The sequence below is a fragment of the Pan troglodytes genome, chromosome 15 (assembly GCF_028858775.2).
Source record: "Pan troglodytes isolate AG18354 chromosome 15, NHGRI_mPanTro3-v2.0_pri, whole genome shotgun sequence".
Taxonomy (NCBI): Eukaryota; Metazoa; Chordata; class Mammalia; order Primates; family Hominidae; genus Pan; species Pan troglodytes.
In genome coordinates, this window is record NC_072413.2 from 101,914,601 (window position 1) to 102,155,831 (window position 241,231).

A 241,231-nucleotide genomic window follows, 5' to 3' on the forward strand; every position below is an offset into this window, starting at 1 on the left:
TCTAGCTCTTGGTTGGGCTCAAGCAATCCTCCCGCCTTGGCCACCTGAGTAACGAATTACAGGCATGTGCCACTGCGCCATTAAAAAAATTTTTTTTTGGCCAGGCATGGTGGCTCACGCCTGTAATGCCAGCACTTTGGGAGGCTGAGATGGGGGGATCACTTGAGATCAGGAGTTCGAGAGCAGTCTGGCCAACGAGGTGAAACTCTGCCTCTACTAAAAAATACAAAAATTAGCCAGGCGTGGTAGCGCACGCCTGTAATCCCAGCTACTCGGGAGGCTGAGGTGGGAGAATTGCTTCGACTCAGGAGGCGGAAGTTGTAGGGAGCCAAGATCACCATTGCACTCCAGCCTAGGCAACAGAGCGAGACTTCATCTCAAAAACGAAACAAAACAAAACAAAACAAAACAAACAATTTTTTTTTTTTTTTTTTTTTTTTTTAGAGACAGGGCCTCACTTTGTTGCCCAGGCTGGTCTCGAACTCGTGGACTTAGATGATCCTCCCACCTCGAGCTCCCAAAGTGCTGGGATTACAGGCGTGAGCCACCGCTCCTGGCTGAAATTCTTCTTTCAACCAAGGAAGATGTGTAATGAGCTTTGTGACCCCAGAAAGGCATGTGCAGAGCGTGGCTGAGAGTGGCAGGTGTGGGTCCCAGGCGAAAGAGGTCGACTAAAGAGGAGCTGTTCATCATGGGGTGGGCACTCAGGAAGAGCCAGAGATTCCTGGGCTTGGAGCACCAGCATCTCAGCGTGTTCCGACAGAAGGGGCCTCAAGGTGACTCCCTTTGGGAAGCTTTGGCTTGAACCCACTTTTCCTCTAGCAGCGCAGAGCTTCTCGCTCGCTGGTGTGCACCGGCGCGCTGTCCAGCAGGGGGCGCCACTCCCAGGGCCGCTTCCCCGCGGGAGCCCTCCCTTCCTGGCACATCGTGGGAGCAGCGTTCCCTCCCACACACCTGACTTAGAACCCCCAGAGTTCTCACATGCGAGTCGCACTTGTCTGTTGTATTCTGAGTATATTATGCTTGCAAATCAATCCTAAGTGAATTCTATTTTGAATTCAACCAATTCAACGAAACCTCAATCACTGAACAGAGAAAGCAAGTTTGAGTTATGTAAAACTAAATGATGAGTTATTTTACTTTATTTTTAATTTTATTATTATTATTTTTAGATGGAGTCTCCCTCTGTCGCCCAGGCTGGAGTGCAGTGGCGCGATCTCGGCTCATTGCAACCTCTGCCTCCCGGGTTCAAGTGATTCTCCTGCCTCAGCCTCCCGAGTAGCTGGGATTACAGGTGCCCACAACCATGCTCAGCTAATTTTTGTGTTTAGAGATGGGGTTTCTCCATGTTGGTCTGGCTGGTCTCGAACTCCTGACCTCAGGTGGTCCACCCACCTCGGCCTCACAAATTGCTGGGATTACAGGCGTGAGCCGCCATGCCTGGCATGATGAATTATTTTAAAATAAGGCTTATTGATATCTCATTTAACTCTTAACTTTATGAAGAATGCCTTTTTATCTTCTTTTGCTGCTTACAAGTTCACACAGCATCTCAAGCCTGGATTACTGGCCAAGAATGATGTATAATGACCACCTCACTTACTTATCTGTAGGTGGGTATTTCTAAATGCTTATGGGTACTTACATTTTAGGACTCCTCAAATATTTTATTATTATTATTATTATTATTGGAGGTGGAGTCTCACTCTTGGCTGGAGAGCAAGTGGCGTGATCTCCACTAACTACAACCTCCGCCTCCTGGGTTCAAGTGATTCTCCTGCCTCAGCCTCCCGAGTAGCTGCGACTACAGGTGTGCGCCATCACATCCGGCTAATTTTTGTAATTTTAGTAGAGACAAGGTTTCGCCATTTTGGCCAGGCTGGCTTCGAACTCCTGACCTCGAGTGATCTGCCCACCTTTGCCTCCCAGAGTGCTGGGATTACAGGCATGAGCCACCGCACCCACCCAGGACTCCTCAAATATTTTAATATTACTCTGGCACATTTGATTAAATAGCACTAAATTTCCCTATCTATGAAGAAACTATTTGCTCAAATAAAGGGGTAAATTTCAGCCCAGGCACTCTGAGAATTATCAATGGTTTTGAGACAGGATTTAATGTATCATATTGGATACTTTTCATTCATTGAAAAACTAGGTCTTTATTTTCTGAGGGTTAGCCTAGAATTTTTTTTTTTTTTTTGATATGGAGTTTTGTTCTTCTTGCCTAGACTGGAGTGCAATGGCATGATCTCGGCTCACTGCAACCTCCGCCTCCCGGGTTCAAGCGATTCTCCTGTCTCAGCCTCCCGAGTAGCTGGGATTACAGAAGCCCGCCACCACACCCGGCTAATTTTTGTAGTTTTAGTAGAGACGGGGTTTCATTGTGTTGGTCAGGCCGGTCTTGAACTCCTGACCTTAGGTGATCTGCCCACCTTGGCCCCCCAAAGTGCTGGGATTACAGGTGTGAGCCACCACGCCCAGGTTTTTTTTTTTTTTTTTGAGACAGGGTCTCACTGTCCCGCACACTGGAGTGCAGTGGTTCGATCATGGCTCACTGCAGCCTCAACCTTCTGGGCTCAAGAAATCCCCCTGCCTCAGCCTCCCAAAGTACTGGGATTACGGGCATGAGCCACCACGCTTGGCCAGCATAGAATTTTTAGAAACCTTTTTTTTTTTTTTTTTTTTTGAGATGGAGTCTCACTCTGTCACCCAGGCCGGAGTGCAGTGGCGTGATCTCGGCTCACTGCAAGCTCCGCCTCACCAGTTCACGCCATTCTCCTGTCTCAGCCTCCTGAGTAGCTGGGACTACAGGCGCCCGCCACCATGCCCAGCTAATTTTTGTATTTTTTTGGTAGAGATGGGGTTTCACCGTGTTAGCCAGGATAGTCTCGATCTCCTGACCTCGTGATCCACCCGCCTCAGCCTCCCAAAGTGCTGGGATTACAGGCGTGAGCCACCGCACCCGGCCAGAAACTTTTATTATAGCTTTATTGAAGTATAAAGTCTCCACATAACATTATGTCTACATAATTTGGAGGTTATTGGTAAGTTTCACATTAATTGCACAATTTGATGAGTTTTTTTTTTTTTTTCTTTGAGATGGAGTCTCACCTTATCACCAGGCTGGAGCGCAGTGATGCGATCTCAGCTCATTGCAACCTCCGCCTCCTGGTTCAAGTGATTTTTCTGCCTCGGCCTCCCAAAGTGTTGGGATTACAGGCATGAGCCACCGAGCCTTGCCAATGAGTTTTAACATATATATATACACAGTCAAACCATCCCCACAATCAAGAAAATGAACAGATCCATCACCCCCCAAAGTTTCCTCCTGACTTTTTGTAATCAATCCCTCCTCCTCCATCTCTGCTGTGTTTCCCTTAGATGAGCCCAGGAGCTCAAGACCAGATGGCATCTCTCTCATTCCTGATATTGATTTTATCTTCTTCCTTTATTTTTTTCTTGATCAGTCTGGCTAGCGGTTTATCCATTTTATTGACGTTCTCAAAGAACCAGCTTTTGGTTTCATTGATCTTCCTCCATTGTTTTTCTCTTTTTCGTTTCTTTTTTTTTTTTAAGGAGGGGTCCTGCGGCCGGGCGCGGTGGCTCACACCTGTAATCCCAGCACTTTGAAAGGCCGAGGCGGGAGGATCACGAGGTCAGGAGATTGAGACCATCCTGGCTACACGGTGAAACCCCGTCTCTACTAAAAATACAAAAAATTGCCGGGCGTGGTGTCACCCGCCTGTAGTCCCAGCTACTCAGGAGGCTGAGGCAGGAGAATCGCTTGAACCGGGGAGGTGGAGGTTGCAGTGAGCTGAGATTGCGCCACTGCACTCTGGCCTGGGTGACAGAGCGAGACTCCATCTCGAAAAAAAAAAAAAAAAGATGGGGTCTTGCTATGTTACTGAGGGAGATCTTGAAGTCCTGAGCTCAAGCAATCTTTCTATCTCAGCTTCCTGAGTCTGGGATTATAGGCACATGCCAGAGTGCCCAGCTCTCTGTTTTCTCTTCCACTGAAACGTCTAATTTCTTGTCTTTCCCATCTTTGGCTTGGGAAAAATTTGCTCTTTTCTTTGTAGTTTCTTACGTCTCATGTCTGGTCCACCTAACAGGCTTATTTCTATTAATTAACCCAGTGGAGTCTATGGTAAGCATCAGTATCTTGGAGTTCAGTTATGGGAGACTCATTGCCTCCAGACTGATTAGCTCTGGAGGACAGGCTAAATCAAATTTCTACTCTGGCAATAGAAAGAGCTACCAGGTTCCTGGACCACAATAGCTGCACTGAGCATGGTCCTTCCATCTGGCCTGGCCAGGAAGTCAGAAACCATTCTCTCATTTCCTTGTCATTAGTAATAGAGTAATTGGTAATATAGTCACTAAAGATATCCCTTACTCTATTTTACCAAGAGCTAGGAAATTATTTTTTAATTGGCATCCTTATTTAATTAAATCCATTAAAAGATATGAGTACCTACCATAAACGCCTGGTCCTTTGTTAGATATCAGGCTTACAAGAGATGAATTCATGTCCTTTACATACATCTGCAATTTATCATCTATCCTACAATTGCTTCACAGTTTACTTTATTTTTGGATGATGCAATTTAGGTTCATTACAAATCCATTAGCTATAGAATTACAGAGCTGACAGAGATTCTGGAGGTCTTAATTTAGAGATGAGAAAGCCGAGGCCCAGAGAAGTTACGGAGTTTGCCAGAGGCCACACAGGCAATGAGTAGTAGCTCCAGCCGGAACCCGAATCCAACCTATGTGAATGATCTCAGGTACAGGGGCACAAATAAGAGGCACAGGCTGTGCACAAGGCATTTGCAGAAATATATATATATATATTTTCTTGAGACAGTCTCACTCTGTCATCCAGGCTGGAGTGCAGTGGCAATCATCACGGCTCACTGCAGCCTCGACCTCCTGGGATCAGGTAATCCTCTCGCCTCAGTCTCCTGAGTAGCTGAGTAGCTGGGACTATAGCCCGGCCTGGAAACACTTTTTACATGGCACAATAAAACCAGAATGGGCCGGGGGCGGTGGCTCATGCCTGTAATCCCAGCACTTTGGGAGGCTGAGGCAGGCGGATCACGAGGTCAGGAGATCGAGACTATCCTGGCTAACACGGTGAAACCCTGTCTCTACTAAAAATACAAAAAATACAAAAAATTTGCCGGTCACTGTGGCAGGTGCCTGTAGTCCCAGCTACTTGGGAGGCTGAGGCAGGAGAATGGTGTGAACCTGGGAGGCAGAGTTTGCAGTGAGCGGAGATCGCACCACTGCACTCTAGCCTGGGCGACAGAGTGAAACTCTGTCTCGAAAAAAAAGAAAAAAAAAAAAAAACTAGAATGATACTCTGTGTGCTTTTTATGTGAGGCTTATTACGATTTTTAAAATTTTAGTATTCCTCTTTTACCACTCCTAATTTTCATCAGTTCTACAAACACTTATAATATTCCAACTCCAACACGACCTAGTTTACAGTTTTTACTGAGGTGGGAGCAGCATCGTTTACTTCCTCTCCATGGCCACTGTCCCGAGCATGGCGTGCGCGCCACAAAGTTCAGGAAGCGTGGCTGACCTCAGAGACCCCGACCCTCTTCCTCACGCCTTGCATTTGGTGCCAGCAGCAGTGGCAGAAGCAGGGCTAGGGAGGCCAGCGCCAGCTGCCGCTTTCTCCTGCAGGGGGAGGGTGAGCTCTGTGGGAGCCTGCAGCCTCCTCACCGCGTTGTTAGGCGGGTGTTGGTGGGGTTGGGTGAACTGTCTTGGTTGCACGACCTGCTCGGGGTTATTGAAATGGCTAGTGGTGAATAACTCCCTCTCTGAAATACACTTTTTCCCACTCTGTGAAACCCACCTCCTCTGGATGCTGGAGCAAGGATGCCACATCAAACTCTGCCTGCTGCCTGCTCTAATTCGGTCCTGGAGTCCCAAGGAGCTACCAGTGCAGTGGGTGTAGCTCAGGATGACATGTTACTCAGCAATGGGCCCAGTGTCTGACATGCATACAAGCCAGCACTATGGCACCAGCTTTCCAAGAAAGAAAAAAGCTTTATTGCGAGTGGACTGCAAGGAGATGGGAGACAACGCTTAATTCTGCCTCCCTGAGCTGGGGGTGGGTCCAGCTTTTATGGCATTCCTAGCTGGTCCCAGGTGATGCCAATGTAGCTGGCTGGCCAGGCTGCTGGTAAGGATGAGGAGGTTAAAGTGTTTCCCATTGCGCACGACTGGGCAATTCTGGCTCTGCCTCAGCTAATTAACTTAAGCACTGGTTAATTGGCTTGAGCTGGTCCCTTGGTTACAATAATGCCAGGGCCGAGGTTTGCTCCCTGCAGCTCTGAGTTGCCTAAACCTTTGGCTCTTCTTTTGATGGCTTCTAAGACACCCAAATACCAAATGCTCAAATTTGTTTTTTTAATTATCTGACTTTTTGTTTTCGACAGAGACGGGGTCTCTGTCGTCCAGGCTGGAAGTGCAGTGGCGCAATCTCAGCTCACTGCAACCTCCACCTCCTGGGTTCAAGCAGTTCTCCTGCCTCAGCCTCCTGAGCAGCAGGCATTACAGGCATGTGCCACCATGCCCGGCTAATTTTGTATTTTTAATAGAGACAGGGTTTCACCATGTTGGCCAGGCTGGTCTCGAATTCTTGACCTCAGGTGATCCGCCCACCTTGGTCTCCCAAAGTGCTGGGATTACAGGCATGAGCCACTGCGCCTGGCCAACTTTTTTTCTTTAAAGTGACGTGTCAATTCAAATTTTTCTCAGCCAAACAGTATTCATTTGATGTTGTATATTGGAAGTTTTTCAAATTGCAATACTCAGCCTTTTTATTGTGGAGTATATTTTTTCAAACGTAAAGACGGATCTTGGGCCGGGTGCGGTGGCTCACCCCTGTAATCCCAGCACTTTGTGAGGCCTAGGTGGGCGGATCACGAGGTCCAGAGATGGAGACCATCCTGGCTAACATGGTGAAATCCTGTCTCTACTGAAAATACAAAAAATTAGCCAGGCGTGGTGGCACGTGCCTGTAGTCCCAGCTACTCAGGAGGCTGAGTCAGGAGAATGATGTGAACCTGGGAGGCGGAGGTTGCAATGAGCGGAGATCATGCCATTGCACTCCAGTTTGGGTGACAGAGCGAAACTCCGTCTCAAAAACAAAAACAAAAACAAACAAACAAACAAAAAAGACCAGGCGCGGTGGTTCATGCCTGTAATCCCAGCACTTTGGGAGGCCAAGGCGGGCGGATCACCTGAGGTCGGGAGTTCGAGACCAGCCTGGCCAAGATGGTGAAACCCCGTCTCTACTGAAAATACAAAATTAGCTGGGCGTGGTGGCGCATGCCTGTAATCCCAGCTACTGGGGAGGCTGAAAGGAGAATCGCTTAAACCCGGGAGGTGGAGGTTGTGGTGAGCTGAGATTGCACTACTGCACTCCAGCCTGGGCAACAAGAGCCATAAAGATGGCAGAAAACACTGAATGTATTACCATATTTGAAAAGAAAAAAAGGCTGGGCGAGGTGGCTCACGCCTGTAATTCCAACACTTTGGGAGGCCGAGGCGGGCGGATCACGAGGTCAGGAGATCGAGACCATCCTGGCTAACACAGTGAAACCCTGTCTGTAATAAAAATACAAAAAATTAGCCACGCGTGGTGGCGGGCGCCTGTAGTTCCAGCTATTCGGGAGGCTGAGGCAGGAGAATGGTGTGAACCCGGGAGGCAGAGCTTGCAGTGAGCCGAGACTGCGCCACTGCACTCCAGACTGGGCAACAGAGCGAGACTCCGTCTCAAAAAAAAAAAAAAAAAGAAGAAAGAAAAAAAAGCAGATCAGGAAGACAGCATGGAAGCATTTATAACCATGAACATTTCAGTCCTGAGTTGTAGTTTTAAAAATGTTTTTATAACCATAAACAATTCAGTCTGGAGTTGTAAATTTAGTTTAAAAAGTAAGGTTTTTTTTGGGGGGGAGGGGCAAGGTCTCACTCTGCCACCTGGAATGCACAACCCTAGCTCACTGCAGCCTTGGTTACCCAGGCTCAAACGATCCTCCCACCTCAGCCTCCTGAGTAGCTTGGATTACAGGCGTGAGCTGTCACGGCCAACTAATTTTAAAATTTACTTGTAGAGACAGGGTTCTGCCATGTTGCCCAGGCTGGTCTCAAACTCCTGGCCTCAAGCAATCCTCTGGCCTAGGCCTCCCAAAGTGCTGGAATTACAGGCATGAGCCACTGTGCCTGGTTTAAAAAATAAGTTTTTATTCCTAACTAAATGAGAGTTTTCTGACATTTTCCCTCTAGACTTAGGTGTTCATTAACTTTGGCCTATATTACATCATTCTTTAAGAGGGAAAACAAGTGAAAAAGCTGAGACTTCCTTTGTAGTAAGAGACATCAGGGGAGCGGTTCTTGTGAAGAGTGGTGATGAGATGGCCACTGTCTGACAGAGCCACCCGCAGAGTCGTTATCTTCATTTCCTGAGGCTGCACAGTGCCAGCTTCTCAAACAGGTATTATAATACTAACACAGGCTTCCGTCACATGGCTTTTTTTTTTTTTAAAGTATTTTAAAAAACTTTTTATTGGGAAAAGTTAAAATGTATGGAGAGTGAATTCTGTAATGCACTTCTAGACGTCCACCCCCTACCCTCTACACATTACCAATCTCATCCCATCTAGAGACTCCGTCCCCCCAATCTGTTTTGACTGGCTAGTATTTGCTGGTGTATCTTAAAGTACATCCTAGGTATCATTTCACACCTACATAATTGCGCCTGCATTTCTTTCTTTTTTCTTTTTGAGACAGAGTCTCTGTCGCCCAGGCTGGAGTGCAATGGCACGATCTCAGCTCACTGCAACCTCCGCCTCCTGGGTTCAAGCAATTCTCATGCCTCAGCCTCCCAAGTAGCTGTGATTACAGGTGCATGCCACCACGCCTGGCTAGTTTTTGTATTTTTAGTAGAGACATGGTTTCACCATGTTGGCCAGGCTGGTCTTGAACCCCTGACCTCAGATGATCCACTGTGCCCAGCCTGCACCTCCATTTCTAAAACCAAAGAAATTTTCTTTAATAACTACAATACCACTATTGTGGTGGTGATCACCTAATAAGATTAACACTTCAACATCACTTAACACCCAGTCCACGTTCACATTTCTCTGTACGTACCAGAAATGTCTCTTGGTGGCTGGTTTGTCTGAAGGGTGGAAGCAGGGTCCGTGCTCAGAGCTGGCTGTTGAGCAGGTGCTGTGCTTGCTCCAAGGCCCGTGTGCAGCGAGACCTGAGGCTGGCGCCCGTCAGACGGTTCCTAACAGCACAGACGTCCAGGATTGTGTCTGCCAAGCACTGGCACTGTGTGTCTGCAGGTCTGTTCTCTAGCCTCTGTGTTCAGGGAGTGAAGGGAACGTGTGCTAACCACCGCCACATCCCCGACGGCAATGCACGCCCAGCACAGGTGAAGGAGCTCTCTGAAGCCACGCTGTGGTCCGAGTCCCGATTCTGAAGTGGGTCAGATTTTGAATCCTGGCCAACCAGTTAACTAGTTGGTTTGTTAGCCAGGTAGTTATCCTCTAGTACAAACTACTTATCCTGTCTGGGCCTCCATTTCTTCAGCTGTGAAATGGGGTGATGGTATGGGCTCACGGGTTATTGTGCAGATAAAAATGAAGCAGACTACGGCCTGGCACCCCGGAACTCGGGATCCGTTAGCTTGACAGAGACAACTCCCTTGAGGGTGGCAGGAAGCACACCCTCCAAAGCCTCTGGTTGGGGTGCGTGTACCCCTGGGATACAGTGACAATCAAGAAGAAACACCATGCCTTCTCCTAGAGTCTCATCTGAGGCTAACTTAGAGCACCTTGTTTAAAATGACACCTTCAGCTGCCTGGGAGCCACTTCCTCTCCTCCCAGCCTTTGTCGTTACTCTGCAGCACAGCTGAGCACTGCATTAAGTCAGAGCAGCACGAATGTGTAGGCTTTGGGACAAAAAGCCTCTGGGATTCCTTCCTGAACTGGCCCTGTCCACTCCCGTGGCTCTCTGTGCATACCTCTTACCCATTGGCACCGCCCTCCAAATGCTCCTTTCAACAGATCCTCCTGGCCCCGTGCTCCTCGCCCACGGGGAAGCCCAGGTGACATTCTCTAGCTCCACCTACAGGCTGCCTTCGGGACAAGACCTGGTTGCTTCCAAAACCCCGAGGGATTTAGTGTGTGAGTGAGTTCTGGGATAGCAAATGCAATTATTTTTTGTTTTCTTTTTGAGACAGGGTCTCGTTCTGTCGCCCATGCTGGAATGCAGTGGTGTGATCTTGGCTCACTGCAGTCTCGACCTAAGCTCAATCCTCAAGCATCAGCCTCCCCAGTAGCTGGGATTACAGGCACACACCGCTACGCCTGGATAATTTTTGTTATTTTTTGTAGAGATGGGGTTTCGCCATGTTGCCCAGGCTGATCTCAAACTCCTGGGTTCAAGTGATCTGCCCGCCTCAGCCTCCCAAAGTGCAGGCGTGAGCCACTGGGCCCAACCTACCCTGGTAATTTGCCAAAGGAAGCCTTAAGTAGTAAAGGGAGAAGAAGAATGGCCCAGCCTTTGTGGGGAAGCCCTCCTGGTTCAGACACATCAACCTCTGCTTCCGGGGGTGAGGTGGGGGGTGGGGGTGGGGAGGGCAGCTCCCATCCGTCCTCACCTCCCTGTGGAGGAGAGTTCAGGTTCTGGGGGTTCAAGTCCCAGCCCCAGTGCTTGCTAACTGCAACATCTGTAGCGTGTTACTGCCTCTCAGCCTGTTTCCTGTTCTGAAAGTCAGGGCCTGTACTGATGCCTCACTAGGTTCTAAGGTGGACTAAATGCACTAAGATGCGTGACACAGGGCTGGAGCCTGGTGCCAGTGCAGTGGATGTGAAGGCTGTGGTAGAGCAGGCCTGGGTTCTTTGTATCATTAGAAATTTTCCAGCTGGGGTCCTGGCATCCGCATGTCCTGGATGCTTGTTAGACATACAAGTTCTCGGGCTCCTTCCTACAGCAGTGCAATCAGAACACTGGGGCCCAGCTGGCTGTTAGGGCCTTCCAGGTGATTCTAATGCACTCTCAAGCCTGAGCAGCTGGGCAGATGGATAATTTTAAAGGTAGGGCCTTTCTGTACCACAGCAGATTCATCTTCTGGAGGCAGAAGAGAACAAAATGCGTTCACAGGAAAAATGTGATTCCTGTGTCAGAACCAAACCCTCTGAATCTCACACGACCTGACGCTGACTTCCACTGATGCTGTGTAATGCTTTCCTGCAAACTTCTCACACAGCCCAACAACCCTGAGGCTGTTGGAGGAAGCCATGACAGGTTTTGGTTGTCTTACAAAAGAAACTGAGGCTCAGAGAGATCTCGGTCATCTGTTGGACATCTACCATGGGCCAGACCTAATGAGGCTAAATGCCAGAGACACAGATGATAAACAGGATGGTCTCAAGAGGACAGGACACCCAGGGTGCAGCCACCACCCCCATTCCACAGCTGCTCTCCTACCCACCTGCAGAGTGCCAGATTTCAAACTGGACTCACTTTTACCCCCATGCTTGCTGCTTTAGAATCTTTTTAGCGCACAATTTAGGGATCTTGGTAATTGTCTTAGATGGAGACAAATATTATGCAGTATGCATTTGATACTAGCCTAACTAGAATCAATTGGCTTTTTTTTTTCACTTGGCTTATTATGTACTTTGCCTTGTGATTATTTCCTGATGCAATATTCTCCTACAGCTTATAATTTCAACTACTATGTCATTGAATGCTACCTTATTTCTAAAGGACTTCATAGTTTAAATCTTTCTCTTATTTATCCTCATAATAACTGTAAGTTAGAGCTTACATAATTAACATCTCCATTTTCCAAATAAGAAAACAGAGGCTCAGAGAGGTCACAAGATAAGTAGCAGGATCAAGTTTAATAAACGTTTATTGAGCAGTAGAATACAAGTGAGTGCCTGGATCCTGATCACCAAGTCCTGTGACAACTGAGGTAATTATTTCACAATGATGGGTGGCTCAGTGAGATTCTGATTGCATGCGCCGCATGACAAATTATCTACTCAGAGTATGCCTGACACGCCGGAGGGGCTGAGGGGGAACACACTGAAAGCAGTACCAGGTAGCAGTGCACCTCACAGATCCATTTATTCATGCCATGAAGTAAACGGTACTTATACAAGCGTACAGTGACGTTCCACGCTCCCCATCTAACACGGCTTGCTGAAATTTACAGGCAGACTGACGTTTTCTTTCACATGTACTCCAAGTAAATCTGGTTAGTGATGACCAGGAGCAGGCGCTGAAGCTTTTGAAAGAGATGCATATATAAATATGATTTAAGAAGGAAGGAACAAGTTGGATGTAATTTATTAAACAAGTATCAAAAGAAGTTGGTCAACAGTCCAAAAAGATAAATGACACCTTTCAATACTATTGAAAAGTAGGATTATTTCTATATGAAACACCCAGAGTGCTTAAGGGTTCATGTAATGACAGCAGACAGGCAGTGGTCACCCACAGCGCAAAGAGAGGGGCAGGGAAACACCTCTTCCTCAAACTCATGTAGCCAGTCCTGGGTTTGTGTAACACTCAAATGGCTACAGTTTCATTGTCACTCTGGCATAAATTTATAAGGCGCTTTCTTTCAAAATACATTAAAGGCCAGGCGCAGTGGCTCACGCCTGTAATCCCAACACTTTGGGAGGCCAAGGCAGGTGGATCACCTGAGGTAGGAGTTTGAAACCAGCCCGGCCAACCCCATCTCTACTAAAAATACAAAAAATTAGCCAGGTATGGTGGCGGGCACCTGTAATCCCAGCTACTTGGGAGGCTAAGGCAGGAGAATTGCTTGAACCTGGAAGGCGGAGGTTGCAGTGAGCCAAGATTGTGCCACTGCACTCCAGCATGGGCAACACAGCGAGACTCTGTCTCAAAAAAAAAAAACCCAAAAAACAAAACAAAACCATTAAAAACACATCATTACGGGTAGGCTGAGGCGGGTGGATCACAAGGTCAGGAGATCCAGACCATCCTGGCTATGTGAAACCCTATCTCTACTAAAAATACAAAACATTAGCCAGGCGTGGCGGCAGGTGCCTGTAGTCCCAGCTACTCAGAAGGCTGAGGCAGGAGAACGGCATGAACCTGGGAGGCGGAGCTTGCAGTGAGCCGAGATCGCAGCACTGCAGTCCAGCCTGGGCGACAGAGCGAGGCTCCGTCTCAAAAAACAATAAACAAAATAAAACCACATCATTAGGGATCTTCTAGGACAGCATGCTTGCACAGCTCACTTGTGCTTCCCTATTGGTGATGATATCGACTACCTCTAATTAATCCATTCCTCTATTACTCCTGGAAGTTTTACTTGATCCACTTGACTATAAAAAGCAGAAATTCAGAATTCTCTTTCCCAGCAGGCATAGCAAACTTCAAGCTGTAAAGCATTTCAACTGCACCTTACATATATACTGAACCGTGTTTCGATTTCAATTGAGAACAGCGATATACCTTGTCCTGAAAAGACATGATGCTGTTTTCCATTCCCAACCATTTTCAGAAGCAAAAATCTTACCTTTCAAAGCCTTACTTCTTTTATCTAAAATAAAAGGAAGGAAAAAAAAGCAGTCATATCAATGCTTTACAAAAATGCCTTTGTCAAAATTAACATTTAGCTGAAGGCATTGTAGCTTAGGTAAAGCAATTCAGGAAGCTTTCAGAAAATGTCTTATAGCCAAGAAATGGTAAAATTCCTACCAAAGATGTTCTATGAACAGCTAACAGCCCTTTCAAATTTGCAGGGCTCCTTACCTTCTACAATGTCCTAAATTTTAGTCTTGCAGCATAAAGTTTTCTCTTTGTAATCAATGGCTTAGTAACATGTGATTGGGCCACACTGCTCTGCTCTACTGAGAACCAAGTGGTTATTCCTCCCTTCCAAATTTTTTTTACAAACAAATTTCAAATATTCAGAACAGTTGAAAAGGTGCAATGAAATACCACATACCATGAACCCATACCTTAAATATTTTAGCCTTCATCTCTTAAAACGAATGTAATACCACTTTCACACCTAAGAAAACTCACAATTCTGATATTAAAGTCTTGTTCAAAGTTCCCCAATTGGGCCAGGTGTTGTGGCTCACGCTTGTTAATTCCAGCACTTTGGGAAGCCAAGATTGGAGGACTGCTTGAGCCCAGGAGTTCAAGACCAGCCTGGGTAACATGGCAAAACCCCATCTCTACAAAAAAAAAAAAAAGTACAAAAAAAAAATTAGCTAGGTGTGGTGGTGTTGGGCATAGTGACGGGCACCTGTGGTCCTAGCTACTTGGCAGGCTGAGGTGGGAGAATCACCTGAAATCACCTGAGCCTAGGAGGTGGAGGCTGCAGTGAACCATGATCGTGCCATTGCACTCCAGCCTGGGCGTCAGAGTGAGAGACTGTCTCCAAAAAAAAAAAAAAAAAAAAAAGAAAAGAAAAAAAAAATTCCCCATTGTCCCCAAATGTCTTTTATAGCTGACATGTGCTCCCTGCATTTTTTACGAAGGACTGTAGGTAGCTCTAATGTTCATACCTAGTTAGAACCCATAGTTCCTTTACAATGTGAATTGTGATTCTTTTTGAAAATAATTTTCTTCCTGACCTCAGAAAAATCAAACATAAGGAAACGTACCAGCAGCCCGGATTTTATAAACGATGAAGCCCATCAGCCCCATTCCTATCCAAATCTCCTGGTAAACTTTGGTGTAGTAGGGCTTCATGGGGATCCATATGTTTTTAATAATACTTTGAAGCATCTGAAAATGAACACAGTGATTAAAAATTAGAATGATGATTGCTTTAAACCTAACTGGTAAAAGATTTTAATTTGTTAAGTTCAACCCCATTTCCCATGACTGCTAGGGAGCCTCGCCTGTGTCAGATGTCAGACCCGTTCTGCACTCAAAGGGGACTCATGCCTCTTTTTTTTAAGGTGGAGTCTCACTCTGTCGCCCAGGCTGGAGTGCAGTGGCGCAGTCTTGGCTCACTGCAACCTCTGACTCCCAGGTTCAAGTGATTCTCCTGCCTCAGCCTCCCGAGTAGCTGGGACTACAGATGCGTGCCACCATGCCTGGCTAATTTTTGTATTTTTAGTAGAGAGAGGGTTTTGCCATGTTGGCCAGGCTGGTCTCGAACTCCTGAGTGCAGGCGATCTGCCTTGCTTTGGCCTCCCAAAGTGCTGAGATTATAGGTGTGAGCCACTGTGCCTGGCCATTTTTTTTTTTTTTTTTTAAAGCAGAGGTGGGGTTTTACCACATTGGTCAGGCTGGTCTCAAACTCCTGACCTCAAGTGATCTGCCCACCTTGGCCTCCCAAAGTGCTAGGATTACGGTGTGAGCCACAGGGCCCGGCCTGGGACTCATGCTTTCCACAGCTCTTCCAACTCAACCCATCCCCAGGGCCCCCTCCTCCCACCTTTGGCCATCCTAGCCACTTCTCCTTCCTTACATCATGGAGCTCATCCAGCACCTCTCCCACCCTGATGCCATGCCCCGAATTGCACATGACTCTAATGTCTAAATCGAAAAATTAGTATCTTCTCATCTTCATGTAATGAATGTCGCATGCGAAGCTGAAAAAGAATATGGCCAGGGCATGGTGATTTCCTTGTGAAACTAATGCCAGGCTCAGCACACTCTGATCAGCTGTATCTCCATCTTGAAGTCTATTGCTAAATACAAAACAGATGACATAAGACAACGAGGTCACTTCATAATAACTGCCAATTATGATAGAACTTATTTAATCAATAAAGGTAGTTACTTAATGAATTACTGAATTTGATTGGGAAAAGCCATTAAATTCCAAACTTACAGTTTGCTTGTATGTGCAGGTCTCAAAATAATGCTTTTTGTTACTTTTACAATTTACTCTCTACTATAGACCGCAAATTAGATGCCCTCATTTTCATTTTAATATGCTTTTTAACATCTGAAGTGGTCCATTAAACTACAGTCAAATAGCTGTCAGGAGTGACTAGATCTAAGCACTTCTCATTTCACTTGGAAACTGCTTTGGTTGGGTGTGGTGGCTCATGCCTGTAATCCCAGCGCTTTGGGAGGCTGATGTGGGAGGGTCACTTGAGTCCAGGAGCTCGAGACTAATTTGGGTAACATAGGGAGACCCCGTCTCTACAAAACATAAAAAATTAACCAGGTGTGGTGGTGCTTGCCTGGCTAATTTTTTATGTTAGTCACAGCTATTGGAAGACTGAGGTGGGAAGACTGCTTGAGCTTGGGTGGTTGAAGATGCAGTAAGCCATGATCACACCACTGCACTGCAGCCTGGGTGACAAAGTGAGACTCTGTCTCAAAAAAGAAAGAAAGAACTGCGCGTTGGCTGCGGCTGTAATGCTGCCTCCACCCCTCCCTCCCTCCACCCACTCACTGCTCCTTTCACATCACTGCTCAGGATCCACAGAATCCGAATGCTCGGCAGTGTGCTCCCTTTCCCACACTGCGCAGCTGTGTGTGTCAGCTTTACCGCACTGAATCCTTCACAAGCCCAACCTAGTCAAAGGTCAAATGGCGGCCCTCAAATCACTGAAACCCGGATCGTGTAGTCATTTATTCACTTGGCAAATGTGCACTGAGCATGTACTAGGTGCCAGACATTGTTTTAGGAGCTGAGAAACAATAAAGGGTCAGGATATCTGGGAGAGGAATCCTCGGCATTGGCAGAGACTCCGAGGTCAGAATGAACTCGGAGAGCTGGAAGGAATAGGGAGGCCACAGTGCCAGATTCAAATCCTGGCTGTCACTTACTAGCTAACTTAAACCGCTTAAGTTTTCTCATCTGTAAAACAGGGATAAAAACAGGATCCACCTCAAGGGGTTGTTATGGAGAATAACATAGAATAACTCTATGTCAAGTGTTGAGTGTCTGGTACTGTATATTAAATGCTTGTTACATAAAATACCACGGCTGGACTATGGGAAGGAAGATGGGCCATGTCATTTAAGGGCCTTGGAGGCTAGCATAGAATTTAGCTTTTATTCTAAAACTGTTTTCTAAATTTAACAACTTTTTTTTTTTTTTTTTGCTTTGGGGTTTTTTTGTTTCCTGTTTTGACAATATGAAGAAAATTCAGTTTAGAATCTGGAACTGGCCTGGATGGGATTCGAGGGCAGCTGGTGGGGGCTGCAGAGCCCCTTCGATTCCTCCCCCACCGTGGGAGCTAAGCTACTGGACAGAGGAGCACCAACAGGGCACCGAACCAGGAACTAAGTTAGTGTCTTGAGTCAGGCAAGAATGGGGATGCCAGGCCAGAGCCACAGCAGGGACTGCCCTGATTGTGGTTAGTTCTGTCTCTAGCCCTTTAACAGCATTTTAAAAGTGCTTTTCGTACTTACTTCCTACACTGCTTCCCACTCCTATAAAGCGGGTACTCGGATCCCGCAGCAGGTTAGCAGGACTGCACTCACACCAAATCTGTATGTCATGCTCCTGATGACGAGAACCTACCTCCAACACCTGCTTTCCTGCTCTTCCCTATGAGAGGACTTATTTAGGCAAGGATGGTCGTGAGGGTGGCCTGAGGTCTGACCTTGCAGGATGCGACTGTGTCCTTCTCCTGGAACACCTTGCAGATAGTCCGCCCTCAAATTTCCTGTCCTCAAGCTACTCGAATGCTCTGACAGAGTGTGAGGTTCCAAGAAACGAACAGCCCTGCTTTGGGAATATGTCACAGATGATCCAAACAAGACCCAGAGGAGGTTTCTGGAAGCCCCAGACTAGGAGTTCAGAGGCATGGAGTGAATCCCTTGTCTCTCAGCAACGACTGGGAAGGAAGCATTCTACAGGACTGATGGGTTTGGAAGCCTGGGAATCCTGGGCTCCAACACCAGCTCTGCCTGGTCAGCTCTCAACTGTGGGCAAGTCCCTTTAGCTGTTGTTTCAGAGGTTTCTTTTTTTCTCTTTTTTGAGACAGAGTCTCGCTCTGTTACCCAGGCTGGAGTGCAGTGGCGGATCTCGGCTCATTGCAAGCTCCGCCTCCCGGGTTCACACCATTCTCCTGCCTCAGCCTCCTGAGTAGCTGGGACTACAGGTGCCCGCCACCATGCCCGGCTAATTTTTTGTATTTTTAGTAGAGACGTGGTTTCACTGCGTTAGTCAGGATGGTCTCGATCTCCTGACCTTGTGATCTGCCCGCCTCGGCCTCCCAAAGTGCAGGGATTACAGGCGTGGGCCACCGCGCCCAACCCAGAGGTTTCTTTTTCTGTGAAACAGGGATACCTCCACCTGCCCCCAGAGGGCTGTCAATGCAATTCAAAGAGGAAACCAAGGCCGGGAGCGGTAACTCACGCCTGTAATTCCAGCTCTTTGGGGGGTCCAAGGCAGGGAGATCAAGAGGTCAGGAGATCAAGACCATCCTGGCTAACACGGTGAAACCCCGTCTCTACTAAAAATACAAAAAATTAGCCGGGCGTGGTGGCGGGTGCCTGTAGTCCCAGCTACTCGGAAGGCTGAGGCAGGAGAATGGCATGAACCCGGGAGGCGGAGCTTGCAGTGAGCCAAGATTGCACCACTGCACTCCAGCCTGGGTGACAGAGCGAGACTCCATCTCAAAAACAAAAACAAAGGGGAAACCTAAAGGACCCAGCCTAGTGCCTAGTGCCTGGTACGGAATAAAAATCCAGAGAATGGACTGGGCACGGTGGCTTACGCCTATAATCCCAGCATCTCGGGAGGCCAAGGCGGGTGGATCACTTAAGGTCAGTAGTTTGAGACCAGCCTGGCTAACATGGCGAAACCATCTCTACTAAAAATACAAAAATTAGGTGGGCATGGTGGTGGGTGCCTGTAATCCCAGCTACTCGGGAGGCTGAGGCAGGAGAATCGCTTGAACCCGGGAGGCAGAGCTTGCAGTGAGCCAAGATCATGCCACTGAACTCCAGTCTGGGCAACAAGACACTCCCCCTCTATCTTAAAAAAAAAAAAAAAAAAAAGGAATTCAGTGAATGATCACAGCAGTAACAGAATTGATACAAATATCCAGTTGATGGCTATAATTAATACTAAGCCACTGGGACTCTAACAAGAAGGAAGGCTTAAAAAGACGCCCTCATTTAGGCCAGGTAGGGGCTTTGGACAGAACAAGGTAAGATGAGGGTCTAGAAGGAAGAGGGCAAAGTAAACTGGGAGGGTACAATGGCTACGGTAAGAAGGGACTAAAGAAACTGAGTCATCCTGACATTGTGCTCGGGGCCCAGGCACCCTGGTATGGTCCCCTTACAAAATTACCCTTAGTCCCCGGTGCAACAGGGGCCTGCTATACAGTAGCTTGCAAATACCTTTCCCCTCCTTTCCCCTTGACTTCAGTTGCCATATTTGCCTGGACAAGTGACATGTTCCCAATATATAATAAAACGAGGGCCCTTCTTTTTTTTTTTTTTAGACAGAGTTTCAGTTGGTCATCAGGCTGGAGTGCAATGGTGCGATCGCGGCTCACTGCAACCTCCGCCTCCAGGGTTCAAGCGATTCTCCTGCCTCAGCCTCCCGAGTAGCTGGGACTACAAGAGGCCGCCACCACACCCAGCTAATTTTTGTATTTTTAGTAGAAACGGGGTTTCACCATGTTGGCCAGGATGGTCTCGGTCTCTTAACCTCGTGATCCGCCCGCCTCGGCCTCCCAAAGGGCTGGGATTACAGGCGTGAACCACCGCGCCCGGCCGGCCCCTTTCTTGAGTCCATTCTGCCCAGGCACATTTCCTAGCTGTGTGTGTCAGTTTTACAGCACCAGACTTTTAAAAATCCATCTTATTCATAGGCCAAACGTGTGTCTACTGTATCCACTTAAGTCTGCAAAGTTTTGGCACATTACATTAAGGGCGAACTATTACCTGACACTGGAAATGGGAAATGTCTGACCTGCGAGTTCCATACAATTTCATTCACCACCGTATGATCTCTTTTCAGCTTCCCTGTTGCCTCACCCAAGTTGTCATGTACAGCATAACGTGGAGGGCAGTGTGGTGCAAGGAAACTTGAGTTATAAAGGAGAGAAGGGACTGGATGTGGAGTCAGAGTTCTTGGCTTGGACTCTGGCTTCTCTAACTCTGCGTAGCCTCTGGGTTAGGCAGCTGAACCTCTCAAGGCCAAGGTACGCTCCCTGTCAAAACCGTGGGAGAATTCAGGTGCACTGAGCGCGTTAAGGCCAAGGAACGAAACGCGGCGCAGGCCTAGGCGATGCTTCCCTCTGGCAACCGACCCTGGCCTACCGCCCTTCAGAGAAGGGAAAGCCGGGCAGAAAAGCAGGCGCGTGCCGGCGGAGGGGTGGAACCCCAAGGTCAGCTGGGGCCAAGGCGGCTTCTTGCCCTCCCGCCCCCGCCGTCTCGCACCTCGGGAGCCAGGTCCAGGTCCCCGTACTCACCTTGGCGCAGGACAGACAGCTCAGAACGCACCACAACTCTGCAGCCAACTCGGAAAGGTCACCGAGCGCGCAGGCGCGCGCAGGGGCTGCCGGGAAGGCGGAAGCAGCAGAGACGCCGCAAGGCCAGAGTGCCTCCGCAGCGGCGCCTCCGCACCACAGCGCCCCCGGCGGCCGCCTGGTGTCGCAGGCAAGAAGGGGCGGGGAGAGGGTGCGTTAGGGGTGTGCCCGCGTGTGTCACTGTGGGCTGGCTAATCCTCCACATCTTCCCACGACTGATGGGTTTCCTGGGACGCGGGACCTTCAACGCTGAAACTAGGAAAGTTCTACACATACCGGGAGGGTTGGTTAACCTAAGAAAAGGGACCCTCTTTACTGTGACGTTAAAGACTAAGTCAAGTCTCCCATTTCAGTGGTGTGTCTTGTCCCTTTCTATTGTTAATTATTTAGCTCTGCATGTATAAAATATATATATTTGGAGACGGAGTCTCACTCTGTCGCCCACGCTGCAGTGCAGTGGCGCGATCTCGGCTCACTGCAACCTCCGCCTCCCGGGTTCAAGCGGTTCTCGTGCCTCAGCTTCCTGAATAGCTGGGATTACAGGCGCCAGTCACCAAGCCCAGCTAGTTTTTGTATTTTTAGCAAAGACGGGGCTTCACCATGTTGGCCAGGCTGGTCTTGAACTCCTGACCTCAGGTGATCCACCTGCCTCAGCCTCCCAAAGTGCTGGGATTACAGGCTTGAGCCACCGCGCCCGGCCTGCTCTGCATATTTTTATGTCTGTATTCTGTGCATATTCTTCTCAGCAGATAATATAAAACTTCCACAGGGGCTCCAGACACTGGGCTTAATAGTCTTAAAAAAATATATATATATATATATTTTTTTTTTCAGAAATATTTTCCAGTAGAGAACTAGAACTCATAAAAGAAAACAATTTAGCGAGCGGATCACCTGAGGTCAGGAGTTCAAGACCAGCCTGGCCGACATGGCGAAACCCCATCTCTACTAAAAATACAAAAATTAGCCGGGCTTGGTGGTGGGCGCCTGTAATCCCAACTGCTCAGGAAGCTGGGGCAGGAGAATCACTTGAACCCGGGGGGCAGGGGTTGCAGTGAGCCGAGATCTCGCCATTGCACTCCAGCCTGGGCGACAAGAGTGAAACGCCATCTCAAAAAAAAAATAAATAAATAAAAAGCCAAATAAAAATTGGATGGAGGCTGGGCGCAGTGGCTCAGCACTTTGGGAGGCCTGTAATCTGTAATCTTAGCACTTTGGGAGGCCAAAGCAGGCAAACTGCTTGAGTTCAGGAGTTTGAGACCAGCCTGGCTAACATGGTGAAACCCCTTCTCTACTAAAAATACAAAAATTAGCTGGGTGTGGTGGTGGTGTGCACCTGTAATTCCAGGTACTTGGGAGGCTGAGGCAGGAGAATCGCTTGAACCCTGGAGGTGGAGGCTGCAGTGAGCTGAGATGGCGCCACTGTATTCCAGCTTGGGCGACAGAGCGAGACTCTGTCTCAAACAAACAAAACAAAAAATTGGATGGATTTGGCAGATTAGACAGTTAAAGAATAAACTGCAAGATCGAAGAAGCCATTCAGAAAATAAGAGGATACAGCAGGAAAGATACCAATCATATGGGTAATTGGTATCTTAGAAGGAAATTAAAGAGGTGAGGCAGAAATATTTGAAGAGCTAATGGCTGAGAATTTTCCAAAAGTGATGAGAAAAAAATCATGCCAAAGATTCAAAAAGCCTTACAGAGGCCAGGCGCAGTGGCTTACGCCTGTAATCCCAGCACTTTAGGAGTCCAAGGTGGGCGGATCACCACACCATCCTGGCTAACACGGTGAAACCCCGTCTCTACCAAAAATACAAAAAAATTAGCTGGGCGTGGTGGTGGGTGCCTGTAGTCCCAGCTACTCCGGAGGCTGAGTGAGAGAATGGCGTGAGCCCGGGAGGCGGAGCTTGCAGTGAGCAGAGATGGCGCCACTGCACTCCAGCCAGGGAAACAGAGCAAGACTCCATCTCAAAATCAAAAACAAAAAACAAAAAACAAACAAAAAGCCTTACAGAAACCAAGCAGGCAGATAAATAAAAATAAATCAATACCTTGAAATCTCACAATAAAGCCATAGAAAAGATAAAGATAAAATCTCAAAGAAAGTAACCACCAATCAAGAATTCTATACACAGGGAATTCTATACACAGGGAAATTGGCATTCAGAAAAGAAGGTAAAATAAAGACAGTTAAGGACAAACTAAGAGGAAATCGTGCTAGGCATGGTGGCTCATGCTTGTAATCCCAGCACTTTGGGAGGACTGCTTGAGCCCAGAATTTTGAGACCAGCCTGGCCAATGTATTAAGATCCCATCTTTAAAGGAAAAAAAAAAAAGAGGAAATTATTAGGTTTTGAAGGGAAGGCAAGGGTTAAAGACAGACAAGACAGACACACACACACAGAGGGAGGGGGAGAGGGGAGAGGGGAGAGAGATGGTGGCTTCAACAGCAACACAGGTTTATTGCCAGCAAAAACCCGTGGAGCGGGTAACCAGTTTAGTGCCCGAGCTCACTGCCGCTTCCAGGCTGGGGTAATTATAGGTCTGGGCTGGATGGGTCTGGGCAGTATGGCTTGCTGCCTGGCAGGATGTGATAAGGATGTTCCCGCAGTCAGGCGGTTGGGCAGGATGTTTCTTATGGTCAGAGCCCCCATGGAATGTTTCACTCCGACCAGGGTCTGTGAAATGGTGGAGGGTTTATAAAATGGTGCAGCTAGGACTGAAATAATCACAAGCAGATCCACAGTAAAATAAATGTTCATTATTCAGGCACAAGGAAAACGAGCTCAGATGTGTCAAGATAAAATAATAAAAGGCTCAAGATCCAGTTAAAACCTTTTTTTTTCTTTTTTGAGATGGAGTCTTGCTGTGTCGCCCAGGCTGGTGTGCAGTGGCGCGATCTTTGAAAATGTAAAAGTGTTATTCCTCTCACACACACACACACACAATGTTTTTTGGAAAACAGTGACGTTTTACAAAAATACACTCTTTAACATCAAACAGGTTTATCATTTTAAAATAAATAAGTAAAAACATTTCTCAGTTGTAATCCCTGATAGACACAACCCACATAAACTAAATCTCTTTAGGGTCCTCAGCAACTTTTAAGAGTGTAAAGGGGTTCTGAGACAGGACCAGGTTTGAGAACCACTGTCCTATAGTAAAAATGTTTTAGAGTTTTAGATTTATAATGACTTATAACACTGCTGAGGAAGAGAACAAGCCTTTAGGAAAAACTTAAGGAAGAACATCATGGAGAGCTGCTTCAAGACAGAGCTTCTGAACTTCCAACTAGACTTGAGATCAATAGACTTTGCTATGTTGCCCAGGCTGGTCTTGAACTGCTGGCCTCAAGTGATCCTCCCACCTTGGCCTCTCAAAGTGTCAGAATTACAGGCGTGAGCCACTGTGCTCAGACCAAGAGAGTTTTAATGTCTTTAGTTTCAAATCCAAAACACCCTAAGAAACGCACATCTTAAAAGAAAAAACAACCAAATGTTTCTTTTTCTTTCTTTTTTTTTTTTTGAGATAGAGTCTTGCTCTGTTGTCCAGGCTGGAGCACAGTGGCGTGATCTTGGCTCACTGCAAGCTCTGCCTCCCAGGTTCACGCCATTCTCCTGCCTCAGCCTCCCAAGTAGCTGGGACTACAGGCGCCCGCCACCACGCCAGGCTAATCTTTTGTATTTTTAGTAGAGATGGTTTTTCACCGAGTTAGCCAGGATGGTGTCGATCTCCTGACCTCGTGATCCGCCCGCCTTAGCCCCCCAAAGTGCTGGGATTACCGGCGTGAGCCACTGCGCCCGGCCAAAAAACCCTAAATGTTTAAGGAAAGGGCCATTCCAGCAGATTTATTCAAAGTGCAGAATGCTGCATCTTGTGGTAGGAAGGCTGGAGAAGACAGCAAGCTACTTCGAGCACAGCTTCCTCTGCTTTAAGGAGAGTGCTGCTTAATGGCACCAACACCATTTGTAACTGCTCTCAGCTGTTAGTTTCCCCTTTTTGGTGGACGCTCAAATGCTCAGTGAATGCAAATATGCAAAACCTTCCCAAAATACCATGGCTCACTAGGGGTTCAGTGGCCTTCCCATGTGTTCTGGCCTAGATGTGACAAGTCCATGAAGATCTATCTGATGTCAAGCTGTTTCTTGTTTCTTTTTTCTTTTTTGAGACAGAGTCTTGCTCTGCCGCCCAGGCTGGAGTGCAGTGGTGCGATCTTGGCTCACTGCAACCTGCACCTCCTGGGTTCGAGCGATTCTCCTGCCTCAGCCTCCCGAGTAGCTGGGATTACAGGTGCGCGCCACTACACCCAGCTAATTTTTGTATTTTTAGTAGAGGTGGGGTTTCATCATGTTGGTCAGGCTGGTCTTGAACTCCTGACCTCACGATCTGCCCACCTCAGCCTCCCAAAGTGCTGGGATTACAGTCGTGAGCCACCGCGCCCAGCCCAAGCTGTTTCTTTTAACTCTGAACTTTGGACAGCAATGCAAGGTGAACTTGACCAAGTGAGTTGGGAGCACCGAGAACTACTGAATCAAATGAAAGGTGCTCAAAGCCATTCAGTCTGTGACGATTCAGAATGTTAACTAGTGTTTGGTCAGGAAATACTATGGCAACTTTCCAAATTGGCAAATTTCCAAAGAAGCATCAAGAGAGTATCTTTAGATTGCAATTAAAAAAAAAATCAAAACTCAGAAGGATTAGCTAGTAGCCCCAAAAGATCAAAGAATATAGAAAATGCCCCCCAGAAAATGTTTTTGAAAAGCATCTTCCAATTAAAATCGTATTCATTGTGACATCAACAAAGGATGACAGCACACGGGAACAGCAACATCCTAGAAAAACAGGCCAGGCGCGGTGGCTCACGCCTATGATCCCAGCATTTTGGGAGGCCGAGGCGGGCGGATCATGAGGTCAGGAGATTGAGACCTTCCTAGCCAACATGGTGAAACCCTGTCTCTACTAAAATACAAAAAATTAGCCAGCCATGGTGGCACATGCTTGTAGTCCCAGCTACTCCGGAGGATGAGGCAGGAGAATTGCTTGAACCTGGGAGGCAGAGGTTGCAGTGAGCTATTGCGCCACTGCACTCCGGCCTGGTGACAGAGCGAGACTCCGTCTCAAAACAACAACGAAAAACAAAACAAAGCAAGTGTGAGTTCTGGAGTTGCTTCAAGTGGTTTCAATATATTTTGTAAAATTTTGAATTATGTCCTAGCCTCCACATACAGTGTGAAGTTACAATATTTTCCAATCAATGCTGAATGACATACCATGAGTCTCAATTACTTTATGATTACCTTTTTTCTTATTTTTTGAAAAACATGGCTGGGCATGGTGGTTCACGCTTGAAGTCTCAACACTTTGGGAGGCCAAGGGCTCCCAAACAGATTGCTTGAGCCCAGGAGCTTGAGACTGGCCTGGGCAACACAGCGAAACCCCTGTCTGTACTAAAAATATAAAAAATTAGCCGGTGTGGTGGTGGCGTGAGCCTGTAGTCCCAGCTATGCAGGAGGTTGTGGTGGGAGCATCACCTGAGCCCCCGAAGTTGAGGTTGCAGTGAGCCCTGATTGCAGCACGGCACTCCAGCCTCGGCGACAGGAGTGAGACCCTGCCTCAAAAGAAAAAAGAAAAGCAAGTTATTTCTTCCTGGCAAAGTGTGTTGAGGCACTTTTTGGAATCTGTCATATTTGGCAAAGTCCTAATATGAGGTCTAGAGCTCATTAGGCCAGGATTTGGAGCCAGAACTCCTGGCTTAGTATGATTATGGGTTCAATTTTTGAGACACCAATAGCTCAACCTACCTGCCTGATTTCTGTCTACACTTGTTTTCAAACCGCCCTCTTATTTGCCACTGCTTGGGCTTTACACTGCTGATTAGAGCCATGCTCTCGATACCGTCTCTGTATTTGTTCACATGGCTCTTTCCTGAGAGCCCACATGGGCCAGATAGATCCTGCCCTGGCCAGTGAGGGGGACACACCCCAGGCAGGTGGCCATGTCTCTCTTTTGACCCTCCCTTCCCTTGCACACGTGGCTGCCTTCCCGTGCATCCTTTGCTGATTTCTTCCCGCTGCTCCTTCTTTTGGGGAGTTTGCTAGGGCTCTGTTCTCCACCCTCACTCTTCTAGAGCTCGGCCGGGACCACCTCAGCCTGTATCTTTTGTCCACGTGGTCGCCTGCACCTCCTGTCCGCACCTGTTTGTGTCCAGCTGTGAGTCTGACACCGCCGCCTGAGACACAGATTTAGGAAGGAAGATGAATTCAGTTATGATCCGGCTGCAAAGAACTTCTCCCAGATCCTCACCTCAGCCATCAGGGCCGCCTGCCCTCCGCTATAACCCTGGGTGGTCCTCCGTCTGGCGCATTCCCCCGTATCCTGCAGGGGTCTGCCTGGCGTTACTTTCTCCAAGACCTTCCTGACCTTCTTCTTGCCCCTCTCCCCCCACATTAGGTGCAAGGATGTCCTGGTACGTCTGACCCACGAACGCAAATCCCTTCTCTGGTTTGCCTTCCATCTCCTCACCCTGAGGTGCTCAAGAAACGTATGTAGGGTCCCGGTCCGCTTGAAGCGCACAAACCTCCGAGGCGGCAGCCTCTAAATAGAGAGGCCAGGGAGTGACCGGAGGGCATTTTCTTGTACACACAGGGGTTGCCACGGAACTCCCGTGAAACAGACTCCCGGGCCAGCCGCGGCGCTCAAGCTTCCCCTGAGGTCCTAGAAAGGCTCACCCTGGGCTCGCTCGGGGCGGCGGCTCCCGGCAGGCCTAGCGCGGCGGGGCGGGGCCGGCGGCACGAGGACCAGGCAGCGCGGGCAGCACGCGCCCGGGCCGGAGCCCGCCCACAACGGCGCGCGGCGCGTTCTGATTGAAAGGCCTCGAGCGGGGGCGGGGCTTCCAGGGCGCGCTTCCGCCGTCGCCTGTTCCCGCCGCGGAGACCCGGCAGTTGGGGGATGCCGACGCCCGGGCCTTGAGGATGCTGCGGAAGCTCACCATCGAGCAGATCAACGACTGGTTCACCATCGGCAAGACGGTGACCAATGTGGAGCTGCTGGGCGCGCCGCCCGCCTTCCCGGCCGGGGCGGCCAGGGAGGAGGTGCAGCGCCAGGACGTGGCCCCCGGCGCTGGTCCCGCGGCCCAGGCTCCGGCTCTGGCCCAAGCTCTGGCCCGGCCGGCCGCTGCGTTCGAAAGGTAGGACGCGGGCGGGGCGGAGGCGGCTCGAGGGCGGCCGGGCGAGGCCTGGCCACGAGGGCACGGGCCATCCAGATCCTTCTCGCGAGCCCGTGCCCTCTCGCGGGGCTCCAGGGACCCCTGACCGTCCGGGGCGAGTGATCACTACACAACCCGACGCGCGGCCCAGAGCGGTGCCTGTAAGAAAGCTGAGCTAGAGTTTTTTTTTTTTTTTTTTTCCAGTTCTTAATGTTTAACAGACTAGTTTTTGAGGCACTCTTAGGTTTTCAGGATAACGGAGCGGAGGGCAGAGGTCCCATAGGCCCCTTCCCTCCCAGAGTTTCGCCTGTGAGCATCTGCGTAAGGTGTGGGTATTTGTGACAGTCGGCGAACCTGCATCGCTGCGTCTTCGTCACCCGGAGGCCATCGTTACAGGAGGGTTCACGCCTCGTACTGGACGTTCTGTGGGTTTGGACAAACGCCTAACGTCACGCATTACAGAGTTCACTGACCTACAGATCTTCTCGGCCCCACCTGTTCCTGCCTCCCTTTCCCTACACCACGTGGAAACCACTGATTTTTTTACTGTCTCCATAATTTTGCTTTTCCATACTGTCATCTAGTTGGAATCACACAGTATGTGTAGCCTCTTTGATGGGTTTCTGTCACTTAGTATTAGTATGCATTTGGGGGTTCCACCATGCCTTTCCATGGTTTGATAGCTTCTTTCCTTTTAGCACTGATTAATATTCCACTGTCTGGATGTACCACAGTTTATCTCCATTCACCTACTGAAGGAGAGCTTGGTTGCTTCCAAGTTCTCCCCCCACCCCCCGAGATGGAGTCTCACTTTGTTACCCAGGCTGGAGTGAAGTGGCGCCATCTCGCCTCACTGCAATCTCCCCCTCCTAGGTTCAAGCGATTCTCCTGCCTCAGCCTCCCGAGTAGCTGAGGCTACAGGCATATGCCACCACGCCTGGCTAATTTTTGTATTTTTAATAGAGACAGGGTTTCACCATGTTGGCCAGGCTAGTCTAGAACTCCTGACCTCAGGTGATCTGCCCACCTCAGCCTCCCAAAGTGCTGGGATTACAGGCGTGAGCCACTGCGCCCGGCCTGCTTCCAAGTTTTGGCAAGGTTTTTGTGTGGACATAAGTTTTCAACTCATTGGGTAAATACCAAGGAGTGCAAATGCTGAATCTTTGTTAAGTTTCACAGACTCCCTCCTCATCTCACTATTCTTTAAGTAGCTACCATCAGTTACTCTGTTCACTTGATTTTGGTGGAAATAAAAAGCAAGAGTATATCCTCTGTTTTTAGAGGAAAGACGTAGATTTGGTGAGTAGAAACGCCTGCTCCCTCTTCTCGCTCTTTAAAAAGGCCCTGGGAGAAGTACTTCCAGCTTGGAGTATCTCCGTCACTCTTGCTCAGTCCCCAAGTCCACCACCCTTTACAGTTGAGAAGGTGGTTTTGTTTTTCTTTTTCTTGGTTTTTTTTTTTTTTGAGACATAGTTTCGCTCTTGTTGCCCAGGCTGGAGTGCAGTGGCGCAATCTTGGCTCACCGCAAACCTCCGCCTCCTGGGTTCCAGCGATTCTCCTGCCTCGGCCTCCCGAGTAGCTGGGATTACTGGCGTGTGCCACCACGCCCAGCTTATTTTGTATTTTTAGTAGAGACAGCATTTCACCTTGTTGGCCAGGTCGGTCTGACCTTGTGGTCCACCCATGTCGGCCTCCCAAAGTGCTGGGATTCCAGGTGTGAGTCACCGTGCCTGGTTTTATTTTTCTTTTTTAAAGTTACTCTTGTTTGTTAGTCTTGTCTGATTTGATGGATAGGCCCAGACTCTGGGTCAAGCTTTCGTGGGTTGCTTCAAGCCTTTGTAGAGTTCTTTCAAGTACACCCTTGGGATCTTTGGTAAATTTGGTTCTTAGAGGCATAGTGGGGACCGAGAGACCCCTTGTGCAACTTTGGAGTTGCTGTTTGTATGTTTGCACACTTTATTTCCTTGAGCTACTCTGGTAAATGATCCTGTGGGCCGCCTCCCCTACTTAATGGTCCATCACTTACTCCTTAGTTTTAACGGTGTGAACAGCATTGCTATTAAATAACTCATTGTAATATTGGAAGTAAATTATGATTGACCTTGTCAGAAAGTATAGATTTAAGTGCCATTTTAAGCACTAATGACAAGTTTTTAAGATTTCTAGTCCTTCATGGACTGAGACTTTTATAAAATCAATAAAAATGAATTTTCAGAGCAATGAAATGAAAAAAGACAACATACTAATCCTAGTTAAAAAATTATTAGATTCAGTCTGGGTGTGGTGGCTCACACCTGTAATCCCAGCACTTTGGGAGTCCAAGGTGGGCAGATCATTTGAGGTCAGGAGTTCCAAGACCAGCCTGGCCAACATGGTGAAACCCTGTCTCTACCAAAAAAAAAAACAAAAATTTGCCCAGCATGGTGGTTTGTGCTTGCCGCCCCAGCTACTCAGGAGGCTGAGGTGGGAGAATTGCTTGAGTCCCTGAGGCAGAGGTTGCAGTAAGCTGAGATCGTGCCACTGCACTCCAGCCTGGGTGACAGAATGAGACCCTGTCTCAAAAAAAAAAAAAAAAAAAATTCAACATATGTAAAATTACTTTGTGAAATTGATGTAAACATTTTAACTTCTGTATTTAACCAGTGACAGGCAATGTTGGTCTATGAGTAGTGCTAGTTTTGATGAAATTCTTCTGGAAGTAGCTTCCTGGGCTCTAGGTGCATGTGTATTCAATGCCAGAGTTTCCAGCACGTAGCAGGCACTCAGCTAAATATAGCTATATTATTGAATCTGCACAACAACACTTTGAGGTTGATGGCTTTATCATCAACTGATTCTTTCATGATTTTGTAGATGAAGCAATAGGTTTTGGTGGTAAAGTGACTTGCCCAACTTCCTGTAGCAAATGGTGGTGATGGGAAGAATGACTCCCCCAAAGATGTTCACTGGAACCTGTGACTATGTAATGTTACATGGTGAAAGAGATTTCGCAGCTGTAATTAAGGTTACAGATCGTAGGACAGGAAGATTAGCTAGATTGTCTGAGTGGGCCCAGTCTGATCACATGAGCCCTTAAAAGCAGAGAACTTTCTCAGGCTGGAGTCAGATAAATTTGAAATGAGAGATTTGAAATGTCATTGCTCGGAGGGGCCACATGGAAAGCATGAGAATGGAATATGGGCAGCTAGGAGCAAAGACTGGATCCCACTTGACAGCAGGTAAGGAAATGGGTACCTCAGTCCTACAATTGCAAGGGACTGAGTTTGCAAGGGACTGATCGTACAATTGCAAGGGCCTGGTTTTGGCCAACAACCTGAATGCACTGCCAGTAGGGAACGCAACTCTGCTAACACCTTGATTTAGCTTTAGGAAACCCTAAGCAGGGGATCCAGTTGAGTTCACCTGGACTTGTAATTAATTTGCCTTGTTTGAAACTGCTGTGTTTTTGCGATTTGTTGAGGCAGCACTGCATTAGGGTACAAATCTGGTGGCAGAGCTGGGTTCGGATTGGGGTGAGCCGACCTGTGAACCCCGCACGGTGCCTGGCACATAGTGGATACTTGGATACTTGTTGAATGTTATTTTTCCCAGTGAAGGAGAGTGTTGAGTGAGGCATTGACATTAGTGAGAGAACATTTGACATAGGGGAGGGATGGCTTTTTTTCTTTTTGAGACGGAGTCTCGCTCTGTCACCCAGGCTGGAGTGTAGTGGCGCCATCTCGGCTCACTGCAAGCTCTGCCTGCCGGGTTCACACCATTCTGCTGCCTCAGCCTCCTGAGTAGCTGGGACTACAGGCGCCCGCCACTGCAGCCGGCTAATTTTTTGTATTTTTAGTAGAGACGGGGTTTCACCATGTTAGCCAGGATGGTCTCGATCTCCTGGCCTCGTGGTCTGCCTGCCTCGGCCTCCCAAAGTGCTGGGATTACAGGCGTGAGGTACTGCGCCCGGCCGGGAGGGATGGCTTTTATAAGCATAGGGTATTGCACAGTTAAAATGTATTTGTTAGAGATAGTCACTCAATGGTAAAATTAGTGTACACCAAGTCACTGCAGTCCGGTCTGAGAGAGTGTTGTTAAATCAGCTTAATGATTAAATCAGCTTAAATCAGCAGAAGAACATGGGCAATTTTTTTTTTAATCAGCTTAATGAGTAGTGACCACCAGCATTAAAAATTAAATAGAAAATGCCAGACTACATCATAGGTAGTTCAGACAAGAATTGCCGGAGATGGTGTGGGCGCCTGTGGGTCCCAGCATGAATCTTGCTCATGCTGAAGGTAGTAACACCTTACTCACGATGAAGGTGTTGCCGGAGTGCCTGTGCGGAACGATTTATAAATTTTGTTTCCAGTGATTTTTACGGATTTCCCCACGTCTCCTCTTCCACATGGTACTGTATTTTACTCTTTGATGGTGATTATTCTTTCTGTTATCCTTACATTCTCGTGTCTTCACCTTGGCATATGAAGAAGAAAACCTCAGTGGCTGTGATATACCATTTTGAGCATTCTCCAGTGTGTAGCACCAGCTTTCCTGTGGATTGCAGCCCATGGCTGGGAGCCTTGCGTCACTCCCAGCTTCCTTCTGCCTTGTGTTTCTTTGTGCTTTCTGCCGTGTACTTTCCTGTCTTCACAGCTCACGTTAACTCCTGGCTCATGAAGATCTTACTTAATTCTCGCTTTTGTGTCTTGGACTGTTCAACACCTTATTAAAATGTTCTTTGTCTTTGGGAAGCCTTCATCATAGGAAGCTTTCAGATTTCCACTATCTGGTGATTACTTTCTTCTAGTTCCCTAATTTATTTTATTTTATTTCATTTTACTATTATTATTTTAAAAAATATTATTTAAAAAAACAGAGACAGGGTTTTGCCATGTTGCCCAGGCTTGTCTCAAACTCCTGAGCTCAAGCAATCTGCCTGCCTCGGCCTCCCAAAGTGCTGGGATTACAGGTGTGAGCCACCGCATCTGGCCCAGGTCCCTAAGTCTTGGTTTTTGCACTTGTCTCTTACTGAAGTTGAATGCCTGCTGTGTTGGGCACTGTGTCAGGTGACACAGGAAATGAGCCGTCTCGGCCCTTCTGACAGACAGGGGAAGTTAAGATCAGAGAAGTTGGAGTTTACTTTGTCCTAAGTCCACATACCTATTTATATTGTAGAATGGGTGTGTTGGACTCCAAGGCATGTTGCTTTTTTCTTTTTGTCTTGTTGCCTTTTGGTATTCGGGCCTCACATAGATGTTAGTGTATGACTCTGTAACTCTCCAAGAATTCTTATTTTCTGTTCACCCACAAAATCCACTTTTTTTTTCTTGCTCTGTCACCCAGGCTGGAGTGCAGTGCTGCTGTGCATAGCTCGCTGCAGCCTTGAACTCCTGTGCTCAAGCAATTTTCCTGCCTCAGCCTCCCAAGTAGCTGGGACTACAGGCACGTGCCAGCATGCCTGGCTAATTTATTTTTTGTAAAGATGGTGTCTCACTATGTTGCCTATGCTGGTGTCAAACTCCTGGGCTCAAGCAGTCCTCTCCTCTGGGCCTCCCAAAATGCTGGGATTATAGGAATGAGCCACTGCCCTGGCCAAAGTCCACATTTTTAAGACCTTTTGGTCGTTTAACAGATTTCATTTATTCAGTAATTTTCCCATTGATTAAAAAAGTGCTGGTGCATGTTCTCTGTATGTACTATGTGCAGCTGGAGTAGAGTGTTTGAAAGGGAGAGAATAGGTGTGGTCACGGAGCTAACAGGAGATCAAGAGGTATGTCCTAGCTGAGCATGGTGGCTCATGCCTGTAATCCCAGCACTTTGGGAGGCCGAGGCGGGTGGATCATGAAGTCAGGAGATGGAGACCATCCTGGCTAATACAGTGAAACCCTGTCTCTACTAAAAATACAAAAAATTAGCCGGGTGTGGTGGTGGCGGGCGCCTGTAGTCCCAGCTACTCGGGAGGCTGAGGCAGGAGAATGGTGTGAACCCGGGAGGCAGAGAGCTTGCAGTGAGCTGAGATGGCGCCACTGCACTCCAGCCTGGGCGACAGAGGTGAGTGGATTGAAGTGGGGCAAGGACAGGAGCAGGGTGGTCAGGGAAGAATCTCTTGATGTCCTCTGTGATGGTTAACTTTGTGTGTCAACTTGGCTGGGTGACAGTGCCCAGATACTTGGTCAGACACTACTGTGGATGTTTTTTGAAGGTGTTTTTTAGATGAGACTAACATTGCAAATCTGTGGACTTTGGGTAAAGCAGTTGATGCTCCTTGAGGTAGGAGGGCCTCGTCCAGTCAGTTGAAGATCTGAATGCAGCGAAGACTGATCTTCCCTGACCAAGAAGGAACTGTGTCAGCCGACTGACTTTGGACTCGGACTGCAACCCTTTCCTGGGTCTCCAGCTAGCTGGCCTATCCTGCAGATTTTGGACTTGTACCTCTACAGCTATGGGAGCTAATTCCTTAAAATAAATTTCTTTCTCCACATCTTGTTGATTCTGTTTCTTTAGAGAACTATGACTGACACATCATTCAAGCAAGAGATAGGATGGTGGCTTAGACCAGGCAGGTAGCTGAGAGTGGAGGATGTGGGGTGTGGTAAGCAATGGTGGCATTTGGGACATGTTCTTAAGCTAGAGGCAAGGACTCTGTAGCTGGAGCAAGTGTAGGATGTGAGTGGGGGAGCAATCACAGGTGACACCAAGGTTTCTGGCCTAGCAAGTGACAGGTGTTGCCTTCAGGTAAGGAAGGCGAGACTGCACGAGGAATTAGTTTGTGGGGGGATACCAGGATTGATTTTGAACATGTTCACTTTAAAATGCCTGTTAGACAGCAATACATGTAGGTGGTCTGGAGTTGAGGAAGGAAGTCTGGCAGAGCTAGACACTGGGAAGTTTAACTTCGAGACTGATGAGATCCCTTAACTAGGATGTATCCTAGTGAGTGGGTGTAGAGAGAAGGGCCCACCTGGGGTGCTTGAGTGTTTATAGGTGGATGAGTTGCAGTGAGAAAAGGAGACTGAGAACAAGTGGTCAGAGGGACACCAGGTGAGTGAGGCCCACTTTAATCAACAGCTTGCTTAGTGCCCTGCACACGCATATCTTAACACTTTCATGGGAATGATTTTGTATGTTATTTTTCCCACATAAGAACTTATTAAGGGTACAGATTATCAGGGAATCTCCACCTCTTGGTGCAGTACCTGACATAGTAGGACCTCAGATATTTGTTTGAATGAATGACCTAGGAGGTCACAATAATAATAATAATTTTTTTTTTACAAGAGGGAAGGCAGGGCATTTGGTGAGTAGATAAGTGTGGCAGAGTGATGTTACCTATTTACCATGTGAAAATGGAAGCAAGGTAATTACTGGGGATAATTATTATTTTCAGATGGGGTCTCCCTCTGTTGCCCCACATGGAATGCAGTGGCACAATAACGTTTCACTGCAGCCTTGACGTGGGCTCACGTGATCCTCCCTTGATCCTCCCACCTCAGTCTCCTGAGTAGCTGGGACCACAGGTGCATGCTGCCATGCCTGACAAATTAAAAAAATGTTTTTGGAGACACGGGATTTCACTATGTTACCCAGGCTGGTCTCAAATTCCTGGGCTCAAGTGATCTTCCCACCTTGGCCTCCTGAAGTGCTAGGATTATGGGCATGAGCCACCATGCTCAACCTAGGAGACCCCAGTTATTGAATGCTTACAATATGTCATGTCCTTATTCTAGACATGGTGAGAATTGCTTCCTCATGCAGTCCTGTCATGATTGAATCATAAATCTCTGTCTTACTCCTCAGGCCATGGTGGATTTTCCTAAGGAGTGTATCAGAGTGTGTATATGGGTATACAATCAAACAATAAAAATCACAATATCCTGGCAAGTGTACGATAAAATATTTCCAGAATATGGGTGCTTCTCACAGTTTACATTGTCACTACTCTAGACCAAACCACTGCTGTCATCTCTTGCCTGGATTATTGCATAAACCTTCTATGTTTGGTCTCCTGACTTTTCAACCTTACTCCCCAATAATCTAGCACCTAGAAGAATGCCTGGCATGATGTAGATGCTTAGTTAATATTTGTTGAATGATGGCCTGGCACAGTGGCTCATGCCTGTAATCCCAGTGCTTTGGGAAGCTGAGGTGGGAGGATCACTTGAGGCCGGGAATTCGAGACTAGCCTGGGCAACATAGGGAGACCCTGTCTTTACAAAATATTAAAAAATTAGCCGGGTGTTGTGGTGCCTGCCTGTAGTCCCAGCTACTTGGCAGGCTGACTCAGAAGGATCATTTGAAGCCAGGAGTTCAAGGCTGCAGTGAGCTATGATTGCACCACTGCACGCCTGGGCAACAGAGCAAGAGCCTGTCTCTTTAAAAAAAATTGTTGCATGAACAAATTCTTGAGTAAACCTTCACACCTGAGGTTCTTTGAGCACATGTGTGATCTCCTGTGGCATCGACTGCTGTTAGGATAAAATTTCATCTGACTCTGCATCTAGGCTTGGCGAGCATTCCTCCATTGGGCATCTCCTTGTCTGCTGCTCTCGCTGTGCTCTGGTCACATTGGCATTTTTTCTGTGTCTTGAAGATAGCAAGCTAATTCCCACCTTGCAGCTTCCACACTGACTCTTCTGTATTCAGTGCTTCCCGTCGCTCCCTTCCCATGACAGGCTCCTTTCTTCATTTGGGACCCCGTTCAGATACCTCCTTAGAGAAGTTTCCTGTGACCTCCGTAGCTAAAGCAGCCCTCCCCTCCCTTCTTTCCCAGTCTCTCTAGTCTTTTAAACAACTTCTTGATCTTCTCCAAGTACTGAACTCCTGCCTCCATCCAGTCTTGTTTGTGATAGCCAAAACCCAGCCCTGCCAGTTACCTTTGGATTGTGATTGTGTTTTTGGCCCCTCCCCCATCCCAAGGGGGACCAGAATGATTCTGAGATTTCTGGCTTGTAGAATTGAGTAGATGGGTGGTGCTGTCATTTACTGAGATAGAAAATACTAGTTGATGAACTGTTTGAAGAATTATGCTTTTAGAGGGTGTGTGTGTGTATTGGTACTAGCTGTTTCCTTTCTTGAATTCTGTTTGTTCCTTTAAACACAAAAAATTCTCTATGACTTTGGTTTTGAACATGTCGATTTTCTTTTTTTTTTAAATTTTCTTTTTTGAATGGAGTATACTGAAGGATGAACATGTTGATTTTAAGTTGCCTGTGAGCATCCAAGAGGAGGTGTCACAGGCAATTGGTTCTGTGCATTTGGAGCTCAGAGCTCAGTTGGGGAAGGGACACGGCAGCCTGGATGTGAATCTCCTCTCTGCCAGTTATTGCTATACTGAGCAAGCCATTGGACGTATCTGAGGCAGTTTGCTCATCTGTCATATGGGGATAGTATCACCTACTTTATAAGGTTACGATGAAATGAGAATGCACTCATAGTGCTTAGTATGTGTCTGGTGTGTAAGAGAATTACTTTAATATTATTAAATGGATTGGGCTGGCTAGTAATGCTACCTCGAGAGCCTATTATATGTCGGGGATTGTACAGAATGCTTTTATGTGGATTCATTTATTCTTTCTATTCCCTAGCTAAATATTGTAGCTCCTGAACGAATGCTGCTTTTTCTTGATAAAACACACCTGAAGCATTCCAGTCGTCCCCTTCCCACCTGTGCCCCATATGTGTGTGTGTGTGTGTGTGTGTGTGTGTGTGTATGTGTATATATATATATATATATATATTTTTTTTTTTTTGAGATGGTGTCTCGCTCTGTTGCGCAGGCTGGAGTGCAATGGCGTGATCCTGGCTCACTGCAACCTCTGCCTCCCGGGTTCATGCCATTCTCCTGCCTCAGCCTCCCAAGTAGCTGGGACTACAGGTGCCAGCTACAATGCCCAGCTAATTTTTATATTTTTAGTAGAGATGGGGTTTCTCTATGTTGGCCAGGATGGTCTCGATCTCTTGACCTCGTGATTCGCCCGCCTCGGCCTCCCAAAGTGCTGGGATTACAGGCGTGAGCCACCGTGCCCGGCCCCCCTTTATATTTTTGATCCTGATTCCTTTGCCAGCTTTAGGTATTATAAATAGCCTAGTGTATAAAAACATGGATCTGTCACTATTCAGGAAGTTATTTGTATTAAAATTTCTATTTGATTTATAGGTTTTCCAGAAATAGCTACAGTTTTAAATTACGTATACCAATACCCTCACAGGATATGAGTATTAGGTTTGCCAACAACAAAGTGAGAGATGGAAACTCAAAACTTAATATATTTTTCCTTTCTTTTTTCAAGCTTGGGTGGAAAATTAATTAATTGCATGTGGGTGACTTAGAGTGGCTAGGATTCGTTTTCATCCTGAATTGTCCATAGCTGCTTCAGTCACCAGAAGCTTTTTGCCGGGAGTTATTTCTCCCTGTCTGAATACAGAGGATGACCCTCTCTTGGAAGTGGTATGCTGTTGTCCATTGGCTGCTTGAGGAGCCTTGGAGAGTGAAGGAAATGATTTGCATCTCTTCATGGCATGTATTTCCTGGTATGTATGGTGGGATGACCAATTCTAGTACCGGGCTTCATATACAAACTTCACGTTCTCCTTGTTTCTTTAAATGAAAATTTTGTTCTCACCATTAAGGCAATGATATTTTCTTAAAACTCATGTTTGCTACTTACCGTATTCACTGCACGATAAGCAGTTGTATACTTTTCGGGGCATTTATCTCTCCCACACACAGTTTCCACTCTAGGAAATCTTACAGTGACTGAAGAAGCCAAAGGTAGTATGTAGGAAAACTGAAAATCTCAGAGCAGGAATGAGAGGCGTCTTTATTTTAAATCTGCTTGGGACTGTGTTTGTCCTGTTAAACCCTGATCAGGTGGGTTGCATTACGTGATTGGGATTTAAGACCAAATTGAGGTCAGTTGAAAATGGTACACAAGTTGGCCAAGAATGCAGGGAGAATAAAGTTAGGAGTTTTTTTTTTCTTTTTGTGGTGTATATTTAGTTCTAGTCTTTTTGAAAAAAAGTGTTGTGTTTTTTTTTTTTTTTTTTTTGAGACAAGGTCTTTCTCTGTTGCCCAGGTTGGAGTGCAGTGGTGCGATCATAGCTCACTGCAGCCTTTAACTCCTGGGCTCCAGTGAGCTTCCTGCCTCAACCTCCTGAGTAGCTGGGACTACAGGTATGTGCCGCCACACCCAGCTAGTTCCAATTTTGATACGTATATTTTTTTCTTTTTAGATGAAAGAAAACCAGTAAATCTTCAAATATAAGGTTATAATTAGGTTCCTTGGACTTAACTTTAAGAATGAATTGTAGCACTTTATAAAAAAAATCTGACTAATGTATAATTTCCTACTTTAATAAAGTTATGAAAAGCCAGATTTTATATATTAAATATTTTGCTATTTCACCAGAGTATAAGTTTAAATTATTCACCAACAGTGAATGTTTTTCTTTGAGAGTAGCAGCTACTCATGTTGCTAAATCAGTCTATTTATCTTTACTGATAGAGCTGAGTTTTATTACACGTTCCCTTAATGTTGAGCTTAAAAGTACTGTGATTAAAACCAAAGCTGAGTGTTGGGTTAAAGCCCTGCCTCATTTTTAAACTACATGTTATTTTTTCCCTCACCGCCCTTCTCCCCATCCCCTGCTGAGAATGATCGTATAATGGGATGTTGACTTCTCATTTCTGTTACATTGTAAAGATAGGATTCGTATTAATCATTTATTTAATTCTATACGTAGCTTCATTGTAGAATAAAAGTCAAGGTTAATATCTAAGTTTTGTACAGAATTTGTCAAACTTCATACTAAAGTTGCTTGAGTTCCTGTGAGGTGGGTTTGAGGTATAAGAAAATACTTCAAACATTTTTTCAAAATACTTAGGAAACATTTTAGTTAAAAGCATACTATTCAATAAAAACAGCATGTTTAGAGTGGTTAAAAAAAGAACACTATTTAAAACATAGGCTACATCCACAGGATACTGACCTTGTAACAAAGAAAAACTTGAAGTCACATCACTTTTTCTTATTCTTAATATTAAGAGTTCTAAGGTGGTCATAAAAACCCCTCTAGTTGTAAGTAACTTAACTAGATGGGTGATAATATGGTAGGTTCCATATTCTGTGTGAGAACACTGGGAACCTGTCCTTTGTGTTTTTGTCTACGTAACTGGAAATGGTGGGTATTTCATCTTTGTCTGCCCTCTTGGAGCTGTCACCTGGGATCACAGAAGGAGCAGAGCAGTCCATGCTCCCTGAGTCCTCCAGGTCCTCTTGCTCACTCCCTCTGTCAGAGCTGCTTAGGAAGTCTTTCAGAACTTGCTTGAAGATATAGACTATTTCCCATGGCAGTACATCATTTTCTGCCAAAACTTCTCGAAATCTAGAGGGAAAATGGTAATGAATATTCAGTTTAGAACATTTTTTGTTATATCTCTTTATCTCCAAAATACAGCTTGAATAATGTACTTGTATACAAGTTACCCACCTTTTGAGTATTTTGCATGTTGTTTTAAAATTATGCTTCTAGTAAAGAAATTTTAAATGTAATTTAAAACAATTGCTCACCAGACATCTACACAGTTGAAGAATTTACATGATAGAATACAGTTTCTAGTCAAAATATATGAGGAACTTGGACTTAGCAGTAGCAGGAATCATAAGAGAACATAGTATTTTTACCTGCTGAGAATAGTTCCAGTTTGGCAAGGTTGAACTTGTGAGCAAAGAACTTCAAGTTGTCTTTGTTCAGTCACTGGGATAGTTGTGTGGGGATTCTGGTAGTTTCTGAGCCAGTTGTAATCCACACCTGTTTTTTTCACTTTTTGTTCATTTTCGATTTCTTGTATTAATCTCTCTCGCTCCTTTAGGTGCCATTTTAATTCCCGAAGCAGAGTCTTTGTCACTATGTCTGAGCCAGGATAGTGTGTGGGTTTGTAGGAATCGTTTTTGGGCCATTTCATCCAGCCAAAAAGTGGCATTTTTAGCCTATGGAAATATTTTCACTTGTTTATTTGCTCAAAATGTTATGGTTCTTCTGAGCAAATATTTGTTTCTTTACAATAAATTTGCCCGAAAAGTGCACGATTTTTTTTCACATTTAGCTATGCAGGTCAAAATAAGATTAGAACATGGATTAACGTCTTAATTTTTAACTAGGTCAGTGGCAGAAACCAAGCTTTGAAAATGCTTTTATGTAGCTTAGCAGAAATTAGATATACAAAGTCAGAGATAACATATAGACTGAATGATATCCGAAAATAACACTAACACTTGCTGTGAAAAGTTCTTAAGAGACTTAAAATATTAATGTCAGGGCAAGTGCTGCCTACAAATACTTTTGATTTATGTTTTGGACAGAAAAGGTTTAAAGCTTACCTGTTAAGTTGATGGGCTGATGTGATGTTGCCAAAGAGCTGACTGAAGTTGGTGACGAAGCTGTGTTTCACCGGGACGTATCTTGCTCTCCTAGGTGTGTCCTCTGTTGAAGGAATGCGCCACCTTATTTACCCACCGAAACCGTATTTGAAATAAATAACTTTCTGTGTTAGGAATGAGGCTGTGATGTCTTCATTTGGAGAGAATGCTCATTAATTCACCTTGTAAGTAAGCTAGAAGAAATGACAAAAATAACTGACTATTTAATCTTCACAAGTTATATAATGGTCTGCCTTTTCAATGTAGCTCAGTCTATTTGAAAAAAATGCCAGCAGCTATGGATGCTGGTCCTAAGTGCATTCCGACACGTCTTTGGTAGTGAAATGAAGAATGGTCGTCTAAAGCACCACAGATGCGCTCCGAGCTAGAGTGAAGACTGTCGCGTGATGTGATGCTTTGCTGTGCATTGCTGTAGGTCACAGTTTAGTGCTGTATTTTTATGCCTGTAGAGCTCTAAAAATAGCCATGTTGCTTTTATTCTTCAGCTTAACTTTCAGGCCATTTGGAAGCCGGGTCACTGTCCCCTCTAGTGAAAACAGGAAAAATAGATTAGATTTGACTATTTGCAAAACATGCATTCTGAGAAAGCTCATTGTAATTGAGCGAAATAGGTAAAGAATGCTGATGTGAATTATAATTGTGAAATATTTAGCAAATGTTACATTTTGTATTCATTTTGGTTTTTCTTGCAAAACAGTTAAATTTGTATATTTAAGCAAGTTGAAATGCTAGGGGACATAATAAACAGCTAGATAACTTTAAAATATACTTTATAATCTCTGAAAATATGGTAATAAGGCAGTAATTGGTTGTCAGGGAAAAATAGAGGCATAAGAACACACAAAATTCGGAACAAAATCTTATAATTCATCATAGAAAAATCATTTTAGTGTTTTTTTTGGAGCTGAGGATGAAAAACTTATATTTACTATTTAGGTGCATATTGGTTTGTAATGGTCATTATTGTGCTATTTCTTTTTTCTTTCTTTCTTTTTTTTGAGACAGTCACGTTGTGTCACCCAGGCTGTAGTGCAGTGGCATGATCACGGCTCACTGTAGCCTCGACCTCCTGGGCTCAAGTGATCCTCCCACCTCAGCCCCCTGAATAGCCAGGACCATAGGTGCATGCCACCACAGGTGCATGCTACGGCATGCCTGGCTAGTTTAAAAAAATATATACACACGCACATGTGTACATACATATATGTTTTATATATGTACATATGTGTATGTATTTTATATATGTACATATATGTATATATACACATAGGTATATATATGCATATGTATATGTATTATATATGTATATATAAATATACACACATATATAATACACACATATATACACACACACATACATTTCTTTTTTTTTTTTTGTAGAAATAAGGTCTCCCTGTGTTGCCCAGGCTGGTCCGTAAACTGGGCTCAAGTAATCCACCTGCCTCAGCCTCCCAAAGTGCTGGGATTACAGGCGTGAGCCACTGCGCTGGCCTGTGCTAATTTCCTATGCAAGTGTTTGTCTTTTGCTAAAGAGTAGATAGTATAAAAGGTCTTTTACTCCCCAGTTCTCTGTGAAACGACTGCATAGTGGTTTTCCCTTTTATAGTATTTGTTTCTTCTGTTGCTTTTCCTTTCAAGTGAGCCATGAAGAGTAGACGTTGTTTACATCAGACTTGCATGTCATGCATGACCCAGAGTGACGTGTGTGGTCACCCTACAGCTCCTGTTGCTTAGATGTTAGAAAAAGCCAGATGTCAGGACTCATTATTGTCAACTGGAAGGTTTTCACATGACATTGCATATACTGTTAGGAGAAGGAAAGGAGTAAAGGTTATCATGACAGAAGTGTCCTACCAAATTTTATACTAAAATTACAGCGAATCTTGCCGCATACTCCTTTGAATAACCTCCTTGTTTCTGCATAAATTTTTTTCCTCTGAAATGGTAACAAAAATATCAGAACATATTGGATATGGAACTTAAGCCAAATTTCTGTTCAAGGCCCTCTGCAGTCTCACATTATCCCTCCTTCAAGGCCCTCTGCAGTCTCACATTATCCCTCCTTCAAGGCCCTCTACAGTCTTACGTTATCCCTCCTTACCTGGCTTGCTTTCTTGCTCGACCCTAGAGCACACCTTTTGTTTCAGCCAGGCCACGTTGCCCCCTGACGCTTGCCATGCTTACTTCTGATCCTTCAGCTTTGGTTCAACTGTTTTTTCTCTTCTGAAAAGCTGCTGCTTTGTGTTTTTCATGTATCCACATAGTAATTCTCTTTTTCATGGACCAGCTCAAATACCAACTGATTTTTTTCTTCAACCTGAGGGTCAATGTGAACATCTTCCTTGGCCCTACTTTTCCTTTGAACTCTGGTTTTATTTATCTTCACTGTTAAACTTATAGAAAGACTGGTTTGGTCTGTGTTCCTGTTCTCTCCACCCCGCCCCCCACCCTTTTTTTTTTTGAGATGGAGTCTTGCTCTGTCACCCAGGCTGGAGTGCAGTGGTGTGATCTTGGCTCACTGCAACCTCTGCCTCCTGAGTTCAAGTGATTCTTGTGCCTCAGCCTCCCTCGTAGCTGGGATTACAGGCGTGCACCACCACACTCAGCTTATTTTTGTATTTTTAGTAGAGATGGGGTTTTGCCATGTTGGCCAGCTGGTCTTGAACTCCTGACCTCAAATGATCTGTTCGCCTTGGCCTCCCAAAGTGCTGGGATTACAGGCGTGAGCCACCGTGCCCGGCTTCTTTTCCCTTTTTCCTAATGCTTTCCAATTAGATCCTGCTGTGTCCTCTACTGTAATTGCTGGCTTTCAGTCACTTAACAGATATCTATTGACTGTCTGCCAGGGCCTGGATAGTTAGGGGCTGGGGTGTAGCAGTGAACAAGACAGACCTACTTCCTACTCCCAAGGAGCCAGCCTCCAAATGTGAAGACAAATATAAGTACACAAATCAGTAAGGTAATTATAGATGGTCATAATCTATTAATATACTTGGAACACTTCTCCCACTTAGAACTGGAGGTCAGAGAAGACCTTTTTGGGTAGGGGGTGTCCTTTTAACAGAGATTTAGAGATCAATGAGCTAGCCACTGGAAGAGCTTCTTGAAGGCAATCTTCCTTCTCCACTTACTTGTTTGACACCTTTCTTGCCATTGAAACCATTACCAAAGACCTTTTCAGAACTTTTCTTACCACCTTAACTCACATTGAGTATACCTTCCTTTGAAGTTAATTGTGTAAACCAATTTTTCTAGTACTTAGTGTGTGCTACTTGCCTTACAGATTTTATTTTGTCCTGTCTCCTGAGATTATCAGATTGAAGTAGAGACCCAAATAATTCTCTGATTACAGTATTTCTTCTACTGCTATGTAGATAGAGAACATAAATATTTGTAAGCAAAGGTAAGGAAGTATCTTGGATTGTATTTATCTTACATTATAATGAGTTGAATAAATGAATTGTTTCTGATGAATTGCAAACTTCCTAGGATATTTTGTGTGGACGACATAAAGCTTAAGCTGTTAGGTCCTTTGCTTTTTGGTCATTGTCATAGTTTTCTAGTTTACACCTTGTTAGCTAAGTATTAAATTTTATAAGACTTAAAATGAAATAGGACCATATCATGCATAATATATGTGTGTCTATGTAAAATTTTAAGATCTGTAAGGAAGTACATAAAAAGAAAAGTTTAGAAAGACAAAATTTTGGAATCTTGAAAAGCAAGCTAAGGAGCCAGGCATAACTTTTTATATATTACAATCAGGGCTGCTTTATATAGTATTCAACAGCACTTGATTGCAATCAAAGAAGGATTTTTCATTGTGGGAAGACTCATATCTTTCTGTTTTTTTTTTTTTTTTCTTTTTTTGAGACAAGGTATTGCTCTGTCACCTAGGCTAGAGTACAGTGGCATGGTCATAGCTCACTGCAGCCTCAGCCTCCTGGGCTCAAGAGATTCTCCCACCTCAGCCTCTCAAGTAGCTGGGACTATAGGCACATGCCACCATGCCTGACTAATTTTTAAATGTTTGGTAGAGACTGGGTCTCACTCACCATGTTGCCCAGGCTGGTCCTGAACTCCTGGGTACAAGCAATCCTCCCACCTCAGCCTCCCAGTGTGCTGGGATTATAGGCATGAGCCACTGTGCCCAACCTGTTTTTAATTCATTTTGCTACTGAATTAAAAGTTCTGGGTTATTGATTCATTTTTCTTAAGGTAAAAAGTACATTTCTGTGGAGTTGTTCATATTAAAAACTCTCAACAAACTAGAAACAGAAGGAAACTACTAGCATAATAAAAGCCATATATGAAAAGCCCACAGCTAACATCATACTCAATGAAAGATTGAAAGCTTTTCCTCTAAGATCAGGAACAAGGTGAGATTGCCGCCTTTCACCACTTTTACTTAACTTAGTACTAGAATTTCTAGCCAGAGCAATCAAGGAAGATTAAGAAATAAAATGCATCCAAATTACAAAGGAAGAAGTAACATTATCTCTGTTTGCAGATGATATAATTTTATATGTAGAAACCCCTAAAGATTCCACAAAAACCTGTCAGAACTAATAATTGAATTCAGCAAAGTAGCAGTCTACAAAGTTAACACACAAAATTCAGTCTCATTTCTATACCCTAACAATGAACAATCTAAAAAGGAAATTACAAAACTATTCTATTGGTAATAGCATCAAAAAGAATAAAATACTCAGGGATTAACCAAAGAAGTGAAAGTCTGGACAATGAGAAGTGCAAAACATTGCTGAAAGAAATTAAAAACATAAGTACATGGAAATACATCCTCTATTCATGGATTGGAAGACAAAATTGTTAAAATGTCAGTACTACACGATGTGGTCTACAGATTCAATGCAATCTCTGCCAAAATCCTAATGACTTTTTTTTCATAAATGGAAAAATCCATCCTGAAATTCATATGGAATGTCAAGGAACCCTGAATAGTCAAAACAATCTTGAAAAAGAAGTACAAAGCTAGAAGACTCACATTTCCTGATTTTTAAATTACTACAAAGCTACAATCATCAAAACAGTATGGTATTGGCATAAAGACGCATAGACCAATGGAGTAGAGAGCCCAGAAATAAACCCTCACATACATGGTCAATAATTTTCAGTAAGGGTGCCAACACCAATTAAGGGGAAAAGGACAGTTTGTTTTTTTTTGTTGTTGTTTTTTTTGCTTTTTTTTTTTTGTTTGTTTTTTTAGATAGAGTCTCGCTCTGTCGCCAAGGCTGAAGTGCAGTGGCGATTTCTACTCACTGCAAGCTCTGTCCCCCAGGTTCATGCCATTCTCCTGCCTTAGCCTCCCGAGTAGCTGGGACTACAGGCGCCCGCCACCACGCCCGGCTAATTTTTTTGTATTTTTAGTAGAGATGGGGTTTCACCGTGTTTGCCAGATGGTCTCGATCTCCTGACCTCGTGATCCACCCGCCTTGGCCTCCCAAAGTGCTGGGATTACAGGCATGAGCCACTGTGCCTGGCCAGGACAGTCTTTTCAGCAAATGATGCTGAGAATAGTGGAAATCCACAGGCAAAAAAATGAAATTGGATTACTACTTTACACCATATACAAAAATTAAGTTGAAATGGATTAAAGCTCAAAAGTAAGACCTAAAACTGCAAAACCCTTAGGGGAAAACTGAGGGCACAAACTTCACATCGTATGTGGCAATAATTTCTTGGATATGACACCAAAGGCACAGGCAACAAAAGAAGAAAGACAAATTGGACTTGAAAGATTTGTAGATCAAAAAACTGAACAGTAAAAAGGCAGCTCACAAGATGGAGAAATATTTGCAAATCATGTATCTGAAAAGGGATGAATACATAGAATGTATAGAGATTTCCCAAAATGCAACAAGAAAAAAACAGATTTTTATTTTTTTAAGAGGGAGGGTCTCACTCTGTTGCCTAGGCTGGAGTGCAGTGGTGCAATCATAGCTCACTGCAGTCTCGACCTCCTAGGCTTAAGGGATCCTTCTGCCTCAGCCTTCCAAGTAGTTGGGACTATAGGTGTGCAGCAGTGTGCCTGCTATTTTTTTTTTTTTAAATTTTTTGTAGAGACAGGGTCTTACTATGTTGCTCAGGCTGGTCTTGAACTCCTGGTTTCAAGTGATCCTCCCACCTTCACCTCCCAAAGTGCTGGGAGTATAGGCATGAGTCATTGCACCCAGCAAAAAAGTTGATTCAAAATTGGCAAAACAGGAGTTGGTGAGGATGTGGAGAAATTGGAACCCTTGTGTACTGTTGGTGAGAATGTAAAATGGTGGGGCTGCTGTGGAAAACAGTATGGTGGATCTTCAAAAAATTAAAAATAGAATTACTATATGATCCAGCAATTTCACTTTTGGGTATATACCCAGAAAAGTTTAAAGGAAGACCTTGAAGAGGTGTTTGTACACCTGTGTTCATAACATCATTATTCACAATAGCTAAAACGTGGAAGCAACCTGAGTGTCCATATCCATAGAAAGGAGTATTACTCAGCCTTGAAAAGGAAGAAAATTCTGACATACGCTCTGACATGGATGAACCTTGAGGACATTATGCTAAATAAGCCAGTCACAAAAGGACAGATACTTTAGCCAGGCACTATGGAGTGTGCCTGTAGTTCCTTCTACTTAGGAGGCTGAGATGGGAGGATTGCATGAGCCCAGAAGTTTAAGGCTGCAGTGAGCTATAATTGCACCACTGCACTCCAGCTTGGGCAACAGAGCAAGACCCTGTGACAGAGTGAGACTCCATCTCAAAAAAAAAAAAAAAATCCTTGAAAGCACAAATACTCTGTGATTCCACTTATATGAGATTCCCTAAAGGAGTCAATATCACAGGGCCAGAAAGTAGAATGGTATTTGTTGGTGGCTAGGAATAGAGGGAAATGGGGAGTTATTGTTTAATGGGTACAGAGATTGTTTTACAAGATGAAGATTTCTGGAGATGGATGGTGGTGAAGGTTGCATAACATGAATGCATTTAATACCACTGAACTGTACACTTAAAAATAGTTAAGATGGAGGATACCTTTGTTGAAAGAATTGTGAATAGCATGATTCATTTCTAGCAGAGGCTAAGTTTAGGACAGCAGCTTCCATTGAGAAGTCTTTCTGTGTCATGAATAGCATTTTAATGACCTCTTGGCTCACATAAGCAAACAACAGGGATGTATCTGCTATGAAAATCCATGAAGCAGGGGTCTAGATGAGATTATATGATGATGTCTTGCAATGTGTAATTCATTTTGCTAGTAGAAGAATTCTTTGTAGAAGTTGGCAGATTGAAGTGTTTTTCAGGGGAGTAAATCCTCCAAACAAAAACAATCCAAAATATAGTCAGTTCAAGTCCTGATTTTAGTTCTACTTTGACCTCTGATTATAAACAATTTCATGTATGTTCTTACCGCTTCTGGTTATGCCACCCAGGGAGTCGTGCAATATGCATAACACAATGGTCAACCTCATATATTTGTGATTGCAACAATAACTTTGAAGGTTATGACTCATGAAGACACAGAAGCTCTAAACGCTGGCTTTGCCAATTTATTTTATTTTATTTTTGAAACAGGGTCTCACTCTGTCGCCCATGCTGGAGTGCCATGGCAGGATCTCGGCTCACTGCAACATCCGCCTCCCAGGTTCAAGTGATTCTCCTGCCTCAGCCTCCCGAGTAGCTGGGATTACAGGCGCCCACCCCGCCACTGCACCTGGCTAATTTTTGTATTTTTAGTAGAGACGGGGTTCCAACATTTTGGTCTCGAACTCCCGACCTCAGGTGATCCGCCCGCCTCGTCCTCCCAAAGTGCTGGGATTACAGGCATGAGCCACCATGCCCGGCCAGCTTTGCCAATTTAAACAAATCAGGCCCTGCCCTGCCCTGCCCTCTTCTGTTTCCTTCCTTCCTTTTTTTTTTTTCTTTTGATGGGCCCTGCCCTCTTTCCTTCCTTCCTTTTTTTTTTTGATGGAGTTTCGCTCTTGTTGCCCAGGCTGGAGTGCCGTGGCGCAATCTCGGCTCACCGCAACCTCCGCCTCCCAGGTTCAAGCGATTCTCCTGCCTCAGCCTCCCTAGTAGCTGGGATTATAGGCACATGCCACCATGCCTGGCTAATTTTGTTATTTTTAGTAGAGACAGGGTTTCTCCATGTTGGTTAGGCTGGGCTTGGACTCCCAACCTCAGGTGATCCAACTGCTTCAGCCTCCCAAAGTGCTGGGATTACAGGCATGAGCCACCGCATACAGCCGGTTTCTATTTCATAATCAAATAAATGTCCCTTCTTCCACCACAATGATTAAACTATGTATTTGGTTCCAGGAGGTATTTTCTTTGTCAGTTATTGTGCTGAGCAATTTAATCTTGAATTTAGAAACTAATCTTCTTATGAAGAACACAGGAAGATGACGCCAGGTCTAGGACTTGGAAGTCTGCATTATGGAAGGATATGGAAATGTGACATTTGATCACGGGAGGTTAGAGAGAATGTTAGAGGTTCAGTCTAGTAAATAATGGACCAGATACACTATGTGAATGAAATATTGTGTACCTCATCTATTTGCTCATCAAACGCTTAGCAAAAACTGCATGTGTGAAATGTGTCAGAGTCAAAATGGAGTCATTAATGTTAAAACCCTGACAAACAGAGCCAGGGAAGGCCATGAAGAGAGGAGTCTCACACTTGTATGTTTTATAACAAAAAAGACTCTACAAAACCCACAACCTTGCACAAAGGCCATCACAACCTTTCTCAAAGAATATTTCTCCAAGGACATCTGCCCAGCCACTGCTTGACCAGCTTCAGACTAGCATCACCCTGTTTGTGATCTTTGTAGCCAAGGATAATTATTTCAGAACAATTGTGTACTACTCATTTTTCCCTTTAAAACCTTTGTCTTTCTTTACTTCCCTGAATACACAAATCATTTACTGTGCTATGTGTAATTCCCATCGCAATGCTTTATTCCCAAATAAAGATCTTTCCTTGTTAAAAAAACAACAAAAAAATCCATCAATTTTTCAGAGAGTGCCCTAAACACAATTTTATATGCCTCACTGGTTGTTAGGTTATTCCTGCACTTGACTTTATCGTTGTTTACTACTAGTAAAAAGCAGCATTGCCAAATAATCCCTGATTTTCCACTAAAATGATGTTAAGCTTTTTGAAAAGTTCAGGTTAAACTTACTGTTGTTAGATTAATGTATTTGTTGCTTCCCTTTATCTGGAATGTGTCATTAGCTTTTTTATTTTAACCCCCTTTAATTCTTAATTCCATGACTTAAGGTTTGAGAGCTAAACACTGGGACTTCTGGATAACACACTGACAGTTTGCATAATTATAATCGGCATTGTACATAGAAAGGATATGGCTACCTTTTGTTAAATCTGCACTTTCTAAATATCAAAAAAGGGAAATGAAGTATAAATTTTTGTATAATGTGTTTGAAACATTTTATTTGCTTAATATTAGGGCTTTGCCCCTTTCCTGTCAGTCTCTTGGGATCCTGTGTAGAAGCTGTTCTCATTAAACACCAGTTAAGTCCATTCTGTGGTACTAGCTACTAATTCAGTTTTATATTCTACCTCACAATTTAAATAAACTGAAATATTTCTTTTTTTTTTTCTTTTTTCTTTTCTTTTTTTTGAGACAGAGTCTTGCTGTGTCGCCCAGGCTGGAGTGCAGTGGCGTGATCTTGGCTCACTGCAAGCTCCGCCTCCCGAGTTCACGCCATTCTCCTGCCTCAGCCTCTGGAGTAGCTGGGACCACAGGTGCCTGCCACCATGCCCGGCTAATTTTTTTTGTATTTTTAGTAGAGACGGGGGTTTCACCTTATTAGCCAGGGTGGTCTCGATCTCCTGACCTTGTGATCTGCCCGCCTTGGCCTCCCAAAGTGCTGGGATTACAGGCGTGAGCCACCATGCCCAGCCATAAAAGGAAATATTTTTTAAAAAAGTTAAGATGGTAAGTTTTATGTTATATATATACACGTATATATATATGTATATACGTGTATATATATGTGTATATATGTGTATGTGTGTGTGTGTGTGTGTATATATATATATATATATTTTTTTTTTTTTGAGGCAGAGTCTCGCTCGTTCGCCCAGGCTGGAGTGCAGTGGTGCGATCTCAGCTCACTGCAAGCTCCGCCTCCCGGGTTCACGCCAATCTTCCTGCCTCAGCTTCCCGAGTATCTGGGACTACAGGCGCCTGCCACCACACCTGGCTAATTTTTTGTATTTTTAGTAGAGACGGGGTTTCACCGTGTTAGCCAGGATGGTCTTGATCTCTTGACCTCATGATCCGCCCACCTCGGCCTCCCAAAGTGCTGGGATTACAGGCGTGAGCCACTGTGCTTGGCCTTATGTTATATATATTTGCCACAATAAAAAGATTGAAAAAAATGCAGTTAATATTTAAGGAGAAACTGATATTGAATTTCTTTTTTTCAGTATTTTAATTAAAATACTACTGCATTTACCTTTTAAAGTTAAAAGTCACATTTCTATGCGTTTTATTCTTATCTTAGTGATTTATAGGAATTCTCTCTCTCTTTTTTTTTTTTTTTTTTTTTTTTTAAAAGACAGAGTCTCACTCTGTCGCCCAGGCTGGAGTGCAGTGGTGCGATCTTGGTGTACTGCAACCTCTGCCTCTAGGTTTCAGGCACTTCTCCTGCCTCAGCCTCCCGAGTAGCTGGGATTACAGGTGCTCGCCACCACGTTGGGCTAATTTTTGTATTTTTAGTAGAGATGAGGTTTCACCATGTTGGCCAGGCTGGTCTCAAACTCCTGACCTCAGGTGATCCACCCGCCTTGACCTCCCAAAGTGCTAGGATTACAGGCATGAGCCACCATGCCCAGCCAGGAATTAAAGTTTTGCTGCAAATGTTTTCTTTCGGATGATCACCTGCTCCCCTTCACCTGGTCAGAGCCATGCTGTTAAACTAAAAGTCAGATATTGTTATTTCTCTCTCTGCTCAAAACCCATCTTATTCAGAACAAAAGCCAAAATCTTTATAATTACTCCCAGCTCCTCCCTGATACTTCAGCTCTTCTCCATACCCTTCTGCTCCCTACCCTCCATTTCTCATCATCCTCTTCCCGCCCCCTCCTGTGGGAGCCACCCAGGCATCTTGACTCTCTCAGCTGCACCTGGTACACTGTTATTGTTGAGTGAATTAATGAGTAAATGTCAGGCAAACAGTAACCAGAGGAATGCTGATATTTTGGAACAGGTAAAAGTTGGCTTTGATGCAAACAGCATTTTATTAAAGTGTATTAGACAGGATTCTCCAGAGAAACAGGACTAATAAGATATATATAGATCTGTAAGAGGGGGAGATTGGTGATGATACTTGGCGCACGTGATTATGGAGGCTGAGACGTCTCACTATATACCTTCTGCAAGCTGGAGAAGAAGGAAAGTTGGTGGTGAAATTCAGTCTGAATTTGAAGGCCTAGGAACCAGGGTAACTGATGCTGTAACTCCCAATCCAAGGCAAAGCCTGAGAACCTGGGATGGGAGATGGCCGGTGTCAATCTCGGAGCCTGAGGGTCTGAGAATCAGGAACTCTAGTGTCCCAGGGCAGGAGAGACTGGATGTCCCAGTTCAAAAAGAGAGTATTTACCCTTCCTTATCCTTTTTGTTCTGCCCGGGTGGGCTCTCAGTGGACTCGGTAATGCCCATCCATGTTACTGAGGCAGGTCTTCTTTACTCAGCCTACTGATTCAAATGCTAACCTCTTCCTGAAACACCCTGACACAGCCAGAAAAAATGTTTTACCAGCTATCTGGGCATCCCTTGGCCCAGTCAAGTTGACATAAAATTAATCATTACATAAAGTTTGTCTCAAATTTCAAGAATCAGTATCATATAGTCTCTTTGACAACAGTGCATTTAAACCAGACACTGATGAGGAAAACATAGTTGATAGCATATAATACATATCACAATTGTCTTTTTTCACTTAATATTCTGGACATGTTTATCTATTGGCATGAATAGAGCCATGACACTTTAAAAATGATACACATTAACTAAGGTATGCCATTGTTTTAGCTTGTCCCCTGTTGGACATGTTTTTCAGGTTTTAATTATTACAAATATTATGAAAATATACCCTTCCTCCCTGGAATCCTTAATAGCGTCACCCGATTTTAATTTTGTCCACATCTCTAATCAGCATCTTACGTATCTATTATGTCTCCTTCACAAGAATAGTAGTTTCATGTGGGCAAGGACTTTGTTTTGTTTCCTGCTATATCTTTAGTGTTGGAGACAGTGCCTTTTGTGCAGTAGGTGTTCAGTAAGTATTTGCTAAACAAATGAATGTTTCCATGCATGTCTTTGCATGTGCTTCGTTTACATGTGCTGATGTTTAACAAAGATTCTGAGGAAAAGTTGGATTGTAGGAGACGTGTGTTTTAAGTTTTGGTTAGTTTTTAGTTTTTATTTGATTTATTTTTTTTGAGATGGAATGTGGCTCTGTTGCCCAGGCTGGAGTGCAGTGGCACCATCTTGGCTCACTGCAACCTCCGCCTCCTGGGTTTAAGTGATTCTGCTACCTTAGCCTCTCGAGTAGCTGGGATTACAGGGACCTGCCACTACACCCAGTTAATTTTTGTATTTTTAGTAGAGACAGGGTTTCACCATGTTGGCCAGGCTGGTCTTGAACTCCTGACCTCAAGTGATCCGCCCGCCTTGGTCTCCCAAAGTGCTGGGATTACAGGCGTGAGCCACTGTGCCTAGCCTGTTTATTTTTTTTTTGAAACAGGGTCTCGCTTTGTTGCCTAGGCTGGAGTGCAGTGGCATAATCTTGGCTCACTGCAACCTCCACTTCCTGACTCAAGGGATCCTCCAGCCCCAGCCTGCTGAGTAGCTGGGACCACAGGCATGAGCCCACACCCGGCTCATTTCTATATTTTTTATAGAGATGGGGTTTCACCATGTTGCCCAGGCTGGTCTCGAACTTCTGAGCACAAAGTGATCCAGCCGCCTTGGCCTCCCAAAGTGCTGGGATTACAGGTGTGAACCACCATGCCTGGCTGTTTTAAGTTTTAATTAGCTGATTTCAGCTACTCAGGAGGCTGAGGTGGGAGGATTGCTTGAACTTAGGAGGTTGAGGTTACAGTGAGCTATGATCAGAGCACTGTACTCTAGCCTGGGTGATAGAGAGAGACCTTGCCTCAAAAAAATGATACTGCAAACTACCCTTCAGAATAAGTGGTCATACCCATTTACCATAAATGTATCTCTCCTCATAAATATTCTGAAAATATTTGCTCTTTTTGCCAATTTGATGGGTGAAAAAATGGTTTGTCATTGTTTTAATTTGCATCTGCCTGGTAACTGAGTTTGAGTGTATATTCATTTGTTTATTGACTATTTGCATTTTTTCCTGTGACTTAATGTGAAAAACTTGTCTAGTACACAAGGGTTTCTTGGCTTTTTGGAAATAGTATACTAACTTTTACTATTCTTTTCAGGTCACTCAGCCAAAGGAGCTCAGAAGTAGAGTATATTAACAAATACAGACAGCTCGAAGCACAAGAGCTTGATGTGTGTCGCAGTGTCCAACCAGCCAGTGGGCCAGGTAAACAGGTCTCTTTAAATATTTTAGATAGGATGCATGAGTGGTTCACATGCTAAAATATTAGGTTCATAGTGCATGCCTGTAATTCCAGCTACTCAGGAGGCTGAGGTGGGAGGATCACTTAAGGCCGGAATTTAACACTAGCCTGGGCAACATGGTGACACTCTGTCTCTACAAAAAATAAAAAAACTAGCTGGATGTGGTGGTGTGCATCTGTAATCCCAGCTACTCGGGAGGCTGTGGTGAGAGGGTCACTTGAGGCTAGGAGTTCAGGTTCATCCTGGGCAACATACGGAGACCCTCTCTTTAAAAAAAAAAAAAAAAAAAAAAAAAAAAAAATATGATTATTAGGCCAGGCGCAGTGGCTCATGCCTGTAATCCCAGCACTTTGGGAGGCCGAGGCAGGTGGATCACGAGGTCAGGAGATTGAGACCATCCTGACCAACAGGGTAAAACCCCGTCTCTACTAAAAATACAAAAATTAGCTGGGTGTGGTGGCGTGTGCCTGTAATCTCAGCTACATGGGAGGCTGAGGCAGGAGAATCACTTGAACCTGGGAGGCAGAGATTACAGTGAGCCAAGATCGTGCCACTGCATTCCAGCCTGGCAACAGAGTGAGACTCCGTCTCAAAAAAAAGAAAAAATTATTAGAAGCCTTTAAGAAATATAGTGGCGAATACAAAAATTAGCCGAGCATGGTGGTGCATGCCTGTAGTCCCAGCTACTGGAGAGGCTGAGGCAAGAGAATCGCTTGAACTGGGAGGCAGAGGTTGCAGTGAGCTGAGATCATCCTAAATAGTCTGTTCTTCGGAAGACTAATAATGGTTTCTTACCTTGCTATTAATTAAAACTACTTTTTTTTACAATAAAGATATTAAAATGACATTTTAAACAATGCAGAAATGTATAAAATAAAAAAGTAAAAGGTCCTTCTTAAATTCCCAGTTCCCAAGAGTACAACTGTTCAGAGTTCACCGTTAGTTACTTTCTGTGAGTATGGAATTTTTTTCTGAGCAAATTATCTTACTAGCACCAAGCCCTATTCATATGCTAGAAGTTATCTTTTGATTGTTTTTGCTTTATGAGAGGTCATCTGTCATAGATTTCTGCTAGTTCAGTTGAGAAGCTCTGCCTCCTGTCCTGCCATCCTGCGTATTAGTGTGCTCAGAGTCGGGCACAAATGTGGGTTCAAGTAACACTTTCTTTTTTAGCCTTTTAAAAAGTATGAAATACCGTCGATACATAATAGTAGATTAATCCTTATCATTCTTGGGATTGATTTGGGCTTCTTGACTGTACCAATTAGTACCTTTTAATTAGTCCAGGAAAATTCTGAGCCATCATCTATGGCCCACTCTTTCATTTAGTTTTGTGTTTTTCATTTTTTTGGTCAGTGTGCTCTCTTCTGGTTAATTTCTGCTAGATCTGTCACCTTAAGGTAAAAGCAGCCTTTGGTTCTTTGCCTCCCTTTCTGTGTTCTTGCCTCATCACAGGCTTTGGCCTGGTGTCTCCTTGCTATTTCATCAGCCCTTTGGTGCTTTTAAGGAGAGGTTTGTGTATTTCATCTAACATCTTTAGTTGACCTCAGGAAGGAGATTTGTCTGAACAACCCAGTGTATTAACAGAAGTGAGCATTCACAGTGTATGTTATCTCTGGTCCAATTTCTACTTATGCCAAGAAAAGTACAAAGTTGTACGTATAAGAATGTTTATTGAATTGTTACTTAATCTATGGGAAGTCTTAAGAATCTCCTATATGCCAGTGACCAGAGGATTGGTGACTTTGGTCTTTTGTACAAAGGAAGAGTACTGTGCAGCTTTGGAGGTAGGAAGTAGCCATATGTGTTATTGTGGAAAGAGAGCCATCATCTAATACTTCTGTTTGGAAAGCACATTAGTTAGTTTATAGATGACTCTGTGTGATGTGATCCTTCTTGTCACACTCACGTACTGGCCCAGGGGCACAGGCAGCAGCCCGGCACACCCTGCGTGCTGGGCCTGTAGCGTGCCGGATGGATTACCACTCTTTAGGACTAGCTAGATTACAAATGAATGCCTGTAACTCAAAGTGTCTGTTCTCATACTTTTAAGTTCATATGTGAAACTCTCTTTGCTTTCTTTATACATGGTATCATAATATATTTGGGGCTTTTCTCTGGGCAGTCGGATCAACTATGGCTTTGGCTACTTATGGAGGTTTGGGCTACTTAGCCACTGACATTTATCAAGGTGTGTTCCAGGGGCTGTATGAGACAGTGAGAATATGACAAGTAAAAAAGACTTTAACTCTGATCATCTCTGATCATTGTAGAGATGATCATTTAGTCATCCAGTTACACAAATAAATGCTTTTTGGAAATAAGTTATCTGAAAGCCAGCTCTATGGGGGCGTAAAACAAGGATTTGACTTGGGCTGTGGTGTCAGGAAAGTAACAGTTGAGCTTTGATCTGAAGGGTGAGTGGACCTTACTGAGGCAGTGTGGGGGTGCAGGGAGGGAAATGTGTGCAGAGGCCTTGTGCTGGGAGGAAGCCTGGTATTCCAGCCCTGAAAGAGGGGCCAGTGCTGCTAGGGAGTAGACAGTGGGTGTGGGAGGGCTGGGCAGGGTCAGCTGGAGGCTAATAGCCTCCTAAAGAGGTCCATGTTCTAATCCCCAGGACCTGTGAATATGTCACCTTCATGGTAAAGGGGTCTTTGCAGATGCAAATTAAGGATCTTGAGATGGGAAGATTTTCCAGGTGGGCCTAATGTCATCACAGGGTTTTTCCTAGAGGGAAGCAGGAAGATCAGTCAGTAGTAGATGTGACAACAGAAGTCATAGGTTGGAGTGATACAAGGAAGAGGCCATGAGCCAATGCAGGCAGCTTCTCCATGGCTGATAAGGCAAGGGAATAGATTCTTCTTTACAGAGCCTCCGGAAGGATCCAGCAGCCATGCCAACACCTTGTCCTTCTCATCTTTGAACCTCTGCTTCCAGAACTGTAAGAGAATAAATGCATGTTTTAAGCCACTGAGTTTGAGGTAAAATGTGACAGCAGCAGTAAAAAACTAACACACTTGTATTGGATGAGGTTGGATGAGATAGGCAAGACTAGTAATAGGGCCTGTGGGCTGTAATGAAGAGTTTTGGTCTTCATACTCAGAGCAGTGGGAAGCTATGAAAGTTTCCATGCTTTTCTTGGGATGACTGTGAAGGGAGGAAGGGGGTGTCATGTGTTTAGATTTGTGTTTTACAAAAAATGCTTTGGTCATATTTTTGAGAGTTGATTGGAGGGGGCCAGAGTGGACCTGAGGAGAATTGGAGGCATTGTCCTAGTCCAGGTGAGACTTGATGGTGTCTTTGACAGAGGATGGCAGTGGAGGAGGAGAGCCAGTTGAAGGACAAACCGGACAGGAATTGGTGATGCCTTGGACACAGGGTGAGGGAGGAGGCCACAGGAGGCAGAGAGGTGCTGTCCACTTCTTTTTCCTTGAGATGAGGTCTTGCTATGTTGCCCAGGTAGGCCTTGAACTCCTAGGCTCAAGTGATCCTCCAGCCTCAGCTTCCTGAATAGCTGGGATTGTAAACATGTCACCATCATGTCTGCTAAATGTTTTGAAGTGTTGAAGTGCCTCTGGAGCATTGAAGAAATAAGGTCAGGTTATCTGTGTGTGTGTGTGTGTGTGTGTGTGTATGTATACATACACACACACACACAGACACAAAGCTATTTCTATGTCTATTTCTATTAAAACCATGAGATTACACTGATGCCTCTAATTCCAGTCCAGTGCCACAGGTTTCAGCATGAACATTTTGTTATATCCAGTTATAAAATAATTTGATTCAAAACACTTTTGATTTTGGTCTGATACAGGTGTTTTTCACTTATAAGTATTAAAAATTATTTCTAAATAGAAATCCAAGGACACCCATTCAGTGAATTTCTATCGATTACAGTAGAATCATTTTACATGGTTAAAGATTAATCATTTTTTAAAAACTGAGATTTATTTGCATTGATAAATGAAATCTTTCCTAACAGTGTGAGCCTAGTTCTAGGTTGTCGACTCCTGAAGGGTTCTGTTGCTTTCACACAACAATTTGAATTTGTCCTGGGATACAGTCTTTAGATTGTAGTTAAATTCCACAGTGCTGCCTCCTTTTAAATGTGGTGATATATTTAGTGGCTGTTTTCATCCTCCTCTTAGCTTTTCTTCTGGTTTTAAGAGAATGGCCCATGTGGAATGTCTAATAACCGAAAGAGAAACGTTATTCTTCCTTCAAGTTAATTTTGTATTCAGAATACTAGTCCATATTTTGAGAAAGTCATATATAATTATCTATTTTGAAGATTTAATTTTATGGTTAAATCAGTAATCCAGTAATTAAAATTATTTTCTGTAATATATAGTGTGTAGATTTGAAGATAAGTCTTAAGTTCACCATGTGAGCTGACATACTTACCACTTAAAATTCCTTACGTGCTGTTTAGAACCTCTAGGTGCTGAACTTTTTGGTTAGATTTCATATTTGGTTGATGGTGATATAGTGATATGTCTTAGTGAAGAGAACTAGCAATTTTTATGGCTTCCAGTTTTCCCCAGTTCATGTAAAACATTGTGTTGTTAATCATGTAGGATAAAGAGACAGCAAGAAAATAAGAATAGTCAATTTTAAGGTTGAGCTGTTCCTCATGCCGTTTTTGGATTTTTGCTTTGTTGTATGTAGTTTGTTGATTTGCCTTAAATTATCCGTGATGGATTTCCTTCTTTTTCTGTTGCTGATGCAAAGGTGCGAGAGCCACACAGCTGGGAACATTTCTGCTGTTTGGTTTCCTGTCTGCCCTTTGGCAGTGTACGCGGAGGCAGGACTTGATTTGTGCTGGGTCTGCTTCAGCCAGTGACCTAAAAACGTCAGCTTGTGTTTTGCGTTACATGGAGAAGGGGCTATAGTATAGACAGTACCGTTAGGACTTCTGGCATTTTTTCTTGTAAAATTTCTGTCTTTAAGTAGCAGTCTTCAAAATGCACGTAATCAAGTAATGTAAGCCAATATTGTCTAAGTAACAGGGCTTGTTTAGCGGCATGTGAGCCAGGGCTTGAAGTCTTTTAGCAAAACGAACGTGGCTGCAGCCTTTTTCGTCTTTCTGAAAGAATCTTTGTCACCTTCTTTCCCCTTTGAATAGCCCTTCCTCAGCTTTGTACTCCCATCCTGTTCCTCACTAGAATACTTGCCTCTCCCTTTGTCTGCATGCTGTGTCTGGGCTCAGGGCCTTCTTTCTCTCAGTCCAGTTCACAAGGGCCATGGGGATTCTCTTCCCCTTCTTTCACTATGTTCAAGAAGGCCTAGGTATATTAACTGGGAAAACAAGAAGGCATCAGTAATTACCATAGCACTGAGAAGAGGAATGGAAGGAAAGTGAGACGTGATAATGGAAAGAAAATCCCTGTTTTAGTAAACTTGGCAATCACTAGTTAGGCTGATTAGAAGATTAAAAAGCCATAGGTCAGGCGTGGTGGCTCATGCCTGTAATCTCAGCAATTTGGGAGGCCGAGATCAGGAGTTCAAGACCAGCCTGACCAACATGGTGAAACCCCATCTCTACTAAAAATACAAAAATTAGCCGGGTGTGGTGGTGGGCACCTGTAATCCCAGCTACTCAGGAGGCCGAGGGAGGAGAATCGCTTGAACCCAGGAGGCAGAGGTTGCAGTGAGCCGAGATCGCGCCACTGCACTCCAGCCTGGGGGACAGAGCAAGACTCTGTCCAGAAAAAGAAAAAAGAAAAAAGAAAAAAAAAAAGCCATATCAGCAGGACAGCTTTCCTGAGTTAGGGGTCACTAATATTTTAGGAAGAACATACTCACAAAGAAGCCATTTTTGCTTTGAGAAAGTATGACAGATCTGGCTACTCTGTTTATAGAATTGAGAACAGGGACCACATAACTTTGATTCAAATGTGGGAAAATAGCCACATTTTAATTACATGTTATTAGACCAGTTAGGAAAATGGGAATATATGTAGGGAAAAGATGTAGGAAAACAAGAGAGAAGCCTGGTTTTATTAGGAAAGGCCGAGGGTGACACAGCAGGAGATGCTGGTGAGAAACAAGGGGCTGATAGGAAGGGAAGGTGAGTCATGGGGTAAGGGGATGAGTGTGGTGCTAAATTTGGCTGAGAGTTTATTTTGGAAGTAAAACTTATTTCCCAGCAAAAGTTTGTCTTCCGTGAGTTTTGATGATTTGTCAGTTTGTCACGTGATGACCAGAGGTTTAGAATTTGTAGTGCAGCCAGAGAGCAGGGCATGTTTTTACAAGAGGGCAGAGAAGTGTGCCTGGTCAGAGCTCTGTATCATGTATCCTGAGCAGAGGCAAGCTGCCTGCTTTCCTGATACCTGTATTTCATAAATTGTTTGATTTATTTATTGCTATCACTGATGTATTTTAGTAGCAGGGAATGCACACTTAAATTGATGCATTCTGTTGAAATTTCAAGGAAAAGTTTTCTCTTTAACTGTTTTGGTACCACTGAATCAGCAATGAGTGCATGTTTTACAGGCCTGTTTTAGAAGGCAGTGCTGAGCTTTGCAATATTGGTGGCTGTGATGGAGGGATAGAATGTTCTCAGTTTGCTTTTATACAAGATTAATAGTGGGCTGCTAAGGGAAGTTTCTTAAGAAATTAAACTTTTTATTTTAGCTTCGGGGGTGCATGTTCAGGTTTGTTACAAGAGTATATTGGGTGATGCTGAGGTTTGGGCTTCCATTGATCCCATCACCTGTATAGTGAACATAGTACCCAATAGGAAGTTTTTCAGCCCTTGCCCCTCCCTCCCTCTTCTTCTTGGAGTCCCTAGTGTCTGTTGTTCCCATCTTTATGTTCGCGTGTACCCAAGGTTTAGCTCCCAGTTGTGAGAACATTTAATATTTGGTTTTCTGTTTCTGTGTTAATTTGCTTAGATGGCCTCCAGCTGCATCCATGTTGCTTGCTGCAAAGGACATGATTTCATTCTTTTTTATGGCTGCATAGTATTCCATGGTGTATATGTACCATGTTTTCTTTATCCAATCCACCATTGATGGATACCTACGTTCGTTCCATGTCTTTGGTATTGCCCTGATGGCAGTTTTAGCCTGTAGAAAATGTATTTTTGTATTTGAGTGTGTGTGTGTGTGTGTGTGTGTGTGTGTATGTGTGTATGCTGTATATATAGATTAGAACATTGAGTTATCTTTTTCCAGATAAGAAATGGCATTGTATTTGTTTGTTTTGCCTTAATCCAGGTCCAAGGCCATCTTTCGCTAAATTAAGCAGTGTGACGTGCATCCCAGGGACAACTTATAAATATCCTGATTTGCCTATAAGTCGATACAAGGAAGAGGTAAAATTGTTTTGTTATACTGTAATTTTGCTGTTTGAATACATGTCTGAGGCCCAATACTTTTGGTTTCTAATTTGAAAGTTACCAGTTGCCAGGTGAACACTTCTGTGGTGTACAAGGTTCTGTGGTGGATAAGAGGAGGGTGTGCTCAGGCCAACCTGCAGATGATTTTGTGTAGTAACCATATCGATGGCTTTTCTTTTGATCTGTGCTTTAATTTCTTTAGTCTTCGCCTGAGTACATCTTCTAACATTTAGTTTATCTAGTCTTTCCTTCCTCAAAATATCTGCAAGTAAACACTTAGTCTTCCCCAGGAGAGCTTCTTGTTTAAATAAACTCACTGCTAAATGTTTTTATGAAGCAAATGACATACCCTGGCATTTCCACTGGGTTTTCTTTACAGCGTTGGCCCTTTCTCTGCCTGTTGATTAATGTAATCAATCATTGACATACCATTGTATTAACAATGCCAGGCAGATGTAGCAGTAGGACGATTAAGTTCCTAATTACTTGCGTGTTATTAAGCATTGTTAAGAGTAAGCGTATCGGAACCTTTATTAACTGGAAGAAGGAGTTACAGATAAAACTAGAAATGTTTCAAATTTAATTTTTACTTTGCTTTAGAGTAAATCATGCAACTAAAAATTAGAGGCCAGTATTCAAATTAATTTGTATTCCCTGACCATATCAATTGTTAGAAGGATAAGAGCTTAAATAAGTTTAGAGTGGAGGTCGGGGAGTTCTGGAGGAGGAATTTGAGTGGAGTTTTAAAAATGCTGCATATAATCTGTAAGTGGGAAAGTGGAAGTTACTTGTTTCCAAATATGTCTGGAGGTGGGAGGATCACTTGAGGCCAGGAGTTCCAGACCAGCCTGGGCAACATAGCAAGACCTCATCTCTACAAAACACACCCCCCAAAATTAGTGGAATATGGTGGCACGTGCCAGTGGTCCTGGCTTGGGATGCTGAGGTGGCAGGATGGCTTGAGCTTAGGAGGTCAAAGCTGCAGTGAGCCATGATTGTGCCACTGCACTCCAGCCTGGGTGACAGAGCTAGAGCCTGTGTCTAAAAATAAATAAACAGATATTTAATAGATAAAAATATGTCTGAAGAATTTAAGATGACATTTTAAAACCACTTGAATGTAGTAACAGCTCTTTTTCTCATGTTCAGTAGAATTATTTGCAGATTCATTACAAAATGTTAATAGAAACTTGGGAAGAGTCATAGAAATCTAATTTTACATTTTCATTTTTACAGAAGCAGTTGAGACCCAGGAAGCTGGAGTTAACCTGGCCTGGTTTTTCCACAGCTATCACTAGTTACTGTTTTTTTGTTGTTGTTTTTGTTTTTTCTTTGTTTGTTTTGAGATGGAGGCTTGCTCTGTCGCCAGGCTGGAGTGCAGTGGCACGATCTTGGCTCACTGCAGCGTCTGTCTCCAGGGTTCAAGCAATTCTCCTGCTTCAACCTCCCAAGTAGCTGGGACTACAGGCGCGCTACCACGCCCAGCTAATTTTTGTATTTTTAGTAGAAGCAGGGTTTCACCATATTGGCCGGAATGGTCTCGATCTCTTGACCTCGTGATCCGCCCGCCTTGGCCTCCCAGAGTGCTGGGATTGCAGATGTGAGCCACTGTGCCTAGCCACTAATTACTGTTAAATAGGTAGTAGAGTTGCATTTAAGTGTGGCAACTGTTTGTCGCCTCCTTGCTCTCTTGTGTTGTGTTTAGAATGGTTAATTAATAACTTTAAGCAATTTGGGAAATTGCTGGTAATCCCAGCAATTTGGGAGGCTGAGGCAGGCGGATCACTTGATGTCAGGAGTTCAAGACCAGCCTGGCCAACACGGTGAAAGAAACCCTGTCTCTACCAGAAATACAAAAATTAGCTGGGTGTGGTGGTACACGCCTGTAGTCCCAGCTACTTGAGAGGCTGAGGCATGAGAATCGTTTGAACTCAGGAGACAGAGGTTGCAGTGAGCCGAGATTGTGCCCCTGCACTCCAGGCTGGGCAACAGAGCGAGACTCCATCTCAAACAAAACAAAACAAAACTTTAAGATGAAAGAAAAATAAATCCTGAAAGACTTCTTAATATAGGTGATACTTTACATTGCCATTTTGTGCTGATTTTGAAAGAATTTTTTAAATTTCTAGGTTGTGTCTTTGATAGAAAGTAATTCCGTGGTGATTATCCATGGGGCCACGGGAAGCGGTAAAAGCACTCAGCTCCCGCAGTATATCTTGGACCACTACGTTCAGCGCTCCGCCTACTGCAGCATTGTGGTCACCCAGCCCCGGAAGATAGGGGCAAGCAGCATCGCCAGGTGGATCAGTAAAGAGCGTGCCTGGACCCTGGGAGGTGTGGTGGGCTACCAGGTGAGACTGGGAGGGAGGGAGGGACTAAGAGAGCCAGCTGTCTCTCTATTCCTTAATTTTATTAAGTTTTTTTCTGTGTAAGTTGATAGTATGTGACCATTTTCTGCTGAAAATTAGTTGTGTCTCATGCCTGTAATCCCAGCACTTTGGGAGACCGAGGCAGGCGGATCACATTAGGTCGGGAGTTTGAGAGCAGCCTGGCCAACATGGTGAAACTCCGTCTCTACTAAAAATACAAAAATTAGCCGGATGTGGTGGTGCATGCCTGTAGTCCCAGCTACTTGGGAGGCTGTGGCAGGAGAATTGCTTGAACCCGGGAGGCAGAGGTTGCAGTGAGCCAAGCTTGCGCCACTGCACTCCAGCATGGGCAACAGAGTGAGACTCTGTCTCAAAACAAAAAACAAACAAACAAACAAAAAAAGAAACCAGCTGCTTATAGAAGAGAACTGTGGCATAATTTTAAAAAGCAGTGAAACAGAATTTCTTGAAAATAAGGCTGGGCATGGTGGCTCACGCCTATAATCCCAGCACTTTGGGAGGCTGAGGCGGGCAGATCACTTGAGGTCAGAAGTTTGAGACCAGCCTGGCCAACATGGTGAAACCCCGTCTCTACTAAAAATACAAAAATTAGCCAGGCATGATGGCACATGCCTGTGATTCCAGCTACTCAGGAGGCTGGGGTATGAGAATTGCTTGAACCCGGGAGGCAGAGGTTGCAGTGAGCTGAGATCATGCCACTGCACTCCAACTTGGGTGACAAAGTGAGACTCTGTTTCGAAAAGAAAAAAAGAATTTCTTGAAAATAAATTGTAATTTCTTTCCAGTTGAATAGGAAAGCAGTGAGAATTCTCATGCTTATGGCTTTTATAATTTTATCTTTTTAATTATATCTGTAATCTAGAAGATGTCTTGATACACAATTGTTTTAACATAAAAATGTTATAGCAGTGTGATTAGATGAGCCAACCCCTGCCGCCCTCCCCCCCAAAAAGAAAATAATTGACTTGAGAATGTCACTTTTAATTTGGAGCCTGTGTATCTTTCGAAATACCTTAATTTTTCATTCCCTTTCTTACCCCCATTATATTAATAAAATGGACATAACTTTTTTTTTCTCTTTTTTCCTTTCCTTTTTCCTTCTCCAATTTTAGGTAGGGCTAGAGAAAATAGCAACAGAGGACACCAGGCTAATTTATATGACAACTGGAGTCCTGCTTCAGAAAATAGTTAGTGCCAAGAGTTTGATGGAATTCACACATATCATCATTGATGAAGTAAGTGATGTCATCTACTTGTAAAGGTCATATTTATCTCTCTTAAAAAAACTCTCAGAGTATTGTGAACCCTGTCTTTGTGCCTGTCTCAGCTTTCTTTATTTTTTCCTTCCCCTTTACTTTCTGGACTTTTCTCAGTAAGGATGGAATGTTTTTTGATTTTGTTTATATTTTAAACGTGAGTTTTTTGGTGGGGAATGTTGTGTTTGAATAACTTTCCCAGGAACTTTGGAACTGGTTCTTAAACTCTTGTGTTTTAAACCTTATCAGTAATTCTGTTTGGGAAGCTTGACTTATTTCTAGAGGAATTAGACACATCAGCAAATAAATAGGATTTGTGAGAGGTTGTGAGACAAGGGTAGGGTGTTTAATAGAGTCTGAAATCAAACCATTTGGGCAACAGGCTCATGCCTGTAATCCCGATACTCTGGGAGGCCAAGGTGGGTGGATCACTTGAGGTCAGGAGTTCGAGACCAACCTGGCCAACATGGTGAAACCCATCTCTACTAAAAATACAAAAAAAAAAAAAAAAAAAAAGATTAGCTGGGTGCGGTGGCACACTCCTATAGTCCCAGCTACTTGAGAGGCTGAGGTGGGAGAATAACTTGAACCTGGGAGATGGAGGTTGCAGTGAGCTGAGTTTGTGCCACTGCCCTTCAGCCTGGGCAACAGAGTGAGACTGCGTTGGAAAACAACAAATAACAACCAAAAGGATAAACCCATTTGGGCAACTGTTTAGGGTAGTGTCTCTGCACTCTATTTTGATGCGTGGGATAACGAATAATACAACATATACTCCAGGCAAAGCTGAGTCAGTGCGTTTGTGATCTTATGTACAGGCACTTGGTTTTAAATTCTTGTAGGGCATTTGGTGGGAGAGTAGGAGAGGGTGAAAATGATCTACTGTTTCTTACAAAATAGGGTGATATATAATACGGTTCAGAATTTTTCTTTATGACTTATGGCAGTTTTGAATATCTTTATAGTAGGTAGAGACAAATTCAGATTTAATAGATAATATGCCAAAAGATGGCATTATGAAGGTTGTAATAGTTATTCATTGGGCTTTTTAGTATAATTGAGCCCACTTTACATAAAAGGAAACTAAAGTTTAAGGAAGTTCAGTGCTCAGGCCACAAGTAATCAGTGATGTTGCTGGGTTCATCCCTGGGTAGTTTACTTTAGAGGCTGTGGTGCTGGTACCTACATTTATTTTCTGTGTGTCTGACATATTTCTCTGCCTACGTGGCCTTTGCACACCCATACTTGAGTGACACAGATAAATCCATCAATGCTGTGTTATTGACTATATCCTTTTCTCGAGCTCTGCCATAATAGCTGAGCAAAAGTTAGCCCCTCTCTTCGAGAGCTTGCCCTACTGGGGAGCGGTAACCAACAGAAGACCATCGCGCCATCACGGCAGCCTCCTGCTCTGCCTCTGTCTGGTGCGGTGTCAGCACCTCGTAGATGCCCCAGGGATTATTTGCTTCATAAATGAATGGACTGGATTCAACTACCTGAAGTTTTAGGTTTACATATAGTATCGTTTGCATTATCTGGGATTATTTGAATTTCAAAACAAATACAAAAACAAAAGTTGAAGATAGCCAGCCAGTTTAAAATGGAATAATGTTTTAAACTTTCCAGCTCTTAAGGATAAAGTAGCTTGGGCCGGGCACGGTGGCTCACGCCTGTAATCCCAGCACTTTGGGAGGCCGAGGTGGGCGGATCACGAGGATTTGTGAGATCAGGAGATCGAGACCATCCTGGCTAACATGGTGAAACCCCATCTCTACTAAAAATACAAAAAATTAGCCGGGCGTGGTGGCGGGCGCCTGTAGTCCCAGCTACTCAGGAGGCTGAGGCAGGAGAATGGCGTGAACCCGGGAGGCAGAGGTTGCAGTGAGCTGAGATTGCGCCACTGCACTCCAGCCTGGGCGACAGAGTGAGACTCTGTCTCAAAAAAAAAAAAAAAAAAAAAAAAAAAAAAAAAAAAAAAAAGAATAAAGTAGCTTGGCTGGGTGCGGTGGCTCACGCCTATAATCTCAGCACTTTGGGAGGCCGAGGTGGGCGGATCACCAGGTCAGGAGATTGAGACCATCTTGGCTAACACGATGAAACCCCGTCTCTACTAAAAATACAAAAAATTAGCCGGGCATGGTGGCGGGCACCTGTAGTCCCAGCTACTCGGGAGGCTGAGGCCGGAGAATGGCATGAACCCGGGAGGTGGAGCTTGCAGTGAGCGGAGATCGCGTCACTGCACTCCAGCCTGGGCTACAGAATAAGAGTCTGTGTAAAAAAAAAAAAATGCAAACCCCCCCCCCCCCAAAAAAAAAAACTAGCTTTAAGCAAATCATTCATTCAATAAACTTTTTTTTTTTTTTTGAGTACTGCTATGGAAAAGGTGCCTCCTAAGGGGCTGAGGTTATAAAGATGAGTACTAGGGAGACACATCTGCTGATGTGTGCGTGTTTATGTGTTAGAAAGGCTGGTGTAGGGATCCTGGAGCCAGTGGGTTGCGGGGCAAAGGGAAGATGATGGGTGTGTGAACTCAGAAGAGACTGCCACAAGCTGAGGAGAGCTCACTTTGGGGCTTTTTGCTGATGATAGCCTTGATTTTTCTTCTCAAGTAAAAGAGAGGATGTTTGTGCTGAGGAAATGTTCTGAAGTCCAGTGACAGCATGAGATTTATGATGATGTTAAATACCTTTTAGCTACTGATTTTTGTTTTTCTTTTCTCTATGCTACTTCTCTAGACATCTCCTTCAGTGGGAAGTTCAGAAGATAGTAGGGCCTGGAATAGAATTACTTACAGAATAAATCCTTACACCTCTTACACTGAGGAAAGGAGAACTCCCTCTTTGAAACTTAGTAATTATCTCTCCACTTCGGCTGAGAAATGTCCCAGAATAGAATCTTACTGTCCCCTTGTACATTGATGTTTCCTAAGTTCTAGAGTAACTGGCTTCTTTAGAACAGTAGCAGGCTGCCTAGCCCTTGGGTGCTAGCTGGTTCTGGGGTGGGGCGGGGTGGGGGGGCTGTGGGTCCTGGGGTGGCTCTGACTGTGAGGTCTCTGTCTGAGGAGGGCTGCAAGGTCTGTCTGAGGTGCTGCCTCCCTGACTGCTGTCCCCGAGCGTCAGTGCTACTGACCTCGGGTCCTAACCTTGCTCTGGTTTGCCTGTTTGTGACTGACCCAGCTTTTCCAGGACCAGCCCTTGCCCACCCTTGTGAGCTGCAGTTATGCCATCATGGAGTGTGTCCTGTAGGGGTCACATGGCTCCCGGTCAGTGTTAGACTGGCACATCTTCTTCCCTGTGCTTGCTTGCTCAGATGACAGTGTACCTGCAGGCCTGGCAGGGGTTGTGGCAAGGAGGGGCCATGGGAGGCTGGCCCAGTGGTTCTCTGTGCTTGAGGTAGGTGGAGAGGTTTCTGGTTGTCACAGTGACCTTGGGCACAGTTGGCAGTAAATGAGCAGGGGCGAGGGTGCAGAACATTACTCTGCCATCTCTCAGGGGGCCCTAAGGAGAAACACTGGGGGCCGTGACTGAGTGGGTGGTCTGTGGTCTGTTGGCCGATGCTCTTTGCTTCCTCTTAACCAAGAGTGATACTAGCCCCCTGAGGAACTGCATTTAGCAGAGAGAACTGGTTTAGTCCCCAGTCCCCCAGTGGTGCCTTTCTGTCAGCAGTGACATGTGTGTTGCCTGATGCCATGTGGGGGGTGCCCCCTTTTTTATTTTGTAGGTACACGAACGAACAGAAGAAATGGATTTCCTGCTATTGGTAGTCCGCAAACTCTTAAGAACAAATTCACGTTTTGTGAAGGTAAATTTGATTTCATGAGTAACAGACATATTTAGGATTAAGATTCATTGTTTAGTTTTGTTTCTCTCTATAGTCTGTTGGTGTCTATAGAGCATTCTGGGACCCCCGACAGATACTAAAATCTGAGGATCCTCAAGTGCCTTATATGAAATGGCATAGTAAAGTATTTGCATGTAGCCTATGCACATCTTCCCATATGCTCTAAGTCACCTCTAGGTTATCTACAATACTGAATATAATGTAAATGCCATGTAAATAGTTGCTATACTCTATTTTTTAAATTTGTATTTTTATTTTTTCTGAATATTTTTGATTTTCAGTTGGTTGAATCTGCAAATGCAGAATCTGGATACAGAGGGCTGACTGTATTTTTTTTTTTTTGAGATGGAGTCTAGCTCTGTCGCCCAGGCTGGAGTGCAGTGGCGTGATCTCGGCTCACTGCAAGCTCCGCCTCCTGGGTTCATGCCATTCTCCTGCCTCAGCCTCTCAAGTAGCTGGGACTACAGGCACCCACCACCAAGCCCGGCTAATTTTTTGTATTTTTAGTAGAGGCGGGGTTTCATCGTGTTAGCCAGGATGGTCTTGATCTCCTGACCTCGTGATCCGCCCGCCTTGGCCTCCCAAATTGCTGGGATTACAGGTGTGAGCCACCGCGCCTGGCCCAGGGCTGTTTGTTTGTTTGTTTACTTATTTATTTATTTTGAGATGGAGTCTCACTCTGTTGCCCAGGGTGGAGTGCAGTGGTGTGATCTCAGCTCACTGCCACCTCCACCTCCCAGGTTCAAGCAATTCTCATGCCTCAGCCTCTTGAGGAGCTGGGACTACAGGCACCCGCCACCATGCCAGGCTAATTTTTTTTTTTGTATTTTTTGGTATAGATGGGGTTTTGCACCAGGCTGGTCTTGAACTCCTGACCTCAACTGATTTGCTTGCTTTGGCCTTCCAAAGGGCTGTGATTACAGATGTGAGCCACTGCACTTGGCCGGGCTGACTGTATTTTAACAGAAACATTTGAAACTGATGACGCTTAAAATTCATGATCATGTGTAGTACACCAGATCTTGCCAGGAAGCCAACTAAGGGGCATTCTTTTATGAACAGAGTACGGATACTTTTTGGTTATTATGTTGCCTTAAACTCTCATATTTTCTCCAGGCTGCAGAAAATGGTCTAGTTGACTATAATGACATGCTGGGTTTTGAGCTTTGCTTTTGGTTGAATAAGTACCACAGTTTAAAGGTATGTGAATGAAGCTGGGTGGTACAGTGGCTCACGCCTGTAATCCCAGCAGTTTGGGGGGCAAAGGTGGGCAGATTGCTTGAGCCCAAGGAGTTAAAAACCAGCCTGGGCAACATGGTGAAACCCCATCTCTACAAAAAATACAGAAACTAGCTGGACATAGTGGTGTGTGTCTGTGGTCCCAGCTACTTGGGAGGCTGACGGAGGATTGCTTGAGCCTGGGAGGTCCAGGCTGCAGTGAGCTGTGATTGCGCCACTGCACTCCAGCCTGGGTAACAGATGAGACCCTGTCTCAAGAATTAGCCGGGCGTGGTGGCGGGCGCCTGTAATCCCAGCTACTTGGGAGGCTGAGGCAGGAGAATTGCTTGAAGCCGGGAAGCGGAGGTTGCAGTGAGCCGAGATTGTGCCACTGCACTCCAGCCTGGGCAACAGAGAGAGACTGCATTTAAAAACAAAAACAAAACAAAAAGTAAGTGAATGAGTCTGCAGTCCCTGTGTTCGAAATAGCACCAAAGTGCATTGAAATTTGAGAACAGAGTATGTACTACTATTTGAGAGACGTAAGTAGAGTTAACTGAAAGTTGATGGGAATGATAAATATCATTTACTTCTTATTTGAACAAAAAGGAAGAAGATGTGAACTAGGCCAAAATGGCGAAGGGCTTAGAATAATTGTGCAGCCTAAATAAGTCTACTCATAGGTCGACCTTAACCCAGCTATGCTAAGCAGAGGTCTGTGGGAAACAGCTTGATAAAAGGCCGCATGGTTGGGTTATTCAGTTATTCTATGATGGGGCTGCTTTGGAAAGCAGTTGCTTTCTAAACCATAAAGCATTTTGTCTTCAAGTGTTTATTTGTTGAGGAAAACGTTTCTCTTTCTCTTTCCCATGTCCCCAGGTGGGGAAGCTTCTGCCTTAGGATGTTCATATTTTCACTGGGTGGGTGCTGAATGAATGGAACTCGACACTTGCAATCAGTTGTCTTATTGCTTGAGGTGACTATGAAATGAATGAGAGAATTTGGCTATTTCAGTCCTTTTTGGAATCTTAACCAAGCTGCCATTGAAGATTATTCACATTGAGACCTTTCTTGAATGTCATTTAAGACTCTTCTTTTTTACTCCAGTCAGAATAATGAGTTGGTTACACATTTTTAAGTTTTCAGTGGTAAAAAGAGTTAAAGTGTTAGTGGATTAACAAAACCCTACACTGATGGACATGTTGGTAAGGAATTTGGTACTTATAAGTTGTAAGATATGGTTGGTCAGTTTCACTGTGTTCATGATTTATTAACAAATGCGTGAAGCAGCATATTTTCTCGATATAGAAACTTATATGGTACATGTAGTTGGGCCAAGAAATTAGACACCATATTCTAGGTGGTTTTGTAAGAGGTTTTTAAAAAACTCTCAAAAAATCTGTATCAGCTTTTAAAGAGAGTGCCGCTGTCAAGAGGACCTGGGTGTGGGGCACGGGCACATGGGCTTTAAGGCCTCCCCTTTCCTCTCCCCCAAACCTTTAGGTCCCTGTGGTTCCCCCGACCTGGCTTCCTCTCACTGCCTCCTCTATACCATCCTCCAGCCACTGACCTTGTTGTCACCTCTTGCTGACTGGACTCAGCTCAGGCCCACTCCAGACAGGCAGTTGTCTTGGGTGTCTGCTGACTTGCCTGTTTGGAGAAGAGGCAGAGGGCTGCCGGGGAGGGTGGATGAGGGAGGCTGGTGGCCAGGAATGCTCCCTGCATTCCAGGCTTGGCCTCTTGTTTGCAGGCTGCACTCCGTGTCCTGCAGTTCACTGGCCTCGTCGTTCCTTAAAACCCAGTTTAGAGATCATTTATGGTGACTGGGGTGTGTCCCTTAGGAGCCTCTCTTCCACTCCAAGTGGCTTCTGAGAGCATTCTTTTTAACTTCAGACATCTCTTCTCAAAATGAGTTTTAGTCTGTACAGTTTTTACCATTTGTATCTCATTCCAAAGGGGAAAATACAGATGTTTTCTTTACTCAATAACTGCAACAACAATGCTTATATGAAATGTTTACTTTTTGGCTGGGTGTGGTGGCTCACGCCTGTAATCCCAGCACTTTGGGAGGCCGAGGTGGGCAGATCGCTTGAGCTCACAAGTGTGAGACTGGCCTGGGCAACATGGCGAAACCCTGCCTCTACAAAAAACAGTTACAAAAATCAGCCAGGTGTGGTGGTGCACACATGTAGTCCTACCTACCTCAGAGGCTGAGGTGAGAGGATCACTGAAGCCCAGGAGGCTGAGGTTGCAGTGAGCTGACATCACACCACTGCACTCCAGCCTGGGTGATAGAGCCAGAACTTGTCTAAAAAATAAAAAAGTTTACTTTTTGGCTAGGATTTCCACTTAGATACCTCTACTTGCGATGTACAGTAGGTGGTGAGCAGCCAGCCGGACTGCTGTGCCCACTCCCCACGTAGCATTGTGGAGACTGCTGAGCTGGGAGACCCTCCATAATCAGCCACTTTCTCCTGGCACGTCTCGGGCTGTATGCACTGCTCCTGTCATTCATGGCTGAGTTTCTTAAGGATATCATTTCATATTTGCTTTTTGACAAAACTGGAAGCTGCAGTCAGTCATCTTGCCCCAGTCTGGGGTTGTTCCTCTGCTCCTGCACCACTGTCGTCCTGGGACTTCTCCAGTTTCTTGAGTTGGAGCTAGAGTTTTCTAGATCCCGTTTTGTTTGCTGGCTTACTCTGTCATTTCTCTGGAACACATCATAGAGTAACTTATTCTTTTTAATTTATTTTTTATTTTTGTTTTTAGAAACAGGATCTTGCTCTGTTGCCCAGGCTAGAGTGCAGTGGTGTGATCATAGATCACTGCAGCCTCGACCTCCTTGGCTCCAGTGATCCTCCCACCTCAGCCTCTTGAGTAGCTGGGACTACAAGAGGGCACCATCATGCCCAGCTATTTTTAAATTTTTTGTAATGATGGGGTCTTGCTATGTTGCCCAGGCTGGTTTTAAACTCTTGGCCCAAGATTACAGGCATGAGCCACGGCACCTGGCCTTACTCTTTTTTTTAAATTTATTTTTAATTAATTAATTAATTTTTTTGTAGAGACAGTGGTCTCATGTTGTTGCTCAGGCTGGTCTTGTACTCCTGGGCTCAAGTGGTCCTCCCGCCTCAGCCTCCCAAAGTGCTGGGATTATAGGTGTGAGCCACAGTGTCTTTGTTTACCTGGGCCTTATTCTTTTTTAAAATTAGTCTCCTGATGCAAAGTTTTCTTTCAGAAAAATGGTTTTAATTTACCCTTATTGGAGATGAAATTTATCATTTGAAAAGGTACTCGAAGAGAAATAGTAAAAGTTGGTATCTCTGAACATTGTTTAAACTACAATAATTACACTAGAGATTAAATCAGGGTGGTCTGTTTAAAGTCTCAAAAGTTGTTAGATAAGGAGTGAAGCAGAAGAAAAGCCTGCAGTTTTAGAAGTATTTAATTTGTGATGATTCTCATTGTTTTATTTGAATGTTTTCTCTTACTCTGTAGGTGGTCCTGATGTCGGCTACCATCAACTGTAAAGAGTTTGCAGACTACTTTGCTGTTCCTGTTCAAAACAAGATGAATCCTGCATATATTTTTGAAGTGGAAGGCAGGCCCCATTCAGTTGAAGAGTATTATCTTAATGATTTGGAGCACATTCATCATAGCAAGGTATGTTAGAATGTGCTGTTTCTTTTATAGTGAGCGTACTCTTGTATTGGATCAAACCTGCATTCATCACCTATGATTGTAAGGCCTTGTGAGAAAATTATTATTTTAAAATTGATGCATACTAAGTGTACATATTTATGGAGTATAGTGTGGTATTTTGATACATAGGTATAATGTGTCATGATCAAGTCAAGGTAATTAGCAAATCCATCATCTCCAACATTTATCATTGTTAATTATCTTTAACATTTATCTTTGTGGTGGGAACATTTAAAATCCTCTCTTCTAGCTATTTGAAAATAAACGATAAGTTGTTGTCAACTGTAGTCACCCCACGGTGCTCTAGAACACGAAAACTGGGCGTAGTGGTGGGGGTCTGTAGTTCCAGCCATAGTGGGACCCTCATCTCTCTTTAAAAAGGACACTAGAAGTTATTTCTTATCTAGCTATAATTTTCTGTCCATTAACCAACCTCTTCCTATTTCCCCCCCTTCCCAGCCTCTAGTAACTTCTTTTCTACTTTCTCCTTCTGTGAGATCAGCCTTCTTAGCGTCCAAATTTGAATGAGAATGTGTGGTATTTATCTTTCTGTGCCTGACTTATTTCACTAACTTCACTCAGCCATGTTGCCCAGAATGATAGGATTTCATTCTTTTTTCATGGCTGAGTAGTATTTAATTGTGTGTATGTACTATATTTTCTTTATCCATTCATCTCTTTTTTTTCTTTTTTTTTTCGAGACAGAGTCTTGCTCTGTTGCCCAGGCTGGAGTGCAGTGGCGCAATCTCAGCTCACTGCAAGCTCTGCCTTCCAGGTTCACACCATTCTCCTGCCTCAGCCTCCCGAGTAGCTAGGACTACAGGCGTCCGCCACCATGCCTGGCTAATTTTTTGTATTTTTAGTAGAGACGGGGTTTCACTGTGGTCTCAATCCCCTGACCTCATGATCCGCCCGCCTCAGCCTCCCAAAGTGCTGGGATTACAGGCATGAGCCACCGCGCCTGGCCTATCCATTCATCTCTTAATGTACACCTAGGTTGATTCCATATCTTGGCTATGGTGAATAATGCTGCAGTAAACGTGAGAGTGGAGCTATCTCTTCAGCATATTGTTTTTCTTTCCTTTGGAAATATACCCAGTAGTAGGATGGCTAGGCCATATGGTAGTTCTGTTTTTAGTTTTTTTGAGGATGCTCCATACTGTTTTCCATAAACGCTATACTAATTTACATTCCTACCAACAGTATACAAGAGTTCCCCTTTCTTTGCATTTTTGCCAGCATTTGTCATATTTTGTCTTTTATTTTTACTTATTTATTTTAGAGATAGGGTTTTGCTCTGTCACCCAGGCTGGAGTGCAGTGGCACTATCATAGTTCACTGAAACCTTGAAGTCCTGGGCTCAAGCGGTCCTCCTGCCTCAGCCTCCCAAAGTGCTGGGATTACATGTGTGAATCACTGCACCCAGCCTTTATTTGTCTTTTGATAATAGCTATTCTGGCACATGTGAGATAATATCTCAATATGGTTTGGATTTGCATTTCCCTGACAATTGGTGATACTGAGCATTTTTTCCTGTATTAGCCAGTAGTATGCCTTCTGTTTAGAAAAGTCTTTTCAGCTCACTTATTTGCCCATTAAAAAAATTGGATTGTTTGGGCCTGGTGCGGTGGCTTACGTCTGTAATCCCAGCACTTTGGGAGGCCGAGGCCGGTGGATCACCAGGTCAGGAGATTGAGACCATCCTGGCTAACACGGTGAAACCCCGTCTCTACTAAAAATAACCAAAAAATTAGCCGAGCGTGGTGGCGGGCGCCTGTAGTCCCAGCTACTCGGGAAGCTGAGGCAGGAGAATGGCATGAACCCAGGAGGCGGAGCTTGCAGTGAGCCAAGATTGCACCACTGCACTCCAGCCTGGGTGACAGAGAGAGACTCCATCTCAAAAAAAAAAAAAAAAATTGGATTGTTTTTTGCTGTTGAGCTCCTTGTATATTCTGGGTATTAATCCCTTGTCAGATGAATAGTTTGCAAATGTTTCCCCCCATTCACTCAGTTGATTTCTTTCTTTTTTTTTTTTTTTTTGCTATGCAGAAGCTTGTTAGTTTGATATAATCCTATTTGTCTACTTTTGCTTTTGCTGTCTGTGCTTTTGAGGTCTTAGCCATCAAATCTTTGTACAAATAGATGTCCTGAAGCATTTTCCCTATGTTTTCTGCTAATAGCTTCATAGTTTCAGGATTTAGTTTAAGTCTTAAATCCATTTTGAGTTGATTTTTGTGTATATTGAGAGATAGGGGTTTAGTTTTATTTTTCTGCCTCTGGATACCCAGTGTTCCCAGCACCATTTATTGAAGAGACTGTTCTTTCTCCAGTGAATGTTCTTGATGCCTTTCTTAAAAATCAGTTGGCTGTAAATATGTTATTTTATTTCTGGGTTCTTTATTCTGTTCCATTGATCATCTGTGTGTCTGTTTTTATGCCAATATCATGCTGTTTTGGTTACCATTACTTTGTAGTATATTTTGAAGTTAGGTAGTGTGATGCCTCTTGCTTTGTTCTCTTTGCCCAGGATTGCTTTGGCTTGTGAGATCTTTTTTGGTTCCATATGAATTTTAGGATTGTTTTTTTGATTTCTGTGAAGAATGTCATTGGTATTTTGATTGAAATTGTATGAATCTGTACATCACTTTGGGTAGTATAGTCATTTTAATAGTATAAATTCTTCCAATTCATGGCAAGGCACAGTGGCTCACACCTGTAATCTCAGCACTTTGGGAGGCCAAGGTGGGCCGATCACTTGAGCCCAGGAGTTTGAGAAAGAAAACATACGGAAAATGCTTCAGGACATCTATTTGTAGTTAACATTTACTTAGTAACACTTAAAAAAACCTACTAACTAAACTTCACTTTATTTGGTTTGACTGTATTTTCCATAATGTCCTTTATTCTGGGATCCCATCCGGGATGCTACATTAGGTTTGGTCACGATGTTTCCTTAGGCTCCTCTTGGCTGTGGTAGTTTCTCAGACTTTCCTCATTTTTTAAGACTTTGACGATTTGAAGAGTACTGGTCTTTGACTGATGTTTTTCTCATGGTTAAACTGAGGTTATTGGTTTTGGGGAGGAAGACCACAGGCTGAGGTGCCATTTTTGTCACATATCAAGGGTATACACTATCAACATGACCTTTACTGGTTGTCTTAAGTCTGTTTAATGTTTTTTTAATTAAAAAATTTAAATTGACACATAATAATTCATGGGGTACATAGTGATGTGATACATACAATGCATGGTGATGAGCTCAGTGTAACTAGCATATCTATTGTATCAAACATTTTTTTGTGTGTGTGTTGGGAGCATTCAGTAGCCTCCTATAGCTATTTGAAATTACATATTATTGTTATCTGTAGAACACTGGAGCTTCCTCCTCTTATCTAGCTGTCCTTTTGTATCCTTTAACAAATCTCCCTATTGCCTCCTCCTTTCCCCCACCCTTCCCAGCCTCTAGTATCTTCTGCTCTACTCTTTACTTCTATTAAACTGTTTTTTAGCTTCCACATGAGAACATGTGGTATTTAACTTTCTGTTCCTGGCTTATTTCACTTAACATAATGTCCTCCAGTTTCATCCATGTTGTTGCAAATGACAGGATTTCACAGTTTTTATGGCTGAATAATACTCCATTGTGTATATATTCTCCATTTTCTTTCTCCATCTGTTGTACACCTAGGTTGATTCCATATCTTGGCTATTGTGAATAGCATTTAACACTGTTATGAAGGAATACCTCAGTCTGGGTAATTTATAAAAGAAAGAGGTTTATTTGGCTCACAGTTCTGCAGGCTATACAAGAACCATGGCACTGGCCTCTGCTCAGGGAGCTGGTGTGTGCAGAGATCACATGGTGAGACTGGAAGAAGGTGGGTGTGCCAGGCTTTTTGTAACAGTCACCTCTCAGGGGGAACTCTGGTAGGAACCAATAACAGCGAGAACTCAGTCTCCCCAAGGGAGGGCATTAATCTATTAATGAGGCATCTGCCCCCATGTCCCACACACCTGCTATTAGGCCCCACCTCCAACACTGGAATCAAATGTCAACATGAGATTTGGAGGGGACAAACTATAGCACTGATGACACAGACTTTGATCACTGGAAAGGTTGTGTTTGCCAGGTTTCTCCATTATGCATTACTGCCTCCTTTCCACATTGTACTCTTGAGAAACAAGTTGCCAGGTGAGGCTCTATTCAAGGTAGGGAGGAGGTAGCACTTACATTTACAACATTTAAACAATTTGCATTTTCTGACTCTTTTTTTGTTTTTCCTTTGAGATTGGGTCTTGCTCTGTTACCTAGGCTGGAGTGCAGTGGTGTGATCATAGCTCACTGTAACCTTGAACTCCTTGGCTCAAGAGATTCTCCCATCTCAGCCTTCCAAGAAGCTATGACTACAGATGCATATCACCATGCTTGGCTAATTAAAAAAATTTTTTTTGTGGAGATAGGGTCTTGCTATGTTGTCCAGGCTGATCTTGAACTCCTGTCTGTAGGGACCAGCCCCACAGGGTTGGTGGGTTTTTCTCCCCGTGTGCAGAGATGAGAGATTGTAGAAATAAAGACACAAGACAAAGAGATAAAAGAAAAGACAGCTGGGCCTGGGGGACCACTACCACCAAGACGCAGAGACCAGTAGTGGCCCCGAATGCCAGGCTGCGCTGATATTTATTGGATACAAGACAAAGGGGCAGGGTAAGGAGTGTGAGCCATCTCCAATGATAGGTAAGGTCATGTGGGTCACGTGTCCACTGGACAGGGGGCCCTTCCCTGCCTGGCAGCCAAGGCAGAGAGAGAGGGGAGAGAGAGAGGGAGAGACAGCTTATGCTATTATTTCTGCTTATCAGAGACTTTTAGTACTTTCACTAATTTGCCACTGCTATCTAAAAGGCAGAGCCAGGTGTACAGGATGGAACATGAAAGCAGACTAGGAGTGTGACCACTGAAGCACAGCATCACAGGGAGACGGTTAGGCCTCCGGATAACTGCGGGTGGGCCTAACTGATGTCAAGCCCTCCACAAGAGGTGGAGGAGCAGAGTCTTCTCTAAACTACCCCAGGGAAAGGGAGACTCCCTTTCCCGGTCTGCTGAGTAGCGGGTGTTTTTCCTTGACACTGACGCTACCACTAGACCACGGCTAGACCATGGTCCGCTTGGCAACGGGCGTCTTCCCAGATGCTGGCATTACTGCTAGACCAAGGAGCCCTCTGGTGGCCCTGTCCGGGCATAACAGAAGGCTCGCACTCTTGTATTCTGGTCACTTCTCACTATGTCCCCTCAGCTCCTGTCTCTGTATGGCCTGGTTTTTCCTAGGTTATGATTGTAGAGCGAGAATTATTATTATATTGGAATAAAGAGTAATTACTACAAACTAATGATTAATGATATTCATACATAATCATATCTAAGATCTATATCTAGTATAACTATTCTTATTTTATATATTTTATTATACTGGAACAGCTCGTGCCCTCGGTCTCTTGCCTCGGCACCTGGGTGGCTTGCCGCCCACACCTCTCCTCAACTGATCCTCTTGCTTTGGTCTCCTAAAGTGCTGGGATTACAGGCATGAGCCATCATGCCTGGCCTCTGACTAGTTTGAAATGTGAGAGTGATGATGGTTTACCAGTCTTCTTTCCAGCTGGCTGAAGTCTAATTAATTCCTATTGATGTTCATTGTGTATTTTCTGTCAGAGCTCACAACACTTAGATGCTTCCTTGTGGACCCGCTGAGGAGCTGGATCAGGCCTTGCCATTTGCTGTCTGAGCCCGTGTGGTCAAGACAACCCAGCTTCTAGGCACCTAGGGCCCCCTTGCCTCATGGGTGGGTTATGTTCAGTAGAATAGAGAATGTCCAGCTTTAGCAATATTTATCCAACATCTTGTTTTTGGTACCTGATAGGTGCTCAGTAAATATTTCAGTGAATGAATATGCAACACTTAGCTGTATACAGACGTTCCTTGACTTGTAATGGGGTTATGCCCTGATAAAACCATTGTGAGTTGAAATCATTAAGTTGAAAATGCATTTAATACACCTGTCCTCCTAGCCTACCTTGAATGAGTTCAGAACACTTATTTAGCCTATAGTTGGGCAAAATCACCAAATACAAGGCCTATTTTATAATAAAGTGTTGAATATCTCATGTAACTTATTGAATACTGCACTAAAAGTAAAAAGCAGAGTGGTTTCATATCACTGTAAAGTCTAAAAATATAAGTTAAATCATTGTAAATCAGGGACAGTCTGTGTTACTTTTGAGCTTATAAAAATGGTGTTGTTTTGTATAGATCCTATTATACAGCTTCAGAATCAGAGGACCTTGGTTAAAATTTCAGTTGTGTTACTGTCAGTACTCTTGTCATGTTACCTCACCACACTGTCTGCTGTTACAAGGGAGAAGCCCCCTCTCTTCATGGAGCACCAGCCGCGCCTCCTGGGTTTCATGTCTCATCCTTCTTACATTCTTAGGGACCTCATCTGATCTACTGTTTCCCCCTCCCCATTGTTACCATTAGTGTCTCTTTCTCTGCTGTCATTTTCTTGTCCACACTGAAACATAACTGAAGCTCTTTCACCTTTGCGAACACCCACCTTAGGTCTCAGGCTGCTCTCCAGCCGTTGCTGGCCTGTGGACTCTCTCATTCTCTACTTTTCTACCTCCCGCAGGCAATTCATTTATTGCAGGGTGGTGTCCCCTGTTGCCACTCAGACTGCACCTGCCAGGGTCCCTAGTGACCTCCTTGTCGTTAGGAGAGCTCTAGGTAAGTCCTAGACTTACCTGGCCTTTCTGCAATATTTGACACTGTTGGCCACTTCGATTCTTGAAACTCACCCTCTCTTTGGGTTCTGTGGTGGCATCCTGGTTTTTCTGTTACCAGATCTGGCTGTTCCCTTTCAGTGTCCTTTGGAGAGTCCTTTTCATCCTTTATATTCAGCTTCTTAAAAAATTGTGAAAGAGGCCAGGCGTGGTGGCTCATGCCTGTAATCCCAGCACTTTGGGAGGCCGAGGCAGGCGGATCACCTGAGGTTGGGTGTTCGAGACCAGCCTAACACGGAGAAACCCCAACTCTACTAAAAATACAAAATTAGCCAGGTGTGGTGGCACACGCCTGTAATCCCAGCTACTCAGGAGGCTGAGGCAGGAGAATTGCTTGAATCCAGGCGGTAGAGGTTGCGGTGAGCCAAGATCACGCCCTTGCACTCCAGCCTGGACAACAAGAGCGAAACTCCGTTTCAAAAAACAAAACAAAACAAAATTATAAAGAACACGCTTAGAAAAAGGGTTACATAAAATGTAAATGTGTACTGTAATGAAATTGTGAAATGATCAACAACCCAGGTCCAGTAGTAGAGCATGCCCCCCGCCCCACCTGGACTCGCTGTGGGTCACTTTTTTTTTTTTTTTTTTTTTTTTGAGACAGAGCCTTGTTCTGTCATCCAGGCTGGAGTGCAGTGGCGCAATCTCAGCTCATTGTAACCTCTGCCTCCCAGGATTGAGTGATTTTCCTGCCTCAGTCTCCCGAGTAGCTGGGATTACAGGTGTGTGCCACCACGCCTGGTTAATTTTTGTATTTTTAGTAGAGATGGGGTTTCACCATGTTGGCCAGGCTGGTCTTGAACTCCTGACCTCAAATGATCCACCCGGCTCGGCCTCCCAAAGTGCTAGGATTACAGGCATGAGCCACCGTGCCCAGCCTAAAAGTCAACTTTTATAAATTATTTGGAAACTAGCTGACTTAATTTACTCTAAGTAAAAATTGGAAAAAAAATTTGCCCCTGTGATTGGCTTCTCTGATCACCTGAAGACTTCTTTTGATTTGTCCTCAACAAAATCAGATGCAATGTTCTGCACATAGTGTTTAACAAGTAAAATTATTAATTAAAAAAGCTTCTTACTCTGGGTGAAAAAAACCCAGTATCGCTATAAAATAGATTTTTCGGAAATTTAGCGACATCTGTTGTGCTGGATACTGTAGAAAGATGCTTGTGTAGTTGTGGCCTCAGCTCGGGGAAAGCTGGACAGTCACACCCATAGTAAATTAGTACCAGTAGAGTGGGGCACTGCTGAAAAGATACCCAAAAATGTGGAAGCCACTTTGGAACTGAGTAACAAGGCAGAGGATGGAACAGTTTGGAGGGCCTAGAAGGAGACAGGAAAATGTGGGAAAGTTTGGAACTTCCTAGAGACTTGTTGAATGGCTTTGAACAGAATGCTGATAGTGATATGGAGAATGAAATCCAGGCTGAGGTGGTTTCAGATGGAGATGAGGAACTTGTTGGGGACTGGAGTAAAGGTGACTCTTGTTATGTTTTAGCAAAGAGACTGGTGGCATTTTGCCCTGCCCTAGAGATTTGTGGAAGTTTGAACTTGAACGAGATGATTTAGAGTATCTGGTGGAAGAAATTTCTAAGCAGCAAGGCATTCAAGAGGTGTCTTGGATGCTGTTAAAGGCATTCAGTTTTAAAAGGGAAACAGAGCATAAAAGTTTGGAAAATTTGCAGCCTGACAATGCAATAGAAAAGAAAATCCCATTTTCTGAGGAGAAGTTCAAGTCAGCTGCATAAATTTGCATAAGTAATGAGGAGCTAAATGTTAATCTCCAAGACAATGGGGAAAATGTCTCCAGGGCATGTCAGAGATCTTCACGGCAGCCCCTCACATCACAGGCCTGGAGGCCTAGGAGGAAAAAGTGGTTTCGTGGGCCAGGCTTAGGGCCCCCGTGCTGTGTGCAGCCTAGGGACTTGGTGCCCTGTGTCCCAGCCGCTCCAGTTATGGCTGAAAGAGGCTAACAAAGAGCTCATGCTGTGTCTTCAGAGGGTGCAAGCCTCAAGCCTTGGCAGCTCCCACATGTTGTTAAGCTTGTGGGTGCACAGAAGTCAAGAATTGGGGTTTGGGAACCTCTGCCTACTTTTCAGAGGATGTGTGGAAATGCCTGGATGTCAGGGTAGAAGTTTGCTGCAGGGGCGGGGCTCTCATGGAGAACCTCTGCTAGGGCAGAGCAGAAGGAAATGTGGGGTTAAGGCCTCCACACAGACTCCAACTGGGGCACCACCTAATGGAGCTGTGAGAAGAGGGCCATTGTCTTCCAGACCCCAGAATGATAGATCCACCGACAGCTTGTACCATGCACCTGGAAAAGCTACAGACACTCAATGCCAGCCCATGAAAGCAGCTGGGAGGGAGGCTGTACTCTGCAAAGCCACAGGGGTGGAGCTGCCCAAGACCATGGGAACCCAGCTCTTGCATCAGTGTGACTTGGATGTGAGACATAGAGTCAAAGACCATTTTGCAGCTTTAAGATTTGACTGCCCTGCTGGATTTCAGACTTGCTTGGGACCTGTAGCCCCTTTATTTTGGCCAATTTCTCCCATTTGGAAAGGCTATATTTACCCAATACCTGTACCCCCATTGTATCTAGGAAGTAACTAACTTGCTTTGAGACTTGGGACTATGGACTTTTGAGTTAATGCTGAAATGAGTTAAGACTTTGTGGGGACTGTTGGGAAGGCATGATTGTGTTTTTAAATGTGAGGACATGAGATTTGGGAGGGGCCAGAGGCAGAATGATATGGTTTAGCTGTGTCCCCACCGAAATCTCATTTTGAAATCTCACCTGTTATGGGAGGGACCCAGTGGGAGGTAATTGAATCATGGGGGTAGGTCCTTCCTGTGCTGTTCTTATGATAGTGAGTAAGTCTCATGAAATCCGATGGTTCTGTAAGGGAGAGTTTCCATGCACAAGCTCTCTCTGTCTTCCACCATGATTGTGAGGCTTCCCCAGCCATGTGGAACTGTAAGTCCAGTAAAACTCTTTCTTTTGTAAATTGCCCAGTCTTGGGTATGTCTTTATCAGCAGCATGAAGATGGACTAATGCACAGCCTGACTTGGGGAGTTTGCCGCTTGTGGTTGGTGCCTAGTGTTTGGTAGCGGTGCCTGAGGGGCAAGTTTACGTTATCTGGTCTTGGTGTCTTTGCTTTAATAGACAATTAAAAGTAGTAGAGGAACCCCTAAACCTTGGTAGACGGATACCTCATCATGAAACATTGGTAGATATGGATGTGACGTTACAGTTTTCTGGTACTTTTGATATACAAGGTTACTTTTCACACGTGAAATCTTAGGGAAGTCTTAGGGCTCTTTGAGGTGGGGGTTTGACAGAGGGGAAGGGCATTGGCTTTGAGATCAGGAACTCCTCCTGGGTTCCATAGACGTTTGGTGTGACTTAATCGATGTCTTCAAAGTAGACATCCTGCCAAACACACTGCCTGTGCATGTCTGGGCTCTCTGAGCCATTCTTGCTCTGGTGACTAGGCGAGGAGATTGATGAGTATGGCACTTTATGTGTCCACTGTCCTGAGCAGTACTTGGCACACAGCACGTGTTCAGACATTGCTGTCAATAAAAACCAAGAACTTTTATTTAGAGAGTTTGTTACAGTGTTGTACTAATGGTGAGAGCCAGTCCCATCCAATGCCAGGTTTCTTCTGTAATCCTGTTTTCGTATTGCGACTTTTTTCTTTCACTGTTTTTAGCTCTCTCCTCATCTCCTGGAGGAACCGGTGATAACTAAGGATATATATGAAGTTGCTGTCTCTCTCATTCAGATGTTTGATGACTTGGATATGAAGGAGAGTGGGTAAGAGATACTTCAGTTGGTAATGCACTTTAATGTATATGTGATTTAAAAAATTATTCATTTGGAAACGTTTTAGTGTTTTTATAAGAAGGTATAACTATAGGTACTTTTTCAGTAGTTACTGTATATATTTTAAAATCAGGTTAGTATTTTGGAATTTTTTTAACTGGAAATATCTATTTTAAATAATTAAAGCCATGCTGAGTGCAGTGTTAGGACTGATAGTTTTAAAAGCTAGGATTTATAGCCTGAAAATAGTTTTTCCAGACATATAGGGGTCTTATCCCTCTTAATGCTGGGGTAAAACTTTAAATCCTACATTAGTAGAAACTGTTGAAACTTTCTTTGCATTTGTTTTCATTTACTATAAAGACATATTCTTGACCCTAAGCAATCTCCTTCTGTAATCCAGATGTTCATTCATTTAGCTGGTTCTTTGAAAATTGGAACATTTTCCCTGAGGAACAGTTTTAGGTTATAAGTGGTGACTAGAGTTTATAATTTTAAAAATATGGCTGGGCGCGGTGGCTCATGCCTGTAATCCCAGCACTTTGGGAGGCCGAGGTGGGGGGATCACGAGGTCAGGAGATCAAAACCATCCTGGCCAACATGGTGAAACCCTGTCTCTACTAAAATACAAAAAATTAGCTGGGCATGGTGATGCGCACCTGTAGTCCCAAGCTACTCTGGAGGCTGAGGCAGAGGAATCGCTTGAACCTGGGAGGCAGAGGTTGCAGTAAGCTGAGATCGTGCCACTGCACTCCAGCCTGGTGACAGAGCAAGACTCCATCTCAAAAAAAAAAAAAAAATATATATATATACACACACACACACACACACACACACACACACACACACCATATGATTGAGCCTTTACAGCACTAATTTTACTACATCTGTCTCCATAGTTTTGCCTTTTCCAGGATGTCATGTAGTTGGGAATTATACAGTATGTATCCTTTTCATGTTGTCTTCTTCTACTTAGTAATATGTATTTAGTTCCCCTTATGTCTTTTCATGGCTTAGATAGCTCATTTCTTTTTAGCGCTAAATTCCATTGTCTGGATGTACCACAGTTTGTTCATTCATCTTCCAAATTTCCTGCTATGTTCTGCTTTAGCTGTGTCCCATTAGTTCTGCTATGTTGTGTCTTCATTTTCATTCATCTCAGAGTATTTCCTGATTTCCGTTTTGATTTTTTCTTTGGCTTATTGGTTTTTAGGAGTGTGTTGTTTAATTTGCACATATTTGTGAATTTCCCCCAATTTTTCCTGTTACACATTTTGAATTTCATTCTATTGTGGTTGGAGAACATATTTTATATTTTTTCTGTTCTTTTAAATTTATGGAGGTTTGTTGCATGCCTAGCATGTAGACTGTTCTGGAGAATATTACACGTGCACTTGAGAATAATGTCACTCATTGTTTTTAGATGGAGTGTTCTATAGATGTCTTTTAGGTATGGTTGACTTACCATATTGTTCAGGTCTTCTACTTCTTGATCTTCTGCCTGGTTGCTCTATATATTATCGAAAATGAGATATTGATGTCCTCAACAGTTGTTATTGAATTGCCTATTTCTTCAATCTTTTCTGTCAGTTTTTGCTTTATGTATTTTGGTTCTCTGTTGCTAGGTGCATATATGTTTATACCTGTTACATCTTCCTGATTGATTCACCCATTTATCATTATAAAATGCACCTCTTATCTCTCGTAACACTTAATTTTAAGACCTATTTTGTGTATTAGTATAGCCATTTCACTTTTCTGTAGTTGCTGTTTGCATGACACATATTTTTTCATTCTTTTACTTTCAGTCTACTTAGTGTCTTTGCATTTAAAGTGTATCTCCTGTAGACAACATATTCTGAGTGGGATCATATTTTTTTTTTTTAAAGATTGAGTCTTGCTCTGTCACCAGGCTGGAGTGCAGTGGTGTGATCTCAGCTCATTGCAACCTCTGCCTCCTGGGTTCAAGCGATTCTCCTGTCTCGGCCTCCCGAATAGCTGGGACTACAGGCATGTGCCGCCATGCCCAGCTAATTTTTGTATTTTTAGTAGAGACAGGGTTTCACCATGTTGGCCAGGATGGTCTTGATCTCTTGACCTCGTGATGCGCCCGCCTCGGCCTCCCAAAGTGCTGGGATTATAGGTGTGACACCGCGCCTGGCCTGTATTTTTAAAATTAGTCTAACAATCTCTGCCTTTTGATTGGGTTGTTTAATCCATTTATGTTGTTTAATCCATTTACATTTAATTTTGTCACTGATATAGTTGAATTTATGTTGGCCATTTTGCTTTTTGCTTTCTGGATGTCTCATATTCTTTTTGTTCCTCTGTTTCTCTTTTACTGCTTTCTTTTGCATTTAACACATATTTTGCAGTGTAGCATTTTACTTTTTTTTTTTTTTGAGACAAGGTCTCACTGTGTTGAGCAGGCTGGGTACAGTGGAGTGATCATGGCTCACAGCAGCCTCGACCTCATGGGCTCAATTGATCCTCCCACCTCAGCCTTGTGAGTAGCTGGGACTTAGAGGTGTGTGCCACCACACCCTGCTGATTTTTGTATCCGGTTACTTTTAAAATCACCTAAGAAGGAAGGAGGCAAAATATGTATTTACAATATCTTTTGTTATTAACTAATTACCTTTACCAGTTCTCTTTCTTTGTTCATGTGGATTTGAAATACTCTCTGGGGTCGGCTGTTTTCAGCACAAAAAAACTTCCTTTAGTATTTCTAGTAAGGTGGGTCTGCTAGATACTCTCATTTTTTTGTTTATCTGGGACAGTCTTTATTTAGTCTTCATTATTGAGAGTTTTACTGAATACAGGAATCTTGATCGACAGTTGTTTTCTCTTTGAGCACTTTGAATATGTCATCCCACTGCTTTCTGGCTTCCATTGTTTCTTCTGAGAATTCAGCTGTTAATCTTAGTGGGGTTTTCTTTGCATGTGGCATGTCATTGTTCTCTTGCTGCTTGCAAGATTTCACCTTGTCTTTGAATTTCATTATGGCTTTTATGACTTCCTGTAGGACTGGGACAATAATTGAGCCTTTAATAGGCATTTTCATCTTTCTTTTAAGCCACCTGCTTTTGGATGCATGGTAATACCATTGAATTTCATGAGTCCATTGACTACTAAACTGAGCTCCTTGGCAGGAGGCCATGCTGTGCAGGAAATAATGGAAGTGAGAAAGGCATCTTTAGGTCCATGGATAGGGGTATGACAGAAGCTTTAGGTGCAGAGAAGGCAGACCTGAATCCAGAATAGGAGCTGTATCTATTTCCATGAGGGCAAATCAGTATCTTTTTCATGATGGAATCAACCTGTCATCAGCTGGCTGGGCTGGTCCAATGGTGCCATATTTGGGACTTGGCACTGGCCCTTGCTGTTGTGTGGTTGGCATCCAGCAGTGGTAGCAGCCGGATGAGTCTCATCTCAGGAAAGTGCATGGTGTTGAGTTTGTGTGTAAGCCTTCATCCCTGCTACCCGTCCACTCTGTGCGTTTTCCAACCCTGGAGGGACTGGAGAAGGAGGCTGGGTCACGTCCACAGGCAGGGCCTCTTGCCCATCTGGTGACTGAAAGCCTCCTCCACTGTGGCTGCCTTATGGGCATTTCTTGGTACCTCTCCATCAGATCTCCTTATTATCAGTCTTGCCATTTCCACATCCCTGACCAGCTGACCAAGCTATTAGCCTCTGCCTGTTGATTGGGGTGAACCCAACCTCATGGCCATGTCTCCTTCCACCCGAAGCGGTACCACCAGATGGACTGCCTCACCTCTGCTAACTGGGAAGAGCTCCCTTCCCCACTCACTGTGTGTGAGCCTCTCCTCTGGGTGGGGCTGTGATGCAGCAGATGTTCGCCCCTGGTTGTTGCCAGCATCCCATGCAGGCCCATCTACAAACCAAGGCTGTGTTTTTCATGGTAGTGGCTGCCGCCTGAGGTCATAGGTGTGGCTCACACTCATAGGGAGAGATGGAGGAGCAGCAGGAGCAGTGACCATGGATGCTGAGCTGCCTGTGCTGCAGTGACTGGTTTACCCCTCACACCCCTTTCTCCTTTGTAGTGACTGTTCCCAGGCATTGCCTGGATTGCCACTGCATGGCTTTTCCATGGCTCCCTCCTCAGCTCCCATTACTTCCCCAGAGAGGCCCTTCCCAGCCAGCCCTCCTGAGAGCACTCCATACATGCACCTCCCTTAGCACTGCTTACTGTGTTTCCCTGTGTGTCTCTTTAGGTCTTATTGCTAAATTGAAGGTGCCTTGTCTGTTTTCTTGTTTCCTATCTGTCTCTCCAGTTAGAATGTAAGCTCCAAAGAGCAAGGAGCTTGTCTTCTTGTTACTGCTGTATCTTATACAGAGGAGGGCCTGGCATGTAGGAAGGGCTCACAGGTTCATGGAAGAATGAAAGTTCTAAATTCACACAAAAGTAAATATATTGACAATAGCAAGGAGGCGAGTAGATGATTTGAGATTTTGGTCTGTACAAATCCTTTCTAATAGTTTGGACTCCTGAACATGTAAATTTTGCTTGTAGTTATTTTAAATGTTTTTTACTTTGAAGTTCTTGATTACAATAACTAAATTTCAAGGAAAACTTCTGCAGATAGTAAGTTTTGATAGGAGAAAGTATTGGGAGTCAAAAGGCTTAAGTCCCCTGAATGACCATGGGGCCTTGGATGTTTTCTCATCTTTTTGGGCTTCGTGTTTTCTTATGTAAAATAAAGAACATTACATTGGATGACCTGTAAGAGCCTTTCAGGATTAAAAGCCTGTAATATTAGGATTTTAGAGAAGCAATAGCTGTTATTAGCCTTCATTAATATTTGTGCATATCACATTTTTAACAGGAACAAGGCTTGGTCGGGGGCCCAGTTTGTGTTGGAGCGAAGCAGTGTGTTGGTGTTTTTGCCAGGTAAGAACATCATAATTTTGTGACTTGGAATCATAATACTCTGGAGAGAGGCTAAGTTTGTGCCTAACACAGATTATGAAAGATGGTATTCTCCATAGGACTTTATTCTTTTTACACTTTGAGTATGTGAACAAATGTAACTTTCAGTTTGGCTTTTTATTGTAACCCTTGCATTTCTTTTTTTTTCCTTTTCCTTTTCCTTTTTCTAGATGGAGTCTTGCTCTGTTGCCAGGCTGGAGTGCAGTGGCACGATCTTGGCTCACTGCAACCTCTGCCTCCCCAGTTCCAGTGATTCTCCTGCCTCAGCTTCCCGAGTAGCTGGGACTACAGGTGCATGCCACCACGCCCGGCTTATTTTTGTATTTTTAGTAGAGATGAGCTTTCACCATGTTGGCCAGGATGGTCTCGATCTCTTGACCTTGTGATCTGCCCGCTGTGGCCTCCCAAAGTGTTGGAATTACAGATGTGAGCCACTGTGCCCGGCCAACCATAGTATTTCTAAAAAAGATTTCTTATTAATAATTAAGAGTTCAATTTTTTTTTTTTTTGGAGACAGAGTCTCACTCTGTTGCCCAGGCAGGGGTACAGTGGCAAAATCTTAGCTCACTGCAACCTCTGCCTCTTGGGTTCAAGTGATTCTCCTGCCTCAGCCTCTGAAGTAGCTGGGATTACAGACGGGCGTCACCATGCTTGTCTAGAGTTCAACTTTTTGAAGGCAGTTTTGCCACCTTCGAAATTTCCAGTAAAATATTTGGCTTTGTGAAATTTGCATTTTACATATATCATTATAAATGTGAGGTAACTGTCATCAGTTTGCATTGAAAGCTTATTTAGTAATAGTAAAACACACTGTTATTATAATACCATGAGAATCATCAGGGTAATCCTTGAGTTCCCTTCTCAGTGTTTGAGAAAACAGACTTTTAAAATACCTTTCTGAAAAGATGAATTTATGTAAAATTGTACTTTTTCAAAATTACTTGATGTTTAATTCAAGTGGTATAGCTTGATGAAACATTATGACAATAATTCAAATATTTTCTGTTGTAATATATAGAGCATAAACAGATTTGTTCTTATAATAATGGAGAATGAAAAACATGCAATGAAAGTAGCTTACTTAATTTTGGAATGCAACATATGAGTTTCAAACTTTTGTCATGTTTTGCTTAGCTGATAAGGATTTGTTTACATGCAGGGAACAACCATGAGCTGACAGTGGGGTGGTGTTGCATGTGCCTTGGTGAATATTTATCAGATGACTTCTGTGCGCATCATATTGTATTAAGGGGAAAACATCACCCAAGTAGAGCCATGTTGATACTGGCTTAAGAACGCCTAACATGGGCCGGGCACAGTGCTCACGCCTGGAATCCCAGCACTTTGGGAGGCCGAGGCTTAAGAACACCTAACACGGACGGGCGTGGGGGCTCATGCCTGGAATCCCAGCACTTTGGGAGGCTGAGGTGGGCGGATCACGAGGTCAGGAGATCGAGACCATCCTGGCTAACATGGTGAAACCTCATCTTTACTGAAAATACAAAAAAAATTAGCCGGGCATGGTGGCGGGCACCTGTGGTCCCAGCTATTCGGGAGGCTGAGGCAGGAGAATGGCATGAACCTGGGAGGCGGAGCTTGCAGTGAGCCGAGATCACGCCACTGCACTCCAGCCTGGGAGAAAGAGCGAGACTCCATCTCAAAAAAAAAAAAGAAAAAAAAGAATACCTAACATGAGATAAATACTCTATTTTATTTATTTTTTAAGAAAGGGTCTTGCTGTGTTCCCCAGGCTGGAGTACAGTGGTGTGACCCCGATCACTGCAGCCTCTACCTTCTGGGCTGAAGTGATATTTCCACCTCAGCCTCCCAAGTAGCTGGGACTGCAGGCATGCACCCCCATGCCTGGCCAAATTTTTTTTTTTGGTATCTTTTTGTGGAGACGGTTTAACTAGCTTGCACAGGCTAGTCTCGAACTGCTAGGCTCAAGTGATCTCCATGAAGTGATCCACCTGCCTCAGCCTCCCAAAGTGTTGGGATTGCAGGTGTGAGCCACTGCTCCTGGCTGGTAAATACTTTTTACCTGCTAAACATTGCCTGAAGAAAATATCTATAAGTGATATTTTACATTTAGGGTTACTGTCCTTTTAATATGTTTATGTAAATTCAAGTTTGATAGATGTTTATGTGTCAATTGATCTTTTGTGAACAGTTCTATAGTAGTTTTCCAGGGCTGCTGTAACAAAGTGCCACAAGCTAAATGTCTTAAAAGAACAGTCATTTATTCTCTCCCTGTTTTGGAGGCTAGATGTTCAAAATCGAGTTGTCAGCAGGGCCATGCTCTTTCTGAGCCTCTTCCTCTTTCCAGCTCCTGGTAGTGGCCGTCAGTCCCTAGTGCTCCTTGACCTGTGGCTACATCACTCCTGTCTCTGTTGTCACATGGCATTCTCTGTTTGTGCCTCTTCCCTTCTTGTATGGATACCAGTCATTTTGGATTAAAGGCTCACCCCATTCCAGTATAACTTCATCTTAACTAATTACATCTGCAATGACTCTATTTCCAAATAACACCACCTTCCGGATTCTGGGGTTAGGACTTCAATACATCTTTTTAGGGGACACAGTTCAACCCATAACAGACTCAGATTTGAGAATCAGGATGAGGCAAAAGCACCTGCTAGCTTAGCTTTCAGCAAACAGGACAGAGGCCTGATGGAAATGGTTTAGCACATCCTCATGACCAAAACTTTACAAATGTTATTTTTTGATTGTAAAGATTTTGCATGCTCATTATAGAAAATTTATAAAATCTTGGGGTAAAAAAGGAATACAAAAATTACTCATATAGCTAACACCCACAGGGAGTCACTGCTGTGTAAAGGAAAACTGGAATAATAGGGGTTTTCCCTATATTTTTGAGTTACTACTAATCAATGTCACTGTGTACTTTTACTTGTGTTTCTGGCATATTTAGGCAAAGAGGATAAAGAAGTCAAATAAATTGGTAGGGCCTTCTTTGAAAGATATGCCATTTTAATTTAAAGGTTGGTTTCTAGCAGTAAATACAAACATGTTTATTTCCCTCCTCCACTTTTTTCTTCCCTAGGTCTGGGTGAAATAAATTATATGCATGAACTTCTCACAAGCCTGGTTCATAAAAGGTATGTTGAAAATGATACAGCTGTATTCTTCTAAGCCATTGCATTGTTTCTGCCTTAAATAGTTTTAATTATCTCAGTATTTATTTTTGTATCTCATGTATATCTATTCTTTATGGAGATTTTATTTTAGTAATTTCTTAGGTTGCAGGTCTATCCACTCCATTCAAGTGTGGCTTTAGAAGAACAGAATAATGTCTTTTTAAGTCCAGTCCCTGGGTACAGAAAGGTAGGAAAACTGGGAAGACAAGTTCTAAGCACTTTAGGTAAATTTTCCTTAGAGACTCTACTCATGAAAAATATTTTCTGGGTGTCGTGGCTCATGCGTGTGTTTCCAGCACTGTGAGAGGCTGAGGTGGGTGAATCATTTGAGCTCAGGAATTTGAGACCAGCCTCATGGCGAAACCCCATCTCTACAAAAAATATAAAAATTACCTGAGTGCAGTGGCATGCACCTGTAGTCCCAGCTACTTGGGAGGCTGAGGTGGGAGACTTGTGCCTGGGAGGTGGAGGCTGCAGTGACCCGAGATCACACTGGTGCACTCCAGCCTGGGTGACAGAACAAGACTGTCTCAAAACAAAAAAGAAAAAAAAATCACATTTCAGCAGTGTGTTCTGTAGTTAGTGGTTACTCACTTAAACAAATATTTACCTAATGAGCCAAGTATGTTGTTTAGTTTTGTGTTTTATTTTGTAAATCAGTTTGCTAAAAGCTAAGATTTTTTGTTTTCTCAATTCAGGAATTCTGATGCCTTTTAATTCTTCTTTAGCATTTCTTTAACTTTGGGACTGTTCTCGTGTCCTTGAAACCACTCTGGTGACTCTGGTTAGAAGCCATATTCTAGGTCCTGCTTCAGGAGGATTTCTTTATCTCAGATTATGTGTGAATGATGGAGTTGTTTTAACAAGACCCTTCTAGAGCTGCTTGAGGTGATCAGGGGGCCTGAGCTGACAACCTCGCCCCCCTTGATTGCTTTGGAATCTCTAGGAGCAGCCTTGGGTGGTATTCTAGGGCAAGTACAGGCGACAACCCTTCTTCTAGAAACCTGGTTGTGCCCCTGGGCAATTCCAGGACCCCTCTCCACCCCACCAAAGTTACCACACCAGAAGTCAGGAATAGCTCCCTTTGCCCGTGTCTTGTCTGCCTGTGTTTAAGCCTTTGCTGTGTTGTATGTGGCTGGTTTCCATTCATCAGGGGCTTCTTGATCAATTGTGATGTGTATAAAATAGAAAAATGGCTAATTTTGAAACCTGAGTTCAGTATTTACATTCAGAAGCTTTAAAATAATTTTTGCATTTTTGTGAACTTTGCCTAATGATGTTGGGAATATAGTAGGAATGTCAGCTTTTTTCTTTGATGTTTAACAGATTATTCTGTCCACCAATATTGCAGAGAGTTCTGTCACAGTTCCAGATGTCAAATATGGTAAGATACTTCTCCGTTTACCTCCTGGCGTTAGCTGTAGCGCCGTATTTATTGGCTTACTCACCTCACTGAGGAATTGTCTTCTCTTGCTTCCCATCTCCTCCTGTTTGGACACAGGATCGAGAAAAGTAGGTTTCGTCGTTTCTCCCGTACTCTCAGTTCACCAGCTCCGCCCCTGAGTGTACCTATTTCATGCTTTAGGGCAAGCCGGCTCGTCGCAAGTGTCTGGGGTGTTCCACTGGGCCTTGTGGGAAACAGCTTGGGGCTGCCAGGTGGAGTTCTGTGACTGGAGGGAGGCAGATGTGGGGAGGAGCTCAGGCCATCTCAGCTCTGAAGGTTGCTTGGCAGGACACCATGTCAACTCTGGAGCAGCCCACTTTGTCATCTCATCTTCCACATATGTGTCTGTGATTACTTTGTGAGATTGCTTCATCAATGAGTTTTCTAAATTCATTAATTTATATTTGAAAACCTAACACATGTGTCGGGCACTGTTCTCAGTGCTGGCAGTACAGTGGTGCGTAAGACAAAGTCCAGTCCTCATGGCTGCTACGTTCTGGTGGGAGAGAGAGATGCTTAGCAGGTAAAAAGGTTTTATAATTTCAGGTACAGGTCAATGTTGTGTAGGAAAATAAATCAGGGGAAGGGGTACAGTTATTGGGAAAAATGATCTTTCAGATAGGATCTTTCAGATAGGAATTACCTCTTTGAGGAAGTGACATTTTAATAGAGACCTGGATTAAATGAGGAGCGAGCTATGCAAAAAGGTGGCTGGGGTGTGGGGAACGGGTTTGAGGAGCAGCACACGGCCAGTGTGGCTGGAATGGGTAAACCAGGGCAGATGATAATGAGCAGGTGTTTTGTCTTTGTACCAGCGAAATAGCAGCAAAATAGACAAAAAGCCTTTGTTCTCATGACACATTCGGGGTGGGTAGATAAGTACAGATATGGAGTAAGTTACATGATGGTGAGTGTATGAAGAAAAAGGGGTTATTGGGTAGGGAGTGTTAGGGAAGCACCATTGAGATTGCAGGTGGAGTGACCAGGGAATGTGACAAGTCACATCTTGAAGGAGGTTAGGGAGGGAGTCGGGTCCATACCTGGCAAAAGAGTGTTTAGGGTAGGAGAAGGCAAGAGTGTGCTTGATGGTTGTGAAACAGCACCATCAAGCAAGGAGGCCAGGGCAGCTGGACCAGTGTGAACGAAGGGGAAACGAGCCAGAAGAGAGGCCTGGGGGTAGCAGGGGCCATGCAGGGCCCATAGGACCTGGTACAACCTTGCTGTGCTGGGCAAGATGGAAAATCGTTGGTAGGTTTTGAAAACAGAAATGACATAACCTGAAGTTCACTTAACAGGATTTCTCTGGGAATAGACTAGAATGAGGCAAAGGAGAGAAAAGGAAGAGACTTAGGAGGGTGTCACAAGAATCTAGGCGACAATGGGTGGTGCTTAGAAAAGGACAGCAACGGTAGGGGACAGGAGGTGGGGGTAGATCCCAGGGAGATTCTGAAGGCAGAGCTGGGGAGGATGTGCTGAGGTCTCTGATAGAGAAATTGTGAGAGACACATTTGGTTGGCCTCTAGACATGTGGCCTGAGAGACTGGGAGGATAGAGGCTCCTGCGAGATGGTGAAGGCTGTGGAAGGAGCAGGGTGGGGCAGGTGAGGAGCTGGGATTCGGGCTGAGACGTGCTAGATGTTCAAGTGGAGGTGTCATGGAAGCATCTGGCTGTGTGAGCCTGGAGACCAGGGCCAGGGAGCAGCTGGCGGGGGCGTCAGCCCGTGACTGGCGTTGGAAGGCAGGAACCTGGCCAAGCTCTTCTGGGAGTGCACAGAGGGAGGGTGGCCCCGGTGTTTAAAGGTGGGCAGTAAGAGCAGAGGGGCCTCCAGGGCAGTGGGGAGAAAGCCAGTGAACACAGAGGCCTAGACACCCAGTGGGAAAGGGTCTTGAGGGGACGGAGTGGAGGAGTGCATCAGATGCCCATGGCGGGTCAAGGAGGACCTCCCAACGGGGCTGTTGTCAGTGACCTTGACAAGAGCAGCTTTGGTGGAAGCAAGCGTCTGCTTGGAGTGGGCTCAAGAAAGGATGGGAAGAAATGAACAAAGAACCGGTGGCGGCACACAACACTCCACAGGTGTTTTGCTGTAGGGGAGCAGAGGAAATGGGGCAGTAAGTGAAGGGGTGGCCCAAGGGAGTGAGTGTTGCTGATGGGAGATCCCCAGTGCTTTGCCTGTGTGAGGGGGAAAGGTGTGGTGGAGGGGAGGAGGCAGGCCACAGATGAGGATACTAAAGCGCAGAGACACTCGGCAGCTTATCCAGCCAGGCACACCCACATGCACACTTACACCCACCCACCCACACATACAGATGCACAGATACACACACCCATCCAGACACACACATACCCAGACACCCAGATCCACCCACAGGCACACACAGACGCGGGATTTGAATTCTGGCAGTCCCTTGCATCAGCTGCTCTTCTGTACTGCTGTTGTAATGATGCTCTTTTGGAGAACGTTACTCTTTCGGGTGCAGTCCAGGTAGGCCTTCTTATGACACGTTGGGTCTTACGGGTTATGCATTCTTTACACCTAGAGACTCTCTGTACTCAGCAAGAAAGGATGGGACCAGCAACTCCCCATCCTGGGCGGGAGTGGTCGGTGCGTGTTTCTGCCTGTTCACTAATTCTTAAGGCTGCATGTTTCAAATGGCTTTATCACTATGCATTGTGATTTATTATGCAATGATCTCTTATTAGCATGGTGTTTACAGTCCTTTTTTTTTAAATGGCAGTTATAGATTTTTGTTTGACTAGAACTTTGGTCTGTGATGAAGATACAAATTATCAGAGTCTGCGATTGAGTTGGGCCTCTAAAACCAGCTGTAATCAGAGAAAAGGTAAGACATTTGTGTTAAAGCACAATAATGAGTCATTGGTGACACAGTGGCACATTCAGGTGCTTTTTTTTTTTTTTCTCTGAGACGGAGTCTTGCTCTGTCGCCCAGGCTGGAGGGCAGTGGCGCGATCTCGGCTCACTGCAAGCTCCGCCTCCCGGGTTCTTGCCATTCTCCTGCCTCAGCCTCCTGAGTTGCTGGGACTACAGGCGCCTGCCACCACGCCCGGCTGATTTTTTGTATTTTTTAGTAGAGACGGAGTTTCGCCGTGTTAGCCAGGATGGTCTTGATCTCCTGACTTTGTGATCCACCCGCTTCAGCCTCCCAAAGTGCTGGGATTACAGGCGTGAGCCACCGTGCCCGGCCATTCAGATGCTTTTCTAAAAAATTCATTTTTTGCACTTTTTACTTAGATATTTCCTTTCTTGGAACGAGTTTTAAGTTTTTAGCAATGGCTTCTCATATTGTCAGAGTGTCCATTTAAATCCATGCTTCTCCTCTCTTCTAATGTATGAGGTCTTTGTACATAACGGATAAACCCCATCATCCTGACACTATGTTTTTTTCTTAAAGTTAAAAAATTATTGGTGAAGAACTATGGACACCAAGTGGATCACTTCAGTAATTTTTGATGATTTGATTTCTGTTTAACTTTGATCTTCCTAGGGTTAGTTTTCCTAAAGTGGTTCTGCAGAGAGTTCTGGATTTGCTGCATCAGCCACATGTGTCACTGGGCAGAGATGAGGGTGTGTGGGGTCACTTTTGGGGTCTTGGGATGCTTCAACTACAGTGGAGGTATATTCATGACATACCTGGGACAGGTTAAGATCACCTGTGGCAAGAACTGATTTTACAGGACAGCATTCTCAGTGCAGACTGAGAAGTGGCTTATTTTTTTGTTTGTTTTTTAGAAAACCTTTTGGGAAGGGTAGATAAAAGACCATTTCAAGAATACTAAAATACTAAATACACCCCCCAAAATAATAAAGGCAACATTGATTGAATATTTACCATATGCCAGACATTCTTCTAAGTATTTATTAACTCACTTAATCTTCCTAACAACCCTGTGAGGTACTTCGTACATGGTGTGTTAATTAAGATTTCCCATTTCTTAGTGAAGCGGCTAGCTGAGAGGCACAGAAATAGTAACTTGCTCAAGGTTATAGTAGGAAGTGGTGGGAATGAGGTTTGAACCCAGAAATCTGGCTTTGGTCTACATTCTTAACCTTTTTGTTATATCACCTCTCCTGAAATGACTTGCCTAGAGAGGGGTTAAGAGAATGACTAAGCAGCTGTTAAAATAGGGTCACAGAGGCCAGGTGCGGTGACTTACACCTGTAATCCCAGCACTTTGGGAGACTGAGGCGGGTAGATGCCTGAGCTTAGGAGTTCGAGACCAGCCTGGACAACATGGCAAAACTCTGTCTCTACCAAAAACACAAAAAATTAGCTGGGTGTGGTGGCTCATACCTGTGGTCCCAGCTACTCCGGAGAGTGAAGTGGGAGGATCACTTGAGCCTGGGAGGTGGAGGTTGAAGTGAGCCGAGATCACACACACTGTACTCCAGCCTCGGTGACAGAGTGAGAGCCCCGTCTCAAAAAAAAAAAAAAAAAAAAAAAAGTCACAGAGGTTCTCATCACTTTGGAAAAAACTTAAGTATTGTTATAAAGTTAAGAGAAAAAAGGATATTAAACTGTAAACACCTCACTATGTTTAACCACCTCTCCCCTCAAACTTTCTAAAAAACTATGCTTAAAAAATGACTAGAAATAGCTGGGTGTGGTGGCTTGTGCCTGTAATCCCAGCACTTCGGGAGGCTGAGGCCGGTGGATCATTTGAGGTCAGGAGTTCAAGACCAGCCTGGCCAACATGGTGAAACCCTGTCTCTACTAAAAATACAAAAATTTGCTGAGTGTGGTGGCACACACCTGTAATCCCAACTACTTGGGAGGCTGAGTTACGAGAATTGCTTGAACCTGGGAGGTGGAGGTTGCAGTGAGCCTAGATCACGCCACTGCACTCCAGCCTGGGCAACAGAGCAAGACTGTGTCTCAAAAAAACCAAAAACCTCAATAAAAAGTGACTAGAAATAAATATACAAAAATGTTAAAAGTGATTATCTTTGGGTCAGTCTTGGGATTATAGGAGTTTTGTCTACCTTTTTGTATATTCAAAATTTCTATAATTAGATATTTATTATAAAATTTCTTCCTCTGTAAGATATTGCAAAAATAGCACATAGAATCCTTTGAATCCTTCTCTTATCTTCCCCTGGAGTAGGACATCTTTATAAGTACAGTCAACCAGGAACTTGACATAGTGTAACACTGTTAGACTATACACCTTGTTTCACAGTTTTACCTGTACTGTCTGTATGGTTCTGTGCAGTTTGATCCCATGTGTAAGTTTGTGTAACCACTACTATGATCAGAGCACAGAACTGTCCTGTCCCACTGCTATGCAGGGGTGGCCCTGTGCTGCCCCCTTGCAGCCATACCTGCCCCTAACACTCTGTCTGTCAACTGGTGACCCGTCTTCATCTCTGCAGCTTCGTAATTTCCGGGATGTTAGGTAAATGGAATCATACAGTATGTAACCTTTTGAAATTAGCTTTTTCCACTTACCATAGTGTTCTTAGGAGCCATCTAAGCCAATACAAGCTGCACGTAGCAGTGGCTCATTCCTTTTTATTACTAAGTAGTACTCCACTGAACATTTACCTGTTTAAGGACATTTGAGGTTTTTCCAATTCTTGCCGTGTAAATAAAACAGCTGTGAATATTCATGTACAGGTTTTTGTGTGGCCATAAGTTTTCATTTCTCTGGTATAAAAACCCAGGAATATAGTTACTGGGTCATGTGGTAAATCTATGTTTAGTTTCTTTTGTTTTGTTTTGACGCGGAGTCTCACTCTGTCGCTGGGCTGGAGTGCAACGGCGTGATCTCGGCTCACTGCAACCTTCACCTTCTGGGTTTAAGCAATTCTCCTGCCTCAGCCTCCCGAGTAGCTGGGACTACAGGCATGCCCCACCACGCCCAGCTAATTTTTGTATTTTTAGTAGAGATGGGGTTTCACCATGTTGGCCAGGACAGTCTCCATCTCTTGACCTCGTGATCTGCCTGCCTCGGCTTCCCAAAGTGCTGGGATTACAGGCATGAGCCACTGTGCCCGGCCTATGTTTAGTTTTATAAGGAACTACTGTAAACTCTTTCCATGGTGGCTGTGTCATTTTACATTCCATGAGCAATGTGTGAGATCTGTTTTTTCCGTATCTTTGCCAGCACCACTGTTAAAAGAAAAATTTTGGCCAGACACAGTGGCTCATGCCTGTAATCCCAGCACTTTGGGAGGGTGAGGTGGGCAGACTGCTTGAGCCCAGGAGTTCGAGATCAGCTTGGGCAACATGGCAAAACCCTATCTCTATAAAAAATACAAAAATTAGCCAACCATGATGGCATGCGCCTGTACTCCCAGCTACTCAGTAGGGTGAGGTGGGAGGATAGATTGAGCCTGGGAGGTCAATGCAGTTGAGCCATGATTGCGCCACTGCACTCCAGCCTGGGTGACAGAGTGAGACGCTGTTTCAAAAAAAAAAAAGAAAAAAATTTTAGACAAATTAAATTTAACAGAGTTTTAAAGAAGAGTTTGCAAATTGGTCTGCCCCTGAACTGGAAGAGGTTTAGAGAGACTCTGGTGCTGTTGCGTGGTCAAGGAAGATTTATGAACAGAAAAAGGAAAGTGATGTGTAGAAAACGGAAGTGAGGTACAGAAATGGCCGAATTGACTACACCTGGGCATTGGTCCTCTTTGAATGTGGTTTGAGCAGTTGGTTGCCTTTGATTGGCTGAAACCCGGTGATTGGCATAAGAGCGGGTTATAGTCTTTTTACATATCTAGTTAGGTTATAGTTTACTGTATGCAGAGAGACTTTTAGGCTGAACTTAAAATATGTAAGGAGGCATCTTTAGGCTAACCTTTTTTCTTTTCTTTTCTTTTTTTTTTTTTTTTTTTTGAGACAGAGTCTTGATCTATTGCCAGGCTGGAGTGCAGTGGCGTGATCTCGGCTCACTGCAGTCTCCACCTCCCAGGTTCAAGCAGTTCTCTGCTTCAGCCTCCCAGGTAGCTGGGACTACAGGCGCGCACCCCTATGCCTGTCTAATTTTTGTATTTTTAGTAGAGACAGGGTTTCACCATGTTGGCCAGGATGGTCTCCATCTCTTTACCTCGTGATCTGCCCGCCTCGGCCTCCCAAAGTGCTGGGATTACAGGTGTAGGCTAAACTTAATTTAACAACTTTCCCTTTTGGTCCACCTGTCAAGATTAAGAGGTTGACCAAAACCTTAGGCATTGATGTCACTTTGTCACCATTGTAAATGTGTTTATTTGGTCTCAGATCTCCCTGGGAAGAGATTGAGATTGGCTCAATCTCTTGAGCCAAGAGATTGAGACAGTGAGTTTTGTCAGGTGGGAACAAGGACTGTAAGTTATTTTTTTATAAGGGTTAGAGTAGCGGGGACCTCTTTGTGTTGGGATTTTTTATTTTTATTAGTAGGAGAAAAAAACAACTTGGTCTGTTTTAGCATCTATCTTATGCCTTAATAAACAAAAGACAAAGGGTAGATTTAGATAAAAAATTTTAATAGTACCTCTTTGTTCATCCATAATCAGTCAGAAACAAAACATTGGTTCACCCCTCTTGACCTACATCATAGGTTAAAGAAAACATTGCCAAGAGGCCTTCACCCTTCTAGATAGATATCTTTTGTTAGGATCCAGATCCCCATAGGTGGGGAAAGAATGCTTTTTGGGTTGCCCCATTTCTTTTAAAGCTGCATTTTAAGACTCCCTCCTACCCCTCCCTTCACTCTCTCTCCTTGGACAATTTTATTATGTGTTAGGATAAAAGAGTTGCTACTTCATAGGTGATAGAGTCACAAGAGAGTAGTAGTTTGTGTCATGGTCTCCGTGGGCCAGCCTTGGTTCTGAACCTTCTGCTTGTTCCTCACTCGGTCACGTAATGTGGTGTGGCTGACAGCTGGGAGGGTGCTTTGCAGTGGGGCAAGGAGCTGTGGGAAGCACAGGGTGCTGAGACAGCTCCTCGATGGCATCGTAGGGCCTGTCGCCAACCTCGTGACTTTCTGTTATGTACTGTGCATTTTCAAGAAGGGTGTACTTGGTTTCTGTTGCATATTGGGCCAAGGTTGTTTTCTTCAGAAGTATGCATTGGATTTTATAATATTGGTCACTGAATAGAAGTCAGCATTTAGTCTTGTTCTATTTATTCTAATTTTTTAGGATAGTCATTCTTATTTAGAATAATGTTTAAAATAATAACTTATTAAGAATACACTAATGTATTCTAAAGTTTTTACTGACATAGTCTGGTGGAAGATACTTAAGGCTTTGCTTAATTAATATGTAATGACTGTTTAAAAAGATACCTTCATGCTGATGTTAAAGTAATTAATGCCAAACACTGTTTGCACATCTCTCCTTTGAAGGCCGTGCTGGACGAGTGTCTAGAGGGTACTGTTACCGGCTGGTACACAAGGATTTCTGGGACAACTCCATCCCTGATCATGTTGTTCCTGAGATGTTGGTAATTCACTTTGGTCATTGTCAAAGTTTATTTATTTATTTATTTATTTATGAGACGGAGTCTTGCACTGTTGTCTGGACTGGAGTGCACTGGCATGATCTTGGCTCACTGCAATCTGCCTCCCGGGTTTACGCGATTCTGCTGCCTCAGCCTCCCAAGTAGCTGGGATTACAGGCACACACCACCACGCCCAGCTAATTTTTTGTATTTTTAGTAGAGACGGGGTTTCACTGTGTTGGCCAGACTGATCTCGAACTCCTGACCTCATGATCCCCCCGCCTTGGCCTCCCAAAGTGTCAAAGTTAATTTTTTGTAGATAGTTTTGCCAAATAGTCTAAGTGATATAATTTCTAGTGTCATCTAATTTTGATTCCAGAAAAATCCTTGTCTTGCCACATTCCCCCTCACTCACAATCTGGGCTCACTATTGATTACGCATCAGGCTACTGTCTAGGGCGTTACCCACATTTTACAGTTTTAATGAGAGGATGTTTTCTGGTATCTATGGGCTCTATAATAGGATTGTCTTTAAATGCTGCTGTTTTCTATGTCCCTTTATAATGAGTAATTGTGGGATCAGCTTTTTTTCCTTCCTCTTTTCTGTGTCTCTCCCCTTCCTTTGTCCTCCTTCTCTTTTTTCTTCTTTCCCTCTCCCTGCTTTCTTGCTCTCCCACTTTTCAGTCCCTCTTTTCCTTCTCTTTTTTCTTCCTTCTCTCTCCCCATCTTTTTATTTTTCCATCTCTTTCTCTCCTGTTCTTTCTCCTTCTCTCTCCCTTCTCTTCTCTCCCTCCCTCAGTCCTCTCCATTTTTCTTTCTTCTCTCCTCTCCTTCTCTCCTCCTCTTTCCCTCTGAAGCACTGGTTATGTGAATCGGCTAACTGATTTAGTTATGTTATTATTTCTAATCTCAGGCTTGTTTCTTTTCAGCGTTGTCCATTAGGAAGCACGATCTTGAAAGTGAAATTACTCGACATGGGTGAGCCGAGAGCTCTGCTGGCCACTGCCCTTTCCCCGCCTGGTCTGAGTGACATTGAGCGCACCATCCTTCTACTAAAGGAGGTAGGACTGCCTGATGGTTAGTACTGTTGGCATCTGTAGAGCTGTGTTCTACTGTGGCTCCCTCAGTCTGTGCCTCACTTTCCCGCTAACTCTGTTCCTCCTGCCTCACTTTCCCGCTAACTCTGTTCCTCCTGCCTCACTTTCCCGCTAACTCTGTTCCTCCTGCCTCACTTTCCCGCTAACTCTGTTCCTCCTGCCTCACTTTCCCGCTAACTCTGTTCCTCAGCCTCCTTCTGGCTTTCTTCATCCATTCCTGGAAACCCTGCTCTTCCTACTTGGGATTCTTTGACTGCACACCTGACTCACACTCTGCTCTTTGAACTTGTAACCGAGGCCTTGGTACAAGCTGTATCCTAGTGTACATACTGTGCTGGGGCTGTGGACGTTCTGCTTCTGACCTTCGAAGTTGAGGATGCCTCTGGTGTTTTACCTTCTTTATTATGATTGATTGATTGATTAGCTGGGTCTTGCTCTGTTGCCTAGGCTGGAGCGCAGTGATGCAATCATGGCTTACTGCAGCCTCAAACACTGGGCTCAAGTGACCCTCCCACTGTGGCCTCCCAAGTAGCTGAGACTGAGGTGTGAGCCACCACACTTGGCTGCCTTTAAATATGATACCTCCTTGGTTTTCTATGAAATACACTGTGTCAAGTTAAGGAAGTTTTTCCCCATACATAGTTCAGTAAGGTTTTGTTGACAGTGACAGCTGGGAGATCCTTCACTTAGTACTGTGCATGCCATATTTGTTCAAGAGTGAGGTGAGTAGAATTCTGTGAAAGTCCTTTAGTGTTACCTCCCAGGATCATACTTTTAAAAAAAAAAGTAAAATGTGTTCTAAGTTTCAAGGGAAAATTTAAAAAGTTTTTTTTGGTAGCATATCAACCTTTCATAAATTGACTTAGAACGTTATTCACCAAAATTCGGTCTTTGTTTCCTGTTTTGGACTCTCCACCTTAAGGGGAAGAAGTATGAGTAAGTCAGTGCTTGATAATAACACTAATTTTATTTTATAAAGGTTGGAGCACTTGCAGTGAGTGGGCAGAGAGAAGATGAAAACCCCCATGATGGTGAATTGACCTTCTTAGGAAGAGTTTTAGCCCAACTTCCTGTAAATCAGCAACTTGGTAAACTCATAGTCCTTGGACATGTATTTGGATGTCTAGATGAATGTCTTATTATAGGTAAGTGTGAGAACAAATAAATGCTAATGGGAAGTTTATATAACACCACTCTCACAATCTTACATTCTTCTTGTTTATTTTTTATGGTTAGCGGCAGCTCTTTCTTTGAAGAATTTTTTTGCAATGCCTTTCCGGCAGCATCTCGATGGATATAGGTACTGAACATTCATATTTTAAAGTGTCACTGTATTTTAATGGTATTGAATGACACTGTTATCTGTTTATAGGAACAAAGTGAATTTCTCTGGCAGTAGCAAGAGTGACTGTATTGCACTTGTTGAGGCATTTAAAGTAAGTTTTCTGTTGTGTAAACCATGAAAGCAGCTACCACAGATTGTTAGTACATTTTCATACCACAAACGTATGAGGTAGAGACAGACAATGTTTTATCTAGTGAAAGTATTATCAGGGTTATTGGTGTCCAGTGTTAAATTAACCGTGCTGGAAGAAGTGAGTGAGATGGAAGTCCAATTTTATGAAATTGATTGAAAAAATTAAATTTGTAAATTTTTATGTTGTAAATTTTCAGGTTTGTTGAAATTGTACTTAAAAAAAATTCAGTGAGCCAACACATTATTTTGAAAGTTTGGATCCTTTATTTTCAGACATGGAAGGCTTGCAGACAGACAGGGGAGCTGCGGTACCCGAAGGTTGGTGAGCCCTTTCCTGCTGCTTTCTAGATGGCTGGGAGTAATGAGAGAAGGACTCTGTCTTGGCACAGTCATAGCGTGTGAATCATGATGGTGCCACCTGCGGCTGGAGTCGAGGTCACTGTCAGTGCTCGCACGGCTGTCCCAAGAGTGGCAGGCCATAATCTCCGCAGACTGGTCCTTTTGCTTCCATCGCTTCTCAGGAGGCCGCTTGCTCTCAGGCCTGTGATGGAGCTGTGCTGCTTGTTTCATGGCTCCACATTGTACTGATCTTGCCATGGTGTCTGCAGCCTCTTTGGCTGTATTTCATAGCTGTGGGTACTGGGTTGGACGTGTCAGTTCAAAATTGAGGGCCATGTGGCTGCTGTTTCTGTTTTCAGCTCTTTTAGATAACGGGCTTAAAAGAAATGTAATCTGTTACCCTCCATTTTATTGTTTTTTTTTTTTGGTCAGGCTTTGCTGTTCTTCTAAACTTATTTGGTTCAACAGACTGTTTACAGGTCTGCCGTTTCTGTGTGGAGATTTGCTGTGCTTAGATATATCTCTACCAATACATATATGAGTTAGGTGTTTAAAGTCTTTTTTTTTTTTGAGACGGAGTCTCAGTCTGTCACCCAGGCTGGAGTGCAGTGGCACGATCTTGGCTCACTGCAAGCTCTGCCTCCTGGGCTAACACCATTCTCCTGCCTCAGCCTCCCGAGCAGCTGGGACCACAGGTGCCTGCCACCACACCCAGCTACTTTTTTTGTATTTTTTAGTAGAGATGGGGTTTCACTGTGTTAGCTAGGGTGGTCTCGATCTCCTGACCTTGTGATCTGCCCGCCTCGGCCTCCCAAAGTGCTGGGATTACAGGCGTGAACCACCACGCCTGGCTTAAAGTCTTTTAAAGGCTCAGCTGTATTATTTTTCTTGTTGGTATGTAATTTGTCAGACATCTTTTTTCAAGATAATCAAGTTATGTCTACCTTTAATTTTTGAGACAGGTGAACTCATCTGAGTTTCTGTATTGTGTTTATGGTTGCGTATTATGCTCTCTGGCTTCAATGTAAAATTGGATGTACCTGGAGAGGGAGTGCCACGGTCAACTTGAGTAGCTCAGTAATTTACATTCATCATTAAATTTTTGGATGAAATATGTATTAAAGTAGCTAAATTCAGCTCTAATTTATTACCTTAATATTGAGTATTCTGCTTTTATATATTTAAAGGATGAACTTAATTGGGGACGGTTAAATTACATTCAAATCAAGAGAATTAGAGAGGTAAGTTAAGTTTTTTGACCAAATGGATGCAAATAAAGTTGACTTATGAAATATTTATTAAATGACAAAATATTTATTAAGTACGTGGGTAGTAATGAGTATTCCAAGAAGTGTATTTCCTGCCTGTTTCCAGCTTTAGTAGGAGCGTCTCTTGTGTTTTCACCTTTCAGTAGAACTACTTGGGTTTCTAATAAATACTCCTTTTCCAGTTAAGGAGTGTATTTCCCCTATGTATACTTCAATGAGGAATGGTTGTGTCATCTTGTTGTATGTCTTTTCAGTATATGTCAGGATAAACAGATTGGGTGTCGTGGCTCACACCTGTAGTCCCAGCTTCTGGGAAAGCTGAGGTGAGAGGTTTGCATGAGCCTGGGAGGCAGAGGCTTCAGTGAGCCGTGATCGCACCAATATATTCTAGCCTGGGTGACAGAGCGAGAGCCTGTCTTGAAAAAGAAAAAGATAAACATATGGTATTTTAATTTTTTACCCACTAATACAATCTTACATTGCTTAATGACAGGAATACATTCTGAGAAATGAGTAATTACATGGTTTTATCCTCGTGCAAACAGCATAGAACATACTTACACAGACCTAGATGGTATGGCCCACTACACGCCTAGGCTGTATAGTGTAGCCTATGGCTTCTAGGCTGCAAACCTGTACAGCATGTGACTGTATTGAACACTGTAGGCAATTACAACAAAATGGTAAGTATTTCTGTACCTAAACATAACTAAACATAGAAAAGGTGCAGTAAAAATATGGTTATAAAACAGGGTTTCCCAACACCTGGGCCATAGTCTCCTTTTGAGAATATAACTAATACCAGATCTCAGGTGGAGCAGTTTCATCCTGAAACCATCCCCACCTACTCCGGCCTGTGGGAAAATTGTCTTTCATGAAACTGGTCGCTGGTGCTAAAAAGATTAGGGATCACTGGTATAAAAGATAAAAATGGCATACCAATATAGGGAGCTTATGGTGAATGCAGCTTGCAGGACTGGAAGTGGCTCTGGGTGAGTCAGTGAGTGAGTGGTGAGGGAATGTGAAGGCCCAGGACACCACTGCACATGACTGTAGACTATAAACACTGCAGACTTGGGCTACACTAAGTTCATAAAATTTTTAAAAAAATTAATTGTAGCTTAATATAACTTTTTTTAACTTGATAAACTTTTTAATTAAAAAAATTTTTTGGCTCTTATATTAACACTTAGCTTAAAACACAAACATTGTACAGCTATGCAAAAATATTTTCTTTCTTTATATCCTTATTCTATAAGTTTTTATCTATTTCGTTATTTATTTGGTTTTTGAGCTAGGATCTCACTCTGTTGCCCAGGCTGGAGTGCAATGGCATGATCACAGCTCATAGAAGCCTTGACTTCCTGGGCTCAAGCAGTTCTCCTGCCTCAGCCTCTGCAGTAGCTGGAACTACAGGCATATGTCACCACTCCTAATTTGTTTTTTCTTTCTTTCTTTCTTTTTTTTTTTTGAGATGGAGTCTTGCCCTGTCACCCAGGGTGGAGTGCAATGGCACAGTCTCGGCTCACTGTAACCTCTGCCTCCCAGGTTCAAACAATTCTCCTGCTTCAGCCTCCCGAGTAGCTGGGATTACAGGTGTGCGTCACCACGCTTGGCTACTTTTTTGTATTTTTAGTAGAGACAGGGTTTCACCATGTTGGCCAGGCTGGTCTTGAACTCCTGACCTTGTGATCTGCCTGCCTTGGCCTCCCAAAGTGTTGGGATTACAGGTGTGAGCCACTGTGCCTGGCCTAATATTTTTTATTCTTTTATTTTTTTGTAGAGACAGGGTGTCACTTTGTAGCCCAGACTGGTTTTATCTATTTTAAAAAATAATTTTTATTTGTTAAACTTTTTTGTTAAAAACTAAGACACACATACACATTAGCCTAGGCGTACACAGAGTCAGGATCATCAATATCACTGTCTTCCGCCTCCACATCTTGTCCACTGGAAGGTCATCAGGGGCAGTAACACATGGAGCTATCATCTCTTACAGTATAATAGTGCCTTCTCCTGGATACCTCCTGAAGCATACCTGCCTGAGACTGTTTTACAATTAACTTTGTTTGTTTCCTTTTTTTTTTTTTGCTGCTTCTTTCAAGACATGTGAAGTTAATTAAAAAAAAATAGGAGTATATACTCTGAAATAATGATGGTATAGTATGATAAATCCATAAGCCAGTAACATAGTTATTTATTATCATTATCAAGTACAGTCGTCCCTTGGTATTCACAGGAGGGTTGGTTTCAGGACCCCTGTATACCAAAATTCACGAATACTCATGTCTTACAGTTGGCCCTGTGGCACCCATGTGAATAGTCGGCCTTCCATATACTCGGGCTTGGATCCCTTGAATACTGTATTTTTGATCCACATTTGGTTGAGAAAACCTGCGTATAAGTGGGCCCTCGCTGTTCAACGCCATGTTGTTCAGGGGTGAACTGAAATGTACTGTATGTGTTGTATGTGCTAGACTTTCATGTGATTGGCAGCACAGTAGGTTTGTTTACACCAGCATCACCGCAGACACGTGAGTAAACGTGTTGCCCTACAACAGCTATGACGTGACCAGGCAACAGGAATTTTCTAGCTCTGTGACGGTCTTATGGGTCCACAGTTCTATACGTGTCCATGGTCAACTGAGACACTGCTATGTGGTGCATGACTTATACATGAATACATGACGGATTTCCCACTGTTGACCCAGCCACGTGTTCTCAGAATAAACTCTGCTTGTTTGTAATGTTTTCTCCCAAAACATTGCTCGGTTCTGATTGCCAATATTTTCTCTAGAATTTTTGCCTCTATATTTATAAGTGAAATTGGCCTCTGGTTTACGTGTGTGTGTGCATGTGTGTGCACATGCATGCACAATACTATGAGATGTTGTTATTGATACCACCCTGGTAGGATGAACATCTTTCTGTGCCCAGGAACCATTTTAATCAACAGTTTAATAACTAGAAGTGTATTTCTTACATATTTGATAGAACACATTCAAAAACACCTTTGGGATTAGTGCCTTTTTGAGGGATCAATTTTAAAAAAAATTTCAATATCCCTGGTAGTTACTGATCCATTCTGGATTCTAATTCTTCTGGAGTCATTTTTGATGAGTTATGTTTTTTCATTCAGGTACCCATTTAATCCAGATCATGAAGTTTATTGATGTATAGTTACTCGTAATTTTCTTAATTTCAAATTCATGTCAACTGGTAACACCTTTCTTGTTCTTATTATTGTGTATTTGTGTACTCTCATTGTTTCTTGATTATATTTGTATATTCAGGGAGTCCCCAAGACCATCCTCAGGTTCACTGATTGGCTAGAAGGACTCACAGAAGTAGAAAAGCTGTTATGCTTATGCTTATGATTTATTTTAGCCAAAGGATATGGATTAAAATCAGCAAAGGTTAAAAAAAAAAGTGCATGGGAGGAGCCCTGGAGAGACCAGGTGCAGGCTACCAGGTGTCCTTTCCCAGTAGAGTCTTATGGACAGTGATTAATTCTCTCAGCAACAGTGTGCGATGACAGGCATGAAGTATTGCAACCAGGAAGCTCACCTGAGCCTTGGTGTCCTGGGTTTTTATTGAGCACTGGTTATGTAGGCCTAGAGTACCCATGTGACTGACTTTAGTTACTCAGTCTTCAGTCCCTCCAGAGGAAACTGTTACCCTCATGGCCCAAGGCCCCACCGTCAATCACATTCTAGCGTGAACTCTTTTGTGTGGCCCAAGGCCCCAGGTCAGCATGCATACTCTTATCCAGGAGGGTAAGAGTCCCTGGAGGCTTGGCAATGACCTTTCAGGAGCTGGGCCAGGGCCAAGCCTTTCTCTGGAATGTGCATGGTCTGGACAGCCAGGCCTGCTGGATTACTCCTTTACCGCAGAGTCTGCAAGATGCTTCCTTTGTGTTATTGCATTTTCAGAGAGCTTACTCTTAGTTTCATTTGTCAGTTTTCTTGTGTATGTTTTTTGGGAGGGAAGGAGTAGGTGGGGGATTCTAAATTATTGCTTTTTGTTTTTTTTCCATTAATTTAGTTCTCCTGTGACTTTTAGTTTACTTCAGTCTTTCTGAAATTAGTATTTATTATTAATAATAATATTTTCAGTCTTTCTAATTAAAAGCATTTAAAGCTATGAATTTTATTATGAATAGCTTTAGCCACCACATCCCATTGATTTTTGACATTCCTGTCTATAATTTCTTTTAGTGTTGGTTTCCTCTCTGACTAAAGAGTTTATTTTTATTTTTTAGAGACAGGGTCTTTGTCTCCCAGACTGGAATGCAGTGGCATGACCATAGCTCACTGCAGCCTCAAACTCCTGTGCTTAAGCAATCCTCCTGCCTCAGCCTCCCAAAGCTCTGAGAGGTCTGAACCACCGTGCCCAGCCCTGAAATGTTTTTAAATATCTTTTTTTTGTTGTTCATTTCTGATTTTATTGCATTTTAGTATAGAGAGTGGCATAGTCTTGGTTTTTAATTAGTTCACTTACATGTGATTACAGTCACATGAAACAGTTCCATCCCTCAGGGGTACAGAGGCGAGCATCTGAGTGTGCTCTCCCTTGCTTCCCATGTCCCAGGCTTTTCCTCCCTCCACAGAGATAGTGGCTGCTGAGTTTTTCTGTCCTTTCAATTCTTTTTAGTTGTTATTCCCCCCAGTTATGTTCACACTTGTGACTGTATTCTTTTTGTAATTGAGATAATTTTGTGGTGACTTAATTTATGATCAGTTCATAGGTATTTGGAGTTGTGTATTTTCACATGTGTACATTAAAGTTTGACATTTTGTGTGAAACAGTTTTTATTACAACTGGATATTGATTTTATTTTCCTGTTTGGAGGGACTATTTGGCCATAGATCACTTACTTTGTTTTTAATCACAAAAGTCGTACATGTTCATGGCAGAGGCTGGGACGTGTTTCAAGGATCTAAAGCAAGGCTGTGGTCATGGCTCTCTGCTATTCTGACCTCTGGGTGGGCACAGTTATGCGTTTGCATTGGTTCCCATCTCAGGGGTGTGTGTTTATAAACAGATCAGGGAGCATATATGATTTTGTATTCTGGTATTTTCTCTAAGTGTTATATTGTTCATCTTTAACATTACTTATTAATTAATTTCTAAGAAGATGATTCTTGCCAGGCATGGTGGCACACGCCTGTATTGCCAGTTGTTTGGGAGGCTGAGGCTGGAGGATCACTTGAGCATAGGAGTCCTGGGCTGTAGTGCGCCATGCTGATTGGGTGTTGCATTAAACTCAACACTGATGTGGTAATCTCTTGGGAGCCAGGGACCACTGTGTTGCCTAAGGAGGGGTGAACCAGCCCAAGTTGGAGCAGGTCAAAACTCCTGTGTTGATCAGTGTGGGATTGTGTCTGTGAATAGCCACTGCACTGTCTAGCCTGGGCAATATAGCAAGATCTTGCCTCTAAAAATAAATTTTAGGCCAGGCATGGTGGCTCACGCCTGTCATCCCAGCACCTTGGGGGGCCGAGGCAGGCGGATCATGAGGTCAGGAGATTGAGACCATCCTGGCTAACACGGTGAAACCCTGTCTCTACTAGAAATACAAAAAATTAGCTGGGCGTGGTGGTGGGTGCCTGTAGTCCCAGCTACTCGGGAAGCTGAAGCAGGAGAATGGCGTCAACCTGGGAGGCAGAGCTTGCAGTGAACCAAGCTGTGATCACGCCACTGCACTCCAGCCTGGATGACAGAGCGAGACTGTCTCAAAAAAAAAAAAAAAAAAGAGAATAATAATAAAAATTTTTAAGAGATTATTTCTTTTTTTTTTTTGGAGACAGAATCTTACTCTGCCACCCAGGCTGTAGTACAGTGACACAATCTTGGCTCACTGCAACCGCTGCCCTCCAGTCTCAGGTGATCCTCCCATCTCAGCCTCCCAAGTAGCTGGGACTACAGGTGTGCGCCACCACGCCCAGCTAACTTTGTATTTTTTTTGTAGAGACTGGGTTTCGCCATGTTGCCCGGGCTGGTTTCAAACTCCTGAGTTCAAGTGATCTCCCAACCTTGGCCTCCCAAAGTGCTGGGATTAGAGGTGTGAGTCACCGCGCACAGCCAAAAGATGATTCTTAATTAGCTGCAGTGTTTCATTCTGTAGCTGTGTTTATACTTTACCTGTTGTGCACTTATTTTCTAGTGTTTTCACTGCTCTGATAACATACGTACCTTTGAGACATCAGATTTCAATGTATTTTTCTTAGGTGGCTGAATTATATGAAGAATTGAAGACTAGAATCTCACAGTTCAACATGCATGTTGATTCTCGGCGACCTGTCATGGACCAAGAGTATATATATAAGCAGCGATTCATCCTACAGGTGTGCTGAAGTTTCCTGGATATTTTTTTTCCTGATTATTTCTGCTTACAAGGTCTTGTGGTCAAGAAACTGCTTATTCCTGCTTTCTGATACAAACCAAACCTCAAAGGAGATTTTAGGTCCATAGTGTTCATACTGTGTTTGGGAACCAGGAAACATTCTTCTTTCATAGTTTGCATTATTTGTTGAGTTGATGATTCACCTAGAGAGTATTTATTGTTTATTTATTAATATTTAATGGATTCAGACCCATTTCTAATTTCCAGGGGAGTGTTTCTGTAGAGTACCTGTGTTATCACTGCTTCAGGAGAGATCCTTTTGTTTTAGCTTTTAAGAAAGTGAAGTGCTCTTTATATCGTTCAGTGTATATAGCTATTCCCCTACACTGAAAATATTATTTTAACTTTGGAGGCCATGGATTCAAATTACTAGTAGTTAGCTGGAATGTAGCGAGCGAGAAGTGTGTCCTGGCCAGTGGAGACTGCCTCTGCTGTAGGGTTTCCTAGAAGGGTTGGCTGATGCATACAGAATCAGGTTTGAGGTAGATGCCTATAAACTGGGTGTGCTGGAAATGTGCGAGTGTTTTCCTGGATGTAAAATTGCTCTAAGGCTGGGGGAGTCTTTGGTGGGTGTGTTTCAAACTGGTATGTTTTTATTGAAGAAGGGACTCTTTGCAGAGTGCATTTTAGAGGTGAATAGTGGACGCCAGCCTGCTGCCCTAAGTCTGAGTGCTCCAATTGGAGTTTTATCTGAACATCTGAGAGTACCTTGCACATAGATGTGTGTGGGGAGAAGTGGAGAAAGTTGGCCGACCCTGGGGCTTTGTGTGTAGGATGGTTTATGTCCTTGTTCAACTTGCCACTGTTTCCCAAGCCTCATTCTGAGAAGTACTCAAGCTCTTTTGAAGAAAGATGTTTCTGTTAGGTGAAAAAAGTGTTTCTTTTTCAGTGTTTCTGTTAGATGAAATTACCAGAATTGTGACTTTCTGCTTGGTTGGTGAAAGTTCTAGTTTTCCATACAAACGATAACCATCTTTTACATTTATGGATGTCATATCATGCTGGGTTGAGATTAGTATATTGGTGAGAATAACTGATAAAATAATGCTGTTACTTCATGAAAATAAATTTCTTTTTCAGGTTGTATTGGCAGGTGCTTTCTATCCAAATTACTTTACTTTTGGACAGCCGGATGAGGAGATGGCGGTGAGGGAGCTGGCTGGCAAGGACCCCAAGACAACTGTCGTGGTAGGTGCTGGGGGCAGGCCATCCTCTCTGGGGTGTGGTGAGGCAGAACGTTTTTGTTCTCTAATTGTTTCTATTTTTGTGAGTCCTAAGTGAATTTTCCCCTGGAGTGAATATTAGGCTTGCTTGGCCTTTTCAGGTACATCTACTTGTCCCTCAGTCTCTTGCCTCCTTTTACAGACCTGGCCTTATAAGGAAGCCTTGAGAGTTTATACGTTCAAGGTCAATGCTGATTTGATCATGTGCTATTTTGAAGGATTTAAGGCACTTACAAGTTTAAGAACATTTTCTTAATTCACAACTTCATTTCATACAAAATAAAATGTTATTGGTTGGCAGCTGAGTGCTGTGGCTTAAGCCAGTGATCCCCCAACCTGGATGCCCAACAGAACTACCTGGAGAGTGCTTATTTTATTTATATTCGTTGAAATTCAGATCTGAGGGCTCTGCGAGATCTGAGCTAGAAAGTATGCCCTAGAAATCAGCATTCAAGTAGTGTGTACTTTGGGCATTTCTAATGATCAGCCACAGGCCCTGACCGTTGAATCAGCGTTTGCAACCCAGTTGTTTAAAGCCCAGCAGCAGGGAGACTCACACTGGAAGAAAGCTGAGACTGGACTGTTTTGGATCACTTGGTTCCAGTATGTGCCTGTATCTGATAAGCGGGGGTGAGAAGCACTTGTGTCATATCATAAGGGCTCAGTCATTGCCAGATTTTATCCTGGTTATTGTTACACCACCACTGTTAATCCTGAAGAAATAAATAGCTCATAAGGAAAGGGCGCAGATGACTTGAGATTACAACTAGAGGTCTTTGATGAGCACCAAAAGGAGCTGGTGCTCTGGAGATGAGAGAGGCAGCTGAGATACACTTGATACCTGTGGAAGGGACTTTAAAAGGAAGTCATTAGTTTTTTATAGCTACTGAGGATCATTTGATTGGCACCTCTGCTCCTGCTGGCCATCAGGTTTGACTAAGCTCTTTGCTTGGCTTCCTCTCTCACCCCTCTGCCCCTTCGTGGTTTTCTTCCCTCAGCTGTGCGCAAGAGGAAGGGTTCTATAGGTCTCTTCCTCAGACGTCTAGTAGCTATGCCTGCATCCCTCGACCACAGAGAGCCTAGTCTGGGGGCCCAAAATTACCTAGTGTGTACATCATAAAAGCTCAATAATAGCTGGCTTTACTTAGCACTTGAGAGGCTGTGTGTTAGGTACTTTTCATTCTTCTCTGAGCCTCACTCCACCCTTTGAGTTGGGGATTTCTCATGTCATTCTTATTTCATGATGTGGCAGTTGGGTCTCAGGGTAACTCTGTAACTTGCCTAAGGAGACACGCGGATTCAGGGAGTGAGGAGACAAGATCTAACTGGATCTGAGCCCCAGCCCATGCCTTCACTTACATGCCTTCTGTCACGGAGCCCCGTGCAGAGCTGGGCTGGCACAGGAGTTGTCCTGGTCCAGAAGAAAGTATGGAGTGCTTTGCAGAAACCCAGCATGGTACCTTGAGAGTTTATACATTAAAAGTCACTGCCAATTTGATCATGTGCTATTTGGTCTTTCCACTGTGGTGATGAGGAAATACATATTTCTCTCATTAGTTAGACATTTTCCTTTAAAGTTTACATTCCCATTATTCCTTATGTAGAAATATGTTTTGAAAAGAAGTATTTAGTAAGCTTGATTATTTTAAGGGAAAACAGAAGTAAACAAATCTTAATTTTGCTGTATTAGACTTACACCATTTTAACAGGGGTAGAATTAGCCTTTATTTAACATATTTATTATAGAACTTAGTTAGAATTTAAAAGTCTTTAAATGCACTGATCTGTAGAGTTTATATATTATGGTTAAAGATAGTAAACTATGTTTTTAGAAACTAAAACAGTGTGCAGCAGCTTTGAGCTTGTGAATGTTGAAACTATTTTGTTAGCTCTAGTAATCTGCTCTGATTTTGTATTATATTTTACAGTTGAAGCACATTCCTCCGTATGGATTTCTTTACTATAAACAACTACAGTCTCTCTTTAGACAGTGTGGTCAAGTCAAATCCATTGTATTTGATGGTGCAAAGTAAGTATATTTTTGTAATCAACTGCAATTATGAAGGAGGCGTAATGATTCAAATGTTTCCAGACGCTGATTGTTAAAACGGAGTGCCCATGGAAATGGGTCCTCCTATGGGCTGCTGCAATTGGCTTTCAGAATTTAGCTTTGGTTTATCTTATGGTCAGAAGCAATTTGTCTTCTCTTTCTGCTAAGTGACCTCCTAAAGGAACTAAGCTGCTGGTTAGTGGTCAAGCATGGTCACTCCAAGAAGGCTCAGTAACTCAGTGTGATGCTAAGGCGGATTCTCTTAAAGTGATCTTCACTTTCACGCACTGGTCCGAGATTTTCTCAGTGAGTCGTTAGTAAGAGTTATTTTGTGGGCCATGAAGATGATCCCAAATAGAGTGTATCTGCTTATAGTTGTCTAAAGCAGATATGTTTTGAATATTTTTGGAAGGCAAACATTGTAAAAACTCAATTTGGCTCTACTTACTGCATGTAAGGAACAAATGTGTGTTTTGGAGCATCACTGAGTTTTTATTTCTAACAGGAAATGTTTATGTACCAAAAAGCCTAAAGTAGGATTTTTAATTTTTAAAGTTAGAAATTTTTTCCAGTGTTCTGTGAATGTTGTATAAATTTTTATTTAACTTGACAAAGCTTTGTAAATAAGAACAAACACTTTTTCTTTAATGTCCAGTTCACTCAAGTTGAACATTAAGCCATTTTCAATTTGGGGTAATTCAGTCCAGTATTTTAAGTTCCATTTCTATGATTAATATATTGATTTTCTTTGTAGGCCTGTAAATGCCTCATGAGGCAAACACACAACTCCCTAACAAGCAAAACCTTCCTAAGTGCTTTGAACAACTCTTAGAGAATTAATTAAACTTGTAGTGTCTGAACTTTTCTTAAATATTCTGATGTAAATTATAGTAAGATTCTTAGTCACATATATAAAGTAACTTACTTAAAGCTGGAATCACACAGCTAAACTCATTCCTGAATAGTGTGCGTCCGCTTACCTGGGTGAGCTTCCAGTTCTGCATGGATGCTCCTTTGACTGATTTGAGTGGTCAGAAGTCTTGGCTCCCATAAGATTGCAGCATCTTTGTTCACTCATCTTTACAACTGGATTGGGTTCTGTGTTTGTTTCCTGTTCTTCTTGCCTGGGACTTTTTTTTGTTTTATTATTTTTATTTATTTATTTTTGAGACGGTCTTGCTCTGTCATCAGGCTGGAGTGCAGTGGCACAATCTTGGCTCACTGCAACCTCCGCCTCCCATTGCCTGGGACCTTTTTTATAGGTGTTTATATCTTTTGCATTCCTCATATTTCCAGCTCTCAAGTCATAATACAAATGTCATACCAATTTTTGGGGGGAAGTAACAGTATTCTTTCTGTACCAGTACCAGTTCTTGGGATTCAAGTATTTAAAGGCAAAGGAAGTTATAGTGATTCAAAGAATAAGAAGTGTATTTCTTTTGGCATAGAGCAGGGGTGACTTCGTGTAGACTCTGTGAGGTGCCAAGGGCGCATGGGCAGATGGGCACAGGTGGTACCTGGGCATATCATGTTCTCCCATAAGAAGCTTTCAACTTCGTGGTAGGAGTGGAGAGTCAAATTAGTTTCACAGACATTTGCCTGCTGTGAGATGTCATGGGAGAGGCCCAGAAGGTCAGAAGAAGACATTCTATCTGAGGCCCAATATTAGAGCAGTAACATTAATTTGAGACTTCCTCGGGTAGACGTCGGAGGGTTGTGAGGCCTCGGGCTGGTGCAGTGGCCAGTGCAGAGGTGGTGCAGTAGGGTCAGGTGGTTTTCCAGCAGGAGGCAGTCATTAGCTGATCTTGACACAGGAAAGCTGAGACTGTGCACACATAGCTGGTAGCCGTTTGGGCAGAGCTGCTCTGTGTCAGATGGAGTCTGTTTTGTGGAGGTCAGGTGCTGACTTTGAGACAGTCTTCTGGCAGACCGATGAGTGTGAACATGACTAGGTGGGCACTTGGAGACCTTTGAGTGTTCTGTCCGGAACTGTGTTTTATGGAACTTACTCAGGGATAAGCGGAAGGTCAAGGTAAGAGGAGAAGAAGCCGGCCTGGAGTCTTTGCCGTAGTCCAAAGCAGAGGCACTGAGATGTGGAGCCAGTATGGTGGTGTTGGACATGAAAAGGAGCCGACAGACGGGAAGGAGGATGTCTTGGATTTGGCTGGTGATTGCATGTGGAGGGCAAAGAAGAGAGAGGAGCCCAAGAGCATCCGGCTTTCCAGCCTGGATGCTGGGGAGGATACAGCTTTGAGGAGAAGACGCTGAGGTCTGGAGTTTAAAATTACTTCTACGGAGTCTTAGGAGAGACTCTAAAGAAGGGAGATAAAGCAGAAGGGCATGAATCCGGCAGTGGGTGGAAGGAAAATGCGTGCATTTATGAGTGAAGAGGATGGGGCGTGAAGGAGAGTGGAGGAGGCGGAGCGGGTCAGGGTTGATTCATGTACCTGCTCCACACACCTCCCCTGCTGGGCGTCTTTCCAAACTGCTCAAGGTGTACATTTCCAGGAGAGAGCTCATTACAGGACGATTTTTATAGTAGAGGAAGGGGCCCAGGTCTGTTTTTGTGGCTCTGTGATGATGTGGGGACCCAGGGGCATTAGAACGTGCATGCATAGCAAGGTAAACTTGATGCTGTCTTCCTTCTGCCTGGCACATCCAGCAGGCACCTTTTGCTCCATGCCTGCTGCTCATGCCCCAGAGCGGGGCTGGAATGGGACACCGAAATATGGGCTGGGGCAAGAGAGGGCATTTATCAATATTACTTGGTGTTTTATTCTGTTCTCTCAGTGCTATAAAGAAATACCTGAAACTGGGTAATTTATAAAGAAAAGAGGTTTAATTGGCTCATGGTTCTGCAGGCTGTATAGGCTGCTGCTTCTGGGGAGGCCTCAGGAAACTTACAATCATGGTGAAAGGCAAAGGGAAGCTGGCATTTCTTACATGGCTGGAGCGAAAGGAAGAGAGCAAAGGGGAGGTGCTTGTAAACAACCAGATCTCGTGAGAACTCACAAGAACAGCAAGGGGGAAATCGCGCTCACAATCCGGTCACCTCCCACCAGGCCCCTCCTCCAATATTGGGGATTACAATTCGACATGAGATTTGGGCAGGGACACAGATCTAAACCATATCACTTGGCAATCAATTTATATCACTTGGCAATCAATTTATATCACTTGGCAATCAATGGTTTTGGCCCAGGCGCTGTGGCTCAGGCCTGTAATCTCAGCACTTTGGGAGGCTGAGATGGGCAGATCATGAGGTAAGGAGATTGAGACCATCCTGGCCAACATGGTGAAACCCTGTCTCTACTAAAAATACAAAAATTAGCTGGACGTGGTGGCACACGCCTGCAGTCCCAGCTACTTGGGAGGCTGAAGCAGGAGAATCTCTTGAATCTGGGAAGCGGAGGTTGCAGTGAGCCAAGATGACACCCCTGCACTGGCGACAGAGCGAGACTCCATCTCAAATAAATAAATAAATAAATGAATAAAAATAAATTTAATGGTTTTTTTTGAAGGGGAATTACAAAGATCACTGAGCTATATACATTTGTGTGGTTTTCTGTATCTGTTTTATTTTATGATAGTAAAGAAAGACATTCTGTTATAATCATGAAAATTCTTTTGCAATTATGAAAGTAATTATGAAGTAAGATTTCTTTGCCCCAAATTCCATGTGACTTTAGTGTTATTCTGCATTATATTATACAAGGATGATACTAGGTTTTGGTTTAATGACATGTCATTATAACTTTTATTTCTCTTCAATTAATAATTTTCCATTGGAGAAATTAATACATGTTATTGATTAATTATAGATTGAAGAGTTACTGGCATTTTGAGGAGAGATGTGACAGAATTTCTGTCTAATCTTGAGAGAAATGAATATGCAGTTTTTAAACAGATGCCTGATAAATTTATTTTTAAATTTACATTTGTGGAACAGAGCCTTTGTGGAATTCTCACGAAATCCAACAGAGAGATTTAAAACCCTTCCTGCAGTATATATGGCAATTAAGATGTCTCAACTAAAAGTTTCACTTGAACTCAGCGTTCATTCTGCAGAGGAAATTGAAGGGAAGGTGCAAGGCATGAACGTCTCAAAGCTCAGGAACACAAGGTATTTTCAGGAGGGAGGTGGCAGACAGGCCGTGCCTGCTTTCACATTCTCAGGTGCTATTTTTACATGACTGTTGATCTGGCCTTGCTTCAGCTCATGGTAAAAGCATTGGCTTGGCTGGGTGTGGGGGCTCACGCCACTCGTCCAGCACTTTGCGAGGCCGAGGCAGGCAGGTCACTTGAACCCAGGAGTTTGAGACCAGCCTCGCCAACATGGTGAAACCCTGTCTGTACTGACAATACAAAAATTAGCCGGGCATGGTGGCACACACCTTTAATCCCACCTACTCGGGAGGCTGAGGCAGGAGAATTGCTTGAACCCAGGAGGCGGAGGTTACAGTCAGCCAAGATTGCACCACTGCACTCCAGCCTGGGTGACAGAACAAGATGCTGTCTTAAAAAATAAATAAATAAATAAATAAATAAAAAAGCACTGGCTTTGTGGTTGAGTGGAGCTGCTGTTGAATCCTGGTTGCATCATCTCCTCACTGTGTGCACTTGGGCACATTACCTAACCTCTCTGAACCTCAGTTTTTTTTCTGTTTAATAGAAATGATACCAGCCGGGTGAGGTGGCTCATGCCTGTAATCCTTACATTTTGGGAGACCGAGGCGGGAGGATCACTTGAGGTCAGGAGTTCAAAACCAGCCTGGCCAACATGGTGAAACCCCGTCTCTACTAAAAATACAAAAAAATTAGCCAAGTGTGGTGGCGGGCACCTATAATCCCAGCTACGTGGGAGGCTGATGCAGGAGAATCAGTTAAACCTGGGAGGCAGAGGTTGCAGTGATGAGCTGAAATCACGCCACTGCACTCCACCCTGGGCGACAGAGCGAGACTCCGTCTCAGAAAAAAAAAAAAAAAAAAAAGGATACCTATGGTGTAAGGCTGTTGAGAGGATTGAGTGATATCATTGATGTAATTTTTAGTTAAATAGTAGGGATTAAATCTAATGTTAATTTCCTGTCTTCCTAGATAGGATTATGCATTTTGTTTTGCAAATTCTCTTTTTAAGTAATGTGGAATATTTTTTGTCTTCAACACAGCAGTCAGTGGGACATAATGGAGATGCAGCTGGGAGCACCTAGTTGCTTACCAGTGTAAGCTGCCCTTCCTTGCCAAATGGCATCTTTCCCTCCCGCCCAGAGAGTGGTACAGGGCCAGGGCTGTCTGTAGGGCTGGTCAGCCCAGGGCAGGAGCACTTGCTGCATGCAGCTGTCATCACCCTGGCGGATCTTCTTCTCTTGGACCAAACTGAGTCACCCATGGTATTTGTGACAGACTGCTTGCCTTTTGACCATATCCCCATAGTCACATATGTGGGAAGTCTCATTTATTATTTCTTAATTGTAGAGTTTTCAGTTCTGGGAGGAACTTAACAGGAATCTGAGGAGTTGGTGGAGGAAGGGAAATCTGTTCCATCTGGTTTCACCCAGTGTGTGACTTTTGGTTTCTGAGAGTTTGGGAGTGTAGTGGGTTCAGTCCTTCATGTAGAGAAGGCCTGTCCTGCTCTAGTGAGGTCAGACTCCACTTACTTTTGTAATTGAATGCTGGGGAGTCACTCATTGCCTGAGTCACTCATTAAAAATAGGTCTGGAGATCGGGAAAAGAGTTGGATCAAGATTTTTCTTATAATTCTTTCTCTTCATTTTAGAATAAAGTATTAGGAAATTTTTATTTTCTGTCAAATTTGTCTTTTGTATTCCAGAAGTTTAGCATGTACTATCTTATTGCCTTTAAGGGAAAATGATATTTTTGGGGTTTATTGGAAAATCGTGTGTGTGTTTTCTAACATAGCATTGAGCCAAGCGTGGATTCTTATAGTTTTCTAAAGGTCAAGGTGCACATTTGAAAACACAAGTTAGGAAACACTGCAGATAATTCTAAATCTCAGACCTTGAAAGTCTAAATTTGATTATTTATCTTGATAATACCTTGAAAGTAGATATTCTCTGAGAGTCTTGGCCTTCACAATTATATACTACCTGGAGGGTAGTATTTAATTTTTGGGATGTGTACCCCTTCCAGAGCTCTTCAAAAAGCCAGCAGAAATTCATGTTTGAGATGAAATCAAATTTGTCATCTCTGGCTTAGGTATTTTATTGAAATGTTCTTTTCTTGTAGAAATATTAGAATAGTTCAAGTGATAATTTCACATATGTAAATGTGTTTTCTTTGTAAAACTTGATTTTTATTTTATTAAAAATCCGTATTATGTAGGGTGAATGTGGACTTCCAGAAGCAGACCGTAGATCCTATGCAAGTCTCCTTTAACACATCAGACAGGTCCCAGACAGTTACAGATCTCCTTCTAACTATTGATGTCACAGAGGTAAGGATGAAGTAATTGAGCTTTTCCTTCTTCTTAATCTAAAATCATCATGTTGTATACAGGAAGTTTACACACACACACACACACACAGAGAACTTGTGCACCTTGGTAATCTTGTTAATGTGGGTGAGTTTGAATTATCACTGTACTTGTTAAATTGAAATATGACTAAAATGGAAATTGAAACATGCTTATTCTAGAATCAAAGTTAATTTTTAAAACATCAAGTACATTTAAAATGCTGAAATAAATCAGATTTAACAAGATACATGTTAGAGGAAAAAAAAAGTGTGTATATTTTTGAGACAAAGTCTTGCTGTGTTGCTCAGGCTGGAGTACAGTGGCACGATCTCTGTTCACTGCAACCTCTGCCTTCTGGGTTCAAGCGATTCCCCTGCCTCAGCCTCCTGAGTAGCTGGGATTACAGGTGTGTGCCACCATGCCCGGGTAATTTTTGTGCTTTTGGTAGAGACGGGGTTTTACCACATTGGCCAGGCTGGTCTTGAACTCCTAACCTCTAGTGATCTGCCCACCTCTGCCTCCCAAAGTGCTGGCATTACAGGCGTGAGCCACTGTGCCCCGCCAAAATGATTATATGACCTCAGAACCTTTATTTATGTAAGAATGAGTCTTGTACCGCCAAGAAAAGGATATATTCCACACATTTCCTTACCTTAGTTCACCAGGGGACCCCCTCTTTTTGTCTCATAAACACCTGTTAAAAACCTGTAAAATACTTATGTTCCGAGGATTAACGCTGGTGAGATGTCGTACAGCACAGGATGTCAGCCCTATGATTCAAGCTCATTTTCCTCCTTACAAAAGTCCTTTCTAGATTTCATCTCTGCTCCTCCTCTTCCTTTTTAGGTGGTTGAAGTGGGACACTTTTGGGGATACAGGATTGATGAAAAAAACTCAGAGATTCTGAAAAAGCTTACTGCTGAAATCAATCAACTGACGCTGATGCCCTTGCCCATTCACCCACATCCAGACTTGGTCTGTCTGGCACCTTTTGCTGATTTTGATAAACAACGCTACTTTAGAGCTCAAGTCCTTTATGTTTCTGGAAATTCTGCTGAGGTAGGTTTTTCTGTAACAAGTCACTGGAAGGGAAATGAGACAGACAGACGTACAGCAGTTTATCAAATATCTTTTATAATTGTAGGTGGAAATTAAATTTAAAATAATTGCAGTTAGCAAAGTAGTCTGTTTCCCTCATTGATATGTGGATTTAAGCTCAGGTCACTCTAAGAATTCTATAATTACAGGATTAGAGCAGACTGCTGCATTGCTATTGCTCAGGTAGGGCATTGTTTTTGACCCCGTCGTAAAGTGTATACTTGCTTTATTTTCTAGGTATTCTTTGTAGATTATGGCAATAAGTCTCATGTAGATCTACATCTTTTGATGGAGATTCCCTGTCAATTTCTTGAACTTCCTTTCCAGGTAAGGTAGAGAAGACTCTAGGGAATGAATGCTGCATGCTGGACAGGATTCCTGGGTGGATTCCTGGGTCATATGGTGCCCTGCCTCGGCTTACAGCTAGGGGAGCCAAGGCCCAGGACAGGGAGGGACTTGCTTTGTCACAATAGCCAAATTTGGTTTCTGCTCTTCCAAAAATACATGAAGGGTTTCAGATTTAGCAAAAAAAGTTGTTTTAATCCAGTAGTATCTTCTAATACTGTTTCTGAGTTTTCTGGTTATGTTGAAACCAGACAGACTTTTTAGGTAGGCCACAGACATAGTCACACATGCCCTTACCATCAGTATGAAGACAATCTAAAAATTATTCTAAATATTTCTTATTGTTGTTAAAAAGCAAACCAAGTTTCTTTAGGAAATTCTCACTACCCCAACATTAGTTTTATTGGGACTTTTATGAGAATATTGTTGAAGGTACATGAACAAGGTCTGTTTTCAGTGGTATTTGGGATGAGTGTTTTGCTTATTTATAAAGCTGTTTGAGCTGTGCCCTTCTGTCCTTGTAGGCTTTGGAATTTAAGATTTGCAAAATGAGACCATCGGCAAAGTCTCTTGTTTGTGGCAAGCACTGGAGTGACGGGGCCAGCCAGTGGTTCGCCTCTCTGGTGAGCGGCTGCACCCTCCTTGTGAAAGTCTTCTCTGTGGTGCACAGCGTCCTGCACGTGGACGTGTACCAGTACTCAGGGGTCCAGGATGCCATCAACATAAGAGACGTCCTCATCCAGCAGGGCTATGCCGAGCTCACGGAGGAGTCCTACGAGTCCAAGGTGTGTGCTTTCGCTGTTGGTGGAGCACGCGTTTGTGTGAGAGAGAACGGGGCAGGCTTTCCTTCCTCTGTGGACCCTGAGATAGGAGGAGGCGGACAGTGTTCCTCTTCACCATTTGGTTTGCTGTACTTGTGTGAAGACTGGTGGCACCAATTTAAATGTCTTCTAGATTTCTCTGAGACTAAAGTATGGTGGTTGGGTATTGTTTTTGTTGGTGAGTATTGTATTTGTTTGTCTCCTATTTAGCTTGTTTATTTTTAAAAATTATTTATTTAACATATTTTTTAGTAGAGACAGGGTCTCCCTGTGTTGCCCAGGTTGGTCTCAAACTCCTGGGCTTAAGGGATCCTCCTGCCTCAGCCTCCCAGAGTACTTCCAGGTGTGAGCCACTGCACCCAGCCTCCTATTCAGCTTTTTATCTTCTTAGGATAGATTTGAAAATGTTCTATATATGTGGGGAGTTTTAAAAATGGATTCCAAGATTTATCTCCCTAATGGAAGTAGTTAATAAAATATTTCAAATATTTCAAGCATTTCAAAACTTCTTTCAACTGTTTCTTTGAAAATCAGTGTTAGAGTTATTTTTCACGATCTAAAGGTTTGAGAGGCCACTTCTTTTTCCTTTTTTAGTTGCCACATAATCATTGTACATATTTATGGGATATAGAGTCATATTTTGATATGTGTATATAATGTGTAATGATCAAGTGAGGGTAATTAGCAAATCTGTCACCTCAGACATTTATTATTTCTTTGTGTTGTAAACATTCAAGAACTTTCTTCTAGCTTTTTGAAAATATACCTTATAGTTAACCATATTTACCCCACAGTGCTGCAGAACGCAAGAACCTATTCCTACAATCTAGCTGTAATTTTGTGTTTGTTAACCAGCTTCTCTCTGTTCTCCCCTTCCTGTCTTACCCAGCCTCTAATACCCACAATCCTCCTCTCTACTTCCATTAGTTCAATTTTTTTTTAGCTCTTACTCATAAATGAGAACATGTCATATTTATATTCCTGTGCCTGACTTATTTTACTTAACATACCATCCTCCAGGCTCATCCACGTTGCCAAGAATGACAGGATTTTTTCTTTTTGTAGCTGAATGGTATTTTATTTTGTATATACCGCATTTTCAGTATCCATTCATCTGTTGACGGACACCTAGGTTGGTTCTGTATCTTGACTATTGTGACCACTGCTGCAGTAATCACGGGATACAGGTATCTCTGATGTACTGATTTCCTTTCCTTTGGATAAATATCCAGTAGTGGGATTGCCAGATTGTATGTTCATACTGTTTGTAGTTTTTTGAGTAACCTTCACACTGTTTTCAATAAAGACTGTATTAATTTACCTTCCCACCAACAGTGTATAAGAGTTCCCTTTTCTCAGCATCCTTACCAGCATTTACTTTTTGTCTTTTTGATAATAGCCATTCTAACTGGGGTGAGATGCTATCTCTCATGATGGTTTTGATTTGAATTTCCCTGATAATTAGTGATGTTGATCATTTTTCGTATATTTGTTGGTTATTTGTATGTCTTTGAGAAATGTCTGTTCAGATGCTTTGCCCACTTTTTAATTGGATTATTTGCTTTTTTGCTGTTTGAGTTCCTTGTGTATTCTGGATGTTATTCCTTTGTCAGATGAGTAGTTTGCAAATATTTTCTCCCATTCTACAGGTTGTCTCTTCATTTTGTTGATTGTTTCCTGTACTATGCAGAAGGTTTTTAGTGTAATATAGTTCCATTTGTCTATTTTTGTTGCCTCTGCTTTTTGAAGTCTTGGCCATAAAATCCTTGCCTAGATCAGTGTACTAAAGTATTTCTCCTTGTTTTCTTCTAGTAGTTTTTTATAGTTTTAGGTCTTACATTTAAGTCTTTAACCCATTTTGAGTTGATTTTTGTATATGTCAAGAGATAGGGGTTTAGTGTTATTCTTCTGCATTTAGACGTCCAGTTTTCCCAGCACCATCTATTGAAGAGACTCTCCTTTCCCCAGTAAATGTTCTTGGAGCCTTTGTTGAAAATCAGTTGCCTGTAAATGCGTGGCTTTATTTCTGGGTTCTCTATTCTGTTCTATTGGTCATCTGTGTGTCTGTTTTTATGCCAGTATAATGCTGGTTTGGTTACCGTAGCTTTGTAGCGTATTTCCAAGTCAGGTACTGCGATGTCTCTTGCTTTGTTCTTTTTGCTTAGGATTGCTTTGGCTTTTGGGGTATTTTGTGGTTCCATATGAACTTGAGGATTGTTTTTTCTATTTCTGTGAAGAATGTCATTGGCATTTTGATTGGAGTTGCATTGAATCTGTAGCTCGCTTTGGATAGTATGGTCATTTTAACAATATAAATTCTTCCAATTCATAAACATGAGATGTCTTAATCATTTGTTTGTGTCCTCTTCAATTGCTTTAATTGATATTTTGTAGTTTTCATTATAGAGATCATTCACCTCCTTGGTTAAATATATTCCTCGGTATTTTATTTTATTTTTGTAGGTATTGTAAATGGGATTGCTTTCTTGATATCTTTTTAAGCTAGTTATTGGTGTATAGAAATGCTACTGATTTTTGTATACTGATTTCTGTATCCTGCAACTTTTCTGAATTCATTTATCAGCTCTAAAAGCTTTTTGGTGGAGTCTTTAGGTTTTTCTATATATAAGATCATGTTATCTGCAAAGAGGGACATTTTGACTTTCTCTTTTCTAATTGGGATGCCCTTTCTTTCTTCCTCTTGCCTAATTTCTCTGGCTAGGACTTCCAGTACTGTGTTGAATATAAATGGCGAAAGTGGGCATCCTTGTGTTGTTCTTGTTCTTAGAGGAAAAGATGGCAGTTTTCCCCTCTTCAGTATGATGTTTGCTGTGGGTTTGTCATGTATGACCTTTCTTGCGTTGAGATATGTTCCTTCTATACCCAATTTGCTGAGAATTTTTTTATCTTGAAGTAATGTTGAATTTTATCAAGTGCTTTTTCTGCATCTATTGAGATGATCAGAGAGGCCACTTTTGAAGCTGATGTTGAAGGTCTTTTACTTCTGTTATTTCTGCTGGGGATGAAGAATACTGGGTATCAGGAAGGGACAGTCTAGCAAAATGTTAGCCGGAGTGCTGGCTAAATTCTGTATTTAATTTATATAAAAACACTTCAGGGAATTATGTTAATATAGCCAGTGTAAAACCAAAATTTTACATATAAAAAAGTCCTGTAAAAATGTTTCTTTCTTGCAAACGATAGTAAGAGAAGAAAAAAGAAAATTAAAAAAACTGTAGACCAGGTGCAGTGGCTCACACCTGTAATCCCAGCATTTTGGGAGGCCCAGGTGGGCAGATCACCTGAGGTCAGGAGTTCGAGACCAGCCTGACCAACACGGTGAAATCCCATCTCTACTAAAAATACAAAATTAGCTGGGCATGGTGGTGGGCACCTGTAATCGTACTACTCGGGAGGCTGAGGCAGGAGAATTGCTTGAACCCGGGAGGCGGAGGTTGTAGTGAGCTGAGATTGCGCCATTGCACTCCAGCCTGGGTGACAAGAGTGAGACTCCGTCTGAAAACAAACAAACAAACAAAAACCCCAAAAAACTGTAAAAAATGTTTATTTCTCTTAAATTCTCTAATGGGTAAAATGTCGCAAAGGCTGTCGGATTTCTTTTGTTTGAAGAAATAAGGTTGTAAATCCTGTCATATTTCTTTTGTTTGAATCTTAAAATGAACTTGATAAAATTATTTCCCTATACTTTAATTAATGACTTCCAAAATCATCATTCTCAGTAAACTATCGCAAGGACAAAAAACCAAACACCACATGTTCTCACTCATAGGTGGGAATTGAACAATGAGAACACATGGACACAGGAAGAGGAACATCACACACTGGGGACTGCTGTGGGGTGAGGGGAGAGGGGAGGGATAGCATTAGGAGATATACCTAATGCTAAATGACGAGTTAATGGGTGCAGCACACCAGCATGGCACATGTATACATATGTAACTAACCTGCACATTGTGCACATGTACCCTAAAACTTAAAGTGTAATAATAATAAAATAAAAATTAATGACATAGAAATCAGAGTAAGACTGTGCCTATGAAATATTTTGATTAGTTTGGAAGAAAGTCCTTGTAATATTTTCTTTTAACAAAACAAACTTTTCTTGTTTGTTCAGCAAAGCCATGAAGTTCTCAAGGGCCTCTTTTCCAAGTCAGTAGAAAACATGACAGATGGCTCTGTGCCCTTTCCCATGAAAGACGACGAGAAGTATCTCATCCGGATTTTGTTAGAGAGCTTTTCTTCCAATAAACTGGGTACTCCAAACTGTAAGGTGATTGTAGGAGTTTTAAAATGTAATTTAAAAGCTTAGTATCATTTTACATTTATGTGCTAGGAGTTGTAGTCAGTAGTCATGGTGGTTTTTTCTTTTCTGGCTTTTAATGCTGTTACTTTTCTCACAATTGATCCTCTTATAATAATAAGAAAAAACCCTAGGGTTTAGTGTTTAGTGGGGTTTAGAGAGAAGCTTTGACTAGTTTTTTTTTTTTTTAAAACCCTCCTGACGTGTGCTTTTTTTGTCAGACTAAAGGAAGCACAGCGTGTGGGTTCAGAGAACTGGTGCCAGCCTTGGACTCCCTGGCTGGCTGTTAGAGCCGGTGCTGCCCGCCTGCTTGGAGAGGAGGGCTGGCCAGGGTGTCTCCTTGTTCAGGGACTCCACTTGTGTTTCCCCAGCCTCTGGCTGTGTGGTCTCAGGTCTACCTGTGCAACTGGGTTGGTCTGCTGCAATTGAAATAATAGTATTTTCACTAAATTGTCAATGATTCCTTTTTTGTTGTTCAAAGGCTTTCTTAAACATATATATCAAGGAATGTTAGTGAAATCGTTGAAGAGAATGAGTTACATCCCAGAAAAATACCTTCTTTAAGGCACTTTTTCTTAACTGAATCATAAAGACATTATAAATGAGATGTCTTTTTTTTTTTTTCCTTTAAAGAATGAGCTGACTTTTGAGTTTTAAAAATTCATGTTAAGTGGTATCTTGCTTATTGGTAACACTTCCTATATTTTGTGCATGCAGGCAGAACTTCATGGGCCTTTTAACCCTTATGAACTAAAGTGCCATAGTTTGACCAGAATATCCAAATTCAGGTATGATTAACTTAAGTTTTTCATGAATTTTTTTTCTCTGCTTTTCTATTTATAGATCTCATCAGAAAATAATGTATCTTTATATCTAAACTGTTGGAATGTGTTATCTTTTCTTTTCTTTTTTTTTTTTTTTTTTTTTTTGAGACAGAGTCTCACTCTGTCACTCAGGCTGGAGTGCAGTGGCGCAATCTTGGCTCACTGCAACCTCCGCCTCCCGGATTCAAGCAATTCTCCTGCCTCAGCCTCCTGAGTAGCTGGGATTACAGGCACGTGCCACCACACCTGGCTAATTTTTGTATTTTTAGTACAGACGGGGTTTCACCACGTTGGTCAGGCTGGTCTCAAACTCCTGACCCTGTGATCCACCTGCCTCGGCCTCCCAAAGTGCTGGGATTACAGGTGTGAGCCACCGTGCCCAGCCGGAATGTTATCTTTTCTAACTTCTCATTTCTCTCCCAGCTCCTGATTTGAGGTAGTCTCTCTCTCACACACGTGAAAGCCATTCTGTGTAAGACATTTTTTAGTATCTTTTATCAAAGACTACATTTTTTTCTGTTCTTGTTACAATTGTTATTCAGCAAAGCTGTGAGAGCCCACTGTATGCCAGGAGCAGTGTGTGGTTTGGGGCAAACTGTAGTGAACAAGAAACAGTTGTTTGTCTTCATGAAAATTATGGATACAGTTGGCGGGTGGGGGGCATAGAGGAAGCCGGTAACTACAATATAGGGTGATAGGGCTCTTGATAAGGGCACAGAACATCATGAAAGCATCTAGGGGGCCCAGCCACCCTTGAAAGATCATGGAGCTTTTCCAGAGAAATCTGAGGCCTGGCGGATACAGAGGCGTCAGCCAAGGTGCAGGTGTTGGAAGAAGAGAGGGGAGGTGGGATGAGGGTGGCTCCACTGGCAAGTGCATAGGCCTGAGTTTGAGAGTTTGCACGTGTAACTCGAGTAAGTTTAGTAAGATTGGAGAATTGGGTGGGGGGAAGGGAGGTGCCAAGCTTGTGGTAGACGAGGGCAAACTTTGTAGACTTCATTCTGAAAGGGCCGTGAACCTTACTATGTGCATTTTAAAATGATGCCTTTGGGTAAGTCTTGTCTTCTCAAAATGTCTTCCGGGGAGCACATTGGAAATGCAGATGCCCAGGTCCCCTAGGGCCTTCCAAATGAGCCTGCATTTTCACAAGGCCTCTGGCGGTATGCCTACGCTTACAGTCTCAGGAGCCCCCGTGTGAAGCCGGCATTGGATTTCAGAGTAGAAAGATCCTCAGGCAGTATTGTGCTTCTGAGGCTGGTCCCTGCTGTAACTCAGGGTGGGAATATGGGAAACTGAGTCCCTGGCAGGAGATACAGAAACAGCTTCATCAGCGCTTTCACCTGCTGGAAGCAGCAGGATGGAGCTGCATTAGAGTCAATGCTGAAGGGAAGAGGAAGAATTAAGGGTGCCCTTGCTGGGGCTGCAGCAGGCTTCTGCTGAGGGGTGACGGAGGAACTGTGGGGTGGACCACGCTCAGTTCCCTCTGCCAGGATGCAGGTGATGGCCCTTATGCGTTGACAGTGCAGGACAGAGGGTCTCGAGTGGAGGTGGAGGTTCGGGCATCCCCAGCGTGTGCGTGGTTCCTAAGCCAGGGAGTGGTCGGGATCATGCACGAGGGAGTGGAGAGAGAAGAGGGCTGAGGACCAGCTTGAGGACTCCTGTGTGAAGAGGTGGTCCAGTAAAAGGAGATGTGCAGGAGAGTGGGGGTTAAATATTTCTTCCCGTCTATCATTGCAGTTGCCGTTTGTATTTTTGAAATGGGTTGCTTGTGGGTTGGCATAGCACATTGCCTGGTTAGTGGATCAGTCACCCCATCTCCTGGTGCTCCTGCCTTTTAGGTGTGTTTGGATTGAGAAGGAGAGCATCAACTCTGTCATTATCAGTGACGCCCCTGAAGACCTTCACCAGAGAATGCTGGTTGCAGCTTCCCTTTCCATCAATGCGACTGGTAATTTAAGGATCCTGTTTGTTCCTTGTCCTCTCTTTTTTCTTTTCCTTGACTTCAGCTACTAGGAACAACTTATCCTATAATTGGTGAACAAGTCTACACTATGTACTATTCTTTTTTTTTTTTTTTTGAGACAGAGTCTTGTTCGATCGCCCAGGCTAGAGTGCAGTGGTGCGATCTCGGCTCACTGCAAGCTCCACCTCCTGGGTTCACACCATTCTCCTGCCTCAGCCTCCCGAGTAGCTGGGACTACAGGCGCCCGCCACCATGCCCGGCTAATTTTTTGTATTTTTAGTAGAGATGGGGTTTCACTGTGTTAGCCAGGATAGTCTTGATCTCCTGACCTCGTGATCCACCCGCCTTGGCCTCCCAAAGTTCTGGGATTACAGGCGTGAGCCACCGCGCCCAGCTTATGTGCTGTTCTTTTAGGCCATTTTCTGACTGCTTTGGCTGGTGCGAGGTTACGTGGTGGAGCATTCTCACTTTTCCTTTTATACAAGGATGTGGGAAGTATTAATAATTGACTCCTGGATCTTTCATTCATTCCACCCTGCTTGGCTACAGAGTAGAATACATCCAAGCTCTTGGCCCTGGGAAAAATCCAATAGCCTGATTAGGGGAAAGAGATGCAAAGAGTAACCAAATAGGAGTTATCCCCAAGTGGGGTAAAAGCTTACGCATCATAGCGTAGTGTCTCTCTGTAGGGTACTGTGGAAACAGAGAACAGGGAGTGTGCGTTACTATTGGGGTGGGCCTGTGGGGACTGGACAGACTCAGCAGAGGAGGGGATACCTGCAGATGAGTAGGAGCGGGCCGGGAGGGAACGCTGCCCTGAGCAGCGTGAGTTAATGCCCGATGTTGATTTAGCATGATTTGAACAGGATCTACGATGCTGCTGAGAGAAACCTCTCTGATGCCTCATATCCCTGGCCTCCCGGCTCTCCTCAGCATGTTATTCGCACCGGTGATAGAGTTAAGGTACGGGCATCCCCCTTGTCTATAGGCTTTGTAAAATAAGAACCTGGGCGGGAAAAAATGGGTGCCTCTCCTTGCTCCTTTTGGAAAGAAAGCCTTTATGGAAGCTAGCCATGGCACGTCTTGCTGCTTGGGGTGAAGCCTGTATTGTTATTGATTTATTTATGCTTGGGCTGATTTTGAAAGAAGCTCAGAAAGCTTGTAAAGGTACACACTGTGTCACATAGGAGCTCGAGGCAAAAAAGGGGCAAAATAAATTAAAAATGGAGCTAGGAATGAGGCTCAAAATAAATGTCATGGTGATGGACATCCCATTGTTAATGGATGGTGAATGTGATTCCAAGTTTTCTGGTGACCAGTTGTCGACAAGAACCCGTCAGTCCCCCTTCTTGTGGTAACCATGACATCAGAAGGCAGATTGCCCAGCAGATTGTAGCTCTTGTTAATGCCACGATTAAGCCAGGATTTCTCCCAGAGACTTTGATAGAGAGGAGTGTGTGATGCCATGAGCAGAGCTCTTAAAGGCACCCTCACAGTGGGGGCTGCTGCTGTGTAAGGTTTTGTTTGCAGACTAGGGATTGACAGAGCATTCTCTGTGGGGAAAGCACTAACATAGGTTTTAGTGGAGCAGTGGGTGGGGGTGGCTAGAAAAGGAGTAATATTTGGGCTTTAGGAACTCACATTCTGCTGGGCAGGATGGAAATGGCCGTGACGAGATTGCAGTAGAGGCCTGGTAGCACTTCAAGAGTCGGGGGCATGGAAAGTTACCCTTTTCTTCTTTTCTAGTCAGCTGGTGAGCATGGGGGGGTGGTCCATAGACCTAGGGGGCTAAGTTCAGTCAAGGCAGGTGGAAGGGCCCCACCGTTTACTCAGTCCTTTTTGCCATTACACTTGTTCAGAATCTGACGGTGCAATCTCAAAAAGTGTAGTGCTTTTTTTTTTTAGTTGTAAGAATATTTTTTTCATTAAAATATGTGCTACTTAGAAAAAGCTGAATGGGAAAAATTGACACATTTTTAAATTTATAGATTTAAATTTAAATATTTAGTATACTTATTTAAAATTTGTATATACATATTTTTATTTAAGATTCTTGTTATACTGTATTCTTTTCCCACAAATATCAGGTTTTTCATATTACGATATCTTTATAAATATCCATTTTGATAATTGTATCATATATCACTGAATGGGCATATGATGGCTTACAAAAATACCACCCTGTTTTAATTATACATGCACTTGTTTCTGAGCGGCTCTTGTCTGAAAGGATTGAATATGCCTTTAATTGTTGAAATGTGGCCTAATTTTGCAGTGATGATGCAGTAAATCCCTCTGTAAGTTCAGGCGTCTTGGAGCCTCGGTGGGGAGACAGATGTGCGGGAACCACACGTGGCAGTGGGATGATCTCATGAGCAAACAGCACGCTGTGCACCTGCAGGCCTGAGGCTTGGCTAGTGCAGAAGCAGGTCCCTTCCTCTCATGGCACTTTGGACGCCCTGCTTGCCTTTTTAACTAGACAAAGCTCCTGCTTCACCTCTTTTAAACACCAGCTTTTGAGGATTTGAATGATATAGTGTGTTATTTTCACAACTCCAGAGTGCAAGCGTTTAGGTTGTAGACATTCAAGAAATACTGACATACTTGGTATTTAAAACACCATCTTTCTAGAAAAAGCACAAGCTTAATAGGAAAAGGTTATATATAACAATACACAGTGCTTTGCTGATTATATTCATTTTGTTGAATTAACTGAAATGTGCCAGATTTGGGACGGTTTATGTGACAGTGTTCGTAAGACTAGTTGTCTTTGAATCCACAGGCTTAACTAGGTGATTATCGGAAAGATAGCAGGGGGGCCTGGTTGATTTTCCTCCAAACTCTGCCTGCCTCTGAGTAGTTGTATAAGCTTGGTTTTGTTATTGTTTTTTGAGACAGGGTCTCACTCTGTCTCTAAGGTTGGAGTTTTTTTTTTTTTAATTTGTTGAGTAACAACTGTTTTTGAGAAACTTTGAAAGATGACAGCTGTTTGATTTGGGATGAGCATTCTCCTTTCCTTTCACTTTAAAGATGCAGTCTTCTGCAGCGAGCAGGAGGGGGGTCTTCAGTACAGACCTGGCCCAGGGGTCCCAGCACTGTGTCTTAGGTGTGTTCCGGAGGGGAGCTGTCCTCCAAAGCCCACGGCTCCTGAGAGCCGCTGCCCCGCCGTGCACCCATGCCCGTTTGCTTCCTTTTGTGAGCCACCTGTCTAATGCGCACCCGCACGGGACTCGTCTCCTGTTCGGGTGGCGTCGGGCTGCTGCACTAGAGGCTGTCCTGGCCCCCCTTGTTAAACGCGAAGCCTGCAGTCTCTGGGTAAAGTCTGTTCTCCCTCCACATGTGTCACTGTCCTGTCACAACTGATTCAACTTTATGACTAAGTGATAATTTTTTACCACCTCTAACATACTCTTTGTACAATAGTGGCAGGAAAGGAAGATGAGCAGAAAACTTAATTTTATCTTGATTTTCAATTTAAAAAGGGAAAGGAGATATGTGTTATGCCCCATTCATAAGCAGAGACATCTAAGTGGAGGCCACTGTCCCCTTCTTTGCCAACTGGCTGTGGACTGACCTAGCTGCCATTTGTCTCCCCTCCTTTGTTCTTTCTGCCATGTGACCTTCGCTTGTAGCTGGCCCCTCCATAACTCAGGGTGACTGAGCTTTGGTGCCAGCTTTCCTCTTCCCTTCATCGTGGAGCTGATCCACCACACATCTGTCCCCGGAGTGCGTCACTCCTCTTGCTGCCCCTGTCCTCGAGGTGTTTTCCCTGAACAGTTGGAGTAGTTGATGGTGTCAGCCTGGATTCAGTGGCATCATCATTGTGTACCTCGTGGAGGCCGCCTCCCTGGGTGAGCAGAATGCTCCATGGTAGCAGAGCCTGGCACCTCCAGGATGGGAGCAGACATCTGAGAACACGCTCTTATTGGTGTAGTGACAAGAACACTGTACTCACCTCCTTCCCTTGGTTCTTGGAGCCAGGTTTTGCTACTGGGGAGACTGCCAAATGCTGGTCATGGTTTAGAGGGTAAGTCACGTGTTGAGGGCAGTGCTGTAACCCTGGGAAGATGGTGCTTCTGAACAGGCATGAGAGGGTGGGGGGATCTTTAAACAACAACAACAAGAAGTTCTATCAATTAAAACCTAAAAATTAATATATACACTTATATGTACCCACAAAAATTAAACAAACAAAAAATTAAATGAGGGTGGATTAAAAGAAGACTCTCACTGTTTAACTGGGTATTCCAGCTACTGTGGCTAAAAACAAGTTACCCCAAAACTTCAGTGGGCTACAGCAACCTTCTTTGCCTCTGTGGGTGAGGAACTATGTCAGGGTACACAGGGATGGCTTGTTGTGTTCCCAATGTTGGGGCCTCCAGCTGAAGGATTTGGAGGCTGGTGGGTGTCCAGGCTCACATCTGGTGGTTGCTGCTTGCCAGAGACCTCAGTTGCTCTCAGTGAGGACTTCCACAAGTGATCTGTCTGTAGGCTAGTTTGGGTGTCCTCAGCATGGTGGATTGGTGCTGAGGGTCCTGAGAATGAGCCAGGTGGCAGCTGTCACTGTTTTTTTGTTTGTTTTTTTGAGTTGGAGTCGCACTCTGTCACCCAGCCTGGAGTGCAGTGGTGCCATCTCAGCTCACTGCAACCTCTGCCTCCAAGTGATCCTCCCACTTCTGCCTCCCAGGTAGCTGAGATTACAGGTGTGCACCACCACACCTGGCTAATTTTTGTATTTTTAGTAGAGAAGGGGTTTCGCCCTGTTGGCCAGGCTTGTCTCAAACTCTTGGCCTCAAGTGATCTGCCCACTTCAGCCTCCCAAAGTGCTGGGATTACAGGCGTGAGCCACCGTGCCCAGTATATTAGTTCATTCTCACACTGCTAATAAAGACATACCCGAGACTGGGTAAATTATAAAGGAAAGAGGTTTAATTGACTCACAGTTCTGCATGACTAGGGAGGCTTCAGGAAACTTACAGTCATGGTGGAAGGGAAAGCAAACACGTTCTTCTTCACATGGTGGCAGCAAGGAGAAGTGCCGAGCAAAAGGGGGAAAAGAAAAGCCCCTTACGAAACCATGAGATTTCATGAGAATTCACTCACCATCACGAGAACAGCATGAGGTTAACCACCCTCATGATTAACTGCCTTCCAGAGGGTCCCTCCCATGACACGTGGGGATTATTTAGGATGAGATTTGGGTGGAGACACAAAGCTTAACCATATCACCTGGCCTGTGTCACCTTTTGTAATCTAGCTGCAGAAGCCACACAGCGTGAGTTTTACTGTAGTCACAGTCACAGCTAGACCACTGTGGCTTCTAGGTCCCACTGTAATTCACAGTGTGGTTGGAAACTACTGAGACGCCTTAGGCAAGGGAGTAACATTGTATTTGTTTTGAAAAGCTACTCCTGTGTGCTATATGGAGAAAAGATTGGAAGAGGCAGGAGTAAGAGATGGGGAATTGGTCGGAAAGTTGTTACCAAGTCCAGGTGAGAAATGGCAGTGGCTTGGACCAGGCTGTTGGCCGCAGCCATGGAGAGGCTATTAGGGAGTGATAAAGGTGACAGGACGTGCCAGTGGTCAGAGGAGGGTGGTGATAAAACTGGGATACAAAACTTTGTAAGTGTGCACCATTGTTTTAGGATGAGAAGGTGGAACATTTTTTTAGGCTTTTACTAAGTGCTAGACTTGTTTCACAGGTCATAAATATGTGCATAGCCCTTTCTCCAGAAATCTCCCTAATAAGAATTTAACCCATGGAAAGAATTCGAAGGCAAGGGGAAAAAAAACCCATTCATGATAAAATATTCTTTTCATTATCTTATCTACCACGTTAGAAACTTAATAAAGTATTAATACAAATTATTAAGTATTAATAAAAATACTGAATTTACTATTCTTATAACTATGTTTTATAACTATATTTTGATTGTGAAAACTGGCAGAAAAAATGCACAAATGAAATTAATTGCTGTACTAGGGCTGGCAGAATTTAGGATAATTTTATCGGTCAATTTTTACATGCTAAAACATATACTTTAACAATTCTGAAATAATGGACTCTTCTGAAAACATTCCATTTAGGATTGATCAGAATGGCAAGTACTATACTGGAGTCCTTTGTGGTTTGGGGTGGAATCCAGCTACAGGGGCTTCCATACTGCCCGAGCACGACATGGAGCTTGCGTTTGACGTTCAATTCAGCGTGGAGGATGTTGTCGAGGTAAGGGTAGTGCAGCATCACGGCACCACAACCCTGTCTCTCTCTGGTTTTGCTTACCTGACAGTGAGTGCAGGGTCTGCTGTGGAGCTCGCGGTGCAGACACACACCTCTGGTCCTGGAGATGTGCACGTTCCTTGTCCCTCCTGGGGTCACCCTCCAGGAGGACCGCTCCTTAACTTGCCAGTTTGATGTATCTTTCCTGTGAAAAGTAACTTCCTGATGGTGCTCTCTGAGTCTCTCATTTGGTGTCTCCTGGCATAAGCTTTTCTGGGCAATCAGCTAAACCACGGGGCTGTAGGGCTGCTGTGGGTCTCATTCCAAGTCAGGAAGTGGAACATCCTTGCTAGTTCTTACTGGGAAAGGAGGACACAAGGTCCTGCCCCTCTGCCCTTCTCCCGGCCTGGTGACCATGCTGAGCAGAGGGCTGGGTCAGCGTGAGTGCAGAGCTGAGCTGCTTGCAGCATTGTCTGGGCACCGCACTAGCTCTGGGGTGAGGTGGCAAGGCAGACAGGGAAACTGTGTAGCAAGTACACAAAGTATTTGTATGTCATTTGAATCTAATAATAGAAATGTGGGCTCGTATTTGTGTACATTAAAAAAGATCTTTCATCGTTATAGTAATTTATTTTTATTGCATTTTACAAAGTGGGAAAACCAAAACTGATCCTTTACCACAAATAGTTTGAGAAATGCTACTTTCTAAGTACTCAGTCGCCTTTCTTTCTTAGAAGTTCCATGAGACGGGTGAGGTTAACATAACCACACTGAAGGGCCGGGGGAAAGGAGGAGCTGCAGAGACAGCTGCCGATGCTCCGGGGGCAGGTATCGGTGTTGTCTCTGCAACTGTTAAGTCATAATTGCCTGGTCACAAGAAGGGGCTTATGGGCTTGAAAATACTCCTTAAGCCATAGACCTAATGGGAAAATGTAAAACTATTAAAGTGCTACAAGCAAATTCAGGAAATCTATGTGACTTTGGGTGTGGCATGAGTTTATAAATACAACACCCAAAGCACAATCTGTGAAGGGGAAATTGATATGTTTGAATTTATCAAAATTAAAAACTTTTGTTCCGCAAAAGACCCTCTTCAGAGGAAGAAAAGACAAAGTGCACACCAGGAGAAAATAGTTACAGGTTACATATCTGATGAAGGACTTGTATCCACAATATGTAAGGCACTCTTAAAACTCAATTATAAGAAAACAAGCAACAGAATTAAAATACGGATGACAGTAAACCCATGAAAAGATGCTCAGCATCATATGTCATTAGGAAAATGCAAAATGAGACTTCCATGAGATAGCACCACCTACTTACTGGAATGGCTGAAATCCAAAACCTGACAGTAACCAGCAATGGCAAGGAGGTGGTGCAGGGGGACCGGGGACCTTTTGTTCATTGCTGGTGGGAATGCAGATTAGTACCACTATTTTAGAAGACAGTTTCATATGAAGTTAAGCCTGCATCTACCATATGACCCAGGAATCCCATCTGTAGGTATTTATTCAAGAGATTTGAAAACTAGCATCCACATGGAGCTTGTATGTGAATATCAATTGCAGCTTGAGTCATAATTGCTAAAAACTGGGAGCAGTCAAGATGCCTTCAGCAGGCGAGTGGATAAACCATACTGATGACAGAGAATACTAACTCTGAATGCTATGAATTCTCTAACGGGATGAAATTCAGTTACGACAGAGCCGTATGAGTGTTTATGTTGCTGTTTATTTACAGGTTAATATTCTCAGGGCTGCTATTAACAAGCTAGTCTGTGATGGACCAAATGGATGCAAGTGTCTTGGGCCAGAGAGAGTTGCGCAGCTTCAAGACATTGCCCGTCAGAAGCTTTTAGGGTAAGCTGTGTGATGACGCGGGCTTCTTTTCTTCCCAGTCAACTTTCTCAGCTGCCTTGATCATGGCTGTTTTGAATTGTGTAGGCAATGTGACATATTGATCACCTGAAGTGGAGTGCCAGTGCTGGAGGCAGCACTGGGAGGCATCAGAATGTAGGCACGCCCTTCCTGTGGAGAGCAGCACCCTTGTCCTGTGTGTGTGTGTCCCTTGAAGGGACAGCGTGGGCAGGGCATGGGAAGCCACAGTGGGTAATGTGTCACCCACCATTCCTAGTGGTGGGGGTCTTAGGGATTGGGGGAGTCCGGCTTGTAGGATTGGGCCTTACAGAGCTGGGCCTCTCTTGAACCTCTCTGCAGGGGAGGTTGGAGAAGGAGCATTCTGACCTGACTTCCCTGTTTCTCACCTCCTGCTGGACTCTCCATGGGACAAACCAAACCAGAATGCAGACACAAAAGGCTCCTGTTGGTGTAGCCCATGAGCCCAAGGCAGCTTGAGGGCCCCGGGAAGGCCAAGAAGAGTGGGAGTGGTCATGGAGGAGAAACCAGCATTCCACCTACCCAGTCCTGTGCTCCTGTCCCAGAGCCCGTCTCCCTGGGAAGGACCCGGTCCTTCCTTGCCTGACAGTGTCCTGTGCTGGCTGGGACCTGGAGCTCTGTGAAAGCAGGTGGCATCTGGTATCACGGTGACACTTCTCTCCTTCCTATGCCTTTTGGGTTGGTTTCTTTTAGTTTAATAAGCATTTTTAAAAAAGCTATATATAGCTGTCTTAGAAATGGTGAGAAAGGCCAGTTTTAGTTTTCTCTCTTCATTTTCTTTTATATAAAAATATTTTTAATATTTATTTATTTATTTTTAGAGACAGAGTCTCACTCTCTTGCTCAAGCTGAGTGCAGTGGTGCGAGCATGGTTCACTGCAGCTCCAACTCCTCGGCACACATGATCTTCCCACCTCAGCCTCCCTAGTAGCAGGGGCTACAGGTGTGCACCACCACACCTGGCTAATTTTTAAATTTTTTACATAGATGAGGTCTTGCTATGTTGCCCAAGCTGGTAATTTTTTTGTTTTGTTTTGAGACACCCAGGCTCTGTCACCCAGGCTGGAGTGCGATGGCATGATCGCAGCTCACTGCAACCTCCACCTCCCGGGTTCAAGCGATTCTCCTGCCTCAGCATCCAAGTAGCTGGGATTACAGGCACCCACCACCATGCCCAGCTAATTTTTATATTTTTAGTAGAGACAGGATTTCACCATGTTGGTCAGGTGAACTCCTGACCTCAGGTGATCCACCCGCCTCAGCCTCCCAAAGTGCTGGGATTACAGGTGTGAGCCACCATGCCTGGCCAGTAAAAATATTTTTATGTAAAATGTGGGTTGAAGTTTAAGTACACAGGTATATGCCCATGTGGCCAGCACCGAGGTCAGAGCCCCGGTGCTCCTTAGGGTGTGCGGGTGTGGTTGTAGCCACCATCACTCCCTGCCCCCAAAACAAGGGTAACTGTATCCTGCCTTATTATGCCATAGGTAGGTATTGGTTTGTTTGTTTTCACAATTCAATAACTCTAGTGAATTTATAGTTGTGCAGTCTGTCAACACAACCTAGCTCTTCAGCATTTCTGTCATCCAGAGAAGTTTACTCATAAGTATTGTTGGGAAAGGCAGTCTCATGCAGGCAGCCTTTGATCCCCTCTCTGCTGTCTGAGAACAGGCCTTGGGCCTGAAACGCTTCCTTCCCATAAGATTAAGGGTCCTTACAGCCTGTGGGGGGCTCGTCGCCATGTGTGGGAAGATCTTTCCTTGATTCCGGCTCTGCCCTGCTTAAGCCTGTGTGTCATACGGTACCTGGTCAATCCCACCGCTGCAGGGATGGGACAGGGCTCTCCTGCTGCCACATAAGAGAGGGGCCTGCAGGCCTGCCTTGTCTTCCGGGAGGTACCCGCTGGCCACAGGGACCGATGCCAGTCACTAGAGCTGATCCTGTCCTGTTGCCTCCCTCTGTAAGTAAAGGTTCGTTCCAGCCAGGGTCTGACTATGTGTGTTTTCCTTGGCGACTCCAAGACAAGATGCAGGGGTGCCCCGACTTCTCCTGGCAGCAGGCAACAGATGCCACCTGCTTGACTAATACATTAAAACAGAATGTGTCATTGTTTGTACAACCCCATAAATTTACTAAAACTAATCAATTATGTTCCTAAAGTTGATGACTTTTAGGATATGTAAAGTACACCTCAGTAAAGCTGTGTTGAGGATCGAAAGTTCCCACTGTCCATTTACACGCAGTCTTGTTCCCACCCCAGCCCAGGTACCACTGATCTGCTTTCTGTTTATATATTTGCCTTCTCTGACATTTTTATATACGTGGAATCACATTTTAATTTTAAAATCTGGCTTCTTTCACTTAGCTTAGTACTTTTGAGGTTTATCCATATTGTATCATGTTCCTTTTTACTAAATAATATTTCATTGTTTGTTATGCCACTTTTTTAATCCATTCACCAGTTGATAAAATATTTGGATTATTTCCAGTATTTGGCCATTATGAAGAAAGCTGCTATGAATAGTCACATACAGTCTTTTTGTGAACATGTATTTTTCTCTCGGGAAGATATCTATGAGTGGAGTTGGTAGGTTGTATTGGTAGGTTTATGTTAATCTTTTAAGAAAAGGCCAGGGCCAGACGTATTGGCTCACGCCTGTAATCCCAGCACTTCGGGAGGCTGAGGTGGGCAGATCACCTGAGGTCAGGAGTTCCAGACCAGCCTGGCCAACATGGTAAAACCCTGTCTCTACTAAAAACACAAAAATTAGTAGGGCATGGTGGCACACGCCTGTAATCCCAGCTACTTGAGAGGCTGAGGCAGGAGAATTGCTTGAACCCAGGAGGCGGAGGTTGCAGTGAGCCAAGATCACGCCGTTGCACTCCAGCCTGGGTGACAACAGCGAAACTCTATCAGGAAAAAAAAAAAAAGGAAATAGCCAAACTGTTTTCCAAAATAGCTGTACGATGTTACATTTCTACCAGCAACATAGGCTGGCTCTGGCTTCTCCACATTCTCACCAGCACGAGGCACCGGCACGTGTTGTTACTGCAGTCAGTCTGGTGAGTATGGTAGTATCTCATTGTAGCATTAATTTTCGTTTCCTTAATGACTAACGATGTAGAGCAACTTTTTATATTCCTCTTAGCCAGTCATTTATCCTTTTTTTTTTTTTTTGGTGAAATGTCTGTTCAGATCTTTTGCCCATTTTTAAATTTGTCTTTTCATTATTGAGTTGTAGAAATTGTTTTTAAATTTTAGATACACGTCTTTTATTGGGTAAGTAATTTGTGATTAGTTTCACCATTGTGTAGCTTGTCTTCTTATTTTAATGATGTCTTCCAAAGAACACAAATTTTTAATTTTGATGAAATCTACTTGCTGTGGTTTGAATGTGATATGTTTGAAACCTAATACCCAATGCAACAGTGTTGGAAGGCTGGGCATAATAAGGGGTTGACTGGACTCATGTCATCATTGTGAGAGAGGGTTAGTTATCAAGAGAGTATGGATTGTTGTAAAGTGGGTCTGCCCCGGTGCCTCTTCCTGTCTCAAGTACTCACTTGCCCCTCTGCCATGTCATGATGCAGCAAGAAGGCCCTGGCCAGGTGCTAGAGCCATGCTCCCGCACTTCCCAGCTCCAGAACCGTGAGAAATCAAGTTCTTATCTTTGTAAGTGACCCACTCTCTGGTCTTCAGTTATAACAGGGGAAAATGGACTAAGACACTATCTTTTTTTTGAGACGGAGTCTCGCTCTGTCGCCCAGGCTGGAGTACAGTGGTGCAGTCTCGACTCACTGCAGCCTCCACCTCCTGGGTTCAAGCGATTCTCCTGCCTCCGCCTCCCGAGTAGCTGGGATTACAGGTGCACGCCACCAAGCCCAGCTGATTTTTGTATTTTTAGTAGAGATGGGGTTTCACCATGTTGGCCAGGATGATCTCGATCTCTTGACCTCGTGATCTGCCCGCCTCAGCCTCTCAAAGTGCTGGGATTACAGGGGTGAGCCACCGCGCCTGGCCTACTTTATCTTTTTAAAAAATGAATTATGTTTTTGGTGCTATATCTTAAAAAATCCTTGTTAAACTGAAGGTCACAATCATTTTCTCTCTTTTTGTAATTTTTTATGTTTAGGTTTTTGATCCATTTTGAGATGATTTTGTATGTGGTATGTGATACAAGAGCCTAAAGTCATTTTTTGCATATGAATATCTAGTGGTGATGACATCATTTACTGAAAAGCTATACTTTTACCATTGAATTGCCTTGGTACCTTGGTCAAAAATGAATTAGCCATAAATGTAAAGATTTATTACTGGGCTTTCTGTTTTGTTCAATTACTTTATATCTATCTTTGTACCAGTGCTATACTGTCTTAATTGCTGTAGCATTAGTCCTCCTGTTTTATTCTTTTTCTTTTTCTTTTTTTTTGAGACGGAGTCTTGCTCTGTTGCCCAGGCTGGAGTGCAGTGGCGTGATCTCGGCTCACTGCAAGCTCCGCCCCCCCGGGTTCATGCCATTCTCCTGCCTCAGCCTCCTGAGTAGCTGAGACTACAGGTGCCCGCCACCATACCCGGCTAATTTTTTTGTATTTTTAGTAGAGACGGGGTTTCACTGTGTTCGCCAGGATGGTCTTGATCTCCTGACTTCGTGATCCGCCCACCTCGGCCTCCCAAAGTGCTGGGATTACAGGCGTGAGCCACCGCACCCGGCCTGCTCTTTTTCAAAATTATTTTTACTCTTTTATATTCTTTTCCTTTCCATGCAAATTTTAGGATCAGCTTGTCAGTTTGTATAAAAATCCTTGTTGGAATTGTGATAGGGATTGTGTGGAACCTGTGAGTCAGTTTGGGGAGAATTGCCATCCTAACAGTAGTGAGCCATCCAGTCCATGAAGATGGAGTGTCTGTTCATTTGGGTATTCTCTAATTTCTCTTAATACTGTTTTAGAATTTTCAGTGTGCAGGTCTTGCACTTTAGTTGTTTCTAAATATTTTAGTTCTTTTAATGCTATTGTGAATAAAATTGTTTTCTTAATTTTGTTTTTGGATTTTTTTTTAGAAAGGAACAGTTGATTTTTATATATTGGTCTTTTATCCTGTGACCTTGTTAAACTTCTGTATTCTAGTAGTTGTTTGTAGATTCCTTAGGATTTCCTACATACAAGATCATTATTATTATGAAAGCTTTCTTTCTCTAGTAATGCTTCTTGTTTTAAGGCCTATTTTGTCTGATATTAATATAGCTACCCCAGCTCTCTTTAGCTACCATTTGTGAGCTTTTTCTGTCCTTTTACTTACAGTATATTTGCAGTTTTGAATTTTTTCAAATATTTTTTTCTGCCTCGTGCCCGCTCTCTTCTCCCCTAGGGAGACATTGCTTTGCACGTCTGTCAGTGCGCTGGTGTTAAACGCGTGCTAACACGGTCGATACGGCCTCACTGGTCTTTGAGGCTCTGGTCACTCTTCTTCAGTCTCTTTCCTCTTTGTGCTTCAGATTGGTTAATTTCTGTTGATCTGTCCTAAGGTTACTGATCCTTTATTATTTCATCTCAGGTCGACGTGGATGCGGTACAGAGGGTTTTCCATTTCAGCCATTGTACTTTTCAGCTCCAGGATTTCTGTTGTTTCTTTGGTAGTTTTTAATTTTTATTGAGATTATCCCTGATTCATTGTTATCCTATTTTTAAAAAACTTCTTGGCACCTGTTCACAGTGGCTGCCTTGAGGTCTTTGAGTGCTGAACCCACAGCTGGCCACACACTCAGCCTCTACTGGCTGCTCTTCTGTGTGTGGGCCACACATTCCTGTGTCTTTGATGTCTCCTAATTTTTTTGTTGGAAATTGGGTACTTTAGATAATGTACTGGAGCAGTTCCCCCAGAGCTGCTGTTTTTGGGTTTTGTTGTTTTGTTTGTTTCACTTTAGAAAAGTGCCTAGTCTTAACCTGTAAGTCCATCCCCCGTGATGTGAGGTCACTGATGTCTGGGTTCTGCTGTTTTGTTATGTTTTTAATTTTAATTTTTATAGAAACAAGGTCTCACTTTGTTGCCTAAGCTGGAGTGCAGTGATGTGATCATAGCTCACTGCAGCCTTGAACTCCTGGGCTCTGGCGATCCTCCTGCCTCAGTCTCCCAAGTAGGTAGGGCTACAGGCATATGTGACCACGCCCAGCTCGTTTTGTTTTCTTTATTCTTATTTTTATTTTTTAGCCTGGCTTCCTAGCTGTTGTCCTTGTATCTGATCTGCACAGCTTAGTGCTTAGCCAGTGATCAATCAAAAGTTGTCTTTAAATACTGCCCTGAAGGCTTCTGCCCTTTGCCATTGGAGCTAAGTATGGGTTGAAAAGTGCACTCCAAGTTCAGGCACTTTTTGATTCTTCCCTGGCCTCTATTTTTCTCAGGGCTTCCCAGGTTTTTCCCACGTGTGTGCACCCCTCCATCAGTCAGGGATGTGTGGAGGGCCTGCTTCCCCTCTGTGGCACTCTCCTTTCCAGAGTCTCCCTTTTACCTCCTGAATAGTCTGGTCTGCTGCTGGCCCCAAGCAGGATGTGGCGTGAGGCTGGAAAGCTATGGGCTTTCCCCATCTGTTTCCTTCATTGCTGTTTTTACTGACAATGCTCCAAGTCAAGGTGTGAGGATTTTTCACCCTCTGATCCAGATCACATAGCCTTTATGGCCCTGGGAGTGCTGTGGTGCTGGGTTCAGGGGCAGGTGTATGGGGTGGGAGCGGCTCCCTACCCCAGCAAGAACTCCACACACTCCACTGTTCTCACCTGGAGCTGGCAGTTTGTCATGAATGAATGCTTCTCAACTTGTTGTTTGCCTTTGCCTTTGGTTAATTTCCAGAGCCTTCAAATGGTTGTTGTTGGTATGTATGTATGTATGTATGTATGTATGTGTGTATGTATGTATGTATGTTTACAGTTTTGCCTTGTTTTATAGTTTTTTAGTGGGGAGAGGCTCTGCAGAACTCTTTACTCCCTCATTGTTCAAATTCCCTATCTTTTTAAGCTGATGATATTTCCAACTTGTCATGACTGCTTGAGAGCTAATGGTACAAAATGTCCTGTTACATTTCAGAGAACTTGACTCATTCATGTGGTTTGCAGTGCTGGTTGCTAAGGGAACACAGAGACAAGACTAGGTCTTACAGATCTGTCACACTCCATTTCTTTCTGCTTTTGAATATGCTATAGATTAAAATATTTTCTGATCATAACTGCATAAATGTTGACCTTTAAACAGTTTATTCTAGTTCCAATTCTGTGGGAAGCATATAGGATTTAAATCTTTAAAAAAATCACAGCAGTGTTTTCAGTTACTAATATATAATTAAGATAATTTCTTTTTTTTTTTAAATTAGTTTGTTCTGTCAGTCAAAACCAAGGGAGAAGATTGTTCCCAAGTGGCATGAAAAGCCCTACGAGTGGAATCAGGTGAGTGGGATGCAGGCTGCTACATGAGCAGAGGCCACGTGGAGGAGGGGACAGGCCCTGGGCAGACCCAGGGTTCAGAGCCAGGGCTGGCCGAGGGTCTGAGAGGCAGAGACAGGAGGCAAAGTGGATGGCTTTGGGGGCCAGCTGGCAAATGTCTCAGACCAGACAGGCTGTTTCTGCACAGTGTCTTCTATGTGATGTCCCGGCAAAGAGTCAGACACCAGGATAACTCACTGCCTGTGAGTTGGGAAAAAAAGGTATGAGGGTCTGGATTGAACCTTCCTACTCTTGTTGGTCTTTGTGAAATGCACCTTGGCTGTTCCTGCCATGTGGCTGGCTTGGTGGCTTTCGGGCTGTACTGGTTGTTGTCTTTGTCTGCTTGAGCTGCTGTCACAGTGCCACCACGGGTAGGGGCTTAGGAACAGCAGACATTTGTTCTCACAGCTCTGGAGGCTGGAAGTCCTAGGGAAGGTGCCAGTTTGTGGGTCCTTGTGAGGACCTTTGAGGGACATCTGCAGATGGCCACCTTCTCACTGTGCCCTCACGTGAAAGAGAGACATCCTCTCTTAGGGCACAAATCCCATCCTTGGGGTCCCACCCTTGTGACCTCATCTAACCCTTATCACCTCCCAGAGGCCCCATCTCCAAATAACATCACAGTGGGGGTTCGGGCTTCAGTGAAGGAATTTTCAGGGGCCACAGTTGAGTCATGAAGAAGGACAAAGCCCTTCATAGGCTCCCTGGTACTTCCTGTCTGTAGGGCTAGAAATGGAATAAAATGTGATTTCAGGGAAAGGAGCCCAAAGGAGTTTGGAGATTTAATTCCAGAGCCAGGGATATCTCTAGATACAAAGCAGCAGGGGCAGTCTTCCCCTCCCCTTTGACGATCTAAGTGAGGCTCTGCCTTGGAGGACTGTGTCCCATCCTGCGCCTCAAGGTTGCTCCTGCTGTGATGCTCGCCTGCTCCCCCTGTGCCCTGTGCCTAGGTCCCTCTTTAGAGACCCCAAGGCTGATCCTGGCAGCCGGCCCCATTGTGTGCAGAGCTCCATGGGCAAGGAGAGGGGCGGCCACACCAGCCCCCATGGCCATCAGGCTCGGTTGGCGTGTCTGAGGGTGACGAACTAGCAGGACTTTGTTTGAAAACAGAATTTCACTTTGAGGTTAGTATGTTTTAGAAAATTTCAGTGTCTTCAAGACCTGTAATGCAATTACCATCCACATTTACATAGGCATGCATGGGAGATTTCTCAGTAAAGCTTGCCATAGTATTAATCATGAATTTATTTGTTTGCAGCTTTTATTTTAGATTCAAGGGGTACATGTGCAGCTTTTGTTACTTGGGTAGGTGGCATAATGCTGAGGTTTGAGGTACAATTAATCCCATCTCCCAGGTACTAAACATAGTACCCAATAGGTAGCTTTTCAGTCCTTGCCTCCCTCCTCCATCTAGTGGTCCCCGGTGTCTCTTGTTCCCATCTTATGTCCATGAGTACTCAATGTGTAGCTCCACTTGTAGGTGAGAACAGGCAGTATTTGGTTTTCTGTTCCAGCATCAATTCGCTTAAGGTAATGGCCTCCAGCTGCATCCCGATTGCACAATTTCATTCTTTTTAATGGCTGTGTAGTATTTCATGGTATGTGCGTACCACATCTTCTCTATCCAATCCACTGTTGATGGCCACCTGGGTTGATTCCATGTCTTTGCTATTGTGAATAATGCTGTGGTGAATATGTAAATGCATGTGTCTTTTTGGTAGAACAATTTGTTTTCTTTTGGACATATACTCAAGTAATGGAATTGCTGGATCAAATGGTAGTTCCGTTTTAAGACCTTTGAGAAATCTCCAAACTGCTTTCCACAGTGGCTGAACTAAGTTATATTCCCACCAATGGTGTATAAGCATTCTCTTTTCTCTGTAGCCTTGCCAACATCTGTTGTTTTTTTGACTTTTTAATAATAGCTATTCTGACTGGTGTGAGATGGTATTTTGTGGTTTTGATTTGCACTTCTCTGATGATTACTGATGTGTGGGGCATTTTTAAATGTTTTTGGCCCTTCAGTGTCTTCTTTTGAGAAGCGTTCATGTCTTTTGTCCATCTTTAATGGGGTTATTTAAACATGAAATTAAAAATGAATTATCAAACCTATAGTATGAAGTGTGAGAGTAGAGAAGTGTTCTGTAAATATTTTTGGAGAACTGAATTATACTTTGTGCATCCTGGATGTTAATGCATGTGTATTTTATGTCTGGAAAAGCCCTGTCACAGAGCCTGACTGGTCCTCTTGTCTACCCCATTAGGTTGATCCAAAGCTGGTCATGGAGCAGGCCGACCGCGAGAGCAGCAGAGGGAAGAACACCTTTCTCTACCAGCTCCACAAACTGGTTGTGCTCGGCACCTGAGCATGTCCACAGGTGGCCTCCAGCACACCCCTCAGGAAGCTGCGGAGGCTGGATTCCAGGCTCCCTCCGCAGACTGACTTTCCTCTGTGTCTGGGTGTTACAGTCTGTGCCCACTGCATCCTAAAGGCCTTTTCTTTCTTCTTTTCTCTTTGGGTGATAGTCAGAGAGTGGTGTTTTTGTTCAGGTGGGAAGGATTGGAAACTCTAGTCTTTTCTAGAAACAGAAAATCACTGTATTAAATATTTTGGAAAGATTGTTCTGAAAGAAGACTGTTTGGATAAAGAGCTGTATTTTGCTTTAAATTTATTAAGGTAAATATAAGTAGTTAATCTTAGATGTAAGGTTCCAGAATGTGCTTACATATTCTGTTCTGTTACAGTGATTTAAACCAGTAGTATAGGAAAAAACTTAAAAAACAAAAAAACCATGTAGTATTTTCTGATTTTTTTTTTTCCATGAGGGAAAATATCTAATTTTTGTAAGACTAAGTTGAGTTATACTTCTTGGTTCACATTTTGGAAATCAGAGATTACAGATTACATGGCCATAGCTTATCTGTGTTAAAACAATAAAAGCATTAAATGAAGTTTCTGTTTCTGACAGTTTTTAGTCAGAGGAGATTAAGATGTATTTAGTTCCAAAAAATCTGAAATTGTAAAACTGATACAGGGATACAGACCTCTTTTAAAAGCTCAACTCACATCAGTCAGGGTTTGGTCAGAAGAACAGAGCTGTTGTAAATACAGCAGTGAAAGACGCCAGTGAGCTCACACGTGAGAGGGAAGTTGTAGGATCAGAGAAATGCTCTGCTTAAACTGACTTGTCCCAGATGGACAATTTGAAGATCGTGAGGAAACAGGAGAAGCGTGTGCATGGGCATCAACTTGGGATCATAAACGGGAGCTTGTGTGGGGTCTCGGAAGCCGTCACATCTTGGGGAGCATCGGCGCTGTGCTGGGCCTCTGTGGGTTCGCTGGCCAGCAGCGGGAAGCTGGCAGATGCCAAGCGGGAAGACCACCAAGCAGCTGCGGTGGCTGGGCAGCACTGCACCCCTGTCACTGGGCCACTGTCCTGGCCTTCTGGGGAATGTGCTTCCCAGCCTTAGGCAGTAAGCGGTCATACCAAGTTGGCACACATGGAGGGCTCTTGGAAGGTTTTGAGCACGTCCAAAACTTGGTTCCGCTTTCAAGTGAAGGTTTTGCCCGTCGTCAGAAAGCCCTCTGAGAAAGCCTCCGGGGAGGGCAGCAGACACTTTGATTGGCTTTTCTCTTTGCTCTGCCGACCTATGAGTACTTAGTCCATGTGTGCAAGGTTACCAAATGTGTGGCCTTAGCAGTAGGGGACACTCACAACAGTCAAGCACTCATTCTGTTCGTTTTTTAACCAGACTTTTAGTAAGTGACTAAAAATTTAGGCCAGGTGCAGTAGCTCACACCTGTAATCCTAGCACTTTGGGAGGCCGAGGTGGGAGGATTGCCTGAGCCCAGGAGTTCAAGGCTGCAGTGAGCTGTGATTGTACCCCTGCACTACATCCTGGGCAATAGGGCAAGACTCCGTCTCAAAAAACAAAAACAAAAAAATTTAAGTAGTACCAAGAGGCTTGTTTAAAAACAAAAACACCCAACTCTCAAAGGAAACCATACTAACTCTTCCCTATATTTTTCTGGAATTGCTTTCATCTTGCTGAGGAATGTTTTTGTTCTGCTTTTTCATGGTTGCCATCTTAGCCATCAGCTGTTGAGCAGTAGATGAATATTGGCTCCTTCCCACTGTTCTGCACCTCCTTTGCTATCTCTGCACACGGTCACAGCAATATCACTGGCCAGGTCAGTCATTCTGCTTTATAACGTGGATTTTGTAGATAGCAAAGAAAATTATCTTCTGTAAAACCAAGTGGTGCACTTCGATTGCATTGCTTTCCTTATCTATCTTAAGAGGGTACTTGCCTTGTTTGTTTGCAAAATTCTCCTCATATTTAAATACATATTAATGGTCTTAGTATAATAATACATGTCCATGACATAAAATGAAGACATTTGAAAAGGGTCTCTAGTGAAGTCTCTCTCATGCCCAGCCCAAGTGCTCCTCGGAGGCAGTCGTTGTTTCATCCTGGTGCATCCCGTCAGCACTCCCTGTGTTCCACACACTGTCACGGACGCTGAAGATCCACTCTGCGCAAAGCGGCCCAGGTTTCACTGCACTCAGGGAGCAGTGGGTAGAGGCAGATGGTGGTCAAATGCGTCAGGCGGCAGAGTGAGAGCTGTCAAGCGGCAGGACAGGAGCGTGCACACTTGTTTTTGCTTTGTGGGCCATGTGGTTGCTGCTGCTGCTGTTCAGCTTTGTGTTGAAGCTCAGGAGTAGCCATAAACAAACGAGCAGGGCTGTGTGCCCGCAAAACTTGATTTATGAAAACAGGCATCAGACTTGAGCTTGGGTCTTAGCTGCTGATCGTGTGATGGGGGGAAGTACAGGGAGTGACACTGCTTTAGAGAAGCAGCTGGGGACAGCCTTTCCCATGTGACATTCAAGCAGAGGCCCGGCCCAGGCTGCACTGGAATAGCTGGGGGGAGATGCATGAGGCTCCAAGGAGGCAGCAGGCCTGGTGTGTGTGAGGAGCCTCCAGGCAGCCCGTGCGGCTGGCACAGAGTGTGGAGGGTACTGGTGGTCAGGCTGGAGAGCAACCAGGCCAGCTGGGCCACACGCAGGTTTTGGGGTTTACTCTGAGTGAGGTGGGGAGCTCCTGGAGGGTTTTGAACAAGGGAGTGTCATGCCTTGATGACGTTTTGAGAAAGATTATTCTGGCTGCTGCATGGGGCATAGGGTGCAAAACCAGCACAGTTAAGTCCAGGAAGAAACACTGGCGTGCAGCAGGGGTGGGAGCAGTGGAAGGGCAGGGTGGCCAGACAGAATGTGCACCAGAGAGACAGCAGAGTGACCAGAGGCAGGCGCGGCACCACGGCTCAGAGGAGAAGGCTCTTGGAGGCACCATGGTGGTGGGCAGAGTGTTGACCCCCTCCCTGGACATAGTCTGGGGCTGTGTCCATGTCCAAACCCCCACAACTCCCTATAAATGGGACCGTATTTGGGAAAAGGGTTTTTGCCAGTGTGACTGAGTTAAGGATCTCAAAATGAGGTGATCGTCCTGGATTTAAGATGGGACCTGAAGCCAATGACAAATGTACCGATAGAGGAGAAGGCCAGTGAAGGCAGAGGCTGAGATCGCAGCATTGTGGCCACAGCCACGGAAGACCTGGGGCTGCTGGAGGCTGGGAGAGGCCAGGCCAGGCTCTCTCCAGTGCCTTCGGAGAGAATGTGGGCCCTGGATGCCTTGGTGTGAGAATTCTAGCCTCCAGAACTGTGAGAATCCATTTCTGTTGTAAGCCCCCTGTTTGTGGTTATGTGTCCTGGTGGCCCCAGGAAGAGAATCCAGCCAGTGTCTTCGGGGTCCTTTCGGAGCTCCTCTCTTCATATATGGACACAAGCCTCTTCATTTTCATGAGTCGTTGCATACTGCACATGCTGATCTCTACCTTGACTTTTCACTGATTGTTGTGGATTGCACTGCTAGATCCTGCACAAAGAGGTGCCTCATTCTTTTTAAGTGCTTCATGGTTATATCATTTTATTCATGTTTCATAATTAATGACACCCCTGCAACGGGCATTTGGATAGTTTCTAGTCTTACTATTATACACAGTGTTGCAGTGGATGTCCTTGTACACCTGTCATTTCACATGTGTATAATTTATTATAGAATAAATTCCTAGGATTGGGATTACTGAGTCAGAGGGCATTTAGTAAATCACTCCCTTCCTAGATGTTGCCACATTGCTCTCCATAGAGCACACGCTCCCCCCAGCACTATAGGACAGTCCGTACCCAGACTCTCACCCTCCGAGTTAGGACAGTGTTGGACACTTAGGAGATGCCCTTTCTCTCTGGCAGGTGAGTAGTCTTGAGTTTCTCCTTATGAGTGGCCTGAGCATCCTCAGATGCTGAGGACCGTTGGCTTCTCCTTGTATGTGAACTGTTTGTATCTTTTGCCAGGCTTTCTTTGTGTTAAAATTGATCTTGTTATGTAGTTTAGTTTATGAATTTTTATGCCGTCTCAAAAAGTGTCTCCCCTAGTTTGAGATTATTAGAATTCTCTCCCATATTTACTTCTAGTACTCTTATGGTTTGATTTTGTACATAAAATTTACTGAGGTAAAATTTACATACAAGGATTGCAAAGGTTGCCTACTAGGTGTTCTTTCAGAATTTCCATAGTTTTAGCTTTTATATTTAGGGCTGTGACCCATTTCAAGTTTTATTTTTAATTTTTTGCTTATTTTGTTTTTTTGGGGGGAGGGGGATCAGCGGTGATGAGAGGTTGATTTGCTTTTCCATACATTTTTTGAGAAGAATATACTCTGACCCTAAATTCAATTACCTTGACAACTTTGTAAAAAATCAGCTGACCATATAGGGTCACAATTGGATTCTCTTCTGTTACACTGGTTTATATGTCTGTCCTTCAAACAGTAATGCCATACAATACAATATTGATTATTGCAGCTTAAAATGCTAAGCCTTGAAATAAGATTGTGGAAGTCTTCCAAATTTGTTTCTTTCAAAATGGTTTTAGTATTCTAGATCTTTACCTTGCCATATAAAGTTTGGGCTCAGCCTATGAATTTTTACAAAAATGCCAGCTGGAATTCCAATTGAGATTGTGTTGAGTCTGTGACTATTCAGGGAGCACATCTTGAAAACTGATGAACAAGGTATCTTTCACCATTTACTTAACTCTTCTTTAGCCTTCTCTCACTACTGTTTTATTCCTAGGTATTTCATGTTTTTGCTATTGTAAAGGTTATTTTCTTTTGGCATTATGGAAAATTTCAAACATACAGTAAAGTTAATTTTACAGTGAACATCAGTATATTCACTACCTAGATTTTACATTACCACTTTACTTGTTTTATCACTTATTTATCAATTCCTCTATTCTTCAGTCCATCTTATTTTTTGATGCACTTCAAAGTAAACTTGACAGCATTACACTTCCCCTAAATACTTCAGCATACATATTAACCGCAGTGTTTTCTTTTTTTGTGACACGTATATGCGTTGAAACATGTAAATCTTAAGTTTATCCAGTGAGTACTGGTGAATGGAACCAAACCCCAAGATACAGGACGTTATCATCACCTGGAAAATTCTCTCATCTCCCTTCCTAGGCAGCCTCTCACTCACAGATAAGCACCCACAGTTCCGAGTATTTTCTCCACAGATTAGCTTTGCCTGTTCTAGAACTTCAGTTAACATATTATTTTTTAAAGTTGATTAACACACCTTATTGTTTTAAGGCAGTTTTAGTTTTACAGAAAAATTGAGCATATAGTACCGAGAGTTCCCCTGTGCCTCTCTCTTCTCTCTCTCCTCCACACAGTTCCCCTATTAATAACATCTTGTGTTAATGTGGTACGTTTGTTACAGTTGATGAACCGACATCGATACATTGTTAACTAAAGCACACAGTTTACATCCTCAGGGTTTACTCTGTGTTTTACCTTCTGTGGATTTTGACAGATGCCCGACGTGACATGTCTACCATTACAGTATCATACAGAATAGTTTCATTGCCCTAAAAATCTTCTGTGTGCCACCTGTTTATCCTGCCCCCCATTCCCTTCCCATTGGCCACCACTCATCTTTTTACTGTTTCCAGAGTTTTACCCTTTTCAAAGGAATGACATATATTAATAGTTCAAATCATATAGTATGGAACCTTTTCAGACTGGCTTCTTTCCCTTAGCAGTGTGTATTTAAGGTTCCTCCATATCTTTTCAAGGCTCACTAACTCATTTTTATTGCTGAATAATATTCCAGCAATAAAAATTATGGATGCTAATTGGCTACTTGCATTTATGGATATTAATGGGCTACTTGGCTATTTCCAGTTTTTGGCAATTTGAATAAATCTGCTATAAATATTTGTGTGCAAGTTTTTGCGTAGACATTGGCCTTCAGCTCATTTGGGTAAATACTGAGGAATGCAATTGCTGGATCCTAGGGTAAGAGTGTGTTTAGCTTTGTAAGAGACTGTCATACTCTCTTCAAAGTGGCTGTACTATTTCGTATTCCCACCAGCAGTGGATGAGGATTCCTTTTGCTTCATGTCCTCGTCAGCGTTTAGTGTGAGTGTTTTGGATTTTTGCCATCCTAATAGATGTGTAGTGGTATTTTATTATTGTTTTAATTTGCACTTTTCTAATGACATGTGATGTTGAGCATCTTTTCATATGATTGTTTGCCATCTGTATATATTCTTCGATGAGGTGTCTATTCAGATCTTTTCCCCATTTGAACTGGGTTGTTTGTCTTCTTGTTGAGTTTTAATTAAGAGTTCTTTGTATATTTTGAAACAATCTTTATCAGATTTTTTTTTGCAAATATTTTCTCCCAGTATGTGGCTTTTCATTCTCTTTATGCCTTTCACAGAGCAGATGGTTTTTTATTTTTATTTTTTTTGGGAGAGAGTTTCACTCTGTGGCCCAGGCTGGAGTGCAGTGGCATGATCTCGGCTCACTGCAACCTCCGCCTCCCGGGTTCAAGCAATTCTCCTGCCTCAGCCTCCCGAGTAGCTGGGACTACAGGCACCCACCACCACACCCAGCTAATGTTTTTGTATTTTTAGTAGAGGTGGGGTTTCACCATGTTGGCCAGGCTGGTCTCAAACTCCCGACCGCAAGTGATCCGCCTGCCTCAACCTCCCAAAGTGCTGGGATTACAGGTGTGAGCCACTGCGCCTGGCTGATATTTTTAATTTCAATAATTCCCAAGTTAACATGTTTTTCTTTTATAGGTCATGGTTTTTGGTGGTAAAACTAAAAACTTATCAAATCCAAGGTCACACAGGTCCTATGTTTTCTTCTAGAAGTTTTATGGTTTGTCATTTTACACTAAGGTCTATGATCCATTTTGAGTTAATTTTGTAGAAGGTGTAAGGTCTCCGTCTAGATGGATTTTTCTGTATGTGGACGGCCAGTTGTTTCAGCACCGTTGGTTGAAGAGACTGTCTTTTCTCCATTGAATTGCCTTTTGCTCCTTTGTCAAAGATCAATTGACTGTATTTGTGTGGACATGTTTTTGGGGCCTCTATTATGTTCCATTTGTCTGTTTGTCTATTTTTCACCAATACCACACAGTGTTGACTATGGTAGCTTTATAGTAAGTCTTGAAGTTGGGTAATGTTGATCTTTTCTTCAGTACTGTGTTGGCTATCCTGGGTCTTTTTACTCGCTACATAAATTTTGAAATCAGTTTAATATCACAAAATATTTTTGTTGGGATTCTTTTTTTTTTTTTTTTTTTTTTTTTGAGACGGAGTCTCGCTGTGTCTCCCAGGTTGGAGTGCAGTGGCGCGATCTCGGCTCACTGCAAGCTCCGCCTCCCAGGTTCATGCCATTCTCCTGCCTCAGCCTCCCAAGTAGCTGGGACTACAGGCGCCCGCCAACACGCCCGGCTAATTTTTTGTATTTTTAGTAGAAACGGGGTTTCACCGTGTTAGCCAAGATGGTCTCGATCTCTTGACCTCGTGATCCGCCCGTCTCGGCCTCCCAAAGTGCTAGGATTACAGGCGTGAGCCACTGCGCCCGGCCTTTGTTGGGATTCTGTTGAATCTGTAGATCACCTTGGGAAGAACTAACATCTTAATAATATTGGGTCTTCCTATCCCAGAAAGTAGAATATCACTTCATTTCTGTAGATCTTTGGTATCTTTCGTCAGAGTTTTGTGATTTTCTGCGTATAGATCTTATACATATTTTATTATATTTATACCTAAGTATTTCTCTTTTTTTGGTGCTAATGCAAATGGTACTGTGTTTTAAATTTCAAATTTCAGTTGTTCATTGCTGTAATATAGGAAAGCAATGGACTTTTGTATATTAACCTTGTATCCTGCAACTTTGCTATAATCCCTTATTCATTCCAGGAGGATTTTTCAAAGTAGATTCTTTGGGATTTTCTGTGTAAACAATCATACCATCTGTGAACAAAGATAGTTTTACTTTTTATTTCCTTTTCTTGTCTTACTGTATTAGCCAGGACTTCCAGTACAATGTAGAATAGGAGTGGTGAAAGGAGATATCCTTGCCTTATTTCTGGCTTAGCGGTAAAGATTTCAGTCATTCTTCATTGAGGTTGAATATGATGTTGGTTATGGGTTTTTCATAAATGACCTTTCTTATATTAAGGAAATTCCCTTTTATTCCTAGTTTGCTGAGAGTTTTTAAAATCATGGGTGGGTTTTGGATTTTGTGGAATGCTTTTTTTGCACCTATTGATATGATTGTATGATTTTTCTTCTTTGGCCTTGCTGATGTGATGGTTTACATTAATTGATTTTTGGATGATGAAATAGCCTTGCACAACTGTAATAAGTCCCACTTGGTTGTGGTGTATAATTTTTACAAACATTGTTGGATTCTATTTGCTCATCTTTGTTTTATTCGCTAATCTTTGTTGAAGATCTTGTTGAGGATTTTTACATCTAGGATCATGAGAGATACTTATCTGTAATTTTCCTTTCTGGTGAAGTCTTTATCTGGTTTTGGTATTAGGGTAATGGTGGCCTTCTAGAATGAATTTGAAAATATTCCTTCTGCTTCTATTTTCTGGAAGAGATTGTAGATAATTGGTATGCTTTCTTCCCTAAATGTTTGGTTGAATTCACCAGTGAAACCATCTGGGCCCTAGTGCTTTCTTTTTTGTAAAGTTATTTAGTATTGATTCAGTTTTTTAGTAGATGTAGGCATATTCAGATGATCTGTTTCTCATTGTGTTAGTTTTTGTAGACTATGTCTTTCAAGGAATCGGTTTATTTCATCTTAGGTATCAAACTTCTAGGCATATAGTTGCAAATAATATTTTTTAATTTCCCTTTTAATGCCCATGAGATCAATAGTGATGGCCCTTCTTTATTTTCTGTTATTAGTAATTGATATTTCTTGACTCTTCTTGGTTAGCCTGGCTAGAGTTTTATAAATTTTATTGATCTTTTCAAAGAACAAGTTTTTGGTTTGATCAATTTTAGTTTTACCTGTCTTCAGTCTTATGATTTCTACTCTAATTTTTATTTCTTTTTTTTTCCTGCTTGCTTTAGGTTTATATTGCTCCTCTTTTCTGTAATTTCCTAAGATGGAAGTTCAAATTCTTTTCTAATATATATATTTAATTTTATAAATTTCCTTTTGAGTACTACTTTTGCCACATGCCATAAATTTTGAAAAGTTGTATTTTAATTTGCGTGTAGTTAAAAATATTTTAAAGTTTTTCTTAAGCCTTGTTTTTTGACCCATGTGTTATTTAGAAATACGTTTTTAAATATCCAAATATGGGATTTTTAGCCATCTTTTTGTTACTGATTTCACTGTAGTCTGAGAGTGTACTTTCTATGATTTCTATTAAATTTATTAAAGTGTTTTATGTCCCAGAATGTTGTCTACCTTGGTGAATGTTCCATGTAGCTTGGAAAGAATGTGTATTCTGCTCTTGTTGGATGAAGCATTCTGTAGGTGTTGATTAGATCCAGTTGATTGATGATGCTGTTCAGTTCAACGGTATCCTCACTGAAATTTCACCTGCCAGTCTGTCAATTACTAATGCATGTTGAGGTCTCCAGCTATAATAGTGGATTAGTCTATTTCTCCTTGCATTTCCCTCAGTTTTTGCCTCTTGTATTTGGACACTGTTGTTAGGCACATGCACATTTGGGGTTGTTACGTCTTCTTGGAGAATTGACCCCTTTATCATTAGGTAATGCCCCTCTCTAGGCCTTCTAATGTCCTTAGTTCTGAAGTCTGCTTGTCTGAAATTAATATAGCTACTCCAGCTTTCTTCTGATTTGTGTGTTAGCATGATGTATCTTTCTCCATCTTTTTACTTAGTTTTAAATTGAGGTGAAATTGACATAATTTGATTAACCACTTTAAAATGTGTAATTCAGGCATTTATTGTATTTGCAATGTTCTGGAACACTCTGTAGTTAAAAAATGTTTTCATTATCCAAAAAAGCAGCTTATTAAGTAAGTACTTACCAGTTAAGTAACCATTTTCCCTTTTCCCTTCCCCTTCCCCTTCCCCCATACCCTGGTAACCATTTATATGCCTTCTGTCCCTATGGATTTACCTATTCTGGATACATCATATACAAGGAATCATACAGTAGGTGACCGTTTGTGTCTGGCTGCCCTGACTTCATGTAATGTTGTCGAGTTTATCCACGTTACAGCGTGTATCAGTGGCTTGATCCTTTATTTAGGTGGATAATATCCTGTTGGATGTGGATGCCACAGTTGGTTTATTTACTCCTCTGTTGATGGACATTTGGATTGTTTCAGACTCTGGGCTATTATGAATAATGGTGCTATAAACATTTGTGTACAGGTTTCGGTGTGTACATGTTTTTTCATTTCTCTTGGGTGTATACCTAGGAGGAAGATTGGTAGGCCATGTGGTAACTCTATGCTTAACTTTTGGAGGAGACACCAAACCGGCTGCACCATTTTACATTCCCCCCAGCAGTGTCTGAGGATTCCCATGTCTCTACAGCTTTGACAGCACTTCTTAGTTTCCCCCTTTTTAAAAAAATTAAAGCCATCCTAATGGGTATGCATATATTATTGTGGTTTTCATTTGCATTTCCCTAATCCCCAGTGATGATGATCATCTTTCATGTGCTTGTTGGCTACTTGTGTATCTTCTATGGAGAAATATCTGTTCAAGTCCTGTGACTAATTTTTTTTTTTTTGAGACAGAGTTTCACTCTGTCACCCAGACTAGAGTGCAGTGGCACAGTCACAGCTCACTGTAGCCTCAATCTCCTGGGCTCAAGTGATCCTCTCCTCTCAGCCTCCAGAGTACCTAGGGCTACAGGCGTACACCACCACACCTGGCTGATTTTTTTTTCTTTTTGGTAGAGACCAGGTCTTGCTGTGTTGCCCAGGCTGGTCTCAACCCCCTGAGCTCAGGCAATCTTCCTGCCTCAGCCTCCCAAAGTGCTGGAATTACAGGTGTGTGAACAACCACACCTGGCCCTAGTGGCTATTTTTAAATTGAGTTGTCTTCTTGTTGAGTGCTAGGAGTGCTGTATACATTCTGGATATTATACTCTTATCAGATATGTGATTTACAAATATTTTCTCCCATTCTGTGAGAATCCTCCCACCAAAGTCCAGGAACAGACAGCCCCACTACCAAATGTTCTGTGAAACATTAAAGAAGAATTAACTCCAATCCTGCTCAAACTCTTCCAAAAAATGAACAGAAGGGACACTTCCTAACACATTCTGTGAGGCCAGCACTACCCTGATACCAAAGCCAAAGATACTGCAAGAAAACTACAGACCGATATATATATATATATATATATATATAATATATTTATATATATTTATATTTATATTTTGAGACAGAGTCTTACTCTGTTGCCCAGGCTGGAGTGCAGTGGCACGATCTTGGCTTACTTCAACCTCTGCCTCCCAGGTTCAAGCAATTCTGCTTCGGCCTCCTGAGTAGCTGGGACTACAGGTACGTGTCACCACACCCGGCTAATTTTTGTATTTTTAGTAGAGACGAGGTTTCACCATGTTGGCCAGGCTGGTCTTGAACTCCTGATCCGTGATCCACCTGCTTTGGTCTCTGAAATTGCTGGGATTACAGGCATGAGCCACTGCGTCTGGCCAAACCGATACTTTTATGAATGTAAATTCACAAATCCTTAGCAAAATGCTAGCAACCAAATCCAACAGCACATTAGAAGGATTATACACCACAGCCACGTGGTGTGTGCTGCCCTAAAGTCTGTACGCCGTCACTCCAGTGGGGGACAGAATCCTGCCTCTCGTCTTTTGATATCCATCTTTAGAAACCCTTCCCTGCCAGGAGACAAGGGAATATGTGGAGGTCTGGGTGCTGGGACTTCCTGAAGTGTCCAGAACCACTAAGATGTTTGATTTCTTTATTTGGCCGGATGCTTTTTCTTGGTGGTGGTAATGATGTTATAAACTTAGCAGTGAAGTTGTGGAAGAGTGAGTACCACAGCTTTCTTTAGAGATTAATACTAGCCAGTGAGAAGAACTCAGTGGTGCAGAACCTGGTATTTTTGAAGCCAGATCCTTCACATTGTTTTCCTTCTTAAAAAAAAGAACAGCTTTATTGAGATATAATTCATATACCATATAATTCACCTATTTAAAAGTGTCCTGTCCAGTGATTTTAGTATGTTCACAGTGTTCTGCAGCCATCTCCACAATCAACGTTAGAGCATTTTCATCACTCGAGAAAGAATCTCTGGAACCATTTGAGGTCATCCCAGTTTCTCCCTACTCCACCCTTTCCCTGCCCCAGCCTCACCCTTGTCCCCAGGCAATCACGTATCTGCTTTGTCTTTGTATTTTGCCTGTTCTGTCTCTATATACATGCCTGTTCTGGACGTCCCGCCCCTTGTAATTATATATTATCCGTTGACCAACATCTTTCCCCATTGGACTCCCTGCAACTGCCCAAGCTCTGGTAACCGCCATTCTACTCTGTCTGCCTATGAGATCAGCTGTTGTAGGTTCCGCATGTGAGTGAGATCATGCAGGATTTGTCTCTCTGTGCCTATTTCATCCAACTTAATGTTCTCCACATTCATCCATGGTGTCACAAATGACAAGATTTCCTTCTTTTTATGTATGCTTATTGTTTTTCTGTAGAGTGAACCCCATCTCCTGCCAGGCACTGACCGGCAGGTTTAGTGTTTTTGTTGGTTTTGTTTTGCCAAGGGAGTGGGAGGCAGGTGGTCCACTGGGCTTCAGCTCGTCTCCTTGTCTTCAGCTCTGCTGAAGGGCACTTCACCACCTGGTCCTCGGTACTTGGTGCAACCCTCTTATGGCTTACCCAGGAGGTAGATACAGCCCCATCGTTGATATCATTCCTACCTAGTAAACGCAGTTGGTAGAAAACACAAAATACAGCAGACAATGATAACATGTATTATAGAAAGCTGAAGAATTACATTTAATGGTGACATTGAAAATGGTTAGAATTTATCTGGGGAAAAGTAAGCTTGACAGGAATAATCCTAAAACCACAGCCAGTGACAGTGGTTACTGTCTAAAAATGGAGAGAACAGCCATCTTTGTAAAATTTGACCCAGGAAAATAATGGCTCCCAAAGATAATCCGTACACAGATGCTCTCACCAAAAAACACATAGGCAGAACTTGCCTCCCCAAAGCTTGTCTGGAAGATAATTAACCTGATGAAAAATCTTTTAGGAAATTTTAAAAAGAAAATATAAAAAGTAGAAACTACTTTGTTTAGAAAATTGAGCAAAGAAGTATACTGACTTGGTGAAATTCATTTAAGAAAATACTTTTTCAGTGAAAATTCATCATTCGTATAATGCTGATTAATATGTTTTAAACTTAAGTGGGTGGATCACCTGAGGCCAGGAGTTCAAGACCAGCCTGACCAACATGGAGAAACCCTGTCTCTATTAAAAATACAAAATTAGCCGGGTGTGGTGGCACATGCCTGTAATCCCAGCTACTTGGGAGGCTGAGACAGGAGAATCGCTTGAACCCGGGAGGCAGAGCTTGTGGTGAGCTGAGACTACACGCCATTGCACTCCAGCCTGGGCAACAAGAGTGAAACTCCATCTCAAAAAAAAAAAAAAAAAAAAAGAGAAAAAGTGTTTTAAACTCACACTTTGTCAGAAATGGCAGGTGTATTAGTCTGTTCTCGCACTGCTATAAAGAACTACCTGAGACTGGGTAATTAAGAAAAGAGGTTTAATTGACTCAATTCTGCCAGCTGCACAGAAAGCATGGCTGGGGAGGCCTCAGGAAACTTACAGTCATGGTAGAAGGGCAAAGGGGATGCAAGCACCTTCTTCACATGGAGGAGCAGGAGAGAGAGAGTGAAGGGGGAGGTGCTACACACTTTTAAACAACCAGATCTTATAAGAACTCACTATCACAAGAACAGCAAGGGGGAAATCTGCCCCCATGATCCAATCACTTCCCATCAGGTCCCTCTCCCAACACTGGGGATTACAATTCAACATGAGATTTGGATGGGGACACAGAGCCAAACCATATCATTCTGCCCCTGGCCCCTCTCACATCCCATGTCCTTCTCACATTTCAAAACCAATTATGCCTTCCCAAAAGTCCTTCAAAGTCTTAACTCATTCCAACTTTAACTCAAAAGTCCAAGTCTAAAATCTCATCTGAGACAAGGCGAATCCCTTCCACCTATGAGCCTGTAAAATAAAAAACAAGTTAGTTACTTCCAAGATGCAATGTGAGTACAGGGATTGGATAAATGCTCCCATTCCAAAAGGGAGAAATTGGCCAAAACAGGGGCTACAGGCTCTATGCAGGTCTGAAACCCAGCAGGTCAGTCATTAAATTCCTAAAGCTCCAAAATGATTCTTTTTACTCCATGTCTCACATGCAGGCCATACTGATGCAAAGGGTGGGTTCCCAAGGCCTTGGGCAGCTCTGCCTCTGTGGCTCTGCAGGGTACAGCACCTGCAGCTGCTTTCACAGCCTGGCGTTGAGTGTTTGTGGCTTGTCCAGGCACATGGTGCAAACTGTTGGTAGATCTTCCATTCTGGGTTCTGGCAGATGGGGACACTCTTCTCACAGCTCCACTAGGGCAGTGCCCCAGTGGGGACCGTGTGTGGAGGCTCCAACCCCACATTTCCCCTTTGCACTGCCCTAGTAGGTTCTCCGTGAGGGCTTCACCCCTGCAGCACACCTCTACCTAGACATGCAGGCATTTGCATACATCCTCTGAAATCTAGACAGAAGATCCCAAACCTCAATTCTTGACTTCTGTGCACCTACAGGCTGCATGGGAGCCCAGGCTGACTTCTGCCTGGACATCCAGGTGTTCCCATACATTCTCTGAAATCTAAGTGGAGTCTCCCAACCCTCAACTCTTGTCTTCTGCGTACCCACATGCCCAACACCACGTGGAACCCACCAAAGCTTGGGGCTTGCACCCTCTGAAGCAATGGCCAGAGCTGTACCTTGGCCCCTTTTAGCCATGGCTGGAGCTGAGAGTGGCGGGGACACAGGGTGCCATGGCCTGAGGCTGCACAGAGCAGTGGGGCCCTGGATCTGGCCCACAAAACCATTTTTCCCTCCTAGTCCTCCAGGCCTGTGATGGGGGGTGCGGCAGTGAAGGTCTCTGAAGTGCCCTGGAGGCATTTTTCCCATTGTCTTGGCTATTAATTAACATTTGGCTCATCTTATGCAAATTTCTGCAGCCTTGACTTTTTCCCCAGGAAATTTTTTTTTGCTGCATAATGAGGCTGCAAAATTTCCAAACTTTTATGCTCTGCTTCCCTTTTAAATGTAAGTTCTAGTTTCAGGTCATTTCTTTGTTTATGAAAATGAGTATAGGCTTTTAGAAGCAGCCAGGCCACATCTTGAATGCTTTGCTGCTTAGAAATTTCTTCCAGATACCCAAAATCATTTCTCTCAAGTTCAAAGTTCCACAGATCTCTAGAGCAGGGACATGATGCCACTGGTCTCTTTGCTAAAGCATAGCAAGAGTGACCTTTACTCCAGTTCTCAGTAAGTTCCTCATCTCCATCTGACACCACCTCAGCCTGGACTTCACTGTCCATATAACTATCAGCATTTTGGTTACAACCATTCAACAAGTCTCTAGGAAGTTCCAAACGCTCCCTCATCTTTCTGTTTTCTTCTGAGGCCTCCAAACTGTTCCAACCTCTGCCCATTACCCACTTCCATCCAAAGTTGCTTCCTTATTTTCAAGCATCTTTATTGCACTGCCCCACTTCTCTGGTACCAGTTTTCTGTATTCATTTGTTCTCACACTGCTCTAAAGACATACCTGGAACTGGGTAATTTATTGATAATAGACGTTTAATTGGCCCGTGGTTCTGCAGGCTGTACAGGAAGCATGGCTGGGGAGATCTCAGGAAACTTAGAATCATAGAGAAAGGTGAAGGGGAAGCAGGTACAATCTTCACATGGTGGAGCAGAAGAGAGAGGGTGAAGGGGGAGGTGCTACATACTTTTAAACAACCAGATCTCGTGAGAACTCACTATCACGAGAACAGCAAGGGGGAATCTGCCCCCAGGATCCAATCACCTCCCACCAGGTCCCTCCCCCAACATTAGGGATTACTGTGCAACATGAGATTTGGGTGGGGACACAGAGTCAAACCATATCAACAGGGTTGTGATTTTGGAGTCAGGGTGCCTTGTAGATGGAGTTTCCTAATTTCGAATTGCTGCCTCTTCTCTTATTCTTCACCCTGCAGCCATAGGTTTTTTCTCAATGCACCTCTGAGCAGCAGCAGGTGTACGAGGCCTCTAGTCAAGCCTGGATGTGCTCCTGCAGCTGTCTTGTGAACTTCACTTGTAGCCAGAATCATTGGCCAAGCCCAATGTAGATGCCGTGGGAAAATCATATGTGGCTATCAGCGGATACTGAAAAGGCATCCATTTGAGGTTCAGCACCCATTCCTAACTTAAAAGAAGAAATAAAACATGTAAAATAGAAATAGGAAAAAGCTACAGTAGTTTTTGCATTGCATGGAGGGCCAGCATCATAAAAATGGTGGTTCTGCAAGCCGAAACTGTGCAGAGCAAACCTACTGAGAAGCAGCTGCTCCATCACCTGTGAAGCAGTACAGTAAAAACTCCCACTGTTTGTTATTGGTTACAAATGTGTAGAGAAATGAAAAGAGCAGTAAAACTAATGTATTTAGCACACTGTGATTTGAAACACTAGAAACACTGGGATTAAAGCATTTTGTCTCTTTCTAAAGTCCCGTCAATAGTAGTTTAAACAGCACTTGCCGCCACTGCCTCTTCCTACAACTTCCGCTTCTGGGCTTCTGGCCGAGCATCTTCTCCGGGGCCTGTTGAGTTGCCACGCTCCTTTCTAGTTGGATCGGCTTCCAACACTGTATCATTTGCACATCCCGTGTTGCAAAATGCCTCCCAGAGTTCCTTTCATATGCGGTTTTTTGCTGGCGTCACACCCCCCAGGCTGTCTTCATCCTTCTCGTCACAACTGTTTGCTCATTGTGAAGATTAATACTGAGTGTCAACTTGATTGGATTGAAGGATGCAGAGTATTGATCCTGGGTGTGTCTGTGAGGGTGTTGCCAAAGGAGATTCACATTGAATCAGCGGATTGGGAGAGGCAGACCCACCCTCCATCTGGGTGGGCACCATCTCATCAGCTGCCAGCGTGGCTAAAGTAAAGCAGGCAGAAGAAAGTGGAATGAGAGAGACTTACTGTCTTCCAGCCTGCATCTTTCTCCCGTGTTGGATGTTCCAAGTTCTTTAGCTTTTGGGCTCTTGGACTTACACCAGCGGTTTGCCAGGGACTCTTGGGCCTCCGGTCACAGACAAGGCTGCACGGTTGTCTTCCCTGCTTTGAGGGTTTTGGGACTCGGACTGGCTTCCTGGCTCCTCAGCTTGCAGACGGCCTATTGTGGGACTTCACCTTGTGATTGTGGGAGTCAATACTCCTTAATAAACTCCCCTTTGTATATACGTATATCCTATTAGTTCTGTCCCTTTAGAGCACCTTAATACACTCATTTACGCGGACAGGCTGCCCCCTCTCAGCCTCTCTGGCTGCACCGCTGGAGCCCCTGGTTGGCAGCAGCGTCCACGTTCCCTCCCTCAGCTGTTTTCTCTGTGACCTCACTTAGGTTTCATTCAAATGTCACTTCCAGGGTTGTCACATTTCATTTCTTTGCTGCATTTTCACCTTTGTGGGTTGGTTCCCTCTTTCCATTTTCATAAACTGTCGTGTGGGCTTATCACTGGGAGGCAAGGAGGCAACAAACTTTTCTGTGTGAGCTGAATAACAGGTGCTCAGTGATCAATTCCTGACGGGCTTTGAAAGAAGTGTCGGAATGGGTTACTGATCTGATGCACACCTGTGATTTGCACATTTGTGGGTTGAAGAGTTGGCAGCACAGTTTACCTTCGTGCGGTTTCTCACGGTTGTATGCCAGGGAGACCGGTACTTGAATTGTGCTGTTGGGGGGGGCCTTTGTTACTGAACTATGGTAACAGAAATGCGTGCATATCACAGCTGTGTAAAGTAAGGACTACCCATACTGAAATGTGATGAAAATAAAAAAATAATGGTAAATGTTCTTTTAAGTGGCAAAACATTAAAGCCATTTCAGTTAAAATTAGAAACTGGTCAGGGATGTGTACTCTTCCTGTTACTTAACAATCACTTGAAGGCCCAAAATTATAATGAGAAAAGAGAGATGAAATAACCGATGTAACATTAGACAAGAAGAGAGAAAGCTCTTTTTGCTGCTCTGATGTGTACACGTGTTGAGGATACCCAAGTCCACCCCAGGTTCAGTAATTCACCAGGACTCGTAGGACTTAGCATGTAGTTGTGCTCATGGGTGAGATTTACTATCGTGAAAGGATGCAGAGAAAATCACAGGGAAAAGACACGGGATGAAGTCCAGAGAAAATCAGGTCCTCTGCTGGGGGAGTCACACAGGACATTCTTAGTTTGTCCACAGCATGTTGTGATAATGTGGGTGAAGTGTTGTGTGCCAGGGAAGCTCATCAGAATCTCAGTCCCATGTTTTTATTGGGGACTAGTCATGTAGGAACCCTCTGCCTAGCATGTGCCAAAATTACAGACTCCCAGTTCAGCGTAGACCACATTGTTTGTTCAAATAGTTGAGGCACAGTGAGACACCCATGTCAGAGAATGGTGGGAACCCTCCTAAAATTCAGGCTCCCGGCTGCCAATCAAGGGCCAACTTTGGAAGCAGACCTTTCTAAGGAGTGCAATCTTGGGCTTGCTGTGTGAATTCTTTTTCTGCATAACCTAGAAGACCCCCTGCTATAATAAGATATTTTGCTAAGGCTTCTGGATATAAGCTAAAGATACAAAAGCCATGGGCTTCTCCGCTGTGGCAATAAGAACCTAGCAATGGAGAAAACATTCTGTGTGGCCAGGCACGGTGGCTCATGCCTGTAATCCCAGCACTTTGGGAGGCCGAGGCGGGTGGATCACGAGGTCAGGGGATCAAGACCATCCTGGCTAACACGGTGAAACCCCATCTCTACTAAAAATACAAAAAATTAGCCAGGCATTGTTGCGGGCACCTGTAGTCCTGGCTACTCGGGAGTCTGAGGCAGGAGAATGGCGTGAACCTGGGAGGCGGAGCTTGCAGTGAGCCAAGATTGCCATATGGAGTTTTAATGCTTATGTACTCAAATATGTTTGTATCTTTTTACATGGCTTCTGATTTTCCAATCTAGGTTAATATACCTAAAATGTGCATACAGTAGAATTCTATTCTTAGGCATTTATTCATCTCCACAAATTTTAAGATACTTTTTATCCAATTCCCAAAAGACACTGTTGAGATTCACTGCACTCCAGCTTGGGCAACAGAGCGAGACTCCATCTCAAAAAAACAAGCAAACAAAACAAAACAAAAGACATTCTATGTATGTGGTGAAAAAAAATAAGATGTTTTAGAATAAAGGTGTAGGACCTATCCCTAAGTGAAGAAAACTGAGATCTTATTGAAAGACATAAAATTGGCCAGGTGCAGTGGCTCACACCTGTAATCCCAGCACTTTGGGAGGCCGAGGTGGACAGATCACCTGAGGTCAGGAGTTCGAGACCAGCCTGGCCTGACGTGGTGAAACCCCATCTCTACTGAAAATACAAAAATTAGCTGGGCGTGGTGACATGAGCCTGTAATCCCAGCTACTCAGGAGGCAGAGGCAGGAGAATCGCTTGAACCCAGGAGATGGAGGTTGCAGTGAGCTGAGATTGCACCACTGCACTCCAGCCTGGATGTCAAGAGCGAAACTGTTTCAAAAAAAAAAAAAAAAAAAAAAAAAAAAGACGTAAAATCCAGATGGCTGAAAAAGCGCAGCTGAGAAGATTTCATATAATTTTTGTCAACTCTCCCAAGTTAATACGAAAATGTAATTCCAATTAGAATCTCAACAGTGTCTTTTGGGAATTGGATAAAAAGTATCTTAAAATTTGTGGAGATGAATAAATGCCTAAGAATAGAATTCTACTGTATGCACATTTTAGGTATGTTAACCTAGATTGGAAAATCAGAAGCCATGTAAAAAGATACAAACATATTTGAATACATAAGCATTAAAACTCCATATGGCAAAAGATACCCATGTTTGGCGATATAACATTTTAAAAACCTCATATAGCAAAAGATACCATAACCAATCAGTGGATAGGTTAGATTGGATAGATTGATGTAAACAACAAAGGGTTAATATGTCTACACAAAAACCTTTTTAAAAATTGTCAGGCAAGGCTGGGAGTGGTGGCTCACACTTGTATTCCCAGCACTTTGGGAGGCCAAAGCAGGAGAATTGCTTGAAGTCAGGAGTTCAAGATCACAGTAAGACCTGATCTCTTTCTCTCTCCCTCTTTATTTTATTTATTTATTTTTAAGATAGAGTCTCACTCTGTCACCCAGGCTGGAGTGCAGTGGTGTGATCTCGGCTCACTGCAACCTCTGCCTCCCGGGTTCAAGTGATTCTTGTGCCTCAGCCTCCTGAGTAGCTGGGATTATAGGTGCCCACCACCACGACTGGCTAATTTTTGTATTTTTTTTTAGTACAGATGGGGTTTCACCATGTTGGCTAGGCTGGTCTCGAACTCCTGACCTCAAGTGATCTGCCTGCGTTGGTCTCCCAAAGTGCTGGGATTACATGTGTGAGTCACCGTGCCCGACTGAGACCTGATGTCTTAAAAAAAAAAAAAAAAAGTTACAGGTTGTGAGTGCCTGTAGTCCCAGTACCTCAGGAGGCTGAGGCGGGAGGATTGCTTGAGCCCAAGAGTTTGAGGCTGCAGTGAGCCATGAATACACCACTGCATTCTAACCTGAGTGACAGCAAGACTCTGAGAAACAAAATTTAAAAAAATTGTCAGGGAAGAGCACAAGAGTCAAATAGGAAACCACGACAATGATATGAATAACTGTCCAAATGACTAACACGTGAAAATGCTCAAATTCCTTAGTAGTAAGGGAATAATAAATCAGTGAGCTTTATAGACTGGCAAGATTTTAAAAAGAGCTGTATGGCTTGTTGTTGGGGAGGTGGAGGGAAGAAATACTTGCATATTGCTGGTAAATGTATGAAGTCTTAAAGTTTCTTTTGGAAATCAATCTGGCAACATCTGGGAAAATTAAAAACAGGCATATCCTTTGACTTAGATATGTCAGGACAACTGTACAGTGTAATAACTGAACACTAGAAATGATGAATGTCACACAAAAGGAAACGGTAAACACGTTATAGCAGTCAATGTCAAGAAATACTGTGTAGCCATGTGAAGAGTGAGGTGAGAGTTACAGCTGTTGGCCTGAAAAGATGTCCACAAGATACGGCAAGTGAGAAAGAAAGATGCAAAAGTGTGCGTAATATCTTCCTAAAAATCAGTAACCAGGCTGGGTGCAATGGCTCACACCTGTAATCCCAGTACTTTGGGAGGCTGAGGTAGGCAGATCACTTGAGGTCAGGAGTTCAAGGCCAGCCCAGCCAACATGGTGAAACCCCATCCCTACTAAAAATACAAAAAATTAGCTGGGCATGGTGGCACGTGCCTGTAATCCCAGCTACTTGGGAGGATGAGGCAGGAAAATCACTTGAACCCGGGAGGTGGAGTTTGCAGTGAGCCGCAATTGTGCCACTGCACTCCAGCCTGGGCAACAGAGTAAGACTGTGGAAAAAAAAAAAATTCAGTAACCAGAAAACGCACATAGATGTATCTGTGTAAGTGTGTATGTGCTTGTGCATGTCGGGATGGGATTAAGAGCACAGAGAACAATGTGGAAGGATGTTCTAGATAATGACCTCGGTCATCCAAGGTGGGAGATGATGGAACTGGGTGGTAATGAGGGTAAAGGGAGAGAGGGAGCCATGGATAGATGGGAACACGATTATGCCAATGCATGCATCTGATCACATTTACTCACCAAAAATACATAAATCCATGAGTTGTTATCTGTGGCAGAATTTATACTGTTTTTCCCCCTTTTCTGTTCTGTAACAGAACCTGGTTCTCTTGAAAAGGCAGCAGTGTGTTTACCTACGAGATTACATTTCCCAGCATCTCTTGCAGCTAGGCATGGCCATGTGGCTAGTTCTGACCAATGAGATGAAAGCAGGAAGTGGTTAAAGCCTCCTCCCTTAAAAGGGAGACAGGTTACCGCTGGGCCCTTTCGTTCCTTTAGATGTCTTCCTGCTTCCCTGGAGTGCACACATGATGGCTGGTGCTTGAGCAGCCCTCTTCAACTTTGAGGGGACCTTAAGAATGGAAACCATTGACAAACAATGGCAGAATCTGGGTTCCTCTCAACCATAGAGCCATCCCACCAGCCTGGACTGCCTACCTGGAGACTTCTTTTATGTGGGAGAGAAATTAACTTTTTAAAGCCTCTGTTAGGTTTGGTCTGTGTTATAAGCAGCCATAGTTCCTGTTTAAAACAGTATATTCTAAAAAACCCAAGAAGTCAAAAGAATACACATTCAATCACAAAGTGCTAAGCTGCAGATGGAGTATTAAAAGTGGGAATTAAGAGACCACAGTAAATGAGGTATCCTAGACCGCATGTGGTCGTGTATATTTGCTTCCAGGCTATTTATTCAGAATTGCCTAAGCTCAAAGTAACTTAACCAAAACCTACTCTCTACTCTGAAAAGTTCAGGCTTGCTTCCATTTAGAAGCACAGGCAGTATCTCAATAATCGGAATTCAGGTAACAAAGCATTTATTAAGCATCTTCTCTCTCCACCATAAAGTAACCACTCTAAGGAAGACAGAAGATGTACATGACCCAGTTCCTGATGCCACGTTAAGACTCACTAAGAAACTAGGGCACAGTAGCAAATGCTGTAATGAAATACTGGGGCGAGGAAGTGCTATGGCCTTTAGGCAGGTTCTTGATTATTCTCTGGATTCACTTTTGTATTTGGAAGAACTATCTTAGTACGTTCATTTGAAAAGGCTTTTTAAGCAAGAGAAAGATGCCATTATAACCTCAGAGAAGTGCAGTCGTGTGTCACTTGACAGGGATACGTTCTGAGAACTGTGCCATTAGGCGATTTTGTTGTGTGAACGCCATGGAGTGCACTTAGACAAACCTAGATGGTACAGCGTATGACACACCTAGGCTATCTGGTGGAGCCTATTCCTCTACTAAGAACCTCTACAGCATGTGACTACCGAATACTGGAGGCAATTTTGTTTGTTTGTTTGTTTGTTTGTTTTTGAGAGGGAGTCTCGCACTTTCGCCCAGGCTGGAGTGCAGTGGTGCAATCTTGGCTCACTGCAAGATCTGCCTCCTGGGTTCACGCCGTTCTCCTGCCTCAGCCTCCTGAGTAACTGAGACTACAGGTGCCCACCACCATGCAAGGCTAATTTTTTATATTTTTAGTAGAGACGGGGCTTCACCATGTTAGCCAGGATGATCTTGATCTCCTGGCCTCATGATCCACCGGCCTTGGCCTCCCAAAGTGCTGGGATTACAGGCGTGAGCCACCGTGCCCGGCCTACTGTAGGCAATTGTAACACATTGGTAAGTATCTAAACATGGAAAAGTACAAGAAAAATATAGTATCATCTTATGGAACCACTGTCCTCTAGGTGGTCTGTTGACCAGAATGTCATGATGTGGCACATGGCAGTAGTATAATGCGGAAATCTGACTGGCAAAGACTTTAGGGGAGTCTCAGGTTAGACTGTGTTTCTGAAGATCTGTAATTAGAAAGGGGCATAGAATCACTTACATAATATTTTCTGCTTAAATTGTATTTTATAATGAGATCCTTATACGTGGGCTTTAGTAAACCCGTTCAAGACTAGGGGACGTTTTTTCCCCTCGTAAATTGAGAAATGTCACTGAGAACAGCACTGCCATCTAGCCCGTTTCTCTCAGAACTGCAGGTTTTGCCTCTGCAGCTTTTGACTTTGTAGGCAAAAGGTGAAGTTTCTCTAAATACTAGCTCGCAAACTATCAATAGAAGCAAATACCTGAGAACTGAAGAAAACCCCCAACAATTGGAAACATCGATGAGAAATAATGGCAAGTTAAGAAAGCATAGCTTCTTCCAACTTTGTGAGGCATATTTAGAAAGAATTTGGAAAAGGTGGAAGGGTGGGATGGGGGTGAGGGATGAGAAATTACCTATTGGGTAGAATGTATACTTTTATTAGAGTGACAGTTACATTAAAAGTCCAGACTTTACTAGGCAACATATCCATGTAACAAGACTGCATCTGTACCCCCTAAATCTATCAAACAAAAGTTTAAAAAGACACTGGGCATGGTGGTTCATGCCTGTAATCCCAGCACTTTGGGAGGCCAAGGCAGGAGGATGGCTTGAGCCTGGGAGTTTGAGACCAGTCTGGGCAATATACAGTGAGACCCCCATCTGCAGAAAAATAAAATCGCCAGGTGTGGTGGTGTGTGCCTGTAGTCCCAGCTACTTGGGAGGCTGAGGTGGGAGGATTGCTTGAGCCCAGGAGTTTGAGGCTGCAGTGAGCTATGATCGTGCCACTGCACTCCAACCTGGGTGACAGAGCGAGACCTTGTTTCAAAAAAATGAAAAAGAGAAAGAATGCTTACATTTGCCCATCCTAGCTACACATGTAAGCCTGAGTAATATGAACCAATGGAGAAATAAACAAGTTCTAATAACATTCTCAGTGTTTGCTTACAAGAAAAAGAGTTTGGAGAACTGTTAGATTAAGAGTTTTGTTGTTACTGCTCATTTAGGTTCATTGTAACAACTTTTGATTTGGGATGGTATAAGACTAAAGGATAGTTTCGGGTAAGAAATAGAACTTCAGCATTGATAGTCTGTGTTCCCTCCTCCTTTTTTCACATAGCTGTAGATTAGAGATTCTTGTTTCCCCTTTAAAATTGTTTGAGGCATAATTTGCAGAGAAATGTACAGATCTGAATTATAGTGCAGATATAGCATTGATGAATTGATACACCCATGTGACCACACCGCTACTAGGACAACAGTATTTCCATCACCACAGGAAGTTCCCATAGATACAACCGCCCTTCTGATTACTTTCACTATAGATTTGTTTTGAGACAGTGTCTTGCTCTGTTACCCAGACTGGAGTGCAGTGGCGTGATCTCGGCTCACTGCAGCCTCCGCCTCCCAGGTTCAAGCAATTCTCCAGCCTCAGCCTCCCAAGTAGCTGGGACTACAGGCTCATGCCACCATGCCTGGCTAATTTTTGTATTTTTAGTAGAGACAAGGTTTCACCATGTTGGTCAGGCTGGTCTCAAACTCCTGACCCCAAGTGATCTGCCTGCCTTGGCCCCAAAAAATGCTGGGATTACAGGCGTGAGCCACCGTGACCAGCCTATAGATTAGTTTTGATTGTTGTAAAAGTTCATGTAAATGGAATCCTACAGTACGTAATGTTTTGTATCAGGCTGCTTTTGCTCAATATAATGTTTGTTTGAGGTTTATTTATGTTATAGCAGCACAAAACAGACCAAGATACACGTTTAAGTCAATAATTTGTTCTTTTGTTTTCTATTGTATAAATATACCAGTTTCTTGGCTGGGCATGGTGGCTCATGCCTGTAATCCCAGCACTTTGGGAAGCTAAGGTGGGTGGGTCACCTGAGGGCAGGATTTCGAGACCAGCCTGGCCAACATGGTGAAACCTCGTCTCTCCTAAAAATACAAAAATTAGCCAGACGTGGTGGTGATCGGCCCCTGTAATCACAGCTACTCTGGAGGCTGAGGTAGGAGAATTGCTTGAACCCAGGAGGCAGAGGTTGCAGTGAGCTGAGATTGTGCCACTGCACTGCAGCCTGGGCGACAGAGCAAGACTCCGTCTCAAACCACACACACACACACACACACACACTTTATTCTTTATTCGTCTACTGATGGGCATTGGATTGTTTTCACTTTTTACCTATTATGAATAAAATTTCTGTGCACAAGTCTGTAGATAGATTGTTTCTCTTGGGTAAATACCGAGGAGTTGTGGGATTACTGGGTCATTGAGCAGGTGGTTGTTTAATCTTGTAAGAAACTACCAAATTTTCTAAAGCGGTTGTAATACTTACATTCCGTGCTAGTTGGAGCTTTTCTCTCTCAGCCCTCAATCCATCCTTCTTTGCCGTCTGGCGTCCTGGCGCTAGACTGTAAACATTTCTTCTTTCCCAGCTGATGCAATGTTAGGCATTGCCGGCAGAGGACACTGGAGGGACACTGCAGGAGGAGCGGAACTACTCTTCCTGTTTCTGGTGCTGCTTGCCAGCAGGTGGCCTCCCAGCACCTCTCAGCAATAAGCAGTTTCCTGCCCCCAGGCCCAGCCTTTGCACCTCCGGCCATTCCGTGGCCTCAGCCACTCTCTCTCCGAAGAGGTCTGAGTCTCAATTCTGGGGGTGGGAGCAGGGCTGTTCCAAGTTTCTTCCTCCCATGGGTGTTGTCCTTGATCCTAGAGGCTGCTGCACATCTTCTCTTCCTATGTTCTTTAGACATGTTTCTGCCCTTCTCAGTAGTTAATTCCCTTTAACTGAACATTTATTTTTATTTTTTTAGCGACAGGGTCTTGCTCTGTCGCCCAGGCTGGAGTCCAGTGGTGCGATTCACTTCCTGGGTTCAAGCGATCCTCCTGCCTCAGCCCCCTGAGTAGCTGGGACCACAGGTGTGCACCACCACACCCAGCTAGTTTTTAATTTTTGTAGAGAAAAATTTTCTCTGCCTTGGCCTCCTGGTGCTAAGTTTACAGGCATGAGCCACCACACCTGGTCCCCCAATTTTTTGTGTTAAAATTTGCCCATATCTTCCTTTGTGAAGTATCTGCTTAAACCTTGTGCCCTGTTTGGGGGGAGTTGTTTGTATTTTTATTGAGTTGTAGGAGTTCTTTAGTCAGAATGTAAGTCCTTTGTCTGGTATATGTCTTGTGAACATTTTCTTCTAGTCTATCCTTGCCTGCTCACTTTTTTTATTGTGGTAGAAAACATAAAAATGTACCATCTTAACTGTTTTTAAGTGCACCGTTCAGTCGTGCACCGTTAAGTATATTCACATTGTTGTGAAAAGGATCCTGGGACTTTTTCATCTTGCACATCTGAAACTCTGCACCTATGAAACTCTGCACCTATGAAGCAACTTCTCAGTCCCTCCTCTTCTCAGCCCTGGCAACCATCATTCCACTTCTGTTTCTATATGTTTGGCTCCTCATAGAGTCAGTCTGTTTTGTGCTGCTGTAACAGAATACCTGAGACTGGGTAATTTATAAACAACAGAGATTTATTTCTCACAGTTCTGGAGGCTGGGAAGTCCAAGATCAAGGAGCTGGCATCTGGCGTCTGGTGAGGATCTGGGCTTCTGCTTGCAAGATGGCACCTTGAAGTCTGTGTTCTCATGTGGCAGACGGGTAAAAAAGACCAAACTCCCTCAGTTAGGTCGTTTTATAGTGGCATTAACTCATTCACGAGGGCACACCCTCATGACCTAAACATCTCCTAAAAGGCCCCACTTCCAAACACGGTTGCATTGGGGATTAAGTTTCCAACAAGTGAGTTTTGGGGGATACATTCAGACCGCAGCATCTAGTACCCCATATAAGTGGGATCCTATTGTATAGAAGGTCTCTGATTTACAAAGTTTGAAGTAAATGATTTTTTGACTTATGATGGGTTTATTAGAACATAATCCCATTGCAAACATCTGTATTTGTCTTTCTGTGATTGGCTTATTTCACTTAGCATACCCTATGTTGTAGCCTGTGGCAGGATTTCCTTCCTTTTCTTTTTTTTTTTTTTTTTTTTTGAGACAGAGTCTTGCTCTGTCGCCCAGGCTGGAGTGCAGTGGTGCGATCGCTGCTCACTGCAAGCTCTGCCTCCCGGGTTCACGACATTCTCCTGCCTCAGCCTCCTGAGTAGCTAGGACTACAGGCGTCTGTCACCACGCCCGGCTAATTTTTTTGTATTTTTAGTAGAGATGGGGTTTCACTTTGTTAGCCAGGATGGTCTCGATCTCCTGACCTCGTGATCCGCCTGCCTCGGCCTCCCAAAGTGCTGGTATTACAGGCGTGAGCCACCGCGCCTGGCCGATTTCCTTCCTTTTCTATGGAGATACCACTTTGCTTATCCACTCATCTGTGGATGGACACAGGTTGCTTCCACCTCTTGGCTTTTGTGAGCAGTGCTGCTATGAACGTGGGTGGGCAAACATCTTTTTGAGACCTTCCTTTCCAATCTCTGGTCTCTGTTCTCGAATGGAATTGCTGGACGCTATGGTAGTTCTAATTTTAATGTATTGAGAAGCCTCTACTGTTTCCCGTAGTGGCTGTATCATTTTATAATCCCACTAGCAGTGCACCAGAATTCCAATGTCTCCACATCCTTGCAAACACTTATTTTCTGGTTTTTTTTTTTTTTTTTGATAGTAGCCATCCCAAAGGGTGAGTGGGGACACCACGTGGCTTTGCTTTGCATGTCCCTGATAATTAGTGATGTTGAGCATTTTCTCATATGCTTCTTGGCCAAGTGTCTATCATCTTTGGAGAAATGTCTATTCAAGTCCTTTGCCCTTATTTATTTATGAGACGGGCTCGGTCTATTACCAGGCTGGAGTGCAGTGGCGCGATCATAGCTCATAGAGTGACCCTTCAGTGCTCTCCCACACTCCCCTGGGGTCCAACCTTCTGCCGAAGATGCCCCAGCTCTCTGCAGTTCCCTGCCCAGGCCCCAAGACTCCTTTCCCCGTCGGAAAGTTTCTTAGGCTTCCTCTCTCTGGGGTCCCCACACACCTCTGTTCCCCTCCAGCGCACTGGCCCAGGCCGGGCCAGCCTGCTTCAACACAGTGTCAGGAACTCCTGTGGTGTCCACAAGCCCAGTGCCAGCGCTTGCCTGCCGTGGGACGCGCTGTGTGCCTCAGGCCCCTCACTCGCCAAATAGGACAGTTATCCTCTGCCTCGGTGTGGTTACAGGGGTGAAATGTGCCTGGATTTGCAGGGTGGCGGCAACAGCGCCTGGCCCATAGGCAGTACCGTGAAGACCCTCAGTGTAGGGCAACAGACGACGCCTGAGCAGCTGAAGAAGGTGGGCTCCCAGAGCCTCCCTGCCCAGGCCTGCTGCCACGGCCAGAACCCAGGGGGCACCGTATACCTCGCCAGTGGCCTCAGCACTGCGCCTTGCCTCCAGGAGTCTTGGCTTGTTTGTGTGGAGCTGGGGACTGGGAGAGCAGAGCTTGTGACCTGAGGCCCCCCAGCCTCAGGGTGGAGGTGACCACCCTGGACCAAGGCCTGCCCCAGTTAGTGGCTGAGGACAGAAAGGAGTACGTGTGGCATTCCTGCGGCCCCTTGCTCGGCACCCAGGCACTTCCTCCTGCCCCTCTGCCTCTGGAAGGCCAGCCATGGCATGGCCACGGGGGCCTGCCACCTGGCACCTCCCCAACACAATACATAAATGAGTGGGTATGGCTGTTCCAAGAAAACTGTGTTTACACACACAGGTGCGCCAGGCCTGGCCGTTGAGCCCTGGTTTGCTGGCCTTTGTTCGAGACCAGTGGTTCCCAAATGTGCACCTGTATCAGCATCACCCAGAGCGGGGTCAGAGTCTGGACTCCTGGGCCCCATGCGGAGTTGTTGTCGGGGGCCTGGGCTTTGCATTTCCACAGGTTCCAGGTGCTGCTGCTGGAGCGGAGGCCACGCTCTGAGCACCCTGCTCTAGAAGAAGAGATGCAGAAAAGACAGGCAGGGCTGCAGAAAAGGTAGGCAGGGCTGTAGGGTGGTCCGGACCACCGGGCACTGTCAAATGGCAGATGTCCCTCCACTCCGCTCTGGGTGGGGCTGGGGCCGGAGTGGATTTTATAAACACTCTGGGAGGGTCCCACCCAGAACTCTCCTGCGCTGTGTGGAAGGAGGGCCACTGGGGAGGGTGTAGATGGGAAGTGAGAGAGAAGAGGGGACGAGGAGACCCCTGGGTGGCCAAGGAAACACTTTTCTGAACAATCAAAAATAAAGGAGGGGCAGGCAGAACGTGGGGACTTGGCTGGGGCTGCCTAGGTTCCCTGGACTCACCTCCTGGCACTACACTGCCTGGGGAGCCAGGGGGCCAGGAGCCAGGGAGCGACCGGCACACCCCACACCTTCCTAACCCAGCCCCTGGTGGGGAGCCCTTCCTTCAGCAGCAGGCAGCACAGCGATGGCCAAGTGTCCCTCCAGGGGGACAGACGTGTGTCCCTCCAGGGGGACAGACGTTTGCCCCTCCACGCCACTCACCCGGGGTGAGGCCGCAGCACCCTCCACCTTGCTCCACCGTGGCCAGCTTCTGGCCTCTCCTCACCAAGCCCTGGGACTTCACGTGAAGATCACTTACTGGCCTTCTCCCCTCGCGGTCCTGGGTTCTCTCCTCCTCCTGGCCTCTGAGGCTGGAATGCTGAGGCTCAGACTAGGGCTTTTGTCTCTGCTGACACCTCGCTGCTGTCATGACTTTGTGGTCCCTGTGCCGCTGACTGCAGGATGCGCAGCTGAGTCTCCTTGGACCTGCCCAGGTGGCCCCCAAGCAGGATGTGTCCAACACACCTTGCTTCCCTCTGCCTGGCCCCAGGCCCCACTCTGGCCCCTGCTTTCTCAGTAAGGACATCCCCACTCCGTGGCTGCTCTGGCCAAAGACAGGAGAGTCACCCTTTCTCTTCGGCGGGTACCCCTCAAGCTCCAGCTTGTGCTCCCAGCACTCCCACCTTGCACTTCCCCATCCCCAGCTCCTCCCCACCCTGCCCAAAGCCCTCCCGACCCCATTCTTGTCTCAGTCTCTGCACATAGCAGCCAGAGATTAAAACAAACCAGCCCAACCCTCGGTGGGGCTGGTGTTCACCTTTAGGGTTAAATTGAAAGTCCTTGCGTGGCACCACAGTCACTCAGCGGGCATCCCCTCCCTCTGAGTGCTCTCGCCCCACTGACCTGGGCACTGTGGGGCCATGCTCACTCCTGCCTCGGGCCTCAGCACCTGTCCCTTCCTGGCAGCCTGTCCCGCCTGGCATGCTGGCTTTGCTCCAATGCCAACCCTTCGGAGAGGCCTTCCCTGGCCACCCTGTTGTAAACAGCACTGCCTGTCTCCGTGTTCCCTGAGTGTTCCTCCAGGCACTGTCACTGCCAGACACTGGTATTTTTGTCTACTACGGCCCCCACCCTGGCTGGTACACTCAGAAGGACGGGCTGCGTCCCCCGTGCCTAGAGAGGCACCTGGCACAGAGCCAGCCTTCAACATATATTGCATGAAAGGTTCCATCCAAGGACGCTGTAGATGTAGGTGGATGCAGACAAAAGCAAAGCAGGACAGCGGATTCGTCCAAAGACCGGCAGTGTCTTCAGGTGAAGCTGCAGCATCGAGTCCTGGTGCTTGCAAGGTTTCAGCAGCAGAAACCTGATGGGGCTCCTTGCACCTGGGAGAAAAGCCACTCCAGTGAGGATTATTGCCAGTGAAGGCTGCCCTGGCCCCAGACAACTTTTCCTAGAATTTATGGTAGCAGGCGGGTTGTTAAAGGATGATTCCCGAAAGGGCCAGACATGGTGCTCACAGGGATGCAGGGTGAGCATGCGTCGAAGAGCTTCCCTAGCCCAGGCAGCTGTGAGGACCAGCTCAGAAGAGAAGTCCTGAAACAGACACTTACAGATGAGGAATATTGACATGAATGTGCAAATGGACATGAAACTGGATTTTCAGGGGGCTGTGATGGGCTGGATTGTCTCCCTTAGATTCGAATGTTGAAGTCCCCCACACCCCAGTGTCTTAGAATGCAACTGTATTTGGAGGTAGACTTTAAAGAGATGGTTGAATTAAAATGAGGCCCCAAATTCAATCTGACTGGTATGTCTATAAAAAGAGAAAGTCTGGACATCTGGAGATACATCAGGGATGCGTGACTGCTCAGAGGAAAGACCCTGTGAGGCACAGCAAGAAGGCACCATCTGCTTGCCCAGGAGACACCAACCCATGACACCCTGACCTTATACTTCCACCCCCCAGAACTGTGAGAGGTAGACCTCCTTGCACTGTAAATCACTCGTTCTGTTACTGCAGTCCCAGAAAACTAACACAGACCTTTGCTGGGCAGAATGCCTTTGCTTCTCTGCAGACAAGATTACTTTTGCACTATTGCACTGTTGCTATCAAAATAATTATATGGGGCTGGGCGTGGCGGCTCACACCTGTAATCCCAACACTTAGGGAGGCTGAGGTGGGTAGAGTACCTGAGGTCAGGAGTTCAAGACCAGCCTGGCCAACATGGTGAAACCCCGTCTCTACTAAAAATACAAAAAAGAAAAAAAAGAAAAAAAAATTAGCCTGGTGTGGTGTGCACCTGCAATCCCAGCTATTCAGGGGGCTGAGACAAGACAATTGCTTGAACCTGGGAGGCACAGGTTGCAGTGAGCCAAGATCTTGCTACTGCCCTCCAGGCAACAGAATAATAATAATTTTTATTATGGAATCAGTGTCAAATGCTGGTGCCTTCTGGGGGCAACACACAGTTTCCCACCAAAGTGCATCAGTGCCCCAGGCAGTCAAGGTGCCAGGAGACGAGGAGGCCGCGGATCTTCTGTCCACCTGGGAGCAAGCCTGCAGCTTGAGACCCTCCTGGGACCCTGCACCCGCCACTGCCCTGCCCTCCTGGGCTCTCAAGGGAGTGAAGCAGGGTGGGCTCTGTAGGAGTTAAAGAAAGAGGAAAGAAACATGAAAAGCGGCTCAACAAGGCAGATTTATTTTGGAGAATAAACCTGAGAGGGACTTCTGGCCGATTTTGGTCAGGAGCCTTCTCTCCTACAGACTAAGGATCTTTAAGGGTTTAGGAAGTGGGGAGCTTATCGCAGGCTCGGAATGTTTCTATGTGAGGGAAAGTTTATTGCGGGCTTGGAATGTCTCTGGTCGGAGGGGAGGTTATCTCGAGGTTGGCATGTTTCTGATTGGAGATGTTATTTGTGGTTTACGGTCGTGCTGACATTAGCTATTGGGCTGATGTGTTTTGGGCTGGATTTAGGCAGCTTTTTAATCAAAGGGAACTTAAAATGGCGGTGTTTGTCCAAGAAGGCCATACTCCTGCTCTGTCCCGCTCCAGCCCTTGGGGGCCCCTCGGGCTCTTCTCTTGGATGGTGTGTGAATGGGCACATGTGGAGGGGCTGGTCCAGCTCTGCCTGCCTCTGGCCATCCAAAGGAGGGACAGCAGGGCCTGGGCAGCAATGCCGGCCTTGGAGCCCCGGGGCTGTGGAGGCTGCTTGACAGGACACGGAGCCCCCTCTGTGCTCAGGTCGTGGAGGCCTCGGGCACTACGGTCTGCCAGGCACCACATGTCACAGCTACTCAAACACCCAGGGCCACCGCGGAGGGCCAATGGCCGCAGGATGGCTCAGGACCCGCCCCACCCCTGTCGCTGCCTTTCTGGCTGCCCCCTAGTCCCTGGACAGGCGCTCCCCACCCCCAAGCAGGCCCCAGCCAATCTCCTGCCCAGGCAGGAGCTCCCCCTGCCGCCCTCACAGATCTCACCTCTTCCTACACGTTTCCAAGGCCGCGCCCCGCCCCGCACCCCGCCCCGCCCCCCGCCAGGCCCCGCCCCGCACCCCGCCAGGCCCCGCCCCGCACCCCGCCAGGCCCCGCCCCGCACCCCGCCAGGCCCCGCCCCGCACCCCGCCAGGCCCCGCCCCCCGCCAGGCCCCGCCCCCACCCCGCCATGCCCCGCCCCGCACCCCGCCAGGCCCCGCCCCGCACCCCGCCAGGCCCCGCCCCCACCCCGCCAGGCCCCGCCTCTCTCTCCGACCCTGGACAGTCCCCGGGACCCACCCCGCCCCCAGGTCCTGCCCCCGCCTGCGTCCGCGGGGCCTCCCACCCTCCCGGGCAGACTCCACTCCCGCCCCCTCCCCGTGGGTGCCCCCGCCGGCCCCGCCCTCCCAGGCTGCCCCCGGCGCCCCGGGCCTCCTCCCCGCAGTCCCTGAGTCCCGCAGGCCCCGCGTCCCCGCTGCACCCCCCCGTCCACTCCCGTGGTCCCCGGTCCGGCATGGCGCGCGCAGTGGGGCCCGAGCGGAGGCTGCTGGCCGTCTACACCGGCGGCACCATTGGCATGCGGAGTGAGCTCGGCGGTGAGTCCGAGACCCTGGGCGGGGTAGGCTTCTGGACCTGGCCGCGACCGGGAGCCTCGGACCCTCCTGCACCCACGGGGGTCGTTGGGGAGTCAAATCCGCGCCTGGATGGGGGGTGCGGGCTGAGGTCGCTCTCCTTCGGTTCCGGCCACCGGCGTCCCCACGCGTGGAACCCCAACCTGGACAGAGGAGGTTGCGGTGGGTTCTCGCCGTCGCGGTGCTCCCGGGAGCGCCCTGCGACCCTGGGGCCAGGTCGCCTGTGCTGCCGCTGCGGCCCTGAGGGCCAGCGTCCTGGAGCCCTGGAATATGGGGCGGGAGGGCCCCAGGGCATTGGCCTGCCGCTCCTGCCCTGGACACAGGCTTAGGAGGCTGCCCTGGAGAAGGCTTAGGAGGCTGCGAGGACCCCTCACCTGCGACACCCAGGAGGGTGTCCCCGTCCCCTGCGTCCCCTGGGGTCCTGGTCAGGCAGCAGTGGTTGGCACGACACTGGGGCTACCTGGCATCTGCGGGGACGCACGTGTTCACACCCGAGGTGGCCTCAGAGCCCTGCTTCCTCTGCCCCTGTGTGGACCTGGTTGACCAGAGACCAGCGATTGCATCTGGACTGAGTTCTGCCTGGGTGGGGTCAGGGCCTGGGACAGGCACCGAGCTCTGTGATACTCCAGCACAGTGCTGCCAGCCTGGGCTGGGCACAGGAAGGATGGTAGCTTGGGGAGCCTGAGGCCACCAGGATGGGGAGAGGACGGTTGCACTGGAGCCTCCAGAATGCCTGGGTGTTCCCCAGGAGGGCAGGACACTGCCTGGGGCCCCCAGGTGGGCTCTGCTGTGATGTGGGGCCTCCCTTAGGGCCAGGACAGCCCCCTCGCCCCGTCTTGAACCTGTTTGCGACCCTCCATGGGCCACTGCCTGCCTTTCCCTCAGAAGCCCTTTCCACTCCTCCTCCTCCCACTCCCTGCTGCCCTGGCCCCTCCCCACACTCCTGCTTGTGTCCAGCGCAGCTCTCTCTCCTGAGACGGCTGGGACCCTCTCCGGCTCTGCCAGAGCCCCAGGGCCTCCCCTGGCATGACCAGAACATTCTCTTGTCCCTTGCCCATCTGCCAACCACTTCCCCGCCCCTCCTATCCCCACCCCCTCTCATGGCCTGTTCCCTGGCAGCTGCCCCTCCTGGCCACCCCTTTCTGCTGAAGTGGCCGCTCAGAAGCCACCAGCACTCTGTCAGTGCTCTCAGATTCCACTCACCACACTGTGGCTGGTGCAGACCCCTCTGGAGGCCCACTCCGCACCCAGCCCAGGAGACAAATCCTAGTGGGGCTCGTCCACGAGGGACTCAGGTCCCCAGGAATGTGGCTGTCCAGGCTGCCAGGAGCCTCCTCTGCACTTCTCCTTCTGCCTGTGAATGGAACAAAGTCATTCACAGCTTGGCAAACGCCCCTGTGTGACACCACTGACACAGAGTGACACAATTCCTGTGCTTGGCCCTCACAAGCTAGAGAGAGAGGCTGCCATTGAAGGGATGGCACGCATTAAGGAGCTAGTCCCAGGGGCAGGATCTGCCAGGGCCCTGTAGGGGCTGTGGGCTGATAACAGGGTCTGAGCCGGGTGTGTGGATGGTGTGGAGTTTTGAGGCGGCCCAGGGAGGGCTTCTCTGAGGACACAAGGCCTGCAGGACAAAGATGGGAGAGGGCCAGGCCAGGAGCAGCCCTGCAAGGTGCAGGAAAGAGGAGTGGGGAGCCCAGCAGGGCCGGAGCCTGCCACAGCTGCCCCCGAGTGGGGACAGGACCTGGGGACTCTGTCTGGGGCCTCGTCCGACGCCCCTGACGCTACCCCTTCAGGCTTGGAGTGTGGCCAACTGCAGTTTCGTTGAGCTCAACATGTAGTTCTTGAGTGGTCCGAGCTGCAGGGGCAGGTGGACTCTGACTGGAACCCCACCACACGCCCGTCTCGCTCGGCCCCCGCGTGCTCGCCGCAGCAGCCTGTGGGTGCACTCACACGCGTGCACCGCATTTCTGAAAGAGGCTGTGAGGTCCCGTGTCTGGGTGGGAAGCAAGAGACTTGGAGGCTGGAAATTGGGTGTGGGGCATCAGTCTTCAGACCTGCAGCAGCCTTCTGAGATCCCTTGGTGCTCTGTGCACTGGGGCCCTGGCTTCTGCTCAGCAGCCCGTCCTCCTGTGGCTGCGAGGTCACCCCCAGCTGTTGCTAGCTGACCCATGTGGGGCATCCACTTCCAGGAACCCGCAGGAATGGGCTCCCCCAACCCCTCTTGAGGTTGGAGCAGCCAGACTGTCAGGCGTCAATGATTTACTCCCTCCACACTGCTGACGTGGGCTCTGGCCTTCCCTGGGGAGGTGAGAGGGGAGTGGTGGCTTTGCCATAGTAAAGCTGTTTGATTGTCGCTGTTGGAACGGCTTCTGTGCCTGCTGGTAAACAGTGACCTGTGGGTGGAACGCTGCACACCTGGAGCCCTGCCAGAGTTCAGGGAGGGCAGAGGTGATGCCAGCGGGGACGCCCCTTGACCCATCCCTTCTCTGAGTTCATTGAAGCTATCACAGGTCAAGGGGCGTAGTGAATCCAAACACGGCTGATAACCCCAAGCCCAAGCTGGCATCAGTGGCCACGTTCTGTACACCCGAGAAACTTGAAGACTTCCTGTGTCAAACTGGGAACCCCACCTGCTTGCCGGCCTGTCCCAAAGTCCCTCCTGAGCCCGGCTCCTTGCAGGCACAGCAGGGAGGGCAGAGATTTGGGGCCAGGCAGCTGAGAGAAGCTCCCTGCCCAGTGGCCACATGGGTCCCAGCAGTCGAGACTGTCGGTGGAGTGATGCCCACGGCTTCTTGGTTACTGCAGTGGCGTCTGTGCCCTTGGCCTGGACCTCCTTCCTGAATGGGTGCTACACGTTCACAAGTTTCTAAGCCTAAGCTTGACTTCGCTGGTGACAGTGGGGCCCATTGTCTTAGAGAGCAAAGCCTCCTTTCCAGGTGTTTGGCAGGGGGCTGAGGAGTTTCCGAGTCACCAGCAAACTCAGGCACCTGCCTGGATGGGCCAAGGAAGAGGTTCCAGGCAGGGCCGGAGGGTTCAGATTCTGCAGCCCTTGAAGCTTTTGGAGGGCCCTCATTGAGAAAAGTAATACAAGTTACAAAATCATAGTTAGGTGTGAAAGCCGGTGTTTGTTTATTTTTTATTTATTTTTATTTTTTTGAGATGGAGTCTCACTCTGTCGCCCAGACTGGAGTGCAGTGGCGTGATCTCAGCTCACTGCAAGCTCCGCCTCCCGGGTTCACACCATTCTCCTGCCTCAGCCTTCTGAGTAGCTGGGACTACAGGCGCCCGCCACCGCGCCCGGCTGAAAGCTGTTTATTTAAAATAACAAAAGAAATTGCCCCGGCTGACCGGGCGCGGTGGCTCACACCTGTAATCCCAGCACTTTGGGAGGCTGAGGTGGGTGGATCACTTGAGGTCAGGAGTTCAAGACCAGCCATGGACAACATGGTGAAACCCTGTCTCTACTAAAAATACAAAAAAAAAAAAAAAATTAGCCAGATGTGGTGGCAGATGCCTGTGGTCCCAGCTACTGGGGAGGCTGAGGCATGAGAATCGCTTGAACCCAGGAGGTGGAGGTTGCAGTGAGCCGAGATCACGCCACTGCACTCCAGCCTGAGTGACAGAGCGAGACCCTGTCTCAAACAAACAAAAAAACCTGATGCCACTACATACCTGTAGAATGGCTGCTGACGTACAACACATTGACTGCGGGGTGAGTGCTGGAGCCCCAGAGTTGGAAAGTGGTCCACTCGCAGGTTGGTAAGAAAACTTTACTGGCGACAGTATAGGTTTGAAAAAGGAACGTTTGGCCAGACATGGTGGCTCAGGCCTGTAATTCCAACACTTTGGGAGGCCAAGGCGGGTGGTTCACTTGCCTTGCTAACATGGCGAAACCCCGTCTCTACTAAAAGTAAAAAATTAGCCAGGTGTGGTGGTGCATGCCTGTAATCCCGGCTACTCGGGAGGCTAAGGCAGGAGAATTGCTTGAGCCCGGAGGGTGGAGGTTGCAGTGAGTCGAGATGGCATCACTGTACTCCAGCCTGGGCAACAGAGTGAGACTCTGCCTCAAAAAAAAAAAAAAAAAAAAAAAAAAAAAAGGAAGAAAGGAGAAGAAAAAGAAAAAAGAAAGAAATTGGCCAGGCTGGTTTTGAACTCCTGGGCTCAAATGATCTTCCTGCATCAGCCTCCCAAAATTCTGGGATTACAGGTGTGAGCCATAAAAACCACTGCAAAAGCACATATGGAGTGTTTTGCTTGAGAGAAGAGGACGCCAAGAGAGTTTAGTCTTGTCTTTGGCTGATTTTGCCTGTGGTGCCCACACATGCCCCCAGCAGGGACAGCAGGGCCCATAGCCACGCCTACCACTCTGCAGCATTCCTGGAAGTTTCTGGAAGCTGTTCCCCCACATGAGTCAGCAGCAGCTGGAGGTGACCTTGCACAATGTGAGCATGTCCCACAAAACCAAACCAGATGTGCCCCCTCCACCTTCCCCATAAGACACCCCAGCTTCACCCACCGTGATGAGTGGAGAGTGACTTTTTGTTTCCTGTGGCCACTGTGCCGGGCGGCTGAACATCACAGAAGTTCATTCTGGGTTCTGGAGGCCGAGGCCTGAGAGGGGTTTCCCCAGGCTGAGCCAAGGTGCTGCAGGGCACCGCTCCGTCCTGAGGCTCTGCGGGAGGAGCCACCCCTGCCACCTCCAGTGTCTGGTGGCTGCCGCAATCCTTGACTTGTGGCCGCATCACTCCAGTCATCCAGGCCAGCATCTCCAAGGGCCGCTCTGCCCTGTCGTCATATGGCCTTCCCCTCCCCGTGCTCTGTGGCCTCCCACCTGTGAGGAAACACGAGAGGGCGTTTAGGGCCCACCTGGATTGTCCAGGGCCACCTCCCACCCCATGACCCCTAATATCACATCCGTAAAGACACTTCCGTATGAAGTGACACCCACAGGTACCGGGGATTGGGATGTGGACATCTTTTTTATTTTTATGTATTTATTTAATTTTTTGAGACAGTCTCATTCTGTCACCCAGGCTGGAGTGCAGTGGTGCGATCTTGGCTCACTGCAACCTCCGCCTGCCAGATTCAAGTGATTCTCCCGCCTCAACCTCCCAAGTAGCTGGGATTACAGGCACCTGCCATCACGACCAGTTAATTTTTGTATTATTCATAAAGACGGGGTTTTACCATGTTGACCAGGCTGGTCTTGAATTCCAGACCTCAAGCAATCTGACACCTCGGCCACCCAAAGTGCTGAGATTCCAGGCCTGAGCCACTGTGCCCGGCCCTGGGATGCAGACATCTAGGATGCTTTTTCAACCCACCGTACATGAGACAGGGACACTTGGACACCGGTGTGGGGTGGACCCTGAGCCCCCTGGATGTCCAGGGTCTGAGGTTGGGTCCTTGGGGTTCACAAGGCTGGTGAATCCAGACCTTTGTTCCTGCAGCCCGTGTCCTGGCTGTGCTCTGGGCGCCTCGGAGGGCAGACGGGCAGACAAACATGCGAGGGCTCTGCCTCCCCCGTCTGCTGGCTGAGCCCTACTGGCGGGGTGATTTTGTCAGCGGCTGCACCTCAGCTGGCCTGCATCTTCCAGTCCTCTGGCAAACGTCCCCGGGGCTCCACGGCTTTTGTGTAAGGCCAGAGGAGGATCACGGGTGCCATAAACCTTCACGGGGCCAAGGGGCTGGTGTCCCGGGGCTGGTGACTTAACAGGCAGAGATGTGGAGACCAGGGTGAGCCCAGCAGTGGAGGGCGATGTCAGGGAGGGGTGTGGCTGGAGGGATATTAGAGGGGGCTGCTTTAACTTGCCAAGTTTGGGGTTAATTTGTGAGCCAGTGATAGGAGATGGGTACAGCTGCAGAGGGCGAGGGGGGAAAGCAGGTGACCATGGCTGGGGTCTGCAGGATAGGATGGGGCATTGCTGCTGGGGGAGGGAAGGGAGGGCCGGGAGGGAGCTTTGGGGCTTGCTGGAGGCCCTGGAGGGGTGGCTGAGGGGTCAGGGCTTTATACTGAGCAGCTGGCCCCAGGGAATGAGTGGTGTGGCCAGGTCTCCATTTAAGGGACAGAACTGAGATGCAGAGGCTGCAGGAAGGTGGCAGAGCTGCTGGGGGTGGGACCAGCCCGTCTGTGCACTTGCTGTGTGCTAGGCCCTCCAGGTCGGGGAGCTGGGGAAGGGGACCTGGGCTGGACCCTGAGGGAGTCACACAGTCCGTGCCCTTTGGGAGCTCGAGGGCCAGTGAGGGAGAATGTGGGAATAGCACTACAGCCTGGGCATCTGGGAGGGCTTCCTGGGGGTGGTGTCCCAATCTGGGCCTTGAGGCACCTACTGGGTGAGAAGTGGGGACGAGGCAGGACTTCCAGGCAGAGCCCACAGTATATCCACAGTGAGGCAAAGGCTGAGCCCCGTGGGCCTTGGTGGGGAGTGTGGACTAAGCATTTGGAGAAGGAGGTGGGAGCAGGGGCAGGGCCTGGGTGGAGCAGCTGGAGACCTGGGCAGAGCTCCTGGGGCCGTCCAGGTGCGAAATGAGGAATCACCACGGGCTCCAAGGCAGGAAGCCATGGCTTCCAAACGCGGGTCAGCCGCCTGCCCTCTGAGGGGTCCCAGGGGCAGCCATAGCCCTTCCTCCCAGCCTCTGACTGTCATAAGACTGGAGCCCCATCCCACCAGCTCTGGTCCTGCCCCTCATTGAGGGAGGAGGCGGCCATGGCTGTCAGCCCCTGACCCCAGCATCCACCTGGACTCTGCCTGCAGTGCTCGTGCCTGGGACGGGCCTGGCTGCCATCCTGAGGACACTGCCCATGTTCCATGACGAGGAGCACGCCCAAGCCCGCGGCCTCTCTGAGGACACCCTGGTGCTGCCGTGAGTGTGGGCTTCTCCCAGTCCCGGACAGGGCATGGCTGCTGGGGGGCACCGATCCTGAGGCTGGGCACTGCTGGCCAGGCCCACGTGAGCCATTTGCTCACCCCTGTCTCTAACATCCCCTCAGCTTACAGGGCTTTAGGACTGACCAGCAGTCGCCTTGCACCAGGGCCTGAACCTCTGAGGGTGCCCTGTGCCTGGTCCCACCTTCCCTCCCCACCCTCCTCCCACACCCCCAGCCAGGCTGCTTCGGCAAGTGTGATGAGGGCGCCCCGTCTAGGAACCCTGTATATCAGGAGCCGGCTGGCCCAGGTGGCCTTGCCCCCAGCATAGAGGTCCTTCCATTTCTCAGCTCTGGGCCCAGCTCCCTGATGTCCCCCACAGCTGGGGGTGAGCTGGGAGTTGCCCTCGTGGTGGCTGACCGCCACAGCTGCCACAGGCGAGCCTCCTGCAAGCATCCTCTCCTGCCTGGGCATGGGCTGGTCCCAGCCCCCCTCTTCCAGCTGGTGTGGGAAGAAGCCTGCTGGGAGTGGCCCATCCTGACCCACGTCCTTGCCTCTGTGGGGGCTCCAGGTGGAAGGGGGGCCGGGCCCCGTACCTGGGATGCTGAGAACTTGCTATGTGCGGAGCCCTTGGCGTAGGGAACCCAGCTCTGCCAGAGGGGAACAGAGCGGGTCAAGGCATTTAGAGCAGGAGGAGGTGCAGAGCGGGAGCCTGCTGTTCCGCCTCCTGCTGTTTCTGTCCCGCAGCCCGGCCAGCCGCAACCAGAGGATCCTCTACACCGTGCTGGAGTGCCAGCCCCTCTTCGACTCCAGTGACATGACCATCGCTGAGTGGGTTCGCGTTGCCCAGACCATCGAGGTAGTGGGGCTGGGGAATGCTGGGTGGGGCTGTGGTGTGTGGGTGGGGCTGAGGTGTGTGGGTGGGGCTGTGGTGTGTGGGTGGGGCTGTGGAGAGTGGGCAGGGCTGTTGGGTGTGAGTGGGGCTAGGGAGCATGGGTGGGAATGGGGAGTGTGGGTGGGGCTTGGAGTGTGGGCGGGGCTGTGTTTTGTGGGTGGGGCTGTGGAGAGTGGGTGAGGCTGTGGAGTGTGGGTGGGGCTGTGGGGTGTGGGGTGGGCTGTGTTGCGTGGGCAGGGCTGTGTTTTGTGGGTGGGGCTGTGTTGTGAGTGGGGCTGTAGGGTGTGGGTGGGGCTACGAGTGTGGGCGGGGCTGTGGGTATGGGTGGGGCTGGTGGATGGGCAGTGGCCGGCAGAAACACTCTGGGACGGGTGAGGAGCTGCAGGGTCTGGGGTGGAGTCGGCCTGCCCAGCCTGGGGCCTGGGAGCATCTGGGAATGGCAGCTTCAGGAAAGGGCAGGGTCCACGTGTCAGAGCTGCGGGCAAGGCTCTGAGTTCCTCTCCCCCATGCAAGCTGGGGGTGGGCGTATAGGGCCAAGTCGACTTCCCAGATGAGGACACAACGGGAACAGCTGTCTTGGCCTGTCCCAGTTAGTATCTGGGGCGTGGTGTGTGGCGTGTGATGCTACCTCGAGGGCCAGCAAGCTCCTTGTGCGTGGCTGGTGACCTGCTCACTGCCCTCTGTCCGTCCCCGCCCAGTTGGAGTCTTAGTGGATTTAGTGGAGTCTTGGTTGGAGTCTTAGTGGACCACAGCACCTCTCAAAGACTCCTGTGGTTTACAGCGACCTGTGTGCTCCCCCTGCAGGCAGAACCACCCCCCGCCCCATCAGCTTTTCTTCTCCCTTCTCCCCCATCACAACACGCTCCCATGTTACCGGAGCTGCCTCCCCTAGTAGGGGGCCTCCTGCCCCCTCCAGTCCCAATTCTCACCTGCTTCCCTTACGAACCCCCTGCTCCCCTGAGTGGGAACATCTAGGCTTCCCCTTCCCAGCAGCAGGGTGGCAGGCAGCACCACCCAGGACAGGACCCTCCATTTGTGGCCGGCAGCCCTCACCGGGCAAGGCCTGATTGCTTTTTGAGGCCCACGAAGGTGCCCTGCGGTCCTTGCTGCAGGGAGCAGCCCTGGGCAGCCTCACAAAGGCATTCTCGGCTCAGGTGGCCCAGCCTGCCGTCTTGCCGCGAGTGGCCAGCAGAGGGCGCCCTTCCCCTCCTTGGCCTCCGCTCCTCTGCAGTTCCCAGGCCTACGGGGCTGGGTCTTTTGATGGCCCCCCGGGCAGGCCCAGGCTTAGTATGGGGCCCTGGGCTCTCGGAACGGTGCCCTGGCAGCCGCAGCCTGGGCCAGCCACCCTCCAGGGGTGGTGGCCGGAGGACGTCCCTGCATGGCCAGCTTCACTGCTGCCCTTCGGTGTCCTGCCCGGCCGCCCAGGTCCAGATCCAGGCAACCTCCAGGATCACCTGCTGGTTCCCGGCCATGGCTGTGCCTTGACCCTGCGGGCGTCCTTGTGCCCACCGTCGTGTTCTTGCCTGACCCGCGGTCTGGGCTTCGAGGCTCGTGCACCACCACAGCCCCCTGCTGCCATGGAGAGGCGCTCTCCCGCCCTTGGGGAGTGTGCAGAGGCCCCTTGGAGGGACTCATTCTCGAGTGCTCTGAGGGGTGCCTCAGCGTGGTGGGTGCACCTGAGTGGCATGGAAGCCTCGGGGCAGGGAGAGCGTGGGAGTCCCAGGACTCCACGCCAGGGGCTAATCTTCCAGAGAGGGACTTCCAGGCCAGGGTCCCACGGGCGCCTCCCCTGAGTCCTCCTCTCTGCATCTGGACCCTTTCCCCCATGCTGCAACCTCCCCCACACCTGCTTGCGAGGGGCTGGCCTGCCTGAGCATGCGCCCCTCCTGCAGAGGCACTACGAGCAGTACCACGGCTTTGTGGTCATCCACGGCACCGACACCATGGCCTTTGCTGCCTCGATGCTGTCCTTCATGCTGGAGAACCTGCAGAAGACCGTCATCCTCACTGGGGCCCAGGTAACCCCAGGGGCCCGGGGCTCCTAGGAACAGGGGCTTCCTGAGGCCACAGGGCAAGTCAGCGCTGTGGGCGGCCGCTGCGGGACCCCGGGCTTCCTGCTCAGCCCAGCAGCTCCTGAGGTGGCTGCTGCAGGGCCCGTGCTGGGGCTCGCAAATGCTCAGGTCCTGCCCGGGTGCCAGCACCACCTGCCCCGCGGGATGGGCGGTCACCTCCAGCACCACCTGCCCCGCGGGAGGGGGGTCATCTCCTGCTGGTGGCCTTGGGAGCTGTGAGGCCCTGGAGCACCCAGAGCCAGGTCCACCTCGGCCCTGGGGGTGCCAGGCATCCCTTCCTCTCCTCCCGATGCTTCCTCGCGGCTGCTGCCCACCTCTCCATCTGGCGCATCAGGGTGGCCGCGCACAGAGCCGCACCAGGAGGCCCCGGCCGTGTCCCTGCCTTTGTCCCTCTCTTTGCTCCGCCCACTGTGGGTCTAGGCGATGCCATCCTGGGGGCCCTGGCACACGATTTCCCTGCCTCTCTCACCCTAACCCAGCACAAATCCCATAAGCCAAGGCCAGTAGAGTGTTCTGGAAAACTGGATTTGAGGGGATGTGGCAGGGGAGGTTGGCTAGAAGCTGACTAGGGGTCCCTGTTGCCTGCGGGTGGCAGTGGGCACCTGAACCCCTTGGGATCCTTTCCCACGGCTGAGGCTAAGGTCTTGTATGGGAAACCGGTACCTGTGTCCCTTTGAGCTTGGTGGCCGTTCCAGAAAGCTCCATGGAGGCCCTCTTAGGAGGTCTGCGAGGAGCAGTCCGGGGAGGTGGCTTAGCCACCCCACTCTGCTTGCCTGGCGCCGTCTCCCTTGTCCCTCCAGGGTCTCCCCAGGGCCCACTGCACACACCTGTTAGCGGTGGAGCAGTGCCTCCTGCCCCAGAACTCGAGAAGGAGGGATGGGGCTACAGCTGGTTCTCCTCTTCCCAGACCTTCCCGAGCCCTGGGGGAGCAGAACATCCCGTGGACCTCTCTAGGGGATCAAGGGCACAGTTACGAGCACCGCAGGACCCAGGAACGTTCACATGCGTGTCGTCCTCACTCTGATGTTGGCCTGTGCCGGGACATCCTTATCCCTGTTATACCTGTGGGGAAACTGAGGCTTACAGGCTAGGGGCTCACCCACAGCCACGTACCACGTGAGGGCTGAGTCAGGGAGCACCCAGGACCCAGGACTGCCACCCCCTGCCAGGGCTCTCTCCCTCCAGAGGCTCTGCACTGACCACTTCCCGGCCGCCTCCTCCTGAAGACCCTGGCCTCTGCACGGCCACCTGCTCCCTCCTGGGACGCGCTGTTCAGTCAACCATAGCACAGTCGCCCATGCTAGACACAGGCAGCTGCGGGAGGAGCTGTACTGTGCCTGGCATCCCGAGGCAGTTCCTTTCTGTCACAGCCCACCCACCCCTCACCCCCACCACCCTCCTTCCAGCCCACAGTTCTTCTGGGGTAGCGAGGGAGCTGGGCAGGGCGGCTGTGGTGGGAGGCCTGTGATGCGTTCTCCAGTATGGGGACCGGCTGGCCCCTGCTGCCAGCACTGGGCTCTTGGACATGTAGAGGGAGCTGGTGGGTGGGTTGAGGCCCTGGGTGCAGGCTGGCATGGTCTGCAGCCACAGCTGTTGGTGGGTGGGTTGAGGCCCTGGGTGCAGGCTGGCATCGTCCGCAGGGACAGCTGTTGTTGGTGGCCTTGGAGACGGGCTTACTGCCCAGCTCCTCTGAGTGCCCCGTTCCCCCAAGGCACCCATCTCCAGGCTGCCTGCTGCAGTCCAAGCCTGCCTGTCCTCTTTCCCACACCCCGCCTGGGGCTCCTGGGCTGGGCCTGGGGGTTTAACCTGGAGAGATGAGCCAGACATCCCAGGCTTCTGGGCTTCCCAGGCCTCAGCTACTCCGTGGCCTCTCCCCCAGGTGCCCATCCATGCCCTGTGGAGCGACGGCCGTGAGAACCTGCTGGGGGCACTGCTCATGGCCGGCCAGTATGTGATCCCAGAGGTACCTGCCTGGCGCATGTGGAGGCGGGGCAGGTGGGGTGGGGGCAGGAGCCCAGAGAGCAGCCAGGAAACAGACTCCCCCCAGCCCCTCCCCAGACGCCACTGCCAATAGCTGGGTGCACTGTCTTCTAGATCTTATGTTGTGGATATTTACATTAGAGGTACGTATGGAAGTTCTACGTTAGAGATACGTATGGAAGTTCTGCGTTAGAGATGCGTGTGGAGGTTCTGCGTTAGAGATGCGTGTGGAGGTTCTGCGTTAGAGATGCGTGTGGAGGTTCTGCGTTAGAGATGCGTGTGGAGGTTCTGTGTTAGAGATGCGTGTGGAGGTTTTACATTAAGAGATGCGTATGGAGGTTCTGCGTTAGAGATGCGTGTGGAGGTTCTGCGTTAGAGATGCGTGTGGAGGTTCTGCGTTAGAGATGCGTGTGGAGGTTTTACGTTAGAGATGCGTGTGGAGGTTTTATGTTAGAGGTGCGTGTGGAGGTTCTGCGTTAGAGATGCGTGTGGAGGTTTTACGTTAGAGATGCGTGTGGAGGTTCCGCGTTAGAGATGCGTGCGGAGGTTCTACGTTAGAGATGCGTATGGAGGTTCTGCGTTAGAGATGCATGTGGAGGTTCTGCGTTAGAGATGCGTGTGGAGGTTTTACGTTAGAGATGCGTGTGGAGGTTTTACGTTAGAGATGCGTGTGGAGGTTCTGCGTTAGAGATGCGTATGGAGGTTCTGCGTTAGAGATGCATGTGGAGGTTCTGCGTTAGAGATGCGTGTGGAGGTTTTACATTAAGAGATGCGTGTGGAGGTTTTACGTTAGAGATGCGTGTGGAGGTTCCGCGTTAGAGGTGCATGTGGAGGTTCCGCGTTAGAGATGCGTGTGGAGGTTCTGCGTTAGAGATGCGTGTGGAGGTTCCGCGTTAGAGATGCGTGTGGAGGTTTTACATTAAGAGATGCGTGTGGAGGTTTTACGTTAGAGATGCGTGTGGAGGTTCCGCGTTAGAGGTGCATGTGGAGGTTCCGCGTTAGAGATGCGTGTGGAGGTTCCGCGTTAGAGATGCGTGTGGAGGTTTTACATTAAGAGATGCGTGTGGAGGTTTTACGTTAGAGATGCGTGTGGAGGTTCCGCGTTAGAGGTGCATGTGGAGGTTCCGCGTTAGAGATGCGTGTGGAGGTTCTGCGTTAGAGATGCGTGTGGAGGTTCCGCGTTAGAGATGCGTGTGGAGGTTTTACATTAAGAGATGCGTGTGGAGGTTTTACGTTAGAGATGCGTGTGGAGGTTCCGCGTTAGAGATGCGTGTGGAGGTTCCGCGTTAGAGATGCGTGTGGAGGTTTTACATTAAGAGATGCGTGTGGAGGTTCCGCGTTAGAGATGCGTGTGGAGGTTCCGCGTTAGAGATGCGTGTGGAGGTTCCGCGTTAGAGATGCGTGTGGAGGTTCCGCGTTAGAGATGCGTGTGGAGGTTCCGCGTTAGAGATGCGTGTGGAGGTTCCGCGTTAGAGATGCGTGTGGAGGTTCCGCGTTAGAGATGCGTGTGGAGGTTCCGCGTTAGAGATGCGTGTGGAGGTTTTACATTAAGAGATGCGTGTGGAGGTTTTACGTTAGAGATGCGTGTGGAGGTTCCGCGTTAGAGATGCGTGTGGAGGTTCCGCGTTAGAGATGCGTGTGGAGGTTCCGCGTTAGAGATGCGTGTGGAGGTTTTACATTAAGAGATGCGTGTGGAGGTTCTGCGTTAGAGATGCGTGTGGAGGTTCCGCGTTAGAGATGCGTGTGGAGGTTTTACATTAAGAGATGCGTGTGGAGGTTTTACGTTAGAGATGCGTGTGGAGGTTCCGCGTTAGAGGTGCATGTGGAGGTTCCGCGTTAGAGATGCGTGTGGAGGTTCTGCGTTAGAGATGCGTGTGGAGGTTCCGCGTTAGAGATGCGTGTGGAGGTTTTACATTAAGAGATGCGTGTGGAGGTTTTACGTTAGAGATGCGTGTGGAGGTTCCGCGTTAGAGATGCGTGTGGAGGTTCCGCGTTAGAGATGCGTGTGGAGGTTCTGCGTTAGAGATGTGTGTGGAGGTTGTACATTAAGAGATGCGTGTGGAGGTTTTACGTTAGAGATGCGTATGGAGGTTCTGCGTTAGAGATGCGTGTGGAGATTGTGCGTTAGAGATGCGTGTGGAGGTTCTGCGTTAGAGATGCGTGTGGAGGTTCTGCGTTAGAGATGCCTACGGAGGTTCTGCGTTAGAGATGCGTGTGGAGGTTTTACGTTAGAGATGCGTGTGGAGGTTCTGCGTTAGAGATGCGTGTGGAGGTTTTACGTTAGAGATGCGTGTGGAGGTTGTGCGTTAGAGATGCGTGTAGAGGTTTTACATTAAGAGATGCGTATGGAGGTTCTGTGTTAGAGATGCGTGTGGAGGTTCTGCGTTAGAGATGCGTGTGGAGGTTCTGCGTTAGAGATGCGTGTGGAGGTTTTATGTTAGAGATGCGTGTGGAGGTTCCGCGTTAGAGATGCGTGTGGAGGTTCCGCGTTAGAGATGCGTGTGGAGGTTCCGCGTTAGAGATGCGTACGGAGGTTTTACGTTAGAGATGCGTGTGGAGGTTCTGCGTTAGAGATGCGTGTGGAGGTTCTGCGTTAGAGATGCGTGTGGAGGTTCTGCGTTAGAGATGCGTGTGGAGGTTTTACATTAAGAGATGCGTGTGGAGGTTTTACGTTAGAGATGCGTGTGGAGGTTCTGCGTTAGAGATGCGTGTGGAGGTTGTGCGTTAGAGATGCGTGTGGAGGTTCTGTGTTAGAGGTGCGTGTGGAGGTTCTGCGTTAGAGATGCGTGTGGAGGTTCTGCGTTAGAGATGTGTGTGGAGGTTCTACATTAAGAGATGCGTATGGAGGTTCTGCGTTAGAGATGCGTGTGGAGGTTTTACATTAAGAGATGCGTGTGGAGGTTCTGCGTTAGAGATGCGTGTGGAGGTTCTGCGTTAGAGATGCGTGTGGAGGTTTTACATTAAGAGATGCGTGTGGAGGTTTTACATTAAGAGATGCGTGTGGAGGTTCTGCGTTAGAGATGCGTATGGAGGTTCTGCGTTAGAGATGCGTGTGGAGGTTCTGCGTTAGAGATGCGTGTGGAGGTTTTACGTTAGAGATGCGTATGGAGGTTCTGCGTTAGAGATGCGTGTGGAGGTTGTGCGTTAGAGATGCGTGTGGAGGTTCTGCGTTAGAGATGCGTGTGGAGGTTCTGCGTTAGAGATGTGTGTGGAGGTTGTACATTAAGAGATGCGTATGGAGGTTCTGCGTTAGAGATGCGTGTGGAGGTTTTACATTAAGAGATGCGTGTGGAGGTTCTGCGTTAGAGATGCGTGTGGAGATTGTGCGTTAGAGATGCGTGTGGAGGTTCTGCGTTAGAGATGCGTGTGGAGGTTCTGCGTTAGAGATGCGTGTGGAGGTTTTACATTAAGAGATGCGTGTGGAGGTTCTGCGTTAGAGATGCGTATGGAGGTTCTGCGTTAGAGATGCGTGTGGAGGTTCTGCGTTAGAGATGCGTGTGGAGGTTTTACGTTAGAGATGCGTGTGGAGGTTGTGCGTTAGAGATGCGTGTAGAGGTTTTACATTAAGAGATGCGTATGGAGGTTCTGTGTTAGAGATGCGTGTGGAGGTTCTGCGTTAGAGATGCGTGTGGAGGTTCTGCGTTAGAGATGCGTGTGGAGGTTCTGCGTTAGAGATGCGTGTGGAGGTTTTATGTTAGAGATGCGTGTGGAGGTTCCGTGTTAGAGATGCGTGTGGAGGTTCCGCGTTAGAGATGCGTACGGAGGTTTTACGTTAGAGATGCGTGTGGAGGTTCTGCGTTAGAGATGCGTGTGGAGGTTCTGCGTTAGAGATGCGTGTGGAGGTTTTACGTTAAGAGATGCGTGTGGAGGTTTTACGTTAGAGATGCGTATGGAGGTTCTGCATTAGAGATGCGTGTGGAGGTTGTGCGTTAGAGATGCGTGTGGAGGTTCTGCGTTAGAGGTGCGTGTGGAGGTTCTGCGTTAGAGATGCGTGTGGAGGTTCTGCGTTAGAGATGCGTGTGGAGGTTTTATGTTAGAGATGCGTGTGGAGGTTCTGCGTTAGAGATGCGTATGGAGGTTCTGCGTTAGAGATGCGTGTGGAGGTTCTGCGTTAGAGATGCGTGTGGAGGTTCTGCGTTAGAGATGCGTGTGGAGGTTCTGCGTTAGAGATGCGTGTGGAGGTTTTACATTAAGAGATGCGTGTGGAGGTTCTGCGTTAGAGATGCGTGTGGAGATTGTGCGTTAGAGATGCGTGTGGAGGTTCTGCGTTAGAGATGCGTGTGGAGGTTTTACATTAAGAGATGCGTATGGAGGTTCTGTGTTAGAGATGCGTGTGGAGGTTCTGCGTTAGAGATGCGTGTGGAGGTTCTGCGTTAGAGATGCGTGTGGAGGTTCTGCGTTAGAGATGCGTGTGGAGGTTTTATGTTAGAGATGCGTGTGGAGGTTCCGCGTTAGAGATGCGTGTGGAGGTTCCGCGTTAGAGATGCGTACGGAGGTTTTACGTTAGAGATGCGTGTGGAGGTTCTGCGTTAGAGATGCGTGTGGAGGTTCTGCGTTAGAGATGCGTGTGGAGGTTCTGCGTTAGAGATGCGTGTGGAGGTTTTACATTAAGAGATGCGTGTGGAGGTTCTACGTTAGAGATGCGTATGGAGGTTCTGCGTTAGAGATGCGTGTGGAGGTTGTGCGTTAGAGATGCGTGTGGAGGTTCTGCGTTAGAGGTGCGTGTGGAGGTTCTGCGTTAGAGATGTGTGTGGAGGTTGTACATTAAGAGATGCGTATGGAGGTTCTGCGTTAGAGATGCGTGTGGAGGTTTTACATTAAGAGATGCGTGTGGAGGTTCTGCGTTAGAGATGCGGGTGGAGATTGTGCGTTAGAGATGCGTGTGGAGGTTCTGCGTTAGAGATGCGTGTGGAGGTTCTGCGTTAGAGATGCGTGTGGAGGTTTTATGTTAGAGATGCGTGTGGAGGTTCTGCGTTAGAGATGCGTATGGAGGTTCTGCGTTAGAGATGCGTGTGGAGGTTCTGCGTTAGAGATGCGTGTGGAGGTTCTGCGTTAGAGATGCGTGTGGAGGTTCTGCGTTAGAGATACGTGTGGAGGTTTTACATTAAGAGATGCGTGTGGAGGTTCTGCGTTAGAGATGCGTATGGAGGTTCTGCGTTAGAGATGCGTGTGGAGGTTCTGCGTTAGAGATGCGTGTGGAGGTTCTGCGTTAGAGGTGCATGTGGAGGTTCTGCGTTAGAGATGCGTGTAGAGGTTCTGCGTTAGAGATGTGTGTGTAGGTTGTACATTAAGAGATGCGTATGGAGGTTCTGCGTTAGAGATGCGTTTGGAGGTTTTACGTTAGAGGTACGTATGGAGGTTTTACATTAGAGATAGGTATGGAAGTTTCTATAAAAACAGGTTGCAGCCAGCAGGGCTCTGAAGGGTGTCAGTTTCCCTCCTCCATGTCTTTCCCTGTTTCCTGTGGCGTCCCAGGAAGGAGTGTCCAAAGATCTCCCCCACCCTAGGGCAGTGGCTTTACCCAAGGCTCTTGAGCAGCTGGACTAGAGCCCCCACACGGGCTCCTGAGCAGGGGCCTAAGGGACTCCCATTCACCATGGGCAGGGGCCTCCAGCATCAGCTGTGCTTGCTGCACCTTTGGGATGAGTTCCCAGGGCTCTGTAAGAAGCAGTGGTGGGGGCAGTGGGCAGGTGCGAAGGGAAGGAATTACGGTACCCTCCTGCCACCCAGCCACTTACACGCCCCAGGCCCTGGGCTTCCCAGGCCCCTGCAGGCTCTGGTTAGCCCGGGGGTAGGTGGCAGGGCAGGAAAGGGCCCGAGAGGGGCAGTACCTGCTCCCAGGAGGGTCTCTGCCTGCGGTGGGTGGGGTTACAGTCCCACCTCCCCCTGGGTCTGGGCACCCCATTGATGGCAGGGAGGAAGCTGGAGGGCAGAGGGGTCGTGGACAGGGTGGCCGCTGCTCTGAACTCTGTCGCTCCCTTCCCGCAGGTCTGCCTTTTCTTCCAGAATCAGCTGTTTCGGGGCAACCGGACAACCAAGGTGGACGCTCGGAGGTTCGCAGCTTTCTGCTCCCCGAACCTGCTGCCTCTGGCCACAGTGGGTGCTGACATCACAAGTAAGCCCCACAAGAGGAGGGCCAGGTGCCTGCCCAGTGCTGGTGCTGGGCGAGGGGCTGCTGCAGGGAGCTCGTGGCTGGGACTCGGCAGAGTTTGAGAGCACCATGCTTGGTTCTGACTTGCCCTGGCTTGGTTCTGCCCTGGGCTGTGGAGAAGCTACCCTGGGCTGTGGAGAAGCCAGGGCTGCGTGGACAGGGCTGCTGCATGGCCACAGAGGTGGGGGCCTCCTCAGGTCCCTGCAGGCTCAGAGGCGGGAGGCCTGGAAGAGAGGTTTGGGGCATCTGGCCCTCATGTGTCCTGCCCAACCACTCGCCCCAGGCCTAGGAGGTCCCCAGTGACCACCTGGCTCTGCCACACCTCTGTGTGCCGTAGCCTCGTCCCCAGGAGTTTCAGGGAGTCTTTCTGTCCTCTGGTTCCGGCGGGCAGCCCAGCCATCCTTGTGGGGCTGACTCGAGCGATCCTGTGTCCTGAGGCTTCCCTCTGGGGGGGGGCCAAGCCCGCCCCCTGGCCCTGGCTGTAGGAGCAGCCTTGGAGCTTGTTCTCAGAGACCGGTGCCCTGCCAGGCCTCACCTGAGACGCAGGGCCACTCCAGTGGCCTGCCCGGAAGTCACTCCCTGGCCTACCGTCTCTCCGTCTGGGGTGTGCTCCTGCTGAGGGAGCCCCTGCTTCCTGGACTCTACCCGGCCCCTGCCTGCTCCAGGTCCACGGCTGGCATGGCCAGTCCTCCTGACCCCACCCCAGCACCCCTCCCTGAGGCAGCGGGAGCATCCCCTCCCTCCTGCGAGATGCATCCGGCCTGCCCTGGCCTCCTGCTGTTTCGAGGCAGCCCCAAACCTGCCCTGTGTCTCATCCTGACTGACTGAGGTGGGGTCCAGCCTGGCGGAGGCTCCAGGGCTTGGCAGCACTGGCCTTCCTTTGGGGGCATTTGACACCTCACCCGGGGCTGGGTGGGGCTGCCTGCCCAGGACCAAAGCAGCTGTTCCTGTCTGCGGGGGTGGGGTGGAGGCGCCCCCTCACCCACACTGGGCTTCTGTCCAGGCCTGGGCCATGGCGGGCTGGTGGGTCAAGCCCACAAGGTCACTGGACGCCTGGGGAGGCCCTTCCTAGGGAATCTCCCGGTGTGGCAGAGGCTCCCCACTCCCCCATTTTAAGGAGGAGCAGACCCTCCTGGAGAAAGGGTTGGGCTATGGGCTGCTGGGGCACAGCTTCCTGGAAGAATCTCCAGACACAGGCAAGGACCCTGGGGAGCTCCAGGGCCTGGCATGAGGGGGCCCTGGGAAGGGTCTGGCAGGGCAGGGGCCTTCCTGGAGCATCCACCAGAAGTCAGGGGACAGGAGGGGCTCTGGGCATGTCTGGCTGTGGGGCCGTCTGCAGAAGCGGGTGGAGGCGGCGTCTTTGGATCTCAAGACAAAGCCTGCATGTGAGAGTCCGGGCTCGGTGGCTGACTTGCTTGTTGCCCCAGGGCCCCTCAGCAGGACAGGACAGAGGAAACTGCCTGGTTCTACAGGTGAGAAACAGAGGCAGAGAGAGGCAGGCTCCCACAGGGAGGCACCGACTGAAGCCTGCACGCTATCTCCTGTCCTGGGCTCACACCCCGTCCCTTCTTCCTGCTGTTCCCTCCTGTCCTGGGCTCACACCCCGTCCCTTCTTCCTGCTGTTCCCTCCTGTCCTGGGCTCACACCCTGTCCCTTTTTCCTGCTGCTCCCTTGAGCACCTTCTAGGGAGTGTGAGGCCCAGAACACAACAGTGTGTCTACTGTGTGTGCAGCACACCGGGTCTCAGGGGCTTGGTCAGGGGTCCACTTGCTCACCGAGGGCCAGAGCAGCCCTCAAGGCTTCTTGGAGGAGGTGGCTTGTGAGCTGGTGCTGGTAGGGTACTGGCTTGCTTGCCCATGCTGGATGCTGGCACTCGGCCCCTCCAGCCCAGGGAGAAGGAGCAGCAAGAGATGTGGGTGGTGCCCTGCAGGCCGGGCTCCCCCATGGGGCCTGATTCACACCTTATCTGGGGCTCAGGAGTGCAGCTTCTGCTGGTGGGTGGACCCCGCCCCGACAGTGCACAGAGGACCGTGCCCTGGATTCCAGGGACTCCGCCAGCACCGGGTGCTAAGCCCGGGCAGGCCACGAGGCTCAAGACACACCGGCCTCAGGCCCAGGGCCGCGGGGCAGCTCCTGGGCGCAGCACTAAGGCTGGTCTGGGTGGGAGGCTGCCCTGGCCCCAGCCCCCCACCCCTGAGTGTTTCCCACGTGCATGTGGGTGTGGGAACCTGATGCCAGGCTGCCGGGCCGGTTCTGGCACCTGGTGTTGAGAAACCTCAGGCCTTGCCCAGGGCGTGGCTGCTGGGGCCCCTGGGGAGGGGCACAGGTTGGCAGTGTGCACCCTCAGCCTCTCTGAGCCAGCTAGGGGTAGCAATGCCAGCCTGGGCCCGGAAGCCAGCTGCCAGCACCCTGTCGAGGGCTTGTCCTGGGCTTTTTACCTACTGTCTGGGAAGTGAGGGGCTGGGCTGGTCCGGGAGTCATGGGCGGGCTTGGTGCTCCTGTCCACAGTCGGCTCGGCGCCAAGGGTTGGGGGGGTGCGTGGGAGGCTGGAGGAGGCCCTGCTGGCCCTGTCCTTTCCATGTGTCTCAGGAGACCACACTGTCACCCCCAGGCAAATCCTGCACCCTTACCCTTCTGTGCTGAACCCTGGCCCCGGCCCACTCTGCTGGGGCCCTTGGAGCAGAGGAGGGTAGAGAAGGGGATATGGCTGTGGGGTCAGGCCAGGCCTGTCACTCACCAGCCATGGGTCCTTACGCTGGGTCACCCCAACGCAGAGCCCCAGAGCCCTCCTCTGTGCACTGGGAGAAGCCACCTCCCTCCCAGACGTGTCCCAGCCACCCCAGCTGTGCCGCATCCAGCTTTGAGGCCACAGACTACACCCTTCGGCTCCTGTGCTGAGCTCCCGTATCTGTAAAACAGGACCATAGCCCCTCTTGGGGGTAAGGGGCTGAGCCTGCAGGCCTTGCCTGGCCATGGAGCCACCAGCGCTCCTCTCTGCCTCCGGGTGTGGGGTCACGATTCCCCTGGCCTCTAGCAGGCCTGGGCAGGAAGGACTGGGATCCCAAGGGTGGCGTCCACAGACTCTCAGGAGGCGGGAGGTCAGTGCGGGGTGGGTGTGGGCCCTCTTTGTCTCTGTGTAGCCCCCTCTCAGCCATAACTCTTTGCCGGTGGCAGCGGTGCCCCCTCCTTCCCTGTGCTGACGCCTTATCTGCTTGTCCGGCTGAGACACACGCCCTCGGTTAAAGGGCATCTCACGCTGCCATCATGTGGGGCTGACTGATGCTGTGGGCTCTGGTGGGGGTGGAAGACTCACTGCTGGGGGCTCCACTCCCCCCTCTCTCATCCCCAGCACCCCACATCTCCCCCCTTCAGCTCCACCATGCCAGGAAAGTCCTTTTTATCGCATGCAAGCTGCTCTGGCGGAAGCGGCCGGAGACATGTGGGTGACATCTCCCTGTGGGCAGGAGGAAGAGCCCTGTGCGGGGGTCCTCCTGCCCAGGTTCCTGTCCCAGCACCGTGCCGGGCTCTCCAGGTGCCCAGGCCCTTCCCCACCCCTGGGCCTCAGTTTCCTGGGCTGGGCTCTCCAGCCTCCAGGGTGTTTACTGCTCTGGGCAGCTCTGACACCTCACAGTGTGGTGGGAGTCCCCAGTGTCCAGCCCTGCTCTGCTGGAGGCTGCCATGAGTGTGGAGAGGGGCAGAGGGAATGGACCTCAGCCTTGGCGCTGGCCTCTGAGGGTTTGGGGGCCAGGCCTGCGGCATCAGCCTCCCACCCCCACCCACATGGAGCGGGAAAGTCGGCAGAACCCTGGGGGCTCAATTGCTGCCAGAGTGGCGGCCTTCAGCTCGAGGACAGGCATGTCCTCTGGGGAGCCCCTCTGCATGGACGGGTTCAAGGGGCACTGACCCCAAATAGCCATCCCTCCCCACTTCACCTGGGGCCTGCACCTCCACCATCACCCACCCTGGGTGTGGGGAGGGGGTGATGGGCACACATTAGGATTTTGGGGTGAACTGGATGGAGGCCTTCTCTCCCCAGAGGTGAGGGGTCCGAAAGTCCATTTGTTGGCTCATTCAACCACTGACCTGGTGGGCAGTGGGCACAGTGGGTGCCTGGCAAGGGGCAGAGGAGGCTGGCTGGTTCGACGATGCTGCCCCACGCCTGCGACCCAGCGCAGTGACTGCTGGTGGCTCCCCAGCTGGGCATGCCTGCCCTCCTCGCCTCTGCGCTCGCCTGACGCCCCCATGCGGCCTGCAAGACACAGCCTGGCCTCCATCTCTGCAGGACCCTCCTGCCCCCTCGCCTGGCCAGCGGAGTTTCCTTGGGCTTCACCCTTGAGACTGTGTTGCCCATTGCTCGGCCATCGGTCTCTCGCTGGCCAACGAGTGCTTCCTCCCACAGCCCCGTGCACGCTGCGGAGCCTGGCACAGGCCGGACTGCGTGGAAGCCTGGGAGGATTTGCCTGCGGGAGAGGAGGCAGGGCGAGGGGGCTGAGCCTCGAAGGCTCAGGGCTCTGAAAACAAGGGAGGAGGCGGCCTGTGCAGAGGGCCAGGCACTGGGCTGGGGTCTCGGCTGGCAGGAGGCCTGAAGGCACCACACAGGCCCTTCCCTGTCCTCAGTCAACAGGGAGCTGGTACGGAAGGTGGATGGGAAGGCTGGGCTGGTGGTGCACAGCAGCATGGAGCAGGACGTGGGCCTGCTGCGCCTCTACCCTGGGATCCCTGCCGCCCTGGTAGGGACCGCCCCGGCCATCCTGCCCCTGCAGCCCCGAGCCCCAGCCCTCTGCAGCTCCCACGGCCCTCAGGCTCCCTGGGGCCCTCACCAGCCAGTGCAGACCCCGCGTGGACCTGAGATGTCTGCAGTGTGGCCCCACCAGCCCCAGGCCCTGTCCCCTGTCCTCGGTCGTGGTGCTTTCCAGCCTCTCGGGGAGTGGGCAGGGTTGGGGTGCGGCTCGCAGCCAGAACGGGGTCCTCCATGCTTTTCTAGAGGCAGTGTCCTCCCGCAGATTCCAGCTGGCTGGGAGCCGCCCCTGCTGTGCTGGACATGGGGGTTTGCTCTGGGGCCTCTGATGGCCTTCTTGGCTCCTCTCCCACCTCTCTGAAGTGTTTCCACGGCGTTCTGCCACACAAAGCCTTCGTCCCTACAGACGGGGCGACCCTTTGGGAGAATGTGGGGGGAGCAGCCCCCTCCAGGTGCCAGCAGCCATGCACGCCTGCCAGGAGCCCCACTGTCCCGGGAGCAGAGCAGGCACCAGCTGCCCCTGGCTTGGGGTCCCTCTCCTTGGGAGGGCATGGGGCAAGTCTCAGTGGTGCTGAGGGCAGAGACCCTCACCATCCAGCCCCCACCCCGCCGCCCCACAGGTTCGGGCCTTCTTGCAGCCTCCCCTGAAGGGCGTGGTCATGGAGACCTTCGGTTCAGGGAACGGACCCACCAAGCCCGACCTGCTGCAGGAGCTGCGGGTGGCCGCCGAGCGCGGCCTGGTCATCGTCAACTGTACCCACTGCCTCCAGGGGGCTGTGACCACAGACTATGCAGCTGGCATGGTAGTGCCGGGAGATCAGGGCCTAGCGGGGAAGGGGACAGCCTGAGGGCCTTGCAGAGGTGGGCTCTGACCCACCCCTCACGGGCTGGGGGCCGTGGTGAGTCGCCCTTCCTGCCCACACGCCCCCTCCTCACAGGCCATGGCGGGAGCCGGCGTCATCTCAGGCTTCGACATGACATCGGAGGCCGCCCTGGCCAAGCTATCGTATGTGCTGGGCCAGCCAGGGCTGAGCCTGGATGACAGGAAGGAGGTGCGGGCGCTCTCGGGCTGTGGGCAACCCTCGGTGTGCACAAGCATGTCAGTTGGCTCCCAGAGGCATGTCTGGGGCGATGCTGGAAGAGCCTGGGGGCTGGTCCAGGGTGTGTCCTGTTTGGGAAGGGGAGGGATGTGGCTCCCTATAGTGGGGAAGGGCAGCTCTGGGCCCAGGCTCTCCACAGCCCTCACTGGACCCCCAGCTCAGGCTCCGCCTGTCCTTGTGCCTTCTCAGCCTGCATGGAGACCTGAGGCTCCCCTAACTGTCGCCAGGAAATCCTCTCCTGCTCTCCACTCTTCCTGGAGGGTGGGGTTCAGACACAGCTGGCCCCAGACCCTTGGGTTGCCAGCCTCTGGGGCTGGACAGAGGCTTTTGGGGCCCCTGGAGACCCTGAGCTGGTAGGGCCAGGGAGTGGGGCTGGCCTTGCGAGGGGACCCAGCCCGCTCTGGCCCGAGGGATGAAGCACACACGGCCGAGGCTCAGGCCAAGGGCAACCCCTGACTGTGCCCGGGTAGCCCGACCCTCCAGGCTGTCCTGGGCTGCCCATCCAGCCCTGGCAGAGCCACTTCGCCTCTGTTCTCTCCACCAGCTGCTGACCAAGGACCTTCGGGGGGAGATGACGCCACCCTCGGTGGAAGAGCGCCGGCCCTCACTGCAGGGCAACACGCTGGGCCGTGGGGTCTCCTGGCTCCTCAGTCTGAGTGGCAGCCAGGTAATGGCGTGGGACACAGGCCTGAGTGGCAGCTGGGGGCTGTGCACCCTCTTGGTCACCCTGGGATGCACCAGGCAGGCACGAGCCCCTGTGGCCATCACTTGAGCCCAAACAGTTAGGCACACCCGGGTTCTGGGGCCCAGGAGAAGGGTTTGGGGTCTGCAGCAAGGAAGGTTTGCAGGGTCTATAAGGCAGGAGGCAGGAAGGGCCAGGCGGTGGGCACACAGCAGGGAGGCTGGGGCCGGGGCTCGGCAGGCCGCTGCCGTCTGACTGGCGGCGCTGCCTTAGTGCGGGGCTGCCTCGGGAGCTGCCTGTCCAGAAGAAGGGCGGGTGAGTGGGGGCGGTGCTTGCTCTGGGCTCTCCCAGGCTCTGAGCACCAGGGGTTCCAGGTGAGGAACCCGGAGGTGAGGGCCAGCCTTTGAGCACGTCCCCTGCACAACTGAGGTGCCCAGACCTAGGAAGGGGGGCTTTCGAGGCCTGGGGTCTGCAGGGGGATGGGGCCTCCCTGGACCCCGCAACATGCCCCCTTGGCTGCTGGGCCAAACATCCAGGCCTGACATGGGGCCTGGCAGGCCAGACAGCCTTGCTCCCCACTGTGTGGGGTCCTGCCCCGGCCTCAGTGCCTCAGTTTCCCCCTACAGGGATGGACCTGTCTTGTGAGCCATGTGCTGCAACTGCCACTTGCTGGGGCAGGTGATGGGCAGATGGAAAGGACCGGCGTGCATGGCCTGTTATTAGGGTGGCTGCATAGGGCCTGAATGCTGTAGGGAGGCAGGCCAGAGGCAGCAGCCTTGTCACCAGGCCACGTTGTACCCGCTGGGTGTGGTGGCACCTGTGGGGCCTCTGCCAGGACCGCTGGGTGTGGTGGCCCCTGTGGGGCCTCTGCCAGGACCGCGGCCTTTTGGCGTCTTGGGGAGCTCCTGGTGCCCGGTGCTGGGGGCAGGTGGCTCTTCTGGGAAGGTGCAGCCGTGGGAACAGGGCCTTCCTTCCAGGGGAGGGGTCTGGCTCTGCTTCCCACGCTCTCCTTATGCGGGTGACCATTCCGGCCCGACGGCGGTGGGAGCAGACGGGGGAGTCTGGGAGGGTGGGTAGCAGGCACTGGCCACACACCTGTTGGGGACAGGGCTGGATAGTGGTCTCGTGGCCTGGCCTTAGCTCCAGGGGAAGGGGTCCTAGGTGGGCCTGGGTGGGGCGGGGTGGTGAGGCTCAACCCCAGGCCTTCCGACGTGGCAGCTCAGGTTCCTTCTCACCCACGCCCTGGGATCTGCGGGCCCTTGTGTGGGGGCTGGCAGGGGTCATACAGCACCGGGGACTGCCAGTTCCACCAGATGCCAAAGGGAGGCGTGGGTCCCAGGGTGCCGCCTTCCCCACCTAGGAGGCAGATGCCCTGCGGAATGCCCTGGTGCCCAGCCTGGCCTGTGCTGCCGCCCACGCTGGTGACCTGGAGGCGCTGCAGGCGCTTATGGAGCTGGTGAGCCTCCCCCACCCTGGGGGCCCAGCCCCAGCCACGCCTGGCCCCGGGGCTCTGAACCCTGTAGGCAGGACGGCCTTTCATCCACCCACTGACCACACTAAGCCCTTGTCAGCCAGACTGGGCAGCAGGACTGTCCTGCCAGCTTGTCAGGCCTCACTGAGGCTTTGAGGGTGGGCGCAGGGGCTGTGCTGGGCCCTACCCTCAGAGGGACCCCACCCTCCCCATGGCCTACCTGGCCCCGCCTGGGTCTCCCTCAGGGGTCGCATGTCCTTGTGTCACTCCAGGGCAGTGACCTGGGCCTGGTGGACTTTAACGGCCAAACCCCACTGCACGCGGCCGCCCGGGGAGGCCACACAGAGGCAGTCACCATGCTGCTGCAGAGAGGTGTGGACGTGAACACCCGGGACACGGATGGCTTCAGCCCGCTGCTGCTGGCCGTGCGGGGCAGGTAATGGGGCTAGGGGCTGCACAGAGCTGCCTTGGACAGGTGGGCCCAGAGAGGCTGTGGGCTCCTGCACTCAAACAGCCTCCCGGGGCTGGGCTGGGAGAGGAGGAGGACACCTGCTTCCTAAAGGCTGCCCCCGCAGCCCGGGGCCCAGTAAGACCCCGGCCCAGAGTTCCTAGAAAACAAAAATGTTATGGACAAAGCTGGGAGGACACGGTGCATCTGTGTGCACCTGTGGGTATGGGGGGCTGGGGTGGAGGTGGGGCAGAAGGTCCTGGCCCAGCAGCCAGACGCGGTCAATAAAAAGCAGGCTACGTGGCACCAGATCTGGGGCTGTGACAGGCAACTCGGGCCCTGGAGGACAGGCCCAGCCTGTGCGTGTGGGGGTCCCCTGCCCCACCCAGCAAGCCCTGGCTGGTGTCTCTTCCCAAAGTCCAGAGCAGCAGCAGAGACGGAGTGTGTGCCTGTGCCCCTGCGTGGGGGGCGGGGCCAGCACTGGTGGGATCTGCGTCCCGTCTCCCCTTCCTACTCTTTATTGCCCCAGCAGCCCCAGCCTGGGAAGGCCAACGACCTGTCTGCCGGTGCCGCTGCCCGGACCCATGGGCTGCTCAGAGATCCCAGGGCCCCTGGGGATTCCTCCCTGCGGGTGGGAGGACTTGGCCTGCAGGACCCTGGGTTCTTTTCGGGGAGGGAGTGCTCAGGAGTCCCATGGAGAGAAGGCCGGGGTGTCTGAGCCTGGGGTCATGTGACCCTGACGTGTTCAGCTGTGGGTTCCCCTCCCCAGCGGTGAAGCGGTGAGCCCTGGGGTGGGGTGTGGCGCCCTTTGTGAAGTGGGTGACTGGGGTAGAAGGTTCTTTCCAGCCTCCTGTGAGCATTGACAGGGTGCTCAAAAGAATAGGAGAGAACAGGGTGGTGGACAGGAGGGGGCGGGGCTGTGAGGGTCCCCCCAAGCAGGGCTGGGGTGATCCGGACTGGAGCTTCTAGACTGGGCGTCCTTGGGTGTGGGTGGGTGGCGCGGAGATGAGCTCACAGAGTCCCGCCCCCTCGTCTCCTCCTGACTCACAGGACGAGGCTCACAGCACGCCCCCAACCGGTCTCCCAGCCTCGCTCCGCTGCCAGGCTCCCTGAGGCCGCCTGCCTGGCCCTGCTGTGCCTGAGTGGGGTGTGGGGAGGCCACTGCCTCATACCTATTCCCAGGCTCCCTAAATGGGGTGACGGGGGGGATCTGTGGTGCTTTGCAGGGGTGGGGGCACGGCCAGCAATTATGGCACAGTCGTTAGGTCACCCCGTGCAATGGGCTGTGTGGCCTCTGGCCTCGGGCCTTTGTGCCTCTGCTCCTCCTTGCTAGAGCCCTGACCCCACCCCCACAGACTCCACTGTCCGGGTGCCCTGCCCCCACTCCTCCTCAAGGGCAGTCGGCCGGATTGATTCAGTGTCCCCTGCGCCTGGCTGAGGAGGTCACCACGGGGTGTGATCAGCGTTTGGGTGTGCAGTGGGGCCGGGCAGCTCATGTAAGGCTGTCCTCTGGAATGGGCTGTCCTCTGGAATGGGCTGTCCCCTTGGAATGGGTCGGGGAGACAGCCCTGGGAAGAGCTAGTCTGCCAGCACCGACCAATGCCCTCCCCCCTGGGTGCTGGGTGCGGGGCTGCCACAGAGTTGACCCCACCCCTTGCAGACCTCAGCTGCCCTAAGAAGGAGTACTGGACAAATGGAGGCGGTGGGATCCCGGGATGATGTCACATGGGCCTAGGCAGAGGACGGGGGGATGGGCCCTTGTCTGAGGCTAGGGCTGTGGGGTCTTGGGCCGGCCGGTCCCTGTCCCTGTGCACAGGACATGAGCTCTGCTGGCTCCTGAGTGAGGTGCAGCAGGGCTGGGCTGGCCAGGGCAGAAGGTCAGCATGGTCATTCTCACACAGGCATCCGGGTGTCACTGGGTTGCTGCGGGAAGCCGGGGCCTCCCTGTCCACCCAGGAGCTGGAGGAAGCAGGGACGGAGCTGTGCAGGTGAGTGCAGCTAGAGCACCTGCTCTTCCAGGGATGTGGGGGACACAGCTTGGGGAAGCGAAGCCAGACCTGCTGGGAGGGACAAGTGAGTCAGGGTGTGGGGGCTTTCAGAGGCGAGGCCCGCTGACCTCAGTGTGCACCAACCTGGCTGATGGGAAGAGGTGTCTACCCTGGACCATGTCATGGGGCAGGGGAAGGAGTTGTTCTCAGCTGAGCGAACAGTCCAGCAAGGGTGTCTCTGCGTGCACATGTGTGTATGCATGTGTGTGGGTGCATGTGTGTGTGTGTGGTGGGCTTGAGGAGGGGTATGGGAATTGGTTGTTGGGTGTGAGAGGGGCTGGGGTGTGGGCTGGGGGGTGGCTGGGGCTGCATTTGGGGAGGTTAGGGCAGGTGGGGCACAGAGGAGCTGAAGCCCCTGGCAGGTGACAGGTCTCGTGAGCTCTGTTCTCCCCAGCGTGGTTCCTGTCCTGGGATAAACTGACCTAGGCCCCGCCTCCACCTGCTGGCCGCATGGCACCAGTGGCCAGTGTGCCTTCCGATCTCATGCTGCCGAGTGACCACCGAGGCAGGCTCAGGCCTTCTGACATCATGTTGTTGCAGGGAGGCCTTCGGCGAGGGTGTCGGTTGTGGGTGGAGGTGGGCCAGGGAGGCAGGGATCCTACTCTGTCCGCCACAGCCAGAATCACTGCCCCCCACCCCATGCCTTGTGCCTGGTGACTTGGCGCTGCCTCCTGTGCCCAGCCTGGGCTGCCCGAGGCCAGGACGACTCCGAGGGACCCAAAAGGGAGAGTCGGAGGCAGGAGACCTGGGCCGGGTGCAGGTGGTGGCTGGGGTGGGGGTGCTGTGAGTGGCGGGGTCTGTGCGCCTGTAAGTCCAGAGTCCCAGGCTTGGGGAGTGGGTGATGGCGGGGGCTTGGCTCACTGGCTGGGAGGGGGTGGGTGCAGGCGCCTGCCCAGCAGGAGGAGGACTAGCAGCTCTGGCTTCTCCTCTGGGACCGGCCCACAACCGCTGGTCTTGCTTTTGAAGGGACTTCTGGGGTGACTTGGTCAAGATTTGCACTCCAGACAGGCCTTGCTGGCTCCATTGACAGATGGGGAAACTGAGGCAGTAGTCAGGTCCTGTGGGAGCTGGGACCAGAACCCTGGTCCAGGACTCTGCTTGGAAGTGGCCTGGCCAGCCTGAGCTGCTGGCTGGACTTGAGCCCCTCGGCTAGGCCTTCCTAGGGGCCGGTGTGTGTGGGGGGCTTGGCCTCTTGGAGCAGGTCCAGGAGGGGCCAGTGAGGCCATCCAGCAGATTCGCTGCAGAGATTACCCAGTGCCACTGCAGGGCTGCTGCTGTTTCCTGGGTAGGCGCAGAGTCCCTAACGGCCCTCCAGAGGAGGGGGCAGCCCCTTCCTCACCAGGCTACTTCCCCCAGCCCCTGCACACCATGGGTGGGTGGAGCCTTCCCTGCCGGGTCCCCACCTGGCCTGCTCCTGGCCTCCGCAGGTGGGGAGTGAGCTCTTCCCAGGAGGGTGGCAGGGTGAGGAGGAGCTGGCGAGGGCCTGGCAGGTGCTCCCCACTCCAGGGCAGGTGGGCCCAGACCCCTGTCCCAGCCAGGACCCCCCCATGCAGTCTGCCGGGGTCCAGGGCCAACCGTTATCCTGGGTTGCCTCCTGTGTCCCCCTCTCTGAACCACTGGGCTGCCTCAAACTTTCCTTTCACCTTTGCGGACCCCGCCCCGGGAAGAGCGGTGTGTTGTGAAACACGAAACTGGCGTGGGCTGCTCGGCAGGTGGGCGTGCATATGTGTGTGCAAAGGCGCATGTGCTCGTGTCTGTGCACATATGCTCGTGTGTGTGTGTGCATGTGTAGGTGTGTGCTTGTGTGCTCCTGTGTGTGTGCATGTATGCTGCTGTGTATGCTGCTGTGTGTGCATGTGTGTTCATGTATGTTTGCGCATGTGCACCCTTGATTTGAGTCGCAGTCCCACCCACTGGGTGAAACCAGGCTCCAGGCTGCCCAATGGCCCCCAGTGACTCCTGCCCCAGGACCAGGTCGCTGCTGGGTCAGCTGTTTGGGGCTGGCTTTGTAACAGCGTCCAGGCCACCTGGGGGACAGGCAGGTGGGCAGATGGACAGGTGCCCAGCAGGCCCCAACAACTCCTCCTCTGCCCCCACCCCCAGGCTGGCATACAGGGCCGACCTCGAAGGCCTGCAGGTGTGGTGGCAGGCAGGGGCTGACCTGGGGCAGCCGGGCTATGACGGGCACAGCGCCCTGCATGTCGTGAGTGCCCCCACCCCCTGCACCCTCTCCAAAGGCTGCCACCTCCAGGAAGGACACCTGGACAATTCACCAGCTCACTGCTCTGCCCCTCCCCGCTCTGCCCCTCCCCCAAATGCCCGGCCCTCCCCATGCAGGACCCGCACAGACTGGGTCCCCTTCCCGGGGCTCTGAGCGGTGGGGGTGACAAGAGTGGAGGAGCTGCTGGGGCCCTGTGTGGGCTGGGGACAGGGGAGGGCATGCTGGGGATGGGGATCCTTGGGCCAGGCTGCTAGTCAGTGGCCCCAAGGCAGCCCCTCCCCACTGCTTCCCCATAGGCAGAGGCAGCCGGGAACCTGGCAGTGGTGGCCTTTCTACAGAGCCTGGAGGGTGCGGTTGGTGCCCAGGCCCCATGCCCTGTAAGTCCCCATCCCAGGTGGGGCTGACACCCCCCAGTGAGCTTCTAGTGCAGGGCTGGATCCTGGCTCGGGGGGGCGTAACCAAGGGGGACAGAACCGGAGGAGGCTGAGATGGGTCCCAGCCAGTTTAGGGTCTGCAGAGCCCCTCCTGGGGATGTCCAGGGTGGAACACAGTTTAGAGGTGAGGAGAAGGAGAAAGGAGAAGTCAGGGAGGGCTTCCTGAAGGAACTGACCAGACTTGAGCACTGAGGGCCCAGCCAGGGCTCAGCATCCCCTTACCCGCCCCTAGGCTGGGTGCTTCCGCTTGTCTCCCAGGCCAGTTCCCAGCTGACACCCCCATTCCCACTCGGTTGTGTGGCCCTCCCATAGTCTCAAGCTGGGTTTGCTCAGGCTCTTGGGCTGTGCCGCACACACGGGGTGCCTGGGCTTGTCTCTCTCCCCTGCCTTCGCACTCTACCTGGGTGTCCTTCTCAGGAGCCCTCATGTTTTCAGGAAGTGCTGCCTGGTGTCTAACCTGAAGGCGTCCTGCTGCAGTATAAGCCATTCCTTCCTCCCATGACCTGCTGGAGGGGTCTCAGGCATGACCCCACTGCTGGGGCTGCTTCCCAGCCTGCTCTCATGTAAAGCCTGAAGGCCTTTGTTGGGCAGGACGGCAATAAAGTCTCTGACATCCCCTCACCAGGTCTGTACAGCCTGGCTCTGAGAGGCTCTGTCTGGGTCCGGGACTGTGGATGTGTGTGGGGAGTCAGGCCCAGGCTCTGTGGGGTCTCTGGGTGGGGCACTTGGCCCATCCTTCCGGAGGCAGCTGTGAGTGTGAGCTGGGCGGGGCGGGGTGCATGGAGGTGACTCGGCCAAGCGGTCCTTTCCCAGCTGCCCCTCCCCCTTCCTGCCACCCTGCCTTTGCCCAGGCTGGTCCCTCCTCCAGACACCCTCTGCCCATCTCCTTACCTCCTGCGCCTTCATTCTGGAGCTTGAAGTCCCCTCCCCCAGGCAGCCCTCCAACCCCTGGACGAGCATGCTGCCCCTGCTTAACTCTTTAGTCCTCACAGCCCTGTCCCAGTTGCTGTCTGGTTTTCTGTCACCCCAGTATCGCTGCACCCGGCCCCCCTCTCAGGCCAGGGCCACACCAGGGCTCCATAGGGCTGCGGAAGCCTGTGAGTGTCAAGGGGGCTTCACACTCTGGTGGTGAGCCCCTCGGGACCATTCCAGCCCCTGCTCTGCCTGAAGCTCCTGCTGCAGCCTCCACCGTGAGCCAGGACACCCTGTAAGGGAAGGGGTGAGCTGTGCTTGCCTGGTTGCACAGCCTGGGCAGGTGGGCGGGTGGGGCGGGCCCTGCTGCTGCCCGGTGGGGGTGGTGCTCCAAGGCCAAGGGCAGCCTCGTGCCTTCTTTCAGCTGGGGCTGAAATCGGGGGTATGGACCCCTGGCCCCCATCATGTGTGCATGCACTGGCCTGGGATGGCCAGGGACTCCCTGCTGCTGCCTCCGGCCCCTGACCCCTTCTTGCTGGGTGTGAGGAGCATGGGGGCTGCCTCCCTCCAGGCCTCTCTACCTGCCCAGGTGATGGTTCCTGTCTGTCCCTCTGTTTGGCTGGCCTCTGGACTGGAGGCCCAGGAGGGCAAAAGCACGACCCCAGAGCTGGCCCTTGGCACCTGGGCATACCCCAGGCTCCTCAGCCTGGTTCCCAAGCCTGGCTGGTACTGCCGCTGGCATCCTTGTTGTCCTCACCCCGACACAGGTGTGCCTGGGCTTTGCACAACAAGGTGACACCATGCGAGCGTGGCAGGGCCGGGGAAGCCTTTGCTCCTCACCCTGGTGAGGCTCACGAGGGGCTGCAGGTGGAGGGAGGGTGGCACCGGGCCCCAGAGCCAGGAGCCCCTGCTGTCCCCGGATGGCCGGGACCCTTGGAGGGCCTTGGGAGAAGCGGTGGGGCATCTGGACAAATGCCTGGTGCAGGTGAGAAGGGATGGGACTACCTCCGGCATCCCTGGGCTGAGCCCACCTGGTTTCCCCGGTTGCTCCTGCACACGGCAATGCCCACCTGCTTCCCTCAGCTCCTGAGGGGCTGGGCAGAGCCTGTTGCTCACGCCACCCCGCTCAGTGCTGCTCCGGGTTGTGAAAGCTGCAGGTGGCTCACGTTAGCCCACATGGCAGCACCCTCCCAGAGCAGGTGCCAACCTGCCAGTGTAGACACACCCACTGATGCCTGGGGTGAGTGTCCTGTAGTGTAGAAACGCCCACTCATCCTGCTTGTCCCGCAGAGAGCATTTGTCAAGCTGGCCTTTCTCCAACTGGGTCACTGATGGAGTTCGGCAGAGACGGCTTGGGGGCCACAGGGGCTGGGCAGATGGGGAGAGCTCCTCACAAGGCTGGGCAGCCAGACCTCCATTGTCAGTCCCCTCCAAACCCTCGTGGGATGTAGGGCCCTACCACAGAGAGCCCCGGGACTGGGCCAGTGTCTCAGGAGGCTGTGAAGAGTCATAGGCTTGAGTCTGGGAGCTTCCTCGGGGGCCGTTTTGTGCCCCTTGGGGAAAGGCCAGAGGGGCCCTGGGTAAGGGGACTCCTCTAGAATCACCCAGAAGTGGCAGGAGGTGCAGGGCCACTGCTCGGGGCTCCCTGGGCTCTGAGCTGGGCAGTGACCTGGCCCCAAGGCCTCTGGCTCTCTGGTGTGCAGTGGGAACAGCCGGGACAGACAGGCTTGGAGCGTTCGTGTCCTGCGCCGCGTTGGTGTGTTTCGTCCCCACTGTGCCTGTAGGAGGGCACCGGGTCCCCGTCTATCCCACTTCATGGCTGAGGAAGCTAAGGGACAGAGTGGCCCTGTCCTGCGCCCAGGGCTCTGCGTTGGCACAGGGCAGAGCTGGGCTGTGAATCAGGGCCGCCTTGTCTCTTGCTGTGGTGTGAGGCCGTGGGAGACTCAGGAATGAGGCATAGCCGGGTGCCCACTGCGCGTGGGACCCGCCTCCCCACAGTGGGGTGGCGCCGCTCACACCTGGTAATTTCACGCTGGGGGAGGCCTTGGTTCCTATAGCCCATCTCGAATCACCTGGATCCCAGGGCTAGCTCTGGGGAACATCTCCTCTCCATCACGACTACTGTCTTTTTCACCAGCATTTTCTATCCTAAAATCAGACTCCTCAGTTGAGGGCCCTCCAGGACCGCCCTTCCCCAGCTGGAGGTAACCAGATTTCTCGTGTATGCTAGGAAGTTCCCCTTCTGGTCACACCTCAATATTTCCTGCTGCTGGTGGGAACTGCAGGTGCTTGTACTTGTCACCTTCTCCCCGTCCTCTCTCGTCAGTTCCCTTGAATTAAGGAGAGGTGGCCAGGCTTGGTGGCTCACACCTGCAATCCCAGCACTTTGGGAGGCCGAGGCGGGTGGATAGCTTGAGCCTAGGAGTTTGAGAACAGCCAACATGGCGAAACTCTGTCTCTTAAAAAATAAATAAAAACATTAGCCAGGTGTGGTGGTTTGTGTCTGTGGTCCCAGCTACTTGGGAGGCTGAGGTGGGAGAATCGCTTGAACTGGGAAGATGCAGGTTGCAGCGAGCCAAGATCGCACCACTGCACTCCAGCCTGGGCAACAGAGCAAGACTAGGTCTCAAAAAAAAAAAAAAAAAAAAAAAAAAAAGAAAAGAAGAGAGGTGGGTTCTTCTTGCCCATGCAGTTGTGTTGGGGGAGGAGCTCCCAAGCTCCTGTTCTTGATCTCTAGCTCCCCTATGCCCACTTCCATCCCCACCCCCATGCCGCAGCCCCTCGGACTCCACACCCAGGCACTGAGACCCACAGATGCAGCGATGGCAAGGCCTGTCATCCCTTCTCTACCACCAAGAGCTGTGCAATCCCCAGAAGTCACTGTCCCTCCCTGAGCCTCAGTTTCCCCAACTGCAAAATGAAAATAACAAAACCTTTCTGATTCCCTTTCCAGGGTGGCTGCGGTGGTTGAGCCACACACAGCCCATGTGGAAATGTCTAGGGGCTCCCTCAGATCTGGTGGCTGTGTTCTGGTCTGGGGCTCACCTTGGCTCCTGAGCACTTGGCTCCTGGCTGGCTGGGCGGGTGGTGGGATGGCGTGTCACCGCCCTGCACTGGAATGAATGGTCACCACCCTGCTGCCCAACCCCATACAGACACACTAATGGCTCCAGACTTGGGGCAAGTGCTGAAGGGGGCTCTAGGGTATTTCCTAGAGCCTGAGCCCTCCCCTCAGCTGCCATGTTCTGCTGAAGCAGAGTCCCTGGGAGGCGCCACTGGTCAGGCCTGGACACCTCCAGGTGACTAAGTGGGTAGGACCGGCAGGGCCAGCTGCGCCAGGACGTTCGGGGCTGGGCTGTGAGTGGGGGGAGAGAGGCTCAGGCCCTTGCTGCGTGAGGGGGTAGGGCGTCCCTCCCCCCGCGTGGGAAATGAGGAGGCAGGTACGGGGCTACCCCTGTGGGCTGCGGGGTGGGGGTTCAGGGTCTGAGAAGCAGAAACCGCCCTCCCTCCAGTTTCACTTTCTCTTTACCCTCCCCTTCCCCCTCCCACGAAGTTCCCTTTGAAGTGAGAGGGGCTGGGGTGGGTGTGTCCAGCCCAGCCCCCACACCCACCGGAGAGCTAGCGCGGCCCTGGGCTCCTGTCGGGCGCTGGTCCTCACCTGTTCCGGCCACCCTGGGCCTCGACCCGGCCAAGGTGGAGCCCCGGGCCCTCCGTGCGCCCGAGCACCCCCGGCCCAGACAAGACGGTTCGGGCGTGGCCCGGCGGGGACCCAGAACCCGAGAGGCCAGGTGCGCCCAGGCCAGGCGCTGGAGGCTGGGGCGCCGGATGGGGCGGGGCGGCCGCTGAGTCAGGGCCACCCCCGCGCGGGCGCGCGGAGCAGGTCCCCGGGCCGTGGAGGATCAGTCGCGGGACCTATGGGCCCGGGAGCCGCCCCGCCCAGAAAAACCGGTCGGGCCAGCGCGGCGCGGGCACATTCCGGCGCCGGGAAGGGCGGCTGCGCCGCATAAAAGGCGCCGCCGCGCTGGCCACAGCCGCTCGGAGCTCAGCCGCCCTGCCACGCGGGGCCCGCGGGACGAGGGGACGCCGGGGCCAGCGAGGACGCGGCGGGGCTGGGCTTGGCGGCTGGGATCCCCCAGCGCCAGGCGAGGGCGTCTAAGGCGTCCGGTACGGCGTCGGGGCCGGGTGGCTGCAGCAGGGCAGGGGGTGCACGACCAGCGGGGATCTGGGCGCAGGGGCCGGTCCCCGGGATCCGCAGGCGACGCGGGCGGTCCCAAGGGCGTCGGGGGCTCCTCTCTTCACAGCTCGGCGAACCGACGGTGTTGGGGACTCGCGCGCTGGGTCCAGTGGTTCTTAACAGTTCAACAGTTCTGTAGCGCAATTGTGAAATGTTTAGGACCACTAGACTCGGCGGGCGCGGCGACAGCGACGGAGCGTCCCACGCGCGGCCTGGAGTCAGAGTCACAGTCAGGGGCGCGCCGGCGACCAATCCAGGGGAGCCCACGGACCCGCTCCGCGCTCCAGGTCGGCCGCCCCATGCGCCGCGCCCCGCAGTCCCCAGGGCCTGGCTGGCTCCACCTGCTGCCAGGGAAGACCCTCGGCCGGAGAGCCAAGTGCTGCTGGGAGGTGGCCGGGCGTGGCCGGGCTGTGCTGTGGGAACCGCTGGGTGGGGGCGCGCTGGGTTGCCCACGCTCCTGGCGCGCTGCCGGCCTGGAGACGCCGCCGCCGCCCTCTTGCACCCCGAGGGCCCGCACCTCGAAACTCCGTGGAATTCCCAGCGAGGAACTGGCGGTGGGCCCGTAGGGTTGAGGAGCGCTCCTTGCCCTGGGCTTCCTGGGAGCTGCCCATCAGGCTGCCGGCAGCCGCACCCTGCTGGGCGGCCGATGGTTCCCGCTGCCGGCTCCCCGGAGCGTCTCCACTCACTGAGGCCTTAGGGAGCGCTGCGAGGCTCCTACGAGTGCGCGCTAAACTCATGAAGGACCTCGAGGCACAGGAACTGGGGGTGGGGAGGAAGTTTGCAGACTACACCCAGGTAGAGGAGAAGCGGCGCCCATGATGACAGGCGCCTTCGCCGGAGCCTCCTTGGAACCTCGTGGTAGCTAGCGCCCACAGGAGAGGTGTGGGCGTCAATCTGCGTGTGAAGCCCCAGGTGGCCCTGGGAGGGACTCAGCAAAGGGTCGAATCTGTCCCCACCTCCAGCCAGGGGCCGGGGTCTTCTGCCTGGTGCTGCCTGGCCTGCTGTGTCCTCTGGGGTGGAGGGTCCTCCTCCAGTCCCCACCTCCTCACCCAGTGTTTAGAGAGCTGCGGGGAGTCCTGGGAGATGGGTCAGACAGGCCTGGGTTTGAGGCCTGCTAGGGTGGCCTTGGGCCAGTCACCTGCCCTCTCTGAGCCCGACCTGCACACATAGGGGGTTGATGTGAGGAGACAGGAGGTGACTGTGGAGGGCTGTTCCAGAAGAGGGCCAGCAGCAGGACAGCAAGGTCCCCTGGCCACCCAGGTGGGGGGAGTGGAGTTCCTGGGAGAGCATCCACCACTGGCCAGCACCTCCTCTGTTGCTCAGCAAATGCCACTGTGGCCACCTCTCAGGCTCTGGCTTCAGAGCTTGGGGCCGTGGGAGCGCCCAGTGGGTCTGTGGCATCGGAGGGGTTGGAGTGTCTTCCCCAGCTGCTGCCTGCTGACCACCGCAGCCCCTTGTAGCCATTTCATTTTACAAGCACGTTCCCCCGTGCCCTCTGCATGGGCCCTCAACCCTCAGCAGCCCCGTGAGAGGGGCTGAGGCTCAGGTCGGGGATGGCGGCTGTGTCCCTGTTCTGCGGCTTGGAGGCATTCTGTCCAGTGTGCGTCTGTACAATTTAGACTGATAACAATAAACATGTTCCAAAGCATCGCTGTGTCCCTGGGGTGCTTGTCCTTTTCCCCCAGGCCTCAGCGTGGTTTCTCCCTCGAAAGCAAGCCAGCCTTTTCCTTCTAATCTCAGAGAAGCAGAAATGAGGATGGTTGGTGGAGGGGCAGTGGCCTGGTCCTTACCCAAGACCCTCCCTCAACTCTGCCTCTGGCACTTTGGTCTCCAGGGAAGCCCCCAGCCTCTGCCACCAGCTTTCTCGTTGCAGTGACCTCCCCTGGGCCACTGGGCCAGACCCCCTCCCTCGGGTTTGAGCTGCACTGCCTCAAGGAGCCAGGCTGGGGAAAGGGCTTGGCTCCCAGGGGCCCCACTTTCAGGGGCTCCAGCCTGCTCCCACTCCCCCCACTCACCACAACACTGCTCCCTTGGCTGGCTCCCACTCATTCCCGCTGGAGCCTGTAGGCTGGCCCTGGGGACCTGGCCAGGAGAATGGGCAAGGTGGGAGGGTTGAGGGATTGAAGAGACAGAGGCACCTTCCTCCACCCTCCCTGCCTCTGGCACAGGGGACCGAGAGTCTGTCGTGCATTCAAACCCCAGCTCTATGCCTACAAGCAAGTGACCTTGGCAAGTCCCTTATCCCCTCGGAGGACCTGTTTCTTCCTTCTGTAGGATGACGTGGAGCTCGCTGGAGGTTCCCCTGACATGATGCAGCACACTTCCTGAGTGCTCAGCGGGGCAGAGCTCAAGCTGTCACTGGAGCTGATGTGGTGGGAGGGCCAGTGGGGGATCCTTGAAGAGGCCGAATTTCAGCCAGGGCCTCGGAGGACCAATGGAAGGCCTCTGGTGGCAATGAGGTGTGGTCTTACAACAGGCCCCTACTTGGTCCCTGGGGACACCAGGAGGACAGGCCCCTACTTTGCTGAGACTAGACCTGTGCTTCCTGGCACCCCAGCCCCTCCACTCCGGCCTCTCCAGCCTCTGCCCCTGACCCAGGTGGAGGATGGCTCCTTGGGGTCCATTCCTTCAGCCATGGAATTCCTGAAGGGAAGCTGGGCACGTGGGGCTCCTGGGCTGCTGGTGGAGACACATGCCACCTCTACACAGGGGAGTGTGAACAGAGGCAGATGCAACTTCTGGGTGGAACTGGGGCACTGTGGTGCTGAGACGTGCCGACTGTGCTGCTGGAGGGCCATGCTGGGGCAGGGCAAAGCATCCCTGCATGAGGCCGACCCACCTGTCCAGGTGTGCCTGCGTGTTTCCAGATTTGGCACTGAAACGTTCTTGGAATCTTCTGAGTCTGGGGCAAACTGGGACTGCTGATCACCCTACGTGGGACCAGCTCATGCACACGCTGCCCTACCCACTTGGACAGCTGAACAGCTTGTCTTTTCCACAAGAGAAAGGAACCTTCTGCCTTTGAAAGCCAGTGTTATTTTGGTCTCTGTTAAAGTAGCTAAACCAGTATGCGAAGGCAGGGGTTCTGACTCATTGCAGAGGCCCAGGCTCAGTGAGTAGGATCGGTGGCAGGGATCTGGGTCTTCACCAAGTTCCCAGGCGAGCCTGATAAATGCCCAAGGCTGACAGCAGCTGTCTTAGGCGAGAGACCTCAGGAAGGGAGACAGGCTGGGGGAAGGGGAGACAGGTCCTAAATCTGCAGCTATGGGTGGTGCCTGGCCTCTACTCCCTGGGAGCAGGAGCCTAAAGTAGAATTTGCATCTTAGCCTCTCTGTCCTTCCCCAGAGGAGTCCATAGCGCCCGCTGAACAGGTAACCTGCCAGGCCAGGGTCTGGGGGTGCCCACTCGAGGCTCATGGAATCTAATTGTATATGCAGGTCTCAGGCCGTTTGTGCTGCTGTAACAAAACCTCTGAGATGGATAATTTATAAGGAACCACGAGAAATTTATTTCTTCAGATCTGGAGGCTGGAAGTCTAAGATCAAGGTGCTGGCAGGTTCAATAGCTTGTGAGGTCTCAGTCTCTGCTTCCAAGTTGGTGCCTTGCGTGGGTGCTCTGGAGGGGAGGGACACCACGTCCTCACACGACAGAAGGGATGAACAGCAGAAAGGATGGGAAGGGCAAACTCGCCCCCTCATGCCCTTTTATAAGGCACAAATCCTACCCATGAGGGTGGAGCACTCATGGCCTCCTCAGCTGCTGAAGGCATCAGCTCTTCATTCTGTTGCACTGGGGATGAAGTTTCAACATGAATTTTGGAGGGTCACAAGCACTCAAGCCATGGCAACGTATTTGCAGTTGAGAATCATCAGAGAGAGGACAGATGATGGCTCCTTCCTGGGTGACTAGATAAGCCCCATGGGACAGCACATCTGTCACAGGGCTGTGGGGTCACTGTGACTGGCTTTCTGAGTATCTTTCTGTGGTTCTGAGGCTACCCGGGGAGCAAAGTTGTGCTGGGAGGGCACACATAGAAGCTGAGTTGCCTTGAGCCCGCCAGTCTTTGTCGGGGGTGTCACTATTTTTCTTGGGTTTATTGAAATGCCACTGACCTACAGTAAAGCGCACAGGTTTACAGTGTACAATTTGATGACTCTTGACATATATATGCACATCTGTGAAACCATGACCACAGTCAAGATGATAAACCGTTGACCAAACACAGCTACCTGCAGGGTTCATCCAGCCCTTGGTGATCCCTCTTTACTTCCCCAACTCCTCCCACCCCTGGAGTTTTCTTTGTTGGAAAGAACTCCAAATTCAACATATTTCCTAGATATAGGAACATTCAGCATATCTATTTCTTCTTGAGTGAGTTTTAGTGATTGTTTGTTTTACAGGATTTATTTAATCTAATGATGAATTTATTGGTATAAAGTTATGCATACTATTCCATTATTATCTTTGAATATCTGTAGACTGTGGTGATGAACCATTTCTCATTCTTAATATTAATTATGTGTTTTCTCTTTTTTTCTTGATCCATCTGGATAGAGGTTTATAATTTTTATCAATTTTGGGAAAGAACCAGCTTTTGGTTTTATTGATTTTCTCTATTGTTTTTCTGTTTTCTATCTCAATGATTTCCACTCTGATCTTTATTATTTCCTTTCTTCTCCTGACTTTGACTTTTATTTGCTCTCTTTTTCTAGTTTCTTTTTCAAATGTTTTATTTATTTGACACATAAAAATTGTATATATTTATCATGTACAACATGTTGTTTTGATATACATATAATTATGGAATGCCTAAATCAAGCTAATCAATATATGCATTACTTTACCTACTTATCTTTTTTTGTGGTGAGAACACTTTCTTAGCAATTTTCAAAAGTACAATACATTGTTATTAACTATAGTTACCATGTTATACAATAGATCTCTAGAATCTATTCCTCCTAACTGAAATTTTGAATCATTTGACCAACATCTCCTCAACTTCTTTTTCTTAAGGTAGAAGCTGAGGTCACTGATATATGACCTTTCATCTTTTCTAATGTAGTCACTTTATTGCTATAATTTCCGTCTAAGCACTGCTTTAGCTCCATTATACAAATGTAGATGTATTGTGCTTTCAGGTTCATTCACTTTAAGATACTTGCTAATTCCCGTTTTGAATTCTTTGACATTTGGATTATTTAGAATTCCCTTCCCTTCCCTTCTCTTCCCTCCCCTCCCCTCCCTCTTTCTTTCTTTCCTTCTTTCTTTCTTCTTTTCTTTCTTTTTCTTTTCTTTTCTTTCTTTTTTTGACGAGTCTGAGTCTGTTTCCCAGATTGGAGTGCAGTGGCATGATCTCCACTCACCACAACTTCTACCTGCCAGGCTCAAGCAATCCTTCCACCTCAGCCCCTGAAGTAGCTGGGACTACAGGTGTGTGCCACCATGCCTGGCTAATTTTTGTAGTTTTTGTAGACATGGGGTTTTGTCATGTTGCCCAGGCTGGTCTCAAACTCCTGGGCTCGGGTGATACACCAGCCTTGGCCTCCCAAAGTGCTGGGATTATAGGCATGAGCTGCCACACCTGGCCTGGGAGTGTATAATTTTTAGTTTCAAAATATTTGGGAATTTTCACAGTCTCTTTCTGATATTGATTTCTAATTTAATTCCATCGTAGTCAGAAACCATACTCTGTATTACTTGAGTCCTATTAAGTTCATTGGACTTGTTTTATGGCCCATAATATGTTTTATTTTGGTAAATGTACTGAAAAATAATGTGTATTTTGCTGTCATTGGGGGCACTGTTCTACAAATGTCAACTAGGTTAAGTTGGTTGATAGTGTTGTTCAAGCCCACTGTATCCTTACGATTTTCTGTCTAGCTGTTTTATCAATTACTGAGAGAGGACTGTTAAAGTCTCCAACTATAACTATGGATTTGCCATTTCTCCTTTCAGTTCTATTCATTTTTGCTTCATGTGTTTCTGGACCTCTGTTATATGGTGAATAAACATTTATAATTCCTATGTCCTTTTCTTGAAATAAGCCTTTTACCATTATGAAATTGCTTTTTTTTTTTTTTTTCTGAGGCAGAGTCTCTCTCTGTTGCCCAGGCTGGAGTGCAGTGGCACGATCTCAGCTCACTGCAAGCTCTGCCTCCTGGGTTCACGCCATTTTCCGGCCTCAGCCTCCCGAGTAGCTGGGACTATAGGTGCCCGCCACCACGCCCGGCTAATTTTTTTGTATTTTTAGTAGAGATGGGGTTTCACCATGTTAGCCAGGATGGTCTTGATCTCCTGACCTCGTGATCTGCCTGCCTCAGCCTCCCAAAGTGCTGGGATTACAGGCATGAGCCACCGCGCCTGGCCTGAAATTGCTTTCTTTATCCTTGATTATATTCTTTGCTCTGAAATTTCTTTTCTTTTACTACATTAAAGTTGTTCCAGTGTCTTCTGGCTTGCATTATTTCTGATGAGAACAATGCTGTCATTCTTATCTTTGTTCATTTGCATTTAATATGCCTTTTTGTTATTAACATAGGCATTCCAGCTTTCTTTCAATTAGTGTTAATGTGTTTCTTTTTGTATCCTTTTACATTTAACCTATTTCTCTTTTTACATTTAAGCATTTTTTTTGTAGGTAGCACATAGTTGGATCTTATTTTTTTATTTGGTCAGACAATCTCTGCCTTTTAATTGAGATATTTAGACCATTTACATTTACTGTGATTATTTACACATTTGAATTTTGATCTGTCATCTTGCTCTTTGTTTTCTTTCTGTCCTATTCATTTTTTTGTTCTCCATTTATTTATTTTTTTGCCTTCTTTTGGATTGATGGACTATTTTATGATTCAAATTTATACTCTTTGTTGTCTTATTAGCTACAACTCTTTGATATGTTTTTTCATTGTTTGCTTTAGGACTTACATATACATCTTTAACTTATATTCCATTTTAAAATAATATTAATTTATGTACAGTGTAAAAAATTATGTATAGTATTAGAATCTTGCAGCCTTATAGATACATAACAGTACACTTCCATTTCTCCCTCCCAGGCTTTGTGCTATTGTTATTCTTCATTTTATTTCTATATATGTTCTAAGCCCTACAATATAGTGAATTTTTTCTTTAGTCAGTTATCTCTTAAAGAGATGTAAAAATGAGAGAAAAAAGATTTTATTTTATTTTATTTAGTTTTTGAGATGAAGTCTCACAATTTCAGGCAGGCTGGAGTACAGCGGTGTGATCTTGGCTCACTGAAACCTCCACCTCCCGGGTTCAAGCGATTCTCCTGCCTCAGCTTCCTAAGTAGCTAAGACTACAAGTGCGCACAACCATGCCCAGCTAATTCTTGTATTTTTAGTAGTGATGGGGTTTTGCTATGTTGGCCAGGCTGGTCTTGAACTCCTGACCTCAGGTGATCCACCCGCCTCGGCCTCCCAAAGTGCTGAGATTACAGGTGTGCACCACCATGCCTGGCCAAAATATTTTATTTTTGCCAGCATGTTTACCATTTCTGGTGCTCCTTTGTGTTGATCCAGATTTCCATGTGGTATAATTTGCTTTATGCCTGTAAGACTTCTTTAACATTTCTGGTAGTGCAGGTCTGCTGTTGATAAATTATTCACCTTTTCAACGTCTGAAAAAGTCTTAATTTTGCCTGTGGTTTTGAAACATATTTTCATTGGCCATGGAATTCTAGATCAAAAGTGTCTTTTTCTTTCACTGCATTAAACTTGTTCCAGTGTCTTCTGGCTTGCATTATTTCTGATGAGAACAATGCTGTCATTCTTATCTTTGTTCATTGCATTCAATATGCCTCTCCTCTACCACGTAGTTAAGATTTTATCACTTGTTTTCAGAAATCTCATAATGTGCCTTGATGTTTTCTTCATGTTTCTTGTGCTTGAGGTTCATTGAGATTCTTGGATGTGTGAGTTTACGGTTTTCACCAAATTCTGAAAGTTTTCAGCCATTATTTCTTTAAATATTGTGTACAAACCCCTATTCCTTTTCTGGCATTTTCATTACATATATATCAGGCCACTTAAAGTTGTCCCAAAGATCACTGTAGCTCTGTTCATTTTTAAAAATAGTTTTTTTGGGTTTTCTTGTTTCATTTTGAATAGTTCCTATTGCTATCCAAATAACTACTTCTTCTGCAGTGTCTAATTTGCTATTAATTCTATCCAGTGTAATTTTCATCCTGGACATTATATTCTCCATCTGTGGAAGTTTAATTAGGTCTGTTTTATAACTTCTCAATGTTTCCATATCCTCTTGAACATATTAAAATATAGTTATAAAAACAGATTTAATGTTCTTGTCTATTAATTACATCATCTGCTTCATTTTTGGGTTCTACAGATAGGTTTTTTTCTTCTCATCATGTATTTTTCTGTTTCTTTGCATGCCTGGTAATTTTTGTTGGTTGTTAAACATTGTGAGTTTTACATTGTTGGGTGCTGGATAATTTCATTTCCTATAAATATTTGTGAGCTTTGTTCGGGGACATGGTTAAATTACTTGCAAATGGCTTGATCCTTTTGAGGCTTGCTTTTAGCTCTGTTAAGTGGGACCAGTTCAGCCTTTATTATGGGACTAATTTTTCCCCAACAATGAGGCAACCTTTCTGAGTAGTCTACCTCATGTCTTCTAAATGATAAGATTTTTCCTTCTGGTTGGTGGGAACAGAAACTATTCACACCATGGGTTAATTTTTTTTTTAATTTAAAAAATTTTGATGAAATACATAATGTAAAATTTACCATTTTATCCATTTTTAAGTGTACAGTTCATGGCATTAAGTACACTCACATGGTTGTGCAACCACCTGCTACCAGCTAGCTCTGTAACTTTTCATCTTCCCAAACTGCAACTCTCTACCTCACAAACAGTAACTCCTCATTTCCCCTTCCCCAGCCCCTGGCGACCATCATTCTCCTTTCTGTCTCTATGAATTTGATGACTCTAGGGACCTCATCTAAATGGAATCCTGTGGTATGCGTCCTTTTGTGACTGGCTTATTTCACTTAGCGTAGCAACTTCAAGGTTCATCCGTGTTGTGCTGTGTCAGAATTTTCTTCCTTTTTAAGGCTAAGTAATATTCCATTGTATGGCTATACCACATTTTGTTTATCCATTCATCTACTGGCAGACACTTGGGTTGCTTCCATCTGTTGGCTGCTGTGAATAATGCTGCTATGAACATAGGTACACAAACATCTGCTTTAGCTCCCAGCATGGTGTGGAATGTGGGCAGCTTTCCCTCAGCTCCTTTTAGGTGGTTTTATCCAAAGCCATGGGTAATTTATGGATCCTCATGAGTTGATCCATACTCAGCTGAAGATTCAAGGGGCACTCTCTGCAGATCTCCAGAGCTAAGCTTTTGTGCAGACTCTATTCTGCATTCTCTAGCCACCTTGGTCCTTCCAGACTCAACTGTGTCTCCTCTGTTTAGGGGCACCTGTGGGCCCCTCCTGGGTCCTCCCTTCTCATGCTGAGGCCTGTCCTCTCTCCAGGCTGGGGCGGTCAGGGCTCGCCTTTGTTTTCCTGCTCTCAGGGATCACTCTCCTGTCCTGCCTGATAGACAATGTCTATAAACTGGTGTTTCATATGCTTTTTCCAATGTTTAAGTTATTTCTGGTGGGAGTGTAAATCTGGTCTCTGTTACTTTATCTTGGCTCAGAGTGAAAGTCCTTACCCATCTCCTTATTACCCCAAGAACACTGGCTCATACTCCTACCTGTGGACTGTTGACATTTTTTTTAACCACATTCCTTTTCCTGAGACATGTGTGGTTGTCTCCAGCGCCTGCCAATGTTGTTGCAGGTACGCCCTGGTGGCCTCTGCCACACCCTCTGTTAGGCCTTCATTTGGAACCAGAGCTCTGCCAGACTCCTCACACCACCTGCTGCATTCTCCTGGGGGCTCAGACGTACCAACTGGCTCAGGGATGGGACGTGTGCTCACCCATCATAAGCAAGTTGTATATATATGTACCATTTCATATACCCACACAACTTCCCTGAAGGCTTGGGGTCAGCAGAAGTACCATGCAGGAGAGGTATCTTTAGAAGTGTCCACTTGATGATGTCTGAGTAATACAGCCAACTCAGACCCTTTTTTTTTTTCTTCTTGAGACGGCATCTCACTCTGTGGCCCAGGCTGGAGTACAGTGGCACAATCTCAGCTCACTGCAAGCTCCGCCTCCTGGGTTCACGCCATTCTCCTGCCTCAGCCTCCCGAGTAGCTGGGACTACAGGCGCTTGCCACCACGCCTGGCTATTTTTTTGTATTTTTAGTAGAGACAGGGTTTCACCATGTTAGCCAGGATGGTCTTGATCTCCCGACCTCGTGATCTGCCTGCCTCGGCCTCCCAAAGTGCTGGGATTACAGGCGTGAGCCACCGCACCCGGCCCAACTCAGTCCCTTCTGAGGGAACTCTCCAGGTATTTCTCTCCCCCACCTCACTCCCTGCCAGCCTTCCTTTAGTTCTAGTTAAAATTTTGCCCAAATCATCCTCCTGACTGAATAGTTTATTGGAAAGACACACCAATACACAGGTTAAGCAACACTCCATAGCTAGCACAGAGTAGCAGATTTTGCAGTCTGCCTTATTTAGTCTTTTTATTTATTAATTTATTTTTTTGAGATGGAGTCTCACTCTGTTGCCCAGGCTGGAGTGCAGTGGCACGATCTCAGCTCACTGTAACCTCTGCCTCCCAGGTTCAAGTGATTCTCCTGGTTCAGCCTCTCGAGTAGCTGGGATTACAAGTGGGCGCCACCACTCCCAGCTAATTTTTGTATTTTTAGTAGAGACAGGGTTTCACTGTGTTGGCCAGGCTGGTCTTGAACTCCTGACCTCAGGTGATCCACCTGCCTCAGCCTCCCAAAGTGTTATTTAGCCTTTATTAATACTCCTTCTTGCCTCCTAGTAGACACATGTAAGGATTTAATTTTCCTTTGAGGACCACTTTGGTCTCAGACCACACATGGTGATATGTGGTATTCACTGACTCGCTTTCTTTACAATTTCCATTGAGACCTCTTCTAGGAATTACTCAGAAGTATATATCTACATATTTAAATTAAACAAATAATTACTTTAAAATGAAATTTAAACAGTATATAATTTAAGAAGTCAAATGCTTGTCAATGTTGGAAGAAAAACAGAAGCCTCCTGCCCCACCTATTCCTACCCCAAGTTCCACTTCTTGGCAGTGACCTCTTTTAGCTGCTTCTCCTATTTACTTCTGTATTCCAAATAACCCACTTTTCCTGCAATTTTTACTTTTCAGTTTTATGTCCTTTCTAGGGATCTACTATGGAAGCTGAAGATTTTATATCACTCTGACCATTTTCTCTGTCCACGCTACTCCTATCCTTCTTATAGCTTGGTCACAATGTTTGATTAAATCAGCATTCAGAGTTTACATTAGGATTGTGAGCTATGTAAAGATCATTCACAGCTGAGCGTTTCAGCATCTGTGATCACAGTTCTTTTCCGATATAGCTTTAAACTTAAACATGGTTTTATTTTAAAATTGGCGTAATTATTTTTTGTATTATGAATAATTCCCATGCTCTTTGATTTGTTTTTTTTTTTTTTTGAGATGGGATCTTGCTCTGTCACCCAGGCTAGAGTATAGTGGTGTGATTTTTAGCTCACTGCAAGCTCAAACTCCTGGGCTCAAGCAATCCTCTGGCCTCAGCCTCCTGAGTAGCTGAGACTACAGGCCCACATCACCATGCCTGACTAATTTTAGTCCCTTCCCTTCCCTTCCCTTCGCCTCCCTTCCCCTCCCTTCCCCTCCCCTGCCCTCCCCTTCCCTTCCTTCTTTCTTTCTGTAGAGTCAAGGTGTTACTATGTTGCCCAGGGTGGTCTTGAACTCCTGGCCACAAGTGACCCTTCTGCCTCATTCTCCCAAAATACTGAGATTACAGGCATAAGCCACTATGCCCAGCCCCATGCTCTTTGATAGAAGTTTAAATTTTTTCTAAATGTGTTAAAATACATGAAGGAATCTAATTCCTTCCTTCTTTTCCTTCTCTCTACCTGTAGAGAGTGCTTAATGCTTGCTCCAATATGGACCCGTTGGGACTGCGGTTCAGTGGACATCCTTGATCTCCATTCACCACTTTCTTGGGTTAGCTCCCTTCTCCTTGATTCCACATCCTCTTTTTCCTTGGTTTAGTTTCTTGCTGTGGGGGAGCCCATTATCCAAGAACTTAAAGAAAGAGAAAAATTAAAGGCAAACCTTTTTGTCTTTACTTTTATGCTAAGCTGATATTAATAGTTTAGCTGGGTATAGAATTCTAGACAGGGAATCATTTTCCCTCAGTTTTGGACACTGAAATCCATCATCTTCTAGTTTTCATTGTTTCCATTGAGAAGTCAGATGTCAGTTGGCTTCCTGATCCATTCTCCTCCTCTCACCCCCAGAAGCTTTTAGTATCTTCTGTTTTTTCCTGGTGTTATTTTGAAATTTCAAGATGTTGGCCTTTTCTTCCCCCCTTTCTTGTGCTGGCCATTGAAGATTTCTAGCTGTTAGTTCTGGGCAAATGTTTTCGCATTATTCCTTCACTCATATTTTTTCTATCCTTCTCAGGAACTCCTGTGATTCAGATGCTGAATTTCCTAATTCTGTAATTCAAAAAATGCTCCCATCTTATTTTCCAACTCTTTTTTTCTTTACTTTCTGGGAGGTTTCCTTAATTTTATCTTTCACCCTCTTTCTTGAATTTTATTTGTTATTATATTTTTATTTTCCAAGTGCTTTTTAAATTGTCCTCTGAATTGCATCTGCACTTAAGTTCATGGAAGTCAATATTTTCTTTCTCTGAGGAAATTCCAGGGCCATGCTCAGGACTAGTTGTGGAGATGCCATATCCTGTTTGGCCCTGGGTGGCAGCTCCTGAAGTGTGTGGTGTCTTTGGTGTGGTTAATGGTGTTGCCTGGACCCCAGGGTCTGAGGGAGTGGCACTCTCAGCATTCCCATCTTCACTGATTCAGCACCTCACTCTGTGTGGTGCATCAATGCTCTACACTCTCGTGTAAGCCATATTCACACACACACACACACACACACACACACACACACACACAGCCTCTACTCATGAGGCTGCCTTCATGCCCAGCCCTGGTCCCTGGGGATCCGGAGCTGAGGGAGGCTGGGGGTTTTGTATGAGGTTCACCCCCAGGCTCTTCAGGAAGCAGCGGGGCCACTTCTGGCATGGTGGCGGGGCTGTCTAGGCAATGTACCTGTGCTAAGGGGTTTCTCAAAGTTTTGCAGATTGCACCTTCAGCCAAAGTGCCTGGGGACTCGGTAAGACTCCTGACCCAGGTGTTCTTCTTCCCCAGTCACTGCCTATCCTCAAGCTGGAGGCTGAGCCCAGGCTACAAGGAGTAGAGGGAGAAGAGGCAGGAACAGGAGGGGAGAGGAAGTCAGGGGTATGGGGTTAGATGCGCCATGGCCTGTTAGGTGGAGTGGGGGCACTGGTGAGGCCACAGGGCTGGCCTCATGGGCCTTGAAGGTGAGCCCTGGGCTCCATGCCCTGGTGCACCCTTCACTGTCTCTGGGCCTCAGTTTTCCTATCTGCATAAAAGGGGAACTGGACCAAGAGAGTGCTTTAATCGTCCTCTGGCCACAAACTGTGGCCAAAGTGTGCCATCTGCTGGCCACAAGTGACAGTGTCCCCATTCGAGATGTGGCTGAGGGAGGTAGAGACTCTGGAGTCCTGCCAGGGCTTGGGTATTGTGGGCATGGAGGGAGGTTCAGGCAGCCAGATCGTGTGTTGGAGGGGAGAGGGGAGCCAAGCACGGCGGGAGCAGATCCAGGCTGTGGGCCTTGCAGGCTGGACTGGGGGCCAGGGCTCTCCACCCTGGTAGGGGGGGCACTGGCTGGAAGGTTTGGAGGCCAGTTGGTGCTACATACGTCCTCCCAGGAAACAGAGAAGATGCAGGTAGGTCAGGAATGCTTCCACCTGGGCCCAGGAAGAGTTCTCAGGCTGGGGCAGCTGGGAGCCGCACACTGGCTTGCAGGTCCCATGAGGTCAACCTGGCTGACCTAGGGCTGGGCTGTGGGAACCCGGGCAAGGCATCCTGAGGGTGGGGTCTGGCACTGCAGCCTCGAGGTGCAGTGTGGTGGGGGGTGGGAGGAGCCAGGGTGGGGCCAGTGAGGTGGCCAGAACAGAATATAGGGTGGGGGCATGGCAGGGCCGGGAAAGGCTGGGATAGGAAGGACAGGAGCCCCTCTACAGGGGGAATGCGGCAGGACCTGGTGGCACAGAGAACAAGCCTGGGGTTCATGCATTCCTTTATTTCTTCCACAAATGTGAATGAGCTTCAATGCTGTGCCAGGTGCTCAACCAAACATTTCCTGCCCTCATGGAGCTGATATTCTAAAGGGGATGAAGGACAATAAGCTAGACAAGTAAGAAACATCTAAGTCAGCTCCTGGTAAGTGCTAAGGAGGGAGAGGAAACATGGGCAAAGCTGCAGGATGCAGGAAGGGCCTGACATTTTAGGTAAGGTGGGCAGGGAACACTTGGCTTAGAAAAGGCCTGGTGGCTCACGCCTATAACCCCAGCACTTTGGGAAGCTGAGGCAGGAGGACTGCTTGAGCCCAGGAGTTCAAGACCAGCCTGGGCAACATAGTGAAACCTGGTCTCTACAAAAAAATCAATAAGTTATCTCAGTGTGGAGGTGCATGCCTGTGGTCCCAGCTACTCAGGAGGCTGAGGTGGGAGGATCGGTTGAGTCTGGGAGGTCGAGGCTGCAGTGAGCTGTGATTGCGCCAGTGCACTCCAGCCTGGGCGAAAGAGCAAGACCCTATGTCAAAAAAGAAAAGACCTGGAGAAAGGCATGTGGATATCTGGGGGAAGAGCCCCCCGGCAGTGGGAACAGTGGAGCAAACGCTCAAATGGGGGTGACTGCATGTTTGGGAACAGCGAGGAGGCCCTTGGGGCTGGAGCAGAATGCGTAGGGGGTGCAGAGCGGGAGGAGACGGGTCAGCCAGGGCCGAGAAGTGGAAGGAGCCCACCGCCTTCTTAAAGGCTCACCCGGCGGCTGTGGTGAAGCGGGCATGGCATTGCAGAACCCCCTCCAGGGGCTGACATTCCATTAGGGTGGTGGGGACAGGAGATCCTGATGGATGGGCCGTGGGGGCGGTGAGCAAGCAGGAGTCAAGGACGACTCCAGGATGACTGAATTGAAAGAGTGAATGAGCGAGGCCGGGCGCGGTGGCTCATGCCTGTAATCCCAGCACTTTGGGAGGCCAAGGTGGGCGGATCACGAGGTCAGGAGATTGAGACTATCCTGGCTGACACGGTGAAACCCCATGTCTACAAAAAATACAAAAAATTAGCCGGGCATGGTGGCGGGTGCCTGTAATCCCAGCTACTCAGGAGGCTGAGGCAGGAGAATGGCGTGAACCCGGGAGGCGGAGGTTGCAGTGAGCTGAGATTGTGCCACTGCACTCCAGCCTGGGAGACAGAGCAAGACTCCAAAAAAAAAAAAAAAAAAAAAAAAGAAAGAGTGAATGAGCAAATGAGTGATGGAGAGCTTGACACCCCAGGACACTCCCCCATCCCCCTTCCCCTAGCCTGCAGAAGCCCCCTCCTGGTGCTGGCCAAGGTGCTGAAGCCACGTCCTAGGCTGTCCCTCTGTGCTGGACCTGGGGCTCCTCTGGCGCAGGGTGAGGTCTGCGGAGCCGACAGCTGTTGACCAGCGAGCATCCCCAGTCTCTCCCTACTCAGCAAACCCTTAGCCAGGATCCGTGGGATCCTGGCTGGGCTCCCAGAGCTCAGTTCAGAGCTGACCACCCTTGTTCGTGCTCCATCCTGGCTCCGAGGCCAGGGCTGGGGTCCCTTGCTCTGCAGCTGGGCCCTGGGGGAAGAGGGAAGGAGGCTGTAAACACAGGGCTTAGGAGCACAGACTCCTGGGGCGAAACCTGGAGACTGACCTCCCCACTCTGGGCCTCATTTCCTCATCTGTAAAACGGCGATCATACAATACCCGTGCCTAGCACTGTTGGGCAAATTAATTGAGTGGATGTTACCAAGTGCATAAGACAGAGCCTGGTCCGGAGAACAGGTGGGTGTCGGCTAAACCCCATGGCCGGCCACCCTCCCCCAAGCACTCAGACACCCTCTGAAGAACTGGTGCAGTGACCGCCTGAAGCCTGCCCTTGGTGCTGAGGACGAGGGGCCTCGCTTTACTAGGAGGCCCTGCCCTGAGCCGGGGTCGGCCTCCCTTGTGGCTGCCTTCCTGAGGCACCCTCTCTCCTGCACCCCAGACATGGTCCTGGCCTCCAGGAGGGATAGGTGAGCAGGGAGCCCAGGGAGCTGGTCAATCCTGGGAAAGTGTGGGGAGTGTCCCGAGGCCTCCTTGAGGAGAAGGGTTTTTTCCATCCCCCTCAACTCTTGGAGAGGATGAGGGTCTGTCTGATGCCAGGTGTGATCCTAGGGCCATGGGCCTTGTATAATTTTATTGTGGACAGTTTAGGCCCTGTAACCCTTCCTTATCTCTTTATTAAATGCTAAACAGGATGGTTAAAAACCCCACAAAAGTCAAAACCGTGCAGAGGGGTGTAAAATGGAAGTGAAACCTCTCCCGAACCCCACGCCTACTCTCTCTCCAGAGGCAACAATCGTTACCTGTTGCTTGTGTCTGTCCCAGGAAAGGTCCCCGCCTTCATAAGCATAAACCTCTGCAAAGGCCAACGGGGCTGTGCCGCACACTGCGTGCCCGTCCCTGTCCCGGGTCCACCTGCCGTCCATCCACTGTCGCCAAGGATGAAGAGACGATTGGCCATTCCTACCCAGCCGGTTTCCACTACTAAAGACACCTCTGGCAAGTGTTCAGTTTCCGTGGGAGCGTGTCTGGGGTGCCTCCCAGCTCTCGCCCTGCACACTGAAGGGACGTGGATGGGGGTGGGGTGGGCTCTGGAGGGACTGGTCTGCCTCCGGGTACCGTCCACCTCATCACACATGAAGACACGAAGGTGCGGAGAGGTGGGGGGCCGGGCTCTTGACCGGCACCAGCAGGCTGGGGAGAGATGGCGGTATGGAGGGCACTGGGCTCCAAGCACCCAGGGAAGGAATCTGAGCACTCAAGCCCCATGTCCTCCTCCCTCCCTGAAACATTGCTGCGTGTGGTCTGAATGGAAGCCGAGTTCCGGCAATTAATCCCATCAGAGGGGCCCTGCTGAATGGTAGGAGGTTTTTTTCTGTTTTGCTCCCTTGGTCTAGATTTCCCTGGGGACAGCTCTGACCAGCCGCCGCGTGCCTGGTAAATTAAATGTTAAAAAAAATCCCCACAATGACTTTAATCAATCCACTGACATGGCGGGTGGCCTCCCAGAAGCCCTTGGTCCGCTGAACGGAGCCGCCCCCTCCCCGCCCCAGGCTCAGGGTCTTGGATGAGACAGGATGGGGGAAGAGGACAGTCTTCCCCAGTCCCCTTCCTGTGGGGGAGGGAGGAGGGTGGGTGGTCCCCAGAGTGTCCTCCTGGAGAGGGAAAGAGAGAAAGGGGGGACTCTAGCCCCCTTTATAACTTGCCCTGATCCCAGGCCAGGAGTGATGGTGGACGCAGGGAGGGGGCAGCTCTTCCCCGCCTCTCTCCTGACCAGAAGCCTGGGTGAGTACAGAGCAGGTGGTCACGATCGGCCATGTGGTCAGCAAATCCAGCGTTTATGGTGATTCTGTTGGAGACAAATGGCAGTGCTGGGCTCTGGGTTGGAGTCAGGTTGAGACAACGTCCTTCAGCCTCCACTGGGGGGAGTCAGGGGAAGGACCAGGGGAGCAGGACGGTCTTGCGGCGCCGGAGCAGTGGGGTTGTGGGGCGTGGCCATGGTCCTTCCCAGGGGAGAGTAGAGGAGTGCAGGGGGCAGAGAGCACAGAAAGTCTAGCCCAGCCTTAGCACCCCAGCCAGGCCATAGGTGCGCGCTGGCGCCGCTGAAAACGTTCTCCTTCCCTCGCCTGTCCACCTTCCAGGTCCTGCTCAAGGCGCCTAATGTCCCCTGGGCAGGGTCCCTGACACTTCCTTAACTCCCAAAGACCTTCCGCGTGGGCCTAGCGCATTTAGGCGAACCTCTCTGCCTGCTTGATCCTCTCCCTTCCTCCCTCAAGCCAGGCATCTCACCCACTTGCGCGCGAGGCTGGGGCAGCCCACAGGAGGAGCGCGGGACCCGGGCTTGAGTTTGCACCCAGGCAGAGCGCCCACCCCCGCCCCTAGCTTCGGACCCTGAAAGTAAAGTCGTCGTGCCCGGCAGCCGCCCGAATCTTCCAGCCCTCAGGGAGTCGGGGTCCGGGCAGGGAAGGCCACGGGTGGCGGCAGAATCGGGATCCTGGAGTGGAGGCGCAGACTGCGGGTCCCGCTGCGCACGCTCCGTGGTCCGGTTGGGGTGGGCCTTGGAGGTCCATAGGCCAAGGTTGAATGGGGGCTCTGGAGCGTGGGCGGGGTGGAGTGCACAGGTCACTGGGCTCTGAGCGTTTCCATGGGCCAGGACCCCAACGCGCCGTGTCCTCAGGACAGATTGGAGGGGGAAGGGGCTGCGATTATGCCCCAGTCGGAAGGGTTTTACAGCAGCCGCGCTGCCCTCTCCCTGCCGGATACCCGGCAGTAGACACCGACGTCTGGGGGCTAGCGAGGCAGGTGGGCGCGGACCGCGACCCGATTCTGGCTTCCAACCTCCGCCCAGTGGCGCGCGGGGCCGTCGCCCCACACCTCCAGTCCGCGTGGCTGGTGTCTGGCTCGCCGCCGGGGCGGAAGGGGCGCTGTCGGCGCAGGCGGGCGGGGCCGGAGCGCGGGGGCGCGCGGCGCGGAGCGAGCGCAGGGCTCGGGGGCGCGGGGCGCGGAGGACCGGGGGCTTGACGGGCGGCCCTGCGCGGTGCGGGGCGCGGCGGCGGCGGGCGCGCGGCCAGTGAACGCGCGGGCGGGGCGGCGGTGGCGGGAGGCACTAGGGGCCGCTCCCCGCGCTTCGCTCTTCCATGGCGCTGCCCCAGCCGCCGGAGCCGCCCCGCGGCGCGCCCCGCAAGGCTCCCAGCCTGCTGGAGATGGGGGCGCTCTGCCTGGACTCGGAGATCATCCTGGGCTTCACCAGCCACCTCCTGCGGCGACGAGGCAAGGTGAGGGCTGTCGGGAGGGGGGCGGGCGGCGTAGGTGCCGTCCCGTTACTTTGCCGCGCGGCTCGCGCGGCCGGGGGTGCTGCGCCGGGAAGGAGACGGCAGGTCCGGAGCCGCGTCCCGCAGCCCGGGCTGGGACTCGCTGCCGCACTTTCCCCCATTAGCGTTGTCCAAGTCTCCCTCTGCCTTCAAGGCTGTGTCCCAACCGGACCCACCCGGAGGCTGTGGCTAGGGCGGAGAGCGCAGCGCAGGGACTCTCGGGCTCACCTTGCGCCTTGCTAGGATGGGCGAAGTAGGGGGTCGGGGCCCCTGACTGATCGTGAGCCCCCGAGGTGACTCCAGCCTTGTGCACCCCGTGTTCTGCGGATATGGGATGTGAGCTTGTGCTTCCCGAAGCGCCGCGGCGGTAGAAGGGCTGAAGTTGCGGGTGTGGCAGGCCAGGGGCGCAGGACCGGTGCTCCCGACCGCTGCGTGCTTCTGTGTTGCGTGTGTGGGTGGGGGGACGGGATATAGAGAGTGTGTGTCCCGGAGCAGTGGAGCGGCGGGAGGCGGTGCTGTCTGCCGGCAGTGCGCGGTGGGGTTTGGGTGTTGTCCTGGGTACCCAGATCCAGATGTGGGCTGACGCCCGTTTTCATTTTCCAGGCTGCGATGAGATGGGTAGGGGAAGCGCTTCCGGGCCCCCAGGCTGGGTGGAAAGCGACTGCAGGCTTACGGATCTCAGAAAGAGTGGAGAGCCCCTGCCACTTTATTCCATACCCCCTTGCGTTTTCGAACCCCTAAGGTCATCAACGACCC

The 241,231-nt window shown here is 47.4% G+C and overlaps 4 protein-coding genes and 1 non-coding gene across 13 annotated transcripts; 3 read left to right on the forward strand and 2 right to left on the reverse strand.

Annotated features, from left to right (window-relative positions):
• Positions 1–12,150: 12,150 nt before the first annotated feature.
• On the reverse strand, positions 12,151–20,556 carry ATP5MJ (ATP synthase membrane subunit j). The gene is made up of 4 exons (XM_003952599.6): positions 20,434–20,556; positions 14,695–14,818; positions 13,596–13,619; positions 12,151–12,329 (listed from the first exon to the last, which is right to left on the reverse strand). The coding sequence occupies exons 2-4, from the start codon at positions 14,816–14,818 to the stop codon at positions 12,301–12,303; spliced, it is 177 nt and encodes a 58-aa protein (XP_003952648.1). The 5' UTR covers positions 20,434–20,556; the 3' UTR covers positions 12,151–12,300.
• Positions 20,557–27,301: 6,745 nt separating this feature from the next.
• Positions 27,302–151,405, forward strand: TDRD9 (tudor domain containing 9). 6 transcript variants are annotated; one of them, XM_016926799.4, is made up of 37 exons: positions 27,389–27,679; positions 54,614–54,720; positions 55,666–55,710; positions 61,982–62,079; positions 64,233–64,454; positions 65,606–65,728; positions 69,470–69,550; positions 74,306–74,470; positions 85,058–85,161; positions 90,018–90,082; positions 93,186–93,240; positions 93,382–93,466; positions 94,606–94,663; positions 97,459–97,563; positions 103,067–103,164; positions 104,091–104,222; positions 105,238–105,403; positions 105,495–105,558; positions 105,631–105,694; positions 106,009–106,053; positions 107,262–107,315; positions 113,573–113,689; positions 114,829–114,936; positions 116,900–117,000; positions 120,971–121,144; positions 123,364–123,475; positions 124,343–124,555; positions 124,832–124,921; positions 125,464–125,724; positions 129,896–130,051; positions 130,799–130,869; positions 132,744–132,853; positions 133,735–133,831; positions 138,956–139,094; positions 140,829–140,947; positions 148,345–148,417; positions 150,718–151,405. In XM_016926799.4, exons 1-37 carry the CDS (start codon positions 27,465–27,467, stop codon positions 150,817–150,819), a joined length of 4,194 nt encoding a protein of 1,397 aa, XP_016782288.1. In that variant the 5' UTR covers positions 27,389–27,464; the 3' UTR covers positions 150,820–151,405. The 6 variants fall into 6 exon arrangements, with proteins under 6 accessions (XP_510193.3, XP_016782288.1, XP_016782290.1 ...); XM_009428569.5 differs by lacking the exon at positions 27,389–27,679 and adding an exon at positions 30,743–30,915; XM_510193.9 differs by lacking the exon at positions 55,666–55,710 and having other exon boundaries at positions 27,302–27,679.
• RD3L (RD3 like) lies at positions 39,383–41,545 on the reverse strand. Its single transcript, XM_001140494.6, has 3 exons — positions 41,059–41,545; positions 40,363–40,668; positions 39,383–40,063 (listed from the first exon to the last, which is right to left on the reverse strand). The coding sequence occupies exons 2-3, from the start codon at positions 40,659–40,661 to the stop codon at positions 39,766–39,768; spliced, it is 597 nt and encodes a 198-aa protein (XP_001140494.2). The 5' UTR covers positions 40,662–40,668; positions 41,059–41,545; the 3' UTR covers positions 39,383–39,765.
• Positions 151,406–184,839: 33,434 nt separating the features above from the next.
• ASPG (asparaginase) lies at positions 184,840–216,780 on the forward strand. 4 transcript variants are annotated; one of them, XM_510194.9, is made up of 16 exons: positions 184,842–185,014; positions 191,809–191,917; positions 192,667–192,778; positions 194,707–194,832; positions 196,766–196,849; positions 202,855–202,981; positions 207,635–207,747; positions 208,376–208,558; positions 208,694–208,807; positions 209,400–209,522; positions 210,898–210,993; positions 211,281–211,444; positions 213,358–213,444; positions 215,608–215,707; positions 216,022–216,102; positions 216,595–216,780. In XM_510194.9, the coding sequence occupies exons 1-16, from the start codon at positions 184,933–184,935 to the stop codon at positions 216,613–216,615; spliced, it is 1,722 nt and encodes a 573-aa protein (XP_510194.3). In that variant the 5' UTR covers positions 184,842–184,932; the 3' UTR covers positions 216,616–216,780. The 4 variants fall into 4 exon arrangements, with proteins under 4 accessions (XP_016782293.2, XP_016782295.2, XP_510194.3 ...); XM_016926804.4 differs by lacking the exon at positions 196,766–196,849 and having other exon boundaries at positions 184,840–185,014; XM_016926806.4 differs by lacking the exon at positions 210,898–210,993 and having other exon boundaries at positions 184,841–185,014.
• Positions 216,781–221,388: 4,608 nt separating this feature from the next.
• On the forward strand, positions 221,389–221,497 carry MIR203 (microRNA mir-203). Its single transcript, NR_035708.1, has one exon. It is a non-coding gene; the product is annotated as a microRNA mir-203 (primary transcript).
• The last annotated feature ends 19,734 nt before the right edge of the window (positions 221,498–241,231 follow it).

What these genes read in the sequence shown, in the direction of transcription:
- ATP5MJ (XM_003952599.6), bottom strand. Translation starts at nt 14,818, where the DNA reads ATGCTTCAAAGTATTATTAAAAACATATGGATCCCCATGAAGCCCTAC. An exon ending in TTATAAAATCCGGGCTGCTG is followed by an intron (nt 13,620 to 14,694) that starts GTACGTTTCCTT and finishes CTTTTATTTTAG; the next exon opens with ATAAAAGAAGTAAGGCTTTG. An exon ending in AAGAAGTAAGGCTTTGAAAG is followed by an intron (nt 12,330 to 13,595) that starts GTAAGATTTTTG and finishes CTCTTTCAAAAG; the next exon opens with CTTCAGCGCCTGCTCCTGGT.
- TDRD9 (XM_016926799.4), top strand. Translation starts at nt 27,465, where the DNA reads ATGCTGCGGAAGCTCACCATCGAGCAGATCAACGACTGGTTCACCATC. An exon ending in TGTGTTGGTGTTTTTGCCAG is followed by an intron (nt 90,083 to 93,185) that starts GTAAGAACATCA and finishes TTTCTTCCCTAG; the next exon opens with GTCTGGGTGAAATAAATTAT. An exon ending in CCTTTCCATCAATGCGACTG is followed by an intron (nt 132,854 to 133,734) that starts GTAATTTAAGGA and finishes TGATTTGAACAG; the next exon opens with GATCTACGATGCTGCTGAGA.
- RD3L (XM_001140494.6), bottom strand. Translation starts at nt 40,661, where the DNA reads ATGCCACTTTTTGGCTGGATGAAATGGCCCAAAAACGATTCCTACAAA. An exon ending in ACTGGAACTATTCTCAGCAG is followed by an intron (nt 40,064 to 40,362) that starts GTAAAAATACTA and finishes TTTTCCCTCTAG; the next exon opens with ATTTCGAGAAGTTTTGGCAG.
- ASPG (XM_510194.9), top strand. Translation starts at nt 184,933, where the DNA reads ATGGCGCGCGCAGTGGGGCCCGAGCGGAGGCTGCTGGCCGTCTACACC. An exon ending in TCAGTCTGAGTGGCAGCCAG is followed by an intron (nt 209,523 to 210,897) that starts GTAATGGCGTGG and finishes TTCCCCACCTAG; the next exon opens with GAGGCAGATGCCCTGCGGAA. An exon ending in GTGCCCAGGCCCCATGCCCT is followed by an intron (nt 216,103 to 216,594) that starts GTAAGTCCCCAT and finishes TCATGTTTTCAG; the next exon opens with GAAGTGCTGCCTGGTGTCTA.